The following is a 288,358-nucleotide window of genomic DNA, read 5'->3' as shown; positions in this document are numbered from 1 at the left end:
CTACAGACTGCCGGGGGTGCCGCCGCAAAAATGCTCAGGTCTCCCATAGACTAACATTGGGCTCGTTGCTCGGGTCGAGCACCCGAGTATCACGGCGAGCTCGGGCCGAGCTTCGAGCACCTGAGCATTTTAGTGCTCGCTCAACACTAATGACGTCCTCAACATACTCGACATGGACGACATCCTCGCCATGAACAACATCCTCGACGTAGATGATATCCTGAACATGGATGACATACATGACATGGACAACCTCCTCGACTTTGACAGAATCCTCTAAATTAATAACATTGTCGACAAAGACGATATCCTCGACATGGATGACATCATTGACATATATGATGTCCTCGTCATTACCGACATCCTCGAACAGGACAACATCCATTACGTAGACGACGTCCTTGACATTGATGACGTCCTTGACACTGATTACATCCTCGACATTGACTACGTAGTTGACATGGATTACATCCTCGACATTGACAACGTCCTTGACATCCTCAAAATCATTGACATCCTCAATATGAACGACGTCCTCCAAATTGGCAATGTCCCTGACATTGATGACATTCTCGACATTGACTGCATCCTTTACATGCTAGATGTCCTCGACATGGACAACATCCTCAAAATTGATGACGTCCTCGACATAGACGACATCCTCAACATGGATGACATACTCAATATCCTCGACATGAACGACATCCTCAACATGGACTAATTCCTCTACATTGACGATGTCCTCAACATTGATGACATCTTTGACATGGACGACATCCTCGACATCTTGAACATGGATGACATCCTTGACATGGACGACGTCCTCAACATTGAAGGAATCCTCAAAATTAATTTTGTCGACATGGACAACATCCTTGACAATGACATCGTCCATGACATTGATGACATTCTTGACATCCTCGACATGGTCAACGTCCTCGACATGGTCAACGTCGTTGACATTGACAATGTCCTCGACATTGTTGACATCTTTGACATGGACGACATCCTCGACATCCTGAACATTGACGACGTCCTTGACATGAATGATGTCCTCGACAATGAAGGAATCCTCAATATTAACTTCGTCGACATGAACGACATCCTCAACAATGACATCGTCCATGATATTGATGAAATTCTCGACATAGACGACATCCTCAACATGGATGATATCCTAAACATCCTCGACACGAACGACATTCTCAACATGAACTACGTCCTCTACATTGATGACGTCCTCGACTTTGACGACATCCCTGACATGAACGACATCCTCGACCTCATGAACATTGACGATATCCTTAACATGAACAATGTCCTCGGCATTGAAGGAATCCTTGAAATTAATGTGGTCGACGTGGACGGCATCCTCAATATGGACGACATCCTGGACATGGATGACATCCCGGAAATCCTCGACATGGATGACGTTATCGATATCCTTGACATGGACGACATCCTCAGCATGTTCGACGTCCTCGACATTGACGATGTCAAGGATGTTGTCTAGTGTTGATCGAGCACTAAAATGCTCTTGTGCTCGAAGCTCGGGCCGAGCTCGCCGTGATACTCGGGTGCTCGACCCGAGCAACGAGCCCAATGTTAGTCTATGGGAGACCTGAGCATTTTTGGCGCGGCACCCCCAGCAGTCTTTTAAAAGCCTAACAAGTGCCCAAAACGATAGTGACAGTGCTCAAATGACATGGGGACAGCATGGGGATCACCTCAGGAAGCATTTCTGATGCCCAGGTCACTGCTGTCAACAACGAGGTCAGAGGTATTAAGCCACTTTTAAGGGCTCACAATAAAACGTTCAAAAACAAAACTGAAACTGCTTTCCTGTGAAATATGTTAAGGAACTTCCTTTCCAGGGTAAAGAAGATTTGTGTATAAGGTAAAATAAATATCCCCCCAAAAAATACTCCTCCACACCTTGGGCTATGTTCACAAGTAGCATTTTTTATGCGTTTTTGCACTTTTGTATTGCTTTCAACCGTGACAAATGCATTCACTGGGAAATGTCATTTTAACATTTTACAACCTTATCTGGCCATGTGCTGTGTGACACATGCATACAATGCTGAAAGGGCATGGGAACAGCATGGGGAAGACCCCTGGAAGCATCTCTGACGCCCAGGTCACTGCCTAAAAGTGTGCCCATCAGAAGTGATCCTTGCCGCATCAGAAGATGCAGACTTGCAAGTATCCCTGTGCCCAGGGCAGTGTTCAATTGTACCTCCCCCATTCCTTGCAATGCAAGCGCAAATATGCAGCCAACCACCCACCCACCCCCAGGCTGCAATACCATACTGCTAGCTTGCACTTGAAATGAGGCCTTTTAGTTTGGAGGAGGCCAAAGCTGGCCACTACCTCATGGCTGCTTCGGCAGCTAGGTATCCATACTCAGTCCCCAGCTGTCCCTATTTGTCCCGGTGTGCCTTATCCATAAGATTAAGCGCGTATACCAAAACATTACCTGTGCCCTCCCCAGCGCATTTAGTGGGAAGTACAGCCTATTCCGCTGTAGTGTGTGCATGCCAAACCCCTGTTCATGGTACATGCAAAGATGCCTCCCACCCTGCACCTGTCGTTGCAGACTTGCAACTATTCCCGATCAAGTCCTTGTCCCAGGGCAGTGTTCAATTGTACCTCTCCCATTCCTTGCAATGCAAGCGCAAGTATGCAGCCTGCCACCCACCCACCCCCCGGATGCAATACCATATTGCTTGCTTGCACTTGAAATTGGGCCTTTTAGGCATGTGGGGGCGGAATCTGGCCACCACGTCATGGCTGTGTTGGCGGCCTGGAATCCATACTCAGTCCCCAGCCGCCCCTATTTCTCCTGTCAACTACCCCCCCACACTTTTTTAGCCCGGCCTGCTTTAGGCCAGCATTGGACGAGCCCACCTGAGAACCAGTCTCCTCCGATGGGCCCTGGCTTCTCCATCAGGGGAGTTGAGAGTGCCAAGGTGAGGACCATGATGATGATGATACAAGTTAGCATCTGCTTTGTTTTCTTGGAATGCAAGCGCATGTATGTAGTAGCGGCTAGGCCTGAGGTGGTCAGCGTTTTGGCGCATATCCTACCTCCTCCGAGGATTGCTGGATGTTTTCCTGCTACTATTCCAGTTCTATGACTCCCGTTAAAACAAAGCTTCAGGTGATAAATGATGGATGAGGTAGTGGCAAAGGAGAAAGAGCAGGAGGAACAGGGACCATTCACATCAATATCAGGCCAGTCAACCACATATGTCTTGTAGGATATATTTCTGTAACAAAAGGAGCGGTTCTGCTACACAGTTATAGGGCATACAGTGAGTGCAATGCCTACCAAAAATTTTGAAGCACTCCATTGTGCCTTGGAAATGACATGGAGGTCAGAGGGCCTTAACTAAACCGTTTTTTACATTTATAGCAACTGGGTCTCCTGTACACTGTTAGCCTAAGCAGTGAATGGAAGGCTTTCCAAAAATGATGGGGAACTGCAATGCCCCTTGAAACAGATGTGGATTACAGCGTACTAAAAACATTCTACCCATTATTGGGGAGTGGGTCTCCCTTAGTTTTCACCTTTGCATTGAAAAGCAAAAGCTGACTAAAATTAGGAGGAAATGTCCGTTGGAAGAGTCGTGGAGGTTAGAGGTAATTAAAAACAAGATTTCAATGCCCCTTTGAAGAGCTGGGGAGTTCAGAGTGGCTTAAGAAGACGCTTTTAATGCCCTTTTGAAGAGACGTGGAGGTCACAGTAGCTTAACAAGACGGTTTTAATGCCCCTCGGAAAAGTGGTGGAGGTCGCAGTATCTTAACAAGACGGTTTTAATGCCCCTCGGAAAAGACGTGGAGGTCCCAGTAGCTTAACAAGACGGTTCGAATGCCCCTTGGAACAGACGTGGAGGTCACAGAAGCTTAACAAAACGCTTTTAATGCCCCTTGCAAGAGCCATACAGTACAGCATCTTATAAATATTATTCCCATTATTGGGGAGTGGGTCTCCCATAGTATTTGCTTATGCCTTCCAAGCAAAAGCTTCCAAAAATTAGGACGGAGCAACTTGCAATGCCCCTTACAAGAGCCATGCAGTACAGCATTTTACAAACATAAGTCCCATTTTTGGTGAGTGGGTCTCCCATAGTATTTGCTTATGCCTTCCAAGCAAAAGCTTCCAAAAATTAGGAGGAAATGCAATGCCCGTTCGAAGACTCGTGGAGGTCCCAGTAGCTTAACAAGACGGTTTTAATGCCCATTGCAAGAGACGTGGAGGTCAGAGTGGTATAACAAGATGCTTTTAATGCCCCTTACAAGAGACGTGGAGGTCTGAGTGGTATAACAAGATGCTTTTAATGCCCCTTACAAGAGACGTGGAGGTCAGAGTTGTATAACAAGACGCTTTTAATGCCCCTTACAAGAGATGTGGAGGTCAGAGTGGTATAACAAGATGCTTTTAATGCCCCTTACAAGAGACGTGGAGGTCAGAGTGGTATAACAAGATGCTTTTAATGCCCCTTACAAGAGACGTGGAGGTCAGAGGGGTATAGCAAGACTCTTTTAATGCCCCTCAAAAGAGACGTCGAGGTCAGAGTGGTATAACAAGACGGTTTTAATGCCCCTCAGAAGAGACGTGGAGGTCAGAGTGGTATAACAAGATGCTTTTAGTGCCCCTTACAAGAGACGTGGAGGTCAGAGAGGTATAACAAGACGCTTTTAATGCCCCTTACAGGAGACGTGGAGGTCAGAGTGGTATAACAAGATGCGTTTAATGCCCCTTACAAGAGCCATACAGTACAGCATCGTAAAAATATTATTCCCATTATTGGGGAGAGGGTCTCCCACAGTCTTTGCTTATGCCTTGCAAGCAAAAGCTTCCCAAAATTAGGACGGAGCAACTTGCAATGCCCCTTACAAGAGCCATGCAGTACAGCATATTACAAACATAAGTCCCATTGTTGGGGAGTGGGTCTCCCATAGTATTTGCTTATGCCTTTGAAGCAAAAGCTTCCAATAATTAGGAGGAAATGCAATGCCCGTTCGAAGACTCGTGGAGGTCCCAGTAGCTTAAGAAGACGGTTTTAATGCCCCTTACAAGAGACGTGGAGGTCAGAGTGGTATAACAAGAAGCTTTTAATGCCCCTTACAAGAGACGTGGAGGTCAGAGTGGTATAACTAGACGCTTTTAATGCCCCTTACAAGAGACGTGGAGGTCAGAGGGGTATAGCAAGACTCTTTTAATGCCCCTCAAAAGAGACGTGGAGGTCAGAGTGATATAACAAGACGGTTTTAATGCCCCTCAGAAGAGACGTGGAGGTCAGAGTGGAATAACAAGATGCTTTTAGTGCCCCTTACAAGAGACGTGGAGGTCAGAGAGGTATAACAAGACGCTTTTAATGCCCCTTACAAGAGACGTGGAGGTCAGAGTGGTATAACAAGATGCGTTTAATGCCCCTTACAAGAGCCATACAGTACAGCATCGTAAAAATATTATTCCCATTATTGGGGAGAGGGTCTCCCACAGTCTTTGCTTATGCCTTGCAAGCAAAAGCTTCCCAAAATTAGGACGGAGCAACTTGCAATGCCCCTTACAAGAGCCATGCAGTACAGCATATTACAAACATAAGTCCCATTATTGGAGAGTGGGTCTCCCATAGTATTTGCTTATGGCTTTGAAGCAAAAGCTTCCAATAATTAGGAGGAAATGCAATGCCCGTTCGAAGACTCGTAGAGGTCCCAGTAGCTTAAGAAGACGGTTTTAATGCCCCTTACAAGAGACGTGGAGGTCAGAGTGGTATAACAATAAGCTTTTAATGCCCCTTACAAGAGACGTGGAGGTCAGAGTGGTATAACAAGACGCTTTTAATGCCCCTTACAAGAGACGTGGAGGTCAGAGTGGTATAACGAGACGCTTTTAATGCCCCTTACAAGAGACGTGGAGGTCAGAGTGGTATAACAAGATGGTTTTAGTGCCCCTTACAAGAGCCATACAGTACAGCATCTTAAAAATATTATTTCCATTATTGGGGAGTGGGTCTCCCACAGTCTTTGCTTATGCCTTCCAAGCAAAAGCTGACAAAAATAAGGACGGAGGAACTTTCAATAATGGCAACACGGACCACGGTCACCCTGGTGGTATAGTGGTGGTGGAGGCTGAGGATAAGGAGAAGAACATAAAACAGCCGAAATGAGGTAGCGTATACCCATGTGTGGGTGTGAAGCGGTGTATGTGAATACACCTCCCGAAATAACACAGTGGATTTGACTTTGTTACTCTGCTGTCATTGGTGGTGATGAGAAGTCTGGCCCAATCCAGCCCTTGTTCATTTTGATAAGGGTCAGCTTGTCAGCATTGTCAGTTGACAGGCGAGTGCGCTTATCAGTTATAATTCCCCCAGCGGCACTGAAAACACACTCCGATAACACGCTAGCGGCAGGGCAGGCCATGACCTCCAAGACATACAGAGCGAGTTCATTCCAAGTGTCCATCTTGGATACCCAATAATTAAAGAGGAATTACGGAGGACACTGGTACAGTTGGCAAGGTACTCCCTCACCATCTTTTGAAACTTTCCACTCCTTGTGAGAGTACCCCACGCCTCAGGGTCTGTCCGAAGGGAGGGTCTGAGAAAACTGTCCCAGAACGTTGACAGTGTTCCCCTGCCTCTCCTGGATTGGAGTTGCCTCTCTCTCGCTTGTACGCTTTGGTTGGTCAATGAACTGTGACCTCTGCCGCTAGCGTGTTCAGATGGGAATTTTTTTAACTGTTCTGCAGCAAGGGCCTTCTAGTACTGGCCCATTTTTGTAGACCTCTCCACCTCAGGAATAAGAGAGTGAAAGTTCTCCTTGTAGCGGGGGTCTACAAGTGTCACCAACCAGTAATGACTGTCACCCAACATTTTGACAACGCGAGGGTCACGGTTAAGGCAGCGTAACATAAAGTCAGCCATGCGTACCAGACTGGTAACGGGCAAGATTTCCGTGTCCTCACCAAGATGACGACTGACCATGCTCTCCTCCTCCTCCTCCCCCCCCTGTCCTCAGGCCACCCACGCTGAACCGACGGTATGACACTTGTACAGGTACTACCATCTACAGCGCATGATAACAGCTCCTGTTCTTTCTCCTCCTCCTCCGCCTCTCCCTCATTGTCCCCCAATGCACGTTGGGATGAGATGAGGCTGGGCTGTGTGTAATCGCCCGCTACGGCTTCTTGATCCATCTCATGATACCCTGGCTGCAATGCATCCTCATTAATTCTCTGCAGAGAGCGTTGCAAAAGACGGACAAGTGGGATGCTGACACTAATGATGGCGTCACCGCCATTCACCATCTTGGTGGCCTCCTCAAAGTTTGTCAGGATGGTACATATGTCAGACATCCAGGTCCACTCATGAGGTCTTATGTGAGGAGTCTGACCTGAATATCGACGGCCTTGTTGCAGCTGGTACTCCACAACTGCTCTCTTCTGCTCACAAATCCTTTGCAACATGTGGAGGGTAGAGTTCCAACGTGTGGGGACATCACACACCAGTCTGTGTGCCGGAAGCTGCAAACGCTGCTGCAACACAGCAAGGGCGGGGGAAGCTGTAGCTGACTTGCGAAAATGAGCTGACAGGCGGCGTACTTTGACGAGCAGATCTGGCAACTCGGGGTACGATTTAAGAAACCGCTGAACCACGAGGTTAAGCACATGAGCCAGGCATGGTACGTGTGTGATCTCGCCTCGCTTCAGAGCCGCCACCAGGTTACGGCCATTGTCACACACGACCATGCCTGGATGTAGGTTCAGCGGTCTCAGCCACAGATCTTCCTGCTCTTTCACAGCTGTCCACAACTCACAAGCAGTGTGAGGTTTATCACCTTGCTTATGAGTTTCAGCACAGCCTGTTGCCGCTTGGCGGAGGCAGTACTTCCAGCTTGTAACTGATGTGGTGATATCTGTGCTGGAGGCTGAACATGAGGAGGAGGATGATGATAACAAGTGAAGACTGAGAGGAGGGGGCATCTTTACATGCAGTATGGACAGGGGATTGCCTTGCACACACAACAGGGGGTTCTATTGCACGCACAACAACGGAAGAAGCAGTGGTGACACCCGCTGACACTGGTCGTGGACCCTGGATTTCGCCCCACAAAGTCGGGTGCTTTGCTGCCATGTGCCTGATCATGCTGGTGGTGGTCAGGTTGGTAGTTTTGTCACCCCTGCTGATGCTGGCATGGCAGGTGGTACAAATGGCCTTTTTACTTAAATTCCAGACTCTGGAAGACCTACCGCTTGTACTGGCAACGTCCCTCGTGTTGGTGTTACGGGGAACGGTTGGCCGCCTTCTGTCTGCAGCCACCACACTGCTTCTTCCTGCCTGTTGGAGTACTCTGCCTCCCTCCCCCTGTGTGCTGCTGGCCTCACTCTGCATGTCCTCCTGCCATGTTGGGTCAGTTACTAGATCATCCACCACCTCCTCCTCTTCCACTTGTGCACCACGATGCTCCTCCTCACTTCCTGGCAATTGTGTCTCGTCATCGTCCACCTCTTGTGACAAATTTCCAGCGTCGACTTCCTGTGGCCGTGGCTGTTCAAATATTTGAGCATCACTACATGGGATCTCCTCTTCCACCACTTCAAGCGTAGCAGGCGAGGGGCAAAAATATGGAAATGGACCAGTGAACAGCTCTTCAGAGTGGCCAAGAGTGGGATCAATTGCTGTCTGACGACACTCGGCATTGTGGGAGGAAGGAGCATCAGGATGAGGAGGAGTATGCGGTCGAGACTCACGGCTACTAAGAGTTGACCGTGTGGAAGACAGACTGGAGGAGGTGGTGCCCAGGTAACTGGAAGTATTATCTGCTATCCAATTAATAACCTGTTCACACTGATCAGTTCGCAATACTGGTGTTGTTCTGTGCTTCCCTAGTAATTCGGTCAAGAAGTGGGAGCGAGAAGATGTGGCTGTTGGTTGTGGCACATTTTCACCTTGGCCACGGCCCCGTCCTCTGCACGCACCATCACCAGAACGTCCAGTTTCACGTCCCTTGCCACGCGCCTTGCCCATTGTAAAGGAAGTAAAATAGCTTACACTCGCACTATCAATGGAAAAAGGGTAATAAAATGTAGATTAGAACCGTGGAAGAAGAAAACCACAGTTCTATTTCTCTGGCCTACACCCGACTCTTTTAAACAATCAGAACAATCAGGGAGAAACTATTACTGTTTCCTTACGGAAAAATACCAAAACCTGAATAATAGAGATTTTTTACCGTGGAATGGCAAAACCACAGTTATTGTTTACTGGTGTATACCACACTTTTTAAAATATATAGATTTGCGGCTGAACAGTGAGCGACACACTCAAATTGTTTTTTTTTTAGATACCAAAGGCCCAAAACTGGATACTACAGAGATTTTACTCGTAGAAATGCAAAACCACAGTGGGATTTGTCAGGCGTACACCAGACTATTTTCAACAGATATATTTTTGTGTCAGAACATTCAGGAGACATTACTGTTTATTTTTACTGCAAAAAATGCGAAAAGCAGGATAATAGAGATTTTTTTTTACCATGGAACAGCAAAACCACAGTTTTAATTTACTGGTGTATACCACACTTTTTAAAATATATAGATTTGCAGCTGAACAGTGAGGCCCAAAACTGGATACTACAGAGATTTTACCCATAAAACTGCAAAACCACATTGGGATTTGTCAGGCGTACACCAGACTATTTTCAACAGATATATTTTTGTGTCAGAACACTCAGGAGTAGTGTTGAGCCACCCCCGTAGTGTTCGAGTTCGGTTCGGTTCGTCGAACACCCGTATGTTCGCTGAACTGTTCGTCGAACTGTTCGTCGAACACCTTCGAACACCGTTAAAACCAATGGCAGGCAAATAAAAACACATAGAAACACATAGAAAACACTTCAAATGTGTCCAAAAGCTGAAAAACTGCTCAGAAGACACAACTAACACATGGAAAAGTGACAAGTACATATAGTCATGCGAGAAGAAAAGAGGTGGGGGAGTAAAAGGAGGGGGAGACACAGATATAGGCATGTCATGCCCTTCTAAAATCAAGAAAGGCTGGAGTAAAAATCTAAAATCAGCCTACCAACACCCAGACGTCGTGACAAGAAAATTAAAAAAAGAAATATCTTTAGGTAGAATGGCGGTTCCATTCAGAACACTTTCCTTACAAGACGTAGTGGTATCCCCGTTGTGAGTTGTGCAAAAAACGGAACCCAATTTATTCGGACTAATCCACCATTTGTCATATCCAAGGGGCAGGTCCGTAAACGACAACATCGACGCGGAACCAAGTACAGTAGTATATACTGTACATCCTTTGACAAGGCAATCAGGCGGATCAAGAAGTTGGGAAGGGTCACCCTAATGGCCAAAACAGACATTGATGTGGCGTTCCGGTTACTTACTACCTGTGCCTCCGAATAGTGTCCACCTATTGGGCTGCTTCTGGGAAGGAGCATACTATATAGATCGCTGTTTGCCCATGGGGTGCTCCAGATCCTGCTCACTATTTGAGGCGTTTAGTTGCTTCCTCGAATGGGTTGTAATGGACGTTTCTAAGGGGGCACATATTATCCATTACCTCGACAACTTCTTATGCCTGGGCTCAAAAGATTCGCCACAGTGTGAATACATGCGGTAGTCCACCTGTGAGAAGGAGAGAGCTGGAGGAGAGTTTACACCACAGAGCCGAGGGGTTAGATGGAGAACGGAAGAAGGAAAGAGGGCGAGGGAGGTAAGGGAGTACAGTGGAAGGCCGACCTGAGCCCCCCCACGTTCCTGCTGGGCGGGGAACAGCCCTGGGAAGAAAAGCCGCTTGCGCATCCCTTTGAGGTTACGGGCGCGAGCGGGCAGAGGGACTACGCTGGAGTGCGAAGCCGACACGGCCAGTCCGTTCCTGCCCGTGCGACCTCCGTGTCGCCGGGTTTGTGCCAGAGCCGCGGTGGACCTTGACGGCCAGCCCCCCTCTCCCAATACTGGTGCCTGTCCGCTGGTGGGTCGAGCCCCCCCGCGGTGGGGGGGGGGAGTAACATCTGCAGAAGAAAGACCATCTTCCAGCCAAACTATGATGTCTACTTCTTTTCGTGGACAATGTGATACTATCCCTTTCTTACGGACACGCCCATCGCTACAAATTCCAGATGAGGCACAAAAACAGCAGGTGCTTCAACGGATATCAAGTGCTCCTTCAAATGGGCTCTCCTCCACCTCAATTTCAACATCACAAATACTCCAGTCCTCATAGGTGTCACCCCAATCGCACTTGCTTCCTCACAGCTCACAAGTCTCCAGCTGCCCATCTGAGTATGGGTTAACACAGATGGTTGAGTCTGCACAGCTGTTTACTCATACTATAGCCTGGGAAACAGAGGTCTGCTCCAGAGCTTCTATTAATCCAGACGAGGAAATGATCTGCACTGATGCCCAGAATCTTTATGAGTCGGATCCAGGACCAGATGAAGATGGTTCTGAGCATAATGTAGACCCTCGTTCCCAAACTGTAACTCCTGTTGGTGGAGACAATGATGAAGACGACGATGAGACTCAAATACCTGATTGGAGCGACAACTTGACTTTTCGGTCAGGGCAGGAAGAAGTTGGCTCTGAGGACGACGGGTGTGAGGACACACAGGGTGATGATGACGAGGTTGCAGATCCCACTTACTGTCAACTCACAGTCAGCCAGTCGATGAGGTCAGCAGAGGAGGTGGAGGAGGATGTGACTAGCCCAGGGGATGGGGATGACTCGGTACCCGGGCCTTTGCCTGGCCTTGGGGATGTCGCGGTGGTTGGCTCCCGGGCCCGTACCCTGGGGTCACTCTTTAAAAGGGTGGATAATTGTTAATTTTATAAGAGTTTGTGACGCCACCTGTGGTATCTGGTGAGAAGCACCAGCGCTGCAGCAGTCCACTGAGGCCGGTGATAAGGCAGCTCGATGGTATAGCTCCCCACAGGTGGAGCTAGGCCTCAGAAAAGCTTATGCAGGGGGAATGCAGGACAGGCGAGACCCAGCTGGGTCAGAGCAAGAACGGGAACGGACATGGTAGTCACTTCAGTACCTTTTACTGGTGGAAATTCAGGCACATCCCGGAGCACTGTAGGGTGAAGGGTGAATATCAGGATCCTCTTCAATGAGCGGGTGTAGGGCCTCCTGTTTCTTGCCTCTGCGTAGTAAGTTTCTGACCTGCCTGGAGCTAGGCCTAACTTTGTCTCTGTCCTGCGCTGGCTGACCTTGTGGTAGGGCCTTGTCTTGGAGTTCACGCTCCCAGTATGCGGGGCCTAAGCGTCTCCTGGCTCTGTTACGCATCAGCACCTTAGCGATCTTGGGACTTGTAGTTCTCCAGGGATTCCAGTTATGCCTTACTGGGTCATAGAGATCCCGGTAAGCTCGGATCCGGTGTCCGGTAAATGCTTCGGGGTGAGCTGGTTAAGCTCCTCTGCCCCCTATGTACTAACTCTCCACTTGCCTTCGGCCTACTTGGGCCCTCACTAGGCTATACACACTAACAGCAGCTTGCCGCTCTTCACCGATCTTACGGCGTCGGCACACCTTAAGCTCTAACTGGGCTCCTTGAATCTAGCTAGCAGGAGCCTCGTGCTCCACTGCTGAACTATTAACTGAGTTCTTTAGACTAGACTGAGCTCCACTGCAGACTGACCTCTCTTAGGCTTCTCTACTGCAGGAACTCTTCAGAGGAACTGAACTGCCTAGCTCCACCTTCCCTATTTATATCCCTAACGGGCTCCCTCTGCTGGTCTGAGGTGGAAGGTGGAGATGTGTGAATTATTATGGGGGCCTCTTGTGGAGGATTCGATCAATGCACTCTTCTAGGATCTGTGATACCAAGCGCAGTAGGGCGTCACAGATGCTATTGACGACGAGGTTAGGTTGCGCCTTCCTGGACAGAGACGGAGTACTGGAAGCACGTCAACAACTGCATCCTCAAACACAACTCTGCCTCTGACCACAAGTCGTAGTGGCTCTTCAGGTCGCATGGGCTCTAAGCCTTGCATAGCCTGGGCATTTTTTCAGATCGACAAGGATGACCCAACTCGTGTTATCTGTAATATTTGTCACCAAAAGCTAAGTAGAGGTCAAAAAATCCATCGTTTGAGTACTTCATGCATGAACCGTCGCATGGATATGAAGCATAAGTTGCAGTGGGAAGCTCACTGTGCTACAATGTGGCCTAGCGGGCCGGGCCAACCACCGTCTGCCCCATCTTGTGCATCCACGGCCTCTTCATCCTCTGTGACTGGGGGGACAGCAGTCACACATGTTTTTGGACGCAGACCTGCCACCTCTTTACCCGCAACAGCCAGTGTGATTGGCAGGTCATCATTTCATTTGGAAGTGGAAACACCAGCTGGTGTTGAGCGCTCTCCGACATTGAGAGCACCACCTTTGGATCAAGGCAACCTAACTTTTCCGCCTGCATCTTCCTCACAGACCGGCAGTTTGCCGGGGACACCCTACTGAACCCCGTCTAAGCACAACAGCCAACCCTCGGTCCCTCAGATGTGGACAAGTAAAAGACCATTTCCTCCTAGCCATGAGAAAGCTAAGAGGTTGAATTTCACCATCTGCAAGCTGTTGGCTAGAGAAATGATGCCTTTCCGCCTGGTGGACACAGAGGATTTTCGAGACCTTATGTCCGTCGCAGTGCCCCAGTACCAGATGCCCAGTCGGCACTACTTCTCAAAGAAAGGTGTGCCTGCGCTACACCAGCATGTCGCACACAACATCACCGCTTCTTTGAGAAACTCTGTGTGTGACAGGGTGCATTTCACCACAGACACTTGGACGAGTAGGCATGGACAGGGGCGTTACATGTCACTGACTGAGCACTGGGTAACTATGGTGACAGCAGGACAAGGGGCTGCTGTCCAAGTCTTGCCGTCCCCACGAGTTGTACATCAATCCTCTTTATCTCAAAGTTCCTCCACTGCTTCTGCCTCCTCAACCTCCTCTCGGTCCTGCACCCAAAGCCTGTCTGGTAATTCCACCCACTTTCTAACTGCGCAGAAGGAATCCTGCACACCTCCTTACTATGCTGGCAGCATGGCTCAACAGCATCAGGCGGTGTTTACTTTGAAATGTCTGGGAAATGGGAGTCACACAGCTGAGGAGTTGTGGTCAGCTCTGGAGACCCAGTTTCATAAATGGTTGTCTCCACTGGACCTGCAACCAGGGAAAGCCGTGTGCGACAATGCTGCAAACATGGGTGCGGCCCTTCGCCGGGGCAATGTCACACACGTGCCTTGTATGGCTCACGTGTTGAACCTGGTTGTCCAGCAATTTTTAGCCCACTATCCCGGACTAGATGGCCTTCTGCAGAGGGCACGGTCGCTGTGTGCTCACTTCCGCCGTTCGCATCCCGTAGCTCAACGACTTACATCTCTACAGAAGTCGTTGGGCCTGCCAGTTCACCGGCTGAAATGCGATGTGCCGACATGGTGGAATTCAACTCTGCACATGTCGCAGCGACTGTGGCAGCACCGACAAGCCCTGGTGCAAAACGTTCTGACGTATAGCCTGGGCCAACAAGATCCAGAGGTGGGGCAAATTACGCTGCAGGAGTGGTCTCAGATCAGGGACCTATGAAGTTGACGCGCCCCCTGGGCCGTGGGGTACCCGGAGCCGGGCCGGTAGATGCTGGGGGTTGTAGTCACTGTGGCAGTGACCCGGTCCGTGACCTAGGGCGGTCAATCCAAGGGTAATTTGTATATATGGGTTTTATAATGTCCGACTACGCCACCTGTGGAGTGCGGCCAAAGGGGCCGCCGCTGCGGAACAGTCCTCTGAAGCTGGTGGTTTTGCAGCAATGGTATTATTACTCCCCACAGGAAGAGTGTAGCTTCAGGGCAGTGGGGGTAGATGATGGTGGTTGTAGTGCAGGGAGTCAGTAATGAACACAGAGTCCGTGTGATGCAGTCCCAAGATCTTTACTCACAGTTGTTGCAGTCCAGATTACAGGTACCAGAGCAATCTCCCCCGTCGTGCTGTGTGTACTCAGTGAGGGGCTCAGTCCACCCCCAGATAGCTCCAGAGTACTTAGCAGGACCTCCTTCTGTGTGTCCTTTCTCTGGCCTTCTCCCTGCACCTCTCTCCCAGTGACACTTCTATCCGGTATCCTCGGGTCTTGGCGGGCGACGTGTGTTCCGTCCCCTGGGTCCTATGTGGCTACCTTCTTAGTGAGACTGGTGTGGACTTTGGCCTGCAGTACATGAAATGCTGAAGCCTCCGGTTTCTAGTTGAGCCTTGCTGTTTCTCCGCTAGTTGAGGGACCGGTTCCCCTTATCTGGCCTGACCCCTCTCCCTCCTGGTAGCAGCGGGCGTACTGGTGGCCTTCTGCATGGCCCATACCCCTAGGGTCCCTTCGGTTCCTGAAGCCTTCCTGCTCCCACTCCTCTCTTCTCTCCTTCAGTCCTGGGCCTCCCAGGCTAGGCCCGCCTCCAGAGCAGAGCTCATGCAGAGCCTCTGCTCCTGTCACTTCTCCTCCTCTGACTGTCTTGCTCTTTCTAAGATGGCTTCCTATTTATACTCTCCCTGTCATGTGCTCCCCTAAGCTGCTTTCTCCACCCACACCCACTACATAGGACCCTCCCGCCAGCTAGGGACCTGGGACTGTGCTCTCCCTTAGGAGCAATCTCGCCCTACCCCCACTGCGGGTATGTGTTGGATACGGGTGTTAGGGTCCCGAGCCATACTCCTTCCTTACCTGAGGGTGAGATACCACACCTCTGGGTGAGATGCAGTTCCTCTGCGGCGACTGAACCCTCAGGGGCGCCACACACCCTTCTGCACAGTTTTGAAATGGCGACGAAGATGTTTAGTGCTGACGACGATGCCATTATCAGCTTGACTATTCCGGTGATTTACATGCTGGAGCACACGTTAAACAGAATTCAGAGTCAGGTGGTGGGACAAGAGGAGGTGGAGGAAGTAGAGGAGGAGTCGTATGCGGAAGGGATAACATCTCCAAGGTCCAGATTGTCGGCAGCACCAAGGCGGCAGGCATGGGAGGGTGGGGGAGAGGGATTAACCAGGGCACATGGTAGCAGCCAAACTGTTGAGGAAGGTGCAGGAGCTGAGGAAGAAGTGGAGGACGAACTGGCGATGGGCATCATCAGATGAGGGAGACCTTGATCACATTTCTGTTGTGCGAGGTTGGGGGGAGAGGGCAGAGGAAGGAAGCATGATTCTTACCTCGCTACCAACACAACAAGGACTTGGTCCTCCTGGATGCGCAAGAGACATGAGTGCCTTCTTGCTGCACTACCTGCAACATGACCCTCGGATTGTCAGAATTCGAAGTAATCCCGACTACTGGGTTGCCACACTCTTAGATCCCCGGTACAAAAATTTGCCGAAATAATTCCTGCCATAGAAAGGGATTCACGCATGCAGGAGTATCAGCAGAGGCTGTTGCAGAATCTTTCATGTGCTTTTCCACAAAACACCAGTGGTGCACGTAGTGAATCTCACAGTTCTAACTTGCCAACCGTGGTACTGTCGAGTCTTCATCACTCAAACCGTAACAGTAACACAGTATCTGCTGGTAACAGCAATTTTGTGGAATCGTTTCACAACTTTTTTAGACCATCCTTTGCAAGGCCACAGGAGACAAGAAGTCTGACACATAGGTAACGCCTAGAGAGGATGGTACAGGAGTATCTCCAAGTGAACATCGAAGCCATGACTGTGTCACTGGACCCTTGCTCATTTTGGGATTCCAATCTGGAAAAATGTCCGGAGCTCGCCACTCACGCCTTGGAGATCTTGTCATTCCCTGCAGCCAGCGTTCGCTCTGAATGTGTGTTCAGGACTGCTGGTGGTGTGCTGACAGATAAGCGCGCGCGGCTGTCCGCTGAGAATGTAGACAGACTCACGTTCATAAAGATGAACAAATCATGGATCCGCAAGGACTTTTCTACCCCTGTGTCACCCTGGGGAAACTAAAAGCTTGAGGATTTGGTAAAATCACCTCACCCACCGTTTTAAGCAATTCTGGGGCAATTGATGTCACTTAAGTGGTGTCTTTGCCACAATTTTTGGAATAAATGGAGACTCTTTTTGGAGTCCCCTTGCTGTGTTTTACGTGACGTTGGCATCGTCAATTCCAGGTGGGTTGGGTCGCCCCCCTCCCTTTTAACTGTAAGAAACTACATACACTATGGCTTGGGGTAACACAGATGGTTGAGTCTGAAGAGCTGTTTACTCAGAGGTCTGCTCCAAAGCTTCAGTGTCTGCTAGTCAGCGTAGAATTTTTAACTGCATCTAGCCTAGGCAATACTTTGGGCGTAGTAGCCCAGCTGCGAAGCAAGCTGCACCGCCTGTGTATCTAATAAGAATTTTTAAATGCATCTAGCCTAGGCAGACTGTGGGGACCCCCAACCAAACCCCTACCGCCCCCCTTTCCTTGACAATACAATAATGTAACTCTTACAACTGGATGGGTGAGGATCGGTCATAGCTTTATTAACTCTTTATACTCATTCCATTAGAAAGGCATTTTATTTCTAAAATAATTCAGCTTGTTGCAGCATGCCCTGGGTCTCCACACTGGCAAGTTGGCCAACAAGTGTAACTCTCCAACATGTCCTTTCTATTTCCAGGCCACGGAGGATCCTGCGTACTCATATGCAGGACTCTGACCCCCATCCATCACTCTTAACGCTTGTTCCACTCCATCCTGGAGTCCTGACAGGAATATGTCCAGTCCAATATCCATTAAGTGAACACCGTCGGGCCGTATGAGGCCTGCTTTATCTCCTTCCAGTTGTCGGTGTTGTATCACTATGTAACATACCTGGCGGCGTCCTTGCATAGTGGTCCATCTCCCACTGTGCAAGAGCGCGCACTTGATCTCCAGTCCAGTCTGCTAGCCTGGCTTCCCTCCATGCTGTCTGCTTGCCTCTGTTTCTGCAGCTTAAGGGCGGCGCCCGATCGCTTCCTGTTTCTTGTACCTGCTGCAGACACACCCCTGATGCGTCCTCAGCCTATGGCTGTCTGTCACCTGGTATTTAACCCAGCCCCTCCCAAGAAACCCTGCCTGAGCATTGTGTTTCATTCAGTGTGCTCTTTCACTCTGAATGTGCCAGGTCCCTTTCTGTGTTTGCTTGCCTGCCTTTCCTGGAGGCTGTATTTCCAGGCCTGTCTGAACTCGCTCCTAGCCTGTTCCTTCCGCCCTCTAGGGGCTGCATACCTAGACCCGCTCCTGCATCTCGTCTGTCCTGTCTGAATACGCTCCTAGCCTGTTCCTTCCGCCTTCTAGGGGCTGCATACCTAGATCCGCTCCTGTATCTTGCTACTGTGTCTGTTCTTGTCTGAATACTCTTCTAGCCTGTTTCCTGTTTTTCTCTATGTCCGTACCTTTCCTTTTTCTGCAGAGTCTGAACTCGTACCTAACTCCTACTCGTTGTCCCTGTACTCCCGTTTGTGAGTTTGTGGTCCACTCGCTACTTCACTGCAAGTACCCTGTGGGTATCTGGTTCTGCCTTTCCCTTCCTGTCTGTTCCGTGTGAACAGAGCCCTGTCCCCCCTGCTCTGCCTTGCTCACCGCTCCGGCGGTTCTTGCCTGCTCTGCCTTGCTCACCGCTCCGGCGGTTCTAGCCCGCTCTGCTCTGACCCTTTCCTCGCTGCTCCGGCAGTCTCGCTCTGCTCTGACCCTTTCCTTGCTGCTCCGGCAGTCTCGCTCTGCTCTGACCCTTTGCTCGCTGCTCCGGCAGTCTCGCTCTGCTCTGACCCTTTGCTCGCTGCTCCGGCAGTCTCGCTCTGCTCTGACCCTTTGCTCGCTGCTCCGGCAGTCTCGCTCTGCTCTGACCCTTTGCTCGCTGCTCCGGCAGTCTCGCTCTGCTCTGACCCTTTGCTCGCTGCTCTGGCAGTCTCGCTCTGCTCTGACCCTTTGCTCGCTGCTTTGGCAGTCTCGTCCTGCTCCTCTCTCTCTCACCGCTCCAGGCGGCCTTGTCCTGCTCTTCTCTCGCTCACCGCTCCAGGCGGCCTCGTCTTGTTCTGCTCTTGCTCGCCGCTCTGGGCGGCCTCACTCTGCTGTTTGTCCACTGCGTCTGCGGTTCTGTTCCTGAGTCCCAGTCTGAACTGGGTCCTATCCACTCTGTGCTCCAACCTGTCATACCAGCCAGTACCTCGCTGCCTGCATACCAGTCGTGCTCGCCAGCATCCACCCGTCTGTATTCCAGACGTGTCTGCCTATACCCACCAGTCGGTGTGCCAGCCTAACCTGCCTGTTCCAGTATTCCCCTGTGTGGGTCAACAGCCGTTTCCGGGGTCTGACCTGGAGTAGCACCTGGTCCCTCTGCCCGGTTCCTCCCTGGTGCACTGGCGTCGTATGCCGTCGTGCGACCTTGGTCGGATTGGGCAGATACTTAGTTACGCCCCTCCAGGCACTCTCCGGTTCATGGCACAGTGGAATCACTAAACACGCACACGCCAGTCAGTCCGGGCGTGTGCATTACACACTACACCGCCTCTGTCTCTTCTAAATTTTGCCATCCAAATATTTATTACCCGCCTTGTCCGTTCGATGGCCTTGATGTCTCGCGCACCTTGCCATACCGCTATCGGCACAATCTCTGACCATACTATAGTTAGTTTTGTGAAAAATTCTCTGAAGCGCTCAGTGTTTAGTTTCATTATTGCCATTAGTTATGCGCTCTTGTGATGACCTAGGTCATTTCCCCCGGCCTGTATAACTAAGATGACCGGACCTCTTGCCTCTCTCCCTACCTTTATTACCTCCATTAGTACCTGTGGCCATAGCAGGCCTCTAATACCTCTCCAGTTGAAATATGTGTTATGAAACTCTAATTTCCTCCCGCCTGGGCTGACTTTCGCCCTTTTTTCTGCCCAATATATATAAGAGTGGCCTATCACCCACACTGTTGGCTTAGTGTCACCTGTAAAAGAAACAAACCACGTTAGGATAACAAGTCCGGTCTTATGTATCTCGTCAAACACATGGATCGCCATCTCCCTATCCTCTGAACTTCCGTTTCTGACAGTCCTGCTCTTGCTGCTTCCGTGGCCGTGCCTATGCGGAATGAGTGTGTCCCACAATCTTTGGGGTGGTTCCCTGCCGATGTTATGCATTTATTAAATATAGCTTGGAACTGGTATCTTGATAATGGCGTTCCATCAATGTGTGATAGGAAGAAATTACTTTGTGATCTGATGGTTATATATGTTTTTACTATTGTTATCCAACTCAGTGTACCGTTTGTGGGTTGTAGAAGTACCCAAGTGCCCCTGCCCGCTGGAACCGTTTTCGATTGGCGTATGTGTAGACGTATTGCCTTATTGGCTATGACTACGTCCTGGTGTAATAAGCCTCCACTGGTGGTAATTTTGGATTGAGGGACTAATTCGCTTATGCATAGCGCCCCGAAGAAGGCGATCGCAAATGCAGTAGACAGTAGTCTTGCTTCAAATTGTGTGTCATGTTAATGGTGTTAGGGATATGATATGAGAAATCAGTTTTAGTGACACGGGACGGGGCGTCTACACTCCTGACTTGGCTGACCCCTTTTCCACCCTTTTATGGATTGTCTGATGATGAATCTCTTTGTCACATCTCCCCAATTCAATAGTTGGAAGTGAAATGCTACTCCGATCAGACACCGCTGCGCTGACACCCCTGATAATGCCCCTCATCAATAGCTGGTGGAGAAATTCTATGGTGACTTGTAATCTGGCTTATTCACATTGGTCAACCCGTCTGCCTGCTACTAGTCGTGTCCACTCTTCCCATGCCTTAACGTATGCTTGCCACGTCGACGGGGCAACTGACGCTCTGATTAAAGGCATCAACTATTCGCCACTAGATCCCATAGGGAGGGTGGGCAACTGTTGCCAGATGGGTGGGCGTTGGGGAGGAGCTCTGTGAAAATCTGCCAATTGAATTGTGATAAAACGTTAGCAGCAGCTTTAGACCCCTCAGCATCGTGGCTAGCTCGGACCCATACATTGTGTTTTAGGCACAGGAATGCTAGTCGGCGTAGTAGGCCTAGCACTGGGAGAGACGATGATGCCATCTTATTAATGTAGTGCGCTAGGCTGGTGTTTTTTGTTATGAAGCGTATATTTTTGTTAGCCAGGCGCTCGCCCCATATTTCTATTGCTACCACTAGCAATTATTAATTTCAAAGCTGGTGGAGCTTATATAGATGGCCTAATACAATGAGTACCACACACTGCTAATATGGCCAAAATTATTTTACAGGCAAGATGCAGCTAAAAATTATTATTAATTTCAAAGCTGGTGGAGCTTGGTATAGATGGCCTAATACAATGAGTACCACACACTGCTAATATGCCCAAAATTATTTTCCGGGCTAGATGCGGCTAAAAATTATTATTAATTTCAAAGCTGGTGGAGCTTGGTATAGATGGCCTAATACAATGAGTACCACACACTGCTACTAAGCCCAAAATTATTTTCCGGGCTAGGTGCAGCTAAAAATTATTATTAATTTCAAAGCTGGTGGAGCTTGGTATAGATGGCCTAATACAATGAGTACCACACACTACTACTATGCCCAAAATTATTTTACAGGCAAGATGCAGCTAAAAATTATTATTAATTTCAAAGCTGGTGGAGCTTGGTATAGATGGCCTAATACAATGAGTACCACACACTGCTACTAAGCCCAAAATTATTTTCCGGGCTAGATGCAGCTAAAAATTATTATTAATTTCAAAGCTGGTGGTGCTTGGTATAGATGGCCTAATACAATGAGTACCACACACTGCTACTATGCCCAAAATTATTTTACAGGCAAGATGCAGCTAAAAATTATTAGTAATTTGAAAGCTGGTGGAGCTTAGTATAGATGGCCTAATAGAGTGAGTACCACACACTGCTAATATGCCCAAAATTATTTTACAGGCAAGATGCAGCTAAAAATTATTATTAATTTCAAAACTGGTGGAGCTTGGTATAGATGGCCTAATACAATGAGTACCACACACTGCTACTAAGCCCAAAATTATTTTCCGGGCTAGATGCAGCTAAAAATTATTATTAATTTCAAAGCTGGTGGAGCTTGGTATAGATGGCCTAATACAATGAGTACCACACACTGCTACTATGTCCAAAATTATTTTACAGGCAAGATGCAGCTAAAAATTATTGGTAATTTGAAAGCTGGTGGAGCTTAGTATAGATGGCCTAATAGAATGAGTACCACACACTGCTAATATGCCCAAAATTATTTTACAGGCAAGCTGCAGCTAAAAATTATTATTAATTTCAAAACTGATGGAGCTTGGTATAGATGGCCTAATACAATGAGTACCACACACTGCTACTAAACCCAAAATTATTTTACAGGCAAGATGCAGCTAAAAATTATTATTAATTTCAAAGCTGGTGGAGCTTGGTATAGATGGCCTAATACAATGAGTACCACACACTGCTACTATGTCCAAAATTATTTTACAGGCAAGATGCAGCTAAAAATTATTGGTAATTTGAAAGCTGGTGGAGCTTAGTATAGATGGCCTAATAGAATGAGTACCACACACTGCTAATATGCCCAAAATTATTTTACAGGCAAGCTGCAGCTAAAAATTATTATTACTTTCAAAGCTGGTGGAGCTTGGTATAGATGGCCTAATAGATTGAGTACCACACACTGCTACAGGCCCAAAAGGTTTTACTTGGCTAGGTGCAGTAAAACATTTGTATTACATACACAGGTGGTGTAGCTTGCAACACAGATAGGCTACTCCACTGACTAACACACACTGCAAGAGGCCCAAAAAGATTTGCTTAGCTAGATTTAGCCAAATGCTGTGAAAAACACTTGCACAGCACTAAAACAGACCTGCCTGGCAAAAAGTGATAGGAACTGATGTAACCTAGCCCTCAAAAGGGCTGGAATTACAACTAGTCACTACTCCCAACCTATCTGTCGATTTAAGAGCACAGACCTGCTTGCTAAAAGTGCTAGGAACTGCTGTAACCTAGCCCTCAAAATGGCTGCAATTACAAACTAGTCCCTACTCCCTAAACCTTTCTGTCTATTTAAGAGAAAATTCGCTTGCAATTCAGTTACACAATATAGTGCTAACAGCAGCAGCAGTGCCGTCTAACACTCAGCTGCAGCAGTGAGAAAATGGTGGCGACGGGGAAAATGGCTGGGTCTTATAGGGCAAGGACATGTGACATACACAGCCAATGACACATGCCCTTGCTTGTGTGAAAAAAAGCACTTCGCTCCGTGTGTGCGCTGCTGATAGGCTGACAAACTGCACCTCCCCACTGTAAATGCGGGAAAGAGAAAAAAAAATGGAGATCTTCATTATTTCTGCAGAGATCCATCCCATGCCCCTCCCCCCGTACACTCAAACTGTGTATTAACATTGATTATCAGCATTACTGTGAAAAAATCCAGTTACGATTTGGGTGCACGAACAGTTATCGAACATAACCTCGAACAGCCGGATTTTTTTCAAATCGTTCGGGTTCGTCGAATGGCTCGAACACAGCCCAAAACAGCTCGAATTTGAGATTGGCGAACAGTTCGATTCGAACACCGCTCGTCTCTACTAATCATAACATTTCTTGTGCCTCCACACATTTTATTGAGCAGCATAATAGAGACATCCTCATTTCAGGTCTTTGGCATTGAAAAACTTACCTTTGATCCTCGGGGGGGGATAATAGGAGACGCCTACTTAATCGAGAAGCATTTTGGATGTATCATCTGAACACTTGCCAACCAAATGGACTAAATTTACGGAGGGAACTACTGTTCCATTATAGCGAGTAACTTTTCTATGCATATGTGATTTCTTCTTTGTCATGTGATTGTTTTTACTATGCATATACTCTGAAAATTGGTTTTATATTCTTGTATGCAAATCTATGTATCATGTGACTTCCATTTTGTATGCGATTGGTGAACAATGGTTTATATACCATGGGTATGCCATTTGCAAGCCAGTCTTGACAAAGAACGCATCTTTAGCGTTCGAAACGCGTTGCCCTGGCTATACTATGTGACAATGGAATCTGTTTTTAAAGAGCTTTTTTCACAATAAAGAAACCTATTTTTTGAACTATTCATGAAGCTGGTAATCCTTTCTCCTTATGCTGTGGAACTACTGCGAATGGTTCATCGCACCTATGCTTCAGGACGTCATTGCTCAGGTGAGCTGGTGTTACATTATTACTAATCCTCAAAATTGATGACATATTTGACATGAACGACATCCTCGACTTCCTAAACATACACAGCGTCCTTGACATTGAAGGAATCCTCGAAATAATGTCATCGACATCGACGACATCCTCAGCATGGACAACATCCTTGACATTGACGACATCCTTGACGTGGACGAAATCCTCAACATGGATGACATCCTCGACATGGATGACACCATCAACATAGACGATATACTTGACATGAACAACTTCCTCGACGTAGACAATATCCTGAACATGGATGACATCCGTTACATAGATGACATCCTTGACATTGATAACGCCCTTGAAATTGATGACATCCATGACATTGATGACATCTTTAACATGGATGACATCCTTGACCTTCTGAACATGCACGACTTCCTTGACATGGACAACGTCTTTGACATTGAAGGAATCCTCGAAATTAACGTCCTCGACATGGACAACGTCCTCGATATGGACGACATCCTCGACATGGACGACGTCCTCGACATGGACGATGTCCTCTACATTGATAACATCCTTGGTATTGATGACATTCTTGACAAAGACTAAGTTTTTGACATTGATGACATCCATGACATTGATGACATCTTCGACATTGACTACATGCTTGACATGGACGACATCCTCGACATGGAAAACGTCCTCGAAATTAGCGATGTACTCAACGTTGACAACATCCTCAACATGAATGACATCCTCAACATTCTCGACATATTCAACATGGACTACGTCTTCCTCATTGATGACGTCCTTGACATTGCTGACCTCTTTGACATGGACAACATCCTCGACATTCTGAACATGGACGACGTTCTTGACATGAACGACATCCTCGACATTGAAGGAATCCTCGAAATTAACGTCGACATGGATGATGTCCTCGACATGGACGACATCCTGGACATAAATGACATTATCGACATCCTCGACATGGACAATGTCCTCGACATGGATGACGTCCTGTACATTGACAACGTCTTTGGCATTGATGACATTCTCGAAAATGACTATGTCATTGACATGGACTACGTCCTTGACATTGATGACGTCTTCAACGTCCTCGACATGGACGGCATCCTCGACATCGACAAGATCCTCGACATTGATGACGTCCTTGACATGAACGACATCCTCAACATGGATGATATCCTCGACATGGACGATGACCTAGTCAGAAATAACGTCCTCGACATGGACATGAATGACATCCTCAACTTGGACTATGTCCTCTACATGTACAATGTCCTTGACATTAATGACATCCTTGAGCAGGACGACATCCTTTACATAGACGACGTCCTTGACATTGATGACATCCTTGACATTGATGACGTTCTCGACAGATGACATCCTTGACATGGATGACATCCTCTACACTGACGACATCCTTCACATTAACGATATCCTCAACATCCTGATTATTGATGACGTCCTTGACATGGACGACGTCCTCGACATTGAAGGAATCCTCAAAATTAACGTCGTCGATATGGACGACGTCCTAAGCATGGAGTACATCTTGGACATGGATGACATCCCAGACATCCTAGACATGGATGACATAATAGAAATCCTCAAAATCGATGACATCCTTGACATGGACAACGTCCTTGACATTGACGACGTTCTCGACAAAGGCGACATCCTCGACATGAATGACTTCCTCAACATCCTCGACATAGATGACATCCTCAACTTGGATGATATCCTCGACATAAATAACACCTTCAACATGGACGACATCCTCGACATAGACAACATCCTGAACATGGGTGATATCCATGATATGGACGACGTCTTTGATATTGATGGAATCCTTGAAATTAACAACGTTGTCGACACGGTTGACATCCTCGACATGGACGACATCATTGACGTGTATGATGTCCTCGATATTAATGACATCTTCGAAACGGACGACGTCCTTGACATTGATGACGTCCTCGACATGGACGACGTCCTCGACATGGACGACATCCTCAACATCCTCGACCTGGACGACATCCTCAACATGGATGACATCCTCGACATGGTTAACACCCTCGAAATGGATGACATCCTCGACATGAACAACATCCTTGACATCCTCGACATAGATGACAACCTGAACATGGATGACATCCATGACATGGATGACATCCTCGACATTGACGGAATCCTAGAAATTAACAACGTTGTCGACAAGGACGACATCCTTGACTTGGATAACATCATTTACATTTACGATGTTCTCGACATTAACAACATCCTCAAAGAGGATGACATCACAGATATAAATGACGTCCTTGACATGGACGATGTCCTGGACATGGATGACATCCTGGACATGGATGACATTATCGACAACCTCGACATAGACAACGTCCTCGACATGGATGATGTCCTCTACATTGACAACGTCCTTGGCATTGATGACTTTCTCGACAATGACTATGTCCTTGACATTGTTGACATCCTTGACATAGTTGACATCCTCGACATTGACTTCATCCTTGACATGGACTACTTCCTCGACATTGGCGACATCCATGAGATCCTCGACATGAACGACATCCTCGATATGGACAACGTTCTCGAAATTGACAATGTCCCTGATATTGATGACATCCTCGACCTTGACATGGACGACGTCCTCAACATGGAAAATATCTTCGAAATTGATGACATCCTCGACATAAACGATATCCTCAACATGGACTATGTCCTTTACATTGACGATGTCCCCGACATTGACGACATCTTTGGCATGGACGACATCCTCGACATTCTGAAGATTGTTGACGTCCTTGACATGGACGGCGTCCTCGACATTTAAGGTATCCTCAAAATTAATTTCTTAGACATCCGCGACGTCCTCGACATGGACGACATCCTGGACATGGATGATATCCTCAACATCCTTTACATGGATGATATAATCAAAATCCTCGACATAGACGACATCCTCAGCATGGACAAAGTCGTACACATTGACGACGTCATCGACATACAGTACAGACCAAAAGTTTGGACACACCTCATTTAAAGATTTTTCTGTATTTTCATGACTTGGAAAATTGTACATTCACACTGAAGGCATGAAAACTATGAATTAACACATGTGGAATTATATATTTAACAAAAAAGTGTGAAACAACTGAAAATATGTCTTATATTCTAGGTTCTTCAAAGTAGCCACCTTTTGCTTTGATGACTGCTTTGTACACTCTTGGCATTCTCTTGATGAGCTTCAAGAGGTAGTCACTGGAAATGGTCTTCCAACAATCTTGAAGTAGTTATCAGAGATGCTTAGCACTTGTTGGCCCTTTTACCTTCACTCTGCAGTCCAGCTCACCCCAAATCATCTCGATTGGGTTCAGGTCTGGTGACTGTGGAGACCAGGTCATCTGGCGTAGCACCCCATCACTCTACTCCTTGGTCAAATAGCCCTTACACAGCCTGGAGGTGTGTTTTGGGTCATTGTCCTGTTGAAAAATAAATGATGGTCCAACTAAATGCAAACCGGATGGCATAGCATGCCGCTGCAAGATGCTGTGGTAGCCATGCTGGTTCAGTATGCCTTCAATTTTGAATAAATCCCCAACAGTGTCACCAGCAAAGCACCGCCACACCATCACACCTCCTCCTTCATGCTTCACGATGGGAGCCAGGCATGTAGAGTCCATCCGTTCACCTTTTCTGCGTCGCACAAAGACACGGTGGTTGAAAACAAAGATCTCAAATTTGGACTCATCAGACCAAAGCACAGATTTCCACTGGTCCAATGTCCATTCCTTGTGTTCTTTAGCCCAAACAAGTCTCTTCTGCTTGTTGCCTGTCCTTAGCAGTGGTTTCCTAGCAGCTATTTTACCATGAAGGCCTGCTGCATAAAGTCTCCTCTTAACAGTTGTTGTAGAGATGTGTCTGCTGCTAGAACTCTGTGTGGAATTGACCTAGACTCTAATCTGAGCTGCTGTTTACCTGCGATTTCTGAGGCTGGTGACTCGGATAAACTTATCCTCAGAAGCAGAGGTGACTCTTGGTCTTCCTTTCCTGGGGCGGTCCTCATGTGAGCCAGTTTCTGTGTAGTGCTGGATGGTTTTTGCAACTGCACTTGGGGACACATTCAAAGTTTGCCCAATTTGTCGGACTGACTGACCTTCATTTCTTAAAGTAATGATGGCCACTTGTTTTTCTTTACTTAGAATTTGTATTATGGCAATAAAAAAGCAGCTAACAGTCTAATCAGTAGGACTATCAGCTGTGTATCTGTCACGGGTGTGTCGCCACGAAGATCGTCACGATTACACAGCCTGACTTCTCGCAGCTGACTTTTTGGTGCTTTGTGTTTTTCGGCAGTGAGGGAGTTAATTCTCTCTCTCTCTGTGCTAGACGAGGTCCAGCCTCGCCCAGCTGCAATCAATGCTGCTGTAGTGAGACTCCTTCAAATGCCTGCTGGTCTGTTAGGGAAGTGTCGGTGAAAGCATTTCATGCAGACTAACAGAGCGGATCGTGGTATTTGGAGTTTCAGAGATAAGTGTATTCGGAGAGTTTTTTCCCTTCCTCGCTTTATCATTTATCTCCTTTCCCGTTGGTGTTCCCTCTGTTGTAGTTGTGTAGTTTTTGTATGCAAGGTGGTTTTGGTTTTTCCCTTGTACTGTCTCGTTCGTCTAAGTACTGTGTGTGGGCATATTATTACTTGTCCCCTTTTGTTGTGATCGGGGTCCTTCTCAGGACTAGATTACTTAGGTGCAGGGATCCTCAGGAGGTAGGGGTTACGCTGGCGGCCTGGACCTCTGTACCTTTAACAGTACCTCCAGGTTGAGGGATTAGTCAGGGCCCCAGCTTAGGGTCAGCTTAGGCCCCCTACCTCCAGTATACAGAGACAGCGTGACATTTTCACCGACCACTTAGTTTTTCTCCAGCTACCATGGATCCAGTAGCCGGTCTAGCTCGGCAGTTGCAGAGTTTGTCCATGGAGCTGGCGGACGTTAGGTCCAAGGTTTTGTATCCTCAGGAGCAAGCCGGACCAGAACCTAAAGTAGCTCTCCCTGACAGGTTCACTGGGGGGCGGGACAAGTTTTTTGTTTTCCGGGAGGCATGCAAGTTGTACTTTCGGCTGCGGCCTCGGTCATCGGGGAGTGAAGAACAAAGGGTGGGAATTGTCATCTCGCTCCTACAAGGGGGCCCACAATCTTGGGCGTTCTCTCTTCCCCCGGGCTCCCCGGCTCTCCAGTCAGTGGATAGGTTTTTCGCTGCTCTGGGACTCGTATATGATGACCCAGATCGGATCTCCCTTGCTGAGTCTAAGTTACGTAGGATCCAGCAGGGAGATCGTCCGGCGGAGGAATTCTGTTCGGAGTTCCGTAGGTGGGCCACGGACACCCAGTGGAATGACCCGGCTCTTAGGAGCCAGTTTTGTCAAGGTTTATCCGACAAATTACAGGATGTGTTGGCACAGTATGACTCTCCCGCGTCACTGGAAGCCGCTATGGCCCTTGCTATTCGCGTTGACAGACGGCTTCGGGAGAGGTGCGGGATAACTCTACCCCCTGTGATGACTCCACCTCCTACAAGGTCCCCTCATATGGTGGTTCCCCTGGTCAGTCCAGAGGAGCCTATGCAATTAGGAGGGACATCATTTCGGGGGAGGGGACCGGTGGTGCGCCATAAGACAGGAAGGTGTTTCTTCTGCGGGAGAAAGGGACATTTTATTGGGGGGTGTCCATCCCGTCCCTTGCAGAGTGAAGAGTCGTCGGAAAACTGTTGATCCCAGGTTGTGTGGTGGACGGCAATCTGGGAGTAGGTATTTCGTCCCTAGGTTCGTCTCAGTTTCTCTTATCGGCGGAGGTGGTGGTGGGTACGAGAACTGAGAGGATATCTGTTCTTCTGGATAGTGGGGCCGGGGCTAATCTGGTTGATGCTCGGTTTGCGATTGAGTGAGTTGGCTAAACCCATCCCCATATTCTCGATCGATGCCAGGCCTCTCGGTCAGGGAAGTTTTTTGCAAGCTGTGCATGACGTAAAACTTCAAGTGGGGGCGATACATAAAGAACTGTTGTCTTGCTACGTGTTGGAGGGTCTTCCCACTCCTATAGTGTTGGGCCTTCCTTGGTTAACTAAGCATAACCCGGTTATTAATTGGCAAACCAGAGAGATAAGCCAATGGAGTAAATTCTGTAATAAAAACTGCATGAACACAGTCATCGGTGCGGTTACTCCTTGGGTCTTACCTCCATTTCTGGCGGACTTTGAGGATGTATTCTCGGAGAAAGGGTGTCAGGAACTACCTCCTCATCGCGAGTATGACTGTTCTGTAAAACTGCTCCCTGAGGCCAAGTTACCTAAAGCTAGGTTGTATAACCTTTCTGGTCCTGAGAGGCAGGCCATGAAGGATTATATTTCAGAAAGTCTGGCTAAGGGGCATATTAGACCTTCATCTTCACCGGTGGCTGCAGGGTTCTTCTTTGTTAAGAAGAAAGATGGAGGCCTACGCCCTTGCCTGGATTTCCGTGAACTTAATCGGATTACGGTCCGAGATCCGTATCCGCTCCCACTTATTCCCGATCTCTTTAATCAGATCGTGGGCGCCAAATGGTTCTCTAAGTTGGATCTCAGGGGGGCGTACAATCTGATTAGGATGAAGGAGGGGGATGAGTGGAAGACGGCGTTTAACACTCCGGAGGGGCATTATGAGAACCTTGTCATGCCATTCGGTCTGACTAATGCCCCGGCGGTGTTCCAACACTTTGTTAATGACATTTTTCGCTGCCTGGTGGGACAGTTTGTTGTCATATATCTGGATGATATCTTAATTTACTCGCCGGATCTGGTGTCTCATCAGGAGCACGTTAGGCAGGTGTTACAGATCTTGCGGGATATTAAACTGTATGCCAAATGGGAAAAGTGTGTGTTCGCCGTACAGGAACTCCAGTTTTTAGGCTTCCTGGTTTCAGCGTCCGGTTTTCGTATGGACCCTGGGAAAGTGCAGGCAGTTCTTGAGTGGGATCGGCCAGAGAATCTTAAGGCACTACAACGTTTCCTGGGGTTTGCTAATTATTACTGGAAGTTCATTCGTAATTTCTCGTCCATGGTTAAGCCTCTCACAGACATGACTAAAAAGGGGACGGATTTTTCTAGGTGGTCTGACAAGGCTTGTCAAGCATTCTCCTCCTTGAAAAAATGTTTTGCCTCGGCACCCATACTCATTCAACCGGATGCGTCACAGCCATTCATTGTAGAGGTAGACGCTTCCGAGGTAGGGGTGGGAGCAGTATTGTCACAAGGTTCGTCCCCTGGTAAGTGGCATCCGTGCGCCTTTTTCTCTAAAAAAATTGTCGTCCACTGAGAGGAATTACGATGTCGGCAATAGGGAATTCTTGGCCATTAAGTTAGCTTTTGAGGAGTGGCGCCATTTTTTGGAGGGGGCAGTCCATCCGGTCACCGTCATCACCGATCACAAGAACCTGCTATATCTGGAGTCCGCGAAACGTCTGAATCCCAGACAAGCTAGGTGGTCATTGTTTTTTACCAGGTTTAATTTTGTCGTTACATATCGTCCTGGGTCAAAAAATGTAAAGGCGGATGCCTTATCTCATAGTTTCCCTGGGGCCGGGAATACGGACGACTCGATTCCTATCCTTCAGGAGGGGGTGGTGGTTTCGGCAGTATGCTCTGAGCTGGAGGAGGAGGTATTGGAGGCTCAGGGGGACGCCCCTGTTGGACCTCCGGGGAGACTGTTTGTTCCAGATCAGTTGCGACAAAAGGTGATCGAGGCACACCATAACTCAGTTTTTGCAGGACACCCGGGGAGTATAGCAACTGTGGATCTCCTCTCGCGTCGGTTTTGGTGGCCTAACCTACATAAGGAGGTGGTAACTTTTGTCGCGTCCTGTGGGGTTTGTGCGCGCTCTAAGACCTCACATACCCGTCCGTCTGGGGCCCTCTTACCTTTGAAGATCCCGGAGCGTCCTTGGACTCATCTGTCTATGGACTTTATTACGGACCTCCCTCCGTCTTCGGGTAAAACGGTCATACTCGTTGTAGTGGACAGGTTCAGCAAGATGGCACATTTTATCGCTCTTCCGGCTCTCCCTAATGCTAAAACTCTTGCGCAGGTGTTCATTGGGGAGATTGTGAGGCTTCACGGGGTACCCTCCGAGGTGGTGTCTGATCGGGGGTCTCAGTTTGTGTCCAAGTTCTGGAAGGCATTTTGTGCACGGCGGGGTATGCATTTGTCGTTCTCATCGGCTTTTCATCCTCAGACCAATGGTCAGACGGAACGTATGAACCAGAGCTTGGAGACATATCTCCGGTGTTTTGTGTCAGAGAACCAGGAGGACTGGGCTTCTTTCTTACCTCTGGCAGAGTTTGCTCTTAATAATAGGCGGAGCGAGTCCACTGGTAAGTCCCCGTTTTTTGGGGCATATGGTTTTCACCCCCAGTTTTGTACTTTCAGTAGGGGGGGCTCTTCGGGGGTTCCTGAGGAGGAACGATTTTCCTCATCACTCGCTTCAGTATGGAGAGGGGTGCTGAAGAATCTGAATACTATGGGGAACCGATACAAACGTATGGCTGATAGGAGGAGAGTGTCTGGTCCGGACCTAAGTGTGAACGATCGGGTATGGTTGTCTACCAGGAATATAAAACTTAAGGTTCCCTCCTGGAAACTGGGTCCCAGGTTCATCGGGCCGTACAGAATCAGTTCTATTATTAATCCGGTGGCATTCCGTCTTGACCTCCCCCCTACGTTTAAAATTCACAACGTGTTCCACAGATCGTTGCTTAAGAGGTATGTGGCGCCGGTGGTACCGTCACCTTTACCTCCCCCTCCAGTGGTGGTCAAGGGTAACTTGGAGTTCCAGGTATCGAGGGTCATCGATTCACGCTTTAATCGCCGGTCCCTTCAGTACCTGGTTCATTGGAAAGGGTATGGTCCTGAGGAGAGGATGTGGGTTCCTGCGTCGGATATTAACGCAGACCGATTAGTTCGGGCCTTCCACACGACTCACCCGGATAAACCTGGCCCTGAGGGTCCGGAGGCCCCTCGTAGAAGGGGGGGTACTGTCACGGGTGTGTCGCCACGAAGATCGTCACGATTGCACAGCCTGACTTCTCGCAGCTGACTTTTTGGTGCTTTGTGTTTTTCGGCAGTGAGGGAGTTAATTCTCTCTCTCTCTGTGCTAGACGAGGTCCAGCCTCGCCCAGCTGCAATCAATGCTGCTGTAGTGAGACTCCTTCAAATTCCTGCTGGTCTGTTAGGGAAGTGTCGGTGAAAGCATTTCATGCAGACTAACAAAGCGGATCGTGGTATTTGGAGTTTCAGAGATAAGTGTATTCGGAGAGTTTTTTCCCTTCCTCGCTTTATAATTTATCTCCTTTCCCGTTGGTGTTCCCTCTGTTGTAGTTGTGTAGTTTTTGTATGCAAGGTGGTTTTGGTTTTTCCCTTGTACTGTCTCGTTCGTCTAAGTACTGTGTGTGGGCATATTATTACTTGTCCCCTTTTGTTGTGATCGGGGTCCTTCTCAGGACTAGATTACTTAGGTGCAGGGATCCTCAGGAGGTAGGGGTTACGCTGGTGGCCTGGACCTCTGTACCTTTAACAGTACCTCCAGGTTGAGGGATTAGTCAGGGGGTCAGCTTAGGCCCCCTACCTCCAGTATACAGAGACAGCGTGACAGTATCCACCTGACTTCTGCACAACACAATTGATGGTCCCAACCCCATTTATAAGGCAAGAAATCCCACTTATTAAACCTGACAGGGCACACCTGTGAAGTGAAAACCATTACCGGTGACTACCTCTTGAAGCTCATCAAGAGAATGCCAAGAGTGTACAAAGCAGTCATCAAAGCAAAAGGTGGCTACTTTGAAGAACCTAGAAGACATATTTTCAGTTGTTTCACACTTTTTTGTTAAGTATATAATTCCACATGTGTAAATTCATAGTTTTGATGCCTTCAGTGTGAATGTACAATTTTCAAACTCATGAAAATACAGAATAATCTTCAAATGAGAAGGTGTGTCTAAACTTTTGGTCTGTATTGTACATCACATCCTCGACATGGATGATGTCCTCAACATTCTCGACATGGACGACATCCTCAACATGGATGAAATCCTCGACATGAACACCATCCTCGACATAGACGACATCCTGAACATGGATGATGATCTCAACATTGATGGAATTCTCGAAATTAACAACGATGTCGACAAGTACGACATCCTCGAAATGGACAACATCATTGACATGTACGATGTCCTTGACATTAACGACATCCTCAAACGGGATGACATCCTTTACATAGATGACGATCTTGACAATGATGACGTCCTTGACATTGATGACATCCTCGACATTGACTACGTAATGGACATGGACTACGTCCTCGACATTGACGACATCCATGACATCCTCATCATGGACAACATCCTCGACATGGATGACATCCTCGAAATTGACAATTTCCCTGACATTGATGACATCCTTGACATTGTCTTCATCCTTGACATATACGACATCCTAAACATGGAAAATGTCCTTGAAATTGACGACATCCTTGACATAGAAGACTTTCACAACATGGATGACATTCTCAATATTCTCGACATGAACGACATCCTCAACATGGAAAACGTCCTCTACATTGACTACGTCCTCAACATTGACAACATCCTCGACATGGACGACATCCTCGACATGGACAAGGTCCTCGACATTGACGACATCCTCGACATGGATGACATCCTCGACATGGATGACATCCTTGACATGGACGACGTACTCGACATGGAACATATCCCGGTCATTGATGACATCCCCGACATGGATTACATAATTAAAATCCTCGACATGGACTACATCCTCAACATAGACGACATTCTCGAGATTGACTACTTCCTCGACATAGATGACATCTTCAATATGAATGACATTCTCAACATCCTCAACATAATCGATATCCTCAACATGGACTACGTACTTTACACTGACGATGTCCTCAACAAGGACAACATCCTTCACATGGACGACATCATCGACATCCTGAACATTGTTGACGTCCTTGACATGGACGACGTCCTCGACATAGACGACATCCTGGACATGGATGACATAATCGAAGTCCATGACATGAATGACATTCTCAGCATGGACGACGTCCTCGACATTGACGTCCTCGACGTAGACATCATCCTCGACATGAATGACATCCTCAACATATAAACCGTCCTCTACATTGACCATGTCCTCGACATTGATGACATCCTTGACAATGACGACATCCTCAACATTGTTGACATCCTTTACATGGACGATGTTCTCGACATTGAAGGAATCCTCAAAATTAACATTGTCGTCATGTACGACATCCTTGACACGGACGACATCCTGGACATGGTTGACATCCCCGACATCTTTGGCATGGATGACATAATCGAAATCCTCGACATGGACGATATCTTCAGCATGGACGATGTCCTCAGCATTGACCACATCCTCAATATTGATGACATCCTCGACATGGATGACGTCCTCAACATCCTCGACATGGACGACATCCTCAACATGGATGATGATGTCCTCGACATGGATGACACCCTCGTCATGGATGACATCCTCGAAATGAACAACATCCTCGACATCGACGACATCCTCGACATGGATGAAATCCATGACAAGGACAACATCCTCGACATGGACGACATCCTGGACATGGATGACATCCCCAACATCCTTGACATGAATGACATAATGGAAATCCTCGACATGGATGACATCATTGACATGTACGATGTCCTCGACATTAATGACATTCTCAAACAGGACGACATCCTTTACATAAACAACGTCCTTGACATTGATGACGTCCTTGACATTAATGACATCCTCGACATTGACTATGTAATTGACATGGACTACTTCCTCGACATTGACGACATCCTCAGCATGGACTACGTCCTCCACATTGACGACATCCTCGACATCCACCACATGGACAAGTCATCGACATGGATGACGTCCTCAACATGGATGACATCCTCGACATGGACGATGTCCTCAACAGGAACGACTTCGTTGACAATGGTGACGTCCACGACATGGATAATGTTCTTGACATTGACGACATCCTCCACATTGATGGTGTCATCAACATGGACGATGTCCTCGACATTGACGACACCCTAAACATTCATGACATCTTCGACATGGACGACATCCTGGACATGGATGACACCCTCGACATGAACAACATCCTCGACATCCTGAACAATGAAGACATCCTCAATGCGGTCTCGACATGTATGACATCCTGGACATGGATAACATCCTCGACATCCTTGACATGGACCACATCCTCGAAATGGACCACATCCTCGAAATGGACGACATCCTCAACACGGATGACTTCCTTGACACAGATGACTTCCTCGACATGGACAACATCTTCGACATGGACGTCCTTGACATGGATGACATTTGACATAGACGACGTCCTGGAAATTAACAACATCTTTGACATGTTTGACGTCCGCAACATGGACATCCTCGACATAGACGCATCATTTTTATGGACGACATCCTCAACCTCATCAATATGGACGATTGTGACGATACAGTCTATAGTTTCAATAAGCCAGACGTTTAGATTTGTTAATCCAAAAGAAATACACTATTATCTTTGTGTATTTGTGTGCCTGGTCAATAAGAACAGACCAGTATTTGTATAATCCTGTTTGCGGTCTCCTCCTTGATTCTGGAAAAATGAATGTTGCTAATTATGTTGATTAACGTTTGTGGACCCTGTGGCTTATTGACTCACAAGAGAGAAGGACAACCCAAGCAAATTCATTAAATGCTTAAACAATGGAACATGAGGTTGCCCTTTCTCCCCTTGAACTGTGGATGTGTGCTTAAAAAAGAGATATGCTTCTGTAGGAGACTTGGGACAGAGAATCAAGGAAAAGCAAGAGGACACTCAGACTCTCTTCACACCATCATCTTGCTAGTATGGCTTTACCCAAAGAGACACAGATTTGGATTCTATATGATTCTAGCCTAAGGGTATATAGCCCTGACTGGAAAGATACGGATCTGCTTCATTAACCATCAGAGTGACATGGATACATTTGGGGAAGATGAAGTCACCTGGCCCCATGGATATGTTGTTTGGGGTTGCCAGGAGGAACCCACCGGTCGCCTGGAACCCTTGGAGACATTCGGAGAAGCCAGATTGGGACCAGCCAGTCATCTGGCCCCATAAAAACTCTCAGAAAGGCCAGGGTGGGACTCTCGGGTCTCCTGGCCTTGTACCTCGATGGACTGCTAGCTTCCTAAGCTTGTCGCTACCTTCTATCTGTGGGGGCCTAGCAGAAGCAGGGGGCCATTGGTTGAGGTAGTTGGTCCTGGAAGTCCCAAAGTCAAAGCTGTTCTATCCCAGGCGGGCAGAGCAGAAGGGTGAGACTGTGTAATATTGTACCATCTTGGGTATTTTGCTGGCACTATTCTATGTGTTTATTGTCCGCTTTGCGGGTCAATAAAGTATTGCCATGCTGTTTTACCCTCACCCTGTGTTGTCTGAGTAGTATTACGCCCAGAGAAAGACCCCTGGTCTTCACAAAGACGTCCTTAACATTAACGATGTCCTCGACATGGACGACTTCCTTGACATCCTCGACACGAACGATATACTCAACATGGACGACATCCTTGAAATTAACTATGTCCTCGATATGGATGACATCCTCGACATTGACGTAATACTCAAAATTAATGTCCTCGTCAGGAACGACATCCTCGACAGGAACGACGTCCTCGACATGGATGACATCCTAGCCATGGTCAATGTCCTCGACATAGACGACATCCTCAACGAGGATGAAGTCCTTGACATGGAGGATGTCCTCGACATATTCAACATGAACGACGTCCTCGAAATTAACAATGTCGACATTGACGACATCCTCAACATGGACGACAACCTCGACACCATGAACATGGACGACGTCCTTGACATGGACGACAACCTCGACATTGACGTAATCTTCAAAATTATTGTCATCGACTTGGATGACATCCTCGACATGGAAGACATCCTCAACACTTATGATGTCAACATTAACGACGTCCTTGTCATAGACGTACTCAACATGAACGATGTCCTCGACATTGATGACATCCTCGACATTGACTACATCTTTGACGACGTTCTAGACATGGATGACATCCTTGATATGATGACCTTGAAATAGAACATTTTCTCGACATTAACGATGTTCTTGACATGAATGACGTTCTAGACTTTGATAACATCCTAGACATTGACGACATCCTCGTCATGGACGACGTCCTTGACATTGACAATGTTCTCAACATTGAAGACGTCCTCGACGTGAATGATATCCTGGACATGGACGACGTCCTCGACATTGATGACATCCTCGACATTGACTTAGTCCTTGACATGGACCACGTCCTCTAGATTGGCAATGTTCTCAACATGGATGACGTCCTCGACATGAATGACATCCTTGACATGGACTACGTCCTCGACATTGATTACATCCTCAACATCCGTGACATGGACGACGTCCTCCGCAAGGACGACATCCTCAACATCGATGACATTTTCAACATCAACATCCTCGACAAGGACGACAACATCAACGTCCTCGACATGGATGACATCCTCGACATGGACGATATCCTCAATTTCTTCAACATGGAAGATGTGATAGACATGGACGTCCTTGTCATTGACAATGTCCTCAACATGGACGCCATCCTTGATATAGATGACGTCCTGGAAATTAATGTCCTTGACATGGACAACGTCCTTGACATGGACGACATCCTCGACATCATCAATATGGACGGCTGTGACGATACAGCCTATAGTTTTAATAAGCCAGACATTTAGATTTGTTAATCCAAAAGAAATACACTTATTTTTGTGTATTTGTGTGCCTGGTCAATAAGAACAGACCAGTATTTGTATAATCCTGTTTGTTGTCTCCTCCTTGATTCTGGAAAAATGAATGTTTGCTAATTATGTTGATTAACGTTTGTGGACCCTGTGGCTTATTGACTCACAAAAGAGGAGGGCAATCCAAGCAAACTCATTAAATGCTTAAACAATGGAACATGAGGCTGCCCTTTTCCCCCTTGAACTGTGGATGTGTACTTAAAAAAGAGATATGCTTCTGTAGGAGAGAGACTTGGGACAGAGAATCAAGGAAAAGCAAGAGGACACAGACTCTCTTCACACCATCACCTTGGTATTGTGGCTTTACCCAAAGAGACACAGATTTGGATTCTATATGATTCTAGTCTAAGGGTATAGAGCCCTGACTGGAAAGATACGGATCTGCTTCATTAACCATCAGAGTGACATGGATACATTTGGGGAAGATGAAGTCACCTGGCCCCATAGATATGTTGCTTTGGGTTACCAGGAGGAACCCACCGGTCGCCTGGAACCCATAGAGACATTCGGAGAAGCCAGATTGGGACCAGCCAGTCATCTGGCCCCATGAAAACTCGCAGAGAGGCCAGGGTGGGACCCTGTGTTGTCGGAGTAGTATTACGCCCATTGAAGACCCCGGATCTTCACAACAACGTCCTTAACATTAACGATATCCTCGACATGGACGACGTCCTCGACAATGGCAACATCCTCGACATCCTGGACATGGTCGAGGTCGTTGATATGGATGAAGTCCTTGTCATCAACAGAATCCTCGACATTAACAACATTGTCGATATGGACGACATTCTCAAAACTGACAGAATCCTCGAAATTAACGTCCTCGACATGTACGACGTCCTCGACATGGACGACATCCTTGATATGGACAACATTTTTCACTTTGACGACGTCCTCGACATTGATGACGGCTTTGGCATGGAGAACAACCTCTACATAAACGACGTAATGGAAATTAACGACGTCCTCGACATGGTCGATGTTTTTAACAAAAGACAACATCCTCGACATGGACGAAGTTTTCGACATGGAGGACGTCTTCGACACTGATGACATCCTCTAAGAGGACAACCTCAGCACTCAACGTCTCAAAAATTGTAGTTTTTAATGCAGTCCAAACAAATTACAAACGTTTCGGCCTATGACAGCCGCCTTCATCAGTGTGGTCTAAAACCATAACAAAACAATAATCAAAACGACAGAAATAAAGTATAATACATGAAATATCAGTGTCATATAAAGAAAAATCTTTCATTCATAGAGGAATGACTACTAACAGGAGGCACTGCACTCACTCTCTCCCCAGACATCTTACCCCAAACAACCTGGTATGTCTCCTGTTAGTAGTCATTCCTCTTCTATGAATGAATGATAGATATATATATATATATATATATATAAGACACTGATATTTCATGTATTATACTTTATTTCTGTCGTTTTGATTATTGTTTTGGTTTTAGACCACATTGATGAAGGCCGCTACGTTTGTAATTTGTTTGGACTGCATTAAAAACTACAATTTTTGATACCCTCGGCACTCAACGTATTTTCTAAATGATTGGTATTGGACCCTACTCGAGCACCTCCACAGTAGTGCGGCGATTCTTTTTCTAATCCTCTAAGAGGACGACACATCATCGATATCCCTGATATGAACAATGTTCTCGACATAGGAGACATCCTCGACATGGACGATGTCATTACCATGGAGGATGTCCCTCGACATGGACGACGTCATCGATATGGACGAGGTCCTCAACATGGACAAAATCTTACACATACTTGACATGGACGTATATGTATGAGGTCCGTGCTCGAAAAGTATCATAGTCTTTAGCAAGTGGGCAGCTCCTCACAGACATCCTTGAAATGGATGACATACTCAAAATGGACAACTACCTCGACACGGACGGCGTCCTCGACACGGACGACATCCTCAACATGGATGAAATGCTCGACCTGGACAACGTGCTTGACATGGACGACATTCTCGACATAGATGATGTCCTGGAAATTAACAACGTCATGGTAGACATCCTTGACATGGTCGACATTGTGACAGCACTTCTTCTTAATTATGCCAGACAAATTCAGTAAGCCAGGAGCTATATGCTTTTAATTTTCATGTTGACTTTTGCATTGGTGTTCTAGTTTGGCTGATTAACACAGGCTAGTGTTTGAATAATCCTGAATGTTGACACTTGAGTTGAGATGTACTGCAACATAATGTCTGCAAATCTTGCAAGATAGAGACATGGAGCAATACTGTGATAATATGCTGATTATGCATTATACCAAACCATGCAAGTTGATAAAATGCCTAAACAATGAGTCATGAGCCCCTTCCACCTTGATCCCTGACCCTTGAACTGTGAATGATGGCAGCAAGGACAACTGTGATCTATAAAAAGGGTCTCTGCCTCTATTCTGTGTCATTCTACAGCATGTCAGCTTAATGGACTTCGGCCCCAGCTGGAGGAATACAGATCGACTCTATTGACCATTGCTGAACCCTCAGAGACGTCTTGAAGAATCCAGGTTGGAAAAATCAGGTCACCTGGCCCCAGACTTCACTGCTTTTGGCTAGTTTCTTAAGCTTGTCATTATCTTCACTCTGGGGGGCCCGCCAAAAACGGGGTGCCACTGGTGAGGGTAGTCGGCCCTAGAAGCCCTGAATTCGCAGCTATTCTATTCCAGGCGGGTCTGCGGAAGGGTAAGGACTGTGTGCAATGCTGAACCATCTTGGGTACTTGCTGAGACTATTCTGTTTTTATTGTCCGCTTTGTGGTTCAATAAAGTATTGCCACACTATTTTACGTGCACCCTGTGTTGTCTGAGTAGTGTTAACACCACGGAAGACCCCGTGTCTTCACAGACGTCCTCGACATGGACGATGTCCTTGACATAGACATCGTCAACATCCTCGACTTGGACTAAGTCCTCGACACGGGCGACGGCCTCGACAAGGGCGTATCCTCGACCTGGACAACGTCCTTTACATGGACGTCATCGACGTGGGCGACGTCCTCGACAGCCTCAACATGCACGATGTCCTTGATATAGACGTCGACATGGACTACGTCCTTGACAATGACGCCATCCTCGACATTGACAACATCCTCGACAAAGACGACGTCGTTGACATCCTAGACATGGACGACTACATTATCCTCAACAGGGACAACGTCCTCGACCATTTATAATTGTTCTGAATGAGCCGGCCATTTTTCTTTTTTTTTTTATCAAAAAGAGGCGGAAATAAAATTCCCTTCCTTTTTGTTTGTCCAGGACCTCGCGTAGGACTTGTTTTACTACTAAGCTCAGGCTCTGTTTCCAGTCTCCTCTGGCGACTTCTTGATGGGGGTTATTGCAAATGAATGTCGTGGTTGCTGGTAGAATTGTATTATTTTTAGGCCTTCCCCCACTTTGTTCAGGACCCAGGTTGTGGAGATGTTCTCCCAGGCCTGAACAAAGCGGGACAGCCTTCCCCCTACGTGTGGCCTGGCGTTATTGGGAGGGTTTCTTGGAAGTGGAGGCGGGACCTCCGAACATGTACCCGGATTGCCTTTTATTCTTAAAATCCCACTTCCTTTTTTCTCCTAGGGGGCAACCCCTATTAAATTTCTTCCTTCGAAAATAGGTTTTCATTGAGTACCCCAAAAACTCAGAATAACTCCTTTTCCTATCACCCACCTTTTCAAAGGACATCATACAACTTCTTTCCAAAAAGAAATTGGCCGTCACAAGGTATGGAACACAATCTATTTTTTGACTATAAGTCACCCGGGCATCCCTTAAGTCATAAGGCCCGTCTTGCTGCGTTTGATAATCCGGCCGATCTGGCTGCTAGTTTCACAGAATCGGCGGCTATGTCCACTAGAAAGGGTGCAGCACCATGGAACGGGGTAGATTTGACATAATCTTATCCCTTGAGATCTTTTTATTCTTCAGCTGATCCTCAAGCTGTTGCAACCAAACCATAAAGGGAATGGGCAGTGCAAGTTCCTGCGTTTGCTGGTTTTAGACCTCCTGCCACCGCTTCCCATGTATGTCTTAAAAATGTATCTGCCTTCTTGTTTAAAGGGGTCTTTAAGCACTCCTGAATCCTCAAAGGGGAGTGCTGATCTTTTTGATGACTTAGAAAGACGGATTTTGGTAAGAACTTACCTGTAAAATCCTTTTCAGTGAAGGAAGGAAGGGAGACACAGACATTACTAGTGGGTAGGCGGAGCCCACACAGGATAGAACACCTCAGATTACAAAAAAGTGTTGACCGGCCCCTCCAGCTTGGGCTCCTCCTACTCCAGCTCTCCAGTCCGTACACAAGCTAAGGAAGAGCAATTAACACCAGCGGAGCAACACAACCCCTTCTGAAAAACTTAGAAAAAAGCAAGAAGACAGGTTATGCATATAACAGGAAAAACCACACAGTCCCAGGTACTACTCACTGGACCTGACCACTGCGATGAGCTGGCAATGCTGGAACAGAGCCTTAGCGCGCCGACCCCAGCCCAGATAACCGCCATCAGAGAAGGGTCACGCCGCATCTGAAAACACAACACACTTCTGCCATGAAAAGGATTTTACAGGTAAGTTCTGACCAAAATCCGTCTTTCAGCAGCAGAATGGAAGGAAGGGAGACACAGACATTACTAGTGGGACGTCCCAAAGCAGTCCAGAAATTAAGGGTGGGAAAAAACAACAAAGGCAGATTCCCAACAACTTAAATGCGCAACCAGCGCTAAACACAAGTTAAGGAGATAACCTAAACTACAGCCGCCTGCAGGACCCTACGTCCTAAGGCCGCATCCACGGAAGCACTGACGTCCACCTTATAAAACTTTGTAAAAGTGTGGACGGAGCGCCAGGTAGCCGCCCGGCAGAGTTGAGCTGCCGAGGCCCCTTGATGAAAAGCCCACGATGAACCCACATCTCTCGTGGAGTGAGCTCGAATCTTAATTGGGCAAGGCTCGCCCTTAAATCGGTAAGCTTCTAAAATGGCCGACCGAATCCATCGAGCTATAGTGTCTTTGGAAGCTCGTTGACCACGACGACGACCTGCTGGAATCACAAAAAGCGAGTCCGACTTCCGAAAACCTTGAGTAATAGACAAATAGAACTTTAACGCCCGCACCAAATCCAAAGTGTGCAAGGCCCGTTCCTTCGCATTCCTCGGCTCTGGACAGAGCGAGGGCAACACAATATCCTGGTTAACATGAAATTGTGACACAACCTTAGGTAGAAAGTCGCCCCGTGAGCGAAGCACTACACGATCCGGGTGAAACTCCAGAAAAGGAGGCAAGCAAGAAAGAGCCGCCAACTCAGAAACCCTTCTCAAAGAGGTGACCGCCACCAGGAAGGCAATGAAAGGCTAACAGAGTCCATAGGCTCAAAAGGCCCATGTTGAAGAGCCTCCAAGATAAGATTGAGCCGCCAAGGAGTCACAAGTGCCTTCCGCGGCGGAAATTGACGGATTACCCCGCGAAAAAAGGAACGTACGTCCCTACGCGAGGCGATAGCCTTCCGAAACAGCAAGGATAGAGCGGAAACCTGACCCTTCAGGGTGCTAACTGCCAAACCCTTGTCCAGCCCATACTGCAAAAAGGCCAACAAATTGGGAATGGAAAAAATCCTCGGGTTCCTTGAAGAACCGGAACACCACGAGAAGAAGGCTTCCCAAGTCTTGTGATAAATCCTAGTGGTAGCAGGACCTCTGGCCGCTCGCAGAGTGGCAATGACTTCGGCTGAAAATCCTTGACGGGTCAAGATTTCGGTCTCAAGAGCCACGCCGTCAAACGCAGAGACTTCAGGTCCGGATGACGAATGGGCCCCTGGGTTAACAGGTCCGGGCGAAGTGGAGGCACTGCCAGAAGCGACACCAGCGTTGAGAACCACGTCCTCCTTGGCCAATCTGGGGCCACCAACATAGCCGAGACTCTCTCCAGTTTGATCCGACGTAACACCAGAGGAAGTAAGGATATCGGCGGAAACACATAGATCAGCTCGAATTGGTCCCACGGAGCCACTAGAGCATCCACCGCCACAGCCTCCGGGTCCTTGTACCTGGACATGAACGTCGGTAACCTGGCGTTGAACCTGGATGCCATCAAATCCACTTGGGGAGTTCTCCAACGGGAGCACAGTAGTGCAAAAACTTCCAGATGAAGACTCCATTCTCCGGGATCCACCTTCTCGCGACTGAGGAAGTCTGCCGTGATATTCTGGACTCCTGGGATGTGAATCGCGGAGATGGCTGGAACCCTGGCTTCGGCCCATACCATGATCCGAGAGACCTCCATCATGAGCCTGGAGCTCCTCGTCCCACCTTGATGGTTGATATACGCGTCCGCCATCGCGTTGTCTGTCTGCACTCGGACTGGCAGACCGCTTAAAGGGACCGTCCAGTGTTGGAGGCAAAGGAAAATCGCCCTCAACTCCAGGAGGTTGATCGGCAGGGCAGACTCTTCTGACGACCATACTCCCTGAACCCAGAGATCGTTCCAGACCCCCCCAGCCCGTCAGACTGGCATCGGTGGTTATGACCAACCACCGCGGAAGGAGGAAGGACTTCCCCTGGGATAACGCTTCTGGATGTAACCACCATCCTAGAGACTCTCGCACCCTGTGGGAGATGATGACACTGCAATCCAGCGAAGCCTGAGATCGATCTCAACGGGTCAGAATGAGCATTTGGAGACCCCTGGAATGAAATTGAGCAAACGGGACCGCTTCCATTGACGCCACCATCAAACCCAGAAGGCACATACACCTTCGAAGGGACATTGCTGTCGAAGACTTCATAACCTGTACATGTTGACGAAGACTTGCTTGCTTGTCCGGAGGCAAGGACACCACTGCCCGTACCGTGTCGAAGTGCATCCCCAAAAACAGGATTGACTGCGACGGTTCCAGAGATGACTTCTTCCAATTGACTAGCCACCCGAAGTCCTCCAGGAGCTGAAGGGATAGATTGCGAGCCCTCACCGCCTCCTCCTCTGTGGACGCCACAATCAAAAGGTCGTCTAGGTAGGGAAGAATTGTCACCCCCTGCCTTCGAAGGATCGCCATGAGAGGCGCCAGAATTTTTGTAAAAACTCTGGGCGCTGATGCCAACCCGAATGGCAGGGCCACAAACTGGTAATGGTCCTGACCTATGGCAAAACGCAGGAAGCGCTGGTGAGCCCTTCCGATGGGAATATGCAAATAAGCGTCGCGAATGTCGATTGACACTAAAAAAATTGTTCTGCGACAGAGCCGCCACAACTGAGCGAAGCGACTCCATGCGGAATTTCCGGGTCCGGACGTGCAGATTCAATTTTTTGAGATCCAGAATGGGGTGAAATTTGTCCTCCTTTTTGGGGACCACAAAGAGGTTGGAGTAAAACCCCCTTCCCCAATCCTCCGGCGGAACCGGCACCACCACACCATTCTGCAGAAGGGAATCTACCTCCCGCCGTAGAGCGGTAGCTAGCTCGGGCTCTGACGGAATGCGAGATACCCCTAGCTCGGGCTCTGACGGAATGCGAGATTGACAAAATCTGTCCGGGGGTCGAGAAAGAAACGCTATGAAATAGCCTGCCGACACAACCCGCATCACCCAGGCGTCTGAAACGTGGGACGCCCAAGTCGACTCGAACTGGAGCAGGCGACCCCCCACTCGAGGACCCTCGAGTGAAACCCTGGCGTCAGTCCGCCTTAGCGGGCTTTTTGTCAGCTTCCCGTTTGTCTTGACGGAAGTTCTGTTTCCAGGGAGTGCGGGATTTCTGAGAGATCTTTTTTCCCGAAAACGAGGGACGACCCGATCCCCAAGAGGGCTGACCGAACCGTCCCCTGGGCCGAAAGGGCCGCCGACTACTACCAGCACTAGACTTGCCAGACGCAGAAGCCACAGATCTACGCTGCGGTAAAGCCGTTTCTTTTGCCTTGGCCTTCGCAATCAGTTCCGTGAGGTCAGACCCAAACAGCTGACCACCCTTGTAAGCTAAACACAGCAAACCTTGCTTGGAAACCGCGTCTCCGGTCCACTGCTTAAGCCACAGTGCTCTTCTGACTGTGACAGCCGAGGATTGCGCCCTGGACAGCAGTGACGTAGTATCCAGAACTGCATCTCTGCCATATCGCGCTGCCTCTTCCAACAACTTGAAAAGCCCTTCTACCTCGGATAGCGGGGATCCATCTTGCCACGCCGTCCGTAGGCGGTCCAACCACCTCAGGGAAGCTTCACCAGCACACATGGCTCCTAAAGCCGCTCTGAATCCATGACCCGCGGCCTCGTAGATGGATTTAGCCGCCATCTCCGTTTTTCTGTCCAGCGGATCCTGCAGACTCGCCTTCCCTTTAACAGGAAGTAATGAAGATTTGCTAAGCTGGGATAAAGGGACATCCACTTCAGGAGAAGGAATCCAATTAGCAATCGACTCCGTAGAACAGGGATACAGTGCTTCAAAAAAACGTGTCCCCTGAAAAAGCTTATCTGGACACAGGCGTTCCTTCTCCACCGTCCCATCAAGTTCATCCAGAGATGGTAACGTTGAAAGCGACCTATGCGACTCCTGAAAAAGCCGGGCCGACTTACCAGGGTGTCTAGCTACCTCCTCCGGTAACTGTAACGCCTCCCTCATAGCTCCAATAAAAGCATCCACACGGCCCAAAAGAGAGGCAGAGCACCCCTGCCGATCCTCTTTATCCGAATCGGACATCTCCCCAGCAGAGCTTGAAGGGGAACCCTCCATATCAGAGATCTCCGAGTCGCTGCGCGGGGAGGACAGTACCGGCCTGTGGCGCTTCCTGCCATGAGAAGACAGTTGGGATCTAGCTGACACCCAATGACCTAGAAGGTCAGACAGGCTATCAATAGAACGAGTGAGAGCCTCCATTTTAACATCACTGAGTCCCCCGACCTGCGCTGCACTTGACGCCGTCGAGGACTCCTGCGAGTCAGATACGCGAGACTGATCCTGTAGCGGACCTGGGAGACGGACCGCGCCTCCTGGACCCCGATCTGACATGCCCTCACACAGTATATAGCAGGCTTAAGCCTGTCAGTAACTAGGACAGTGTGGCTTCTAAAAGGAAAGAAACGAACGCTGAAGGGTTAAGGCTCTTACAGGGAGAGCTACCCCAGCTGTCCCCCAATTAAAGGGTTAACCGCCTACCAGGGGGTTAATGCAGCAGACTCCCCACAACCTCTGCTAAATGAAAGAGATGTGCGAGTCCCAGACAAAAAAACCTCTATATGAGGTAGCAGCTGCAGGGCAGCGCAGTCTGCCACCTAATTGTGCCGCAGAAAGGTGCCCTGCGCTGTGGGGGTGAGGAGGTTAAGCTTCTGCCCTGACAGGCAGAAGCGACTCACCCAGCTGGCCGCTTTGCAGCGTTCCTTCGGTTCTGACGGGAGGAGAGGAGAGGACAGTGAGGAGCCGGAGGAGGCCGTCAGAAATGGCCGCCGCACAGTGAAGAGAGAAGCCGGAAGGGGAGGGACAGGAGAAAGCGCGCGCTCAGAGCGCTACCTGCCCGCGAAAAGACCGGGAAGGCGCGAAGCCACGCCCCCCGCTGGCATTCAAAAAGGCGCGCGACTCCTCCGCTCTCCGCTCCTGCCCGCTTCACATGTCCTGCAGGGATCCACCTGCGGACGAAAAACACAGTCACCAACGGTACATGTAACAGCGGCCGCCACTGAAGCACTCAAACACATTTACAAATGCTGAGTACTCACCCAGCTGAGCGCCACAGGGACCCCCAGGGATTTGTGGCGCTGTGGCCCTTAGCTTCCCCCCAGGACGGAGCGCGCAGGGACCCCAATGGCGCGGTTTGCGTCTCCTCCGGGAAGCGTCCCTCATCCCCTGGGGCCGGCAGGGTTCTGCAGGGACCACCATAAAGGGTATGCAGATCCGCCAGGGGAGGGATGGGGGTCCAGCAGCGCTGAGACCCCTGAGACCTCTAGACCACGGGGGGGGGTCGAAGTCTCTGTCCGATAAAAATAAAAAAAATTTCTGAGGAGCTGCTCCAGCAGCGACTATCCTCTGCGACCTCAAATTTTAGATTGGAGAGCTGGAGTAGGAGGAGCCCAAGCTGGAGGGGCCGGTCAACACTTTTTTGTAATCTGAGGTGTTCTATCCTGTGTGGGCTCCGCCTAACCACTAGTAATGTCTGTGTCTCCGTTCCTTCCATTCTGCTGCTGAAAAAGCAACATTAATTTTAGGAACCCTATCCCACAGTTCCAAGTCTCTTTCCTTGAAGGGATATTTCCTCTTTGAGGATGAAGGTAAGGTACCAGTTTTCTCCGCTGTCTATTAATGAGTACTTGGACTTTGGCATTTACCGGAAAGGTGCATTTTTTTTTCTTTTCCTCTAACCCTTGAAACATGTCCTCTAGGGACTTAGCTGTTTTGTCCTCCTTCAAGCCCATTGTAGATCTGACGGCTTTTATCAACTTGTCAGTATCCTCTAGTAGGAAGAATGGTCTGCCCCCTCTGTCACTGTCCGAGGATGAGGTATCGCTATAACACTGACCTTCCGACTACGGAGAAGAGACAGGATCAGAAGAAATTTCCGATCGGATTTTTATCCTTTTCTTCAATAGTGTTTTCAGGGAACCCTCTACTAGCTGCTAAGTCAGGGTTTCCCTCACTGATAGTCCTGTGAATGTAGTCGGAGCAGAGCTCTTTTTGCCAGTCCACTGCTAGCGAGTTTTTGCGTAGCACAAATTCCTTGTTCCGCTTCTTGGCGGTAACTTTCCTGGGTCCCTCCTAGTAATTTAAGCACATAATAAGATGCCCATTTTGAAAAATATGGTGACATTCATTAAGTTCATTCACCCCCACTGTTTACAGAGGATACAGGATTCGGAGGCTGTAGCGGAATACGCGACGCACCTCTTCTGGATACCGAGGAGTCTTGAGAAGCTCTGCTCCTCTGGTTGGGACGGATGCTGCTCTTGCCACTTTAGTGGCTGCCTCACGGATGGAGAGCAGATGATGGTGGCTGCTGCTCCCTATCTTGATCATCCATAGAGATCAGATCACATGAGCAGACTCCTGCCCCTGCTGCTCTCTCTTAAACAAGGGGGTGGGTGGGGTCAGCACCACCTTCTGGTCCTCTAACGTTGCCCCTCCCCCATGGCAGCTGCAGCCAGTTTCTAGGTGCCGGCCGGCGATGCACAGGGCACTGCCCCCAATGTCACCCAGGCACGCCCTTCCCGGTGTGCCTTGTGCCATGACGTCCGAGGCGCGTGACACTGCTGAGCTCTCCAGCCACTGCCGGAGCAGGTTGGGGTGTATGGCAGGAGGGCGATGCTGTAGTCCGATAGAAGCCCGGGACCTCTCCACCGCACGCACGTGCAGCAAGTCCCCAGGGAACCCGTGAAAGGCGCTTCCAGATAACTGAAGGCCGGCGCCACAGCCACGAGCCGGGACAGGCCTGGGTAAGCACTTATCTTCTTCCGCCATCTTCTAAACAAGGATCCCCATCAAGGACAGGAAACCAACTGAAGTGGGGGGAGAGGCATCACCCTTTTATTCCAGGTTTCAAGCTCTTGCTGGGTGGATCCATCTCTTAGGTGTAGTCATGGGTGAAGGGAAAAAAAATTAGTCCTGATCAAAAATTGGGCATGGATGCCAATCACTGATGTGCAAGTTTTGTCATTGATCAGCGCGCAGCAATATGCACAAGTCCAAGGAGGCAGATCGCCGAGCAGCCCAGAAATCACCTCTGGACCACGTACCTCACTGGCATGGAAGCAGGTACAGCGGTGACCGGTGGATGACCCGACACTGCCGGTAGATAATTGGCTGGTCTCATTATTGTGACTATTCACAATGATCGCAGGTACAGGTGGTGAAGGGGCTAAACAACACGACATGTGATTGGTGCTGCTAGTCAGCGCCAATCACCATGGTTAAAAAGTGCAAAGTGGGCCCCAGGATAGGGTTTTAACTATATTATTGCTGCGATTAATTGGTCAGAATGGACAAGCCAAATGGCAGCGATCACAGATATAAGCCAAGTGTAGATGTGCGCTTGTCTGAACATTTCTAGACAATATATATAAAACTTCTTTCCACAGGAGATCTGTGTTTGCAAAAGGTAGAGATGGGGGTTCCCAGCAACAGAAACTCCCATTATCAGCTAGTGGTCCTGGGACCTACGCACTGAGAAGGGATTGCCCAAATGGATAACACCTATAAACCAGAAAAAAAGATTCAGGTCTACAATAAAAGGTCTAAACACACAGGATAATATAGAGCAACCTTTACATATAAAACACATGAACTGTGATACAACTGGTAAAACAGAAGAACTTTTGGTAGTAGTATTCACAATGTAAGACGTAACAGGATTACAATAAGCGATATGAGGAAGTCATCTAGCCTAGAGTATTACTTCTTACTAATTTGCAAGTTGGTCCAAGAAACTGGAATGTAAGACAATTGAGGCTGTGATCACACCGATAACTGATGACAACTTGTCATTTTGAACAGAGAATGAATCTAACAGTAGCTGACCAACAGCATGCTTCTGATGTAGCATATAATGTAGCCAGAACTGAAGGCCACTTATGGGGTTTGTGCGTATGTTGCATCTTGCAACATTCTATCACACCACTCTATATATCTTCCACACGGCATTTCATAGTACCAGAAAAGTGAATACGATTTCTGAAATTCACGCAGCTGCCTATTTTTTTTTTTCCCTTGCAGATGAGCCAATTTTTTTTTTTTCCCTTCACATCTGCAGTATGTCAATTCTTTCAGCATTTTATACAAATTTAAATGAATTTGAGTAGAAAATAAAATAATTCCCATCCATATTACTGGAACTGTGAAACACTGCGATTTTTTTTTTTTTTGCGCAGTGAAAATGCATAGCGTCAAAATCTCATAAGAACTTGCCTTAGACCGCCATTACACCCAAACCTCCAGAAATACTACTGAACCAGGTTCCTAAGACAATCAAGAGTTGTTCTCAACATGCCTAGGAGGCCGTCCACCACTAACAGACTGCAAAAGGTGGCCAGGAGCCAAGGCAACAATCAATAGTTAAAAATCCCTCTATGCTTGAGAGCAGAGGATTTTTATAAAAGTAAAAAATTGCAAGATTTTTTCCCACAAACACTTTGCAATTTTAAGAACTCATGATGAGAATAACCCTTTGGGCTGTGCCCATGATTTTGGCTACATAAAACGCAGCGTTTTACAGTTGCAGCGAAGTGGATGGGATTCATAGAAATCTCATGCTTTTTACTCGGCGTAAACTGACCTGCGGTCCCGTGTTTCAAATCTGCACCATGTTAATTTCTCCAGCTGAGTTTTGTGCAGATTTTTCCTCATAGACTTGCATTGGGTATGGATAATCCGCAAGGGAAAAACAAAAGCGCACATGCCTCCAAAGGTCATGTTATCAGGATTTCCTTGGTATTGCCGTTATGATGCTTTCATCACCTGTGCATCAGGAATTCTCACTTGTGCAACACTATGGAAATCCTGAAACCACGACCTGGGGGGGGGGGGGGGGGGGGGGTCTGCGAGGAATGGAGTCTGGGAAACACTGGTATAGAGTGAAAGACACTGCCGCAAGAATGACAAGTACATGGAAACTGCTTCAGGAAAACGGCTTTGGTTGGCAAAACTGGCTATGCGGGCATCTCAAAGATGCAGTGTGCACATAGCCTTAAGGCGGGAAGAATAAAAGATAAAAATCAAGTGGGCCAGCTGATGAGTAAAAGGTTTACAGGAATTCCAGTTAAATAATGAAAAATGTATACACCGTATTTTTCGGACTATAAGACGCACTTTTTCCCCTCCAAAATTTTGGAGGAGGGGGTGCGTCTTATAGTCCAAATGTTGCTGGACGGACGGACACACACACACACACACGGGGAGGGGGTGAATATTCATGCCCTTAAATAGCGGGCACACACGATCACCCGGCAGCAGCAGGAGCCACGCTGCGGCTACGCTGTGTGCTGGCTATTAAGGAGCATGAAGTCATCGCTCCCCGTGCACACAGTCCCGGCATGGGGACTTCCAGCAGCTGATCTCTCCTTGTGAGCCGTGCATGGCAGTGACACATGAAGAGATCAGTGCGGGCAGACAGGACGCAGCGCTGGAGGAGAGAGAAGAGAGGCGAGCAGGAGTGTTTTCTTTTTTTTTTATGTGCAGCTTGATGGGGGTTAGGGGTTCCATGCATACCAGGATAAGGATGAGGGGTGCCATGCATACCAGGATAGGGATGAGGGCCACGAATAATAGGAAGGGGCCATATCTACTAGGATGGGGGATATTACCCCTATACCAGTGTCAGCAGCAGACCCGCTCCCCCTTAACAGTGCATCGAGGCCACATTTTTTGCTTACATTTTTTTTTCTATTTTCCTCCTCTAAAACCTAGGTGCGTCTTATAGTCCAAAAAATACGGTAATTTAAGCTGAAAACATTAGTAATTAGCATTTTCTTAGGGGAACAGAGTATAATCAACACGGTTCTTTGGCTAAAATCAGTTCCTAAGGGGCAGCGCATGACTTGAAGATTTAATTTGTACCAGCACCAGTATCATCATAGGGCCTGGATTAATCTTGGGGCACAGTCCAGCAGACGGTAGGTTACAGTTTGACTGTGCAGCTTTTACAGGTGAAACAAGTTAAAAGCTCTTGCTTTTCCTGTACAAGGACCAAAACCAAACTGCAAAAGATCAACACAGTGGTAATTGGTCTAAAATGTCCAATGAGTCCAGTATACATACAGTTAGAGGAATATAAACCTATAGGAGGAATTGTACATTATGAATGTCTGGCTAGACATGCCGTCGCCAGTGGCACACGGTGGACAGCTATTAATGGGCCGATACAAAATAGAATTAGAGTTTACTCCACTTAGGAAATCTGAAATTCCAGTAGTATTGCAGTACAGATAACATCACACAGAAAACAGACAAGGATTAATGTATTGTGCAGAGGATATTTCGGCTATAGAGACAGGTTAGCACCTTTTCTAATCAGTCTGAGCTAGAGGTTCATTTTTGGGAATACTTTCATTAAGTGCACTGTTTTTTCGGAAGATGTAGGCATTGGCACAGGTTTCTGTGCCGTCTAGGTCTCCCAACTGGTCAATTCCAGATACACAGGGATCATGGTCCTTCAACATATTTGGTAATCTATGAGATTTGTGCTCGAGGCGACTTGAACGTCTGACTGGGGTGAGAAATTTGTAACTCTTGATGCCAGAATCTCTTTCATTCATCTGTAATTTCTTCATTCTGGACAAAACAAGATAAGCAGTCAGGTATTAGAAGCTGGGCAATATAGACCGATCTATCTATATCTATCCTCAAGCTGGTGTGCATGAATGTTGGTAAAGAACCAGCATTTTGCCTTTCCATGAGGCTGCTTTACTTATTATACAGTTATTTTGCCATGGATTTTTGATGCAAGTACATCAGGTCTTAGAGATCCATATAATAATGTATGCAGCTGTATTGTGAAGTTACCTTTCAATATAGAATTTTCCCCATATAATTAAAAGGTCATGTAGACCAGAGTCTCCGCAGTAGCATGGAGTAATATGGCACAGAATCATCACACGGCTCCATCTTGCTTGCTGTAACATGGACTAGTTTTAATGGTGCCAGTTCTAGTAGTAAAACATGTTATACTATAAAAAAACACCACAACTTATTTTTCATTAAAGAGGCTGTATCCTCATTGTCATGCTCAGATTGCCAGGTGCTCTGCTTGAGATGCCTGGAAACAGAAGACTTTGTAAGGAGGAGTGGTGGGAAGTCAAACATTTCCCCAGCAGTGACCACAGCAGGTGGTTTAATGCATCTCTACAAAGTGGTCATTCAGATATAACACATGGACACTTAAGCCCCCGTCTCACATAGCGATATCGCTGCTGAGTCACGGTTTTGGTGACTCACCAGCGATGTCGCTGTGTGTGACACTTTGCAACGATCAGGCCCCTGCTGTGAGGTCGCTGATCGTTGCAAAGTGTCCTGGACCATTTTTTGGTCGTTGGCCTCCCGCTGGCCAGCACACATCGCTGTGTGTGACCAGCGGGACCAACGATCTGGCTGGTAACTATGGTAAACATCGGGTTACTAGGGGCACGCACGCACTTAGTAACCCGCTGTTTACCATGGATACCACTCTGCTACGGGGCGCGGAGGCTCCCGCGCCCCGTAGCAGAGTGGTATCCATGGTAAACAGCGGGTTACTAGGGGCACACGCGCACTTAGTAACCCGATGTTTACCATAGTTACCAGCCTGCTCCTGCTTGCAGCAGGCTGGTAACGGGAGCAGGACATCGTGGAACGATTCTTTCCACGATATCGCTGCTCCCCTGATCGCTGGTGAGCCTGCCTGCTTGACAGCTCACCAGCGATGTATTAGCGATGCAGCAACGATCCCTGACAGGTCGTATCGTTGTCGGGATCGCTGCTGCATCGCTTAGTGTGACGGGGCCCTTAGAGAGGAGGCGGATATTTGTTAGTGGCTTGTTGCATTTGAGTATAAGATTGGGTCCCAAGTTGTGGGACCCCACTATATTGGACACTTACCCTCAGAGGCCACACAGATGGGGCTGTTCTGATGGACATTTATTATTTTGATGTTTACCCACTTATATACAAATACTATAAAACATGCAGCCCTTACTTTTCCAAGTGTGGCGTTGAACAAACATTGTATCTGATGACTGATGATGCAGCAGCTCCATCCTCCAGTGTAGACTCAGACATAGGCGGCTTGCCAGGTGTGGACAGGCTTTGTGGCTCATTTTTTAAGGCGCTGACTTTACCTCTCCTCTTCCCCTTTATTGCGGTTTCTGTCTCATCCTGCACTTCAGTCTTGAACTCCTCCATTTTCAGATCATCCTCATTTTCTTTTTTCACACTTTCCTCTATAACCACAAATATTTTCAAGTTTTTAACAGCAGAGCAGATATCTTCATTTTTCTTAATTCTAGAAAGTATTATCATGAATACATTATAAGTGTTTAGTAAAGGCACAAGTATAGCAATGAGTAACCGAGGACCATAGCCAAATATTACAGATGAATATCCTCACATGACAAGCTTTCTATATATCAGGGCTGTGGAGTCAGTGAGCCACTTCTTGCTGCCATTACTATTATATTGAAAGAATGAAAACAGAAATAACATACCCGGGTCAGGCTTCAGCTGCTCCAAGGCATCGGCAAGGATGGCTCTAAGTTCTTCAAGAGGCTAGAGATAGAAACATTTTACGCAACAAAGATAAGATCACAGAACATTACATAAATCATAGTATGCTCAATAAGACAAAAATGGGAGACCTGCAGCTGAAAATGACTTTATATGATAGTCCTTACTACAACACACATTTAACTGGATATGTACAGAACAAAGTAAAATAAAACATGTGTTTTTTGGAGCATATAATGCCGATGAACTAACGGTGGGGGTCTGACACCCGGCACCCCACCAATCAGCTGTTGGCTGATGCTGCAGGCAGATGTATACACTGAATGGAGAAGAACAGCTCCATTCACCGTGTGGCAGTCGCTGCCGGGTACTGCAGATCACCTATGCTTTAAACAAGCACTCCCCAAAAGGTTTGTATGTAATGCAAGTGCATGAATATATGCACTGATCGCAGTCTTTCCCAGTTTCTAGCACCACTCTGGTCTTCTCATTCACGTGACTGCAATCCAACTCTCCAAATGTCACTGTGGTCTGTGTGTGCGTGCGCTTACGGAAGCCCCTTTTACAATGTAAGCCTTTGGAGACTTGTTCTAATGCTCCATCAGCATGCATTGTAAAAGCGGCGTCCAGCTCACAGAGCGCAGTGTCATCTGGCAAATCAGAAATTGCAGTTACGCGATTGTGAAGAGGACTGGAGCGGCGCTGGAAAATGGCAACAGTAAGTATATGGCATAATTGCCACGATGAGCATTTTCTGTGGTTTGACGTTGCGATTGTGTTGTTTTTTTAATATGCATTTTTAATCACATTTGTCTCTATGGTGTGGCATGCTTTAAATAAAGCAGCTTTGTTTTTGATACTTTGTTTTTTTTAGTGCAGATTACATAAGTTTCCGTGTGTTTTTTTTTTTTTTTTTTTTTTTAGGAAAATTTTCTCCATCAAATACAAGTCTAAAAGGGAGAATTCGCACAGAAAACTCAGCGTGCCCAAGAGAAAAAATTGACATGTTGCAGAATAGAAACACGCAACGCAGTTCGGTTTACGCAGTGTAAAAAAAACAAAAAAAAAAAAAAACGCACATTGGGAATGAGATTTCTATGAATCCCATTCACTTTGATAGAATTGTAAGACGCTGCGTTTTTTTTTTTTTTTGACGCAGCAAAAAGATCCTAGTTACTTACCGGTAAAGGGATTTTACAGAGCCCATGACAGCACCACCTGAGAGAGGGTATCTGCCCACCAAGGACAGGAACCTACTGAATAAGTGATAAAGGGGAGGGAATTAATAGACAGCAGTCATGGGCTCTGTAAAATCCCGTTACCGGTAAGTAAGTAGGATCTTTTCCCCTTCTCTCATGACAGCACCACCTGAGAGATATGAAGATGATGAAGAAGAAAAAGAAGAAGAAGAAGAAGAAGAAGAAGAAAAAGGGTAAAGACTGTAATGTTTGTAGAATGTATCGGGGGGGGATGACCAAGTTGCCGCTTTACATATGATGTCGATGAGAGCATCCGCCTTCTCAGCCCAGGAGGCAGCTACCGCTCTAGTGGAGTGGGCCTTCAGGTTCTCTGGAACCGGCAGATTGCTAGAAGAGTATGCTAAGGTAATGGTATCCCTGACCCATCTAGCTAGGGTCCCTCTTGTAACTTTAAGCCCTTTCCTAGCCCCCTGAAAGGAGATAAATAAGGCGTCACTTTTCCTCCAGGCCTTGGTCACCTCCAAATACTGGACTAATACCCTCTTAACATCTAAGGTGTGAAGCTTATGTTCCTCAGAATCCTTAGGGTTAGGATAGAAGGAAGGGAGAGTGATTACTTGCATCCTATGGAATCTGGAGGCTACCTTAGGAAGATAGGCCGGGTCTGGTCTTAAGATTACTCTATCCATACATACTTGAGTGAAGGGAGGTTTAACAGATGGTGATTTACATGCACTAATTCTACGAGCTGATGTCAGAGCTACCAGTATGGCTGTCTTTAAAGTTAGAGGAAGTTTCAGGAAAAATTCTAAGGGCTCAAAGGGAGGTTTGGTTAGTGCCTCTAGAACCAAATTAAGGTCCCAAGGAGGCATCCTTGGAGTAGGAATAGGCCTGGATCTACCACAAGCTTTAATGAACCTGATGAGCCACCTATTCGCCGCCAAGTCGTAATTATATAGTGCCCCCAGAGCTGATACTTGAACCTTAAGAGTACTGGTGGCTAGTCCCATGCTTAACCCCTTCTGGAGGAATTCTAGTATGGCCCCAATAGGAACCCTCCCTTTGCCGGACTGACCCGAGGTAGACAGAAAAGTAGCCCAGGTTCTACCATAGATCCTAGTTGTAACCGGCTTCCTACTCGCCAGTAGAGTAGTTACCAGATCCGGAGAAAACCCCTCTTGCGTCAGTAGTGACCTTTCAAAATCCAGGCCGTCAAATGCAGGCCCGATCTTTGGGGATGGTAGACTGGGCCCTGTCTGAGGAGATCTGGAAGAACCCATGGGTCCGCTTGGGACATTCTCCTCATCCAAGTGAACCATGATCTCTTGGGCCAGAACGGGGCGATCAATATAACCCTCACCTGCTCTTCTCGGATCTTCATTAGGATGGTAGGAATCAGCATCAGAGGGGGAAAGGCATAGGCCAGAGTAAAATGCCAAGGAATCAGCAGCGCGTCCACCGCAAACAGCCTCTACTTTGGATTCAGGGAGCAAAAGATTTCGGTCTTTCGATTGTGTCTGTTTGCAAACAGATCTATTTGGGGCTGTCCCCATAGGCCCACAATCTGCTGAAATACGGCTGGATTCAACTCCCACTCTCCCTGTTTTAAGACGTGACGACTTAGGAAATCGGCCTTTATGTTCTCTTCTCCTCTTATGTGCAGTGCCGAGAGCGTGAACAGCTGACTCTCAGCAAAACGAAAAATCTGATCCGCTACTAACATCAGAGGGAGAGACCTGGTACCCCCCTGATGATTGATGTAGGCGACTGTCGTTCGGTTGTCCGACATTATCCGGATGCGATGACCCTGGAAAAAGGAACTGAACTTACTAGAGCGTTTCTAGCTGCCAACAGCTCCCTCATGTTGGAGGAGAGACCAGTCTCTGTCCGACCAGAGGCCCTGTACAGAATGATCTCTTAGGTGAGCACCCAGCCTTCTGCGCTTGCGTTTGTCGTGACTGTATCCGACACCCGGAAGGACCAGGGAACCCCCAAAGATAGATTGACCGGAGATCTCCACCAGTCCAGCAAGTTGATTACTCCCTCCGGAAGAGATATCCTTCCATTCAGGCAACCTCTGAGCAGCCAGTCTGCTGTCAGGATCTCCTGTTGAAGACGTCTGGAATGGAACTGGGCCCACTGAATTGCTGGGATACAGGATGTCATTGTACCCAATAGAGACATTGCACTCCTCAAGGTCATGGTTGGATTGCTGATAACCCGTGATATTAGGGATCTGATCTTCAGTTTCTTGTCCTCTGGTAGAAGACAGGTTGGATTTTCTGAGTCCAAAATGAGACCCAGGAAGGATTGAACCCTCCTTGGCTCCAGTCTCGACTTCTCTAAATTTAACAGCCAACCCAGGCCCTTCAGACTGGTCATGACGTCCGCCAGAGCACAGAGTTGTTTTGATCTGCCTACTACTAAGAAATCGTCCAGATAAGGGATGACCAGGATATCTTTTTCCCTTAAATGCGCTGTGATTTCCAAGATCATTTTTGTGAAAACTCTTGGAGCCATGGAGATGCCAAAGGGAAGAGCTGCAAACGGAAAATGCCTTACGTGCTTGCCGAACTGTACAGCTACTCTCAGAAATTGTTGATGTGCCGCAAAGATTGGAACGTGGTAATAAGCGTCCTTCAGATCGAGGACGCAGATAACAGTCCGGAAATAACATCTTTATGGCTGACTTTATTGACTCCATCTTGAACGGCCTGTAGATCAATTGGTCGTTCAGCTTTTTCAAGTTGGCAATGGTTCTGAAGGAGCCATCCGGCTTCTTTATTATGAAGAGAGTCGAGTAAAACCCTCTTCCTTGCTCGGGTACAGGTGTTTCCACTAGGACCCCCTTTATAACCAGAGAGAGAACTTCCTGCTGCAGGGCCATCTGTTCCGTTAGGTCTCTGGGGGCTGAAATCCTGACGGCGTTCCTGGGCATGTTCTTGAACTCCGATTTGAGCCCCCTCCTGATCCCGGGATCTCAGGTAGGTGAGGTACCACCTAGCGAGGCTCCCATCAAGGACAGGAACCGAAAACTGATGCGGAAGAGAGGTACTGCTTTTTTATTCAGTAGGTTCCTGTCCTTGGTGGGCGGATACCCTCTCTCAGGTGGTGCGGTCATGGGAGAAGGGGAAAATAGGCAGCGTCAAACGCTCCAAAAGCTCATCATGGGAACGTAGCCTATTGCATTGCAGCAAATCAGTGGTTGCTGACTGGCTGTAGTATTCAATCAGGTCAATTAAATGGGCAGATTAACTAGTTTTACTAAAGCAATCTGACTTTTAGTTTAAGTGTCTGATGCATCTTCAGACTGTCTATTCTAAATTTATAACATATGCTAGCTAGTTTCCTAGTTAAGCCAAAAGTAGTAAAGAGGCCATCATCCCCGCCCCCCCCCCCCCCCCAATATACTTTTCCACCAGCTATACAGGGGAGTTTTGCCATTCACCTAGCCAACGCCACAGCTATACTTCATCTAATCCAGCACCATTCTCCCACTAACTGCATCCCAACAACCACATAGTTAGTAGGACAATAAGTATGCAATATATGTGAATAAAGTCTCAGAAAGTCAGCTTAAACCTTTGCCACAAGTTGGCATGGTGCATGTTCAATGACCACAACATTGAATGGTTACTTGATGTTCACATCAGATTTTAAAGAAAAACACAAGGTTGAAACTTGATAAGACAATCAGGTAATTTGGTACTATTGGAGGCCAACACAATGAGGGTTTCAGACATTAAAAATGACAATGCAGATGTGATCAGATCCTTGAGTGCCACTTACCTGTGCACCAGCAGACACAGCCTCCTCACACACTGCAATCACTTTATAGAGACGACCATCCCGTTTCTCAAGACGTGCAAGACACTCCCAATATCCGGAAAGCTGCTTGGCTTCTGGAAGATTTTGGATTTGTTTCTCAAGTATCGAGAGAACTTCTTCCCTTGAACAACCCTGTTTTTATGAAAGAAGACACAATGAATATCTAGAAATACATGTTGTATGAAGGCAAGTCGTCCTTTGGTTGCACTGGAGTTTTCCTATTGGTGCCGTTGACTTCAATGGGAGTTTTCTGATAAGGCTGGTTACATAATGGTATAAAATATAAGTGATGACTTATGTTCAACTCATTCTCATTAAAATATGCAGGACATCAGTTACCTCATCTATTAGCTTCTGGCAGCCTTCAAAAATCTGGTGAATCTTCAGAGTGAATAGCTCCTGTTCATCCTCTTCTGCCATGGTGGCCCAGTACAACTGGCGAGTTTCTTTTGTTTCTTCTGGTTCGGTTTTAATCTCTGGCTTTTCTTTGTGCACGCTGCATGTGGAAGACAGGACTACGGCCATTGGGGGCCTTTTTACCACTTTTCCTTTAGATTGTCTCCATTCTGCCAGACGTGCCCTGTGCAAAGCACAAGAAAAAGGTCTACCACAGACTAACATGAGCACCAAATCCTGACAGAAGCCCTGATAAATATATAAACTACATCCTCTACCATGTTACTGATACAATAGGAAAGACGGGTGGTCCTGTGACATAACACCACGTAACCACCAGGGGGACACAGCGAAAACATCGGATGGCCAGCACCAACCCATGAAGCAAGAATAGGATTTTCTTATTTTTATGATGCACCTTGGGGCTATTCAGAAGGGGATGTTCAGTAGTGGACAACCTGTGTAACCACTTCAAGAAAAAAAAAAAAATGTACATACAAGTATGAAATAATGGGGTTTGTGTGTGGAGAAGGCTCAAGAGCCGAGCTCCCTCCACACATGTATGATGGTGGCTCCCACCCCTTCACCCCCACCCACCCCGTGGTGTGTTGCTGAGGAAAAGTAGAAAAATACATACATCTCATGTGATCATAAGGGACACACCCACGTGTCACTTACTTCCGTTCTGCAGCAGACTCTCTAAAGCTTGGGAATTTCCCGGCTGTTGGTAGCGGAGGAGCGGGCTTGTTCTTCTGAGGCTCTGGTAGGGTTTTCACAGGTGCAGAAGTTTTTTTACTCGGCATAACTGGGTTACTCTTCTTGGCGTCAGTTTTCAATTGAGATTTTAGTGGTTGTGCCTTCTGTTGTATCGGCCTCAGTTGGGTCAGAACTTGTGTGGTTCTCCGCACAGTCACTGGTTCAGACTTGTTCTTGGTCAGAGCAGAGGATGGTCTTATCTGTGATGAGACTGGAGGGATCCCAGGCCGCTTTGGTTTCACATCATTGGAAGCAGGTCTTACCAGGGTCTTAGGAGGCACAGTTGCAGAAGATTGTGGCCTGTTTAAGTGACTCTTGGGCATAGGGTTATTTTGCTCAGTCCGATCTTTGTTATCAGAGTTTTTCCGAAAGGAATTAATTTTAGACTGCACAATTTTTCCTTTATAGGTGCCAAGAACAGGCTTAATTGCTGGTTTTGGTTCATCTTTTGTAGGTACTAGTTTTACCCGCTCATCTTTCATTTGCTTGGTTTTCAGGTAGGACAGCGTTAGGGTCACAGTTTTGCCACCCTTATTAACAGCCGGATGAATATTTTCTTTATTTACTGGTTCAGCCTTAAAAAAAGAAAAGAATACTTTTAATGAATATGCCAATATGTCTGCATCAATACATCTAATAAAAGCTGCAGACTACTTATTCCACAAAACATCTGATCAATGCAGGTTCACTGCTGGGACCATTCATGGAACAAGCGGCTACTCATGCCAAGGGTATCGGCAACAGGTGCATTTTTGGAGCGCAGGCTGACATTTTCAGTGGCTCAAAGTATATTTCTACAGATGCCTGTCGGGATTTGGGGGGGTACACACATGCTGGAGGGTATGTGTTAGTACCTAGTTCTGGCCACTTCTCCACCGTCGAATGATTTATATAGAACTGCTCCTGGGCTTGCACAGTGGGCCAGGAGCCATTCTTCAGTACTGTTCACCTCCCCCTGCCTCATATTACAGCATTAGGTCACTGGCCGAACCATCACTTAAATGCATTCAGCAGTTGGTGTAGCTGAGGAGCGCCTAAAGGGGTTTTTTCCCACGAACAAAAGTTCATTTTAAAAACTGGCTATGTCTGAACGTGTACAGAACATACCACATCTCCTGGGCAGGGGAGAAAGCAAAAGGCAATACAGACATTACAGCAGGGGATCACAGAGGATTCATTTTGTGAGGTAAAATATTGTTTAAAAACAGGTAGTGAAATGTTTTACCCCACAAAATGAATCCTCTGTGATCCCCTGCTGTAATGTCTGTATACTCTTTCTTCTTCCCCTGCCCAGGAGCTGTGGTATGATCGGACCATGTTCTGTACATGGTCAGACAGACAATTTTTAAAATGCACTTTTGTTCGTGGGAAAAAACCTTTACGGCAGAAGATTATTATAACCCTTTAAAGGGAATCTGTCAGTAGGATCAGCCCTCCTGAGCCATCTATATGGGCATGTAGGTCATAGGAAGCGGAATAAAATTATACCTGCAATCTGAACAACATAAGAGAACCATGAATTTCTTTAAAATAAGACATGAGCTGTTCAGGGCTATGGGCCGTACATGTCCCAGAGAATCTATCTCTAGAGCCTATATTAAATGAAAAGGGTATTCAGGTTTCAAGCAAATAAAAGTAATTTCTTCTAAAAGTTAGACGATTTACTATTATAAGAATTTATGTACCAATTCTTTGAAGCTTGTGATTTAAGAGGGTTTTTGTGTTTTGGAAAACACATGTCACCCAGCCTCTATTTTTACATACATAAACTGTTTTACTTAATGATCCAAAGTCCTGTACAGTCTCTGCTGCCGCTCCTGAACGTCTGAGTCAAGTAAGCGAGCACCGAACGCTGCCCAAGTAGGTGGAATATGTCAATCAGCTCACCGATTGGCTGCAGTGCTGATGATGCGACATCAGCACTGCAGACAACTTCATGAGCGGTGGTGGAAACTCGCCGCTGGACCCAGAGGGAGTGTTCAGCCGATGGCCAGGACAGATATTTATCCACTGGGAGTTGACAAAATACAGCAGACATTTTGAAAACCTTTACGTACAAAAGTATAATGGCTAAACCTAAAAAATGAGCCGGAGTATAAATTGGTACGCATGCAATGTATAAGATCACGTTCACACTGGCCATTAAACAGATAAAACCTATGATGATAAACCTTGTTATAAAAAAAAAAAAAAAGTTTGCTTATTTTGTTTCTAACAAGGTTTATCATCTTAGGTAGTGTCTGTTTAATGGCCAGTGTGAACATGCTCCTATACGTTGAATACTTACCAACTTAGGCTCTTTTTTTTTTTGCTCTAGGTTCTTGTGCTCAGTAGAAATAAGGGCATGGCCTCCCTTTCTATATGGCTTCCCATTGCTCGGTGTCCACAGTTGGGCTATGGCCCCGCTCTGCCCTTATTCACATGAAGGTAGTTTTTGACACATGGTAAGGTTTTAATATTAGAGATAGTATAGGAACATCCCAATAAGGGTTCTCCTCGTTGCGGTGGGATGGCTTTTACGTTTTTATTTAATCAAAAACAGTGTTTACTAAGTATCCTGTGTTATTTACAGGGATGTTGCTCATTTTGTTTCTCTTACGTTTTGATGTACAATACAAAGTTATATTGTGATACCGTGTTGGCCAGAAAAATCTATGTAAATACTTTTATGCCCAAAAATGACAAGTATTCTCAGAGTGATACCTTTATTGGCTAACCAGAAAAAAAAAAAAAAAAATTTATTATATATATATATATATATATATATATATATATATATATATATATATATATTATATGCACGCTTTCGGAGCAGAGGTGCCTTCTTCAGGCAATATTACAAATGAATTGATAAGACAAAAGATCTTAAGTAATGGCTAAAAAATGTAATAGAAATTTAACAATTCTTGACACTGCACTGTATCCGACAACCAGACATTGCAACTCTGTGCAAGATGCCATGCTATGACTATTAGAATTGGTTGCCGTCCTCTTTATGCACATAACATACATTAGGATGATCTTTTCATTCTGACGTGACCATGAGGCTTTTAGCTACATAAGAGATGATGTCATCCTTACCATTTTCTTAAAGGGCCTGATTTGCTCAGACTTCTTCTGTAAACCTCTGTTGGACCTTTGAGTTAACAAAAAACAAATCTCAGACTGTATTGTAGCAAACACATTAAGTAACTCGTATTTATTGGCTGTGCAAAACCCAAGATGATGCCGGGAGAGGAAAGAAGAAAATAAAAATCCTAGCAGTCAATTATCAAACTGCTCCTTAATGCAAACATCTGAATACACCCCATTGGGCTCAGACCTGATCCTGAAAGAATTAGCATAATGTAGAGATCGAGACCCCGATTCCAGCGATGTGTCACTCACTGTGCTGCTTGCTATAGTTTTGAAAACAATCACTGTCATATCAGCAGGAGATCACTAGAGGTCTACTAATCATGGTGCCATGTAAGCCTCCATATTCATGATCTCAGTACAACCCTGCACCCACCGCTGATTGGCAGCTTTCTGCCTATGCACAGTGCTCACAGAAAGTTGCTAATCAATGGTGTGGGTTGGAATATACAGAGCTCAGAATTTAGAGAACTGATCGATTTGCAACAGCTAAAACAATGATTTTAACAAAACTGCAGAAAGCAGCCCAATAAGAGGCACGTCGCTGGAATCAGGGTTTCCGGAACAAACTTAGGATACAGTAACTCCTTAAAGGGGGTTTTCCCACGAACAAAGTAGATCTTGGAATAATAATAAGTTCCACAGTTGGATGTGTTAAAGATAATGTTCCTGTGCTGAGATAATCTTATAAATGTGCCCCTGCTGTGTACTGTGTAATGGCTGTGTCTGACCATACAGGAACATGGTCTGATCATACCACATCTCCTGGGCAGGGGAGGAAGCAAGAGTGTAGATATTACAGCTGATTCTTTCTTTGAGGTAAAACATTGCTTAAAAGCAGGCAGGAAAATGTTTTACCTCACAGAACACAGCGTATGCGATTCCCTGCCGTGATATCTGTATACTCTTTTTGCTTCCTCCCCTGCCCAGGAGATGTGGTATGATCAGACAATGTTCCTGTATGGTCAGACACAGCCATTATACACTATACAGCAGGGGCACATTTATAAGATTATCTCAGCACGGGAAGATTTTATTTAAAAGCACATCCAATTGTGGAAATTATTATTCAAAGATCTATTGATTAAAATGAAGTTTGATCATGGGAAAACTCCTTTAAGTGCCATCATACCCAGAGCACCTCATGTCTCATTTGCATATGAAAGAAAGTTTCTCAGGAATGCATTAACATATAGAAGATATAATGGAGTCAATGGATTTATACTTCCAAAACCAGCATGCCCATGTATGTTTGGAGTTGATCCTACTGACAGATCCCCTTTAAGACCTTTGCGCCCATGTGCGTCATTGTATGCAAAATGCTCAGGTTACCATGTCTATCAAAGTATAAAGTTAATTGACATGTATGGTAATCACAGTAGATAGAAAAGAAAGAGGCCAACATCTATGGACCTCAAAAATTGATCAAACAACAAGTCCTCACTTAGCTCAATGCATGGAAAAATAAAAATATTAAAAGGGGTATTCTCAAGTATCCTTACTTCTTGGTTTCTGGCAGGGAGGCTTGTCTCCCTGAGTGACTGCTGGTGAATAGATCTGTATTATTAGTATAACTATAAAGCTCAGCACAAATTGTGCTGTAACACATTCAGATGATGAGCAGTGGTAGTCATGCCCCTGCTCCGTCCATTTTGTCAGAGCTGGGAGAAACTGGGATGGGATAATTTGTGCTCAAATAAAATTTTGCGCATTTTCAAAGTTTTTACGACAGAATTCTGGTGTGAAAGTTTTGATGCATCAGGCAAAAAAAAATAACCCATTGCAGGAAAATGACAGCAAATAGAAAAAGTAAGTATATTGCAAACTTACTTATGTTCATGCTGTCTAATGCCATTTAAGAACACCCCATTTAAGGGTCTTGGAAAATGATTACAAACCAAATTACAAGCTTCTGATTTTTGTGTGAAAAACGACCATGAGATACTCAGGAGCAGCAGAAATGAAATAAGAGCAACCAGTCACAGATCCTCTTTTGATAAAAGTTATTTACAGATGACAGATAATGTAATAAATAGATAAATGAGATGACCTTATCTGAAGGTCAGGGGACCATGTCATTACCATAAACTGATATCACTTTCCTGACAATTCTACCCCGCAAGGAAGGAACAGATGAATTATTGTCGATTAATTTAATGGCTAACCTGATTTCTGGTCGCTTGTCTGGCACCCTTTGCTTCTGAGAAGTTATTTTTCTGGCTACAAACACCTCCAGTAATTTTCTTCTTTCCTCTAATTTATTAAAACAAAAAATAAATAAGTAAATGGAATCGTTACATTTAAGGTACAAACCAGCGAGATAGTTTTCCCACTTTCGATATTTGAAGCGTATCCAAGAATACAGAAACAGTGTGTTAGGCTGTGTGCCCACGATGCGTTTAAGCGTTTCCGCAGAAGCAAAAACGCTGCAGAAACGCTTAAAAACCGCATGGTAGAAGGTCTGCCATGTTCCCCAATGATGATCCGCATGTGCTGTGCACATACTGCGGAAATTTCCGCTGCGGATTATCATTGCGGAAAAAAACGCAGCACTACCAATTATTTTGCGGAAGTGCTGCGTTTTCGCCGCCATTGACTTGCATTAGATCGCATGGATTAAGCCTCACTAGATAAGGACATGCAGAATGCACGCGTTCAATGTGTGGATGGTACCCAGGTCTAGAGGAGGAGACTCTCCTCCGGACCCAGGTACCATAGAAAACTGTAAAAAAAAGAATAAAATAAAGAAATAAAGATTACATTTACCTTCTGACGGCCCCGCTGCACTCGTCCTTTCATGCCGGCAGCTAGCAATGGACTGAAGGACCTGCGCTGACGTCATAGTCATGTGACGGGTCACGCGACGCTGACGTCGGCAGGTCCTTCAGTGTACCGCTGCCGGCAAGGGAGAACGGAGGGAATCAAGACTGCGGGGGCCATGGGAAGGTAAGTATAGATTTATTTTTTACCATTCTTTCAGTCACAGTATATAAATCCATGCCGTTTGCATGGATTTATATAGTGCCACCAAGTTGACAAGCACTTTCCAAGTGATGCTAAAAATCGCCTGGAAAGCGCTTGACAACCCGCATGCGGAAATGCATGTGAAGAACGCTTCACATCCGCATGTCCCTGGCAGGAAAAACGCATGTACAATCCGCATGTACAATCCACATGTGTTTTTTCTGCCAGGGAGATGCAGAAAGGCTATGTGCCCACGATGCAGAAATGAAGCAGAAAATTTCTGCATCTCCCTGGCAGGAAAAAACGCATGCAGATTGTGCATGCGTTTTTCCTGCAGAATACATGCGGATCCACATGCGTTTCCGCATGCAGATTGACAAGCACTTTCCAGGCGATAGCATCACTTGGAAAGTGCTTGACAACTAGGTCACACTGTATAAATCCATGCAACCAGCATGGATTTATATAGTGTGAACCGTAAAAATGAAAACAAATAAAGCTATACTCACCCCCGAGGCCCCGGCGTGGCTGCAGCGCTGCTTCCTGGCTGGTTCCCGGCATCTCGCGAGACAGAGCGGTGAAGGGCCTGCGGTCACATGACTGTGACGTCACCGCAGGTCCTCAAGCGATGCCGGCATTCAGAGAGAAGACGCCGGACAGGTGAGTATAAACTTTATTTGTTATTTTATTCTTTTTTTTACAGGTACAATGGTACCCAGGTCTGGATGAGAGTCTTCTCTCCTCCAGAACTGGGTACCATCCGCACATAGAGACGCATAGAAGCCGCTTGTAAAAATGTACAGTCGCGGTTTCTGTGCGTCTCAATGCAAGTCAATGGCGGGAGTTCCGCTGCACTTCCGCAAAATTAAATGACATGCTGCGGATTTTTGTACGCAGCATAAACGCTGCGGAAAAATCCGCAGCATGTGCATAGAACATGCGGAATCCCCTTGGGGACCATGGGGTGCGGATTACCTAGCGCTTTACAAGCGTTTCCGCTGCGGAAATTCCACAGCATAAACGCTTGAAAAACGCTACGTGGGCACTCAGCCAAATGCTCAGGAAAAATCCTGCGCATTTCTGCATCGTGGGCACATAGCCTAAAAGGTTCGAGAGGATCCTACACACATGTACCGGTGAGAACAGCAACACTCCGTCTTTAACCCGTTACCTCTCATCGTCGGGCGGTCTGTCAGTGACAAGGCTGCACTGTCAGATGGTGGGAAGTAAAAACTAAACGTTTTGTAGCCTGACACAGGCCAGGAGCTCTGGACATGTCCGCTGGGCACAGGGATCACAGCGAACACCAGTCTCCGGCCCCTGCAGCCACTGACTCACCTCCAGGCGGCGCCATCAGTGGGGGCCATAACGCACAGCTGACATCCCCATGTTCACCCCCTCAGATGCCGCAGCCAATGGCGGTTAGTCAGGGAGTACGCCGGTTATGTGTGTGACGCTGCGGACAGTGGAGCTGGTGCCCTATGACAAGGAGTCCTGCTGTGTCTGTATACACATATACACTCACAGCCGCGCTGTAATCACCCTATCCGCCCCCTCACCTCGGTAGCCGGTCTGCTGCTGCTGTCGCCTGCTCGCTCGGAGCGGCTGTGCTGTAGTCGCACTCATCTGCGCCATCTCTCCTCCTTCTCTTTTGAATTGAATATCGTACCAAAGCACAGCTGCCGGCCCCTCAGAGACCGCCCACTGGACATCTGGCGTATTGACCAATCACAGCTCACCCCCGAGAATAATCGAGACCGTGATTGGTTCATAATTTCTCATACTGAGATGTTGTGATCAGTCGACGAATGAGTTTAAAGTTGACGTCACGTGACACGACATAACGCATGAGTTTAGAGCATGTGTGAGTGGGCGTGGTCTATTGAAGCCCGCGTCCAATCAGTGGGGAGAAGGGTGGGCACCTAAGCTGCATGCGCCCTAGAACTTAGTCTCCCTAGGACGCTTCCTCACATGTGACTGATCACATGATCGTGACGTCATCACCTAAGGCCCTTCAGCACTGCATTAGTTCCTGATTGTGTGCTGCGGATATGGATCGCTTCTCCTGGTGCTCCGGATTGTTGGAGATAGATGAGACCCTGGTGATCCAGCAGCGTGGAGTGCGCATGTCAGATGGGGAGGACAAGGTGGGGGAGACGTCATTGCTGTAGCTATGGCACCTGTGTGACCAGTGCTGTGCCTCCATTTGCCCCTGTACACTGTCTGCAGCCCGGGCCTCTCCTGCTACCGCATATTCTGTGTGTCAGCTCTTCATCCTCCAGGCTCTCTGCTCTCTTTCATTGAATGGGAACCTTCATTGTTTACTGCAGAGAATTGTCTTCATGCTGTGGAGGTTCCTGACATTCCGATAGTGGAGGCCTGTGAGCTGCTGTAGTTAGCAGCTGTCCGCACCTGTAGTGCTGTAACAAGCTGCAGAAAAAGGTGTGCAGGGCTTAGAGGGGTTGTCCCTATGCACCAAAGTGTTTCCTGTAAGCTCTATTAGTAGTTAAATTCCTCCATAATCCGAACTTCCCACTCCCGTCTCCAAGATTTCTCGCGTGCTGCGCCAATTCTTTGGAATGCACTACCCAGGACAGTTCGATTAATTCCCAATACCCACAGTTTCAAGCGAACCCTAAAAACACATTTCTTTAGACTGGCGTATCGCCTCCACACACTATCTGTCCATCCCAGTTGTCTGTCCCAGTTTTCCCCCATATTAAAATCTTCTTCAACTTCAGGTTCATACCAACCATGCACTTAATAGCCTCTGTCAGGACGGTACACATACTGGCTGGCGACCAGTCCATGTATTATTATTTATCCTATTTAGTATATCAAGGCTGCATTATACAATATATGTACTTTTACCTTTTGTGTCTCCCCCATTTCCTCATAGACTGTAAGCTTGCGAACAGGGCCCTCACTCCTTTCGATATGAGATATGCTTATTCTGTATTGTCTGTATATGTCCCCCCCCCCCCCCCCCTAAAATTTGTAAAGTGCTGCGGAATATGTTGGCACTGTAAAAAAAATAACTTATTATTATTAGTTCTTTACTCGGTCATATAATGGGGCTTCTAATGATTCACAATGGCGACACAGTAGGCATTCATCCACTGAATGCGTTGATAAATATACACAAAAACTATTAGTGTGTAACTGAATATAAAATATGTAAGAAGTTACCAGCTGCAGTTACCGATTAGCAATGTGTAAGCAGTTATACAGCAACACAGATAAACAAATATTTTTAGAGCAGCATTGATTCCATTGTGCTGTACATGAGGAGGGGTTACATCCAAGTATAAAATACAATGACAGGCACAGAAAGGAGAGGACCCTGCTCTTGCAGGGTTACAGGAGACAGTAGGGGGTTGCGGCAACTCCAGTGGTGGTGGGGTCATTGCAGCTGTAAGAGATGGCTTTTCAGGTTCCGTCTGAAGGTTCCGAATGTGGCAGATAATCGGACGTGTTGAGGCTCAGAATTCCAGAGGATGGGGGACACTCAGGAGAAGGATTGGAGGAGGTGGAAGTGTGGAGGAGAGAAGGAGGTCTTGGGAGGACCGGAGGTTACATGTGAGGAGATATTTGGAGATTAGTTCTGAGATATACAGAGGAGACAGATTATTTGTAGGTCAGTGTTAGCAGTTTGAACTGGATTTGTGGACAATTGGGAGCCAGTGAGAGATGAACTAGTCAGGCAGCTGAGTTAAGAATGGACTGGAGAGGTCAGAGAGTGATAGCAGGTAGGCCACAGAGGAGGATATTGCAGTAGTCAAAGCGGGAGATGATGAGGGCATTCACTAACATTTTAGCAGATTCCGGGTTGAGGAAAGGACAGATTTGGGAAATAATCCAAATAGATGAGTGATGCAAACAAGAGTATAAATGCTTACACATGAATGAACTATGCAAATAAAGAGATTCCCAAATACAAATGTTTATCCACTATATAAAACAATGACTGCTCTGCATAGGAGATAAAATTATACATCTGAACCTAAAAAACAATCTCCCACCGCTCTAGAGAATATCCTAGTGTCCTGGTAGCCAGTGAACCATGTCGACACATGGTTGAAAGGGTCCAATAGACGTAGATTAGCAATATCAATGCTGAGGAGTGCACCAGCGAGCTATTTCAGCTTGTGCGTTCCACATGGGAGTTTCGGGAGGCAGGTCCGTGTGACGTCACCAGATAGCTACGGATCGTAACATGGACCAAAGATAAGCCGACACGTTTCAGAAACACTCTTCCTGTCCTCAAAGAGAAATCCTACGCATTTCAGAAACACGGTTTCCTTCCTCAAGAAGGGTAGGAGCAGAGCGAGATCGTGGAGTGTGGCTTGTTTATTTTTTAACTAATATGAGCATTTTTTAAAAAAGACATACATTACCTTTTACTATTTTGTTAGTTGTCATCTATATTATTCCTGCTATTTATCAATCGTTCTCCTTTATTAATTTAATTTAGTTTTTTTCACCAGAGTAAATTTGAGAATGGCACGCTTCTCCTGACAACTCACAGACTTATTTGGAGAGACCAGAAAAATCATGTAAGTCCTACCATTTACCACCGTGTTTGGTGCATTATTGTTTAACACCTTACATTTCACAACGTAAAAGCCTGTCCTCACTTTTTTTTTTTTTTTTTAAAGAAAGTAACTTGCAGATGTACAGTCATGGCCAAAACTTTTGAGAATGACACCAAAATTATATTTTCGCATGATCTGCTGGCCTCTGGTTTTTATTAGTGTTTGTCTGATGTTTATATCACATACAGAAATATAATTGCAATCATATTATGAGTACCAATAGGTTATATTGACAGTTAGAATGAGTTAATGCAGCAAGTCAATATTTGCAGTGTTGCCCCCTTCTTCTTCAAGACCTCTTTAATTCTCCCTGGCATGCTCTCAATCAACTTTTGGACCAAATCCTGACTGATAGTAGTCCATTCTTGCATAATCAATGCTTGCATTTTGCCAGAATTTGTTGGTTTTTGTTTGTCCACCCGTCTCTTGATGATTGACCACAAGTTCTCAATGGGATTAAGATCTGGGGAGTTTCCAGGCCATGGACCCAAAATCTCTATGTTTTGTTCCATGAGCCATTTTGTTATCACCTTTGCTTTATGGCAAGGTGCTCCATCATGCTGGAAAAGGCATTTTTGGGCGCCAAACTGCTCTTGGACGGTTGGGAGAAGTTGCTCTTGGAGGACATTCTGGTACCATTCTTTATTCATGGCTGTGTTTTTAGGCAAGACTGTGAGTGAGCCGATTCCCTTGGCTGAGAAGCAACCCCACACATGAATGGTTTCAGGATGCTTTACAGTTGGCATGAGACAAGACTGGTGGTAGCGCTCACCTCTTCTTCTCCGAATAAGCTGTTTTCCAGATGTCCCAAACAATCGAAAAGGGGATTCATCAGAGAAAATGACTTTGCCCCAGTCCTCAGCAGTCCACTCCCTGTACCTTTTGCAGAATATCAGTCGGTCCCTGATGTTTTTTTCTGGAGAGAAGTGGCTTCTTTGCTGCCCTCCTTGAAACCAGCCCTTGCTCAAAGAGTCTCCGCCTCACAGTGCGTGCAGAAGCACTCACACCAGCCTGCTGCCATTCCTGAGCTAGCTCGGCACTGCTAGTAGTCCGATCCCGCAGCTGAAACAGTTTTAAGATACGGTCCTGGCGCTTGCTGGTCTTTCTTGGGCGCCCTGGAGCCTTTTTGACAACAATGGAAGCTCTCTCCTTGAAGTTCTTGATGAAGCGATAGATTGTTGACTGAGGTGCAATCTTTGTAGCTGCGATACTCTTCCCTGTTAGGCCATTTTTGTGCAGTGCAATGATGGCTGCACGTGTTTCTTTAGAGATAACCATGGTTAACTGAAGAGAAACAATGATACCAAGAACCAGCCTCCTTTTAAAGTGTCCAGTGATGTCATTCTTACTTAATCATGACTGATTGATCGCCAGCCCTGTCCTCATCAACACCCACACCTGTGTTAATGGATCAATCACTAAAACGATGTTAGCTGCTCCTTTTAAGGCAGGACTGCAATGATGTTGAAATGTGTTTTGGGGGTTAAAGTTCATTTTCTGGGCAAATATTGACTTTGCAAGTACAGTAATTGCTGTTAAGCTGATCACTCTTTGACATTCAGGAGTATATGCAAATTGCCATTACAAAAAATGAAGCAGTAAACTTTGGAAAAATTACTATTTGTCTCATTCTCAATACTTTTGGCCATGACTGTAGGGTTAATCTGCAGGTGAATAGTTTTACAATACTGCCCAGCCACCGAACTAAAAGTGCAACTACTGGGAGAAAATTATCTTCTTTCTTCCCAGGAGTTGCCGGCTTTCAGTCACGGGGGAGTGCACAGGGTGGCTACAGTCACGGCACCAATCACTGTACTGTGAACAGCAGCTGTATGTACGTCCTTGTACTTACAGTGACGGTCAGCGCTGCAGAGTGAGCTGTCAATCAAAGTGTCGGGGTGAACGGTGCTAAGAGCTGTGTCTGTACGCACTTCATGACTGAAAGCTGGAGGGGAGCAAGGTAATTTTCTCCTGGGAGCCACAGTTTCGGTACAAAGGCTGGGAAAACATTGGAACACTATTTACTTGCAGATTTACCTTATACACTGCTCAAAAAATAAAGGGAACACTCAAATAACACATCCTAGATCTGAATGAATGAAATATTCTCATTGAATACTTTGTTCTGTACAAAGTTGAATGTGCTGACAAAAAAATCACACAAAAATCATCAATGGAAATCAAATTGATTAACCAATGGAGGCCTGGATTTGGAGTCACCCCCAAAATTAAAGTGGAAAAACACACTACAGGCTGATCCAACTTTGATGTAATGTCCTCAAAACAAGTCAAAATGAGGCTCAGTATTGTGTGTGGCGTCCACGTGCCTGTATGACCTCCCTACAATACCTGGGCATGCTCCTAATGAGCTTGCGGATGGTCTCCTGTGGGATCTCCTCCCAGACCTGGACTAAAGCATCCGCCAACTCCTGGACAGTCTGTGGTGCAACGTGACGGTGGTGGATGGAGCGAGACATGATGTCCCAGATGTGCTCAATCGGATTGAGGTCTGGGAAACGGGCGGGCCAGTCCATAGCTTTAATGCCTTCATCTTGCAGGAACTGCTGACACACTCCAGCCACATGAGGTCTGGCATTGTCCTGCATTAGGAGAAACCCAGGGCCAACCGCACCAGCATATGGTCTCACAAGGGGTCTGAGGATCTCATCTCAGTACCTAATGGCAGTCAGGCTACCTCTGGCGAGCACATGGAGGGCTGTGCGGCCCTCTAAAGAAATGCCACACCACACCATTACTGACCCACTGCCAAACCGGTCATTCTGAAGGATGTTGCAGGCAGCAGATCGCTCTCCTTGGCGTCTCCAGACTCTGTCACGTCTGTCACATGTACTCAGTATGAACCTGCTTTCATCTGTGAAGAGCACAGGGCGCCAGTGGCGACTTTTGCCACAGAACACCAAGATTGGCAATGCCAAGCGTCCTGCACGGTGTTGGGCTGTGAGCCCAACCCCCATGTGTGGATGTCGGGCCCTCATACCACCCTCATGGAGTCAGTTTTTAACCGTTTGTGCTGACTCATGCACATTTGTGGCCTGCTGGAGGTCATTTTGCAGGGCTCTGGCAGTTCTCCTCCTGTCCCTCCTTGCGCAGAGGTAGCGGTCCTGCTGCTGGATTGTTGCCCTCCTACGGCCCACTCCACGTCTCCTGGTGTACTCTCCTGTCTCCTTGTAGCGCCTCCAGCCTCTAGACTCTAGACTCTACGCTGACAGACACAGCAAACCTTCTTGCCATAGCTCGCATTTATGTGCCGACCTGGATGAGCTGCACTACCTGAGCAACTTCTGTGGGTTGTAGAGTCCGTCTCATGCTACCACGAGTGTGAAAGCACAACCAACATTCAAAAGTGACCAAAACATCAGCCAGAAAGCATTGGTACTGAGCTGTGGTCTGTGGTCCCCACCTGCAGAACCACTCCTTTATTGAGTGTGTCTTGATAATTGCCAATAATTTCCATCTATTGTCTATTCCATTTGCACAACAGCATGTGAAATTGATTGTCAATCAGTGTTGCTTCCTAAGTGGACAGTTTGATTTCACAGAAGTTTGATTTACTTGGAGTTATATTCTGTTGTTTAAGTGTTCCCTTTATTTTTTTGAGCAGTGTATATACAGTACAGACCAAAAGTTTGGACACACCTTCTCATTTAAAGATTTTTCTGTATTTTCATGACTTTGAAAATTGTACATTCACACTGAAGGCATCAGAACTATGAATTAACACATGTGGAATTATAGACTTAACAAAAAAGTGTGAAACAACTGAAAATATGTCTTATATTCTAGGTTCTTCAAAGTAGCCACCTTTTGCTTTGATGACTGCTTTGCACACTCTTGGCATTCTCTTGAAGAGCTTCAAGAGGTAGTCACCGGAAATGGTTTTCACTTCACTGGTGTGCCTTGTCAGGTTTAATAAGTGGGATTTCTTGCCTTTATAAATGCGGTTGGGACCATCCGTTGTGTTGTGCAGAAGTCTGGTGGATACACAGCTGATAGTCCTACTGAATAGACTGTTAGAATTTGTATTATGGCACGAAAAAAGCAGCTAAGCAAAGAAAAACGAGTGGCCATCATTACTTTAAGAAATCAAGGTCAGTCAGTCCGAAAAACTGGGCAAACTTTGAAAGTGTCCCCAAGTTCAGTTGCAAAAACCATCAAGCGCTACAAAGAAACTGGCTCACATGAGGACAGCCCCAGGAAAGGAAGACCAAGAGTCACCTCTGCTTCTGAAGATAAGTTTATCCGAGTCACCAGCCTCAGAAATCGCAGGTTAACAGCAGCTCAGATTAGAGACCAGGTCAATGCCACACAGAGTTTTAGCAGCAGACACATCTCTACAACAACTGTTAAGAGGAGACTTTGTGCTGCAGGCCTTCATTGTAAAATAGCTGCTAGGAAACCACTGCTAAGGAAAGGCAACAAGCAGTAGAGACTTGTTTGGGCTAAAGAACACGAGGAATGGACATTAGACCAGTGGAAATCTGTGCTTTGGTCTGATGAGTCCAAATTTGAGATCTTTGGTTCCAACCACCGTGTCTTTGTGCGACGCAGAAAAGGTGAACGGATGGACTCTACATGCCTGGTTCCCACCGTGAAGCATGGAGGAGGAGGTGTGATGGTGTGGGGGTGCTTTGCTAGTGACACTATTGGGGATTTATTCAAAATTGAAGGCATACTGAACCAGCATGGCTACCACAGCATCTTGCAGCGGCATGCTATTCCCTCCGGTTTGCGTTTAGTTGGACCATCATTTATTTTTCAACAGGACAATGACCTCAAACACACCTCCAGGCTGTGTAAGGGCTATTTTGACCAAGAGGGAGAATGATGGGGTGTTATGCCAGATGACCTGGCTTCCACAGTCACCAGACCTGAACCCAATCGAGATGGTTTGGGGTGAGCTGGACCGCAGAGTGAAGGCAAAAGGGCCAACAAGTGCTAAGCATCACTGGGAACTCCTTCAAGATTGTTGGAAGACCATTTCCAGTGACTACCTCTTGAAGCTCATCAAGAGAATGCCAAGAGTGTGCAAAGCAGTCATCAAAGCAAAAGGTGGCTACTTTGAAGAACCTAGAATATGACATATTTTCAGTTGTTTCACACTTTTTTGTTAAGTATATAATTCCACATGTGTTAATTCATAGTTTTGATGCCTTCAGTGTGAATGTACAATTTTCATAGTCATGAAAATACAGGAAAATTTTTAAATGAGAAGGTGTGTCCAAACTTTTGGTCTGTACTGTACACAGGTAAATGGTGCTAGGTTCCCTTAAAAGGGGTATTATCAAGTTTGAATGCTATCTCATATCTAACATATCTATGCGATAACGGATTGCCCCAGCAATTGGACCCCCAGCGATCTTGAAAACTGTGACGCTGAAGAGCCCCATTTGAATGGAGCAGTGGTTGATCATGCGCACTGCTTCACTCTTAATGGAAGCACCGGAGATTGCCGAGTGTTGCACTCCTATTAGAATGAATGGAGAAGAGGTGTGCATGATCAACCAGTTCTCCATTCACACAGGGGCTATTCAAGTTCCCGGTTCTCAGAATTACTGGGGCCCCTTTAAAGGGGTTGTCCAGCTTCTCTCAGTTCCGCGTCGGGCAGATGACATGGAGTTTGCACATACCTGCAGGAATGTTTGCATGTTTGGCAAGTATCATGCATTTGTCCGATTCTAATGAATATGACGCAATGTGAAGGTTGCTCATGATTGGCTGCAGCGGAAGCAGCACCAGTATGGGAGATTAGTGTTGGGTTATTTCTATTTCTTACAGCATCCTAGACCAATTAAATTTAATTTTTAAAGTAGCGGACAACTCCCTTAAGGCAATATCTATGTCTTCATATAAGAATCTTTACCTGGTTACTAACAAAACTTTTCCATTATACTTCTTTTTTTTTCTTTCCTTTATGCAGGAATTTTGCATTGCTATTCCACTTTTTCAGATTGTGTTCTCTGAAGAACAAGCAGGAGGTATTGGTAAAAGGCGAGTATTGCTGAGATGCCCTTTTCCAATGTAGAAATAAAAAATGTAAACGTTAAGTTTTTTGTTGGATTGAAGGTCTGTTATCACTTTACTTTTCTGTTTAGCTCCACTATATTCCATGGTGCTGTACAGAGATTGTAATCAGTCTCATCGTACCCAGTGAGGCTTACCATCTAAAAGTAAAAAAAAAAAAAAAATATTGTAAAAATATAAAAAACAAAGTGAAAAAAAAAAAAAAATAAATAAATAAAAATATACTGTACCCATAAATATTATGAAAAAAAAACAATAAAAGTAAACATATTTGGTATCAACACGTCCGGAACGACCTGACCCATAAAACTGTCCCAATAGCTAACACCTTTAGTGAACACGGTAAAAAAATAAATAAAAAACGATGCTTTATCAAAATACCGCCAAACAATGGAATAAAACGCAATCAAAATGATGAATGTAAATAAAAATGGTACCGCTGAAAACGTCATCTTGTCCCGCAAAAAACAAGCCGCCATACAGCTCCATCAGCCGAAAAATAAGTTATAGGTCTCAGAATAAAGCGATACAAAAAAATTATTTTTTCTATAAAATAGTTTTTATTGTGTAAAAGCGGCAAAACATAAAAGAAAAATATAAATGAAGTACCGCTGTAAACGTACTGACCCGAAGAATAAAGCTGCCTTATCAATTTCACCACACGTGGAACGGCATAAAAAAAACAAACCAAAAAAACAATTTCTGAATTGTTGGTTTTTGTATATTCTGCCTCCCAAAAATCAGAATAGAAAGCTATCAAAAAATGTCACATGCCCGAAAATGGTACCAGTAAAAACGTCAACTAATCCCGGAAATACAAGCCCTTACATGACTGTCAGCCGAAATATGGAGAAATGATCACAAAAACTAGTCTTTGCGAGAAAAAAAAATCGTCTTTTAGTGTGTGACAGCTGCTAAACATAAAAACTCGATATGAATCTAGTATAGCTGTAATCACACCGATATAGGTAAGTGTTGAGCGCAAGTGCTCTCTTCTTGAGTTTGCATCGGGTACTCGAATATGCACCGAAGTATCGTGGGTGTTCGAGTCTCCGCCCCATATGTTTTGCGGCTGTTATACAGCCAAAAAACCTCGGTGGGATTGCCTGCCATGCACGAGCAATCCCCACATGTTTTTTTTTTTGGGTGTCTAACAACCGTGAAACATTCTGGGCGGGGACTCGAGCATGTCACTCGAGCACCCATACATGGTGCATACCCGAGTACCCGATGCAAACTTAAGTAGTGAGCACTTGCTCAAGACTAATGACAACTTATTCAATATGATGACCTAATGTTATCAAATTCTGTGTCGTACCGCTGGGTTCAAAATGTTCACTATACCCCTTGATAAAATCCTTGAGGGGTCTAGTTTCCAAAATGTGGTCACTTGTGGGGAGTTTCCACTGTTTAGGCACATCAGGGGCTCCCCAAACGCGACATGGCTTCCGCTCTCGATTCCAGACAGTTTTGCGTTCAAAAAGTCACACAGTGCTCCTTCCCTTCTGAACCCTGCTGTGCGCCCAAACAGTTTATTTTCCCCACATATGGGGTATCGGCGTACTCAGGAAAAATTGCACAACAGTTTTTGGGGTCCATTTTCTCCTCTTACCGTTGTGAAAATAAAAAAAAATTTGGGGCTAAAAGATCATTTTTGTGGAAAAAGTTTTTTTTTATTTTCACGGCTCTACGTTATAAACTTCTGTGAAGCACCTGGGGGTTCAGGGTGCTTAACACACATATATAGAAGTTCCTTGAGGGTTCTATTTTACGAAATGGTGTCACTTGTGGGTGGTTTCCACTGTTTAGGCATGTCAGGGGCTCCCCAAACACGACATGGCGTCCGCTAATTATTCAAGCAAATTTTACATTCAAAAAGTCAAATGGCGCTCCTTTTCTTCCGAACCCTGCCATGTGCCCAAACAGTGGTTTTCCCCCACATATGGGGTATCGGCGTGCCCAGGAGAAATTGCACAACAAATTTTGGGGTCCATTTTTTCTTGTTACTGTTGCAAAAATAAAAAAAATTTGGGTCTAAAGTAACATTTTTGTGAAAAAAGTTTAAATGTTCATTTTTTTTTTCTTCCATATTTCAAAACATCCTGTGACGCACCTGAAGGGTTAACAAACTTCTTGAATGTGTTTTTGAGCACCTTGAGGGGTGCAGTTTTTAGAATGGTGTCACTTTTGGGTATTTTCTGTCATAAAGGCCCCTCAAAGTCACTTCAAATGTGATGTGGTCCCTAAAAAAATGGTTTTGTAAATTTTGTTGGAAAAAAGAGAAATCGCTGGTCAACTTTTAAGCCTTATAGCTCCCTAACAAAAAAAACTTTTGGTTTTAAAACTGTGCTGATGTAAAGTAGACATGTGGGAAATGTTATTTATTAACTATTTTGTGTGACATATCTCTCTAATTTAAGGGCATAAAAATTTAAAATTTAGAAAATTGCAAAATTTTGCAAACGTTCACCAAATTTCCGATTTTTTTTTTTTTTTTTTTTTCACAAATAAACGCAATCATATCGAAGAAATTTTACCACTATCATGAAGTACAATATGCCACGAAAAAAACAGTCTCAGTGGGATCCGTTGAAGCGTTCCAGAGTTATTACTTCATAAAGTGACAGTGGTCAGAATTGTAAAAATTGGCCTGGTCATTAACGTGCAAACCACTTTCGGGGGTAAAGGGGTTAACCCCCACTTGTCATTAGTGCAAATCATCTGATCCTGCCCGTTTCTTCCTACTTATTAGTGACATCCATTTAACGGTGTATATAGCCTCTGTAATCTGCACTGAGATGCGATGGTAATTCTATGACCATAGTACTGAGAGATCCTGATTTCTGCTTGTGTAGTCCACCACAGAGAGCTTATATTGATCCAAATCACCGCCTGTATCAATGGTCACATCCTACCTGACTTTAATACTGGCAAGTATTTTAGCATTGGAGCATGTTTATTGATACGGAAAATAACTTTACCAGCAAAGATATCCGGAATTCAGAGGTGATTTTGAATAAAAAGTTTTATTTAGAATAAAAGTTCCAATGAAATGGATAGATAAGCTATAAGCAATAGACATATACGGAGACCTCTATGTATAAGAAAGAGGGGTCTGACCTGTATTTAAATAAAAATTCTGTCTGTCATTGAGTTTCTATGCACATCCAGATAAAAAAATGCTGAACATTAGTAATAATTAAACAATTCTTAAGCAAAACTTACACAATTATTAGTTTTCAATGATGGCTATTATGCAATTTCCTTGGAGGCGCCTGATGTCTGTGAGAATATCTTATCTATATACCAGGATCTTACAGAATGTTCTAACAATATCTGCAGGCTCAGCCTTTTAGATATGATATTATATAGTTGGCATATAACAAGTAATATAACATATTGCCAAATTATGGAGTGTAATAGTTGTATTGATTATTTTCCTTGTCATTATAAGTCGTGCACGGAGGTAAACTAGAAGTGCACGTAACTGTAAATCTTATATATTTGCCACATTGTTAAACTAATAATAACAAATTATTTTCTAGTGCTAAAATTGTGGTACATCTCCACCCCCCGTCTCCAAATAAAGAGCCTGGACCATACCAAACCAGCCGCTACTCACATGTCAAGTTGTCGTTCAGGGAACATGGACAGATTGAAGTAAGTGACCGACCAGGGTTGTAATGAAGTCTTTATTCTTTGTATGACATGGGTGGGTTGCATCCAGTATAATATATTTGGTAGATTGCACCTATGTCATTTGTACAGTGTGACTGAAGGATGTGTCCGGCCTGACGTAACCTGCAGATTTGTGAACCCTTACATCGCGCACTGCGAGGATTCTCCGGTGACGGTCGCAAGTATGTGATTTGCATACATGTATTCGCGTGCCGACTAGATGGGCACGGCCTCACTTAGTGCACTTGCGTTGATCGAGACTGGATACAGTCTAGTCGGAATGTGGTCAGAAGTATGCAAATCACATACTTGTGGTCATATGACCTTTGCTCCCTGCGCTGACACTGGAGACTCCTCAGACTCACAATGTGAGTAGTTACAGGTCTGCAATCACATAGGGTGACTGCAGACTTGTAGCTTCATCTGCCTAACCTGTTTTTTACTGTTTTCATTCCACATGATGAGGAATATTTTAGTAGTGATTACCAGTACAGAATCCATGTTACTGAGTGATCTGTGAGCTGCTATTTCATAATTTGAATATACGGAATTAACATGTAAATGCAGTCAAGTATACACTTCAGTTCATTTTTAGTGTATCATTAACCTCTGAGGAGAGTTTTCTAAACCTGTTAACCTTTTCCTGACATAGGATGTTCTGGTGTGGATGTATGGAGCAGGTTCACACGGTGGGTGCTGGCTGTGTTATACAGCTGGCACTTGCCTCTGAACTATGTACAAGGGATGACACAATGGCAGGGGAAGTTAAAAAAAACAAATGAAAGTTAATAAGAAGAAATTTTGAAAAAAAAAAAAAGTAAAACGACCAAAATAAATACCAGACCAAAATAAATAATAATAATAATGAAAATTGCCTCTTCAGAGAGGAAGAGGACTAGAATTCTGTAGCGCCACCTTTTGGACGCAGCGATCCTAAAAGCCTTGCAATATGATTTATGATTAAAGGATTAAAGCCAAACCTCATTAATGGATTGATGGTGGTGACTTTTAGGATATCTACAGGTGGGGCTATAGAGTTCTAGTCCTCTTCCTCTCTCAAGAGTCAATTTGCACATTTAATTTCCCCGAGGAGCATTGCACGGCTTATAAGTCTCCGTACATTGTTATGCCAGTGCCAGTGTGTCACTCTCCACAAGGAGAAACATTACCCTTGCTAATAATAAGAAAACCATATTTTGTATTATTGCATCTGTAAAAGTCCAAACGATGACAACACATAGTTAATTAGGCCCAGAAATATTTGGACAGTGACACAAGTTTTAGCATTTTAGCTGTTTACCAAAATATTTTCAAGATAGTTATATAATCAATGTGGGCTTAACCCCTTCACCCCAGGGCCATTTTCCGTTTTTGCGCTTTCATTTTTTGCTCCCCTTCTTCCTGTCAGAAGGTAGACATAAGAATACATAAGCAGAGCACAAGATAAAGCCCCTCCCCAAAGACCGCCCCGAAGCACGAGCATCTCATTATGTCAGAAATTAAAATAAAGATTATAAAAGAACCACAGGATGGATTTCATTAACAAAGGTGTCATTTTACTCAGTGTAATGTCGCCCACCTGACAGTTTATGTAGTTTACTGAGCACAATCCTGCTGACAGGTGCGCTTTAAAAATGAACATTTTATTTATTGTAAAGTTAATATGTCCTTGTACTTTTGAGCCCCTGAAATGAGGAGGCTTTGTAGAAAAATGGTCGCACTTCCTAAATGTTTCACAGGATATTTTTGTTCAGCCCCTTTTAAATAAGCCTGAAAGTCTCCACTTCAGTTACATCTCAGTTGTTTAATTTTAAATAAAAATAGTGACCTGCAGAGCCCAAATCACAAAGCTTCCTCACTGGCCAAATATTTCTGGACCTAACTGTAGGTAGGTTGAAAAAAGACATGGACCCATCAAGTTCATCCCATGAAATTCTAAAATAGATTAATCTATAAGGTAAACGCCATAAAGAAAAAAAATCAATACACATGAATTGACACCTTAACAAAAAAAAATAATTGAATTAAAAGTTTCGCACGTACCCCAACAGGCTTCATCGACATAAAAAAAAAGTTATGTCTCAGAAAATAGTGGAATTTTCACATGTATTTTTTTTTCCCTGTTTTCAGCACATTACATGGTAAATGAATGGTGTCATTCACAACTACATCTCGTCTCGCAGTAAACAAACTTTTCTACAGCTATGTTAACGGGAAAATTTAAATTATGGAGGGGAAAAAAACGGAAATGCAAAACCAAAAATTGGCCATGGCTGGAAGGGATTAATTTCTGATGTGAAATGTAGTAAATCTGTCCTTGACAGGCCAGACTTCTCCAATTAAATCTCACCCAAAAGCATTGAGAAATCACAAAGTCACAAGACCCTTAGGGCTCATTCTGATGCCCGTGCTAATCAGTCCGAGCATGGACCGTTAATGGCCGGACTGGCCGTGGCTCTCCCCATCCAGGTATGACAGCTCCATATATATCTATGAGGCTGTGGCGCTCTGGTCGGGTGAGCCACGGATTGTCTGTGTGTGTGTGAGGGGGTGGTTGAAGATTCCCACTCCACTCCCATCTAAAGCTGTTTTTGTAGATATGTAATACATGTATAAACATAAAATATGTTATTTTGGTTTTGGCCATTAGATGGCAGCAGTTTGCACATTGATACTACTGTCACCTGTGTGTCAATTGGCACACAGAGATACAACCAGTTTGAGTCGCCCGAAGTGACAGTTGAAAACTGAAGGATTTCTGAGGGTTGAAGGCGGCCATCTTAGAGCGCAGTTGTAAGAGACAGTGAATAGAGACAGACGTGAGAGGGTTCCTGTCGGAGACACTGTTCCTATTATTCCTGTCAGAGATGAAGAAACACGTTGGGGGGACGACTACGATTGGATGCAGAGTTGGATTCCCCCCAAAAGTATCGGCTGTGACGTGAATGGTCTTCTGCTAGCCTGTCAGGCTAAAACTGCGCTTCAGGTGACAAGCCCAGGATCCACTCCACGGTCTCCCAGCTAATCGGCCGTTCGGACGATCAGACAGCCTTTTCAGTGATCAGTTAACGGCTGGTAAGGCCTGAGCTCAGGCCCTACCATAGGGATCCCGGTGGGCGTATGCACGCAGTCTATAGAGAGTTTGGCGCCAAACATAGTTTCTCAGAGACATTGTTTGCTAATAAGGCTGTGTGAATATTAGCTAGATACTCCCCTCAGTGGGCGAGCTTGTGTATAGTGAGCATAACTGAATTGTAATTTTAGAGCATTGTTAAGTTTGTGAATCTCTGTGCTGCACCACTGCTAGGGCTGCCTATTGCACTCATCTAATTACACCCTCGCTCTTGGAAACTCCCGATTACCGCATTAGGCATAACCACCGATCAAGCAAATTATAGTATATCTGATAGAACCTACTGGGCCTTTTGGTTGTGCAGCGCTGGGGTCTCAGCTGATCTGGGCTAGGTGTGTGTGATATTTATCTGTGTTTCTTTGTTATGTTTCCAGGGTAACAGTTTTTTTTGTTAGTAAAAATTAGTTTAACAAATTGCCTGGTCGTGTTCTTTGTCGTCGGCCCCCCTGTATTCTGGGAGAGACCACCCCGGTACACGGTCTACAACTTGGTGTAGTCGGCAGGATACAGCCATCGCTGTGGACAGGAACATGGAAGGAGACAATCCTTTATTGCCAGTAGCCCCGGCTCAGGTGGTGAACCCGCCGGCCACAGCCTTGGTTCTAGCGGGGTATCTTTCAGCCGGGGCACTATTGCAGCATTTGCCAAAATATGATGGTAAAAATCTGAAATTGCAAGGCTGGACAGAAAGGGTGGTGAGTATTATTAAAATGTGCAACTTGGTGCCAGAGTTGCAAGCAGAAATAGTACTGAATGCCTTAGAAGGCGATGACAGATGCACAATAATGTTGCGGCCCGAGTCCAAAAGGGACATCTTACACAAAATACTTGCGCTGCTTGAAGGAACCCACGGGGGCCACGTGCCAAAGTGACTTAACTGTGAAGTTTCTTTTTCAATCGGCCACAGCGGGAATACGAGACTCTAATGCAATACTCCAATGCCTTGCAAGAGACGTTGAATGAAGTACAGCGGCGGGATCCCAAGGCTATGGGAGCTTTCCAGGAGGTGGATAGGCTGTTGCCGGATCAGTTCATTGCTGGGTTCGCCAATAGATTCCTACGAGACAAGTTGCAAGAGATGACACGGATGACGGCTGATCTGATGTTTTACAATGTTTACCTTGCCGCAATAGAGAGGAAAGAAGAGTCCTCGCCTGTGGTCAAGAGAGTAGTGAGAATCACTCAAGTGATGGGCAGCTGCATGAGGTCTGAGGACTCTGAGACTCTGAAGGATGTGGTTCAGGCTCTGCGGGCAAAAATAAAAGATCTTCGGCTACAAGTGTCCCAGATGCAAATGAGGTCGGCCCAACTTTTGGAGACACCTCCAGCTCCCTGAGCTCCTCCATCTGTCCCAGTTCGGGTGCAGAGGCCAAACGGTGGAAACACATCTGGTGCTCAGAGACTCAGAAGGCCCTTCTGCAGAAATTATTGACGATTTGGCCACCTTGCCAGGGTCTGAATGCACCATTATGCCCCTAGAGGTCTTCGAGAATTTTTTCGGTCATATGATGGAACCCGAAGATGGGAGCGTTGTTCGTCTTAAAGCAGCAAACAATGGCCGGCTGCTCATGAAGGGAATCATGTGGATGAGAGTGAAGCTATATGGTCAAGACATCGGCTCAAAAGGAGTGGTTCTGGTGGATCACCTCCCCAAGGAGGGGAATGGACGCGACCTTGGGAATGAACATATTACAGGATCTGGATCACCGTCTGTTCGCTAAGGAAGGTCCACGGTACTGGCAACGCATGACAACCCACCGGCCAACCCAGAAGGTCCTGCAGCAGGTGATGAGAAGTTGCAGCTTTCAGAAGAGTGCCTCATTCGGTAGTCCCATGGGTTTGGTCATAGTACCCTCACGAATTCCAGTGGTGATTGCACCAAAGAAAGAACAACTGGTGATGTTACCTGTGGTAGCCTATCGGAGGCTGAATGGACTGGAGGTGCTGATTGATGCAGTATACAAGGAAGAATCCTAAACAAGACCTTTAGTAGCCCATGCGCTAGCAACTGTGAAAGATGGCTGTGTGCCCATCCGTTGCATTAACGTGCTGGATAGCGAAGTCACTATACCTGGGGTACGCTGCATGCTGAAGTCTATGTACCTAATGGAAAGATACTCCGAAGAACAGAATTCAATCTCCAGCCCAATCGGAATTCAGCCTGGACTTACGATGTTGAAGTGGCCAGGAAAGAAAACCCGACTGAGTGCAACAGCGAAATCATAATGGATCGGATAGGGGTGGATCGGAAGACACTAACCCCTGTTCAGCAAAGGCTTCTGGAAGATACCCTATGGGAATTTTAGGATGCCTTCTCTCTTTATGGGAAGATTTTGGATGCTCCTCTACCATAGAGCATGAGATTCCAACAGAGAATACTCCTCCGATCCGGGAACGCTAACGTCATATTCCTTCAAAAGTGTACCAAGAAGTAAAAGACATGGTGGCCAGCATGTTGGACAACCAAGTCATACCAGAGAGCCAGAGTCCTTAGGCGGCACCAGTAGTATTCGTGCGTAAGAAGGATGGGTCCTTCCGCTTCTGTGTCGATTATAGAAAACTGAATGCTCACACAGTACGTGACGCCTATCCTCTCCCCCGGATCGAAGAATCACTGTCCTCTCTTGCACAGGCTAAGTACTTCTCCACCCTGGATTTGGTCAGTGGATACTGGCAGGTTCCAGTAGCAGAGAAGAACAAGGCGAAGGCGGCGTTCATCCTGCTGATGGGACTCTATAGGTTCAACAGAATGCCATTTGGTCTTTCAAATGCACCTGGGACATTTCAGCGGCTAATGGAACATTGCCTGGGTGATCTGAACTTTGAGTCCGTGTTGATCTACCTAGATGATGTAGTGTTCGGGACATCATTCAAGGATCATCTGCAGAAACTACGACAAGTCCTGCAGCGACTTCGAGACCATGGACTGAAGATCAAGCCCAAGAAATGCCAATTCTTCCATGCCCATATTGAATACCTGGGTCATGTGGTCACTCCCGAAGGAGTGCAGCCAGCTGCTAGTAATGTGGAGGCTGTCCAGAAGTGACCTGAGCCGAGAACGTTGCAAGAGGTGAGAGCCTTTTTGGGACTGGCGGGATATTACTGACTGTCCCAAAGTAAGCTCATCTGGTTGGTCCTTAGAACGAGCTGCTGAGAGGCACATCTCGAGGGCCCAAGTATCGTCCCATTCAGAGGGGTTCTCAACAGCAGAAGGCCTTTGAGGAAGTGAAAGCTGCCCTAATCAGCTCTCCAATTCTGGCTTACACCCGGTTTGATATCCCGCTCCTGATCTGGACAGACGGAAGTCTGCATGGTCTAGGAGCTGTGTTATCGCAGGTACAGGATGGCCGAGAGAGAGTGGTCACCTATGGAAGCCTTTCCCTAAGAGAGACAGAGCGCAATCCCGGAAACTTCAGTTCATTCAGGCTAGAGCTACTGGCTTTAGTATGGCCTATGACCGTCCGATTTGCAGAGTACCTAACATGGGCTGAAGTGGTTGTAATGACTGACCATACTCCATTGGCCCACCTGGAAAATGCCAAAGTAGGGGCACTAGACCAGAGGTGGATGGCACAGCTGACTCGGTTTAACTACCGTGTCAAGTTCCGGTCAGGAAGGGAAAATGGAAACACAGACTCATTATCCCGGGTTCCGATGGGACCACCGGCTAGGTGTATCGATGAGAAACTCAAGGACATGGACACCCCTGACCTAGCTCGACTGTCTTCCAGAGCATGGTGCATTCAAGTGTGGTGGTGGCCTCTGGGATGCCCACAGTGCTCAGAAAAGCTCCTGAGAATTGGGAATGGGCCCAAAACGACAACGGAGATGTGCAGCGGGTAAAACACTGGGTCCAGGCTAATATTTGGCCTCGGCCAGAGGAGCGGGCACAGCTGTCCTGAGAGGGGGAAAAACTGTTGCGTCAATGGGATAAACTCAGTGTGATTCAGTGCCTTTTTGTGTCGAGAAATATACTTACCGTCGGAGTTGCAGCACCGCCATCAGGTTGTGATTCCCTTGTAATTAGGTCCAGTAGCTGTTCGTAAGGCCCATGAGAGAGGGGCTCATTTTGGGGGCGAAAAGACTTTAAGTGGTTGCGGAGAATAATTTACTGCCCAGATCTGGAAAAGATGGTAATTGAAGCGTGCCAAAAATGCTGAGCATGTGGGTTGAACAAGAGTCTGGAACAGCGAGCTCCTGTTCAGACCATCCAGACATCCACTCCGCTGGAGATACTCATGATAGACTATGTGCAAATAGGGTACTCCAGTTCGGGACACCCGTATTTATTTCACTAAATATGCAGTGGCGGTACCTACCAGAGACCAGACCGCAGAGTCAGCCGCTCAGGCGGTATGTCGTCACTTCATTCAAGTGTTTGGGTGTCTACGGCGAATTCATTCCAATCCGGGAGCGTGCTTCCAGGGTGCCTTAATGAATGAACTTTATCACCTGTATGGTATTGAGCAGTCTAGGACGACGCCCTATCATCTGCAAGGCAATGGTGCGTGTGAACGTTTGAACCGCACCCTCCTGCAAATGCTGCGAACCCTGGAGAATGATCAAAAAGCGCGCTGGCCTGAGTACCTGCCTGAACTGATGTGGACCTACAATAATCGGGTGCACAGCACGACTGGGCACTCACCCCACATGCTGATGTTTGGGAGGGCAGGTAGGGAAATTGAAGACCTATATATGCCTGATCCCATGGCTGATCCTCGGACCACTACCGTGTGGGCCCAGGAGCACTGGCGGCACTTGAGAACGGTGCACAGAGTGGTGGGTAATCGGTTGAGACAGCTGACACATCATGACCAGAGACCAATGCAGAGGGAAGTTTTTGCTCAAGGGGAAAGAGTGCAAGTCTGAGTCAAAAATCAGTCTGGGAAGATAGATGACCAGTGGAAGGCAGTACAGTATGTGGTGAAAAGGACGGTGAACCCCAATATCCCCGTGTATGAGGTGGAACCGGTGGAGACTGGGGGGCCAACTAGGAAACTAACTCCTTCGCAACATGCTGTGACGATGTAAGTTTGAAGAACCCGTGGTCGTTGAGGCGGCACCTGAACCTGAGTCAGGTAGAGCGGAACCGCCCCTAGATGATGAATGGTGGACTGTACCTGCTCCCCTACAGACTGAGGGCCCATCTGTTGCAATATTGCCCCCTAGAGAGACTATTTCATAACCAGTGGTTTCACCCAGAGACAATATACAGGGAGAGGCGACTGCCCCAGTCTACCCTGTGGCTGCTCCCAGCGAGAGTGCATCGGGGGAGTCAACAACTCCAACTCCAGTCCTGCGAAGAACCACTCGGGTTACCGCAGGCATACCCCCCCACAACGTTATGCGCAGGACGATTTCATCTGGGAAGGTGTCGAGGATGCCAACCTCTCGTGGAGTGGCATGTGAGGGGGTGGTTGAAGATTCCCACTCCACTCCCATCTAAAGCTGTTTTAGTAGATATAATTACCTGTGTAAACATAAACATAAAAGATGTTGTTGGTGTTTAGCAGATTTGTATTACATATATAACCATAAAAGATGTTTTTTGGGTTTTGGCCATTAGATGGCAGTGGTTTGCACATTCATACTACTGTCACCTGTGTGTCAGTTGGCACACGGGATAAACCAGTTTGAGTCGTCCGAAGTGACAGTTGAAAACTGAAGGATTTCTGGGGGCTGAAGGCGGCCATCTTAGAGCGCAGTTGTAAGAGACAGTGAATAGAGACAGATGTGAGAGGGTTCCTGTCAGATGCTGTACCTGTTATTCCTGTCAGAGAAGAAGAAACACGTTGGGGGGACGACTACGATTGGATGCAGAGTTGGATTCCCCCCAAAAGTATCGGCTGTGACGTGAATGGTCTTCTGCTAGCCTGTCAGGCAAAAACTGTGCTTCAGGTGACAAGCCCAGGATCCACTCCATGGTCTCCCAGCTAAATGGCCTTTTGGATGATAAGACAGCCTTTTCAGTGATTAGTTAACGGCCGGTGAGTCCTGAGCTCAGGGCCCATCGTATGCACGCAGTCTATAGAGAGAGTTTGGTGCCAAACATAGATTCTCAGTTAGAGACATTGTTTGCTAATAAGGCTGTGTGAATATTAGCTAGATACTCCCCTCAGTGGGTGAGCTTGTGTATAGTGAGCATAACTGAATTGTAATTTTAGAGAATTGTTAAGTTTGTGAATCTCTGCGCTGCACCACTGAAGGGGCTGCCTATTGCACTCATCTAATTACACCCTCGCTCTGGGAAACTCCCGGTTACCGCATTAGGCATAACCACAGGGCAGGCAAATTATAGTGTATCTGATAGAACATACTGGGCCTTTCGGTTGTGCAGCGCAGGGGTCCTAGCTGATCTGGGCTAGGTGTATGTGATATTTGTGTTTCTTTCTTACTTTCCAGGGTAACACTTTTTTTGTTGTTAGTAAAAATTAGTTTAACAAATTGCCTGGTCGTGTTCTTTGTCCTCGGCCCCCTGTATTCTGGGAGAGACCACCCCGGTACACGGTCTACATGTGCACAGACTGATTTGCGTGGGCGTCTGCTTGTGATTCATTTATATAATTTAGTATAATTCAATACGAACTCCGCCCAATCCATGGCAGGTGATGACACTTTTACCTCTCATTGATTGCTTTTATTTAGAATGATTTCATAAGCTTAATGGATAGTGGCCGATATCTAATATGTCCTATTTGTTTGGGTGCAGTTCAATCGACGACTATCAGAAGAACTGACGCAGAAGAGGTGGCAGAGGGCATCGCCTGCCATTCAGATGAATAAAGGTCCTCAGGTATAGAATGACACCACCATGTATCCTTCTATATACGGCTGCCTTGGTATGAGCCATTGATACTCGGGCTGCCTGCCTTTTGAATTACCTTCACATAGCTTCTTACTAATGGGGTATTTTAGAGCCCTGTTCTCAGGGTGGGCTCCACAGTGATCACACCCCCAGCAGTCCGCATTATATCGGTTTTGTGGACAGGTGATAACTTGCTGAGATGGGGTGATCCCTTCAGTGATACTTCTATTGTTCTTGTATCATTATGCAATTTGCTGCTCACATGCTGAAGACCCTATTTTATGTCACTTAATCTCCTTCATGGATGATCATTTTGTCTGAACCGTGCAGATGGTTCATTGTATCTGTCTTTACATTAGACCCGAGGAAATAAGGAAATCTATTTTTTCACAACCACTACAACCAGCCATATACTATGCAAAAAGTAATACAAATTAATGTATAGATTCATTGAAGCTGGTCTTCACTTCTGTGACCAGAATCCTCAGCAATAGTAAGTTGAGGGCAATAATCTATAACAGAGTTAAAGGGAACCGGTCACCATGAAAATGCACGATGTTCTAGAGCAGGAGGAGCTTAGCAGACTGATTGTTTAGATTTTGTTAGAAAAGGTTCATTATATCTTGTGTTTTCATAATGTAAAGAGAACCTGTCAGCTTGAATTTGTAAAGTACAGACATGGCTGTAATGGTGCTATAATACTGATTACATTGATACCTTTGAAGAAATCCACTTTGTTGTTCGTCTTTAATCACCATGTGAAGTTTTCTGCTTCTTAGATTTGGGTGCACAGCTGCCGGACTGTACAGGGGGTCTCCTCCTCCCTGTTTGTGATCCCGGTCGCCTGCCTCCGGTCTGTGATTGACAGGTCACTGCTGAGATTTCAAACAGAGGAGGCCAAGGAGGGTCACAGATCGGGATGAGGAGAAGACTCCCTGTACAGTCCGGCCCCTGTGCACCCAAATTTAATTAGCAAAAATTTTCAAATGGATTTTAAAGAACAACAACAAGGCGGATTTCTTCACCAAAGGTATCAATGTAATCAGTATTACAGCACCATTACAGCCATGTCTTTACATTACAAAATCGTGCTGTCAGGTTCTCTGCTCTTTCTGACATTTTTGGTCCAGTGGGCTGTCCTATCAGTGATTGACCGCTATCTGTTTATGTCCATCTCTACAAGAAAAAACACCCACTGGAAAATCCCATAAAGAACTGAGGATTCAATTGTGAAAAAACAGTTTACATTGGATCTTCCCTACCAAAACTATATATTAATCTGCTCAGCTCCGCCTGCTCTATAACATAGTCCCTGCAGTTTGGGCTCCATTTTCATGGTGACGGCATTTTAGTCGCCTCGTGCACTCAATAAACCCCATGACATGACAGTGATGCACATCATGATATCGCAGGGCTTCATAAGTGCTATTGGTGCCCAGAATGCCTTCCACATACAGTAAGAGAGGACTGCCTTGTCCGGCTGCCATGGAGGTCCAGACTGGACATCGGAACAGGGCAATGCAAACCTTTGTTCATCTCTAGTATAGCTTATTGCCCTCAACTTAAGAGCAGTTCACTTGAATGACACCTGGTAATTCAAGTTCCCCATAAGATACCTATCTCCATCGTCCAACGTTTTCTTATTCCTGTATGCCCAGTTAGCCAGTGGTTAGAGACTGTACGGGCCTGTTCTTATTTTGGGGAGTCAAAGGAGTCCCTTGGAAATTCACAAAGCCCTGAAGAAGAATGTAACTTACTCCCAAATTAGGGCTACATGACATATAGTTAATGTCTGCCATTGTGTTTAGGTCCTAATCCCCTGCCCCTAAGGCTAAGTGTCCACGATGCAGAAATGCTGCATATTTTTTCTGCATCTCCCTGGCAGGAAAAAAACGCATGCGGATTTTACATGCATTTTTCCTGCCACGTAGAAACGTTTGTCAAGCGTTTTTGCATGCATGCATGCATGCACGACGTCAGCGGTCGTGTGACCTGTCACATGACTAAATGACGTCATGGCAGGTCCTTTCACACCACTGCGACCCATACAACAGACCGGACGGAGCGGAGAAAACACCGGGGGCGATTGGAAGGTAAATATAATCTTTTATTTTTTATTTTAAATTCTTTTTTTAACAGGTTCTATGCTACCAGAGTCTGGATGAGAGTCTTCTCTTCTCCAAACCCGGGTACCATCTGCACATTGAATCGCATATTATCCGTATGCGCAAATGTGCTGACACGGATAATATGCGTTTCAACGCAAGTCAATGGCGGCAACTACGCTGCGTGTCCGCAAAATTTAATGGACATGCTGCGTATTTTTCCGCAATGATAATCCGCAGCGGAAATTTCCGCAGCATGTGCACAGCACATGCGGATTATCATTGGGGACCATGGGGCACGTTTTACCAAGCTTTTTTAAGCTTTTTTGCTGCAGAAATTCCGCTGCAAAAATGCTTGAAAAACGCATAGTGGGCACACAGCCTAACAGACACGAATATTGTAAAAAAACAACATACCTTGCTGCCACTAGAGGGCGTTACCTGCAGTGATGTTCTCATCCTGGATGTTCATTCTCTCTGACTGGCATACATAAATGGCATGCTTGATGGCCAGGAGTGGATATTACATGTGTCAGTCTTTGTACAATTCTCTAGCTTCTGAATAATAGACATTTACAATTTGCATCCTGCAGGCTATAAAGATTTCTTTCATAAAAATTATGTTCTTTGTGAGAACTATTTTTTTGCTTCCTTCCTTTTTTTTTCTTCTTTACAAAGGCCGGGAGAATAAAAGCTGTGGGGATAGTGGGCATCGAGCGGAAGCTGGAGGAGAAAAGAAAAGAGACCGACAAAAACATTTCCGAGGTTAGTGTAAATTTTCTTGAGTTTGAGTCCTGTTCAATGGCCACGGACTCGTACACTTATGCTTTAACTGATCCCTTTAAATATATTTAAAGCACGGTTTGGAGATCTTTTTTTTTTTTTATCTACGTCATATGCAATTTATTTTATACAAACCCCTTTTTCTTATTTAATAATAAAAGAGTTTGTATTATTATTGATAAAGGAAATGTTATGATTAAAATATTTGATCTCCCATTAATAGACACAACAGGTCAGGTCAAGCAATCTGTCAGTCTGTTGCTATAAATCTTGTACGATCTGCATCTAATAACTCCCGATACCCAGAATGACTATGCACCCACGTCTGCATTGAGATGGTTTGTGTCCAGTAATTAGTCTCTGTAGGTTTTACACCTGAATTGACTGTTTTTAGAAAAGTCTGATTAATGTAGTATTAAAGGGGTTGTCCACTACTGGACAATGCATTATAAATTGGTCCAGGGAGATGGGAAATAAAAATACTCTCCACTTGACCAGCACAGATCCTCTGTACTCATTGTTGTGTGCCAGGGTGGTCCTCTCTAGGTCACTGATTAGCTGCAGTGCTCATATGACGCCTCTGCCAGACGCTGTACCTCATGTGATGTGGGGGGTTCCTTACTGATGTCGGAGGAGTGAAACCAGTCTAGGAGATGAATACGTTTTTGTCTTGGTTTTTTTCTTCACCTTTTTGGCTACATTTAAAGGGTAGTATCATCTTCAATGTTGCTGCTTGCTGGAGGTGGTGCGCACTTGATTGATTGACAGTTCGGACTAGCGGCATGGCTGCACTGCTGGCCTAAATTGTGCAAACAGAAGCCGCTTTGCCTCGGAGGAGCTCAGGGGCACTGAATCTTCCTGGATCTGGTAATCTGGCGACAGAGCAGTGATTACAAACTCTACAGAAAAGAACTTGTAAGCCCTCTGCTCCTTGGCGAGAAGACCGGCAACCACTGACAGACTGAAGCTGCGGCAGGCAACAATTTATGGTATTTACAAGCACTTTGTAATTTTAACCATTTATGATATTGAGAAAAACTCTTTTAATAAGGGACTGTTCACTAGAGGACAAACCCTTTAAATGAACACAAAACATAGTGCATTTGCTAAGAAAATTCACAGTGATCCCTTCCTTATTCACCCTTACTCCTCAGCTCCCTTTTTGTCTCCTCACATAGGAGAAATATATAAAGATATTTTCTCTGTGTCTCTGGAGCTGTTTCTCCCCGCCTGTAAGACAACCTCCTGCAGCAGGTGCCTCCCCCCTGTGCCATGTCTGTACTGGGACTCAATGATCACTGAGCCCTGCAGTCTGGGCACCTTTTGGTGTTTTCCATTCATCATTGATTTTTTATGTTCAATGACTCGAATACTATTGGGCTGCTGTTCTGTTGTCTGTGGTCAGTGCAGGGTAACGCTGCCCACAACCCAACATCCACAGTGGAACGCAGCACTGAGTCACGTCCGGCTGCAGCGGGAACTTGACGTGACATCAGCGGATGTCAGATCCGGCTGCAGCCGGGGGTCACGTGATGCCTGTGAGCGGCCAGTGATAGCGCCACTCACAGGCAAGAAGTACAACCAAAGGTATTTACAAAAAAACTTATGGCCACATGCTAAATACATTGGGGCAATTCAAAAAAGTAGTGGACAGCTCCTTTAAAGAATATCTATATGTACCATCAGCAGAAAAAAAATACAGATAAACTAACTGGCTGTAAGCCTGTCAGCCCGGTTAATGCCTGCTGACCGTTCAGAGATAGCAGCATCATGACTGCAGTCTAACAAGGATTCAATATCCTAGCGTGGATGTAAAATTTATTTTAGGTTACTTGAATTTAAGCATAGTAATAGAATAACACGAAATACCCTCTATGCAGCAAGCCACTTATACTATAAAGAGATAAATAATAATATTTTTCATTACATAGCGCCAACATAGCACTTTACAATTCAGACAATTTACAGGCATTATCGGCACTGTCCCCATTGGGGCTCACAATCTACATTCCCTACATTCATCCCTACATTCAGTAGTCTTTGGAGTGTGGGAGGAAACCAGAGAACCCGGAGGAAACCTACACAGGGAGAACATACAAACTCCTTGCAGATGTTGCCCTTGGGATTTGAACCCAGGACCCCAGTACTGCAAGGCTGCAGTGCTAACCACTGAGCCACCGTGCTGCCCATATAAAAGTGCAATAGTGCTTATTATAAGGTCTTTAGTACCTGAGGTCATATTCTGAATAGAAATTGGGACCAGCCCAGCGGGGGACCTGTCAAAGCCCAGAGGGTGAAACGTCCATCGAGGTGCAACAGGTATAGAGGATAAAGCATCTTGATCTTTCTTCAGGGTCACTACTATGGTGGATGTTTTACCACATGATACCCATATTGTGGGACTGATCTTTGTTTTCTGTTTTATAAAGAAATATACATCAGACTGATGTAGTTCTATTAGACCAAGGGTCTTCATTGTCAGGTAGCTGCTTGGTTTTTTTGTCTGGTGCTTGGCTCGGGACAGTGTTTCCTGTCTCGGCACGTGACCAGAGCTGTGTGTGCCTATTTATTCTATTTTTTAGCAAGATAGTTAAAATATAACATTTATTAGATATGTATAAAAATTATCTTTCAAATAAAAAAAACCCAATAAGGGCCAAATAGTGAACCCTGGGTCTTCTGAAATTACCAACAATTTATGATGGTGTATACATGCGAATCACACCTCAACATGTCAAAAGCCAAAGCCATATATGCGCTCAAAACAACTAGGTGTACAAAAGAACCTTCCATATGCCCTTTAAACACAGAAGGTACCATGGATTATACAATAGAATCCCACATGACCTCTATTCAAAAAGGTACCGTGGATTATGTCAGGGAAAATCCAAAAAGCCCCACAGAAAGATTCCTATGGGTTATTGTTATATCAAACAAAATGAAACAATCTCACCCAATCCTAAAGTGCATCATGGCTTGATTCATCCTGGTGAAATGTCATCCTAAAATTCATGACCAAAACATACTGGAAGTATCCTGCTCCCAACGCATTTCCTCCTAAAGTAGATTCATCAGGGGAGACTGAAAAAGGGGGCTGAGGATCTCCACCATTTCAATCAGCCCTTATCCTCCTTTCAAAAGACCCTGACATAATCCATGGTACCTTTTTGAATAGAGGTCATGTGGGTTTCTATTGCGTAATCCATGGTACCTTCTGTGTTTAAAGGGCATATGGGAGGTTCTTTTGTACACCTAGCTGTTTTGAGCGCATATATGGTGTCCCTATATATTATTACTAAAAATGCCAATTGATACTAGTAAAGGTAGTGTTTAACTCGATGCTCTGGATGAATGGAGGTTGATTTTTTTTTCTACACCCTATAAATTTGGCTTTTGACATGTTGAGGTGTGATTCGCATGTATACACCATCATAAATTATTGTTGGTAATTTCAGAAGACCCAGGGTTCACTGTTTGGCCCTTATTGGGTTTTTTTTTTATTTGAAAGATTTTTATACATATCTAATAAATGTTATATTTTAACTATCTTGCTAAAAAATTTGATTAATCTGGTGGTTACCCCAATAGATTGTTTATATATGCCTATTTATTCTATACCTAAACTAGCCCACTGTGTGTGCATCTGTGTTAACAGAGATGGAGGATGGCTTAGCTACAGAAGAGAGCCGGTCAGCCAGCCTCCTTCATACACTATTTTATCACTTGTCGACACTGAAGATCAGAAGCAAAGACGCTGGGACCCCGGATGGAGAGGCTGCTGATGAAGGCACCTGACCTACATATATAATGTACACTGCACAAGCTTTAAATATTATTTTTTTGGCTTTAGTCCCACGAATTCGTAGCCATGGGGAGGAGAGCGGGCCTGTTCGCCTTACATTTTTGTTTTGCTCTCCAGCTAAGCTTGGTGATGACTTCATGTTCCCGAAGCCTCCTCCACTTGTGATTTCTGTAATTCCTGGGGATTTTCTCATTCAAGATCTATTATTCATCTGTTAGTTTTTTTGAAACCCAGAGCAGACAATAAGCATCTCATAAAAAGAGGCACAATACCCAGATTATACGCTGTCAGAGCCTGACATAACTTGCTTTTTCTGATTGTTTTTGTGAACGTGCGGAATTTTGTTAATTAGTTTATTTGTGTTGTGGTTTCTTGTAAGACACCTATAGGGGCAGCTATACATCATAGAGGGAATTTCCCTACGAAGACCCCCTCTTTGAGCTAGAGCCCAAAGCCACCAGTGCTCTATGCTGTAATGTAATACTATATTATTCTTGCAATGGGAAAATGATCTGCTAATAAGTGTCCCCTGTCAAATTCAGCATCTTCATATTCTCAGAATGTATTAAGGCTGCCGTGACACAATGCATCCAAAAACATCCATTTCACCTGCAAAAAGTGATTGTGCACTGGAGCGGTGAAATGACCGCAGTGTCACAGGACTGCGGTTATCAGCCGCACGACGAAGCAGTCTAAGCATGACCTCAGTACGTTGTGTCCTTCTGTTTGCTTTGGCTACACTCCCGGGTATATTCACGTGTTCCTCTTTAGTCCATATTTGATATTGATACTATATATTGCAGATAAAGGAAATACATAATCTGCACAGGTGCTGCCGACTATCAAAGTAGTGCACGATAGAATTTAGTATAAGACCAAGTTCACATGTTCAGGATTTGGTCAGTATTTTACATCAGTATATGGAAGCCAAAACCAGGAGTGAAAAGTATAATAGAAAAACGTCACCACTTCTGCATTTATCACTCACTCCTGGTTTGGGCTTACAAATTATGGCTTAAGGCTGAGTTCAGATGAGTGTAAAAAAATAAATAAAATTGTCAGCTTTGTTCCCTGAAAAAAAAAAAAACATTACATTTCATGTTTGCTAAAATCATGTATTTTTTGTGGCCTGGATGCAGTACCAGAAGCAAGCGCCATGTCTCCTGATCTGAGTGAATGTCCTCAGAGGCACATATGGGGTGCGGAGCAGGAGACATGGTGTCTGGGTCAGGTATTGCGTCCTGTGTATGGTCCATGTTACATGGACGTATGAAACCGGCCTTTGGACCACATCATTAGGGCCGAGCAAAAGGAAATGATTTCAATGTCCCCTTGTTGCTCAAACACCTTATTTTTCCCACTGCATTTAAAGGGAATCTGTCACCACATTTGAGCTATATAACCTATTGATTCCCTTTAACAGTTGTATAAAGGGGGACATGATTCCATGAACACTTATGCCCACTGTGTGTTTTAAAGATACCGTGGAACTGTCCGTTTTTTTTAAGGGGGTGGTTTGATACATGTTTTTTCCTCTAGGTTTCTATGAGTAGCCTGAAAGAGCAAAAAGTAAAAAAAAAAACATAATTGAGTTTATAAGTGCAATTCCTCATCAGAATTTGCAGACATGCTGTATTTTTGATGAAATTTAATAGTAGTAATACTAATACAAATGAGAAAATCATAAATAATGGTCTTTATATATTGCCAGCATATTCCGCAGAACTGTACAATTCATAAGGGAGACGTACAGCCAATATCAGGCGCTATAGATTAATACGTAATTCTACTATTTAATAGGAGGAGTGAGGGCCCTGCTCACAACAGCTTACACTGTAGGGCTCCGGAGGTAAAAGGGCTCGTATTGTGTAGTCCAGCCATTTGAAGAGGTTTCATTTTCAAAATGATTAGGGATCCAGTTTATTGGGACTCGCAATCAAAAAACAACGACAATGGCACCTTTTGTTGCAACAGTATGAACAATGCAAAACAGCCTGTCCCGTGCGCCCGTTGCATCCTTCTTGTGTGACAAATGGACGCCAGATTGTTAAACCCAACTATGACTGTCTGATCTACACAAACTGTAGAGATTTTTTTTTTTCTTTTTCCTGGAGCTTTGTATTTTCCTGTCTGGAATCTCTCGGGACGGACATCACAAGCTTCGCACTGTACATTATTTTCAGATCTGCAGATGTCAGTTAACTCATTACTACCAGATTTCTGCTGCTGCTTGCTGTAGTTTGTAATGATGGTGCCAGGATGTGTATATTAAAAATTAAGGTAGAGGGGTTATTCCTTTTCAATAAAGTTTCTCTCCTGGCTACATTTTGTTATATGAAAAGCAAACAAAAAAAAAACAAGCCATGTGTACTCACGTTCCCCAGGTCCACCAGGGAGTCTCTGCCATTGGCTGCAGTGCTGACATCACCTCAAGAACACTGCACTAATCTGTGAGCTTAGCGGCTCTGAATAGGATGTACTATCAATGTTGGCTTAGCTACTGAGCTCATTGATTGGCAGCCAATGCCAGACACCAGGAGCAGTGGTGGACACTTGCCAGTAGACCTGGGGAAGGTGAGTACAGCACAGTTTGTGGTTTTATAATATGCTACAGAAGGGTTAGAAACTTGGTTGAAAGGGAACAATCCCTTTAATCTAGAAAAATGATGCAAGCCAATTTCTAAGTATGACTGTATACAGATGCATATTTTAAGTTTATTTTATATTTCAACTATTTCATTTTACCATAAATGAGAAATTGATCCCATAAGAGCCATCCAGATCCCCTTTAAAGGGAACCTGTCTTAATGATAACGCTGTCTCATCTTACCAGCCTTATTTTTATAAACCAGGAGGAGCTGATCAGATTGATTTGTAGTTTTGTGTAAAAATGCTTCTCTGCTCAGTCTATGCTTAAGAGTCCAGTGGGCTGTCCTAATATGCTTAAGAGTCCAGTGGGCAGTCCTATGCTGTGATTGACTGCGCAGTAGCTGAAAATAAAATCTCTTAATACATCTGACAGTATCTTTGTTTAGAGCAGTGATGCAACTCTACTGTGGGCATAAAATATAGACTGTGAATCTATGCTCATCACAATCGCTGTCACTTTTTCCCCTGTTTGCAGACGACCTCTAATACAGTTATTTAGAGGCCACAGACCTCATTCCTGCAAATTTGAAACATAGCAACACTGTTCTGGGTATTCAAAGCCCATTTGGTATTGCTGGTCATACACACAATAAAAAGCATGTGAGAGCTTGCTCATTAAAGAGAATCTCTCAGCAGGATTTGCTATGTAATCCGAGGGCCAGCATGAGGTAGGGGCTTAGACACAGATTTCAGGAATGTGTCACTTATTAGCCTGTGTGCTGGTGTTTCTATACAATGAATGTTTTATCACCAGGAGATTATCACTGCACAGACTAGCTCCTTGGTGCCTCCTGGTCCAACGTGGTGTGGAGGGGGATTAGTTTTCTGAGCTCTGCTACATCTAAAAACTTTGATTGTTTCACAACTGCTGCACCCAGTAAAGTACCGTATTTTTCCAACTATAAGACGCACCTAGGTTTTAGAGGAAGAAAATTGAAAAATAATGTAAGCAAAAAATGTGGTCATGATGCACTGTTAAGGGGGAGGGGGTCTGCTGCTGACAATGTTATAGGGGTAATGTCCCCCAATTCTTTTAATATCCCTCATCCTGATCTATATGGCCCCCTCATCCTATTATACGTGGCCCTCATCCCCATCCTGGTATGCGTGGCACCCCCTGATCTCCATCCTGGTATGCATGGCACCCTTCATCCCTCATCTTGGTATGTATGGCATTCTTCATCCCTCTTCCTGGTATGCACGACCCCCCTCACTCCTCTTCCTGGTATGTATGGCCCCCCTCATTCTTCCCGGTATGTATGACCCTCCCCTTCCTCATCCCGGTATGTATGGCATTCTTCATCCCTCTTCCCGGTATGTGTGGCACCCCTTATCCCTCATCCTGGCATGCATTACCCCCCTCATTTCTCTTCCTGGTATGCATGGCACCCTTCATCCCTCCATCCTGGTATGCTTGGCACCCCTCCATCCTGGTATGCAAGGCTCCCCCTGATCCCCATGGTATGCTTGGCACCCCTCCATCCTGGTATGCAAGGCACCCTCTGATCCCCATCACGCTGCACACACACACCCAAAAAAAAAAAAATGATACTCACCTCCTCTCTGCTCCAGCGCTGCATCCCGCTCTGCTGCCGACACTGATCTCACTGAGTGAGCAGTGCATGGTGTCACGGCCATGCACCCTCACACTGTGAGATGCTCTGCCAGAATAGTCACTGCTCCCCACGCCGGGACTGTGTGCGTAGGGAGCAGTAACCATTCACTCTCCTTAATACCGCGCACACTGTACCCGCAACGCGGCTCCTGCTGTGGCCGGCGGTCATGTGTGCCTGCTTTTAAAGAGCATGAATATTCACAACAACCCATGGGAGTGGGTTGTAGTGAATATTCATGGTCTTTTATAGCGGCCACATATGACCGCCGAGCACAGCAGGAGCCGCGCTGCGGGTACAGTGTGCTCGCTATTTAGGAAAATTAATATTCACTGCTCTCCACGTCCATGGGCATGGGGAGCAGTGAATATTCATTTTCTTTTTATAGCGGGCACAGTGTAGGCTGCAGCAGGTGACTGCTGCCTCCTGTGCCCCGCTCCCCCCACACCCTCCACCACCCAAATCCATAGTATACATATATATTCCGACTATAAGATGCACCCCCCACTTTCCTCCAAAATTTTGGAGGTAAAAAGTGCGTCTTATAGTCCGAAAAATACGGTAAGTTATACATTCTTGGAATCAGGGTCTCTTTTCCTACATTATGCTGCTCTCAGATGAGGTAGCAAAAACCTGGCCTCATCCTTCACAACAAGCTAAAACCAGTCTAATGTGTCCATGAACTGTCCTGATTCTCGACCTATATGTATCTTGCCATCCGCACGTCATCCGCATTCTGCCAGCACTACGTCAGCAAGAACTTACTTTACATCTTTTCCCAGCATGCATTGCTCCAGTCATTGTCGAGTGGCTTTCCTGCCCTGAACTGAGAGCCTTTCTATTTATTATTACTATTATTTATTTATATAGCGCCATTGATTCCATGGTGCTGTTCTATTATGCCTTCATGTGGTATGCCAGGCAGGAGAGCAAAAGCAGAGACCTGCCCACACTTCCTGTAATCCCTCTGTGTCTCGGCTCCTAGACAAGGACTACTCTACACAGGCAGTAGACAGAAGGGAAACACCTGGTGGCTGTCACTTTGGAGTGATTTATTGAGGGCACGACAACATCATTTTTCATGAAGTGATTTGCATATTGTCTATGTATCACATCATGTATCAAATTGTCTGATATCAAGTGCAGGGGCCATTTAAAAAGTTGGGTCTCTGTGGTCAGAACTTGCTCTTCTTTTGGGTACACAGATGCAGGAATAGAGCCGGGGGCAGCAGAGAGATCTCCTGGGCAGGGGCGTACATAGGAATCATGGGGCGCCATAGCAGAAGTTCTAATTGCCCTCCCCCCACAAAAAAAAGATGTAAATAATTCTTGAGGTCATGTAGAGCAGATCTCACAGCTTTCCAGCCTTTACATAGTAATTTTCCTCCTGCTGAAGTCTCAGATCCCTCTTTCATTGCCCCATAAAATATGATGCCAACAAAAGTGTCCCCCAAACACAGTATGATACCCCCTTGGTGAATTCCTCCACATGCACAATATAATGACTCTACTGTCCTACTGTACCCACCTCCCCCAGAATGGTGACCCCAACACAGTGATAGCCCCATGTTGAATTCCTCCACCTGCACAGTATAATGACCCCACTTTACCCCACCTCAACTCCCAGAGCAAAGTATGGTGATCCCAACACAGTATGATCCCCCAACTGTGACCCCACACAGCCCCCCCCATAGGGTACACACTGATTTAAAAAAAATAAAGAAATACACACCACTCCTCGTTCCCCTGCTGCTTCAGTCTGTGCAGCGCATCTCCTCTCAGCTGCCAACAAAACTGCCTGACACAGCGTGGCATGTGATCACACCACTGCGTCAGGCACAGAGGAAGAATGATTGGAGAGGGAGTGTCACATGACGCTCCCTCCTACATCATTGCTTTCAACTGTATCTGCATCTGCTGATACAGTTGAATGTGGGGGGATAGGGGCGGCGCCGGCTGTGTGGGGGGGCCCGATCTGCGGGGTGCACGGTGCAGGCGCTGACACCGAGGCCCCCGGCTCACAGGGCCCCATAGCAGTCGCGTGGCCTGCCGCCATTGGCGGTACGCCACTGCTCCTCAGGTCACGGAGGGTCAGCTGCATCTGTGCTCTACTATTTGGCACACAGATGGATGCAGGCATGGAGCCGGTGCAGCAGGGAGATCTCCTTGGGGCACGTAGGGTCAGCAGCATTTGTGCTCTACTATTGGTTATACAGATGCAGGAATGGAGCCGGGGGCAGCAGGGAGATCTCCTGGGGGCACAGAGGGTCAGCAGCATCTGTGCTCTACTATTGGGTATACAGATGCAGGAATGGAGCCGGGGGCAGCGGGAGATCTCCTGGGGGCATGGAGGGTCAGCAGAGCCAGGTTATTTTAGAATCTACTTTTAGAGGCTGAGTAAAATGGCAGCTTTCTGTTCTTCTAGTGGATTAACTGGTTGTAGTGGCTCACCTGAAGTCTGTATGGGATACGTGTAGCTGGGGGTGAGCAATGCTTTCATGAGTTGTACTTTTTCGGGTGGTCTTATTCTTATAGTTAAAGGACAATTTCATGTAAAAATCACAGAGGACTATTTGTGGGGTAGATAAATAGTGGGACGTCCGGCTGCAGCGTTGTGCCTTCTCTGGCTGTAGTGAGAGCTCGGGGTGGGCTTCCTGCGTCTGCTGCTGCTCGCTGATAAGGCTGCAGCGATGTTGTATTGTGTTTAAAGGAGGAAGTTCCTGTTAGGTGTGTGCCTGGTCCCCTTTGTCCTCACTTCTTTCCCTCTTTAGGGCGATGAGTTGTAGCATGTTATTAATTAGGGTTAAGAAGACTTTGACCCCTCAACAAGTCCACATTATGAAGTATAAAGGCGAAAGAGAAGCAAACCGTCTTAATTGGCAGACTTGCAGGCTCAAAGGGGCTACTTTTGTTTTTGTGCGTACAGCATAAAAATTACACCATGATTTAGGCCTAAAAATTCTCATAAGTCAGCAACAAAATCCACAAGTGTTGTTTTGTTGCTGCTTTTGGTGTGGAACTTGGATGTCAAACATTGTAATGATTTAAATCTGTTCTTAAAATTTTGCTCCAGTTTTGAGAATCTGCAGTGGATTTTTCTTTTGTTAAACTCTTGTTCCCTAACATTGTTCTTTGTAATTTTGCTGGGGAATTTCGGTGCTGATTTTGTGACAAATGTGCAAATTCAGCCTTGGAAGCCCATTTTGTCCTGTGACCTGTTCACATATTTATGGACCTCAAGTGCATACCCTTAATATTTTGGCTTATTTTCTTATCTTCACCTTTTTACCTTTTCTTTTACTGACCCAGTAGGTTTAGATTTGCTTTAAAAGGCAGGACAGCATACTGACCCCTGCCCAGCAATTATTCTACGATCTTCAAAAATCACAAAAATTATTGGGGGTGTTATATAACCTGCTGATTTACACTGCTCAAAAAAAAATAAAGGGACCACTCAAATAACACATCCTAGATTTGAATGAATGAAATATTCTCATTGAATACTTTGTTCTGTACAAAGTTGAATGTGCTGACAACAAAATCACACAAAAATCATCAATGGAAATCAAATTTATTAACCAATGGAGGCCTGGATTTGGAGTCCCCCCCCCCCCCCCCCCCAAAATTAAAGTGGAAAAACACACTACAGGCTGATCCAACTGTGATGTAATGTCCTTAAAACAAGACAAAATGAGGCTCAGTATTGTGTGTGGCCTCCATGTGCCTGTATGACCTCCCTACAACGCCTGGGCATGCTCCTGATGAGGTTGTGGATGGTCTCCTGTGGGATCTCCTCCCAGACCTGGACTAAAGCATCCGCCAACTCCTGGACAGTCTGTGGTGCAACGTGACGTTGGTGGATGGAGCGAGACACGATGTCCTAGATGTGCTCAATCAGATTCAGGTCTGGGGAACGACGGGCCAGTCCATAGCTTCAATGCCTTCATCTTGCAGGAACTGCTGACGCACTCCAGCCACATGAGGTCTGGCATTGTCCTGCATTAGGAGTAACCCAGGGCCAACCGCACCAGCATATGGGCTCACAAGGGGTCTGAGGATCTCCTCTCGGTACCTAATGGCCGTCAAGCTACCTCTGGCGAGTACATGGAGGGCTGTGCGGCCCTCCAAAGAAATGCCACCCCACACCTTTACTGACCCACTGCCAAACCAGTCATGCTGAAGGATGTTGCAGGCTGCAGATCACTCTCCACGGCATCTCCAGACTCTGTCATATCTGTCACGTGCCCAGTGTGAATCTGCTTTCATCTGTGAAGAGCACAGGGCGCCAGTGGCGACTTTGCCAATCCTGGTGTTCTGTGGCAAATGCCAAGCGTCCTCCACGGTGTTGGGCTGTGAGCACAACCCCCATCTGTGGATGTCGGGCCCTCATACCACCCTCATGGAGTCGGTTTCTAACCGTTTGTGCAGACACATGCACATTTGTGGCCTGCTGGAGGTCATTTGCAGGGCTCTGGCAGTGTTCCTCCTGTTCCTCCTTGCACAAAGGCGGAGGTAGCGGTCCTGCTGCTGGGTTGTTGCCCTCCTATGGCCCCTCCACGTCTCCTGGTGTACTGGCCTGTCTCTTGGTAGCGCCTCCAGCCTCTGGACACTACACTGACAGACACAGCAAACCACCTTGCCACAGCTCGCATTGATGTGCCATCCGGGATGAGCTGCACTACCTGAGCAACTTCTGTGGGCTGTAGAGTCCGTCTCATGCTACCACGAGTGTGCAAGCACAACCAACATTCAAAAGTGACCAAAACATCAGCCAGAAAGCATTGGTACTGAGATGTGGTCTGTGGTCCCCACTCCTTTATTGAGTGTGTCTTGATAATTGCCAATAATTTCCATCTATTGTCTATTCCATTTGCACAGCAGCATGTGAAATTGATTGTCAATCAGTGTTGCTTCCTAAGTGGACAGTTTGATTTCACAGAAGTTTGATTTAGTTGGAGTTATATTCTGTTGTTCCCTTAATTTTTTGAGCAGTGTAGTTTTATTAGCCCTAAGGATCCTTTTTCTCGCGTCTCCTACTTTATAACAGATTTGAGTCGTGTGTTAGCAGCATCATTTTGTATGTTGGTACATGATTGAAGCTATATGCTGTGAGGCAGTGACTGGGATCGTATACAAGGGACTTTATATATCCCCCAGAATGTGTACAGAGACCTATTAAATCCATTGGAGTGCATTGCAGTCACAGACACCGCTGCTGCTGAAATGCAGGAATGAAGGTGAGCATTGACCTGGTCAGGCTATCTGGCTAAGGCAGATTAAGTAAAACCCGGCAGGGCCTTTAGTTCTTGGAGGAGGCTACAGGAAGGCAGTGGGGCGGCCTCCTCCCCCCAAACCAGGTTTTCCAGTTGCTCTTGCCACAAGTCCTTTAAAAACCCTGCATTAAGGATTAGTGTTGTTCAGTGTTGGGACCTGCTAGGAGCATAGCCGGAAAGCTCGGCGGGCCTGTGTGTAGCTGAACCCACGCCTGGGAAGGCTCTGCACCTGTCAGGCTCTGAGCAGCCCAGCGCGGCCGTTGCCCACGGCAACCGTTGTTTATGGATTTATGTTAACCCGGCTGCGTACCGGAGGACTTTCTGTTTACTCGTAAGTTGCTGAATAAAAGCTGTTTATGTTGGACTTGCTTGCGTCACTGCCTCAGTTACTGCATGTGTGAACACCGCCGCCTTACATTGCTAAGGGGGCTGGCTGACTGCCTGTTTTAATTGCTAAGCTCGCTCTTTCCTCTCTCTTTGCATTGGCAGTGACACAAAGGGGACTGGCTTAGCTTTTGAAATTCTATACTATATTATGTTAAATACCGATATAATTTCTTTCTAATTTCAATTTTAGCATAACTGTACTTTTCAAGTAACTTTTCATAATACGCTATCATAAGTGTACATGAAGAATTACATAATTTCTGGCCATTATATGACTTGCATCTGCATGTTTCGCCAGTTTTCACCAGTTGTCTCTTGTGTAGACTGTGTTTCTAATTTGCAGTTGACTCTCTGAGTTATTTAGGTTGGAGATTGACTTCTATGAAGTCTCCCATACAATAAACGCACAGTGACATTAGTGATTCCTATTTCTTTACCCTTTGGTAACAAACAGACAGAAGCAGCAACAGAATGGAGGAGATTATACAGCAGTACTGACCAGTGTAGCTGTGAATCCACCTCTGGCATAAGCTTATATACTTAATAGAAAGCTCCAGCATAATGTGTTTGGGTCTGATTCCTCCTCACCCTGATGAGTTCTACTTTTTCCTCCTCAGAACCCTGATGAGTTCTACTTTTTCCTCCTCAGAACCCTGATGAGTTCTACTTTTTCCTCCTCAGAACCCTGATGAGTTCTACTTTTTCCTCCTCAGAACCCTGATGAGTTCTACTTTTTCCTCCTCAGAACCCTGATGAGTTCTACTTTTTCCTCCTCAGAACCCTGATGAGTTCTACTTTTTCCTCCTCAGAACCCTGATGAGTTCTACTTTTTCCTCCTCAGAACCCTGATGAGTTCTACTTTTTCCTCCTCAGAACCCTGATGAGTTCTACTTTTTCCTCCTCAGAACCCTGATGAGTTCTACTTTTTCCTCCTCAGAACCCTGATGAGTTCTACTTTTTCCTCCTCAGAACCCTGATGAGTTCTACTTTTTCCTCCTCAGAACCCTGATGAGTTCTACTTTTTCCTCCTCAGAACCCTGATGAGTTATACTTTTTCCTCCTCAGAACCCTGATGAGTTATACTTTTTCTTCCTCCTCCTCCTCCTCCTCAGACCCCTGATGAGTTACTCAATGTATATGGTGCCAGTCAGGTTACTTGTATTACACTCTTATGTTACCCAATGCATGTTTTATTGCATGTGGAATCTCTGTCCCCACATGTGGTGAACCTTTAATAAAGTCATGCTATTGAGGAAATGTTATTTTAAGGAGATTTTTGGTTAAAACACTGTCACTCCATCCAGGGATCTGCCTTTCCGATGGACAACCCTGAGATCTAACTAATGCGAGCTACACATTTTCCAGTTTTTGATAATTTTTGCTCAATTTACGTAGCCCAAAATTCTCTAGGCTTTGTAAAAGGCTGCATGAACAAGATTCCTATATATGAGAAAATATGTGCCTTACAAGGGAATATTATCTCATGATCCAAAAAATCTGCTCTTTTTTGATTAACCAGTTAAAGGGTTATTCCAATTTTAGCAAATTATCACAACCGGAAAGGTGATCTCTGGGTGAGGAGTTCATTTCTGAGCCTCACTGTGACTACATACTGCTCTCATCCTCTGTTTTCCAGGCCTTTGAAGATCTCAGCAAGCTTATGGATAAGGTACGGTGAGATATTAATATGAGCCTATGTTTCCGGTCAGCGCAGCAATGACAGACGGCTGCCTCCATTATTTTTACAGGCCAAGGAAATGGTGGAACTGTCCAAATCGATAGCGAACAAAATCAAAGACAAACAGGGGGACATCACAGAAGATGAGGTATGAAAACACGTCTGTTACCAGGGTACATGGGAACAATCGCACCACAATATTTTTTTAAGAAGTCTTTACTCCAGGAATAACATGATGAAAAATTGTGTCTGGGATGGAGACCTCTGCTTTTGACCTGTCCATTGTAAATATCCGCTGTCATGTACATTTTATCAAATTTTCCTGGAATTCTCCATCATAAATAAATATGGAAAGTTGTAGAACTATAGAAAACCGTGCAATCTGTTATTTGTGATGGTTCACTATATACTGAAGTTATACAACCAAGTTCCCTATAAAAAAAATGAAACTTTTTTTTTTTTCTTCTGTTTTATGGTGTTGATTGGGTTAATAATTTCTATATATTGATAGATCGGACTTTTATGAATGCGATACCACGTGTATTTTTTTTATTTTATTATTTTAACCTCCTTTTCCCCCCATTAAAAATTAATTTACATTTTTTTTTTGTTTTTAGGGGATGTATTACTCCTCTTGTTTTACTTGAACCTGCGATCATCTGATCGCTTGTACTATATACAGCAACCACCCTGTGAGCCCGCTCCATACAACCGTTATTGACTTGCGCATGGAAGGGGTTAAAAATAAAGACATGAAAAAAGAGCGTATTTAGCATTGTCACGTCTATCACAATAGAAAAATGTTTAACCCATGAATATCTTTAAAGAAGAAAAGAATCAAAATGCCCAAAGTTTTTTTTTTTTTTTTTTCAACAAACCTTCTTCTATCCATGTCGACGGGAAGAAAGGAAGTAAAAAACAGAAATGCAAAAAAATAAAAATTGGTTGTGGTGGGAAGGGGTTAAATTGGAGATTAATGAAACTCCATATCTATTTTATCTATTATTTCTATAGACCATAAAGTTTAAGTCCTACCTGCTGAGTATGGGAATTGCCAATCCAGTGACACGGGAAACCCACGGATCTGGCACACACTACCACATGCAGCTGGCAAGGCAACTTGCCACCATGTTACAGGCTCCACTAGAGGTGAGTGGATTCTCATTTCTTATTTTGGATACTTCCAGTATACTAAGGTTCTCATATTTCTCATGATAGGGGTTCTCTTATCCGGGCAGATACTGGCCGTGTACCCTACTAGGCCAAATATGAATATCATAGGGGGGTTTCTCAGTCTAAGCCTCCACTATTTTTCAGAGCAGGGAAATTAAATAGTTATCAACTCTTCTATAAACCCTACCAGGTGATATACAGACAACGACCGATTCCTGTGAAGGTAATGACTCGGTCCTGTGGCTCAGGGTGGTCAAACCAGTGGCGGATCTGTTTACTTGGTTTTTAATCTTTAAATGTCCGACTACGCCACCCGTGGATTGCGGTTACTGAGAACCGCCGCTGCGGGGCAGACCGCTGAGGCTTATGTTGTGTGCGCAGCAGAGGGTAGTATAACTCCCCACGGGAGGAGTATAGGCTCAGGGCAGCGAGTGCAGATGGTGGGGGTGATGATGCGCGGGAGCAACAGTAAGGACTCAGAGTCCAGTGATGCAATCCAGGGTCTTTACTCACAGTTTTACACTCCAAGCCAGCCACTTCTGCAGGTAATGGCTGCCCACGTCGTGCCGTGCTCACCGGGTGAGGGGCTCAGCCAACTCCCAGGTACCTTTTGGAATGCTTTTCAGGACCCCCTTCGTGTGTCCTTCCTCTGGCCTGTCGTACCCCACAATTGACCACGATTCTGTCCAGCTGCCTCGGGCCTTGGCGGGCAAACCTATATGGTGCCTTCCTAACGGGTGTAGTGAGGGGCCGTAACACGTGCAATGCCACAGCCTCCGGTTACTAGCTGAGGGTAGTTTCTCTCCTCCACTAGATGAGGGATCCGGTTCCCTTTCTTGGCCTGACCCCCCCTACTCTGGTAGCGGCGGGCGTACGGTGGCGACTGGCCGGTCCGCACCCCTGGGGTCCCTTCACTCCACTCCTGGAGCCTCCTCCGTTCCTCTCCTTTCTCCTCCTCCAGGCCCAGGCCTTAAGACTTGGCCTGCCTGCGGAGCAGAGCCCCTGTCCCTCTCTCTGCTCTCTCTTCTCCCTCTGACTTCTCCCTCTGACTTCAAGATGGTGCCCACCTTATATACTCCTCCTTACAGTGCACCCTGGATCTACTCTCCCCACCCACACACTACCAGGTTCCCCCTTTCTAGGTGTTCCCTCCCCCCACTCCAGCCAGGGACAGGGGCAGTTGTGCTCACTCTTGGGAGCATTGTCGCCCTGTCCCCCGGAAATGTGGTGTAGTGCATGTGGGTGTTAGGGTCCTGAGCCACACTCCATCCTTACCTGGAAGTGAGATATCACACCTCTGGGTGAGATGCAATACCTCTGTAGCGACCGAACCCTCGGGGCGCTACAGTAACAGCCCCTCACCGGAGGTTCCAATATCCAGGCCCCCACAATCAGTACAGCACCACACCGACCCTTTAATGTTGAGTTCACTAAATCTGTTGCAGTTCTTAAAACTAATGTTTCACATTTTCCTTTTGTCATCAAGGTTACCCTTTTCATATATGATCATACGTTTATGACTTCTTGGCATCTTCTTTTTCAGGAGCGAGGGGGCATAATGTCACTCACAGAAGTATACTGCTTAGTAAATCGAGCCAGGGGCATGGAGGTAGGTTAGAAACGGGCAACTTGATCAATTTCTCACTGTATCGTCAACCTGCCCCCAAAAAAAACGGCGCCTCTCCTGTCTGAACATTGAGAAAATATTTATATTTTCCTTATTATATATATAATTACAGTACAGACCAAAAGTTTGGACACACCTCATTTAAAGATTTTTCTGTATTTTCATGACTATGAAAATTGTACATTCACACTGAAGGCATCAAAACTATGAATTAACACATGTGGAATTATATACTTAACAAAAAAGTGTGAAACAACTGAAAATATGTCTTATATTCTAGGTTCTTCAAAGTAGCCACCTTTTGCTTTGATGACTGCTTTGCACACTCTTGGCATTCTCTTGATGAGCTTCAAGAGGTAGTCACTGGAAATGGTTTTCACTTCACAGGTGTGCCCAGTCAGGTTTAATAAGTGGGATTTCTTGCCTTATAAATGGGGTTGGGACCATCAGTTGTGTTGTGCAGAAGTCAGGTGGATACACAGCTGATAGTCCTACTGAATAGACTGTTAGCTGCTTTTTTCTTGCCATAATACAAATTCTAAGTAAAGAAAAACAAGTGGCCATCATTACTTTAAGAAATGAAGGTTAGTCAGTCCGAAAAATTGGCCAAACTTTGAAAGTGTCCCCAAGTGCAGTTGCAAAAACCATCAAGCGCTACAAAGAAACTGGCTCACATGAGGACCGCCCCAGGAAAGGAAGACCAAGAGTCACCTCTGCTTCTGAGGATAAGTTTATCCGAGTCACCAGCCTCAGAAATCGCAGGTTAACAGCAGCTCAGATTAGAGACCAGGTCAATGCCACACAGAGTTCTAGCAGCAGACACATCTCTACAACAACTGTTAAGAGGAGACTTTGTGCAGCAGGCCTTCATGGTAAAATAGCTCCTAGGAAACCACTGCTAAGGACAGGCAACAAGCAGAAGAGACTTGTTTGGGCTAAAGAACACAAGGAATGGACATTAGACCAGTGGAAATCTGTGCTTTGGTCTGATGAGTCCAAATTTGAGATCTTTGGTTCCAACCACCGTGTCTTTGTGCGACGCAGAAAAGGTGAACTGATGGACTCTACATGCCTGGTTCCCATCGTGAAGCATGGAGGAGGAGGTGTCATGGTGTGGGGGTGCTATGCTGGTGACACTGTTGGGGATTTATTCAAAATTGAAGACATACTGAACCAACATCGCTACCACAGCATCTTGCAGCGGCATGCTACTCCATCCGGTTTGCGTTTAGTTGGACCATCATTTATTTTTCAACAGGACAATGACCCCAAACACACCTCCAGGCTGTGTAAGGGCTATTTGACCAAGAAGGAGAGTGATGGGGTGCTACACCAGATGACCTGGCCTCCACAGTCACCAGACCTGAACCCAATCGAGATGGTTTGGGGTGAGCTGGACCGCGGAGTGAAGGCAAAAGGGCCAACAAGTGCTAAGCATCTCTGGGAACTCCTTCAAGATTGTTGGAAGACCATTTCCGGTGACTACCTCTTGAAGCTCATCAAGAGACTGTCAAGAGTGTGCAAAGCAGTCATCAAAGCAAAAGGTGACTACTTTGAGGAACCTAGAATATAAGACATATTTTCAGTTGTTTCACCCTTTTTTAAGTATATAATTCCACATGTGTTAATTCATAGTTTTGATGTCTTCAGTGTGAAAGTACAATTTTCATAGTCATGAAAATACAGAAAAATCTTTAAATGAGCAGGTGTGTCCAAACTTTTGGTCTGTACTGTTATATCTCTAATCTCATATAATATTATATGATATAACCCAAACTGTTCTATATTCACCGTCCCAAGGTCCACCGACAAGCTGCTACCACTGCTCCTTGTGTTTGCCACTGGCTGCTTACCTGACATCACATCAACAGCCAATCAATGAGCTCAGTATCTCTGAGCAGAGCGGTCCGTCTACACTGGCAGAGTTGCAAGCTCCCTGATTGGTTATTGATATGATGTCACATCGGCAGCCAATGCCAGACACCGGAAGCAATGGTGGAGGCTCTCCGGTGGACCTGGGGACTCTAAGTATAGCAATTTTTTTATTTATTTTTTTTAAATACCAAACTCCTGAGGTAGAATACTAACTGAAAGGAAGCAACCCCTTTAAGTTCCATATTATGGTATGAATAAATTAGAAGGCTAAACCAGGTACAGAGCTAATATTTTAGGGAGTCGAATTTGCATATCTGATGGGATTTTTGGTTTCACAGTTGCTTTCTCCAGAAGATCTGGTGAACGCCTGCAAAATGTTTGAATCCCTGAAACTTCCACTGCGGTAAGATGTTCCTGTCCTGCCATACAGGCCATTCGTTTCTCCGACTCGCATCACGTTCCTTTAAATGAAACGTTGACCGATGGCCCCAGGATAGACTTCCTGTCTAGTTTCCCATTCAATACATTTGACCTGCACCAAACAATAAGACAAAGTTGGAGAGCTATGGAGTAAATGAGACAATGCTTTTTGCTTTTCAGGATATGAAACAATACACAGGTTTCCTATATGTAGAGGCTTCTGGACATTCTGGCAACCTCCTACTATGGCTCAGCTGAGGCTGATTATGGCTACAGGACGCATTGCATGCTCTCGTCTCTCCTTTTTGCAGGCTTCGTATTTTCGATAGTGGCGTCATGGTTATTGAACATCAGTCGCACAATGAAGAGGAGATGGTGGCTTCTGCCCTAGAAACGGTATATCCAACTTTAGTTTGTCATGTGTTGTATACCTTCATTGTGAATCTGCATCTCCTTAAATGACTTTTGTGATTTACCAACAATATACTGAATACAAGGCAAAAACAAAAGGACCCCTGTAGGACCCCAGAGGGGAGCACTTACTTTTATATGGCTATTTCTGGAAAACAGGGTATGATGATGTACTGTATACATAGCAATTAAAGGATAGTGCGGGATGTTGTGACATATGAAATAATAAAAATAATATTAAATCAATACCCTTAATGCAAATTGACGTAACTGTATGCCAGTGCTGGGGTCCGCATGTGTGAAGGGGGCTCAGGAGCTTAAGTCCGTCTACACATGGTAGATGCCGGCTGCATTACATTGCTGGCATCTGTCTGTTAACAGCAGCGAGCGGAGCTGAGATCTGATTACATGCATGTAAGGCGATCATCCAGTGATAATTTCCTTATCACTGGGGTCCAACTGCTAGGACCCAAATGATCAGTAGAACAGGAACCTTTATTCCTATTGCAAAATGGACCCATCTGTCTTCATGCATTTATCCTCAATGGGGCTGCTGGAAAAAGCTGATTGCAGCACTCGTCAGGGAATTAATGGAGCAGCAGAAGAGCATGCTCCACAAAATTCCCCATTATGCTGATTGGTGGGGGTACGACCGATGGGACCCACACCAATCAATAAGTTATCACCTATCCTACTGATAGGCAATAACTTATTTTCACTGGACAATCTGTGTAATCCTCTCTGACAGCAGCATTTAAATGGAGCAGCTACCATTATCACAGGGCACTGAAGAGTTACTCTAGCAGCCGGGAGCCTGGTGAATTCTCCTGTCAATGCCATCTTGGTACTCCTGTGAAGCCTCATGAGGGAGTCGCGATTTACTATGTATACTAAAATACTCCGATATTGCAGAATATAGTAGAACCACTTAAGTGATTTGCAGGTTCAAATCCCCTAAGGGGATTAATACAATTTAAAAAAAAAAAAAAGTAAAAAATTTAAAAAAATATATAAAAATTTGAATCTCTTGGGTTTTTCCCTAATAAAAATTTAAGAAATTAAAATATATGTATTAACATATTTGGATTTTCTGAATCAATACAAGTCCAATCTATCAATATAATATAATAATATCAAATCAAAGCACCAGAATTGTGTTTTTTTTTTGGTTACCACACCTTCCTATAAACAGTAATAAAAACTGTATATGTACCCTTAATTGGTATAGATTAAAATGGTTAGCTCGCCGTGCAAAGATCAAGCCCAATCACAGGTCTCCTGATGGGAAAATAGCATTGCGGATCTTGGAAAATGGCAACTTCTGAATTTTTGTTTTTACTCACCCTGAGAATCGTGTTTCCAAGTAAGTTTTACAATTTAATAAATACAGTACAGATTACATTTTTTTACCATTTTGTTGTACATTGAATTTTTCACCCATATTTCAGTACATTGTATAGTGAAATGGATAGTGCCAACCAAAATGAAAACTTGTCCGTAAAAAGCAAACCTGCATATGGCCATGTCGAAAAAAAAAAAAATAAAGTTAGGTCAGGCCTCAATGTCTTTTTGACTAAATAAAATACATTGCAATGTTAGTTAAAATAAAAATAAAATAAAAATCTGGAATAGCAATTTTGCTTTTTTTTTTTTTTAAACAGGTATCTGAGAGGGGTTCACTGACTTCTGAAGAGTTTGCCAAGATTGTTGGCATGTCTGTGTTGTTGGCCAAAGAAAGGTATTTCCCTTTTGGTTTACTGCTCGCTCCCTTGTTCCTGCTGGTGCCCGAGTACTGTAATGATATTATTCCCTGGTTTACTGCTCGCTCCCCTGTTCCTGCTAGTGTGGAGTACTGTAATGATATTATTCCCTGTTTTACTGCTCGCTCCCGTCTTCCTGCTTGTGCGGCGTACTGTAATGATATTATTCCCTGATTTACTGCTCGCTCCTCTGTTCCTGCTGGTGCCGAGTACTGTAATGATATTCTTCCCTGATTTACTGCTCGCTCCTCTGTTCCTGCTGGTGCAGAGTACTGTTGGTTTCTTGCTCGCTCCCCTGTTCATGCTGGTGCAGAGTACTGTTGGTTTCTTGCTCGCTCCCCTGTTCATGCTGGTGCAGAGTACTGTTGGTTTCTTGCTCGCTCCACTGTTTATGCTGGTGCAGAGTACTGTTGGTTTCTTGCTCGCTCCCCTGTTCATGCTGGTGCAGAGTACTGTTGGTTTCTTGCTCGCTCCCCTGTTAATGCTGGTGCAGAGTACTGTTGGTTTCTTGCTCGCTCCCCTGTTTATGCTGGGGCAGAGTACTGTTGGTTTCTTGCTCGCTCCACTGTTTATGCTGGTGCAGAGTACTGTTGGTTTCTTGCTCGCTCCCCTGTTCATGCTGGTGCAGAGTACTGTTGGTTTCTTGCTCGCTCCCCTGTTCATGCTGGTGCAGAGTACTGTTGGTTTCTTGCTCGCTCCCCTGTTCATGCTGGTGCAGAGTACTGTTGGTTTCTTGCTCGCTCCCCTGTTCATGCTGGTGCAGAGTACTGTTGGTTTCTTGCTCGCTCCCCTGTTCATGCTGGTGCAGAGTACTGTTGGTTTCTTGCTCGCTCCCCTGTTCATGCTGGTGCAGAGTACTCTTGGTTTCTTGCTCGCTCCCCTGTTCATGCTGGTGCAGAGTACTCTTGGTTTCTTGCTCACTCCACTGTTCATGCTGGTGCAGAGTACTGTTGGTTTCTTGCTCGCTCCCCTGTTCATGCTGGTGCAGAGTACTGTTGGTTTCTTGCTCGCTCCCCTGTTCATGCTGGTGCAGAGTACTGTTGGTTTCTTGCTCGCTCCACTGTTCATGCTGGTGCAGAGTACTCTTGGTTTCTTGCTCGCTCCCCTGTTCATGCTGGTGCAGAGTACTGTTGGTTTCTTGCTCGCTCCACTGTTCATGCTGGTGCAGAGTACTGTTGGTTTCTTGCTCGCTCCCCTGTTCATGCTGGTGCAGAGTACTGTTGGTTTCTTGCTCGCTCCACTGTTCATGCTGGTGCAGAGTACTGTTGGTTTCTTGCTCGCTCCCCTGTTCATGCTGGTGCAGAGTACTGTTGGTTTCTTGCTCGCTCCCCTGTTCATGCTGGTGCAGAGTACTGTTGGTTTCTTGCTCGCTCCCCTGTTCATGCTGGTGCAGAGTACTGTTGGTTTCTTGCTCGCTCCCCTGTTCATGCTGGTGCAGAGTACTGTTGGTTTCTTGCTCGCTCCCCTGTTCATGCTGGTGCAGAGTACTGTTGGTTTCTTGCTCGCTCCACTGTTTATGCTGGGGCAGAGTACTCTTATGACTTTATTCCCTGGATACTGCTTGCTGTCCTGTCCTGCTGGTGCGGAGTACGATATTGTTATAATTCCTTGGTTTCTTGTTCACTCCCTTTCCTGCTAGGGCTGAGTACGCTAACAATATTTTTCCCTTGACAGATTGCTTCTTGCTGAAAACATGGGGCATCTCTGCAGGGATGATTCAGTCGAAGGTTTACGCTTCTATCCAAACCTGTTCTTGACGCAGAGTTAGGCGTTTGCGGGAGATTCCTGTACAGAGGTGCTGAAGACCAGAATACGACGTGGAGAACACTGAGCAGAAGGGAGATCCTGTATGATGGCTGCAGAATAATGATTGATACCTGACAGACACATTCAAAGCCTGGCCTTGGCCATAAACCTATATTTTTGTGTATTGGGGAACGCAATATACACATCACAACGGTTTACAATGATTAATGGTTATTTGGAGAAAATGCTTGCGTGATAAATGTCCCCACATGATACAGTATGCTTTATCCAAACCAGTGCTAACATGGCTTGGATTAGATCTCCGTTTTGCTTCCTGCTATAAATTCCAAAGGATTTCTTAGTTGAGCACCGAATCTTGATTAGTTCCTAAGCACAACTTCTTTACTAGTCCTTTACATTAGTTTTGATAAATTTGCCATTAACACTATGTGCCGTATATTTACTGCCTGCACCATCCACAGCAGATGTTAAGTGTCTGTTACAGCTGACGCTCTGCAGAGCAACAGCCATGATCAGAGATGGCTCTGATTCCGGTCATTACATCAGAAGCTACAATCAATAGCAATGATGGTACCTAAGTGGTCAGACAGAAAGAGGGAAGTCCAGCTGTGACCCCATCAACACGTTGAAGACATGATCAACCTTGGGCTATTGTAACCAGGGACCTGCAGCACTTACTGGCATAATGCCACTGCAGTACAGGAGTATTGTAGTGTATTGTTTAAGTGAGTATATAATCTTAGTGTTCGGTCCCATAGTGGAACTAAAATAAAAAGTGTAAAATATTATTTCAATAAAATATTTGTAATCCAAAGGAAATAAATGTTTTATGCTTTATTATGGAAAAGGGTGTTTGGTACTGTAAAATTTAAAGAGAACCTGTCAGCAGGATTTATCACTATAAAGTAAAGGTATGGACATACTGGTGCTTTTACACTGATTAAATTGATACCTTGGTTGAATGAATCCGATCAATAGTTCTCTTTTAATCATAGTTTTAAGTTTTCATCTGATGACCTCTTCTGTGCATGAGGGAAGGCCTAGGGTGGTTGGGTCTTCTTCTCTGGCCCCTCCGTGTGCCTCCTGTGTTTCTACAGGTCCCAGATTATTCAGTGACATGCCTTTACTTTGAAATTTTGCAACACCGCAGCCATCATTAGCAGGGCAGCGCGTGCAGTGTGAGATTTCACATCTGGTCTTCATGTCTTCAATAAAATGGCGCCTTAGTCGGCACATGCACAAATCGAGATCTGAGCCAAGATCTTGATGTGCGCATTTGCCGACAACGGCGCCAATTTATTGAAGACCCAAGGACCAGACGTGGGATCTCACACTATGCACACACCCAATGATGGCAGCTAATTTTCAAAACGGTGGCAGGTCAATGAATAATCAGTGACCTGTAGAAACACAGGAGGCATGCGGAGGGGCCTGAGCAGAACAAGACCCAACCACCCCTGGCCATCCCGATACACAGAAGATGTCACCAGAAGAATACTTAAAACCATGATTAACAAAGAATCACTGATCGGATTCCTTCAACAAAAGTATATATTTAAGCAGTGTAATAGCACCATTATGGCCATACCTTTACTTTATGGTGATTAATCCTGCTGACAGGTTCCCTTTAACATGTTTATCTTTCTTCAAAGGTGGATTTAAAAAAAAAAAAAGGCTGAATTCCTTTAATCATCCCGTTTTATACCAACAAAAACTTTTATCTCATCTTGCAAAAAAACCCAGCTCATTCAATGAGTTAAAGTAATAATAAATAATAATAATTTTTATTTATATATAGTGCCAACATATTCCACTGCACTTTACAATTAAGCGGGGACATGTACAGACAATAAATTCAATACAAGGCAAGACAGTTTAAACAGTTACATTAGGAGGGAGGTCCCTGCTCGCAAGCTTACAATCTACAAGGAAATGGGGGGACACAAGAGGTGAAAAGTGCTTGTTATTTCAGGTCTAGCAATTATAATAAATAGGGATTTTCATATAAAGCTGCATGATACGGTCATCAGCCCATATGTACAACTATCGGTTAAATTTTTTTTTATGTTTTTACCCCTTTTATACCTTAAACCCCCACTATTGCGCAAAAAAAACTCTGAAACCAACACAGAGCAGTGACCGGAACCATGAGCTCAGGCGGAAGCCGAGCACTCTGTCTGCCGAGCCGCGTGCTTCAGAGTCATTTTTTGTACGACTAGTGGAGACTTCAGCACCCAGATTGCCACCAATCTGCAAGATGCGTAAGGAGGGTAGAAAATATTGCATAATAAAATAAATTATTAAATTAGTGTACTGCTCAGATTTTGGCATCACAAAAATGTTTTGTTTTTTAACGCTTTTATTCTGCAAAAGTAGTTAGACATAACAGTGATGAAAACTGAAAAACAAAAGAAAAAAAAAAACAAGATCCTCAAGGTCCAAAATGACCTTTCAAAGTAAACAATTGTGCTTATTAAATCTTAGACAGGATGACTAAATCCTCTGTATGGACATAAAGTTATGAACTATCCTAAGGGTAGGCGATAACTTGCTGATGGGTGGGTTTACCACCGCTTTGGACCCGCACCGATTGGCAGAACGGGGAATTTTTAACCCTGATGGAGAACTTTTATTCCCGTTACAAAATGAAACAGCAGATCGAACAACACTCCATTCATTTTATATGGCAACCGGAAAAAGCTCCTAGAGAATGAATGGATTAGCGTTCAGGCATGAGCACTGATAAACAGGAACATAAATGTCCCATTCTGCTGTCCCATGCAGACCACTGCAATCAGAACCCCACTGATCAGCAAGTTTTCACCGGGCAACTCCTTTTAAATGATATAATTCTGACTGCCCGCAGCCTCCAGTAGAGGGCGCTTACTGTATACTTTTCTACAATTGTGTTCAATTAATAAACTGTATGTGTAAACGTCCCCCAATGCTGCCATTTATATGAGAAATATCTGGGTTTAGTGCATGTTTATGTGGAATGTGTGTGTGTTACACCTTCAGGTCATACAAGATGTATTTGACATTTTCACAGCTCCTGTGTTGACAAGCCCTAGGCTGAAGCCATATCTCATTCATTGATGGTTTGGCGCTCTCCTTCATTCACAGTGTGGAGAATACTGGACCGACTGGCTGATCAGGTGCCTCCAAAACCATCACCTTCCAGGGCTTATTCAACACTCTCTAGTTTTTTTTCTTCTGGGCTTTCTAGTCTTAAGCTAAATGAAGCTTAATTCTCTACATTTCTAATACACTTTGGCCCCAATTCATCATTTGTGATTTATTGTCACCTTTCTTTGTCTTGAGGTATTTGCTGATATTTTTGTGCCAAGTTGTTCAAAATGGCACTCGCTGTTCATGAAATTGGTGCTCTTTTATTTTTCTCTTTAACCAGTTTTTGTGACACTTAAGCACCAAAACTTGCAAAACCCTGAAAAAGTCACATGTTTATCTAAAAATGCGCCAAATTGAAAGCTGGAACTAAAACTGGAGTGAGAGATGCCAAAAATAAATGCAACTGTTGGTAAAAGTCGCATTTCATTAATCCGTCTGAAACATCTGAATAAGCAAAGTTATCAAAGAAGACTAAAAAAGAAAGACAACTTAAAAAGTGGTGCAAAAGCTATAGAGAATAAGGCGCAAATATTAAAGCCACTAAAAAGGAGCAAATTATTCCAGAACAGTGGAGAAACAGCAATAATGAATCAGGGCCTTGGTGTTCAGTTCCTCGCCATTTTTTAGACCTCTGCTTGGTGTCATTGAATGTGTTATGTTCCCACAGTTTTGGTAAAGCAGCAATGTATATAGGCTTGAATATATTACTGTCTGGTAATGTGGAGTAGAACAATTGCCTAATATTTTCCTATTAAAGGGGTACTGCTAACTTATTAAGCTATGGCATACTGCTGGTTGTCTGATCTTGGGGACCTCCACTGATCTTAAAGTCAAGGGCTGCTGTGCTGATATGGCGCTATGTAGATAGAATTCCTTCATCAGTCACGCGGCCTGTGGAGAACAGGAGACACAAGTACCTTGTCCTGCAGGTCTATGGGGTCCACACCAATCTAATAATTATTATTTGCTCAGTGAATAAGTTATTAATTATGGAGACCGGAATACCTTTCAACTCCCCCATTATCCCATAGAATGAAAGCCCTCAAGGGCAGGGCCCTCTCTTTCTGTACCAGTTTTTCATTTTTAGTTTGTTCTCTGTAATTTTATATTTGTATTTTGGATGTAACTTATTCTCATGTAGAACACCAAGGAATCAATTTTTATAAAAATAAATAATATTAACATCTTTCTGAACTGTGAGGTACAAATGTACAATTGTACATGACACATTCAGTGCAAATGCATGGAGCCGGCTCAGTAGCCGAGACCTCTATACCTGGCAAGTGTAAATTGTGTTTCACAGCCGGCTTCTGCCTGTAACTGCTTGCGCTGATCATGGCGGTTTTACTTTTTAAATGCCACTGTCAATCACTTACTTTGGCATTTAAATGGCGCAATCCCATCAGCCCTCGGTGATACAAATTTGGAATGCCGAAGGGCTTTAATGACAGCTGAGGGCCTGCTGAAGGACCCCATGACTGCCATGTTAGTAACAGTATATGAAGCTGTTCCATAAAATCTGAATATATATAACCCACACGGTAAATGCCATAAGGAGAAAAATAATCATAACACTAGAATTGCACTTTTTCAGTATCTGTGCCTTTCTGAAAAAAAGTAATAAACAGAAATCAAAACCCCAAAATGGTGTCAATTAAAGGACATCTCTCCATGTGAAAAACTGATTGATTGATAGATATATAGATATCTATCTATCTCTACAAGGGATTCCAAAATTATTCTATTATTTAAAAGAAAAAAAACTATATAGCGCATTAATTTCCACAACACTGTCCCCATTGGGGCTCACAATATAAATTCCCTATCAGTATGTCTTTGGCGTGAGACACTAAACCCTACACAAGTTTGGTATCGCCGTAACCTTGCCGGTGTGAAATATCATGTTGTCTTGGTCATTTTTACAGCACAATGAACACCATGAAAACAACCCCCACTCCTCTTATCAGCATTTCACCTTATTTGGATTTTTTTTTCTATTTTCTAGTATATTGTACTGTTGATTGAATGGTGTCAATCAATTTTCGCTGCATCAAAAATGCATTGTCGAACACTTCCAGCCAATTGGACGGGGTTTTTTAGAGATCTCGTGCCCACTGTGCTGTTTTTTTTTACTCAGCATAAAGCGACCTGCGGTGCGTGTTTCAAATCCTTGACATGTCAATCTCTCTTGTGGGTGCGCTGAGTTTTATGTGCGGATTTCTCCCATAGACTTACATTGGGTGCGAAAATTCCGCAGGTGAGAAACGCACATGCGCTTTTAGAGCGTGATCGCAGCTGAAACGCATCAAAAACGCATGTAAACCGCACCTAACTATATTAATAAAATTTTGTCAAAGCCAAATACCAGGAAGTATCAAAAACAAAACAGCTTTATTTAAAATATAACACACCAAAGAGACAAAAAGTGCGAGGTCAAAAACCCATGTAAAAGAATGCACAGAAAAACGCAAAGTAAAAAGTGCAAGTAACCTAATTTACTTATTAGGTGCAGAAAATCTGCAACATTAAAAACTCATTAGATACTCATCATGGGAATGTAGCCTGAAAGTGTCAAGTCACGTGGAATCACAGGGAGGACCAGTTCATGCCCAGAGGACCATTCCCCTGGTGGAAGAACAAGATTTTCTGCTAATTCAGGCTAATTTGTAGACATTTTCTTATCTATGTCAAAATGGAGTTTGTTCCTGATTTTATTTTATTTTTTTTACACAAAGTGAGGTGCCACCTAAAATACTGGCGTAGTCAATTACTACACTCCCGTAAAGGTACTTGACTTGCATTTTATTGGCAAGCAATTTGGCCATCGGATGGATGCACCTTCACACCCATAATATGCCTTTATTTTCTAGTTTGGAGAACTTTTTACAATGCCTACTAGCTTCCTTCCTAAACTTCCTGATGGGATTGCACGGCTCTGATGAGACATTATCCCATGGCACAATGTGAATGTGGATATACTGAAATATCTCTCCTATGGTTTCCCCTTTGACTTAGTTTATGAAGCAGCAAGGGGAGTAGTCCATCCTTTTCCCTCTCCACCCTTCCTTCAGGGAGGAGATTGTATTAGCTTCAACTTGTCTGGGGAAACAGAACAAAATTTTTCTATCGGCTGGAGCAAAGCTGCAGCTCAGCTAGTGCCAGGGAGATGCCTACAGCTGTGGAGTGCCCCTGGCATAGTGCAGTAGTATGGCAGGTGATGATGAGGGGTAGTCACTCCGTGCTCCTGGTTAGAGCTGACAGCATTGGGAAGCAGCGAGGCTTCCTCATTGGCTGATAGTCCGCACATTGGAGGTAAGATTCTTTTTTTTTTTCCCCTAGTAACATTTGGACAAGCAAAGGCTTGCTGGCCTGTCAGAGCCATGACTGTGATTTATATAACACGTTGGATTTTTATATAACACGTTGGATTATATCGTGCACACGCATTATAATGCAACGTGACATTTAATTTTTCTAATTAATTTAGGTGTTTTTTAATTATTTTTTTCCATTTTTGACAATTAAAATTGTTGCTTGTGTGATCTGTGGATAAAAGTGTATATAGACTATAAATAAATAGAATAGAAATAATGTTGTGCTATTAAACAAATTGTAAGCTTGATTAATCAGTAAAGTAAACCGTTCCCGTAGGTGCTTACAGTCTATATGGGACAACAAGAGGATGCAAGGGGTAAAAGGATTAGTAACGGCTCTCCTTGTAACAGCCTATAGGGACTAATGGGTATATAAAAAATGATTAAGGGTGGGTTCACACGACCGTGATTTGGGGTCCATGATCGCATCACAATACTTGGTCCGGCTGATGGTTCTCCCGACCACAATTATATGTCTCATACATGCCCGTAAGGCAGTTCACGTTAGGAGACCCGTGGTCGGTCTGGGCATTGCAATCTGTACACAGGCCATTAAACATGGCCATCTGATCCCTGCCTAAGGCCACATTCAGACATTCAGTATTTTGCTTAGTATTTTGCATCAGTATTTGTAAGGCAAAACCAGGAGTGGGTGAAAAATGCAGAAGTGGTGACGTGTTTCTATTATACTTTTCCTCTGATTATTCCACTCCCTGTTTGGCTTACATATACTGATGTAAAATACTGAACAAATACTGAATGTGTGACCGTGGCCTAAATCTGACCATAGGCGCTTATACACGCTAAGAAATAAGCTTCAAGGACTAAGGGTAGAAGCACTCAGGTTATACATGCAGGCAACATGCAGTACAATTTTTCATAGCAAAAATCCGAGTATTATAGCAGCAGTGTTAATGAGACTTCACGAAATCAGCACCACGCTCCGCAAAGAGAATCCGCAATTTAAATTAACAGATGGTGCGCATTTTAATTTATGTGTAGAATTTCACCCACCGAACAGTAAATCTGGACAATTTGGTGCACATTTGCCCTAAATGGAACAGTCCTCTATAAACTATAGGATTGAGTGCTAGCCATATACATAGGAGCTGTACGTAGAATCTGCTAAAAATATAAGGGGAGATGCAAAAAGTGAATTAATGAGTTAAATTCCTCTGTATAGGAGCTTACAATATAAATACAGTAAGGAGATAATGTGTATGAACTCTGCCCAGGGAGTTAACAAACTATCAATCACCATGTTCCCATAACATAGACATTATTGTCATATAGTATTAGAGCAATGTAATATTACTACATTTTGTATATATTGCAGTACTTCTTCTGACGTGAACACAGTATAGATCTGCAGACATTGATAATAAATTATATATGTAGCAATTTATGAATGTTTTCTTAAATTGTGTACATGGATTTGCATCTGGTCAGGATTTTTGATTTGTATATTTAGAGGATATGGTCACATACTGTATGTGTATCTGAGAACCTAGTTATGTCTATTGTGTTTATGGAGATACTATGGTGATCTAATGAATATTTTAATGATTGTCTGTAGAACATTTTTCGCAATTAGGCGGCTACTTGTTTTTAACTGTCATAAAACAAATTAACCTAAAGCCATTTATCAAAACTGTTTTAATAGTACAATTGTCTTTATTGTCCATAGCAACCAATCAGAGCTCAGCTTTTGATTTTTTTGAAAGGAACAAGAAAAAAATGAAAATATAATAAATTCCTAAATACCTGTTAATTAACAAATCAAATCTTCTGTTGCTGTGACTTGGAGATAACCTATACCATGTACTATCTAGCTTTCTCCAGGTCGTAGAGGAGAATTGGTGTGCACACCATTGTAGAGGCAAGGTGCAGGTGGAAGGAAGTGATGAGCCCCTTGGACATCTAATTAGGTAAATTCACCGCACACTCTTGTGATGAATGCAATTTCTTTTTATTTCAAAATTTAACTGCAGGTAGACATAAGCTCAGAGCAAGCATAAAGTGCAAATTATAAATGCGACATAGCGTTTCGACCCTGTCCCGAGTCTTGTTCACAAAGTCTCTGAGCTTGTCCATAAAGGTGCTGATGATTCCTGGTGGGGTAAAGTATAGGGGTTTCTCCTTTGCTGTGGTGTCCTGGTGTGCACTCCTGCACCTCTAGTGTGTGCACACAGGAGCGCACACTAGGTCACCACAGGCAAGGAGAGACCCCTACACTTTACCCAACCAGTTACAATCAGCACCTTTATGGACAAGCTTAGAATTTTAAGATCAACTTTGTGAACAAGACCCGGGACCGGGTTGAAAGATCATGTCGTATCTATAATTTGCACTTTATGCTTTCTCTGAGCTTATGTCTACCTGCACTTGAATTTTGAAATAGAAAGAAATTGCACTCACCACAAGAGTGTGCAGTGAATTTACCTAATTTAAGCTTTCTCCAGGTCATACTAATTATTCAGGAAGCCTGGGTGGACAGCAGTATAATCAGCCTCTTCTTACCTCAGCACCCCTGTTATCTCCAGTATTAGATGAGAAAGACAGGGAGGACAGCAGTGTGAGCAGCGTCTTCTTACCTCAGCACCCCTGTTATCTCCAGAGTTACATCAAAAAGACAGGGTGGACAACAGTGTGAGTGATCTCTTCTTATCTCAGCACCCCTGGTATCTCCAGTATCTCATCAAAAAGACAGGATGGACAATGGTGTTAGCAGCCTGTTTTTACTTCAGCACCTCTGGTATATCCAGTATTAGATCAGAAAGATAGGATAGACAACAGTGTGAGCAGCCTTTTTTTAACCTCATAACCTCTGATATCTCCAGTATTCGATCAGAAAGCCACAATTGTCAGCAGTGTGAGCAGCCTCTTCTTATCTTAACACTCCTGGTATCTCTAATAGATCAGAAAGACATGGTGGAAAGCAGTATAAGCAGCCTCTTCCTACCTCAGCACCCCTTGTATCTACAGTATTTGATCAAAAATAAACGGTGTACAGCAGTGTGAGCAGCCTCTTCTTACCTCATCCTGGTATTTTCAGTATTGCGTCAGATAGATAGATAGGGTGGACATTAGTTTGAGCAGCATCTTCTCTCAGCACTGATAGTATCTCTAGTGTTAGATCAGACAGACAGTGTTGGCAGAAGTGTAAACAGCCTCTTTCTACCTCAGCACCCCTGGTATCTCTAGTATTAGGTCATGTAGACAGTGTGGACATCAGTGTGAGCAGCCTCTTCTTACCTTAGCACCACTGGTATTTGCAATATTAGATTAGAAATACAGGATGGACAACAGTGTGAGCAACTTATTCCTCAGCACGCCTGGTATCTTCAGTATTAGATCAGATAGGCAGTGTGAGCAGCCTCTTCTTACCTTTGCACCTCTGGTATCTACAAAATTAGATCTGACTGAATGGACAGCGGTATGAACAGCCTTTTTTTACCTCAGCACTGATAGCATCTCCAGTATAAGATCATTAACATGATTTAATACTGGAGATCCATACAATATATAAAATGTGGCAAATCTTGAACATTATCCAGTGCTTTCCGTCCCATTTAGATCTATTGCTCACTTGCCTGATCCATCCGGGTCAGAAACAGATTACATAAAGAGGAAATTTGAATTTCACCATTGTGTATAATATCCAGGCCAGCATTTGGCCTATATTTATTAATAATGGTGTCCAGGACTGAGTAGTTTGCCAGGATTGAACCACCTGGAGTTCCAGTGTCTAGTGGAACAGCTAAGCTTCAGCTTCCACTTCCGTGGCGCTTTGATGGAGATCCCAAGAAAAGTCACGGTTTCATTAACCAGTGCCATTTTACTCTCCATGTTCATCTTTTCCCTTCGGACCGGACCAAGATTGCCTTCATGGTATCTCTGTTGTCTGGATGAGCCCTGGCTTGGGCAAACCCTACTAGAGAGCATGGAGGTCCTGAGACTTGCGATGTTGAGAGATTCTTGGAGATGTTCCAGGCAGTATTCGAGGAACCAGGCTGCACCTCATCTTCCATCTCGTCTTCTTGCTGACTCTAAGACAGGGCACGGATACCTTGGCTCAGTATGCCTTACACTTTCACACTCTGGTGGCAGAGCTGTTCAGGAATGAAGAAGTCCTGGTTGCAACCTTCTGGCAGGGCTTGTTTGGTCGCATCAAGGATGAGTTGTCAGGCAGAGATCTTCCATCTTCTCTGGATGCCTTTATACACCTCATTTCTAGGATTAATTTTCATTTCAATGAGTAAGCTCTGGAAGAGGCTCAAGAGTCAGCTTTTTTCAGGGAACCTCCCAGGTCGGTTCCAATCTTTCAGTACTCTTTACCGCCGCAAGCTCCACCTCCTGCTGTAGAGCCGATTCAGGTAGGGTGAACCAAACTCTCTGTACAAAAGTGATAGCTAAGGTATCATGACAACGTGTGCATGTACTTTAGAGGCGAGGGACATTATGTTCATCAGTGACCTTTGAGGCAAGAGGCCTCCAGTCCCTTGGGACAGTCGGAGAGATGAACCTGATTGGGAAAGTTGGCTCTCCAAAACCTTTTGACCCAAGTCACCTTGGTTTGGCGAAAAAAGTCCCTCTCTGCGGCAGCCCATTTAGACTCTGGATCCATTGCCAACCTTATCCATTCCGACCTGGTTCATGAGCTTCAGCTTCCTACGCAAATGCTTCTCTGTCCCCTAGTTATTGCCTCCATTGCTGGGCAACCACTGGCGGAGCCTATTCACCATGTCACACTGCCTGTCACCCTGCAAATTGGAACCTGGCACTCTGAAACAATCTCTTTTTATGTGCAACCTGACTCTGTGTACTCCGTTCTTCTGAGTCTCCCTTGGTTCTGGCTACACACGCCGGTGGTTGACTAGTCCACTCTTTGACTGCTTCAATGGGGATTGGAGTGTGCTATCAACTACCTTGCCAAGATCTCGCCCAAGTCCCTGCCTTCCATGCCTTCGGATCTGTCTTCCCTGCCTGAAACTTGTGAGATGTCTGATCCCTGCACCCTACTAAGGTTATTGAAATGGCTCCTGTAAGAGACGCCCCCCAGTTAAGACCGTGGCTTCAACTCGGAGGAGGAGAATCCAGTCCAGGAGCAAGCCTGCCAAAACTGCCTGCACTCCTACCTTTCCTGTGCAGTTTAATCGGCAGCCTGGCCTAAAAAGAGAGGGACGTAAGGGGGGGAGGCCTGTCATGGTGGTGACTCGCAGGCCTTCCCAGTGCCACTTTGCTCACCATGCGGTTTTTCCTCATGTCTGGCCATTCCACTGAGGCTGCTTCATGCAGCACTGCTGTACCTGCATGTGGCTTCCATCTAGCCTCTAGAGATTAGCTTCCCCTGCCTACCCCATGCTAGCAGGATCTATATTAGACAGCTCCACCTACCAGTCCCGGCCCGAACATTGGTTTCTAGCTAGTTTTTCTGATAGTGACCTGTTTGAACTTTTGCTTGTATTGATTTTCCATTATTGACCCACCTTGCCAACCCATCCTGACCTCTCTGCTCCTGTCCCCGGCTATTACTACTGATCCTGCCCTAACCTCGGACCCTCTGACTTTGCTTTGTCTTTCCCCTACCGTACCACGCCTCTGCTTTGCCCTCCTGTCAACTGCTACAGACTTGGGGACTGCCCTGAAGTGGTACCTGGTGACTACCTGCGGCCAAGCCTATCCTCACCACCAGAGGCACTAGTGAACACCAGTTAGTCACATAGTCACGCCCTTCATGTAAGCCCGGCCCATGGCGCAGTGGGTCCATATCCACCAGCGTTACATTGGCCTGTCACCATAGCAAGGTGGAAAGCAGTGTGAGCTGCCTCTTCTTACCTCAGCACCCCTTGCAGTTCCAGTATTACATCAGAAAATCAGGGAAGACAGAAATATTAGTAGCCTCTTCTTATCCAGCACCCTTAGCATTTCCAGTAGTAGATCAGAAAGTTAGGATGAAGAGTAGTGTGAGCAACCTTTTTTTTTACCTCGGAACCCTGAGGTTCTGGAGATACCAGTATTAGATCAGAGAGACAGGGTGTACATCAGTGTGATCAGCAGCCTCTTGTTATCCCAGCAACTATAGTATTTCCAGTATTAGATTACAAAGATAGGATGGACAGCAGTGTGAGCAACCTCTTCTTCTTAACTCAGAACCATTGGTATATCTAGTATTGGATCAGACAGACAGGGTAGACAGCAGTGTGAGCAGCCTCTTCTTACCTTTGAACCCTAGGTATCTCCATTATTATATCAGAATGACAAGGTGGACTGCAGTGTGAGCAACCTCTTCTTACCTTAGCACACATGGTATCTCCAGTATTAGATCAGAATGGTAGGGTGGACAGAAGTGTAAACAGTCTCTTCTTACCTCTGCACCCCTGGTATTTCCAGTATTAGATCAGAATGACAGGGTGGATAGCAGCGTAAGCAGCCTCTTCTTACCTCTACACCCCGGGTATTTCCAGTATTAGATCAGAATGGCATGGTAGACAGCAGTGTGAGCAGCTTCTTCTTACCTAAGCACACCTGGTATCTCCAGTATTAGATAAGATAGGCAGGATGGACATTAGTGTAAGTAGCCTCTTCTTACCTCAGCACTCCTGCTATCTCCAGTATTACATGAGACTATCCCTTGGGATCACATCTTCCTATATGTGAAGGCAGAAGGCAAATCTTCCCACTGCACACAGTCAGCTGTGCTGTTAAAGTTCTAGGACTGGTCTCTGTCAGTGTACAAGAGAGCAGCCATTTTAATATACTACAATGATTACCTCCAAGAAGCATGATTTGCTAATAAAAGGTATTTATGAGTTTATTTAAAACAACATTTTTCTTTCTTAACTCATTTTTTTTTTGATTCTCTGGAGAAACCTTTGAAGCTATTCTGGTAAAACAAAAGCTGATTTCTGGTTACTATAGGTAACAAAGATAGTTTTTACTAATAGACAGTATTGATAAATAGGCCCAATAACTCTATGAATTCCCTGAAAAGTGCCAAATCCCAGATATCCATCTTGTACTCTGTAAACCTCATTTATAGAATCCAGATTGATGGAATTGAAGCAATTACTCATACCAATCAGCAGTAAGATGTCTACTTTTTTTTACTAAACTAAACTAAATCTGGTTACTAAATGCAATAACTCACAACTCCACTTTTTTTTGTACTTGAGGGGAACAAACCAGAGCAGGACATATCCATGGAACCTGAGGTTTACAACACCAGGTACTACATGAGTTCCCCATGGCAAGTAATGAACACAGAATTTTAAGCTCCATCATAAAATTCTATCCAGTGCTTGAAAAACATGATACATCAACAGTGCAGCACCTACTACATAAATGCTTTAGGAAACACATAAAAATGGACTAAATAAAAATACCATGTGAACAAAAACAGAGCAAGGTAAGATTACATTGACATATCTATTCCCATAGAAATTCCCGCAAATCTAGGCTGTGAATCATTGGCGATGTTGATTTACGCTGTAACTATCTGGTCACTATATGCCCTGTGGCGTTGGTTGGAAATGAACTGGGATGTGTAATTCACATTTGTCTTTGTGTAGGTAACACGTCATGGAGTGATATTTCCTGCTAGTAACAGAATGAGACTGAGCAACTTCTCTTACCTATCTCTGCTTCTTCTCTGGGATTCTGGTAAGTTCTGCCATTGTAATGTGTTCTGTCAGGGTTGTCCATCCATTTTTGTGTGTGTGGTGCATTCAGCTCTTTACTTATAGAAGGCTCAGGGAATACTCACTTTTTCTGAATATCTTTATAGACATAACTTAACCCCTTACCAACATATGACGTACTAGTACTTCATATGCCGGCTCCCTGACTTTAATGCAAGATCGGACACCAAGCCTGCATCTTTCCCAGCACATGATGGCTGATTAAATCAGCCATCATGTGCCTCTAACAGCTGTGGGTGTAGCAGAGTTCCGCCCTCTGCTGTTAACTTGTTAAGTCCCGCTGTCAATCACTGACAGAAGCATTTAACACTCGCCGGCAGGGGGGCGTGTCATTCTACACTCCCATGGGCGTGCCCGTAACGTGATCACGAGGTGCTGATGGGTTGTCGTGACAGCCAGGGTTCTGCTGATGAACCCCGATCCTGTCACTACAATCCTCCTGTGAAAGCCAGCGTTTAAATTCCATTCATAGGAGATCGTGATTTTCACTATATATAGCAAAGCTGATGCTCTGCTATGTATAGCACAAGCGATCAGATGATTGCATCTTGAAGTCCCCTAAGGGGACTATTAAATGCAGAAAAAAATTAAAAAATAAAAATTTTAAAAATATAAAAAAAAAAAATGAAAAAATACAAAAGTTCAAATCACCCCCCTTTTGCCTCATTAAAAATAAAACAATTAGCCCCTTGGACGTATAGGTACATCCAAGGTCATCTCCCTGCAATTTTGCCTGCCGGAGCCCGCATTTTTTCCTGCTCATGACAGCTGATCTGATCCGCGTTCCACCCATGGCTGTTAACAAATAAAATGATGCTGTCAATCTCTGACAGCAGCATTTAACATGCGCGGGGGAAGCGCATCACAAGACACGCCCATCTGCATCCCTGTCACATGATCACGGGTCGCCGATGGGTTGTCATGACAGTCGGGAGACTGCAGAAGACCCCTATCATTGTAAATCTCCTATGAACGCTGGCCCGTGACCGGCGTTTATAGGAGATGATGATTTCTGCTGCACATAGCAGAGCTGAAGCCCTGCTATGTGTTGCACAAGAGATCGGATGATCGCAGATTTAAGTCTCCTAAAGAAACTATTGAAGCCATTAAAAAGTTTAAAAAAAAGTTTAAAAAAATATTTAAAAAATTTAAAAAACATAAAAGTTCAAACCATCCCCCCTTTTGCCACATTCAAAATAAAACAATTTAAAATAAATAAAAAATACACATATTTGATATTGCTGTATTCATTAATGTCCAGTCTATCAATATATAAATTAATCCGATCAGTAAATGGCGTACTGAGAAAAAAAAATCGAAACTACATTTTTTTGGCTGCCATAGCATTGCAATAAAATGCAATAACGGGTGATCAAAACATTGTATCTATCCCAAAATGGTCAAAGCGCAAAAAATAAGCCCTCACCCAGCCCCAGATCCCGAAAAATGGAAATGCTACGGGTCTTGGAAAATGCCGACATTTTTTTTTCTTACAAGTTTTGGATTTTTTTTCCACCACTTAAAAAAGAACCTATACACGTTTGATATCTGTGCACTTGTACTGACCTGCAGAATCATATTGGCAGGTCAGTTTTAGCATTTAGTGAACATGGTAAATAAAAAAAACTAAAAGAAAAACAATTGTGGAATTGCACTTTTTTGCAATTTCACCGCACATGGAAATTTTTTCCTGTTTTCCAGTATACTATGTGGTTGAATGAATAATGTCATTCAAAAGTACAACTCGTCCCGCAAAAAACAAGCCCTCATGTGGCTATTGACAGAAAAATAAAAAAGTCATGGCTCTGGGAAGAAGGGGAACAAAAAACAAAAATCGTAAAATGTGCTATCTATCAAAGTATAAAATAAATTAAACTGATCGGTGAATGGCATAATGAAAAAAGAAATCGAAATGCCACAATTACAGTTTTTTGGCCACCGCAACATTACAATAATATGCAATAAGAGGCAATCAAAACATTGTATCTACCCCAAAATGGTATCAGTTAAAACCTCTGTTTAGGGCTCAAAAATAAGCTCGCACATAGCCCCATATCCCAAAAAATGAAAATGTTACTGATCTCGGAAAATGGCCACAAGTTTTTTTTTTACGAATTTCCAAATTTTTTTCACAAAAAAAAATAAAAAAGAAAACTCTGCATGTTTGGTATCTGTGAACTCATACTAACCTGGAGAATCATATTGCTAGGTCAGTTTTACCATATAGCGAACATGTTAAATAGAAACTCCCCCAAAAAAATTGTAAAATTGCACTTTTTTGTAATTTCAATGTGCTTTGATTTTTTTTTACCCGCTTTCTAGTTCATCACACGATAAAATGAATAGTGTCACTCAAAAGTCCTCTCTCCCCATTGAAAACACATGAACACTTGGCTGAGCCGAATGCTCATGTGTGTGGGGGCGTTGGAAGACATAGTGGTCTGCTGAATGATCATTTTATCTCACAGCTGTCTCATGTGTATGGCCAGTTTTAGTCATCAATTTTAGTGACAGTTTAGAAGGACTTTATCTATGAATCTACAATAGTGGCAGCCAGTGTGGAAATCGGGTTAGTTGGGCTCAGCAGAGAAAATTATCCTGAATGCCCATCCTCCATCTATACAGAACATGTCCACATTTAATTGCATTAGTAATGTTTTCATCATTACAATGTAGAGAAGAGGCTTGAGAAGCACATCATGTGAATCTGGTGTATCTAGGGTGCACGTCCCATGATGGTTCGTAGTTCACTTGAGCCACCAATTAGTACATAAGAAAGAAATGAGACTGCGCTTCCACATTAATAAATGTATTGATAGTCCATTATAACCAATATGCGATGTTTCGGCTAATAACACAGCCTTTTTCATCATTTTATTCATAACAAGTGAGTGATTGCAAAGTTCCTTTTCAATATGGTAGAAAAAGACTACAGTTAGGTCCATATATATTTGGACAGAGACAACATTTTTCTAATTTTGGTTCTAGACATTACCACAATGAATTTTAAACAAAACAATTCAGATGCAGCTGAAGTTCAGACTTTCAGCTTTCATTTGAGGGTATCCACATTAACCGGTTCCCGACCGCCCACTGTACATAAACGTCCGCGCTGCCTGGGCTCTGTGCAGCACGGACGTTTAAAAACGGTGGGTGGTCTCGCAGCGCTCAGGACCCCCAGGGTCCTGCAAGCGCTGCGATTCCGGTGCAGACCGTTAGCTCTGACAGGGAACATCATCGGGACCTGATTGGATCAGGTCCCAGTGATGTTAACCCTTTGCTGTCTTCTATATGCTGCGATCTATAGTGATCGCGGCATATAGGAGACAGCAGGAGGAGAGGGGGTCGTCTTACTTACCTCTCCGAAGACCTCCGATTCCTTCCAGGACCTGGGGTTGCTATGGCAGCTGGAGGTTACATAGTTACATAGTTAGTAAAGCCGAATAAAGGCTTGCGTCCATCAAGTTCGACCTGTTAGTTCTGTAATTGCTAAAGTTGATCCAGAGGAGGGCAAAAACCCCAAATGATTTAGCCAATCTTCACCTGAGGAAAAATTCCCTCCCGACTCTGAAACCAGCAGTCAGAATAAATCCCTGTATCAACCTACTATTTTATTCTATTTTTAAGTATATGCTGAAATCTGCCTGGTATCTAGAAAAGCATCCAGTCCCCGCTTGAACTGGTTTAGTGAATCCGACATTACCGTCTCCTCACTCAGTGAATTCCATATTCTCACTGCTCTTACCGTAAAGAACCCCTTCCTATGCTGGTGCTGAAACCTTTTCTCTTCCAGTCTTAGTGAATGCCCTCTTGTTACCGTAATATCCCTCCTTTTGAACAAATCCCGGGCAAGGTCTCTATACTGTCCCCTAACATATTTGTACACATTTATTATGTCCCCCCTCAACCTTCTCTTTTCCAGGCTGAATAGTCCTAGTTTTGCCAACCTCTCTGGGTATTGCAGTCCCTCCATTCCCCTTATTAATTTTGTTGCCCTCCTTTGTACCTTTTCAAGCTCATTTATATCCTTTCTATATATTGGGGCCCATAACTGAGCACAGTATTCCAAGTGTGGTCTGACCAGAGCTTTGTACAGTGGAAGAACAATGTTCTCATCCTTTGCAGCTATACCTCTTCTGATTCATCCCATTACCCTGTTTGCCCTTACAGCAGCCGCCTGACTTTGGGCACTCCAATTTAGTTTGCTATCAATCAAGATGCCCAAGTCCTTCTCCATCTCTGAATTCCCCAATGGTTTCCCATTCAGTGAGTACTGGTGACTTCCATTTTTCCTTCCCATATGTATGACCTTACATTTCTCCTCGTTAAACCTCATTTGCCATTTAATGCTCCACCTACCCAGCTTATCCAAATCCCTCTGTAGGTCTTCACTATCCTCTTTTGTATTAATTGTTTTACATAACTTTGTGTCATCTGCAAATATTGATATTTTACTATTTATCCCGTTGACTATGTCGTTAATAAAGATATTAAATAACATTGGGCCTAGTACAGACCCCTGTGGTACCCCACTAGTGACGCTTACCCAATCTGAGTATATTCCATTTATAACCACCCTCTGCCTTCTATCCTTTAGCCAGTTAGCTACCCACTTGCAGACATTTTCCCCCAGCCCCATCATTCTCATTTTGTATACCAACCTATTATGTGGCACGCTATCGAACGCTTTTGAGAAGTCGAGATACACGACATCCACTGGTTCCCCCTGATCTACTCGAGAGCTAACCTCCTCGTAGAAGTCAATCAGGTTTGTTTGGCAGGAGCGATTCCTCATGAATCCATGTTGGTTCGGGGTTAATAGATTATTAGCATCAAGATGCTCCGTAATTGCCTCATTAATAAAGCCTTCAAAAATTTTGCCCACAACGGACGTCAGACTCACCGGCCGATAGTTTCCGGCGTCACTTTTCGCTCCCTTTTTGAATATTGGCACTACATTCGCCTGTCGCCAATCAAGTGGCACAGACCCAGTCTCAATAGAGTCCTTCAATATAAGATATAACGGTCTGTCTATCACATTACTTAGTTCCCTTAGTACCCGTGGGTGTATGCCATCAGGTCCTGGTGATTTGTTTATTTTAATGTTACTGAGGCGTTTCTGTACCTCAACTTGGGTTAGATTTGTCATACTTAGTGGAGGATTAAGCTTGTCACTTCTCATTTCGCCTGTTAGTTCTTTTTCCTTTGTGAAAGTTGACGAAAAAAATGTATTTAATAGATTAGCTTTATCCTCATCTTTCTCTATGATTTTGCCTTCATCACTTTTTATCGGTCCAATATTATTCGATTTAATCCTTTTACTATTTATATACGTAAAGAACAGTTTGGGATTTGATCTACTTTCCCTAGCAATACGTCTCTCTGTTTCCTCCTTTGCTATTTTTATTTGTTTTTTTGCAGGTTCTCGTTTTTTCCTTGTAACACATTAGTGCCTCCTTACTGTTTTCCTGTTTTAATCTCTTGAATGCCTCTTTTTTGCTATTTAACGCCCTTTTACGTTCTTGTTCAACCATATTGGTTTCCTCTTATTTCTGGCCCTTTTATTCCCATACGGTATATACCTCTCGCACTGAGTATTCAGAATTATTTTGAAGGTTTCCCATTTACTATTCGTATTTCCTTGATTAAGAACTTTGTCCCAGTCTATAAGTTGAAGGTTTTCTTTCAGCTGATCAAACTTCGCCCTCCTAAAGTTTAATGTTTTTGTTGTTCCCTTATTGATAACCCTACTGAAGGGCATTTTGAAATTGATAATATTATGATCGCTATTACCTAGGTACCCCCCTATCTGTACCTCAGTTATTCTATCAGGCCTATTAGTCAATATTAAGTCCAACACGGCCTTCCCTCTCGTTGGTTCCTGCACTAGTTGGGAGAGATAATTATCCTTGATATTTGTCAAGAACCTTTTTCCTTTCTGCGATCTACAGGTTTCTGTTTCCCAGTCAATATCCGGGTAGTTGGAGTCCCCCATTACAATCACCTCATTATGTTTTGCTACTTTGTCTATTTGTCCTAATAGCAGTTTCTCATTCTCCTCTGTTATATTAGGTGGCTTATAGCAGACCCCCAGTAATATTTTATTATTATTTTTTGCCCCCTCTATCTCTACCCACATGGACTCGACCCCCTCTTCTCCCTCTCCTATATCTTCCCTTAGTCTGGGCTTTAGACGTGACCTTACATATAAGCAGACTCCTCCGCCCTTCCCCTGTTTCCGGTCCCTTCTAAATAAACTATAATCTGTTAAATTTACCGCCCAGTCGTAGCTATCGTCTAGCCAAGTCTCTGTTATACCTACGATGTCATACCTCTCCTCCGATATAAGCGCCCGCAGCTCATCCGCCTTATTGGTCAGGCTTCTTGCGTTGGTCAGCATGCAAGATAAAACTTTGGGGTTATTTAGCATCCTATTCTTCTCTAACGATCTAACTGTACTATCCCCACCCCCCTCTCCACCCTCATTATATTCACTTCTCCCCTTCCCCCTTGCTTGCCTCACATCCCACCTATTTCCTTGGTTTCCCCCCCCCGTCTCTAGTTTAAAAACTCCTCCAACCTATTAGCCATCTTCTTCCCCAGCACCGCTGCACCCTCCCCATTGAGGTGCAGCCCGTCCCTACGGTAGAGCCTGTAGCCGACAGCGAAGTCGGCCCAGTTCTCCATGAACCCAAACCCTTCTGCCTTGCACCAACTCTTTAGCCACTTATTCACCTCCCTAACCTCCCGTTGGCGCTCCTGTGTGGCTCGCGGGATTGGTAGTATTTCTGAGAAAACTACCTTGGAGGTCCTTGCCCTAAGCTTCCTACCTAGATCCCTGAAATCATTTTTAAGGACCCTCCATCTACCACTCACTTTGTCATTGGTGCCAATGTGGACCATGACCGCTGGGTCTTCGCCAGCCCCACCCAGTAACCTGTCAACCCGATCCGCGATGTGCCGGACTCGAGCGCCAGGGAGGCAGCACACCGTTCGGCGATCCCGGTCTTTGTGACAGATTGCCCTGTCTGTCCCCCTAATAATAGAGTCACCCACTACCAGGACCTGTCTAGCCTGCCCTACACTTCCCCCCTCCCCCTCATTACTGGAGCATACACTCCCCCGGCGGTCAGAGGATCTGTCGTGCTCCAATAATGCCGGTTCTGAACCAGCCTTCCTATACTTCTTCCCTCTATCCCTTCTAACTGTTACCCAGCTCCCTGCCTGTTCAGCCTGCGCTTCCCCACTAAGCTCCACCCCCAGTGTTGACCCATTGAGTGTCTGCTCGGTGAGCAGCAAACTCCGTTCCATGTTGTCGATGCTCCTCAGTACCGCTATCTGAGCACTTAGATCCAGGATTTGGGCTTCCAAGTGCACGATATGCTCACATCTCTCGCAGCAGTATGGATCCCTGAGCGGTAGCTCAGGGAATGCATACATTGCACAAGATGTACACTGCACGGCTCCGGCCAACATGGACGTCATTCTAAATATGGGGATACAGTCAGTATATATGTACAAGTACAAAACACAATTATTTATATATAGGTGTATGGACGGGGATCAATTAGGGATGTGCAAGTGTATCGATTAGATATCGGCGCGGGATCAGTTAAGTATGGACGGGGGATCAATTAAGTATCAATTAAGTATGGACGGGGGATCAGCTGAGTGAGTCAGGTGGATTAATTAAGTATGGACGGTGTGTCCATTAACTATGGACTGGGATCAATAAGTATGGACTGGGGAAATAATTAATTGTGGACTAGGGAATCAATCAATTAATTATGGACAGGGGGTTTAATTAAATAGGATGGGGGGTAAAGCAAATAAATAGGTATGGACGGTGGGTCAATTAACTAAGGACTGGGGATCAATAAGTATCAATAATATCAATAAATATGGACTGGGGAAATAATTAATTGTGGTCTGGGGAATCAATCAATTAATTATGGACAGGGGTTAATTAAATATGGTGGGGGATAAGGCAAATAGATAGGGACTGGGGATGAGTAAAAGTGGACAAGGGGAATCTATTAAATAGGACAAGGGGGATCAATCAATTATGGGCTGGGGGGGGTCAATCATTTAAATGTGGTCAGGGGGATCACTTTAATATGGACGGGGGGTGGTCAGAGAATCAATTAAATGAGGACGGGGGGTCAATTTAATGTGGTCAGAGGGATCAGTTAAATATGGACGGGGGTGTTCAGGGGAATCAATTTAAATATGGACGGGGGTGATCAATTAAATATGGACGGGGGGGTAATCAATTAAATATGGACTAGGGAATACAATACAATTACAATACAGATACAAATACAATACAGTACAGTACACACTTGGGTTCAGTAGGGCCGCTTATCGCGGCCTCCTGCCCCTCACTCACTTCCTCTAGGGACGCTGCACGCTATCACAGCGCGCTTGTCCCTCCGGTCGCCTCTTACCGGTCCTCCTGATCACCACCACCTGGCACCCTCCGCTGGCCGGCACTGCACGCTGCCACAGCGCTCTCTTGCGCTCGTCCCTCCGGTCGCCTCCTACTGGTCCTCCCGGTCCGCTCGGTCACCTCCGCCTGGCTCTCCTCCCTTCCCAGGAGCTCTCTCCACACACAGCACAACTCTTGCAGCACACGGCAGGCTCCGCCTCCACCACTCCGCCTCCACCATGACCGCCTCCAGCTCTGCCATATATGGTGTCCTGTCTGGCTCAGCTGCAGCTGAGCCAGACAGGAGACTCTGACTGAAACAGTCAGGGAAGATCTCATGTAATGTAATATATGTCTATTACATTACATGAGATCAGTGATCAGAAAAATAAAAATTAATGTCCCATACAGGGACTAAGTAAAAATGTAAAAAAAAGTAAAAAAAAAAGTTTTTAAACTGTTAAAAAAAAAATCACAAAATAAATAAATAAAATATTAAACCAATAAATCCGTATATTTTTACAAAACCAAAAAAAGAACACATATTTGGTATCGCCGCGTCCAAAACAACCCGAGCTATAAAACTGTCACACTAATTAACTCCTTCTTCTGTGCACACCGTAATAAAAATAAATAAAAAAACGGAGCAAAAAAATATGCTTTTTCATCATATCGCCAAACAAAAAATGGAAAAAAATGCGATCAAAAAGCAAAATAGAAATAAAAATGGTACCGCTGAAAATGTCATCTTGTTCCGCAAAAAACAAGCCGCCATACAGCTCCATCAGCCGAAAAATAAAAAAGTTATAGTGCTCAGAATAAAGCAATGCAAAAAAAATATTTTTTTCTATAAATTTGTTTTATTGTGTAAAAGCGCCAAAACATAAAAAAAAATACAGTAAGTGTAGTATCGCTGTAAATGTACTGACCCGAAGAATAACGCTGCCTGATTACTTTTACCACACGCAGAACGGCATAAAAAAAACCCTCAAAGAACAATTCCTGAATTGTTGGTTTTTGAAAATTTTACCTCCCAAAAAACGGAATAGAAAGCGATCAAAAAATGTCACATACCCAAAAATGGTACCAATAAAAATGTCAACTCGTCCCGCAAGAAACAAGCCATCACATGACTCTGTCGGCCGAAATATAGAAAAATTATAGCTCTCAAAATATGGTGATGCAAAAACTAGATTTTGCAAAAAAAAAGCGTCTTTTAGTGTGTGATAGCTGTCAGTCATAAAAACCCGATATAAATCTGGTATCTCTGTAATCGCACCGACCCGAAGAATAAAGTAATCTCATCACTTATACCGCACGAGGAGCGGCGTAAAAAATAAATAAAACCAATTCTTCACCTGCTACTGATTTGTTTATTATGTCTCCGAAAGATCGCAGTAAGGCTCTGCTCACATTTATCCTGCTCTCTGCGATGAGCACTTACACCAGAGTTTCCGTGTAAATCTCTGAAATACGTGATTCAGCCAAAACCCATGACGGAAGATTCCCTGTAATGAGGCAGATATAGGCCACTGTGGACGCCGTCTAGCCTGGGATCCCACGGTGTCATTTGTTTTAGGCGTGCATAAAAGTGCGGTTGGCCACAGTTTTGTGCACTTCTGAAAAAAAGGACACCGCTAAACAGAGGCCAGACGGAGTCCAGAGTAACTCTGCTGCCTCATTACAGTGAATGGATCCCGCAGGGGTTTCATCTGAATTATATCACTTGGAAATTTAGATGGAAACCCCGATGTAAGTGCTCAGCCTAGAGCGCCGGATAAATGTTACATAAAATGTTCCCAATAAAAGCTTCAACTCAGTCCTCAAAAAAAGCTAGTCCCCACTCAGGTCCATCATCTGTTAAAAATATAAGGGACTTCCAAGTTACTGGTAGCAGAAAGGCTCTGGAAAAGCGAAATGGCCCTTGCCCCCCAAAAGAAATTCAGAAAATTTTGTGCTCCCAAATCCAAATGCCTATTCTACAATAATTTGTTCTCCAATTGTCAAATAGCACTCCGTCCCCCCCCAGATCTCGCCGTATGGCTAAGCAGTACGATACAGCCACATATGGGGTATTGCCACTTTTAGAAGAAATTGTGTGACACATTTCAGCACCATTTTTACCCATTGCCCTGTGTGAAAATGTAAAATCTGAGGGTAAAACATTTTTTTGTGGTAAAAATATAATTATGCTTTTTTCACTGTCCAATGGTATAAATGTAAAAATTAAAAAATACTCACTACTTCCCTAGATGAATTCCTTGAGAGGTGTAGTTTACAAAATGGGGTCACTTGTGGGGGTTTCTGCTGTTTCGGCATGTCGGTGACTCTTCAAATGTGACATGGTGTCTGCTACCTATCCCAGCCAACAGAGCGCTCCTTTCTCTTCCGAACCCTGCCGTACACCAAAGCTGTGGTTTTCCCCCACATATGGGGTATCGGCGTACTCAGGAGAAATTGCACAACAAATTTCATGGTGCAATTTATCCTATTACCCTTATGATAATGCAAAATTAAGGGATGAAAAACGTTTTTGTGGGAAAAATGTGAAAATTTTATTTTTACAGCTCAATATTATAATCTTCTGTGAAGCACCTTGGGGTTCAAGGTGCTCACCACACATCTAGATAAGTTCCCTAAGGGGTCTAGTTTCCAAAATGGTGTCACTTGTGGGGGGTTTCCACTGTTTAGGCACATCAGGGGCTCCCCAAATGCAACATGGCGTCCGCTAATTATTCAAACAAATTTTACATTCAAAAAGTCAAATGGCGCTCCTTCCCTTTCAAACGCTGCCGTGCGCCCAAACAGTGGTTTGCCTCCACATATGGGGTATCAACAGGCTCAAGAGAAATTGCACAAAAAAATTTGGGGTCCATTTTTTCCTGTTACCCCTGTGAAAATAGAAAAAATTGGGTCTAAAGTAACATTTTTGTGAAAAAAGTTAAATGTTAATTTTTTTCTTCCACATTCCAAAAATTCCTGTGAAGCACCTGAAGGGTTAATAAAGTTCTTGAATGTGGTTTTGAGCACCTTGAGGGGTGCAGTTTTTAGAACCGTGTCACTTTTTGGTATTTTCTGTCATAAAGATCCCTCAAAGTGACTTCAAATATGATGTGGTCCCTAAAAAAAAATGTTTTTGTAAATTTTGTTGGAAAAATGAGAAATCGCTGGTCAACTTTTAACCCTTATAGCTCCCTAACAAAAAAAAATGTTGGTTCCAAAATTGTGCTGATGTAAAGTAGACATGTGGGAAATGTTATTTATTAACTATTTTGTTTGACATATCTCTCTGATTTAAGGGCATGAAAATTCAAAGTTAGAAAATTGCAAAATTTTCAAAATTTTCGCCAAATTTCCGATTTTTTCACAAATAAACGCAAGTTATATCGAAGAAATTTTACCACTATCATGAAGTACAATATGTCACGAAAAAACAGTCTTAGAATCAGGGGAATACATTGAAGCGTTCCAGAGTAATTACTTCATAAAGTGACAGTGGTCAGAATTGAAAAAATTGGCCCGGTCACGAAGGCAAAAACAGGCTCTGGTGCGAAGTGGTTAAAATTGGATGAAGGGTTTAGGAGTTTCAGCTCCTTAACATGTGCCACCCTGTTTTTAAAGGGACCAAAAGTAATTGGACAGATTAAATAATTGTAAATAAAATGTTCATTTCTAGTACTTGGTTGAAAACCCATTGTTGGCAATGACTGCCTGAAGTCTTGAACTCATGGACATCACCAGACTCTGTGTTTCCTCCTTTTTGATGCTCTGCCAGGCCTTCACTGCAGTGGTTTTCAGTTGCTGTTTGTTTGTGGGCCTTTCTGTCTGAAGTTTAGTCTTTAACAAGTGAAATGCATGCTCAATTGGGTTGAGATCAGGTGACTGACTTGGCCATTCAAGAATATTCCACTTCTTTGCTTTAATAAACTCCTGGGTTGCTTTGGATTTATGTTTTGGGTCATTGTCCATGTGTAGTATGAAACGACGACCAATCAGTTTGGCTGCATTTGGCTGGATCTGAGCACACAGTATGGCTCTGAATACATCAGATTTCATTCTGCTGCTTCTGTCCTGTGTCACATCATCAATAAACACTAGTGACCCACTGCCACTGGCAGCCATGCATGCCCAAGCCATCACACTGCCTCCGTCGTGTTTTACAGATGATGTGGTATGCTTTGGATCATGAGCTGTACCACGCCTTCGCCATACTTTTCTCTTTCCATCATTCTGGTAGAGGTTGATCTTGGTTTCATCTGTCCAAAGAATGTTCTTCCAGAACTGTGCTGGCTTTTTTAGATGTTTTTAAGCAAAGTCCAGTCTAGCCTTTTTATTCTTGATGCTTATGAGTGGCTTGCACCGTGCAGTGAACCCTCTGTATTTACTTTCATACAGTCTTCTCTTTATGGTAGATTTAGATATTGATACGCCTACCTCCTGGAGAGTGTTGTTCATTTGGTTGGCTGTTGTGAAGGGGTTTCTCTTCACCATGGAGATTATTCTGCGATCATCCACCACTGTTGTCTTCCGTGGGCGCCCAGGTCTTTTTGCATTGATGAGTTCACCAGTGCTTTCTTTCTTTCTCAGGATGTACCAAACTGTAGATTTTGCCACTCCTAATATTGTAGCAATTTCTCGGATGGGTTTTTTCTGTTTTTGCAGCTTAAGGATGGCTTGTTTCACCTGCATGGAGAGCTCCTTTGACCGCATGTTTACTTCACAGCAAAACCTTCCAAATGCAAGCACCACACCTCAAATCAACTCCAGGCCTTTTATCTGCTTAATTGAGAATGACATAATGAAGGGATTGCCCACACCTCTCCATGAAATAGCCTTGCAGTCAATTGTCCAATTACTTTTGGTCCCTTTAAAAACAGGGTGGCACATGTTAACCGGTTCCCGACCGCCCACTGTACATAAACGTCCGCGCTGCCTGGGCTCTATGCAGCGCGGACGTTTAAAAACGGTGGGTGGTCTCGCAGCGCTCAGGACCCCCAGGGTCCTGCAAGCGCTGCGATTCCGGTGCAGAGCGTTAGATCTGACAGGGAACATCATCGGGACCTGATTTGATCAGGTCCCAGTGATGTTAACCCTTTGCTGTCTTCTATATGCTGCGATCTATAGTGATCGCGGCATATAGGAGACAGCAGGAGGAGAGGGGGTCGTCTTACTTACCTCCGAAGACCTCCGATTCCTTCCAGGACCTGGGGTTGCTATGGCAGCTGGAGGTCACATGACCGCCTCCAGCTCTGCCATATATGGTGTCCTGTCTGGCTCAGCCTGTAAGCTGAGCCAGACAGGAGACTCTGACTGAAACAGGGAAGATCTCATGTAATGTAATGTAATATATGTCTATTACATTACATGAGATCAGTGATCAGAAAAATAAAAATTAATGTCCCATACAGGGACTAAGTAAAAATGTAAAAAAAAAAGTTTTTAAACTGTTAAAAAAAAAATCACAAAATAAATAAAAATAAATAAATAAAATATTAAACCAATAAATCCGTATATTTTTACAAAACCAAAAAAAGAACACATATTTGGTATCGCCGCATCCAAAACAACCCGAGCTATAAAACTGTCACACTAATTAACTCCTTCTGTGCACACCGTAATAAAAATAAATAAAAAACGGAACAAAAAAATATGCTTTTTCATCATATTGCCAAACAAAAAGTGGAAAAAAATGCGATCAAAAAGCAAAATAGAAATAAAAATTGTACCGCTGAAAACGTCATCTTGTTCCGCAAAAAACAAGCCGCCATACAGCTCCATCAGTCGAAAAATAAAAAAGTTATAGTGCTCAGAATAAAGCAATGCAAAAAAAATATTTTTTTCTATAAATTTGTTTTATTGTGTAAAAGCGCCAAAACATAAAAAAAATACAGTAAGTGTAGTATCGCTGTAAATGTACTGACCCGAAGAATAACGCTGCCTGATCACTTTTACCACACGCAGAACGGCATAAAAAAAAACCTCAAAGAACAATTCCTGAATTGGTTTTTGTTAATTTTACCTCCCAAAAAACGGAATAGAAAGCGATCAAAAAATGTCACGTACCCAAAAATGGTACCAATAAAAATGTCAACTTTTCCCGCAAAAAACAAGCCATCACATGACTGTCGGCCGAAATATGGAAAAATTATAGCTCTCAAAATATGGTGATGCAAAAACTAGATTTTGCGAAAAAAAGCATCTTTTAGTGTGTGACAGCTGTCAGTCATAAAAACCCGATATAAATCTGGTATCTCTGTAATCGCACCGACCCGAAGAATAAAGTAATCTCATCACTTATACCGCACGAGGAGCGGCGTAAAAAATAAATAAAACCAATTCTTCACCTGCTACTGATTTGTTTATTATGTCTCCGAAAGATCGCAGTAAGGCTCTGCTCACATTTATCCTGCGCTCTGCGCTGAGCGCTTACACCAGAGTTTCCGTGTAAATCTCTGAAATACGTGATTCAGCCAGAACCCATGACGGAAGATTCCCTGTAATGAGGCAGATATAGACCACTGTGGACGCCGTCTAGCCTGGGATCCCACGGTGTCATTTGTTTTAGGCGTGCATAAAAGTGCGGTTGGCCACAGTTTTGTGCACTTCTGAAAAAAAGGACACCGCTAAACAGAGGCCAGACGGAGTCCAGAGTAACTCTGCTGCCTCATTACAGTGAATGGATCCCGCAGGGGTTTCATCTGAATTACATCACTTGGAAATTTAGATGGAAACCCCGATGTAAGTGCTCAGCCTAGAGCGCCGGATAAATGTTACATAAAATGTTCCCAATAAAAGCTTCAACTCAGTCCTCAAAAAAAGCTAGTCCCCACTCAGGTCTGTCATCTGTTAAAAATATAAGGGACTTCCAAGTTACTGGTAGCAGAAAGGCTCTGGAAAAGCGAAATGGCCCTTGCCCCCCAAAAGAAATTCAGAAAATTTTGTGCTCCCAAATCCAAATGCCTATTCTACAATAATTTGTTCTCCAATTGTCAAATATCACTCCGTCCCCCCCAGATCTCGCCGTATGGCTGAGCGGTACGATACAGCCACATATGGGGTATTGCCACTTTTAGAAGAAATTGTGTGACACATTTCGGCACCATTTTTACCCATTGCCCTGTGTGAAAATGTAAAATCTGAGGGTAAAACATTTTTTTGTGGTAAAAATATAATTATGCTTTTTTCACTGCCCAATGGTATAAATTTAAAAATTAAAAAATACTCACTACTTCCCTAGATGAATTCCTTGAGAGGTGTAGTTTACAAAATGGGGTCACTTGTGGGGGTTTCTGCTGTTTCGGCATGTCAGCGACTCTTCAAATGTGACATGGTGTCTGCCACCTATCCCAGCCAACATAGCGCTCCTTTCTCTTCCGAACCCTGCCGTACACCAAAGCAGTGGTTTTCCCCCACATATGGGGTATCAGCGTACTCAGGAGAAATTGCACAACAAATTTCATGGTGCAATTTATCCTATTACCCTTATGATAATGCAAAATTAAGGGATGAAAAACGGTTTTGTGGGAAAAATTAGAACATTTTATTTTTACAGCTCAATATTATAATCTTCTGTGAAGCACCTTGGGGTTCAAGGTGCTCACCACACATCTAGATAAGTTCCCTAAGGGGTCTAGTTTCCAAAATGGTGTCACTTGTGGGGGGTTTCCACTGTTTAGGTACATCAGGGGCTCCCCAAATGCAACATGGCGTCCGCTAATTATTCAAACAAATTTTACATTCAAAAAGTCAAATGGCGCTCCTTCCCTTTCAAACCCTGCCGTGCGCCCAAACAGTGGTTTGCCTCCACATATGGGGTATCAGCGTGTTCAGGAGAAATTGCACAACAAATTTCATGGTGCAATTTTTCCTATTACCCTTATGATAATGCAAAATTAAGGGATGAAAAACGTTTTTGTGGGAAAAATGTGAAAATTTTATTTTTACAGCTCAATATTATAAACTTCTGTGAAGCACCTTGGGGTTCAAGGTGCTCACCACACATCTAGATAAGTTCCCTAAGGGGTCTAGTTTCCAAAATGGTGTCACTTGTGGGGGGTTTCCACTGTTTAGGCACTTCAGGAGCTCTCCAAATGCAACATGGCGTCTGCTAATTATTCAGACAAATTTTATATTCAAAAAGTCTAATGGCGCTCCTTCCCTTCCGAACCCTGCAGTGCGCCCAAACAGTGGTTTTCCCTCACATATGGGGTATCAGCACGCTCAAGAGAAATTGCACAAAAAAATTTGGGGTCCATTTTTTCCTGTTACCCCTGTGAAAATAGAAAAAATTGGGTCTAAAGTAACATTTTTGTGAAAAAAGTTAAATGTTAATTTTTTTCTTCCACATTCCAAAAATTCCTGTGAAGCACCTGAAGGGTTAATAAAGTTCTTGAATGTGGTTTTGAGCACCTTGAGGGGTGCAGTTTTTAGAATGGTGTCACTTTTTGGTATTTTCTGTCATAAAGATCCCTCAAAGTGACTTCAAATATGATGTGGTCCCTAAAAAAATGTTTTTGTAAATTTTGTTGGAAAAATGAGAAATCGCTGGTCAACTTTTAACCCTTATAGCTCCCTAACAAAAAAAAATTTTGGTTCCAAAATTGTGCTGATGTAAAGTAGACATGTGGGAAATGTTATTTATTAACGATTTTGTGTGACACGTCTCTCTGATTTAAGGGCATGAAAATTCAAAGTTAGAAAATTGCAAAATTTTCAAAATTTTCGCCAAATTTCCATTTTTTTCACAAATAAACGTAAGTTATATCGAAGAAATGTTACCACAATCATGAAGTACAATATGTCACGAAAAAACAGTCTCAGAATCAGGGGAATCCATTGAAGTGTTCCAGAGTAATTACTTCATAAATTGACAGTGGTCAGAATTGAAAAAATTGGCCCGGTCACGAAGGCAAAAACAGGCTCTGGTGCGAAGTGGTTAAGGAGCTGAAACTCCTAAACCCTTCATCCAATTTTAATGTGGATACCCTCAAATGAAAGCTGAAAGTCTGAACTTCAACTGCATCTGAATTGTTTTGTTTAAAATTCATTGTGGTAATGTCTAGAACCAAAATTAGAAAAATGTTATCTCTGTCCAAATATATATGGACCTAACTGTATATAGAGGAGATAAATTAAATAACTGAGTATCTAAGGTTTTTCAAAATGTAGTCTTCAGCTTGAATTTTGTGGCATATAATTGTTTCACAGGGTCTGGACCCAGTGGTGTTCTATAAAGAGCCATTGCCAAGCCACAGCTATCAGAGTTAGTGTTCCCCAAAACAGTGATAGTCACAGCATTCCCATAACCACATCATCCACAGATTTCTGTGAAAATAATAATATAACCATCATCATGAACTAAACTAAAAGCCGCAGCATGCATAAATTAATCTGATATCCCTACGATGTATCTCTGAAGGTGGGCATTATTTGTGTCATGTTTCAGCTGTACTGCGGTAATGAAATCTCATTCTCCAAAACTGTGATGTTGGCAAAAATTTTATTTTGGGGGTAAATGGAAGATTATGGTTATTAAAATCCAATACTACATGTTTGCAGCTTGATTCTGGTTGTAGATAAGTATAAAGTTCTGTCTTTGTTCTGCCACATACAAAAAGTCAGCAGGACCAACCAATTATCACATGTGAATGGTAGCCTCCTGATTATTCTTCCACACTGATTACATATGATACTTTTGTTTTTCGGAGAGATAAATAAGCTCCCACCAGAGTCTGGCAATGGGCTTATTCCTCTCTCTCCTTTAAAAACACATGAACCACACCAAGGGTGCATTTGTGACAAGAAAAACCAACCAACTGGGCATTTGGCTGACATTTATTTAAGTTATGTTGGCATCCTTAGTAACAAGCTACGAAGGCATCATTGGTGGCCATTACTTTTGTCCCATAGTCATGAGGATGATTTCTAGCTTTTAATCTCATCTTCTTTATTACAATACCACAGGAGATGTTTTGGACTAGATTCACATGTCCATATTTTATGGACCACAATTACCGTCCTGACCTTTGATCTAAAAACCTGAACTAATTGGTTCATAGTCATACATGAGTTTGTTGGATCAGATCCAGCCACTGGGACAGGAATTGTGGTTTGTACACGGAACATAAAATACAAATGTGTGAATCTAGCCTTAGTCATCTGGCTTTTGCTAATAATTATTTTCTTTTTTGTTCAGTTTTCAGTGAGTCTGGCTATCTTTTCCTGAAACAATCTCACCACACTGCCTTAAGTAGATCTCCTGTCTATGTGGACTTCAACATACAAGGCAATTACAGCTTAACAAATGTTTCAGTAAATCTCCTGGATGTAAAGAGCAACCAAATAATTACGAGTAAAGAGTTTCCTGCAAATCAGTCACAGGGTGACCTGGAATTTGAGTGTATCCATTTCATTTCAGCTGGACTCTATCAGTTTCAAATGAACCTGGAGGCAGAAAATGATAGCTCCATTACTTTTATGAGCAGCCTCCTAAATGTCACCTGGCCAATTTTTCATATTGATTTGAACAGGACGACGAAAGATACACTGAGATCATTCCAGATTGGTGTCTTCACCAATGAACAGTTATGCTCTGGATTTCCCCATCGAGAACCCATACTTCTCCTGGAGGTTGAGCACACCCACAGCTTTCAGGAGATAGAGGAACCAAGTGCTGACAGATTCATGTTGTACAAGACATACAAGGAGGTCCTATTGTCCTCCTCTCAGTGGGTAGAGTTTGAATGTGCATCTGTACGACCTGAAGCTTTCATTACAGTGTCCCTTAAAACCATGCTTTCCGAGTCAGTCATTGCTTATATGGGACCTGTCGACCTTGTCAAGACCTTTAAGTATAAACTAGTTACCATGATGGAAAAAAAATGTGATACCTCTATGGCTATTTCCATTATAGCCCCTCCATGTAATTATGCTGAAGGGAAACTAATTGTATATAAAGAATCGCCCAGGATCCCGGGTGAAGGTGTCACTATATTAGCTGAAAGTGCTGTACAAAAAGGAGAGAAGAGCTCCCACTTCAACTGCACCTTGTTTGAGATTGGGAAAAATAAATACTGCTTTGAGTTTTTGGTGTCTTCTGATGGAAGTTTGAGCTATTCGGTGCCACGAGCCAAGCAATGCGTGGAGATTCGGAGAGAAATAGGTTAGTAAATGTATTGTTGGTGTGCAAAGATTTAAGTGTTTTGGGAGCTACATTTGTTTTCCTGTAAGAAAAATTCCCAGGAGGAAAAATTGGCATAAAATGAAGACATGATCTAAAATCATCCATTTTTGATGGTTCTGCAAGTCTCTACTTAGTTTCTGCAGTTATTATATGACTTTTACTATAGTTTTCACCTTAATGTTAACTTACAGATAACTGGTTTAGAGGATCCCTGATTAAGTTGTATGTACAAGTTTTGCATTCATGTATTATTTATTACTAAATATTAGGATCTTGATTGGCTTTAATTCAATATTGTTTTTTCTTCGTCAGAAACGTGGAGTCTGTGGCAGCCATGGAGCTCCTGCAGTGTCACTTGTGGTGATGGCCACAGAGAACGGTACAGAAGTTGCCTTTCATCATCACCTGTACATGCTCAATGCAATGGGAACACAAAGGAGACATCCCTCTGCTCTCTAGAGGACTGCTTGTGTATGTCAGCTGCTCTCTGCTATATTATTATTTTACGCAGGTGGTGGGTGGGACACGCAAGCGCCTGAAATCTCCTGCTTTCTAGCGTGGATGAAGGTTTGAATCACCACCCCTCAGTCAATCTGGTCTTCCAGCTTTCTAGAAAAAAAATAGCAAATATATGAACCACCAATATACAAGTGCTTCTCACTAAATTAAAATATCAAAAACTTAATTTATTTCAGTTCTTCAATACAAAAAGTGAAACTCATATAGTATATAGAGTCATTACAAACAGAGTGATCTATTTCAAGTGTTTATTTATGTTAGTGTTGATGATTATGGCTTACAGCCAATGAAAACACAAAAGTCATTATCTCATTAAATTAGAATACTTTATATCAACAGCTTGAAAAATGTTTTTAAAATCCGAAATGTTGGCTTACTGAAATGTATGTTCAGTAAATGCACTCAATACTTGATCAGGGCTCCTTTTGTATCAATTACTGCATCAATGCGGCATTGTGGCATGGAGGCGATCAGCCTGTGGCACTGCTGAGGTGTTATGGAAGCCCAGGTTGCTTTGATAGCAGCCTTCAGCTCATCTGCATTGTTGGGTTTAGTGTCTCTCATCTTCCTCTTGACAATACCCCATAGATTCTCTATGGCTTAAACTTCTGGCATTGTCTATTGGTCATGAGTGGCTTGACACAAGGAATGCGACACTTGTAGCCCATATCCTGGATACGTCTGTGTGTGGTGGCTCTTGAAGCAATGACTCCAGCAGCAGTCCACTCCTTGTGAATCTCCCCAAATTTTTGAATGGCCTTTTCTTAACAATCCTTTCAAGGCTGCAGTTATCCCGGTTGCTTGTGCACCTTTTTTCTACCACACTTTTTCCTTCCACTAAACCTTCCATTAATATGATTGGATACAGCACTCTGTGAACAGCCAGCTTCTTTAGCAATGACCTTTTGTGGCTTATCCTCATTGTGGAGTGTGTCAATGACTGCCTTCTGGACATCTGTCAAGTCAGCAGTCTTCCCCATGATTGTAGAGCATACTGAAACAGACTAAGGGACCTTTTTAAACGCATTGGAAGCCTTTGCAGGTGTTTTTTGTTAATTCTTCTAATTTACTGAGATAATGACTTTTGTGTTTTCATTGGCTGTAAGCCATAATCATCAACATTAACTTCGTGACGCAAAGGGTTCACTTACCAGACACATAGTGCTATAGTGTGGCATGATAGGTGGTATATATTTTGTATACTAAAGCACCCATTTGTGTGCCTATGTATCAATTTTGGCTTTTGTTTTTGCTGTATGTTGCTTGTTTTAGGCGCTTCTGACTAGATTTTGACTATCTTCCAACTTTTTCCCTACTTCATTGATTGACAACTTTGGCTTCACTTGGACCAGTATTGTCTCAGGAAAAGTTGGTCTACATGGAGATGTGCTTATTAGGATTAAGCAAAAAGATTCACAGGAATCTGGGCCAGCTCCAAGTCAGTAGATTTTGTTCCTCTGGGCCAAAGCTTTGCAAACCTCCTCCTAGCTGTCACCATCTCTGGCTCCTCTTATGATTTGTAGGCCCGGATCGACCTCATTGTTTTGGCATGATGCACTCATGATCCCGTAACAGGCCTGATAATCAGTGAAGGCACCAGGTTTGGGTGTACAAAATAATAAATCTTGCTTGCACACAAAGGCCCTCATTTGTGGAAGTATTTTGTAGTATACTAAAAGTGTTCTGACAAATCTGTTGGGTTATACTCATTTATGCTGAGCACTGCAGATTGTATTATATTATTTTATATTATATTCTATTCTAGGGAAAACTCATCTGGAAATCCACTGTTGTCCTCCCTTCTGATTTTTAACTTTTTTGTACTATTGCAAATGGGAGTACTTGTCCTAATAGTGGCAAGATGGTACAACTGTTGCTGAAAATGGTGGTACCTTTACATAAATTTTGCTGTAGATGTGCATAAAGAACATTTTAAAATGATCTATTTTAAAATGCCATAGATCCACCATGGAGTGAATTGTTGAAGGATAAAAAGTAAAGTTAAATTCATTGTGTATCAAATAAGTATGCTAAAGTTAGTAACACATATAAAAAATGACTTGCTCGGACATATTTTAGTTATGTATTCAATGTTTGTTAATGAAATGTGCTATTTTGCGATATACCATATTCTGCATGGTGTCTCCAGACTTATATGTTATCTTTTCTTCCTTCTGGTACAGCAGTAAAACCTTCAAGCAAATCTACAACAAATACAAAGGACGATCCCAAAACAAGCAATACAGTTACTATCACTGGTATTTCTCTCTGTCTCTTTATCATCTTCATCACCATTGTCATCACAGTCTGGAGGAGGTTCACTAAGGTGGGCAAGTGCAGTACGGCTGCCAGACACAGCTCTTCTCATTCAGCCAACTTTCGTAAAAATTCTGATGAAGAAAATATCTACCAAGTGAGGGAAAGCTTCTCAGATGCAGGAGATGGTCAACAGGAAAGTATGGATGAAGAAGTCCATATACCATTAAACTACAGGCAAAGCACACGTGGGACTGAGGATGAGAAAATGGCAGAGAATGACTGTACACAAGCAAACAGTCAAAAATTAATACCACCCATCTTTGGTTATCGTCTGGCCCAACAACAGCTGAAAGAGATGAAGCAAAAAGGTCTCACGGAAGCCACTAAAGTGTATCATGTCTCTCAGAACCCAATGGCAGATACTGCAGTAGATGTTTCACTGGCTCCTCCCTTGGTCCCTGAAAACTTAGAAGAAATGGCAGCAAATAAGTTTAGAATACAGTCTCCATTCTTAGAAGCAAAGAACAACCATATCCGAAATGCCAGTGAGAGACATAGCCCAAGGTCTCTCTTTCCAGCAACACATGGCCCAAGTCAAACACTACCTAAAATATCCCATCTTAGAAACAGTGACGCTAAAGGAAGACATGACCGAGGTTATCAAAAAAATAACTTCCGAAGAACTTGTAGTTTTCATGAAACCAAACACATTAAACCCTATAGAGAAAGAAGTCTGACATCCCTATCTCCGAGGCAAACCATGGTGTATAATTCAAGGAGCAAGGTGTGGGAATATTCCACAGTTGACAGACTTAAGTATAAACCAACAAGACTCGAGAGAAGCCCAGAAAATCTTACAAGAGGCATCTCTTTCCCTCTTGATGCTGCTGCGCAGTCGCCAAAAAGTCAATATCTGCGGCCAGAAGAGAGTAAACCTGATTTAGTATCTAGCAGGTACACTGCCGGTAAATCAAAGCCAGAGAGGTCAGATCAAAACCGAATACGAAAAGGTCCTTCACCAGTGGAGAAGTCCTGGAACCGGGGTCAGGATGTCTCTCCTTCCGCTAAAGAGAACTACCAACGGAGCCATGTTCATAGTCCGACACACTACCGGAGAGAGAAATGTCAGAGTTTTCCATGGGGTACTGACTATTCCTTCTATGATAATTCAACATTTAGACTAACAGAAGCTGAGCAACAGATGCTCGACTTACCTGGATATTTTGCCTCTAACGAAGAGGATGAGACAAGTACTCTAAGCATTGAAAGACTGGTCCTCTGATTGTGAAACCATGGAATAGACATTTCATTTCTTTGTACATTTTGCACATTGACAGACTGGGTTGTTATTGGTCACATTGTACTGTCGTGACTTCCCATCATTGTGTTAACAGAACATTAAACGTAGAAAAGTTGGCCATAATATTTGTCGTTCTACAGGATTTTCTGCATATTCCCAAAATAAACAGTGCACGCTACCAATTTTCTCGGGCGATTGCTATCCTGGTTTTCGCGGATAGCACTCGTACCTATGATATTTTATCGGGCTGTGCACATGTCCGATTTTTTCCTCGGACTGCGTGGTGAGCAGAAAAAAATCGAAGTCATGTCCAAGTGTCGGATCAAAATCGGCAATGCAAGTTTATGGGTCCGTGAACAAAATCTGACCGCACTCGGATGACATCCGGATGCAGTCCAATTTTCACGGACTGACTGAATGGAGAGGTGGAGAAACTTATTTTTTTCTCTCCACGTCCTCAAAAAAATTATGCCACTCTAATCAAACTTTTATCAAACTCTAATCAATCTCTAATCAGAATAATCTGACTGTTTTCATCGGATGGGGAGAAATTGGTACCCTTATAGTCAGGCACAGTTCTGATTTCAGATTTGCAGAAGGAGGAGGGAAAATAGACAATATTGTAGAATAATTTTGTTTATACAGTATTTTTTAGATTTTTGATCGTAATAAAGAATTAAATGTAATGCTGTTATTACAGCAGTAAGTTCTTGTATTTTTTGTGGGGGCTTTTTTACATCAGGAAGCCACTCCAAGTCTATAGCACCATGACAAAATTTAAAGGGCTGTCCCACATACTCCTATTTGACCTATACCACAAAAATTTAAGCCATTATGGAGGGAGATATACAAAAAGTAATTTAAAAGTAGTAAAGAAAACCTAAATGTACTTAACAAAATAACTAAAACCACTCTAAAAGGGCTGGTCCACTTTGGCATATAACGCTATTTTGCTGGGGTCCTCAGCAGTCTACTTTAATCTGTGGCCAGCTAGGTTACAAGAGTTCATTTACCCTGAACACCACTGATGTACAAATGAAGAATAACACACTTCACATTGAAATAATTGAAAGACACAATTGGGATATACTTCGCTCGGTGTAATTGGGTGCTTAGATAGGAAACCACTCCATAAATAATGCAAAAGCAAGAAATCCGGCAGTCCAAAATGAACACAGAATTATGATTTATTGTAGTGCAATCCAAACAAAAAAGTGATGTTTTTATAGGTCTGATGTCTTATACCTCAGACCTTCATCAGACAGATTGCCACAGTAATAAAGAGGATATAACATGAAGAAAAGCGCTTGCAGATAATGGGTAGTAGCCCTGATGACTGGCGATATTTTTGGAGTGCCGGATTCCTTTTCTTTGAAATAATTGAAATACATGGATGTGCTGGACCCTCCACTGGCTTAATATATGTATATCCTAAATGGGGAGTTCCTCTTTAATAAACTCAGTATTAAAAGTATTCCATCTCTTTAAACAGAACCTATATAGCAAATGACATGTAATGGAACATTTTTCATGTATTTTTCAAAAAATGTCTTGGTTCTGATTATTTATTTATCAAAGGTATAGTTATTGTTATAGTCATTTTTATTATTAACCCATTTTTAGTGCATCAAATGTAAGTCTTGCATATACGTTCCCTTATTTTGGACTAAATGTTCCTGCTCATCTCCTTCTCATCCATGTGTACTATATAAGCTTCCAGTATTCCATAATTGGTGATATCTAAACATAGACCTTTTATCAATGACATTAATGTAGATCTTTTTCAATTTCTTACAATGTGACTATAGTGGTGCATTTAGTATATCTCTGAAGCTATGGAGTTAAACGAAATCTTGCCACCAGGTTTTTGCCACCTAATATGAGTGAAGCATTATGTAGAGACAGAGACCTTGACTCCAGTGATGTCACTTACTGGGCTGCTTAGTGTACATTTTATAAAATCACTGTTTTATAAGCAGGAGATTATCACTAGAGGACTAGTAAACCTGCTGCCATTTAATCCTCCATATTCAGAGCTTTCTATATTCACACTCCCACCACTGATTGGCAGCTTTCTGCCCATGCACAGTGTACACAAAAGTTGCCAATCAGTGGTGTGGGCGGTGTTATACAGAGCTCAGCATTCAGATAACTGCTAGATCTGCAGCAAATAAAACAGCAATTTTATCAAAACTAAAGCAAGCATCCCAGTAAGTGATACATTGCTGGAGTCAGAGTCTCTGTCCCTACGTCATGCTACACTCAAATGGAGCAGCAAAGAACTGCTGACAGATTTCCTTTAAAGCGGTATATTGGTAATGAGAAGTTATCATCTAGCCACAGAATAGGTGCTAACTTCTAGATCAGTGGGGATCTGAGCTGACCCCCCCCCCCCCCATGATCATCAGTTTGGGGTGCTTTTGTCCCCAGTTTGGCTGTGAATAGGTGATAACTTCCAAATATGGGAGGCTGTAGGATTATCTAGGACCATCCTCTAATTTAATGGAAGTAACTCCCAGTATTTGGAAGCTAGTAGTCACCTTTCAAGGAGGTTGTATAAGATTATGACAAAATGTCTGTTTTCTTTCAGAAATGGATCAGCATTTCATGGGGAAAAAGACATTTTTTTCCTGACCTCATACAACCATTTTAAAAAGAACCAGTCACTTGAAATTAATATGTATTTTTTTACCTGTTATAAATGCCGCTATTCTCCTGAAACTGGTGTTCTTGGATTATTTTTCTTTGTTCCGTTCCTGAGTTATGGTCCTCTCACTTTCCTGTATATAAATCTAGTCTTGTTAGCCAAGGTGGTGGCTTCCTTAACTCTCTTCTATAAACATCTTCAAAATGACCACGCCTCCTTGGCTAACAAGACTAGATTTACATATAAAAAAAGAGGGGTCCATTTCCCAGAGACGGAGAGGCACAGGAACAAAAATAGAACAGCAACACCAAATTCAGGAGAACAGCAACATTTAGACCAAATAAAACAATTACTTATTCCTGGCAAGTGACAGCTCTTTAAAAACTGAAGTCATCCGCTTCAATCAGTTTAAACTTGAATTACATTGCTTTTTAGAATACATCTCTTATGTATAAATATAAATTTTGGAGTGACAGGCAGACATTTCCTTAGGTTTTTTTGTTTTGTACATTCTGTTAAATGTCACTGACAAGTTCACACATTCATTCCATCTCCACTTCCAGCATTGAGAAAAGATGGACGTCTGATCTTCATAGTCGTGAATTTTAGAGAGTACCATAGCCCATGCCAGGTGGACCACACAATGCCATTGTCATACTGCCCCGTATAATTCCCATGTTTATAATACAATCCGTTTAAGTTTGCTGTATGACACCTATGAGAAGAAAAAACAAAGAAAAGTATGATTATTGTACAGTAATGTAGTTATGTGCTTATAACATCTGTGATCAATTCACTTCAGTTTTAGAAATTTTTCAAATCACGTGTCTAGATTTAGGAAATGTCAGCTATTCACTAACTTGCATACAGTTTTTGCTTTCTGCTCATATTCATGAGCTTCTTATTCTAGAGTGACTCGTCTATGACACGTATATATACACAGTGCCTTGAAAAAGTAAATTGTGTTGCATATGGCCCAAAAAGCTCTACTTTGGTCTCATCTGGCCAGAGCACCTTCTTTCACATTCTAGCTGTGTCCCCTACATTACATGTGGAAGAAGGTGCTCTGTCAGATGAGACCAAAGTAGAACTTTTTGCGCTAAATGCAAAACGCTATTTATGGTGGAAAACTAACACTGCACATCGCTCGGAAAACACCTTCCCCACCGTCAAACACAGTGGTGGCAGTATCATGCTGTGGGGATGCTTTTCTTCAGCAGGGACAGGGAAGCTGGTCGGAGTTGATGAGAAGATGGATGGAGATATAAGTACAGGGCAATCCTGGAGGCTACAAAAGACTTGGGACTGGGAAGTAGGTCCACCTTCAAGCAGGATACCAACCCTAAAAATCCTGCCAGAGCTACAATCGATTGTTTAGATCAAAGCATATTCATGTGTGTGAATGGATCAGATACAGTCCAGACCTAAATCCCATTGAGAATCTGTGGCAAGACTTGGAAATTGCTGTTCACAGACGCCTCCATCCAATCTCACTGAGCTACAGCGAGTGTGCAAAGAAGAGCGGGTGAAAATATCAGCCTCTAGATGTGCAAAGCTGGTAGAGACAAACCCAAAAAGACTTATAGCAGTAAGGCTATGTGCACACGATGCAGAAATGAAGCAGAAAATTTCTGCATCATTTCTGCATCTCCCTGGCAGAAAAAACGCATGCAGATTGTGCATGCGTTTTTCCTGCAGAATACATGCGGATCCACATGCAGATTCACATGCGTTTCCGCATGCAGATTGACAAGCGCTTTCCAGGCGATGTTAGCATCACCTGGAAAGTGCTTGATAACTAGGTCACACTATATAAATCCATGCAAACAGCATGGATTTATACAGTGTGACCCGAGAGAGTGTATATACTTACCTCCGATGGCCCGCGCTGTCCTGCTCACTCCGTTCTCCCGGCTGCCGGCAACTTTGAATTGAAAGACCTGCCGACGTCAGCGTCACGTGACCCGTCACATGACTCTGACGTCACCGCAGGTCCTACAACTCACTGCAAAGTGCCGGGAACCAAGCGGGAGCGCTGCGCGGGCCGACAGAAGGTAAGAATACATTTATTTTTTATTTTATTCTTCTTTTTACAGCTTTTTTAATGGTACCTGGGTGTGGATGAGACTCTCCTCTCCTCCACACCCGGGTACCATCCGCACATTAGAACGCACCAATTACGCAAGTACAAATGCTGTCTTGCGGAATTGGCGCGTTCTAATGCAAGTCAATGGCGGCGAAATCGCCGCGTTTCCGCAAAATTAATTGACATGCTGCGGATTTTTGACCGCAGCGTTAACGCTGCGGAAAAATCCGCATCATGGGCACAGCACATGCGGATTTCCATTGGGGAACATTGCTTCCCTTCTACCATGCGTTTTTCATGCGTTTCCGCGGCGTTTACGCAACTGCAAAAACGCCGCGGAAACGCATGAAATACGCATCGTGTGAACACAGCCTAATGGCAGCAAAAGGTGGTCCTACAAAGTATTGACTCAAGGGGCTGAATACCAGTGCACGTCACAGTTTTTAGATTTTTATTTTTTAACTATTTAGAAATAATGTTTAATTTCCTTTACACTTCACAAATACTTGCTACTTTGTGTTGGTATATCACATAAGATCCCAATAAAATACATTTAAGTTTGAGGGTGTAATGCGAAATAATGTGGAATACTTTCTCAAGGTACTGTGTATATGGCAAGCTACTCTAAAAAGTTAAAACAAGTGGAGCTTATTAGTAATCTAATTCAAGTCAAATAAAAAGATATGCGCTGTCGAGCTCTGACATCAAAACTGATCCTCCATGAAAGCTGGACCAGGACAGTCTTCACTTTTGTATCCTCGATTAGGTCCTAGTAGGCCTCACTACATCATCACGGTGTGTAGAGAATACTAAATGCTATGGGCGCCCAGGATGCCTGGCCGAAGACGAAGTGAAGACAGCCCAGGTACGACTGCCACTGAGGATCGGACTGGATGTGGGACCACAGCAGCACAAATCTTTTTGTTCAACTATAACCCCAATGCATACCTGCACAGTTGGATATGTTGTATAGGTCAGGAGATCCTGCCGATCATTATGTGAATATGATCTTGTCAGCAATGAAACCTTCTGTTATAGAAAGCTTCACTGTTTCCCATTACAATTACTGATTAAGGAATCCATCATAATCATAATTGTTTTAGCCTTCTGTTTGGTAACCACAGAGCTGTAGGCTCCACGACTCCACGCTCCTGAAGACCAGAGGTGGAATTTGCTGTTGGATATTATAGCTGCATTTCTGGACCCAAAGGTTATGAGGCATACGGTCACTCTTCCCTATGTTAGGATCAGTATATTTAAGGGTTTTCTTGACCCATTGAGAACCAAAAATGTCAGCCAATATTTTTTCTCTTATGTAAGTTGGGGTGTGGTTGGAGGCATTCAGATTTATGACTGTTTGGCTTTGATCAGATCTGACATTATTCATTTCTCTTGGGCTTTAATATACAAACAGCATTAAAATCTGTTCAATACAATTCACCTATGAAAACCATAAAATAACAGGGTCTGATGTTTAAAAATGTTACCATTTAGTTACGTTTATATTAAAGGGGTGGTCCACATTTAGGTTTTATTTATTTCAAAGGCTTGTTAAGTGTAAAAATAACAAAATCAGCCTTATATTCTGCTGTCTCTGTCTCCGCTCTTGTCCCTGGCCTTTGTTGACATTGCTGCAGCAGTGACATCACAACTAGAGCACATGACCACTGCAGTCAATCACTGGGCTCAGGTGATTGGCTACAGTGGTCACATGCTATAGTCATGATGTCATCACTGCAGCATGTAGTAGAGAGGTAGTGTTTGAGTGGCAAGGAGGTATGTAAGGATGATTTTATTATTTTTGCACAGGACAAGCTGTTGGAATAAAAAAAATTAAACCTGGACAACCCATTCAAAACCCAACTTGGAAACAAACTGAGATTTTCCAGCATATCTTTGTATGAAACCCCTTTTACAGTGTATTTAAGTATTAACCATAGGCTTTTTACAGTACCAGCAAAAGTTATGAGATTTCAAAAATCTTAAGCACACACTTGTTTGTTTCCTCACTGAGTTTAAGAAATTTTTGAAATCTGCAGTCTGTAAATTCTTTCAGCAAAAGTGTTTCGTGTGAACATAGCCTTACAACAGTTAAAATCCCAGATCTACAACCACTGGCAAAAATTATGAAATCACCGGGCTCGGAGGATGTTCATTCAGTTGTTTAATGTTGTTGAAAAAAAGCAGATCATAGACATGGCACAAAACTAAAGTCATTTCAAATGGCAACTTTAGGGCTTTAAGAAACACTAAAAGAAATCAAGATAAAAAATGTGGGACTCAGTAAGGGTAAATTTTTTCAGACCAAGCAGAGGGAAATAATTATGGAATTACTCAATTCTGAGGAAAAAAATTATGGAATCATGAAAAACAAACACAAAAGAACACTCCAATACATCACTAGTATTTTGTTGCACCACCTCTGGCTTTAATAACAGCTTGCAATCTCTGAGGCATGGACTTAATGAGTGACAAACGGTACTCTTCATCAATCTAGCTCCAACTTTCTCTGATTGCTGTTGCCAGATCAGCTTTGCAGGTTGGAGCCTTGTCATGGACCATTTTCTTCAACTTCTACCAAAGATTTTCAATTGGATTGAGATCCGGACTATTTGCAGGCCATGACATTGATCTTATGTGTCTTCTTTCAAGGAATGTTTTCACAGTTTTTGCTCTATGGCAGGATGCATTATCATCTTGAAAAATGATGTCATCATCCCCAAACATCCTGTCAATTGATGGGATAAGAAAACTGTCCAAAATATCAATGTAAACTTGGGTATTTATTGAAGATGTAATGACAGCCATCTCCCTGTTATGATCTGCTACAAGCACTAAGGATAGAAAGGAGATCTGTCCCTACAATAGAACTAAGCTAGATCCCTACGATGTAACGGGGAACCTGATCCTGCGATCAGACCCGCTAAAGTCCTTGGCTAGTCTGTACGAAGACCTATAGATGCAAGGGAGGGATCCCTACAAGAACTAGGGACTGGGATAAAGTTGGACACCTCCTAACAGAAATTGTAGCAGTAAAAGACAAACACACAACATAGAACATAAAGGTCCGAAGACCTAGCTAAACTGTCTGAGAAAGGTAGCTAAGCACCAAGCTAACTTAAGAGTAGAAATTACAATGAAGTCCAGCAAGGCCAGGAGGGCGGAGCAGGATTAAATAGGCAAAAAAGGTCATGTGACCAGCAAACTAGAAAAAACCTAACAGGAGAGTTCTAACACTCCCCAGTGCCTTTACCTGACATGCAGCCCCATATCATCAATGACTGTGGAAATTTGCCTGTTCTCTTCATGCAATCATCTTTATCAATCTCATTGGAACGGCACCAAACAAAAGTTTCAGTATCATCACCTTGCCCAATGCAGATTAGCGATTAATCACTGAATATGACTTTCATCCAGTCATCCACAGTCCACGATTGCTTTTCCTTAGCCCATTGTAACTTGTATTTTTCTGTTTAGGTGTTAATGATGGCTTTTGTTTAGCTTTTCTGTATGTAAATCCCATTTCCTTTAGGCGGTTTCTTACAGTTCAGACACAGACATTGACTCCAGTTTCCTCCCATTCGTTCCTCATTTGTTTTGTTGTGCATTTCCTGTTTTGGAGACAAATTGCTTTAAGTTTCTTGACGCTTTGATGTCTTCCTTGGTCTACCAGTATGTTTGCCTTTAACAACCTTCCCATGTTGTTTGTATCTGGTCCAGATTTTAGACACAGCTGACTGTGAACAACCAACATCTTTTGCAACATTGCGTGATGATTTACCTTCTTTTAAGAGTTTGATAATCCTCTCCTTTGTTGCAATTGACATCTCTCATGTTGGAGCCATGATTCATGTCAGTCCACTTGATGCAACAGCTCTCCAAGGTGTGATCACTCCTTTTTAGATGCAGACTAACGAGCAGATCTAATTTGATGCAGGTGTTAGTTTTGGAAATGAAAATTTACAGGGTGATTCTGTAACGGGTCTGGGAGGCGGAACCTCTGAGCTACTATACAAGGGGGCGGTCCTTGTAAGGGAGCGGGTGGCGACCAGGGTAGACGGGCAGGCAGTCACAGCAGGTGACTGGGACAGTCTCTAAATGAACGGACAGGAGGTCACGGCAAGTGACCGGGGCAGTCTCTGGATGAACGGGCAGGAGGTCACGGCAAGTGACCGGGGCAGTCTCTGGATGAACGGGCAGGAGGTCACGGCAAGTGACCGGGGCAGTCTCTGGATGAACGGGCAGGAGGTCACGGCAAGTGACCGGGGCAGTCTCTGGATGAACGGGCAGGAGGTCACGGCAAGTGACCGGGGCAGTCTCTGGATGAAGGGTTGGTACGACCTGTGGCGGCTGATGGTAGATGTGAGCTCCCAGGTGAGCAGGCGAGAGTCTCTGGATAAACGGGTGGTCACAGCATGTGACGGCGGAGCCTCCAGGAAGACCAACAGACAGGCGGCAGATGAGCGCTCCCAGGTGAGCGGGCAGAAGTCTCTGGACAGGCGGGTGGTCACAGCACGTGACGGCAGAGCCTCCAGGTAGGCTAGCAGACAGGCAGCAGATGAGCGCTCCCAGGTGAGCGGGCAGGAGTCACTGGACAGGCAGGTGGTCACAGCACGTGACGGCAGAGCCTCCAGGTAGGCTAGCAGGCAGGTAGCAGATGTGCGCTCCCAGGTGAGCGGGCAAGCTGGTCCATAGACAGACTGACAAGAGTTGGAAGGCAGACCGTCGGACCTCAGGCAAGCAGGCAGGTAGTTGATGTGCGCTCCCAGGTGAGCGGGCAAGCTGGTCCTTAGACAGACTGACAGGAGTAGTAAGGCAGACCGTCGGACCTCAGGCTAGCAGGCAGGTAGCAGGAATATCAGGCAGGAAACAGACAGCAAACTGGCAGGACTCTGGCAGGAATCAGGCAGGTAACTGGCAACGGGACCTGAGGGCTGAAGCAGAGTAGTGAACTGTGCAACAACATTGCTCGGGCACCTCCATTTTGGAGGAGGTGCCTTATATATGGTGAAGTCCTCTGGCCATTGGCCGGGGACTCCTTAGGACGGCGCGCGCGGACCCTTTAAGAGGGAGGAAGCGCGCGCGCCCTAAGCACAGTGGCCGGGAAGGAGCGCGCGCTGCCAGCAGAGCGGGAGGAGGACGCCGGGCTCGGAGCAGAGAGGTGAGGGGAACAGCGTCCCTGCCTAGCAGAGGGCAGGGACGCCGACGCTACAGTACCCCCCCCTTTAGGCCCCCCCTTTTTTAGGCCAGACAGAAATTTAGCTAGAATGAGAGGGGCATGGATGTTCTCCCGGGGCTCCCACGTTCTCTCCTCAGGACCAAACCCCTTCCAATCTACTAGAAAAAAGGTCTTTCCTCTTACCCTTTTGGTGGCCAGAATGTTCTCTACCTCAAACTCGTCCTCAGCAGAAACCGGAGCAGGAGGCGTACCTGTAGACTTGGAAAAAGAGTTAAGTACCACAGGTTTGAGGAGAGATACATGGAAGGAGTTAGGGATCCGTAAGTTGGCCGGGAGTTTCAATTTATAGGCCACCGGGTTGATCTGACTGATGACCTCCAGAGGACCGATGAACCGAGGCCCTAACTTATAGGAAGGAATCTTGAGCCGGACATACTTGGACGAGAGCCAGACCTTATCCCCTGGACGGAATTGAGGAGGATCCAGACGTTTTTTGTCGGCATGTCTTTTCATACGCTCGGATGACAGAAGGAGTGCGGACCGGGTACTTTCCCATGTGGAGGAAAATTTGTTAACAAGAGATTCCGCAGCCGGATTGTCCACCGAGGTGGAGACGGGAAATGGGATCCGAGGATGCTGACCGAAGACTACAAAAAACGGGGATTTGGAGGAAGATTCGCTCTCGTGATTGTTGTACGAGAATTCGGCCCATGGCAGGAGATCCACCCAGTCAGAATGGTGGGCATTAACGAAGTGCCGGAGGTAACAGGTCAGGATCTGATTGATCCGCTCCACTTGACCATTAGACTGTGGATGGTAAGCGGAGGAGAAGTCCAGGGTGACGTCTAGCAATTTACAAGTGGCTCTCCAGAAACGAGAAGTGAACTGTACCCCACGATCCGACACGATGTGACGGGGCAGGCCATGAAGACGGAAGATGTGGCGGATAAAGTCTTTAGCCAGCTCGGGTGCAGACGGGAGGCCTGGCAGGGGAATGAAGTGAGCCATCTTGGAAAAGCGGTCAGCGACCACCCAAATGACCATACAACCGGCAGAGACGGGAAGATCAGTTATGAAGTCCATCGCTATATGCTGCCAGGGGGCAGCAGGTACTGGCAGAGGAAGAAGGCGACCAGCTGGCAGGTGTCTCGGAACTTTGTTGCGGGCACAGGACACACAGGCAGAAACAAAGTCTATTACATCCTTGCGCAGGTTAGGCCACCAGTAGTGCCGGGAAATAAGCTGTAGGGTCTTTTTCTGACCGGCGTGGCCAGCTAGTTTAGACGAATGACCCCAGTGTAGGATCTTCTCCCGATCAGGTACCGATACGAACGTCTTACCGGGAGGGAGACGATTTAGACTCACGGGAGCCACCTGCATTACTCTGGCGGGATCGATGATATGTTTAGGTTCTTCCTCGAGATCAGATACCAGAAAGGATCGGGACAAGGCGTCTGCTTTGATGTTCTTGTCAGCCGGGCGAAAATGTAGAACAAAATCAAAGCGAGCAAAAAACAAGGACCACCGGGCTTGGCGCGGATTAAGTCTCTGGGCATGCTGGAGATAAGCCAAGTTCTTGTGGTCAGTGTAAATTATTACCGGATGAAGAGCCCCCTCGAGTGGGTAACGCCACTCCTCCAATGCCAGCTTGATGGCCAATAACTCTCGGTCTCCTATGGAATAATTGCGCTCAGAAGAGGAGAAGAGTTTGGAGAAGAAGCCGCAAGTTACCATCCTCCCGGAAGAAGATTTTTGAGTAAGTACAGCTCCGGCTCCAGAGGAGGAGGCGTCAACCTCCAGAAAGAACTGCTTGTTGCCGTCCGGACGATGCAGCCCCGGGGCGGAAGAGAAGGCCTGTTTTAAGGAAAGAAAGGCCTCCTCTGCTTCGGGCGGCCACTCTTTGGGATTAGTACCCTTACGGGTGAGCGCGGAAATTGGGGCAGTCCGGGAAGAGAAGTGCGGTATGAAGAGGCGGTAGTAGTTGGCGAAGCCCAGGAACCGCTGAATGGCCTTCAACCCCTCCGGTCGGGGCCATTTCTCGATGGCAGACAGTTTCTCTGGATCCATTCGTAGGCCGGTCTGAGAAATAATGTAGCCCAAAAATGGAAGCGAGGTCTGCTCAAAGAGGCACTTCTCATATTTAGCGAAGAGGTGGTTCTGCCTGAGCCTGAGCAGGACCTGACGAACGTCCCTCCGGTGAGTCTGGAGATCCGGAGAGAAGACCAAGATGTCGTCCAGGTACACCACAACGCAGGAGTAGAGAAGGTCCCGGAAGATGTCATTGACCAACTCTTGAAAGACGGCAGGAGCGTTACAGAGACCAAAGGGCATTACCAGATATTCATAGTGGCCGTCCCGGGTGTTGAATGCAGTCTTCCATTCATCCCCTTGACGGATACGGACCAGGTTGTACGCCCCACGGAGGTCCAGTTTGGTGAAGACTCTAGCCCCCCTCAGGCGATCAAATAATTCTGGAATGAGCGGAAGGGGGTACTTATTCTTCACCGTGATCTGGTTAAGGCCTCTATAGTCTATACAGGGACGGAGAGAGCCGTCCTTCTTTTTTACGAAGAAGAAGCCTGCTCCCGCCGGGGAGGTAGATTTCCGGATGAATCCCCTGGCCAAATTCTCCTCAATATATTCGGACATCGACCGGGTCTCAGCAGCGGACAATGGGTAAATACGCCCACGGGGAGGAGTAGTACCGGGTAACAGGTCGATAGGACAGTCGTATGGTCTATGAGGGGGTAATGTCTCTGCCTCTTTTAAGACATCAGCAAATGACCAATAGGGAATCGGAAGTCCAGGTAGATTAGTTGGGGTAGGAGAAGGACGGACGGGATGAACAGGAACCAAACAAGTCTTATGACAGTCCTGTCCCCAGCGAAGGACTTCTCCGGTCTGCCAGTCAAGCACGGGTGCATGTCTCTGGAGCCAAGGTAGACCTAGTAAGAGGGCGTGAGAGAGTCCAGGCAGAACATGAAAAGAGATGCTCTCAGAATGCAGCATTCCCACCTGCAGAGTTACGGATTTGGTGATGAGTTGAATGGGACGTGGTAAGAGGCCCCCATCCACAGCAGCGACAGATAATGGTACAACCAGAGGTTTGGTGGGAATGCGGTATTTTTCTACCAGGGACTGTGAGATAAGATTCCCGGCCGCTCCAGAGTCAAGTTGGGCTAGTTCGAAATAACGATTCTCCCCGCAGATAATAGAGACTGACAGTAGCAGAGATGGAGAGGATTTATTCTTGTCTAGGTTGACCTCTCTGAGCGAACCTAGACACAGGCGTTTCCCGACCTCTCCGGGCAGGTACGGATCCGGTGCTCCTTACTGCCACAGTAGAAGCAGCTCCCTTCGGCACGGCGTAAGTCCTGACGGGTTTTGACCATCTTGGTCTGGTCGACCTGCATAGGCTCAGAAGAGTGTACCTGGGGAGAGACGGATTTCTGAAAAGTAGGAGCTAGACGTGGAAACCTCCTCTCACGGGTGACCTCTTTGGCACGCTCCTGGAACCGTAGATCAATCCGGGTGGCAAGAGTTATTAGGTCATCGAGAGTGGTAGGAATGTCCCGACCGGCAAGTTCATCTTTAATACGGCCGGACAGACCCTCCCAGAAGATGGATACCAGAGCGCCGTTATCCCAGGCCAGCTCCAAGGCAAGGGTACGGAACCGTATGGCATATTGGCCCACGGTGAGACTTCCCTGACGGAGGCGTAGCAGAGATGATGCGGATGAGGTCTTCCGTCCGGGTTCGTCGAAGATTTTCCGGAAAGCCATGAGAAAGGCAGGCAAGTCGGACACCAGGGGGTCTCCTCTCTCCCATAGAGGATTTAGCCAGGCCAGGGCCTCCCCGGTGAGATGGGACATGATGAAGGCAATTTTGGCCCGGTCGGAGTTAAACTGGTGGGACAGGAGTTCAAAGTGCAGGGTGCACTGATTTATGAAGCCCCGAGCCTGGGCGGAGTCGCCTCCGAAGCGAGGAGGTGCAGAAAGCTGGGGTCCGGGGTAGGATACCATGGTATTGGTGGGCAGCGGAGCTGCCGGGTTGCGAGTCAGGGCACTGGCGGTGGTTGCTGGTGGAGCAGTCAGAGTGTCCAGGCGAGAATTGACATTCCGCAGGTGACCCAGGATGGACTCCTGTTGGGACCTCTGACGGGACAGTTCATGGCAGAGGTCCGAGAGCGAGGGAGCTTGGGTGCCACCGGGTTCCATGGCCCGAGCAAACTGTAACGGGTCTGGGAGGCGGAACCTCTGAGCTACTATACAAGGGGGCGGTCCTTGTAAGGGAGCGGGTGGCGACCAGGGTAGACGGGCAGGCAGTCACAGCAGGTGACTGGGACAGTCTCTGAATGAACGGACAGGAGGTCACGGCAAGTGACCGGGGCAGTCTCTGGATGAACAGGCAGGAGGTCACGGCAAGTGACCGGGGCAGTCTCTGGATGAACGGGCAGGAGGTCACGGCAAGTGACCGGGGCAGTCTCTGGATGAACGGGCAGGAGGTCACGGCAAGTGACCGGGGCAGTCTCTGGATGAACGGGCAGGAGATCACGGCAAGTGACCGGGGCAGTCTCTGGATGAAGGGTTGGTACGACCTGTGGCGGCTGATGGTAGACGTGAGCTCCCAGGTGAGCAGGCGAGAGTCTCTGGATAAACGGGTGGTCACAGCATGTGACGGCGGAGCCTCCAGGAAGACCAACAGACAGGCGGCAGATGAGCGCTCCCAGGTGAGCGGGCAGAAGTCTCTGGACAGGCGGGTGGTCACAGCACGTGACGGCAGAGCCTCCAGGTAGGCTAGCAGACAGGCAGCAGATGAGCGCTCCCAGGTGAGCGGGCAGGAGTCACTGGACAGGCAGGTGGTCACAGCACGTGACGGCAGAGCCTCCAGGTAGGCTAGCAGGCAGGTAGCAGATGTGCGCTCCCAGGTGAGCGGGCAAGCTGGTCCATAGACAGACTGACAAGAGTTGGAAGGCAGACCGTCGGACCTCAGGCAAGCAGGCAGGTAGTTGATGTGCGCTCCCAGGTGAGCGGGCAAGCTGGTCCTTAGACAGACTGACAGGAGTAGTAAGGCAGAATGTCGGACCTCAGGCTAGCAGGCAGGTAGCAGGAATATCAGGCAGGAAACAGACAGCAAACTGGCAGGACTCTGGCAGGAATCAGGCAGGTAACTGGCAACGGGACCTGAGGGCTGAAGCAGAGTAGTGAACTGTGCAACAACATTGCTCGGGCACCTCCATTTTGGAGGAGGTGCCTTATATATGGTGAAGTCCTCTGGCCATTGGCTGGGGACTCCTTAGGACGGCGCGCGCGGCCCCTTTAAGAGGGAGGAAGCGCGCGCGCGCCCTAAGCACAGTGGCCGGGAAGGAGCGCGCGCTGCCAGCAGAGCGGGAGGAGGACGCCGGGCTCGGAGCAGAGAGGTGAGGGGAACAGCGTCCCTGCCTAGCAGAGGGCAGGGACGCCGACGCTACAGATTCCATAATTTTTTCCTCAGAATTGAGTGATTCCATAATTTTTTAGCTCTGCTTGGTCTGAAAAAAATTACCCTTGCTGAGTACCACATTTTTTATCTTGATTTCTTTTAGTGTTTCTTAAAGCCCTAAAGTTTCCATTTGAAATGACTTTAGTTTTGTGCCATGTCTGATCTGCTTTTTTCAACAACATGAAACAACTGCATGAACATCCTCTGAGCCCGGTGATTCCATAATTTTTGCTAGAGGTTGTATTAGTACAGAAATCTTCAATATGATCTTTGGAAACTGAATTTCAAATCCAGACACAACCCATAACCTTTTGTAATTATATTACATAAATACAAAACCGCATCATTCAGGAGGCAATGTGAGCACACGGCTTCCAGGTCCTACTTCACTTTCCATCTCCGGCAGCAAGAAAACTTGATTCACCCCTGGATGCTTTCACAATCTTGCTACCTTCTGAGCTGAAATCTCCATGCATTCCCTCCTAACTCAATGACTGCACAGCATGCAACTAACAAATTAGCACAAATTTTTCTTTAACTTTTCTTTATGTTTTGTATACTGTTTTTATGTAATATCCATGAAACCATATTTACCTGTTAAACCACCAGCCACATTTATTTTCTTTTGCACAGTTGCCCTTGGTATATCTGTCATTATCATTGTCCACGGTGCTGAAGGGCATGCCTTTGAGCGAGGCGGACCACTGTTCTGCAAAGTTACTTCCTCCATCCAGGGCATCTCCAGCATTGCCAGAGTAGAACCCCAACCACAGCTTGTACTTGTCCTGTAATAATAGTGTGGAGCATGTATTTAGCATGGTGTCATATACTAACCATGGTTAATTCAAAGGGGTTTTATGATAATTATCACCTATCCTAGGATAAGTCATCAATATCTGATCATAAAAATCTGAAACCCGGACCTCCACCAATTAGACATTAGCAGGTCCCAAAGTCACCGTAAGCACACAATATATGGAGCTGGAATACCACAGCGCCGTATCTGTGTAGTGGCCATTCTTGGGTACTGCGGCTCAGATCATCAATCAAGTGAAGAAACTTTGTATTATTTTTCATTACAGAAATATGCTTCTTTCTCCCATATATCAGTCATTTTTTTCTCATGCACTGATCATTCACTGTTAAAAGTTTCTTTAGGCCCCATTCACACAACACGTGCGTGAAAAAATGGTACCGGTGCCATCAGTGTTTTGGATCAGTGAGTCATCAGGTTATGGTCTATGTGTCCGTTTTTGCCATCAGTGTCTCATCAATGATTTTCACGGATGGATAAATAACTAGATTACAAAGTTTCTCTTATACATTATAATGTTAAATACAGACGGCACACGGATGGTACATGGATGTCATCCGTGTACTGTATGTGTTTTTTCATCTGTGATACCAGAGAAAAACAGACATGTCTCCATGAGTTTTGCATGGACACACAGTCTGTGAAAAAAGACGGACATGTGAACAGCACCATAGACTATAATGGTTATGTGTTCTCTCCATGAAATAAACGGATAAAAAACATACGTGCAATGCAGACGTCTGAATGAGGCCTTAATCTATCTACAAATCTATATTCACTGAGGGATCAATTTATACCTGCTGTCTAAAAGTCAATGGATAAGGGAGGAGGAGAAGCTGGAGGAAAACAAAAACAGAATGGTATAAGGGGAAAATGCTGAGGCCTCTAGAGAAGGGGAAAATGGTGAAAAATGCAGGATACAATTCATAAAATGGACAGAAATAGTTATTCCTCATGTACCCACTCATATAGATCAGCTTTTTTTTTCTCTGAAAAGTCACCTAAAAGTGCAGCTACCCTTTCACTTTACTCCTGGCTAAATTAAGTGAATGACTAAACTACAATGAATTTTACAATAATACAAGCAATTTTAGGCCTCATTCAGATGTCAGTGATTTTTTTCATATGCAAAAAAAGGTCCAAGCTTCATCAGTGTTCGTGATCAGAGTCATCAGAGTTGGTCAGTGTCAGCTTTTACCATCAGAGTTTGGTCCGAGTTTCATGAAAAGAACTGATGGATGTTTCTCAACCTTCTCCTATCAGTCTGTGAAAGACAAACAGCAGATGGATGGCATTCAAGTGCTGTCCGATTTTTTTCACGGATCTAGAGACTTGCCTGATTGAGTTTGTTAGGTGGCACTAGAGTTCTGGTTCTCTTCCTTTCTGAAGAGACAATTTGCATATTTCCCAGAGGAGCATTGCGGCTTTAAAAGTCTCCTCACCGTGACATGCTTAACATGTCGCTCTCCGCAAGGAGCAATGTTACCCCTTAGATACCAGTCTGACGCCTCTCACCCAACCAAACCAGAATTCACACTTTGCACTGACGAGGGGCAATACCCCGAAACACAGTGTCTGCAAATTGAGTTTTTGGTTCTGGCTTAAATACTAAGTCATGTGATAAGGCTCGTTAAAGGGTCACTTTTAACTTTTAGGATTGCTACTTCCTGTAGGTGGCACTAGAGTTCTGATTCTCTTCCTTTCTGAAGAGACAATTTTGAATATCGGACAAATATTCTTGCTTTTGTGCTGATCACTCGGTCAGAGGAAAAAAATCGGACTAGTGAACTAAGCCGTAGACTATCATAGAATGAGAAAAACATGGATAGCACAAGTATGAGAAAAACTGAAATCTGAATGAGCCTTTACTGACCCACTCCTGTCAACAGTTACAAATACAACTTAAAATGATTATAATTCTGCAATAAAAGATCCAGCTCTGCCAACCTGAACGTGACAGCTTTATATATATTCTATGCAGCTGTCATGCTCGGGTCAGGAGAGCTGCGACCAGTCTGAGCATTGTGGTCCGATCTCAGTCCGATTTATACGGCCATCTGACTGCGTCCTAACATGGGGCAGCTTGATTGCAAGTCACTAGTTCCAGCTGTCCTATCTACAATGCCACGTGTATCTACATACTGTATGTTACCTATCAGGCAGCCAGTCCTGCCCCTAGACTTTTCTGCAGTCATTTATACATGGTTGCATATAGCTATAATGTACATATCTAGTATATGTGCATATGTGTGTGCATGCCTGTATGTGATGAGTTCATTAATCTGTGGCTCCTGCTACCTCTAATGCAGCATACTCAGTCACTTCTTACCTCTTCATTGGTAATTCTGAAGCTGTCATAGATTGCATATCTTGTATTCCCATGCCAATCCATGAGATCTATCTTCAGAGACATTTCTCCTGCACAGTGATAATTAAAGAGGAATAATCCGTCATTAGCTTTTGTAGCAGCCCTGAATAATCTGTAGAGTTCTACTAAGATGAATGGCTGAATGTAAAGGTACCGTCACACGACGCTACAGCGATCCCGACAACGATACGACCAGGCAGGGATCGTTGCTGAGTCTCTATGTGGTCGCTGGTGAGATGTCAAACAGTCAGATCTTCCAAACGACGCAGCAATGATGCGGCGACCCCTAGCAACCTGTATAACGATGCAACGCAAATGCACGCCTATGTGTCTCAGTTCTGAGTTGCTAACGAGGTCGTTGGTAAGGTGTCAAACACACCGATGCATGCTACCCAGCGGGACCTCAACGATCAAAAAATGGTCCAGGCCATTTCTACACGACCAGCGATCTCACAACAGGGGCCTGGTCGCTGCTACGTGTCAAACATAGCGAGATCGCTGCTGAGGTCGCTGTTGCGTCACAAAACTTGTGACTAAGCAGTGATCTTGCTTAGTGTGACGGGGGCTTAACATTTATAGTAATGTAACAGACTAATAGTAAGTGATAGCTTATCTAATAGAATTGTTGTAATAATGGATGACATAGGTGGTGCATCCAGTTTAAGGGGGCACTTACTTTCTCACATAGAGATTATAAGTGAACTGTTTTTCCACTATGGAATTTTACATTTATGAAAAGCTACAAAATAATAATCGTGGCAACTGTGCAATACAAATGGACACTTACGGTTGTTCAGCAGGTGAAAAATGTGATCATTCCCCAGCCAGTGTTCATCATTTCTGTTCCTAAAGAGGCCAAATCCCTTTTTATACTCCTGCCAATTCCTAGGTGGCAACGGAAGGTAGATAAGGTATAATCAATGGTTATGAGTGCTTTACAGATAACAGCTATTATAAAGTGCCATGACAGGTAGAGTAGTCTCATACATAATATAAGGCTCCACAGTCACGTATCATTTTGAATGTTCTTACTCACTTCCTATATTAATAGCTCATTCATTATAATCCGCTTTGCAAGTTCAATTATTCCATGATTGCGTACCCTACATTTAATAGGGTTCTCTGGGTAAAACAAGTGTAAGGCGGCGGTGTTCACACCGTGCAGTAACTGAGGCAGTGACCCAAGCAAGTCCAACATAAACAGCTTTTATTCAGCAACTCACGGTTAAACAGAAAGTCCTCCGGTTCGCAGCAGGGTTAACATGAGTCCATAAATAACGGTTGCCGGGGACAACGGCCACGCCGGGCCTCTCAGAGCCTGACAGGTGCAGAGCCTTCCCAGGCGTGGGTTCAGCCACACTCAATCCTGCGGAGCTTTCCTGCTATGCTCCTAGCAGGTTGCAACATAGAACAACACTAAACCTTAGTGAAGGAGTTTTAAAGGACCTGTGGCAAGAGCCACTGGAAAATCCAGGTTGGAGGGAGGAGGCCGCCCCACTGCCTCCTGTGACCTCCTCCAAGAAATGAAGGCCTTGTCGGGTTTTACTTAATCTGCCTTAGCCAGATAGTCTGACCAGGTGATTGCTCACCTTCATTCCTGCATTGCAGCCGCAGCTGTGTCTGTGACTGCAATGCACTCCAATGGATTTAACAGGTCTCTGTACACATTCTGGGGGATACATAACGTCCCTCGTATACGATCCCGGTCACTGCCTCACACAAGTTATCACCTATCCTCGGGATAAGTGATAACTTTCTGATTGGTGGGGGTCTGACTACTGGGACAAACACCTATCAACAGACGGGGGAACTTTTTTCTCAGATGGAGATCTTTAATCTTCGTTACAAGATGACATGGCAAGTAGTACGCCCAACCACTACTTCATTCATTCTCTATGGGGCTGCCAGAAGAAGCCTAGTGTAGCGTTCCTCAGCCCCATTCTTGCAGGGATAATTCAATCATAGAATGTTAGATTTGGAAGGGACCTCCAGGGTCATCATGTCCAACCCCCTGCTCAATGCAGGATTCACTAAACCATCTCAGACAGATGTCTGTCCAGCCTCTGTTTGAAGACTTCCAAAGAAGGAGAACTCACCACCTCTCGTGGCATGTTCCACTCATTGATCACCCTTACTGTCAAAAATTGTTCCCCATCATACTGAGTCGTGCTGGTCCCAGCAATCGGATCCCCATCAATCAACAAGTGATCACCTATCTTGCGGTGCGGATAAGTGATAACTTGTTGTAGCCGTCCAACCCCTTTAAGAATACTAGATGCATTTGATCAATAACATTTTATTATTATGGGCATTTTGTGACATGCAGAAGTAGTGCTGTTGCTTCAAAAGCATCCAGCAACTGTTCCAAATAACACAAGCACAGGAGACAGGAAGTGTTGTGCTTCAGAAGCATCCAGCAACTAGAGGGGTTAACACAGTCGCAGGAGACCGGGAGTGTTTTAGCAGAGCCCCAGGGGGGATTGTGGAGTACTTGTTATGGTAGTCTGGCTGAAGCCAAAGAGAAAGGTGGTGTGTTATCTGGATCTGACAGAAGGCATCTGAACAGGATTCAGATCAGAAGAGAAACTAAACACAGGTCAGATAAACTCCCTGAATTAACAGTGCAGAGTATTATCAGGCAGGAAGATAAGGACTGGAAGGAATTGTGTCACAGGGATCATCTCCCTCATCAAACCCTCCCAACCTCCATCTCCCTCATCAAACTCTCCCCCCCTCCATCTCCATGCAGGATAAAGAATGCTGTGTACTATTGTGTCCTTGTGAAGGAAAAGCCTGTGTGCTGCTAAGAGATCTAATCTGTGCTGAATTATGCTACTGAAGAGACTGTAATACTGTGCCTTCTGAAGAAACTACTGTACTGTTACTGGAGCCAGTTGCTCAAGAAACTCAGACTGTACTGTGATGAAGATTGTTGCTGCAAAATCCCTGAATTGCACTAGCCGTGCTTCAGATTAAATTCCACTGTTAAACTGTTGAAAAAGTCTCTAGTCAGATGTGTCTGGTCAGAAATTGAATCTATTTTGTGCCTGAGCGAAGCTGCAGCCTATGTTCGCCCTGAGTAATGGTTCCCCCAGGATTCCAAAGAATTCATGAAACCTGTCTCGCCCTATCTGAACCTAGTGGCATGAATGTAACACATTACTAAGATGCATTTTAGAATTATTCTCAATATGTCTGTTCAGGAGCGATCTTGAAGATTGACAGATTGGACCAGCGGCATGGTCTCTCCACTGGTCTGAAACTGTGCACTCTCCAAATGTGAAAGCTGAGGCAGATTTGGCTCTGTAGAATCGGCCCAGGGGTGCTGAAGCTGGTTAGAGCTAGCAATCATGTTGAGAAAACCCCTTTAAAGTTTCAAGTGTCATCATTCAGTACAGCAAGCTCCCTGCAGTAGAGGGTATTGGCATCCAGAGTTTTAGCATTTATCTCTGGAGCTGTAGGATAGGTAGCAAGAGATCTGGATCTCTGTAGGTGCTCTGAATATATGAGCAAATAAGTTGGACCTATTTGGAAACCCCCCAATCATTAAGTTCATCTGCAGTTACATAATACATAAATAAATAAATAAATAAATAGTGATCCACTAAAATGCACAATTCTCATATCTGCAACATTCCCATTGTTTTTACTGCTTTTTACTACTTACCTGTTAAAACTAACTTTTCCATTGCTGCGGCGTTGGATTACTGTCCATCCTCCTCCATCGGACATATCACAATACACTGTAAATGGCTCGGTTTGGGGGCCCGGCTGGACCCGATAGTAGCCACTTTGCTTCCTACCACTTTCAAAAATAGCTGAGCAATCTGTAGGGAACAGTAATCATATGCCAGTAATGCAATAATGCCGTGAACCAGTCAAACAATGCATCCAAGGCTAAGAAAATATCGGACGGGCATAGTACAGATTTCCTCATGGGTTAATATATTAGGTGACCCCATAATAGTTGGCAATAATGTGTATTGATCCCCAGAGAATGTAGATACCCCTCCACTTACACACCTGCATCCCGGACAATGAGATTCCCATCAGTTGTAGGAATTTGGGCGTTTTCCGTTCTACTTTTAGCCACGTTGTTCTTATAATATTTGCTCTTGACGGAGTGATAGTTGTTTTCTCTGAGATCTTTCAGTTGCAGTCTTCCCAATTCCAGCTTGTTCTCCAAGACTTGGATCCGGTGCAGAAGTTTTGCATTGTCCGTACGGCACACATCTATGTCCTTTCCAAGAAAAGATAAATTACAGTAATGCATTTATTTACAGATGACTGACCCATCTGTATTAGGAAATATTTGCATTTCCTACAAAATAACGATTCTACAACCCCTGGCAAAAATTATGGAATCACCGGGCTCGGAGGATGTTCATTCAGTTGTTTAATGTTGTTGAAAAAAAGCAGATCACAGACATGGTGTTATGCTGGCGTGTCCTTTAATAAAATAAAACAAAACTTAAAGGACACGTCGGGGTCCACTGGACTGCAGAGGAGCTGCAGCCGCTGAGTCCCAGAGGAATGTACAGCAAAGCACAGAGAAAGAAATGAACTAGTGTGTTAAGTGCACACACTAGTAGTAACTAAACAAGGTACAATGCTGGGAGTTAACAACACTCCAGAAACAAAACTAATAAACCTCTGCACTGCAAGACACCGCTGTGCAGAGCAGGAAAGATTTGGCAACATGAAACGCCTGAGCACTAGATGGCGGCGTATAGAGCTGCAGATAGCTGCAGGCCAGGAAATTCCTGGAACCTAAGTTCCTAAAGAGGAGGAGAATCTCTGCAGCACCCAACACATGGGTGTAAAAGCGGCAGTGTGACCACACATACGATGGCGGACCCTGGAATACTGGATCGGTAGCAAGGACGCCTCCATGTCATGGACACCAACCGGTGAACCGACACGGTAGAGCATGCTGCTCCCAGCATTCCCCTAGCCCTAATTGATGGCTAGGATGACTAGGGAGCTTTCAGCAGGAACCCTTGAGAACGACTCTCACACACTGCATTTACTGCCAGAGACCTCACCCCAGGTTAGAAAGAGATAGACTAGGCACTGGGGCGGAGCCCACGGAGCCCTTAAATACACTACAGACAGCCCCAGCCCCCCAGGACAACCAACCACGCTGTACCAGAAAGAAGGGGGCGTGGCTTATTGGTACATGCCCGCAAGGGGCGTGGCTTAGCAGCATGTTCCTGCAAGGGCGTGGCCTATCAGCACATGACCGCAAGGGGCGTGGCTTAGCAGCACATGAGCAGAAACGCAGAAACCACACTTAGAATCCCCAGAACAGAACCTAAATGCTGACAATTACTGACCAGCAGGAAAGGGCCTGACCGGATGCCGCGAGAAACCCTTCCCCTGCGTACCGGCCTAACACATGGCACAAAACTAAAATCATTTCAAATGGCAAATTAGGGCTTTAAGAAACACTAAAAGAAATCAAGATTAAAAATGTGGTACTCAGTAGGGGTAATTTTTTTCAGACCAAGCAGAGGGAAAAAATTATGGAATCACTCAATTCTGAGAAAAAAATTATGGAATCACCCTGTAAACTTTCATTTCCAAAGCTAACACCTGCATCAAATTAGATCTGCTCGTTAGTCTGCATCTAAAAAGGAGTGATCATACCTTGGAGAGCTGCTGCACCAAGTGGACTGACATGAATCATGGCTCCAACATGAGAGATGTCAATTGCAACAAAGGAGAGGATTATCAAACTCTTAAAAGAAGGTAAATCATCACGCAATGTTGCAAAAGATGTTGGTTGTTCACAGTCAGCTGTGTCTAAAATCTGGTCCAAATACAAACAACACGGGAAGGTTGTTAAAGGCAAACATACTGGTAGACCAAGGAAGACATCAAAGCGTCAAGACCGGAAACTTAAAGCAATTTGTCTCCAAAACGGGAAATGCACAACAAAACAAATGAGGAATGGGAGGAAACTGGAGTCAATGTCTGTGACCGAACTGTAAGAAACCGCCGAAAGGAAATGGGATTTACATACAGAAAAGCTAAACATAAGCCATTAACACCTAAACAGAAAAAAACAAGGTTACAATGGGCTAAGCAATCGTGGACTGTGGATGACTGGATGAAAGTCATATTCAGTGATGAATCACGAATCTGCATTGGGCAAGGTGATGATACTGGAAATTTAATTTGGTGCTGTTCCAATGAGATTGATAAAGATGACTGCATGAAGAGAACAGGCAAATTTCCACAGTCATTGATGATATGGGGCTGCATGTCAGGTAAAGGCACTGGGGAGATGGCTGTCATTATATATTCAATAAATGCCCAAGTTTACATTGATATTTTGGACAGTTTTCTTATCCCATCAATTGAAAGGATGTTTGGGGATGATGACATAATTTTCCAAGATGATAATGCATCCTGCCATAGCGCAAAAACTGTGAAAACATTCCTTGAACGAAGACACATAAGGTCAATGTCATGGCCTGCAAATAGTCCGGATCTCAATCCAATTGAAAATCTTTGGTGGAAGTTGAAGAAAATGGTCCATGACGAGGCTCCAACCTGCAAAGCTGATCTGGCAACAGCAATCAGAGAAAGTTGGAGCCAGGTTGATGAAGAGTGCTGTTTGTCACTCACTAAGTCCATGCCTCAGAGACTGCAAGCTGTTATTAAAGCCAGAGGTGATGCAACAAAATACTAGTGATGTATTGGGGTGTTCTTTTGTGTGTTTGTTTTTCATGATTCCATAATTTTTTCCTCAGAATTGAGTGATTCCATAATTTTTTCCCTCTGCTTGGTTTGAAAAAAATTACCCTTACTGAGTACCACATTTTTTATCTTAACTTCTTTTAGTGTTTCTTAAAACCCTAAAGTTGCCATTTGAAATGACTTTAGTTTTGTGCCATGTCTGTGATCTGCTTTTTTTCAAAAATATTAAACAACTGAATGAACATCCTCTGAGCCCGGTGATTCCATAATTTTTGCCAGGGGTTGTACAACAACTTTTCTTATAACCCGGCTTCCCTTTATCAATGTGGCAGGTCCCTATACACTTTGCCACTATGCATTTATTGCTGACAGTGTAAAGCTGAGTCAGGTCCAGGATCGGACATAGCATTGGTGCAACCTGTGCAGCCGCACAGGGGCCCAACAGGTAAGGGGGCCACTACCACCTCCAAAACAGGTGGAACCTAGTATTCTGATGCATTATTGGGCTGCAAAGGGCCCATATTCTGTCCTTGCTCAGGGCCCTCTTCTGTCTGTGTTTGCCAGTGGCCAGGGAACACCCTTTATACAAATAGAATGGTTATAGCCCAGTTGTCAAAATATTCAGATATTTCACGGAGAAATAAACAATTTTCATCTTGAAAAAAATGCTGACACATGCATTACCAATCTGATTTGTTTCCCTTATTCTGGACAACCTATTAGAAAAATTACAGACAGACAAGATTTTTTCTTTTATGGAAAAAATTCAAATCCAAATTATATATTTGAAAAGTAATATATTCCTATAACTCCATATATACTGATATGAGGAGATTAGCAGAAATGACTGTAAGCTGAACAGTCATGATAGTGCAATCACAATAAGATGTGCCCCAACTTGAAAAAAATCAAGGTCAAATAATTTTTTTTAAAGGAGACTGGAAAAAAGTACTGCCTGTGAATTTACAGATGATTGCCAACCTTTGCAATCTAATGTAGAAATCTGATTTATGTTGTAGCTGAATAAACTCAACACACTTGCAGACTCAAAGGTCAAAAATCTGGGAGGCAATGGCTTATTTTTTTATTTTTGCAAATTACTGTAAAGGTTTTTTGTAGAAACATCTTTATATATATGAAAAGATAGTCAAAAATGTAAAAATTAAAATAAATCTTATAAAGTGCAGTTACAGCACAGTCCACTAGATGTCACTCTGTCTCTACATTATACAGGTTGCTGTAGTTGAGCAGTAAGGGCCCGTTCAGCCATACGTACAAATCGGTCAGACCAGAATGCACGGACTGCGTCATACGCTCGGGTGGCATTGAAGTCCAATCTTGGACTGATTTATAGAGACAAAATCCAAGACAGAAAGAAAATGAGCATATACCCTTCTGTAATAAATAAGTAAAAGTAATAGTGCATTTAAATAACACAGGGTACTTAGTAAACACCATTATTGATTTTAAAAAATAGCGTAAAAGCCATCCCACCAGTGCCAGAGTCAAGATGTACCCAAATTTGGCATGCTCCTAACCCCTAGTATTAAAACCTTACCATGCATCATAGTGACATCAGTATGAATAAGGGCCAAGCAGGACCGGGTCCAGAACATGGGCATACAACAAACGGGAAGCTCCACCAAAAAAAATGAACTGGAGTATAAGTTGGTTTGCATGCAAAATATGGGAGTATGGTCACACTGGCCATTTAACAGATAAAACCCAAGAAAAAAACAAAATGAACACATACCCTGCTGTAAGTAAATAAGTCTAAGCATTTTTTTCGGTTTAGTTTCAGGTTTCTGCATTTAGTGCTGGTAAGGGTGTGGTCTCCCTTTCTTTGAGATGGACATTACATTTATATAGCTTCCCATTTGTTGTGTGCCCATGTTTGGAACCAGGTCCTGCTCGGCCCTTATTCACACTGACGTCACTATGATGCATACTAAGGTTTTAATACCAGAGGTTAGGACCATCCCGAATTTGGGTACACCTTGACGCTGACGCCGGTATGATGGCTTTTACCCTTTTTTTTTTTTAAATCAAAAGCGGTGGTTTACTAAGTACCTTGTGTTGTTTATATGCACTATTGCTTTTACTTATTTATTACAGCAGGGTATATGTTCATTTTGTTTCTGTCTTGGGTGTTGTCTGTTTAATGACCAATGTGAACATGCTCCTATTTTGCATGTATACCAACTTATACTCCAGTTCATTTTTTTCGGTTTTGATTTATACAGATGTTTGAACCTTTAAGTGAACCTGACTGCCTATACATGCTGCCCAATCCATGGGCAACTTGTATCAGGCACTGGCTGTATTGTCTCAGTCAGGTATGTTTGACCCTGAAGCGCTGTAGCGTTTCAGAGAGAAACTTACTTTAAGGGGGTGCAGGAGACTAGTTGGGTAGGCGGGTCCCCGATGGCTTCTCCCTGCCCGCTGCCCTGGAGTGACAGGTCTCTCCCTATATACGCACAGGCTGTATATATCAACCTGTGTGTCAGATCTTTGATGGAAAAGACACGTTCTGCAATTATTGTCCTCTCCAACCAATAGAGGAGGGTACTGAACAGTGATCCCCCTCTATTAATTGCAAATTTAATAAAGTGTAATTTAAATAAAAATGGATTTTTTAAATTAGGCAATTTATACTCATTCTACTTCTGTAATGGGAGCAAGCAGAATTCACATGACTGTAGCAATAGCCATATGTGTCACGTCAAGATTAGGCAGAGGTGTTTTCATTAGAGGTCAGTTTGCGCCGGTCTGCAGAGCCGAGTGTGTCATCCAATACAACCCATCCAGCTCTCATTTGCGGAGTCTAGGGGCTGCTGTAGACTATTGTTCTTGTGAATTGAGCAACTGACAATAGCGGTACTGAAAGTGTCTTGTGACTGAGGATGTAGAGAGGAATAAGCCATTACTCTGTATTCCATTATGCTTTCTGTTTGTCATTTATGTTTTGCAAATATTTATTTCCAGCAAGTATTACTTAAGAGTCAGTGGTGCATGATTCCAAGGTTAATTGACTCCTGGATTTTGTTAGATTAATTCCTCTCATCTTGGCAAACATGGTGATAGGTGAAGGAGCCTATAAAGTGTAAGAGGTCCTTGATGACAGTGTTGTTTGCCAATGCATGTCTTCTTATTAGTGTGCAATACTATGACACAGTATTAACAGATGTCTGTCCGGGAAGGGAACTCAGGGCTTTTTAGTTCCAGTGTTTGTGCCAAAGTTTACTGAAGGACGAAGAATATAGAGGAACGGACAATAAAATGTATATATCAGAGAATGTATCGGTGGAGGGGAAAATATTAAATAAATGTATATGAAAATTCAGCTTACCTGGAGCCTTGGTGCAGACAGACCATAGTGCGGGAGAAGAAGGGCAAGAATCAGCCACATTGTTGATGTCTATTCTTCCAAGAAACACCTGAATGTTTAATGTTCTCACTGTGATGGATAATGTTAAAGTAATAGATGATCAGATTGATTCAGGGGCATCATAATAATGTGTGCAAGGGTTACAGTCACTCCCGGGACCTAGGGCCTAGAAGGACCCACAAGGTACCATTGGGCCATTTGAGAAGACCGATACTATTACAGACCCATAATAGTTGGGTATCCAGTTGGAGATTTTGCATTGGAGCCCACGAGCTTAAAGTTAAACAATTGGATTGATCAGTGCATATAGAATAGAGGTACAGGTAAATGTTGGTTTCTGACTACCGTCATTCCTGAAGGGCTTAAAGGGGTTGTCCATCTGTGAGTATAAATAGGTGTAAACTACATAAAAGCTGAACATGTTTGTAAATAAATAGCATTTCATAACTTGTACTTATCTGGAGTTGCAGTATGTGTTAAATGGAACCTGTCACTTTGTACATACAGGTCGACCTGTGGACAGTACGGTATAGAGAAGGAGAATCTGAGCAGAATGATATATAGGTCTGTTGGAAAAGATTCACTATAATTTATTTATTGAAATCCCTGACATTTTTATGCACATGAGTCCAGTGGGCGGTCCTACTAGTGGTTGACAGATATCTGTATATGCACAGTCATACAGGGAAGACTACCAGTCACCATTAAGACCGCCCACTGGACTCATATGCATACAAACACTGGGGATTTCAATGAATAAAAGTTTTACTGAACCTTTTCAAACAAAAACGTACATCAATCTGATCAGCTCCTGTTGCTCTATAACATCCTGCCTGCAGATCAGATAGCAATTTCAACATGGCAGGTTCCCTTTAAGGAGCAAAATTAACGTCATCATACATATTAGATAAAAGTTTCAACTGGATTGGCTGACTGATTTAAAAAGCATTATACAACGCTATAACAAAAGAAGTAATTCCGATTTCCCGCCACTTTTGAACTATGGAGGTGACATCACTGAGTGTCGACATCACTGAGTTCAACACTGTGGCCAGTGACTAGCTGCAGCATTCACATGAACACAGCGACATTGGGGCATATACTGGAATAAGGAACCATCAGCTCAGGAGCAGAGGCTGATTAGTATTATTCCTTTGGTTATTTTATAGCAACCAAGTCTTTTTTTTAAGCTGATAGATGGTTTAGAATATTTTCTGTTGATTGTGCAACTTCTTGTGATAACTACTATACTGATCTCTAAGACGGATCAGCTTTGTAATATCCTACCAAATAAATGTGGCACTGTACCTTGTCATGTCACTCATTGACCATCACATTGCATTTATTAAGATGGTGGCAGACTGGCAGTAATGTATTACTTGGATGCGGACTACACATCTGATGCCAGTTGCATGGAAAAAAACACTTGCTTAATGGCCATAGGCTTTCCTGTAACAATATTGATTCACCTAATGTAGACATCTTTGAGGTCATCAACCCTGGTGTACCTGAGGAACGAGGTTTATAAAAAAAATCATGACTGATTGGATTCTAAGCCTATTGCCACCAATCCTTGTTAAATTAACAAAGGGGTGGGGAACTTCCAGCACCTGGGCAGATTCTCAGTGGGCCACAGTACTTGGTCCACTGGCCATGTTTTTCCAGCCACCAGCCCTTTAACTTTCTGTAGTGTGTGTGCACGCAGCATTCATTAATGAATACTGCAGCGCACTCAATGGTTTATTATGTCCAATGCTGAACACGGCCAACATCAAGATGTTCTTTGTGGATGTAGTTAGTACATTCTGTTTACAGCAGTCTCAGTGCATCCCATATAGTTTATACAGCAGTTTCAGAGTATCCTATATGATGCATACAGCAGAGTCTCAGTGTATCTCAGTATATCATATATACAGTATATATATATACTGTATATGTATATACATATATATACCTGTCTCAGTGTTTCCTATGAGAAATATACAGAGCAATCTCAGTGTATCCAATGGGATGTATGTACAGTAGTTTCAGTGTATACAGCACTCTGTGTCTCCTATGTGATGTATACACAGTAGAATCTCAATGTATCCTATGTGATACATGCAGCAGTCTCAGTGTCACCTATGTGATGTATATACAGCAATCTCTGTGACTCCTATATGATGAATATGCAGCAGTATCGATGTTTCCTATGTGATGTATATACAGCAGTCTCTGTGTATTGCATGTGATGTATAGACAGCAGTCTCAGTGTTTCCTATGTGATGTATATACTGAAGTCTTATTGTCTCCTAAGTGATGTATATACAGCAGTCTAAGTGTATCATATGTTATGCATTCAGCAATCTTGGTGTCACCCATGTGATGTATACACAGCAGTCTCGGTGTCTCCTATGTGATGTATACAGCAGAGTGTTGGTGTCTCCTATGTGATGTATACAGCAGAGTTTCGGTGTCTCCTATGTTATGTATACAGCAGAGTTTCAGTGTCTTCTATGTGATGTATTCAGCAGTCACAGTGTCTCCCATGTGATGTATAAACAGCAGTCTGTGTATCCTATATGATGTATACAGCAGAGTCTTGGTGTCTCCTATGTGTTGTTTACAGAAGTCTCAGTGTCTCTTTTGTGATGTATACAGCAGACCTCCCACTGCTTGTGTTCTATAAATGTTACAAGAGTAGTGATTTCCCACTTTGAGGAGACATTAATTGAAATATACAAGTGTTCGGAACAAATTACTGCTGCGATCAGTTCTTTACTACAATATCATTGCAAAGCGTGGACTGCACTCCAGACCGACACAAACCTGGAAAAGGAGTTGCGAGCAGCAACATCATAAATACTACCTGTGAGAGTGTGAACTGTGATAGTAGCAGGAGAGCATTAGGACCCTGTGGGTTTTGGCTGGCTGAGCTGAGAGCAGGGGCAGACCGGGAGACCCTGTGTGTTCTGAGGGTGTCTGCTGTGTGAGACGCTGGAAGCAGAGTCTGAGGAGAACTGTGAGGACTGAACTTCAACAAGACTCTCTCTCTCCAAGCTCTCCTGTGGGGGTTGTTGGCCCTGGTGAAGCTGTGTCCCTGCTTAAGAACTAGTGCTGAGCTGGGGAAAGCTGTGTGACTCTTTGGAGTTTTGTGGAAGTCCATGCTAAGTGGACTAAAGACTTTGTGCTGAACTTGCCAAGTGTCGAGTGAGAGGGAAAGAGACTGAGGATATCATCTCTGTGATGGAGCGCGTGGTCGGTGGTCTGGAAAACAGTGAGTGACTGCAAGAGGAGAGATGGGGTTCGGTGCCATTCACATTGAGAGGATACTGACAAGCCTGGTAAAGAGTTCTTCCCGGACCTTAACCTGAGGCTACAGGACTAAAGTCCCCGGCTTGTGGGCTCGGCATCAGCCGACAAGACAAGGAACCTCTACTGTTTTTGTAAACGTTGCTTTTTATTTGGCGCCAAAGTTTTCCAGGACTAGCTGCAGCCACCGCGATACACAGGCTTGTGATGGACCACATCTGAGGTTAACGGTATCATAACTTTAAGATACCCGGGTATCCCTATACTAGGGGTATAAGAGCAATTGGTGTAGTTTCACGCAATGTTATTGTTAATAGTGGTAGGATTATACTCAGTGTGCCATTTCAGGTGTTCCAATAGAACACCCTCACTAGAGTGACACAGTGTTTAGCTAAAATTGTTCCAGGTCTTTAGTATAATTCACATAAACTGGGAACCTTGAGATTGGCACATTGAGTTCAGCTTTTGCTGATTGTGTGTAGTTAGTAGTGTCAGTGTCTCAGGTGGAAACTGAGACTGATTCATGCACTGAATTTTAGTCTAACCCCTGTTTTAGTAAAGAAAGTGTTGTTTATTTCTGTGTTTGTCTCAGTTTGTGACTTACCGGATCTCTTTCGGACCTCCGGTCATTACACTACCTAACATAAGAGCCACACCACAGAGAAGCAGTTCCAGCCATCACATTAGGGGGTGAGTTAATTACTGTAAATATTTGACCAAATATAACAGGATAATTTTTATGTTGATAAATTTGTAAGGCCCCCGAAAAATGGTATAAATATCTAAATGGCCCTTAGCAGAAAAAAGGTTCCCCAACCCTTTTTTATGTATTTATTAGAAAATTCAATGAGCCCAACATTGGAAAAGTGCATCAACATTTGATCAATCCTGCCTATAGGATACACAGTCTGAAACATGTAAGTTATCAACACAAAAGTCAGAATGATACATTCCCTACAGGGATTTTTACATCCCGTGAAAGAGAACTGTGGACTGGCTCACGCGTTTTACACATCTGTAGTGCAAAGAGGAACCTTATGAAAAACTGTTTCACAAATACAGATAAAATGGATAGAAATAAAACATAAGAGGATATTATTGCACTTACCTTGTGTATTCTAAGATCCTGGAGCGTTAGACCACAGAAAATGGATAAAATCAATGAAAACAGCAAAGCTTGAAACATATTTGTGTGATTTGGTAATAACAGCCAGATTGCATCAGTATGCAGCCACATGTTTTCTATTACAGAAAATCTGGAGCCAGAAGAGTAAACTTTTAGACAAAGTCTTACAAGGAATTTTATATAGTGCATCACTACATTTCCTGATATAATTTATCACACTTTTGTGAATGAGAGTATTACTGCAGCCATGGTAGGGAAAATTATACAGGATGGTGAATGAATCTGTTGTACTGAGCTTCAATTTAGTCAGAAACAGTGGAAGAACAAGTGACATTAAGGCATTGTAACAAATCCTGGTTTGGATCCCTATTCTAATACATCTGCAGAATGTTCAGGAAATACAAAGGTCATAGTTAATATGGATTCTACACTTTCTCCTGTGTCTCCTCTCCGTTCCTCTCTCCTGCGACATAATGCAATGTAATCCCTATCTATGTCACTGCTCTTACAAGCTGGATCCTCTCTATGACTGTTACAACCCCAAATCCAAAAATGTCGGTAGACTGTGTAAAATGTAAAGAAAACAAGAATGCAATGATTTGGAAATCTCTTGTATCCATTTTTATTCACAGCGGAACACAGATCAGAAGCTGGAGACATTTTTTTCATTTCTTTTGAGAAAGTTAACTCATTTAAAATTTGATGGCAGCAACGCATCTCACATAAATTGGGACGGGATTAACAAAAGGCTACAAAACTAAGTGGTTCTAATGAAATACAGCTAAAGAGTTAATTTTTAACTAAGTCACATGACTGTGCATAAAAAGGGCATGTCAGAGAGGCAGAGTCTTCAGGATGCAAAGATGGTCAGAAGTTCACCAATCTGTGAAAAACTACATCTAGAAATTATGGAACAATTTCAGAAAAATGTTCTGCAATGTAAAATTACAAAGAATATCCCACCATCTACAGTACATAATATCATCAAAAGATTCAGAGATTCTGGAGAAATCCACATGCACAAGGCCAGAGGCGTACATAGAAATCACGGGGCCCCATAGCAGCAGCTCTAATTGGGGCCCCCTCCCCACAAAAAAAAAATATTTGTCTGTGTCACAGAAGAGCAGATCTCACAATTTTCCAGCCTTTAGGCTGTGTGCCCACTATGCGTTTTTCAAGCGTTTTTGCCACGGAATTTCAGCAGCGAAAATGCTTAAAAAACGCTTGGTAATACGTACCCCATGGTCTCCAATGATAATCCGCGTGTGCTATGCACATGCTGCGGAAATTTCTGCTGCGAATTATCATTGCGGAAAAATATGCAGCATGTCCATTAATTTTGATAACACGCAGCGTAATTGCCGCCATTGACTTACATTGAATCGGTTAATATCCGCATGACTTCAAGTGCACATGCGGATATTAAGCGATTCAATGTGCGGATGGTACCCGGGTCTGGTACTTCGGCGGTTGCGTGACCTGTCACATGACTAAATTACGTCATGGAAGGTCCTTTTAGACCATCGTGAGCCGCCGGGGAGACCGGAGAAGGAGACAGGGGGCCATCAGAAGGTAAGTATAATGTTTTTTTTTATTTTTTACCATTTTTATTCTTTTTTTTAACTAACTTGGTCACACTATATAAAATCCATGCCGGTTGCATGGATTTATATAGTGTGGCCAAGTTGTTAAGCACTTTCCTAGTGATGCTAAAATCGCTTGGAAAAGCGCTTGATAACCCGCATGCAGAAAGGCATGCAAAAATGCTAGACAAACGCTTCTACCTGGCAGGAAAAATGCATGTAAAATCCACATGTGTTTTTCCTGCCAAGGAGATGCGGAAAAAATCTGCAGCATTTCTGCATCGTGGGCACTTAGTCTTACATAATAATTTTCCTCCTGCTGAAGTCCTAGATTCCTCTTTCATTGCCCCCATAAAGTATGATGCCAATAAAAGTGCCCCCGAAACACAGTATGATACCCGTATGGTGCATTCCTCCACATTAGCCTCCACATGCACAGTATAATGACCCTACTGTGCCCCACCTCAACTCCCAAGGCAAAGTATGGTGACCCCAACACAGTATGATCCTCCAACTGTGACTCCCACACAGCCCTCAATACAGTATAATGGCCCACACTAGCCCTCCAAACAGTATAATGGCCCCACACAGCCCTCCAAACAGTATGATAAACCCCACGCAAATCTTCACACCGTATAATTGCTTTCATACAGTATAATGGCCTCCCACATAGCCCTCAAAATATTATAATGACCCCACATAGCCTTCCATATAGTATAATGCGCCCCCCATAATCCTCCATATAGTATAATGAACTTCCCATGGTCCTCCATAGAATATAATGCACTCCCCATAGTCCTCCATACAGTATATTACACACCCCATGGGGCAAAATGCAGCCCCCGTATAGTATAATGCACCCCACAGTCCTGTAGTATTATGGGCACCATGTACTCACTGATTTTAAAATACTGTATGTTTTAAATAAGCCGACCCGAGTATAAGCCAAGGCCCCTAAATTCACAACAAAAAACTGGGAAAACGTATTGACTCAAGTATAAGCTTAGGCTGGGAAATGCAGCAGCTACTGGTAAATTTCCCCATCCTGGTAAGCATGGCTCCTTCATCCCCAATCCTGGTACATATGGCACCCTCATCTCATCTCCCAATCCTGGTATGCTTGGCCTCCTCATCCCCCAATCCTGGTATGTGTGGCCCCCTCATCCCCCAATCCTGGTATGTATGGCACCCCTCATCCCCCAATCCTGGTATGTATGGCACCCCTCATCCCCTAATCCTGGTATGCATGGCACCCGTCATCCCCCAATCCAGGTATGCATGGCCCCCTCATCTCCCAATCCTGGTATGCATGGCCTCCTCATCCCCGCCAGTCCTGGTATGTGTGGCCTCCTCATCCCCCAATCCTGGTATGTGTGGCCCCTTCATCCCACAATCCTAGTATGTGTGGCCTCCTCATCCCCCAATCCTGGTATGTGTGGCCCCCTCATCCCCCAATCCTGGTATGCATGGCCCAATCACTGCACACATAAAACAAATAAACACTTATACTCACCTTCCTTCCTCACCTCTGCTACAGCGCTGCGTCCTGTCTGCCAGCAGAACATATCAGCATCTGAGCAGAGCGCGCTCTCAGATGCTGATGTGCACTGCCAGCATATTCACTCCTCTCCACGCCAGGACTATGGGCGTGGAGAAGAATGAATATGCATTCTCTTTAGTAGCGGGCATTGTCAGCAGGAGCCGCAGCTCAGCACTCCTCCGTGCCCACTGCTAAAGAGAATGAATATTCATTCTTCTCCACGCCGAATATTCAGCTCCCTTTAGCAGTGGGCAAACGTGGTAGCTGCAGCAGCCGGCTACTGTGTGTGCCCACTCCTCTGCCGCCGCAACCTCCCCTCCCCCCCGTAAATACAATACTCACCTATCCTCCTCGTTCCTCTGCTGCTTCAGGGCCCGCCGGCTCACGGGCCCCCCGGCTCACGGGCCGCATAACAGTGGCGTGGCCTGCTGCCATTGGCGGTACCCCACTGCACAAGGCACAAGCCCGATGGTCAATATTGGGTGATCGAGATCTACGGGGCCTCGGGCAGCACTGCATTAAAGGGGTGGTCCGAAACTAACACTGATTTAATCCTAAATGTCCATCTATTTAAGGTAATAATAGAATTGCTTTTCTAATGTACTTTCATTAAAAAAAATCCTATAGTTCCCTCTTTACTCTATCTAAGTGCTTTATTTTTTTTTACCAACTTCCTGTTTGATGACATTTCGTTTGAGAATCCCCAGTGCATGCTGGGATAGTCAAACAAGACGTCATCAGGAGGTAAAGGCTGCAGTCATTGCCACAGTTCTATCTCTATCCTGAAATGTAGCGTCATCAGTGACCTCCGTTTCAAGTGCTGGGCTAGTTCCTGCTCTACTGAACATGCGTCGGTTGTCAACTCTGACATATACTCAGTAGGATCTTCGGGGTAACGTTTCTCCTTGTCAAGAATTAAATGTTAAGCATGTCAAGGTGAGAAGACTTTTAAGCCGCAATGCTCCTCTGGGAAATATGCAAATTGTCTCTTCAGAGAGGAAGAGGACTAGAACTCTAGTGCCACATATAGGAAGGAGCAATCTTAAAAGTCAATATCGACTCTCCAAAGAGCCTTGTCACATGACTTAGGATAAAAGCGAGAACCAGAATCTCAATTTGCAGACAATGTGTTTGCAGACAACTGCCTTTTGTAAGTGCAAAGTGGGAGATCTCACCCAGCAAAACCAGATCTCACACTTTGCACTGACGAGGGGTAGTACCCCCAACACAATGTCTGCAAATTGAGATTCTGGTTCTGGTTTCTATCTTAAGTCATGTGACAAGGCTCGTTAGAGAGTCAATATTGACTTTTGGGATTGCTACTTCCTATAGGTGGCACTAGAGTTCTAGTCCTCTTCCTCTCTGAAGAGACAATTTGCAGTAGGATCTTGTCACTATGTAATATTGTTTTAATACACAGTGACAGTGAGCTCTCTCGGTGGCTCTGATGAGAAGTGACGAGCCGGCAAGAGAGCGCACTGTCAGTGCACATTGTAAAAAAATAACCCACACTAGTGTCATAAAGCATCCAGAAAAATAATTAATTCAGCACACATAAGGGCCGATTCATTAAGATTGGCATACCACATGGTCACGCCTCTTAATGAATTTTGCATTTCTTCTGAGTGGCATACACCTCTGTGCCCCACTCCAGAAATGCTACTCAAGGCAGTGTAAAAAATGCCGTGGCACTTTTCGTGAATTGGATGGGCGGGTGTGACATGCTCCTCCTAGCCCCACCCATTTCAGCGGAGCTCATCTAAAGTGACATGAAAATGTCAAAAGTAGCAAAATTTTTGCTTAACTCTACATAGCGCAAAGTGTTTACGACTTTTCAAAACCGTACATAGTCTATCAAATGTATTGTGCCAGCCAGTGCACATGTAAGGAGGTGGGGGCCCAATCCAGCACCGGGGGGATCCACCTGGACTACATATGGGCCATATTCTAATATAGTATCATATAGCATCCAGAAACTTACTATGCAGAGGCAAGAAACAGGAGGCCCTACACCCGCTCATTGGGGAGGATCCTGATATGCACCCTTCACCCTACAGTGCTCCGGGATGTGCCTGAATTTCCACCAGTAAAAGGTACTGAAGTGACTACCGTGTCCGTTCCTGTCCTTGCTCTGACCAGGCTGGGTCTCGCCTGTCCTGCATCCCCCTCTCCGTATGCTGCCCTGAGGCCTAGCTCCACCTGTGGGGAGCTATACCATCGAGCTGCCTTATCACCGGCCTCAGTGGACTGCCACAGCACTGGTGATTCTCACCAGAAACCACAGGTGGTCTCACGAACTTTCATAAAGTTAACCAATAATCCCCTTTTAAAACCTGACCCCAGGGTACGGGCCCGGGAGCCAACCACCGCGACAACCCCAAGGCCAGGCAAAGGCCCAGGTACTGAGTCATCCCCATCCCCTGGGCTAGTCATCTTTCCTGGCGTCACGAACAGGATCGCGTGCCCGCTGCAACGACGGAGTGTTATGCCCGTTGCCACCGGGTACTGTGCGCCTTTAATTAAAAACTGTGTTTTGACTGTGGTGAAGATTGCCGCCATTGTTGGGCCGCCGAGCGAGAAGAAGGGCTTAACCGCGGGAAACTAAGGGGCATACCTGTAAAAGCGCGCAAAGCCCCGGACACGCCCCACGCCTCGACGTTAAACCAGGAAGCGCCAGGTCCTGGAAGGAGCGTCGCTGAACGCTCTGACGTAGGACGCAAGCGACGCAAGGTCCTGAAGACGACCATCACCTGCGGAGCTGCGGCCTGCCAGAAGAAAAGAAAAGAAGGTAGGCCACGGTTCGCTAGGGGGGCGCCAGAATGTCCGAGGAACAGCACAACGCCGGAATACCGGTTAACGGCCCTGATGTTCAACCCGCGCCCGACGCCGGGCAGGCCGAGGCGGCCGCTCCACCAGCGACGCCTGTAACCCCTGTCATCCCAATAACTCTACCGTACATTCCTGGAGCAAAGTGGCTCCCCCAGTACAACGGCAAACCAGATACCCTGTCTGGATTCAAACGGAAGATATGGGGTATCTTGGACATGTACTCTATGACAGGCAAGCAAAGAGCTGCTGTTGTATAAGGACAGCTGACTGGTGCTGCGGAACGGGAAGTGGAAACATGGTCAGCCGCAGACCAGGAGTCAGTGTCCGCAATCTTTAAAAAGCTACAGACTGTTTTTGAGGATCATACTGAGGCGGACCTCCGGATGAGGTTCTACAACTGTTCCCAACAGCCGGAGGACAATGTTCGGGACTATGCCTGACGTCTACAAGGGGCCCTGCGGGCTCTGAAACAGGTTAGTCCAACCAGCATCGAAAATGAAAACAAAATGCTGAAGGAACAGTTTGTCCGGGAACTGAGGTCTCCAGAGGAGAGCAGGACTGTGCTTTGGTGGTCCTTAGATCATCCAGATGCTACCTTTGACAATCTTAAGGACATGGCTATAAAAGGACTGCAGCCCCTGGAAACAAATGTCATACAATGTTACCAGGGTGGGGCTACCCCAGTGCCTGCTACACCCACCTTTTCCCCAGTGGCTGCTGAAGCCAAGGTTCCAGCAACGTCCCCTAGAGAGCTGGACAACCTGCGCTCTGAAGTGCGCCAGTTGAGCAAAACCCTGACCACTGTGCTGAGTGCTCTGCAGCTGCGGACGGAGCCCGAGGAAGGAGGGAAAATCCTGTTAGCCGATAGCCCTGAGGATGTCCCCTGGATGCGAAGGAGGAGGAGGACAACACCACCCTCTACGAGGATCAGTGACCAGCGTCGTCCACAGAAGGACCCTACCTGCTACCGCAAGACCGGACACACCGCCCAGAATTGTCCTTTAAACGAGAAAATCCTGGGGCCGAGGGCTGACACCCAGGAGTAAACTCCCCAGGCCCATCAGACTGGTACAACAGGTTTGTCGGAGGAAGACCATTCCTGTCCATTGTTTTGGACGGCATCCCGACTCACGCTCTGCTGGACACAGGATCACAGGTAACCACAATGCCTGACGTCCTCTACAAGAGGTTCTGGTCCATGGACGACCTAAGCCCGCCAGCTCCAAATCTTTCGGTTTATGCCTCAAAAGGACTCCCCCTTAACCTAATCGGGGTTAAGAATGTGACTGTAAAGGTGGGGAGAGTGGAGCTGAAGGACCAGGGACTAATTGTAGTAGAGACTAATCCTGATGACACCAATCCGTATATGGTACTAGGCACTAACATTGTTGGTAACTGTTTGGGAGAAGTTGTGTTCTTGCTCCAACAGATAGCTGACACTGCCAGACCAGGACAGAGGAGGGCATTTCAGAAGGAGATCCGAGTCCTGATGTACCAACAGCAAGTAAGGTTAACAGATGGTGAAATCGGTAATGTGCGGGTGACGGACCCCATACCCATTGTGATCCCCCCAATGAGTGAAATGCTTATATGGTGTAGAGCTGCCATAGGTCTTAGAGGACAGAGCTACCAGGCAGTAGTAGAACCCCTTTGCTCCGAGCACAGACCCACGCTCTTAACCGCCAGAGGCGTGGTAGATGTACGCAATGGGAGGGTGCCCGTCCGTCTTCTCAACTGTGGGGAAGATGAGGTCAGATTGCCACGTTATGCCACTGTTGCCAAATTACATGCTGTGGATAACAACTGCATTCACAAGGCGGAGTCATTAACCTCACCAGACGAAGTGGAGGATGATGACCCTGCAACCCAGGTGGAGGATTGGTGTCAACAGTTCCATGTTGGGACAGACACCACTCCTGCCCATCAGAAACAGGGTGTACACGGGGTGGTTCAAGAATACGCGCAGGTGTTTAGTAAACATCCACTTGACTTCGGGAGGATTAAGGGGGTTCAACATCATATTCCCACAGGTGACCATCCACCCATCAAAGAATGTTACAGGCCTATACCACCAGCTCACTACCAGAAGGTTAAGGAAATGTTGCACGACATGAGAAAGGTGGGGGTAGTAAGGGATAGTTGTAGTCCCTGGGCAGCTCCCCTAGTGCTAGTTAGGAAAAATGACGGGAGCATGAGAATGCGTGTAGATTACCGACAAGTAAATCGCATTACACATAAAGATGCATACCCTTTACCACGCATAGAGGAGTCCCTAGCTGCCTTAAAGTCTGCAAATTACTTTTCCACCCTTGACCTCACTAGTGGGTACTGGCAAGTAGCTGTGGCTGAGGAGGATCGGGAGAAGACGGCCTTCACTACCCCGATGGGACTCTGCGAGTTCAACAGTATGCCGTTTGGACTCTGCAATGCCCCTGGAACGTTCCAGAGATTGATGGAGTGCTGCCTGGGACACCGCAACTTCGAGACTGTGTTACTATATCTGGATGACGTGATAGTGTACTCCAAAACGTACGAGGACCAGTTGAAGCACCTGGCGGAGGTATTTGAGTCACTGTCCCGGTACGGGATGAAGTTGAAGCCCTCAAAGTGCCACCTGCTCAAGAGAAAGGTACAGTACCTGGGGCACATTGTCAGTCCGGAAGGGGTAGCACCAGACCGGGAGAAGGTCACTGCCATCCAGAAGTGGCCGGAGCCGAAGAACCTCAAGGAGGTGCGTCAGCTCTTTGGACTAGTAGGATACTACCGGAGGTTTGTAAAAGACTACACCAAGAAAGCAGCTCCTCTGCAAGACCTCCTGGTAGGGCAGTCCCCCAAAGGCAGAAATCCCCCATTCCACTGGGGTAAGGAGCAAGCCGAGTCGTTTCAGGAGATGAAGGAGATCCTGACAGGCGATGAGATCCTAGCCTACCCTGACTATAGCCAACCATTCCTGCTGTATACTGATGCCACCAACGAGGGACTGGGAGCTGTCTTAAGTCAGAAGCAGAATGGCCAAGAGAAGGTAATCGCATATGCAAGCAGGAAGCTCCGCCCGACCGAGAGGAACCCAGAGAACTATAGCAGCTTTAAGTTGGAGTTCCTGGCCTTGGTCTGGGCCATCACTGAAAGGTTTAAGCACTACCTGGCCTCCAGTAAGTTCACTGCCTTCACTGATAACAACCCCTTGACCCATCTTGAAACAGCTAAGCTAGGAGCACTGGAACAACAATGGATGGCTCGGCTGTCAAATTATCAATTCACAATTAAATACCGGGCGGGCCGCAAGAACGCCAACGCCGATGCCCTGTCCAGGATGCCTCACCAGTCAGACACAGAAGAAGAAGTGGATGACCTGGAAGAGATTGAGCTACCTCAATCCACGAGCAACGAGCCTCCAGGAGGCAGCGTGGAAAGACGTTAAACCCCCTGCCTCACCACAGCTGGAAAGAGACCCAGGACAGCGACCCGGTTGTCAGCCGCATCAAGGAGCTGATAACCCAAGAAGGTTCCTCCCTGGAAAAAGAAGCGTCTCCGCAAGCAAAGCAGCTGTGGAACGAGAGAAGCCGGCTGTTTATCTACCGTGAGAAGCTGTGCCGGAGGTACGTCAATCCAAAAACCCATGATATGGTATGGCAGATAGCGGTCCCCAAGACAGACATCCAAATGGTGTTGGAGGCCTACCACGATCAGGCGGGGCACTTTGGCTGGAAAAAGCTAGAGACCCTGCTGAAGTGTCGATTCTACTGGGTAGGAATGCGCAGCTCCATTGAGCGGTGGTGCCGGGACTGTGGACCCTGTGGCCTTAGAAGAAAAGACTACAGCAGCCAGAAGGCACCCCTGCAACCCATCAAGATGACTCGACCCCTGGAGATCGTGGCCCTGCACCATGTCAAGCTGTCCCCCAGCAGGTCAGGGTACTCTTATGCTCTGATCATGGTGGATCACTACTTACGTTTCCTGGTGGTCGCCCCCGTCAAAGATCTGACGGCAGAGACAGAGCAAAGAAGTTCCAAGCATATTTCTGTAGACCCCATGGTTATCCTGAGCAGGTGCTGACGGACTAAGGCCCGGCCTTTGAGGCTGAGTTGTTCAAGGAGTTCTGCCATCTATACGGGTGTAAGAAGATAAGAACTACACTGTACCACCCACAAACTAATGGTCTCTGTGAGAAGATGAATAACATCATCATCGATCTACTGAAGACCATACCACTTGAGGAGAGAAATCAGTGGCCAGATCTACTTTCTGACCTAGTCGATCTGTACAATCATATACCAGTAAGTTCCACCAATTGCACTCTGGCATATCTCATGCGGGCAAGGCCAGGAAAGCTGCCCATGGATCTGGAGCTTGGTGTTGTTGAGCCTGAAGCTGATATGACCACTGAGGACTGGGACACGACCAGACAAGAGCAGTACAGGAGGGTACAGGCCTGTGTCGAGGACAGTCTCACTCGGGTGAGAGATAAGCAGGAGGCGCACTACAAGAAAAACGCGCCCGCAGAACCCTTCACACCTGGTGAAGTAGTATTGAAAAGGAAAAGACGAAACCACAAACTTGATGACCAGTGGGAGAGAGAACCCTACACTGTGTTACAGTCAAGATTTGATAACAAGAAGACCTGCTTAATCAGTCGAGATGGAGGAAGAACGTCTGAAACAGTGTCCAGGGACCACCTAAAGTTGTGTCCAGACTTACTGAAACCCCAAGAAGAAGTGCCTCTCACTGTACCGGAGGAGCCTAAAGAAGCAGTGATACACACTGACTTAGGAGATTTCCCGGCAGATTGGCCCCAACTAGGAGGAGCAGTAAACATTCCAACACTCCAATTCTTTGAACAGCCAGAAGACCCTCCACAGCAAGATGAACCTGTAAGTGCTGCAGAAGAGCCTAGTGCTGCAGAAGTATCCCCGGACGAGGGATCCCCGGTAGGAGAAGAGCCAGAGGGCCCAGCCAATGGTACACTTGCTAGTCCCAGAGAGAGGTTAAGGCAGTTTTACAACTTAGTCACATGTAGAACTGGTAGGGTAACTGAAAATACAGACTCTCTTACCACACAGATCACCGCACTACGCAGATCAACTCGTAGCACGCGAGGTCAACCCCCTGTCAGGTACAAGCAGTAAAATAGTTAAATTTCTGCCAAGTGTAGATAGTTACCCCTGGGGTATTGTGTATGATTGTACTGAATTATTGTGTATTTTCATGCATATGTATATTACTTTGTGTTTTGCCTAATGTCTTCGTTATTTATCTAAGAACTTCGTGGCTGAGGACTGTGTGCAGCCCAAAAATTGTTTCTTGTATATAATTGCGCTCCCTGGAGTGCGCCTTTTAGGTGACCTCAGAAGTAAAACCTGTCTGGAGTGGCTCTCTTGGAGGTCCAACTCGGGATCTTCATGCCCTGCAGCCACCCCAGGGCCTTCGTTGAGGGTTTGGGACAGGTCCTTCAAACCACCAAGTACTCTACCCTGTGAGATGGACATCCTGTCTGGGAACCTCACCATAAGAGACTTGAATCCTGAGGACGCTTTGTACCTGTTTTTGTTATGCAACGTTTAAGCTTGGTGTCTCCCATAAAGGGAAGATTGTTCATGTTTCTTATTGTTGTTTTAAAATGTACTTCAGCCCGGGAGTGCTGAGCTTTGCTAGGGGGGAATGTGACGCCCAGCTGCGCTTGGTATCACAGATCCTAGAAGGGTGTATTACCGGATTCCTCCACAAGAGGCCCCCATAAACATCCACACATCTCCACCTTCCACCTCAGACCAGCAGAGGGAGCCCGTTAGGGATATAAATAGGGAAGGTGGAGCTAGGTAGTTCAGTCTAGTCTAGTCCAGTACAGTCTGAGAAGAGTTACCTCAGAGGACAGAGCCTGTTCCAGCTCCTGCAGTTGCTAGCCTGCAGTGGGGCTCATCCAGACCAAGACTCAGTTGTAGCTCAGAATAGTGAGCTTAAGGTGTGCCGGCGCCATAAGATCGGTGAAGCGCGGCAAGCTGTTGTTAGTGTGAGTAGCCTAATGAGGGCCCGAGTGTGGCCGAAGGTGAGTGGAAAGTTAGTAACATAGGGGGCAGAGGAGCTTACCCAGCTCACCCCGAAACATATACCGGACACCACGTCCGAGCTTACCGGGATCTCTACGACCCAGTAAGGCACAGCCGGAATCCCTGGAGAACTACAGGTCCCAGGTTCACCAGAGAGCTGATACGTAACAGAGCCAGGAGACACATAGGCCCTGTAAGCTGGGAGCGTGCACTCCAAGAGAAGCCCTACCACAACGTCAGCCGGTGCAGGACAGAGACAAAGTTAAGCCTAGCTTCAGGCAGGTCACGCCTGTCCTGCATCCCCCTCTCCGTATGCTGCCCTGAGGCCTAGATCCACCTGTGGGGAGCTATACCATCGAGCTGCCTTATCACCGGCCTCAGTGGACTGCCGCAGCGCTGGTGATTCTCACCAGAAACCACAGGTCACGTCATGAACTTTCATAAAGTTAACCAATAATCCCCTTTTAAAAGCTGACCCCAGGGTACGGGCCCGGGAGCCAACCACCGCAACATCCCCAAGGCCAGGCAAAGGCCCGGGTACCGAGTCATCCCCATCGCCTTGGCTAGTCATGGGTGTATAGGAACCTATGTATATTAGGATTCTATCACTGCAGGAACTATAATCACTGTAAATCTTTAACAAAGGCCCATCTACTTCACCTAGGACAGAATAAAGGAACAATCATACCCATCTCTTGTTTGATGCATGTAAGCCACAGCTTTTAGTCAAACCATGAGTTAATTGTTTTAAATCCACCAAAAAATCATGTGAAGTGGCTGAAGCTGGATGCTTTTCATGAGTCTCCCAATGGGGCAAGTCCTTCTCATCTCCACCTCTTCCCTTCCTTAATTAATGCCAACCACCAGCTATGACTTTTCATGCAAAAGGTATTAAGTATCTGGCTCTATATTAACTCGAGGGGTCCCATCAATATGTAGGACAAAGGAGGGCAATTGAGTGGCAACAAACTTAAGGTTGCCATTCACATTAGATGAAAGTCAGCTGAAGTCTCTCACCGTTAAAAACATAAACACTCGACCAAGCTGAGCACTCATGTGTATGAGGTAGTCGGGAGAGATAGCTGTCGGCTGATAACTATCTCATGTGTATGGCGAGCTGTAGGCTACATAAAGTTGGGGAGAACGTGGGGATGTGGCACAAGCTGTAGTCTGGACCCAACAAAGGGAATATGTGTGATATGGAGAAATCTGCCCTTCAGAAGCCTATACAGCCACTGTTGCAGCCCCATACACTTGAGCTTACTTTGACGTTTTCCCCATTATGACTCTTAGACTCTTTCACAACATTATTTTTTTACTTATAACTGTCAAATGGTCCGTGTATTTTTTGGTCTACTGGATCCATTTTTCATCCGTTTGTCAGTTTTTACAATCCTTGTTAAATCTGATTTTCTTGTGTGAAAAAAAATTCTTAGCTTCCGTTACGCATTAAATTGCAAACTACGGACATCACGTAGATGATATCCATCTTCGATCTGTTTCTTTTCATGGGGCCATTGAGTTGCATTGATAAATTGGCTCTATAACAAAGATCAAATTAGGACATATCTCCATTTTTTCTTAAGGACAAGTGGTCCACAAAAAAAGGACACTTGAAAAGGCAATTTTATTGTAATTACTTTGTGATCTATCTGCATAAATAATGGATGGCATACGTACCAAAAAAAACTGATGTCTGAAAGAGCCCTCTGCTTGTTTTGTGTATATATTTGGGTTTCTTCAGTTACTTTATTATACCATGCCTGATGAAGAGACCTAAGCAGTCTCGAAAGCTTGCTTTGTAACATCACTAATTTTATGCTTGTTAGCCATTAAAAAGGTATCATAACTACAAGATTATTATTTTGTCTCTCCCACTGAGAGTAATCAATCTTTTTTCAACTGGCTAAAACGGTACTAAATCTTTTTTTTCTTTCAAAGAGCCCTTACACATAGTTTTATAGTAAAGTAAATAGTTTTATAGTATATAGTTTGAACATTTATAATTGTGCCCTAGTCATGCCTTGTGTATTTCATTGGATTCCAGTAAAATATCTCATCCAATCTGGAATGTGTAAATTTGGTGTTTGGGTTTCAGTCAATTTGCATGTCTTATTGAACAAGTCTTTTTAAGTAAATTTTATAGCCCCAATAACATTGCATTGTTTCCTCCTTATAATATAATGAAAAGAAATGGAAACTAATTCAATGACTGTGTGATACCTGACATAATAATAGAACCTCAGGATGTGGGATGATACTGTATGTAATGTCTTCCACATTTATGCTATGTGCACAAGGTGCGTTTTTGGTACATTTACCCTGATTTTTTTCATCGCGGAAATGGGCCAAAAATGCTAGGCAATCCGTGTGCCAGCTAATGCAATGACAATCCTGAAGTGCTGTGCACAAGATCAGGAATTTTCCTCTCAGGATTGTCATTGCGTTTAAATCTGCAGTATGTCGATTCTTTGTGCGTTTTGCTGCGTTTTTCACCCACTTATTTGAATGGAGTCAGTCAAATCCACAGCGAAAACGCAGGTTTAAAAATATATGCGGATGGGCTGCGGATGTTTGCTGCGTATTTGACTTACTCAATTCAAGTCAATGAGTCAAAAACGCGTCAAAAACGCACAAAGAATTGCCCGCGGGAGACTACTCTTTCCATTACCCTACGACCTCTCCTGCTGATAATAGTGGGAGCAGGTACGGCTGAGGGGAGAAATAGTCTTTTCAGCCGGTGTCTGTGTGCAGTGTGAAAAAAAAAAGTTAAAATAAATTGATATTAAAATAAAAACACTTCATACTCACCTACCGCCGTAATCCCGATATCCCACGGTGATCCGATCACCCTGCAGCACTCTATACGCTGAGCTGTGGGAGTAAGATCACTGGAGTTCAATCAGTTGATGATCAGCTGAGAACACTGGTGACCTCACTTATGGCACCGGTGCTGCGTGAGAATTTTCTCATGCAACGCTGATGCCGTCTGAAAAAAACTTTCATCCGAGCAGTCCTTTTGAATAATATTTGTTTGTGTGCTGTCCGTGTGCTATCTGATTCTAAGGTTAAGTATATTATACTGCATGGAGGGCTTTGTGGGAGTCACAGTTGGGTCACCATACTTTGCCGGTAGAGTTGAGGTGGGGTACAATACGATCATCATACTGTGCGTGTGGAGGGTACTGTGGAGCAATACAGCATGGGGGTATCATACAGTGTTTGTGGGGCACTCTTGCTGGCATCTTACATTATGGGTGCAATGAAAGGGAAATCTAGGGCTTCTATAGAAAGAAAATTACTTTGTAATGGCTGCAAAGTTGTGAGATATGCTCTTCAGTGACCCGCCAAATTTTAATTAGTTTTTTTCCTTTGTTGGGGGTGGGGGCAATTAGAACTTCTGCTATGAGGCCCCGTGATTTCTATGTACACCCGTAAATCAATACATCAATTTTTCTTGCAGTAAATAATGATTTTATTTGCAAAATTTCCTCATAGACTTGAATGAGCTGTGGAAAATCCACAGATAAAAAATGCATATGCTAATTTACAAAGCAATCTCGGTGTAGTCATTTAACCTACAAGAAAAGATAGTTGATTACAGCTCTGAAGCCTACAGAAGATTAAGGGGTTGGACAGTAATTCAGGATCCGGTAGTGATGATGTCCTGTACATGTAGGTGACTGCTACAGCCTATCACTGGCCTCCACTCTCTCGTGTGGTACATATGGTACAAGATGGCTGAGTCCTGTGATTGGCTGCAGCAGTCACTGAAAACGGAGACAGAGACTGATGGGGACCATCAGAGTGCCAGGTGTGGGTTTAAACAGTTGAGTCTTGGTTTATAATTATAATTTCCTTACACAATGGTTTTACGATCCCTGGTAAAATCAGTTCCATCTCTAAAAGGGATAACATCTGGCAAGTCACACAAGTTGCTGGAAAAATATATTGTTAAATCCTGGGAATAATCATCAAAATGATCACATGACATAAATTCCTGAAACTTCCTGCTCTCGGAATATGCTATAATAGCAGTAAAAAGGGTTAAAGTTCACGCTCGAAGGGATAATAATTTTAGTAGTTCCAGTATAGCTATAATGTTACAGAAATAATGTCAGGGACAAGGATGGCTGGAGAAAAAAATATGCAAGACAGAGTCAGCAGAAGTCATCAGAGGAAGTGGAAAGTGCTGGGTCTGCACTCACAGAAGAGGGAAGGGGGGCAGAGGAAGAGGAGACAGCAGGAAAGAGGAGGAAGACAGACAGTCACTGGGATGGAAAACAAGGTTGAGAAGAGGTGAAGAAGAGAAAGTATTAAGGAGAAGAGGCAGAAGTAGTGTACAGAGGTGAGCAGAGACTTGTGCCAATGTTTTTGTTTCTTTCGCATATTCGCCCTCCCCTTCTCAGTCCCTAAGACCTTCCTGCCTAATCAAGTTCATTCAAGAAATGTGAGGAGGTGACATGGATCTGGAGTCATCTAGGTGCAGCCTTCCTGCAGTGTCACTCTACTGATGCGGAGGTGCTGGCAGCAGAGGTAAGACTACAATGCACCCATCATACAAGACCCATTACACCTATCACCGCTCACAGCCCATGTTCGGAGGTTCCTGGCCATAGTAGTGATGGGGTATTTCTTCAGATTTGATCCGAGTGACTATGTACAAATGGTAACAATTTTGGGGGGTGTAGGGCTACACACCTAACAGGGCTCCTATGTACGTTTGCCTCCTATAATCTTCTATTTGATGTATATGTTAACCACTAGGGAATATACTGCAATAAATATTTGGGCATACTAATTACATACTGTTTATAGCCTTGGGGGGCTTGTTGTTAGCCCTCCATTGAGCTGCTCTGTTTTTTTTTTAACAAAATCCATTATAATATTGTATATTCCATAAAGTTGATTCCCAGTATTTGTGAGATATTTTGTAGCACCATTTTTCTTTTGGTTTATCTTTCTTGTGATATTTAAGTGCATCTCTCTTATTCAGTCAGATAATTTTGGTTATAGAAATATTGTTTGGTCCTAAAGGATAACAATTGTAGATGGAAGGGATTCTCCAAAGTGTAAGAAACTCATTACAACAAATGGTCGGATGTGATCTGTGACCACGACCAGGTGCCCATGTATACAGCACCATCTCCAAACTGTATTCTACAGGAGATCACAAGGAATGACCGGTCTTTAGTAATACTTGGAGAGGCTCTGAAAAATCATCCTACATCTGATGTGAACTTCTGTCACTTATATTTCACTTCTATCACATATAGAATCCAATACACATGAGCGGGCACCTACAATATGTATACACATCATCCTAAAGTATATACATCACATATACAATCTGATGTGCATGTAAACATATATATATGTGCATGTACACATACTGAGGACATGTATATATGCCAGTCAAATTCTATATACTATATATGCCCATCAGAGGACATTTGTACATATAGAGGATATGTGTGTATATATGCACATCCTCCCAAAGTATACAAATCAGATATAGAATCTGACAGGTATGTATATATACAGTATATATATATACAGTATATATATATATATATATATATATACACATATATATACCACATCCTATGTATGTACTCATGTCATATATAGAAACTGAAGGGTATATATACACACATCCTCAGCATGTACATACAAGTCACATATACAATCCGGAGAATATATATACAATCGTCATATATAGACATTGATGGGTACGGTATATATAAATATATAAACATATCTTTTGTATATGTATGTACATGTCCCATATAGAATCTGATTTGCATATATACACACGTCCACAGTATGTACGCCCATTTCACGTATAGAATACAATGTGTGTATATATACATATATATATATATATATATAAACATATGTATATATACATACACACACTCTCGGTATGTACACATATCGCAAACAGTTAACAGCATACATGTCACATGTAGAATCCAGGACACACATATTGGTTTTTATGTGACATGTCAATTAGTATTTTGGAGCAGCTGTAAATGAACCACATAGGGGACGTCTTCTGGCAATTATTGGACTTATAGGTGTAAATATTGGCAACAACATGCCCATAAATATTTCATAAAATGTGGTTAAAGGGTAATGAATAAATGTTAATAAATATGGTCATCATGTTTGCAGAAACTCTACATGTTTTATTGATACATCTTTTATCATGTGGAAAAATAGTATGTAGGATACATGGCACTCCGTCTAGTGTGGGTGCACGGACAGGATACCACTCTTTAGTTAGATCAGCAGTGAGGACCCCGGCAGTCTTTATGTGCCAAAGAATACACCTGACGTTTCAGTCTTGTCAGACCTTCCTCAGGCTCACGGATTGCTGCAGTCAGAGAAAGGCTCAGGCAGATAAAGGATAGCACTGGAAGGCAAAGCCATCACTGTCGCTACAAGGAATAGCATGGGAAGCTTAGAATATGAATACATGAACTGCCAGTAATGTGTGGTAATGTTTATTTTGGTTTCCAGGCACATTTTACTGCAGACATAATTTATCTTACTGAACTTGTTACTCTTATCTGTGTATCTAGTAGGAGATTCCTATTTGTAAACCACAGATAAGTCTGTTAGCATCTCTGGAGCCTTCACTGTCGGTTCTGTTTTATTTGATGAGAAGAGTAGTACTACACGAATGGCTGTCAGCAACAAAAGCCAATGGACCCCATTGTAAATGGGGCATTTACACGGCAAGATAATTGTGAACAAGCGTTGTTAAAATGCACGTTTCACAATTGTCTTGCCATGTAAACAGGCTGCCGATCACCCAATGAACGAGTAAAACGCTTGTTCAGCGGGTAAAGTAATCTTTTATGAGGCATAAATGATCATCATTCTTGGTGGTACATTGTCCTGTATAAATAGGATTCACACTGCGAGAACTATGGAACTATGCGCATCATTTATTTTGGTCTACCTGTTTAAACTGGCATTCAAATGAACGCCGGTCAGTAAAAGTTTACCGATCGGCGGTTGTATTGTGCCGCAACTCGGTCTATGTAAACGGATCCTTAATCAAAGGGATCTATAAGCCACCGTTGGTATCTGTTGTACAAGAGACCTGGCATTATGTAGTGGTTTCCATTATGAACCAAAACCACAAAGCAGGGTTAACATAAGCGTTTGTTTACACAGACCGATCGGCGACACGATACGACCGCTGATCAGGAAACTTTTACTGATCGGCAGTCGTTTGGATGCCTGTTTATACAGGAGACCAAAGTAAATGAAGCACACTGGGCGTTCTGTTATAGATCCCTGAGTGCACATAGGCTGCCATTGTTCTTGGCAGCAGGAGTCCTGTTAATACAGCACGATGCATCGCCTAGAACGATGATCTGTTATACTGCATAAAATGTCATTTTACCTGATGAACGCGCATTTTGCAACCTTTTTACATGGGAGATAATAGCGAAACGAGCATTTTTAACAATGCTTGTTCACAATTATCTTGCAGTGTAAATGCCCCTTTAAGCTAGACATAGATGGTAGTTAAAAGGAACTTGTCAGGTTCCCCAAGGTTCCCAATCTACCACCAGTATTTTTCAGAGCCATATTACAGTGTTTTAATCAAGTTTATTGTATACAAAAACTCTGCTGCTATGATCAGCAAAAACACTTGTAGTATTTGGGCAACACTTCTACTTCTCCGGACTTCTCCTGTCACGGGTGTTGTAATCACGCACACTCGGTGTCACTGATATCTTCTTCATTGTACCCCACCATAGCTTCAGTGCAGGATATCTTGCATACTTAGGCTATGTTGGGGGACAGTGAAGAATATGTAATTGACGCCAAGATGCTGGACTAGTCCAGGGAATGTATGCCCCACTAGGCTAAGGCTGGACTAGTCTGAGGAATGTATGCCCCACTAGGCTAAGGCTGGACTAGTCCAGGGAATTTATGCACCACCAGGCTAAGGCTGGACTAGTCCAGGGAATTTATGCACCACCAGGCTAAGGCTGGACTAGTCCAGGGAATTTATGCACCACCAGGCTAAGGCTGGACTAGTCCAGGGAATTTATGCCCCACCAGGCTAAGGCTGGACTAGTCCGGGGAATTTATGCCCCACCAGGCTAAGGCTGGGCTAGTCCGGGGAATTTATGCCCCATCAGACTAGTCGTGCCTAATTAGCATTTCATCAGCGGCAATATAAAAGTGTTTTTGCAGCTCTTAGCAGCTGCGTTATGACATACCATACACTTAAAGGATACTGGTGGGATTTCAGGGATCTTGGGGAACCTGACAGATCCTTTCACTCCTTGTCTACAGTTATCTGCCCTATTTTCCATGTGAACTAAATTATTTCTAGAGAATAAAGGACGGTGATTGATTTTCTCTTCTGCAAGACCAGAAGAGCTAAGCAATACCCAAATTAAAATTATAGGCTCCTAAAATTTCCATATTCATAGGATGACCAAAACTGAGATTGATCGGATCCAAAGCCCTCCATTACACTCACAATCTATTGGCTAGACATACTGATATTTCAGAGGGAAGCAGTAATTTTGGACTGCTCCGGCACCACTTTTATCTAGGGAAAACAACTGTGGACAGGATCTTTAAAAACATTGAACTAGGTTAAAAAACATGATTGCTGTGTTTACACAGTGCCACACCTGTCCACAGGTTATATGTGGTACTGCAGCTCAGCTCCATTCACAAACAATACTTATATGTTAATGGTATGATGTAAAATTATGAGGGAGGCTGCACTGTTTATTTGGTCTGATATATCAGTTCAGTGCGTTTGTAAATCTCCATTGAATCTACATAGACTAGCACCATTAACTTTATTCTTTGCTTGCCATAGTGCTCACCCGGGTGAATTATAACATGTGGTTATATTGCATTACAGGAAACAGATACTGGATAAGGTAATGTAATTGCTACTGATACCAGACACTGAGATACTTAGTTTATTACTTACTATTTACTATCAGACACTATTAGATGGTAATTAGGGCTGAGACCTTTTCACTCAAATATACCAACCAGGTGTCAGGCACTATCTCAAAACCCCAAACATTAGACTAACATTGGCCCCATCGATTATAATGGGTGCGTACAAGTCTCCTGTATGTGTGAAAATGGACGCCACACATGCACATGCATATGGTTGCTGCCTAATGAAACTTTAAAATGCGGGTAAAAAATCTCCGGAAAATAATGTGGAAAAAAGTCTCATTTAACTATACTCATACTCAAGTCAGTAACCTTTGCATCTGATATTAACTGTCAGTCTCCTGAGCGGCACGATGGCTCTGGTTCCAAAAATTATACTACAAGATGAATTGACCTCATATAAATTGGACTTCAGTCTGTGTCTGATAAATAGAAAACCGATCATGAGCCCCATTGGAAATAGCGACTGATGCGAGTGGTGACAGTTTCTGTACAGGGCTGCGGAATATGCTGGTGCTACAAAAGCAATGAGAAATAATAAATAAAATAATAATCATGGCTGAGTACGGTAGGCTGCCGCTCAATTCATGACCTCCTGCGCTCCTTTGATCACTCCGTTTAGACTAGACTTATGTCAGTGAGCCGTCTATCTGTGAGGTCTGCCTGACCCCTGATCTAGGACTGATTTTTCAATGGAGACAAGTGATATCAGAGTGTAACTGATTACTGCTTATCCCCTGCTCTGTTGCTTAAAAGAGTTGTCTATCTTCAGGCAAAATTAACACTCAGTCCCTTTATTTTAAAATAAACAATTTAAAGGGGTTTTCCCATGAACGAAAGTTCATTTTAATCAATAGATTTTGGAATAATAATAATTTCCACAATTGGATGTGTTTAAATAAAATGTTCCTGTGCTGAGATAATCTTATAAATGTGCCCCTGCTGTGTACTGTGTAATGGCTGTGTCTCACCGTACAGGAACATGGTCTGATCATACCACAGCTCCTGGGCAGGGGAGGAAGAAAAAGAGTATACAGACATTACAGCACGGGATCACAGCTGATTCTTTGTGTGAGGTAAAACATTTCACATCCTGTTTTTAAACAATGTTTAACCTCACGGAAAGAATCAGCTGTGATCCCCTGCTGTAATGTCTGTATACTCGTTTGCATCCTCCCCTGCCCAGGAGATGTGGTATGATCAGACCATGTTCTGTACATGGTCAGACACAGCCATTACACAGTACACAGCAGGGGCACATTTATAAGATTATCTTAGCACAGGGACATTTTATTTAAATACATTCAATTGTGGAAGTTATCATTCCAAGAACAATTGATTAAAATGAACTTTTGTTAGTGGAAAAACCCCTTTAAGCATTATTACCTGTCATAGACCCTGCAGCTCCAGCGCTTTCTCTCCGCTTTTCCGCTCCAGTCTCTGTTGACAGTGCTGCAGCGGTGATGTCATGTCTACAACACATGACCACAGTAGCCAATCCCTTGCCTTAGCTCATGCTGCCTACCTTGCCATCATTCATTGAGGACAATGACTGACCCTATAAACAAAGATTGTGGAGAGTAGTGGAGGGTGGTGCTGGAGCTGTGGAGGACTCCACAAATAAGAAATGCTTGCTTTGCTATGGGCCAATTTGATCTGAAGGACTACTGTTTGTGACTTAATCCAATGGGATTCATTATTATTCCTCAAAGAATTTTTTCCATAGCGATAAGTGACAGTGACATTAAGGGGTGACTCACTGTCGAATATTCCCAGATCCAGTGTGAATCCTCAGGCCAGTCGCATCTGCGCAACTCCATGGTGTGGGACCTACTGTATGTGCCATTTAACATACAAAGCTTCTCAGAGAGCCCGAAACCAGTGCATGCTGTGATAATCTGAGTGGAAAATCACTCATGTACATTCCACTTAAACAATACTATAGCATTATATTAAATGCAACATCAGTAAAGCGGTTGTCCAAGACATTTTTAAAATTTGGCATGGACTTTGACATGTGAAATCCTAACAGCGTGTAATGTACTCACTGTTAGGATTCTGCTACAGTATAATAAATTGCATGAAGGTGAGTGACAAATGGATATAATACTTCTACAAGTGCCAACTAATGATCAAACCATATGAAATTATTATGAATATATCTTAAAGACTTACAAATATTGGAGCAAAACTACAAACCAATATCAAGAAGTCAGTATATTAGTGCCATATGCTGCAACATATAACATCTGGCGAGATGATAAAGTCAATAATAAAAATGATGTGTGGAGGTGGCAATGGACGTACTTGATTCTCCTGTTCCCATAAGGAAGCACAGTAGCGGGATCACATTCACACTGCCGTCAGAGTGCCAGCAGCGGTGACATGTCTTTAAGCCACTATGTGCATTCTGACTCAGTGTCTCAACACCGCAACAAGAGTGAGGTGGGATAAGTCCTCCAATCATGATGTATGTTGGGACCTGCTTCTGCGTAAACATTTTTATTGTACTAAATAAAAACATGTTTAAAACAGCACACTTAAAACCATATCTTGTAGTGAGTTAATCTGCGCAACTTTAAGTTTCGCCTCTTGGCTTCTTCCTGGGCCACTGCTTCTCCATTGCTTTTCTCGATTGAGACCATTGAGAGAAGTGAAGAGGAAGCGGTTGCTACAAGTTCTGCTGTAAGCAAGTCACTTATAGAGCAGTTACGTGACAAGGGCCAGGAATGTAGAAACAGCAGAATCCTAGCAGTGAGTATATTGTACACTGTTAGGATTCCACATGTAAGAGTCTATGTCAAGTTATATAAATGTCCCGGACAATCCCTTACAATAAATGTGCTACTCAGCTCTTGTTTCTTTGTATTGTAGCAGACATTCACTTACATAGAAATTGGTTATTTTATTCAACCTTTTGTAGGAAAATAATTTGCTTCCTAGTTTGACTACAGTTAGTCATACGTCTTCATTATTAACTCTGAGTTTGTATATTATTAACACAGTAACTATTATTGGACTATAGGACGTAGTGTTCAGTGTCTGTACACACGAGTACGAGGAATTCATGCACTTGTGACCTAGAACTGCACGGAGATGATTGTTGCTTTATGAAACACAGATTATATGATAAGGAAGACTTGAATCAACATGGCAACATCACTTTACAACTACTCAGTAATCCTAATAATTACCGGATGACTTCAGCTCAGGCAGATACAGGAATCTTTGGGTGCATTTACACTAGCCAGTTATGAGAGACGAGGAGGATTCCTAGGAAGGATGTTTTCTCAATAATCTTGCAGTCTAAACAGGCTGCTAATGACGCGCCCCCTGGGCCGAGGGGTACTCGGTGCCGGGCCGGTCATTGCTAGGGGAGATGTCACAGTGGCGTTGACCCGGTCAGTGGCCCAGGGCGGTCAATCAAAAGGGAATTATTTACAGGGGATTTATAGTTTTTATATACAGTTCGTGACGCCACCTGTGGTATGCGGCTATAGGTAGCCGCCGTTGCGGAGCAGGTCCTCTGGAGCTGCTGTGAATGCAGCAGAGTTGGTTTAGCTCTCCACAGGTAGAGCTTAGCTCCAGGGCAGTGTAGATGTTGCTGTTATGGTGTAGTGCAGAGGATGGCGCAGATAATGATCACGGTGACAGTAAGGTGCAGTCCTCAGGGTTTACTCACAGTTTCTTAGACTTCCAGTTACCAGTACTAGAGTAACTTCCCTCGGCGTCCTGTGCTTACTCAGGGAGGGGTTCAGCAAACTCCCAGGTCTCTCCGGAGTACGTAATGGGACCCCCTTCTGGCCGTCTCCCTGCACCTCACACCCAGTGTCTCAGGCCAGTGGCCGCGGACCTTGCCGGGCGACGTCTTCTCTGTCCCCTGGGTCCTCTATGGCCACCTTTCTGGTGATTAGATGTGGCTTTTGGCTGCAGTACCTGAAATACTGCAGCCTCTGGTTTCCTAGTTGAGGCTTAAAGAAGTCTGCTACTTTAGGGACCGGTCCTCTTTGTGCGACCTGACCCCTCCACCTCCTGGTAGATTCGGGCGTACGGGTGGCCTCGAGCACTACCTGTACCCCTGGGGTCCCTTCCACGTTCCTGGAGCCTTTCTCCTGCTCCTCTCTCTCTCTTCAGTCTTGGGCCTCTCTGGCTAGGCCCTCCTCCTGAGCAGAGCTCTTACAGAGCTCCTGCTCCCTCTACTTCTCCTCTCAGACTGATCTGAACTCCCAAGATGGCTTCTCTCTTTATACTATTCCTAACAAGTGCTCCTCTGAACTTCTTCCTCCATCCACACCCACTACATGGTTCCCCCTACTTTGGTTCCCCCGACTCCAGCCAGGGACAGGGCTCAGCAGGAGGCGACGCATCTTGCCCCTCCTGCTGGTCTGGAGTAGTGTAGTGTTGGATGCAGGTGTTAGGGTCCCGGGCAGTACTCCTTCCTTACCTGAGAGTGAGATACCACACCTCTGGGTGAGATGCAGTACCTCTGTGGCGACTGAACCCGCAGGGGCGCCACACTAATCACCCGAGGAATTAGCAAAATGCTCAATCATTGGGTGATATGATTTTTATTCTGACTTAAAAATTATCATTCTCAGCAGCACATTGTCCTGTGTAAACAGGACTTGTGCTGCCGAGAATAATGACAGTTAAAGCACACAGAAGGCAATGATCACGTGTCCCCTTCCTCCCTCCTGCACGGAGGCCGGCATGCTCACTTACCCGTTCCTGCTCCCTTGGTGTCTGTTTTCTCCCAGGACCAGCGCAGAGCACGCAGGTCTCCTGGGAGCGTGCTTAGGGCGTGCGCTCCCTGCCTGTTAAAGAGCCAGCCCTCACACGCTGCTAAAAAAGGTCCCCAGACAATAGCTGTGAGACGTCTTATATTTAAGACACCTTTCCCTTTTGGGAGGTGCCTTAGCAACGTCAGTTATCAGTATACTGTACATTGTGCTACCTAGTTGTAAGTTCCCCGTACCTGTGCACTCTGAATCTGATCCTGTCCATCCCGTTTACCTGACCCTTTCCGTCCTGTCTGCACCTGATCCTGTCCGTCCTGCCATACGTATACCTGAACCCATCCTGCCTGTGCCTAGTCCTGTTCCTGATCCGCCTGAACCAGCACCTGTGTACCTGTGATCCCGTACCTGTGGCTGTCCTGTGTTCCTGTACGTATCCTGCCTGTACCTGATTCCGCATCTGTCTACCAGCCGTATCCCTCCATGTAAACCAGTTCCTGGCCGGTCCTGCTTTCCTGACACTTTGGGGGTCAGCTGCCGCTGCTCCGGAGTCCATCCTGGAGTAGCACCTGGCATTCACCTGAGTTCAAGTATAACTACACCATCAGGGGCTCTAGTGAAGAACCAGGTGTTTGCTTAGTTACACCCCTCAAGGCTTTCTCTGGACGACGGCACAGTAGTTCCACAACCACGTGCATAACACCTACAGTACAGACCAAAAATTTGGACACACCTTCTCATTTAAAGATTATTCTGTATTTTCATGACTATGAAATTTGTACATTCACACTGAAGGCATCAAAGCTATGGATTAACACATGTGGAATTATATACTTATCAAAAAAGTGTGAAACAACTGAAAATATGTCTTATATTCTAGGTTCTTCAAAGTAGCCACCTTTTGCTTTGATGACTGCTTTGCACACTCTTGGCATTCTCTTGATGAGCTTCAAGAGGTAGTCACCGGAAATGGTCTTCCAACAATCTTGAAGGAGTTCCCAGAGATGCTTAGCACTTGTTGGACCTTTTGCCTTCACTCTGCGGTCCAGCTCACCCCAAATCATCTCGATTGGGTTCAGGTCTGGTGACTGTGGAGGCCAGGTCATCTGGCATAGCACCCCATCACTCTCCTTCTTGGTCAAATAGCCCTTACACAGCCTTGAGGTGTGTTTGGGGTCATTGTCCTGTTGAAAAATAAATGATGGTCCAACTAAACGCAAACCGGATGGAATAGCATGCCACTGCAAGATGCTGTGGTAGCCATGCTGGTTCAGTATGCCTTCAATTTTGAATAAATCCCCAACAGTGTCACCAGCAAAGCACCCCCACACCATCACACCTCCTCCTCCATGCTTCACGGTGGGAACCAGGCATGTAGAGTCCATCCGTTCACCTTTTCTGCGTCGCACAAAGACACGGTGGTTGGAACCAAAGATCTCAAATTTGGACTCATCAGACCAAAGCACAGATTTCCACTGGTCTAATGTCCATTCCTTGTGTTCTTTAGCCCAAACAAGTCTCTTCTGCTTATTGCCTGTCCTTAGCAGTGGTTTCCTAGCAGCTATTTTACCATGAAGGCCTGCTGCACAAAGTCTCCTCTTAACAGTTGTTGAAGAGATGTGTCTGCTGCTGGAACTCTGTGTGGCATTGACCTGGTCTCTAATCTGAGCTGCTGTTAACCTGCGATTTCTGAGGCTGGTGACTTGGATAAACTTATCCTCAGAAGCAGAGGTGACTCTTGGTCTTTCTTTCCTGGGGTGGTCCTCATGTGAGCCAGTTTCTTTGTAGCGCTTGATGGTTTTTGCAACTGCACTTGGGGACACTTTCAAAGTTTTCCCAATTTTTCGCACTGACTGACCTTCATTTCTTAAAGTAATGATGGCCACTCTTTTTTCTTTACTTATCTGCTTTTTTCTTGCCATAATACAAATTCTAACAGTCTATTCAGTAGGACTATCAGCTGTTTATCCACCAAACTTCTGCACAACACAACTGATGGTCCCAACCCCATTTATAAGGCAAGAAATCCCACTTATTAAACCTGACAAGGCACACCTGTGAAGTGAAAACCATTTCCTGTGACTACCTCTTGCAGCTCATCAAGAGAATGCCAAGAGTGTGCAAAGCAGTCATCAAAGCAAAAGGTGGCTACTTTGAAGAACCTAGAATATAAGACATATTTTCAGTTGTTTCACACTTTTTTGTTAAGTCTATAATTCCACATGTGTTAATTCATAGTTTTGATGCCTTCAGTGTGAATGTACAATTTTCATAGTCATTCATATAGCTGATCTATGGGCATTTAACTTTCAGGTCGGCAAGTCTAAACCAATATATCTGTCTAGTTAGGGGCTACGTTACAGATTTTGTATTGGAGTCCTAGAGCTTAGGACTGCTAACTCCAATATGGGGCACTAGAGATCCTGTTCTCTACTTCTATGAACATGCTATTTGCATATCTAATGATGAATCCAGCAATGGAGTCTATAATGTGGGAATTAGGCAGAGTAACGACTGGCAGGTTATTACAGGTAATAAATCCTCTTTACAATATCAAAAAATGGCACTTGCAATGTCCTACCTAATTTCTTGCCTAAGCCCTAATCACTGTGATTTTTCTGCTGAAATATGCATTTACAGTATATGTAAAGTAGCTTATGGCAACTGGATTATGCAATTCAGACTTTTTCTCTTATCAGAAAAATACTGTCCACTTCCTACTTCCCTGTTATTCAATTAAAATCTGCTGAATTGCACACATCATGTTCTCCCCTGCAAAGTGCGTGCCTATGGGATAACACAGTGCTGAAAACAGCATCATGCCCCTTTGAAAATAACAATAAAAGCCCCCATACACATTAGAGTAAAAGCAACTAATCCCTCTGCTCTTGGCTGAACCAGGTGACTCTTTAAAGTACGTGGGGGCCTCCTGACTCTCCCCGACAGATTTTATTAGAGCACAGAAGGATCAGGCATGATGAATTTTTTGATGCTTGATCCTTTCATTCATAGGGGAGATAAGTCACTGCTAGAGGTGTCTGACAGCCACTTATTCCCTTCTCCTCATTAAAAACACATGCATCCTGGGAAGAGAATTAAAGAAAAAGTAGTTTTGGTTGTGTGCAGAGCCTTAAAAGGGGATTCGCTATCAAGTTTAATGTTCCCAAACGTTCCTATACCTCTAAAACAACAAACACAGGTGATACTCACCATCTCCATGTCCAGTGCCGGCTTTCTTCCACTGCTTCAATCCCTGTTTACTGGCTGCCGCGGTGAAGACACGGCTACAGTGCACATTACCACTGCAACCAGTCACTAAGTTTAGGGGCCCCTGGCATCCACTTTGGCTAGACCAGTAGTGGAGAGCCAGCGCTGGACCCAGGAAAGTGACTGCCATCTTTGTTGCTTAAGAAGTATGTAGGAGCATTTGGGGACATAAAACCTGATAGTGTAAAATCATTTTAAAGGGACTGTTTAAAGGAAGTACAGGCGCTTTGTGCACACTTAGGGTGGCCAAACATTTAAATGCCACTTCCCACCTACTTGTTTTCTCTCTATCACTACTCCAACTCCTCTCTATTTTGATTGACAGCTCTGGCTTTATAGAGGGAAAACAAGCTGGTAGGAAGGTGCACTTAAATTTTTGGCCACACCAAGGCTGCACTGAGCGTCTGTACTTGGTTTGAACAGTCATTCTGTACTGACAGAGTCCTTTAACAATTTGAAGATCAAAAAATAGTCATGCCATGTGCACTTTTTTGACTTTGGAGCTCCCACTCTCTTCCAGAATGGGGACTGAAGTCCTTCCAGAGCACTAGATGAACATGTTAGCATATAAGCGCACAAAGGGGTAATGCAGTGTGGGAACTTTACAATGGTCCTTTGCAGCAAGGTGTGAAAATATCCAGATCAGAAGGACGCATTAGCAAAGTGTGATGTTACAGTGCTGATGTCCTTACTGTATATTCAAATCCAATCAATAGATGTGCACTTCTGTCCAGTTACTGTATGGAGACGTTCGATGCTGATTCAAAACTATGTTCAATGTCGGGTGTTTGCTCAGCCTAAGTTCCACTCATTTGATTTAGCAACCTTACACACATTAAATATATAGGCCATCCAGCTTATATTTTACCATCTGGAAATTCACATTTATTGCATAGGACGCTCCTATCCAACCAGTAGGATTTTCAGAGGTCTAAGATGACACCAACCACCTAGGCTGAATTCTTTACCAGGTTTCATGACATTGAGATGTATAGCTGAAATAATTAAACTTTGAACACATTTGTCACCAATCCATAGGGTCTATGATCTTCTTCACCACCCCGGCATAACCCGCAAAATGATGGCAATTTTATTCATTGCCAAGTAGACCATAAATGTATAGTACATCTGAATATTACTATTGTTACACGTACGCCGCTAGGTTCAGATAGGGCGAGACGGGTTTCATGAATTCTTTAGAATCCTGGGGGAACCGTTACACAGGGCGACCATAGGCTGCAGCTTCTCTCAGGCACACGATAGATTCAAATGCTGACCAGACACATCTGAGTCTTTTTCAATGTTTAACAGTGGAATTTAATCTGAAGCACGGCCAGTGCAATTCAGGGATATTACAGCAACAATCTTCATTACAGTACAGTCTGAGTTTCCTGAGCAACCGGCTCTAGTAACAATACAGTAGTTTCTTCACAAGGCACAGTATTACAGTATCTTCAGTAGCATAATTTGGCATAGATTAGATCTCTTAGCAGCACACTTCTATGCATACACAACCACAGGCTTTTCCTTCACAAGGACACAATAGTACACAGCATTCTTTATCCTGCATGGAGATGGAGGAGGGGAGGGTTTGATCAGGGAGATGATCCCTGTGACACAATTCCTTCCAGTCCTTATCTTCCTGCTTGATAATACCCTGCACTGTTAGTTCAGGGAGTTTATGTGACCTGTGTTTAGTTTATCTACTGATCTGAATCCTGTCTGTTGCCTCTGGGGCTCTGCTAAAACACTCCCTGTCTCCTGTGACTGTGTTAACCTCTCTAGTTGCTGGATGCTTCTGAAGCACAACACTTCCTGTCTCCTGTGCTTGTGTTATTTGTGACAGTTGCTGGATGCTTTTGAAGCAACAGCACTACTTCTGCATGTCAAACTATCCAGGGTCCCAAGTCGAATCTCTCCTTTAACGTGGCCGTCATTCATAGAAGATTGTGATTACTGCTATGTATGGCACAAGTGATCAGAAGACAATAAAAAGTGAGAACTAAAAGTTTTTCAAAATATAAAAAAAATAAAAAGTCACAAAAGTTCATTTCACCCCCCTCCTTTTGCCCCGTTAAAAATAAAAAAAAACACATATTTGGTATTGCTGCTTTAAAAAAAAAAATGGATCTATCAAAATATAACATAAATTAATCCAATCGTTAAAAAGCGTAACGAGAAACAAAGTCAAAACGCCAGAATTATGTTTTTTTGGCCGCTGCAACATTGCAGCAAAATGCAATAAGAGCTGATCAAAAAATTGTATCTACCCCAAAGTGGTATCAATAAAAACGTCAGCTCAGGTAGTTTGTTTTTGTCATTTGTATGAAAAACTTCAATTTAAATGTATTATAACAGAGACAAACTTTGGTTTTCTGAATTCATTATCTGATGTCTCTTCAACTGATCTATCATCCTTTATTACATTAATTAACAAAGATGGGCATATGAGCTGACCCCTTCTGTAGCTGCATTCATAAAATGCTAAGAGTCTATGTTGTATACTTGAGTTCCTGTGAATTTGGTGCCCATGTGCCTACTTTCATGTATGTGTTTAAATGCTCCAAACACATTCTCCATGAAGTACTACAGATTATGGTGATACAATGACAGTAAGTAACAATGAAGATGCAAAATAAATGAATTTATATCAAACCTGTGATTTATGAATTTTGTTACAATTACATATAGATGAGAATGTACCACGTTTTAGTTATTTTTTCCCTTTCCTCTTAGCTCCGGCATTCATTGACAAGATGTCAGCTGTAAGATTTGCTCCGAGGGCAGAGGTCGTTGAAGTCAATGGGTGAGTGATCAACTCAGATAATTTTTAAACAGGAAGTATGCTAAGTATTAATACGAGCAGAGAGATTATCCAAGGTGAAGACCTGACTTCTCCCCCCATTGTTTTTTTTTTCTTTTCTTTCCATGCAATCTTTTGTGGGAAAATATACAGAATTAGAAAGGTAACATTCCGGAGTAAAAAACATCCCCTACTATATCATGTTAGATCCGTCCATCCTCAGTGCCCTGCACCCTGTGCTTCTCCAATGCTGCCTCTGCTACCAGCCTGATATGGCTCCATCATATCCTGCAGCTCTTCACAGACGGTGTCATCACTGTCCCCATTGGGGCTCACAATCTAGATTCCCTATCAGTATGTTTTTGGAGTGTGGGAGGTAACCGGAGAACCCAGAGAAAACCCACACAAACAAGGGGAGAACACACAAACTCCTTGCAGTTATTGTCCTTGGTGGTATTTGAAACCAGGACCCCAGTGCTGCAAAGCATCAGTGCTAACCGCTGAGAATTGACTAATCACAGATTGTGCCACTGAATCAAACCCTAGAAATCATATATATATTGTAGGTATATTGTGCAGTGATTTTTAGGCTGTAGGATATCTGACCGGTATACGGGACATCATCACAACAGGAGATAAACAGTTACATAACTGCTAAGAATATATTGACATTATTTTATTAACAAAAGTACATTGCACAGTTGCTAGTAAAGACACTGTAACATCTTCAGTCATAAAAATTTTAATCCCGGAAAATCCATTTAATTTGTTCTGTGGTGGCACTTGCAGGAGAATTGAGCACTAAATGAGGAGCAATTATCAAGCGATGGTCCTTGTATCACAATTCAAATGATAGCAATCTGGGCAGCATCATGAGCTGTAGCATAACCTGCTTTACATGTACACATATACTTCATTTTAATTCTCAGTAATTAAAATAAACAACCAAAAAAACTGAAAAATTATTTTCAAAAAGTATGACCATACTATAAAATACGTAATTCCCATGCTACATAAAGTTTAATATTTAATAAAAAAAAAAAAGTATTACGGTATATCAGATTTTCAATTCACACTTAAGATCCCCAATCATTTAGACTAATGAGAGCCAAACTGGCCTATATTGGCTTGATCGGGTGATAGTGTAATGTGCATGGGGATATCCAGAGTCATCCCAAACAGATGATGTTGGGGGAGAGAAGGATCCAACATGATCGCTGCTTCCAATAGGTGGTAGTAGCGTTCAAGTCCTCTTCCCCACTGAAGAGGCAATTTGCAGATTTAATTTCCCAGAGGAGCATTGCACGGCCTATATGCCTTGCTACCCTGGCATGTCAGGCATGTCACTCTTCATAAGTAGAAATGTACCCTAGACTCTAAATAGAAAGCAAAGCCGTAAAATCATTGTAATCATGTAAGTTGCAGCAACACAGACATAATGGAAGTTCCAAACATGAGAGACACTATCTTACACAATGATCATAGTAATGATCATAAAGACTGAGCTATGTTGACAATCTTTATTACTTTGTATTTCCACTCATAGTTTTGCTTATCAGTGTCAGAGGTCTTGGATCTGCTGTGTGAGAAAAGTATATTGTAGGGGCAATTAGAACAATGCAAACAACGTGCTAGAAAAAATATACAGTGCCTACAAGTAGTATTCAACCCCCTGCAGATTTAGCTGGTTGACACATGCGGAATTAACTTGGCATTGTGACATTTGTACTGTAGATTAGCCTGGAAGTGGGAAATGCACTGTAGCAAATTTTTTTTTTTTTTTTTTTTAAAACGTAAAAAGTTAATTCAGAGTGTCATTTATTATTCAACCCCTCAAACCACAAGAATTCTGTTTGGTCCCCCTAAAGTATTAAGAAGTAGTTCAGGCACCAAGAATAATGAGCTTCACATGTGTGGATTAAAGATCTCTTTTGCCAGCCTTTTCTGACTATTTAAGACCCTCCCCAAACTTGTGAACAGCACTCAGACATGGTCAACATGGGAAAGACAAAGAAGCATTCCAAGGCCATCAGAGACAAGATCGTGGAGGGTCACAAGGCTGGCAAGGGGTACAAAACCCTTTCCAAGGAGTTGGGCCTACCTGTCTCCACTGTTGGGAGCATCATCCGTAAGTGGAAGGCTTATGGAACTACTGTTAGCCTTCCACGGCCAGGACAGCCTTTGAAAGTGTCCTCCCGTGCCGAGGCCAGGCTTGTCCGAAGAGTCAAGGCTAACCCAAGGACAACAAGGAAGGAGCTCCGGGAAGATCTCATGGCAGTGGGGACATTGGTTTCAGTCAATACCATAAGTAACGTACTCCACCGCCATGGTCTCCGTTCCAGACGAGCCCGTAAGGTACCTTTACTTTCAAAGCGTCATGTCAAGGCTCGTCTACAGTTTGCTCATGATCACTTGGAGGACTCTGAGACAGACTGGTTCAAGGTTCTATGGTCTGATGAGACCAAGATCGAGATCTTTGGTGCCAACCACACACGTGACGTTTGGAGACTGGATGGCACTGCATGCGACCCCAAGAATACCATCCCTACAGTCAAACATGGTGGTGGCAGCATCATGCTGTGGGGCTGTTTCTCTGCCAAGGGGCCTGGCCATCTGGTCCGCATCCATGGGAAGATGGATAGCACGGCCTACCTGGAGATTTTGGCCAAGAACCTCCACTCCTCCATCAAGGATCTTAAGATGGGTCGTAATTTCATCTTCCAACAAGACAACGACCCAAAGCACACAGCCAAGAAAACCAAGGCCTGGTTCAATAGGGAAAAAGTCAAGGTGTTGGAGTGGCCTAGTCAGTCTCCTGACCTTAACCCAATTGAAAACTTGTGGAAGGAGCTCAAGAATAAAGTCCACATGAGACACCCAAAGAACCTAGATAACTTGGAGAAGATCTGCATGGAGGAGTGGGCCAAGATAACTCCACAGACCTGTGCCGGCCTGATCAGGTCTTATAAAAGACGATTATTAGCTGTAATTGCAAACAAGGGTTATTCCACAAAATATTAAACATAGGGGTTGTATAATAATTGACCCACACTTTTATGTTTAAAATTTAATAAAATTCAACTGAGCAACATAACTTTTTGGTTTGTAAGATTTATGCTTCTGTTCATAAAACCTACACTCGTTTGCAGTTTGAAGGCTCTAACTTATTTGCATCTTATCAAACCAGCTAAATCTGCAGGGGGTTGAATACTACTTGTAGGCACTGTATACTGCACTTCTAAATGCAAAATCTTTGTTCTAGTATAATTTATCGTATGAGCTCAAAACAAGAGTCATTGCAGAGATAATCCTATTTCTAATTGTACTAGCAATATATACAGTGGGGAAAATAAGTATTTGATACACTACCGATTTTGTACGTTTTCCCACCTACAAAGAATGGAGAGGCCTGTAATTTCTATGGTAGGTACACTTCACCTGTGAGAGACAGAACCTAAAAATACAAACCAGAAAATCACATTGTACGATTTTTACATAATTAATTTGTATTTTATTGCATGAAATAAGTATTTGATGCAATAGAAAAACAGACATTTTGTTTCCATCTCTGCCTTTCCGACATCTTTATACATGGCGATAAACAAACGCTGTGTATACAGTATACAGATGCGCTAATGGCACTTCCTGCTCTGGACACAGCGGCCATGGGATTGCTGAGTGCATGGAGGGTCTCCTAACCCAGTCAGCTCTTCTGTGCAGTTAGGAATTTGCCCTGTAACTGTAAATGTCGAAATAAATAAAAAGTAGGAAATAAATACGCCACTGCCAAACCAAATCGCTATTACTAGCCCTGCCCCTGACAGACACCTATTTCCTTAATTTTTCCAACAAATTGGTTGCAATATAAGAAATCTAAGAAAAATTAGACCCCACGTATTACCAAAAAGGATACAACAATGATTTAAATTTCTTAAGATAAATGTTTGCAGTTTTTTAAACTATATGTTTGAAAAAAACAAAAATGTGCCTTGTCAGAAATAAGGTAAAATTGCCTGGTCGTGAACTGGTTAAGCTCTGCTACATGTTTGTGTTGTGTTGTGCCCACATGGCGTTTTTGTAGTGTTTTTACGGCCACGAAAACGCTTGTAAAACAGTCTGCCATGCAAAGCAATGTGAATTCAGATGTTCTGTGCACGATGCGCTAATTAGCACGCCGAATTCGCATTGCGTTGCAAGACGCAGCATGACCATTTCTACCGCGATTACGCCGCAAATTCGCGGCCATTGAGGAACATTGAAACGCAGCAAACCAGCAGGTATATGTGGATTTGCTGCGTTTCAATTAAATTCAATGGCCACGAATTTGCGGAGTAATCGCGGTGCATGTGGTACCCAGGATGAAGAGGAGACTACAACTCCTCTTCATCCCAGCTACCACGCGGTGAAAAAAAGAAATGAAAAAGTTAAAAATAAAAAAAAAACCTGTATACTCACCTCTCCTGTCTCCTCCCGGCCGCGTCCTCTCTCCTCAGCGTCCCGCGGTGTACTTGCAGGACCTGCAGTGACGTGGGACGCCGAGGAGAGAGGACGCGGCCGGGAGGAGACCAGAGAGGTGAGTATACAGGTTTTTTTTATTTTTAACTTTTTAATTCTTTTTTTTTTTTTTTTTTACTATAGATGCAGCATTTAAAGCATCTAAGTTGGTCACACAATATAAATCCATGCCGGTGCATGGATTTATATTGTGTGATCAACTAGTCAAGCACTTTTCCAAGTGATGCTCAAAATCGCTTGGAAAAGTGCTTGAAAAAACGCATGCGAAAACGCTGAAAAAACGCTGAAAAAAAACGGTTCTCCCTGACAGAAAAAATGCATGTAAATCTGCATGCTTTTTTTTCTGCCAGAGAGAGGCAAAAACGCTCTGCATCGTTGGCACTAACCCTTATTGTTCATGTAGTAACTCTACAGAAAATTATAGGGTCAGGTCCGCTCTCTTTCACTCTAACATGGGGCAGCTTATTTAGGTGACAAATCTGTTTTACAGACCATGCTGGAAATCAAATTTGCATTCCCAGTGTACTTTCCACAGGGTCATAGGCACCTAAAGCTCAATGAGGCATGTGAAGAGCAAACAGCTTCTATAACACAAATTGCTGAAACAATGGGCTATGATGGTGTCAGAAAACATTGTGCATTGTAGCTTGCTGCGTATAGTGCTGCATAGCCACAGATTAGTCAGAGTGCCGATGTCCACTTTCGAAAGCACCTACAATGGTCATGTGAACTGGGCCATGTAGACATGGAAAAAGGTGGCTGGCTGGGTGCATATGTGTCACTCACTTGGGGAGAGATTGCACCAAGAAGAAAGCAGCTGGCAGTCTTGTGTGCTGGTTCTGCTAAGAAGCTTTGGGTTTCTTATAGATATTACTCCCACCTCCCATAAAGTGACTCTCCACTCCGGCACTGAAAAATGACTACATTAGCCTCCTGCTGCCTCTTTTACTGGTGTTCTACTCCTCTTGCCTCCAGAATGCTGCAGTGCCATAGGAAGGAGTGGTAAATCTAATCCATGCCTCCACACTACATGAAAGACAGGGAGGTTGGGGTTCAGACTTACCGCTATACTCCCCATACCTCTGCAGCCACCATCTTGAATGCAAGAGGAACGGAATGCCTGTCTCAGCATAGGAGGCAGCAGGAGATAAATGGAGGGCACCAAATATATAGTCACCCTAAGACAAATGTGTAGTCACTTTTTAGTGCCAGGGTGGAGGATTGCTTTAAAATTAATGCACATCAAGTACACACACCCGTTCATGGTAGTAGTGTCTCCTGATAGCAGTGGACTCTTTCAGCAGAATAATCCACTTTCGCATAATGCAAAAACTTTTAGGAAAGAATGAGAAACTTGACAAAGAGTTCATGATGTTTACTCCAATTTCCTCAAATCTCAATCTCACGAAGCATCTGTTTTGGAAAATCAAAACGGATCCATGGGGTCCACACCTCATCATTTACAGGATTTAGGGGATCTGTAGCTAACATTTTCGTGGCAGATAATACAAACACCTTCAGAAATTTTGTCTAGACTTCATGGGTCTGAGTTGTTTAGGTAGCACTGGGGTGAGGGGGACTACCTGGAGGGGAAATACACAATATTTGGCAGGTGGTGTTAATGTTATCGGTAATCTGTGTGGCTATGTTCTCCAAAAATATACATACATGTGTTAATTAAAGAGGTAGTCCAACTATAGGCAAGGAACAGTCACAGGATATGTACAAAATGTCTGATAGGTTGGGTTCTGACTACTGTTCAGTAACCAAATAGAAAAGATAAATTATAGTCTATGACAGTTAAAGAAGAGTGATCCACACATATGCACGGTCAGCTCAACAATTTGTCTAATGTTATATGCAACCAGTTTTGGATTTCCAAATGGAAGTCAGGAGTCACTTGTTAACCTGTTAACTTGCAATTTTGGGAATACCTCTTTATCTCCTATTAATAGGATAGGGGATAATTTGCTGATTGCTGTTGGTCCCAATGCTGTGTCCCTCCAGCAATCCTGAGAATAAGGCTCTAGAACATTATCCCCTTAACCCCCGAGGGTGGTTTGCACGTTAATGACCAGGCCAATTTTTACAATTCTGACCACTGTCATTTTATGAGGTAATTACTCTGGAACGCTTCAACGTATTCCCCTGATTCTGAGATTGTTTTTTCGTGACATATTGTACTTCATGATTGTGGTAACATTTCTTCAATATCACTTGCGTTTATTTGTGAAAAAAAACGGAAATTTGGCGAAAATTTTGAAAATTTTGCAATTTCCAAACTTTGAATTTTTATGCCCTTAAATCAGAGAGATATGTCACACAAAATACTTAATAAATAACATTTCCCACATGTCTACTTTACATTAGCACAATTTTGGAACCAAAATTTTTTTTGTTAGGGAGCTAAAAGGGTTAAAAGTTGACCAGCAGTTTCTCATTTTTCCAACAAAATTTACAAAACCATTTTTTTAGGGACCACATCACATTTGAAGTCACTTTGAGAGGTCTTTATGACAGAAAATACCCAAAAGTGACACCATTCTAAAAACTGCATCCCTCAAGGTACTCAAAACCACATTCAAGAACTTTATTAACCCTTCAGGTGCTTCACAGGAATTTTTGGAATGTGGAAGAAAAAAATGAACATTTAACTTTTTTTCACAATAATGTTACTTTAGACCCATTTTTTTTTATTTTCACAGGGGTAACAAGAAAAAATGGACCCCAAAATTTGTTGTGCAATTTCCCCTGGGCACGCAGATACCCCATATGTGGGGAAAAACCACTGTTTGGGCGCACGGCAGGGATCGGAAGGGAAGGAGCGCCATTTGAATTTTTGATTGCGTTTGGAGAGCCCCTGTGTGCCCAAACAAATGGGGTCACTTGTGGGGGAGCTCCAATGTTTGGGCACACAGGGGCTCTACAAACGCAACATGGTGTCCACTAACAATTTGAGCCGATTTTCCATTCAATTTGTTAGCGGACACCATGTTGCATTTGTAGAGTCCCTGTGTGCCCAAACATTGGAGCTCCCCCACAATTGACCCAATTTTGGAAACTAGACCCCCCAAGGCACCTATCTAGATGCATAGTGAGCAGTTGGAACCCCCAGGTGCTTCACAAATTGATTCGTAAAAATGAAAAAGTGGAAAAAAAAATACTTTTCCATTTTTACGAATCAATTTGTGAAGCACCTAGGGGTTCCAAGTGCTCACTATGCATCTAGATAGCTGCTTTGGGGGGTCTAGTTTCCAAAATGGGGTCACTTGTGGGGGAGCTCCAATGTTTAGGCACGCAGGGGCTCTCCAAACGCAACATGGCGTCCGCTAACAATTTGAGCCGATTTTCCATTCAATTTGTTAGCGGACACCATGTCGCGTTTGGAGAGCCCCTGATGTGCCTAAACAGTGGAGCTCCCCCACAAGTGATCCCATTTTGGAAACTATATCCCTCAAGGATTTTATTAAGATGTATAGTGAACATTTTGAACCCAGAGGTACGACACAGAATTTGATAAAATTAGGTCATCATATTGAATAAGTTGTCATTAGTCTTGAGCGCAAGTGCTCGCTACTTGAGTTTGCATCGGGTACTCAGGTATGCACCATACACTGCGTGTGCTCGAGTGACATGCTCGAGTCCCTGCCCCGCATGTTTCACGGTTATTAGACACCCAAAAAAAACCATGCGGGGATCGCTCGTGCATGGCAGGCAATCCCCGCAAAGTTTTTTTGGCCGCGAAGCATATGGGGCGGAGACTCGAGCATGTCACTCAAATACCCACGATACTCCATGCATACCCGAGCACCCGATGCAAACTCAAGTAGCGAGCACTTGCGCTCAACACTAGTCGCCATATCGTCATCTTTTTTTCTTTCTTTAGAAAAAAATCCCAACCCCATCACAACCCTAACCCCAAACCCAGCCCTAACCCTAGCCCTAACCCTAGCCCAACCCTAACCCGAGAGTTTATTTTTTACGCCGTTCCTCGTGCGGTATAAGTGATTAGACGACTTTATTCTTCGGGTCGGTGCGATTACAGTGATACCAGAATCATATCGGGTTTTTATGACTGACAGCTGTCACACACTAAAAGACGCATTTTTTGTAAAATCTAGTTTTTGCATCGCCATATTTTGAGAGCTATAATTTTTCCAGATTTTGGCAGACAGTCATGTGACGGCTTGTTTTTTGCGGGATGAGTTGACATTGTTATTGGTGCCATTTTCAGGCACGTGACATTTTTTGATCGCTTTCTATTCCGATTTTTGGGAGGCAGAATAAACAAAAAAACAACAATTCAGGAATTGTTTTTTTTTTTTTTTTTTTATTCTGTTCCGCGTGTGGTAAAATTGATAAGGCAGCTTTATTCTTCGGGTCAGTACGTTTACAGCGGTACCACATTTATATCGTTTTTCTATGTTTTGCACTTTTACATAATAAAAGCAATTTTATAGAAAAAATTATTTTTTAGCATAGCTTTATTCTGAGAGCTATAACTTTTTTATTTTTCGGCTGATGGAGCTGTATGGTGGCTTGTTTTTTGTGGGACGAGATAACGTTTTCAGCGGTACCATTTTTATTTTTCGGCTGATGGAGCTGTATGGTGGCTTGTTTTTTGCGGGACGAGATGACGTTTTCAGCGGTACCATTTTTATTTATATTCGTCTTTTTGATCGCGTGTTATTCCAATTTTTGTTTGGCGGTATGATGATAAAGCATTGTTTTTTGCTTCCTTTTTTTTTTTTTTTTTACCGTGTTCACTGAAGGGGTTAACTAGTGGGACAGTTTTATAGGTCAGGTTGTTCCGGACGCGGCGATACCAAATATGTGTACTTTTATTGTTTTGGTTTTTTTATAATAATATTTATTGATGGGTACATTATATTTTTATTTTTGGTGGATTATTTTTTTTATTTTTTTTTTTATATTTTTACAATTTTTTTTTTTTTTTCACTTTCTGACAGTTTTTACACTTTTTTACTCTGTCCCACTCTGGGACTTTCACTTTTTTTATTCTGATCGCCTGCATGGCACAGGAATGCAGCACCATCCCTGTGCCATGCAGGCTGTCAGCGCTGGACAGGGAGAAGATAGTTTGGAGATGCACTGCGCTTGTCCAAACAATCTTCCTGTTGTCTGGTGACCTGGATGTTGTCATGACGACATCGGGTCGTCATGGCAACATCGTGGAAGCCACGGCAGACAGCGCTGGAGGATGGAAGAGGAGGTGAGTATCTGCGATCACCTCCCCTTGCCACCGCAATGCTGCGATCGACTTCGATCGCAGCATTGCGGGGGTTAATGTGCTGGGAGCGGTGCAGGACCGCTCCCTGCACATAGTATCAGGTGTCAGCTGTGACAATCAGCTGACACTCGGCGGCGATCGCGCCCGCACCGCCTGTGTGCGCGCGCGATCGCGATGACGTACTAATACGGGTCTGGCTCTTAAGTCCCAGGGCACAGACGCGTATTAGTACGTCTAATGTTGTTAAGAGGTTAAAGGGGTTTTCCCACAAACAAAAGTTAATTTTAATCAATAGATCTTGGAATAATAACTTACAGAATTGGATGTGATTAAATAAAATATTCCTGTGCTGAGATAATCTTATAAATGTGCCCCTGCTGAGTAATGGCTGTGTCTGACCGTGCAGGAACATGGTCTGATCATACCACATCTCCTGGGCAGGGGGGAGAGTGTACAGATATTTCAGCAGGGGATCACAGCTAATTCTTTCTTTAAAGTAAAACATTGTTTAAAAACAGGCAGGGAAATGCTTTACCTCACAAAAAGAATCAGCTGCAATCCCCTGCTGTATTGTCTGTATACTCTTTTGCGTCTTCCCTGCCCAGGAGCTGTTGTATGATCAGACCATGTCCCTGCACGGTCAGACACAGCCATTACACAGTACACAGCAGGGGCACATTTATAAGATTATCTCAGCACAGGAACATTTTTTTTAAACTCATCCAATTTTGGAAGTTATTATTATTCCAAGATCAATTGATTTAAATTAGCTTTTGCTAGTGGGAAAACCCCTTTAAGAAGGGGTTGTACATACATACGCTCCAAATATAGTCTTATGGAATTGCTGGAAAAAGTCCAATACTTTGCTCAACTATTCCCAGCAGTCTGAATGTCAATGAATAATGTGAAGACCAAACATGTGTACCTACGCGACAATCAATCATTCTGCAGAGCAATGTTCTTGGGGTCCTGGAGTCAGGTTTTCAGGATTGCAGAGGGTCCCAGTGGTCAAGATTAGAGAGGAGCGAATCCAAGCTTAAAATTTAAGGTTTGTACCGGACAGTTAGTGTCCAGTGCTAAATATTGAACATGGACTTCTTCCGGAAGTCCGTTTTAATATTCGGTGTTCCAGGGGAAGTCCGGAGAGAGAGAATATTTTTCCAGCTCCAAAGTTCGGATCACCATTATTTTAAACGGGGTTCAGGTTCAGATTCAAGTTCGGGTACAGTTCTGATACCTGAACTGAACTTTGGAGTAAAGTTCAGTTGAGGTACCAGAACCCTAGCTTCCACGGGTCCGCTCATCCCTAGTCAGGATCTTACGATAGTGGATGGATGTGGAATAACTTCCAATTTTGGGAAAATCCCTTCAAGTAGCCTCATTTTCACATTTGTCTATATCAAGTGATAGAAAAGAAAAAGGTCTTATGTACCGTGTTAGCCAGTTTTGTTAGCCATTAAAAGGTATCATAACTACTGAGAGCACAACAATCTTATGTCAGTTGAAATTATTATTTAATCTATATTAAATAACTAAACATATAGAAAGAAGAAATTCTTTGTTCTGAGACTTACTAAATAATTTGCTGTTAGATATACAAAATAGTTTACAAAGTTTTATATACATGAGAGGATCAATCATGAAGGCTAACAAAAAATATCCCCTAAAATCAGTATATATTCAAATTATTAAAAAACACCCCTATGCAAACACAATACAACAAAGATAAAACAAATTCAAAGAGTCCTATGACAACGATTAAGAAGTAAACAATAATGGTAGTTATCCCACGGTGAGGAATAATATATGTCAATATGGTAATAATAAGTTTGTCATATAAGCATCAGTATTATAACTGCTTCTTCAATATACCCAAGATATTTATTGCCCTAAGTAAAAAAACAATTCCAATAGCAGGAGACTAGTGTTGAGCAAGCGTGCTCGTTTAACCCTTTAAACGAGCACGCTCGGGTGCTCGCCAAGTATTTGCGGCGTGCTCGGCATCTATGTTTGAGCCGCTGCAGCTGCATGTGTCGCGGCTGTTAGACAGCTGTGACACATAAAGGGATTGCCTGTTTGTTAGGCAATACCTGCATGTGTCACAGCTGTCTAACAGCTGTGAAACATGCAGCCGTGGTGGCTCAAACATAGATGCTGAGCACACCGAAACTACTTGGCGAGCACCCGAGCGTGCTCGTTTAAAGGGTTAAACGAGCACGCTTGCTCAACACTAAAGGAGACCAATTCAAAAAATATTTGAATCAAGGGATAACAGTATAATATCTATATTCCTAAATTGACCCTAGGCTTGTCTCCTGCCTAGACCGCTGAGGTTGGCACCCTAAGTATAAAACGCAAGATGGCGCCCCAGCTCATCGGTGGCTGTCCCTACTTCACCCTAGTTTAAGGTCTCTGTAAACCAATTAATATAGTAAACAAAGTGCAATGTATCTACAGACAAAGATCCAGCTCAAAGATAAATAACCAATAAATATACTCTTGTCAATATATCCATACAAAATTATAGAAGGACATATTATAACTACTTATCAAGAGAAAAACTACAAAGTAGCAAACGTGTCATATCAATACTTCCCCAATCCACATGATGCCTACAGTAGTATCCATTAGTCTATATGGAAGTGCCTCATAGAATTACTTATACTTTCAAAAATATGAATAAAAAGCAGACAAGTGCCATATTAATAGTTATCAGTCCACATGATGCCTTTAGTGGTATCCATAAATCTATATTGAAGGGTCTCGACGCGTTTCTGCTTTGAGATATAGGTTCATCAGGAGGCCATATCAGAAGAGAAGTACCCTATAGGAGTAGATGTATTGTTGATAAATTAATAAGTCATTATTATTATTATTATTATTAATACTATTTCTGCCCTTCATGTAAAATAGGTGTAAAAAAACAGAAGAGAAGGTGCAGATTGATGATGGGAAGAATGAAACAGAGGAGCCGGCAACATGGAGCAGGTAGGTGTTGACTGACTGTAAAGAGCCTTTGACTACACTTCTATATACATCATATATTATATATTCACACGTTTTATTATAAGAGTTCCTTGTAACACAAGCATGATAAATGATATATGTGACGGGCTGAATGTGACAGATATCCATTTCAGAGCGTCCTGGGTGAAGGCATTAGTATTATTAGTTTATTTATATAGATGGCAGCGTGCAGGAAATGTGGTGACAAAACGACACATCCGGCCTTGTTTATTAGGCCTTTATAATGGTAAAACTGTCCTTGTTACCTGTAGCAACCAATCACAGTGCAGCTTTCATTTTTCCACAGGAGACTATGAAATAAAAGTTGGGTTCTTATTGGTTGCTATTGGCAATAAGTGCAGAAACACAAATGGTGCAAATATATCATAACCAATGGCTGGTTGGGTTCAGACAGCCTTATTTCATGGGTCTTATACGGACCGCAATGCCCGGATTGACGGCTGGTCTCCTGCCCCGAACCCATAATATCATTATATACAGGTGCTTCTCACAAAATTAGAATATCATCAAAAAGTAAAATTTTTTTCAGTTCTTCAATTCAAAACGTGAAATTCATATATTATATAGAGTCATTACAAACAGAGTGATCTATTATATAGAGTCATTACAAACAGAGTGATCTATTTCAAGTGTTTATTTCGGTTAATGTTGATGATTATGGCTTACAGCCAATGAAAACACAAAAGTCATTATCTCAGTAAATTAGACTAATTAACAAAAAACACCTGCGAAGGCTTCCTAAGCGTTTAAAAAGGTCCCTTAGTGTGTTTCAGTAGGCTCCACAATCATGGGGAAGGCAGTCATTGACACACTCCACAAGGAGGATAAGCCACAAAAGGTCATTGCTAAAGAAGCTGACTGTTCACAGAGTGCTGTATCCAAGCAGATTAATGGAAAGTTGAGTGGAAGGAAAAAGTGTGGTAGAAAAAGGTGCACAAGCAACCGGGATAACTGCAGCTTTGAAAGGATTGTTAAGAAAAGGCCATTCAAAAATTTGGGGGATATTCACAAGGAGTGGACTGCTGCTGGAGTCATTGCTTCAAGAGCCACCACACACAGACGTATCCAGGACATGGGCTACAAGTGTCGCATTCCTTGTGTCCAGCCCCTCATGATCAATAGAAAACGCCAGAAGCTTCTTACCTGGGCCAAGGAGAAAAAGACCCGGACTGTTGCTCAGTGGTTCAAGGTGTTGTTTTCAGATGAAAGTACATTTTGCATTTCATTTGGAAATCAAGGTCCCAGAGTCTGGAGGAAGAGTGGAGAGGCCACAATCCAAGCTGCTTGAGGTCTAGTGTGAAGTTTCCACAATCAGTAATGGTTTGGGGAGCCATGTCATCTTCTGGTGTAGGTCCACTGTGTTTTATCAAGACCAAAGTCAGCGCAGCCGTCTACCAGGAAATTTTAGAGCACTTCATGCTTCTCTCTGCCGACAAGCTATTGGGAGATGGAAATGTCATTCTCCAGCAAGACTTGGCACCTGTCCACACTGCCAAAAGTACCAATACCTGGTTTACAAACAACAGTATCACTGTGCTTGATTGGCCAGAAAACTCGCCTGACCTTAACCCCATAGAGAATCTATGGGGTATTGTCAAGAGGAAGATGAGAGACACCAGACCCAACAATGCAGACGAGCAGAAGACTGCTATCAAAGCAACCTGGGCTTCCATAACACCTCAGCAGTGCCACAGGCTGATCACCTCCATGCCACGCCGCATTGATGCAGTAATTGATGCAAAAGGAGCCTGACCAAGTATTGAGTGCATTTACTGAACATACATTTCAGTAGGCCAACATTTCAGATTTTAAAAACATTTCTCAAGCTGTTGTTATAAAGTATTCTAATTTACTGAGATAATGACTTTTCTCAAATAAACACTTGAAATAGATCACTCTGTTTACAATGACTCTATATAATATATGAGTTTCACTTTTTGTAATGAAGAACTGAAATAAATTAACTTTTTGATGATATTCTAATTTTGTGAGAAGCACCTGTACCTATGAGACAGCGGTCAGTCCAGGCATGGTGGTCCATATGCGAACAGTGAAATGTTATCATTATCTATTCTTAAAAAAAAAAAAAAAATGTGATGTTAAAAGTAACTTCAATGTTTCATTCCTTATGTTATATATATGTTAGTGCAGCCTGTTGTTCTCTTATATGGGGCGCACAAAGGTCCTACATGGTTATATCATGCCGTACATAGAGAAGTATTTGTCTTAGATTTATGTTTTTTTTTGTTTTTTATTTTATTTGTTTCTTGATTTTTAGCAAGCTGAAGAAACTGATTGCTCCTATTGTCACATCATTTGGATTCAGGTAACTGATTTTCTATATTTGCTGAAAGTTATGTAAATGAAATTAAAAATAATAATTAAGTAAAAAAATTATGCTTCCAGAGTGGAGATCTTGGCAATCCATTGTTAGTGCAGTGATACGATACACAGACTATAAGCTGATCTGGGTCTCTCAGTGATGGGACCTTCCGCCAGATCCTATTTTTCACTAAAGGAGCTCAGATCTCCGCTGATTAACCCAAAAGCCTCATTCAGACGTCCATGATTTTTCTTGTACTTAAAAACACGGACCGTTGTTCATCAGTGTTTTGGATTCAAAACGACAACTCATACCGCAAAAAACAAACAAACACCAAGCTCTTGTGTAGCAAAAAAAAAAGTTATGATTTTTAGAAAAAGGAGAAGAAAAGCAAAAAAACAAAAAATGCCCAGTCCTTCAGGGGTTAAATCCATTTTTAGATATGGCAATATCTGACTTGTGATGAAAGGACAAGATAAAAGTTCAGTTACACATTTAACATAAATCATAATATCAGCACATGTTTGTTCAATGCGGACAAATACCAAGAAGGAGTCTGTCCTTATTCCTGGTTCAGCTTCAGCCGCACTAGACAACATTTTGCCAGTGAGGGAAATATTTTAGTTTACAAAACAGATGAAACGTAGACTTAGGTGGAGCAGAGATTTCCATGACAGCGATGAAGAACAACATTTAAAGTACTTTGAAGTTTCCTGTATTGATGTTTATATTGTGGTGACTTGAAAATAAGATAAATTTCTATGATTTAATTTAGTTTTGTAGTTTGGACAGATATCGACGTAGTTACTCTGAGTAATATGTATGTCAACTAGCAAGCATTCCAGGCTACCTACCTACCTATCTCTAAGATCCTATCCTAATATGTAGTAGGTGTAATAATAATATTAGCAAATATCTCCAATTAAAAATGTAATATAGTTCTTAAGATTCGCTGTGTCACACCATGTGCAGGGCATTGCAGTAGCTTAGGTATCCATAGTTATGACCACTCATATAGTGACAGTTAGCTTTTAGTGACCGTAACCATGGATACCTAAGCTACTGCAATGCCCTGCACATGGGGTAAGCGACATAGCGAATCTGAAGAACTATACTACATTTCTAATTGGAGGTATTTGCTAATATTATTATTATTATTATTAAACCTACTACATATTGGGATAGGATCTTGGACATGGAAATACCCCTTTAACTCGACTGAACCCCCGTAGATTGATGAGTTCAGGCGACAGCCTGTGCAAGTGGGCGCTATCTGACCGATGGTCGGGAGAGATGTCAGGCACGCACGTCTGATTTCTGACTGCTGATCGCATTGTTCTCCCTGAGATAAGCAGTCAGCCGACGTGTTGGGAGTGTATGGGTGTGTTGGCTGAGATGGCTGTTGGACAAATGATCAGCTCAAGAACTGTTCGGCCAACAGCCATGTAATATGTGTAGCCAACCTAAAGCCCCCCATACACTTTCTGTCATGTAAAATAGGTGAGCTGGTACTCAGTCTCCCCGGGTGCAGGGCCGGCTCTCCACTGTTGCTCTGTTCTCTGTGTTTTGGCTGCTGCAGTGACGTCATGTCAACACAGCACATCACCGCTGCAGCCGATCACTGAGCTCAGCAGCTCGTACTGTATACATTGGAAGAGCAGCATGAACAAGCATTTGGCAGACAACTACTGAAAGTGTGTAGCATCTTAAAGGGGTTACTAAAGACTTAGATATTGCTGACCTATCTGTAGAATATCAGATGGGAGTGGGTCCACTTCTTGACGCCACCATCGATCAGCTGTTGCAGCACCTGCAGAAATACACAGTTAGATAGCCAGAACAGCACAGCTCCACACACTGTGTAATGGCCGTTCTCAGCTAGTGACGCTCAGATTACACTCACTTTAATAGGAGCTGAGCTGCAGGACCCAATAATGGCCACTACACAGCGTATGGCGCTGTGCTGTTCTGACTATATAAACTGGGTACATTTGGCTGCAGCGAGAGCTACAAGCAGCAAATCAATGGAGGGAGGGCTGAGTGTCAGATATTGAGGACTATTAGCCCCTAGACAACCCCTTGCCCAAACTCATTACTAATTATTTGCAGACTTTTATATTGGCAGGTCCACCTACATTTGATGAGATTTACTAAGATTCTGGAGATTTCTAACGGTCATGCACATAAGATAAAACAAGTATTGATAAAATAATCATGATCAGCCAATGATCTGCAGATAAATAGTTTGTAAATCCACCCCTGAGTGATTTCACCTACATTAATGGGTCATGAGTCATCAGATAAGAGACCCCTATACGTCTCTCCTGCTTTTGGCTCTCTCACAAAATACTTTTATTTGAAAAATTAGTCAATGGGGTTATATTCGAAGCATGAACCATTGACAGATATCTATTGATCAGATTTGATGACATCACCAGCGCTTAGATATCTTGTTTTTATTCCAGGGTATTCGGGGTTCTTCTCATCTTCGTGGATTTTGTGTTTGTAATTGTGGATCTCTCTGTTATGGACAAAAGCAAAGAGACAGCAGCCATCATATCCGGCATTTCCTTATCTATTTCCCTCTTCTTCCTGATTGACGTTCTGCTACACATTTTTGTGGAAGGGTACGTGACAAATACCTATCATTTTTGGTATATGGTAAAACTGAATAGTGATAATGTAATGAACGCATGCTGACATTCATCACTTTATTGAAAAAGTGTATATACCAACTTGATGGTAAATATGGTACTGTATACATCTGATCATTCAGTTAAAGTATTATTGTGAGCATCTCTCTATATAAATGGCTCAGAGCTAGAGATATGTTACTAAAAACACCATTAATTACCTATTCAAACCCCCAGCACTCCAGTGCTGGGGCTTCAGCTGTCTTTGCTGGTCCTGCAGCGATGACATCACGTCTAGTATTCACATGACCACTGCAGCCAATCACTGTGTTAAGCAGACACATGTTATACATGTGTAGCACCCTGAGGACTCGGCTGCTACAGGGGTATTACACCTCAAGCCAGAGGTGTGGTATTCCACTCCCGGGTAAGGATGGAGTGTGGAACTGAGCTAGTTAGCTGCATACACTACATACATCCCATTTCCGGGGGACAGATCGACGGTACTCCCACCAGTTTATGTGCAGGTACGATAGTGTCTGTCCCTGGCTGGAGTGGGAGGGGGGTGGAACATCCCAGTAGTGTAGGGGCAGATAGGGGGAGCAGTCTGGGTAAAGCTAGGAGCTCATTGGGTGCTGGTCACCTGAGCTCACACATAGAGGGAGTATATAAGGTGGGCACCATCTTAGATCAGGGTCAGTCTGTCAGAGTGTAACCTGAGGAGCAGAGCAGAGAAGCTCAGCCAGAAGGGCTGACAGGGAGTTGTGGTTCCGGCTGGGCCCAGCTCCAAGGCCAAGAGAGAGAGAGGAGTCAGAAGGACCCAGAGAGAAGGAGAAGGAACCCCAAGACCCCAGAATACAAGCAACAGGGTGAAGGGTTGGCACCTAGGGTACCGGATCCCAAGCTGGCAGAGAGAAAAGCACACCTTAGCCAGAGACCGGAGGTCGTGGGCAGGATCTGCCACGACCCTCACCAAATCCACCAGGAAGGCAGACCAAGTATAGGGTCAGGGAACCCAGAGGAGGTGTACCCACCAAGAGACCCGAGGGAGCCGGACATAGGTGGATCCCTGGTGAGAACGGCCAGAAGAGAGGGAAAGTCAGACAGGAGCTCAGGACCACGCTCCAGAATTACTTGGGGGTTGGCCGAGTCCAGGACCTGGTGGACGCAGCACGGCTCGGGTGGTCGCTTCAGGCCAGAGTGACCATAAGAACACCCGTAAGTAAAAACCCCTGAACTGCACAGCCCGACTCTGAGTCTTCTTGCTGAATCATCCTGCACCTTCACTACCACCATCCTCTACACCTGACCCCCTGAGGCTATACCCCTCCCGTTGGGGGTTATACTATCAGAAGCTGCACACACACCACCAGCCTCAGCGGACCCTGCTGCAGCGGCGGCCGTATTGACCGCAAATCAACGGGTGGCGTAGTCGACACTAAAGAACATCCAGCAACATCTGTAGGACTGCCACACACTGAGCTTGACACCCTGGGCACGGACCGGGTCACCGCCACTCGGAGACTACAACCCCCATCTGATCCGGCTCCGGGTATCCCCCAAACAGCACTGGCCCAGGGGGCGCGTCACATGCAGAGGTCCATTGAGTGTCAGCAGTGGTCACAAGAATGCTAAATATAATCAGAACAAGCAGGGACTACTGCAGTGGCTTCTATAGAGCATAGGGGATTGAATAGGTAAGTACCGTAATAGTTATTTATTATGTTATAACACATTTCTAGCTTTCACCCAGTTTTGTGAAAATTCTGAACAAAGCATTTAACTATTACAAAGAATGAAATGAAGGACGACAGTGGTGGTTATTATTAGGAAGGTGTTATAGGTCTCTATGAATTATTTAGATGATGACCTGCAGTGACTTTTTCCATTTCCTCGTATTTCTCCATTGTTCCTGGCGCTGATCACGTATCAGGCTCATTGTCCAGCGCTCTTCTCTCTCCAGCTCTTCGTCTTATGACAAGGTCATGTGCTGATGTGATTTACTCCATTAACTCTTTTTTTGTGTTCCCATATTTGTCTTCCAGATTTCAGAAGTACTTTAGTGCTAAGCTGAACATCTTTGATGCTGCAATTGTTGTGGTCACTCTCATAGTAACGCTGATATACACATTCACAGATTTCAGTGGAGCAACAAATATTCCAAGGTATAACGTTATTTTCTGATGTATCTTTTAATCTGAAGAAATAACTTGTTTAGCAAGGTACAAAGTGCCGCTATAAAGATTTAGTGTTGTTATTTTCCAGCTGTACAACTATCATAGATTAGTATTGTGTGTACAGTCTATTCAGTGGGACTATTTCGTAGCTAGCGCATGTGCTAGAAGGGTTTTCTGAATTTGTTGGGCTGATCTGGACTGACAAATTCATGAACTGATGGGTCTGGATTTTTCCATTATAAGTGAGAAACAGACAAAAGAACTGAAAGTCAGAAGCTTAGGTTTGATAACTGATAACCATATGCCCCCAGCTCTGGATCCACCTATATGTACTTGTCACGCTGGGTATGGGGAGAACCCAGCGTATAGCAGCAGGAAAAGGGGAGAGTGCACTACAAGTAGGGAAAGGGGGAGTGGAGACCCCTAAACAGCTCAAACGACAAACCCTGTTTCCCCTATGGATCCTATATAGGTTCTGCACCTATCGCTGAGCAGGAAACCTGGCCCTAGCTAACCCTAAGGCTAGGCCCTAGGTGGGGAGGGGGGAGAGGTCAGCACTAGTCAGCCCCAATGCAAATTAAAGTACACAAAAGGGAAACTAACAAGGGAATACACTTAGCTTCAAGATGACACCTGAGAGCACACGGCAACAATCCACGTGGAGCTCCAAGAAAATTCTAGCCGACTACTAGAATTCCAGGCCTGAATAGATAAGAATCACTCTATCAACAGCAACTCTCTGGAGAAACTAAGTGTATTTAAGGATACAGCAAGGGCGTGCTAATTATCAGCAGAAGGTGAGGATCACCGCTGGGTCCTAAACGTAGAATCCCCAAGCGAGGTGAGAATCACCGCTGTGTCTTAGAGGGACCTCCTTCTACCTGTGACATGCGTATCACAATGTAACTAATCAGAAGAGGCGCCGGGATGTTGTATGTAAGTGGTGGTTCGCCGGGCTCTAGCATGGCAGCCTCGGGACAAGGGTTCTGCGACTCGTTTTGCTCAAATCTAGTGGTCAACGTTGGTATTCTCAATAGGGAGTGAGGAAAAAAGCTTCTCCGGCAGCAAATTATCTTCCATTAAAACAAAAACATTGAGCATGCCAAGATCCCACAATGCAATCCTTCCTCTTATATGTGGACATTTAATGGGCTGCCTGTCATATCAAAATTCAGCCAATATTCAAGTAATAAATATGGCCACATTCAGAAAAATTTGCGTATCCTTACTTTCAATTATTAAAACATTGCACCTTTGTTCTTTTAATCAATGGGTAAAGGAAGGACGACCGCTGATTCGCTTCTACAATGTGTTTAAGTTAATATTTAGAGTAATTGATTACACCATACAAAATGCATGCAAATATGCACCTATTAATTATTCAAATGTCTTTTTCTCCCCTAGGCTGGTAAACTTTTTCCGAGCCTTGAGAATAATTATCCTCGTCAGAATATTCCGTCTGGCTTCTCAGAAAAAACAGCTTGAAAAGGTGACTCGTAGAATGGTGAGTAACATGTTACTTGGTTTCATAGTAATTCAATTTTATTAGTTCACTATGATGTAGTCACTGTCACCTGTTCTTGGATCAGATGATCTATTCATATAAAAGTTACACAGAAATCTAATCAAACTCATAACTTTGGCAGCACTGGCGCCGATTATTGTCTGTGCTGCGAATGGTAATTATTCACCCAAGGAGTCATGTGGCAAAAAATATTATGGTGGAATTGATTAAATTCCTGCAAACATTTGTTGTATGGTAAGTGCAGGATCAAGTATTGTTTTCTCTAATGCTTTGTTTGGATAAGTCTATGTTCCCACGATGAGTATTTGGTGAGTTTTTGATATTGCAGATTTTCTGCATCATTTCTGCATCTATTAAGTAAGTTGAGTTACATGCAGTTTTTACCGCAGATTTTCCGCATCTAATGCAAGTATTTGGGAAAAATCTGCACATAAAACTCACATAAAGAGAAACTGACATGTTGTGGAATCGAAACACGCACCACGGGTCAATTTACACTGAGTAAAAAAAAAAAAGCACAGTGGGCATGAGATCTCTATAAATCCCATCCACTTTGCAGCCTCAAATACTCACCAAAAACTCATCTTGGGCACACAGCCTAAAAGAGTCTTATTATTTTATGGAGAACCCATTGCTGCTCCTGACATGCTTGTATGACTGATTAATTATTTTTGTGGGGGACACATTAAGTATTTGCTTAAAGAGAAGCTCTCACCTCTAAAAACGCTATTTACCAGCAGATTTAGTAGTAAGTAGCATTTAAATCATGTCTGGCTTCCTTACTTGAGCAGCGGCTACAGGGAGAAATGAAGTTTTACTCTCCTTGCAGCCGCACATTTCCAGTCATTGGGGCAGCGCATGGAGCAGTTGCAGTCACCGCTCACTACACAGTATACATGATGTAATCGCTCTATGACACATTGATTGACAGTCTGCTCTGCAGCGTATGTGTCAGGGAGCAGGGGGAGTGATTACAGCCACGCTCACTGTATACTGAACAGTGACTGTAACTCAGGGATGTCAAACTCAAATGCACAGAGGGCCAAAATTAAAAGCTTGGACAAAGTCACTGGATAATCTTGATATTTAAAAGAATGTCTACAATTGAGGACGTTTTTCCTTATCATCAGATACAATGAACTTTTTCGTATGGAAACAAACTTAAAGGGGTTGTCCCATGAACAAATTACATTTTAATTAATAGATGTTAGAATAAAATATTGGAATAATATGTTAAGTAAGAGCAATAAAAAGCATATGGCCCAATGGCCTAATTTAAATATGTAATAACAAAGGATAAAAAACCTTGAATAATACAATAATAAAGTATGATGCCAATAAAAGTGCCCCTAAACACAGTATGATACTCCCACAGTGAATTCCTCCACATTACCCTCCACACACACGGTATGATGACCCTACTGTACACTTCCTTCCTCAATCCACCCCGACAAAGAATTGCGAACCCCATCTCAGTATGATTCTCAGCAGAAGATTGACACCATCAGACAAAGCTTTTGCCTAAAGTCCACACAACCCCTCCTCATATCTACTCAACCTTCCTCCTTCAAACCCCACTTTTCCACCATTACAGAAGGTCAAGTCTCCTCTTTACTCTCCAAATCACAACTCACCACCTGCAAACTTGACCCAATCCCATCCCTCCTCATCCCTAACCTTACCACAGTCTTCATCCCAACCCTAACCCACCTCTTCAACCTGTCACTAACAACCGGTGTCTTCCCCTCATATTTCAAACATGCCGCAATCACACCCATCCTCAAAAAGCCCTCCCTTGACTCATCCTCTCTGACTAGCTACCGCCCCATATCACTTCTCCCCTTTGCCTCAAAACTACTAGAACAACATGTCCACATTGAACTGTCCTCCCACCTCTCATCCTGTTCCCTCTTCGACCGCCTGTAATCTGGCTTCCGACTGCATCACTCGACTGAAACTGCCCTGACCAAAGTCACCAATGACCTACTAAACGCCAAATCCAAGTGACACTACTCCATCCTCCTCCTTCTGGACCTGTCATCTACCTTCGACACAGTGGACCATTCCCTCTTACTACATATTCTCTCATCTCTTGGCATCACGGACTTGGCCCTATCTTGGATCTCCTCATACTTAACAGACAGGACATTCAACGTCTCCCACTCACGCACCACCTCGTCATCTCGTCCCCTATCTGTCGGTGTCCCCCAAGGTTCAGTTCTAGGACCTCTGCTCTTCTCCATCTACACCTTTTGGCCTGGGACAGCTCATAGAGTCTCACGGCTTTCAGTATCACCTCTATGCTGATGATACACAGATCTACCTCTCTGGACCCGATATCTCCTCCTTACTAACCAAAATCCCACAATGTCTGTCCGCCATCTCATCCTTCTTCTCTGCCAGATTTCTAAACCTCAACATGGATAAAACAGAGTTCATCATCTTTCCACCCTCTCATTCATATCCCCCATCTGACCTATCCATCAACGTCAATGGCTGTTCACTCTCCCCAGTCCCACAAGCTCGCTGCCTTGGAGTAACCCTGGACTCTGATCTCTCCTTTAAACCACATATCCAAGCCCTTTCCACTTCCTGCCGACTCCAACTCAAAAATATCTCCCGGACCCGTGCATTCCTCAGCAAAGACTCTGCAAAAACACTAGTGCACGCCCTCATCATCTCCCGCCTCGACTACTGCAACCTCCTGCTCTGTGGCCTCCCTTCCAACACTCTTGCGCCTCTCCAATCTATCCTAAACTCTGCTGCTCGACTAATCCACCTGTCCCCCCGCTATTCCCCGGCCTCCCCCCTCTGTCAATCCCTTCACTGGCTCCCCATTGCCCAGAGAATCCAGTTCAAAACCCTAACCATGGCATACAAAGCCATCCACAACCTGTCTCCTCCATACATCTGTGACCTAGTCTCCCGGTACTTGCCTGCATTCAACCTCCGATCCTCACAAGATCTCCTTCTCTACTCCCCTCTTATCTCCTCTTCCCACAATCGTATACAAGATTTTTCCCGTGCATCCCCCCTACTCTGGAACTCTGTACCCCAACACATCAGACTCTCGCCTACCATGGAAGCCTTCAAAAGAAACCTGAAGACCTACCTCTTCCGACAAGCCTACAACCTGCAGTAACCACCGCTCCACCACATCACTGCATGACCTCCTCTACCCCCACCTACTGTATCCTCACCCATCCCTTGTAGAATGTGAGCCCTCGCGGGCAGGGTCCTCGCTCCTCCTGTACCAGTCGCTGACTCGTTTTGTTAAGATTATGTAAATGTTTTTGCTATGTATATCCCTATCACATGTGAAGCGCCATGGAATAAATGGCGCTATAATAATAAATAATAATAATAATTCTCCAACTGTAATTCGCACACAACCCTCCATACAGTATAATGGCCCCAAAAAGTGCTCCATACAGTATAATGGGTATAATGGGCCCTACATTGCCTTCCATACAGTATAACGATCCCACATAGTGCTTCATACAGTATAATGACCCCACATAGTGCTCCATACAGTATAATGGCTCCACAAAGTGCTCAATACAGTATAATGATCCCACATAGTGCTCAATACAGTATAATGATGCCACATAATGCTCCATACAGTAGAATGGCCACAAAAAAGTGCTCCATACTGAATAATGGCCCCACATAGTACTAGATACAGTGTAATAGCCCCACATAATGCTCCATACAGTATAATGGCCCCACATAGTCCTCCATACAGTATAATGGCCCCATATGATGCTCCGTACAGTATAATAACCCCACATAGTCCTCCATACAGTATAATGGCCCCACATAATGCTCCATACAGTATAATGACCCCACATAGTCCTCCATACAGTATAATGGCCCCACATAGTGCTCCATACAGTATAATGGCCCCACATAATGCTCCATACAGTATAATAGGTCCCACATTAAAAAAATAAATAAATACTCACCTTTGATCGTTCCTCCCGCTGCTCCGGTCTTTTCGTGGTGTTTTCAGATCCTCTGCACATCTCGGTACAGCGGGCGCGTTGTAATGAGACGTCAGACGCAGAGGGGAGATGATGGGAGAGGGTGCATCCATCATTGCTTTGCAACTGTATCGGCATCTAGGATGCTGATATACTTGAAAGTGCGATGCCAGACGGGGGACCAGTTGCGGGCCAAATATACTCAGGGAACACGCCCGGCGTCACGAGCCACGTATACTCACCCTGCGGGCCAGAGTTTGACATATGTGCTATAACTGCTCTCTGCACCGCCTCAATGACTGGAAGTGAGTGACTTCGAGGAGAATAAAGCTTAATTTTCTCCCTGTAGCCACTACTCCAGTGAAGCAGCCAGGCATGATTTAAATGCTATTTAGTTAAATGCCGTTTTTGGAGCTCACACTAATGTATAACTCGGACCAATGTTATTCAGTGAGGCAGTGCAGATCTGTGTATTTTTTCACAGCTGTATGCGGAACGCTGCAATTTCACTGCAAAATCGTACAGTGCGAGAAAAAAAATCTCATGCCATACGGACCATTAGAGTGGCACCCAATTTTTTCTGAGATCTTACATCAGGATAGACTCTTAGACAGGATAGAAAGTCATATATTAATTTCAATAGTAAAATGTGTTCTTTTGCAGGTCTCTGAAAACAAAAGAAGATATCAGAAAGATGGATTTGACCTGGACCTCACTTATATCACTGGTGGGTGGCACAGCTCGTAGACTATAGAATATTATAAATATTCATAAGTATAAAACTTGGAATATTAATTATGAATCCCAGTAATAACACCGATCACCTAATAAGATAATGCATGTTTCTACACCCTGTAATCATTCTGGTAGATGCTCAGCCATGATGCTTCCTTCAGAACTCAAAAAAGCACAGTTAAACCTTCACCTATTAAATTACTTACTGTGTCTATTTTTTATATTTATATTTTAAATGTAAAGATTTTTTTTTATTTTTCAAGAAAAAAAAGAAATGTATTAATAAAATACATACAATAACAAAAACATAAAATATAATACAATATTAGATACGAAACTGACAACTGTGACTCTGTCATCTGCCAGATAATCTGTTGAAATTTTGTTCGTCCATGTTGGATTGTTGCAAAGTAAAATCAGTCTGCAGTATAGTCTCAAGGACAATTGTTTTCTATTATGATCACTTCATGTACTAGCACTAGTACTTCATGCTACACTAGCATACATGTACTAAGCAAAAAGCCTAAAGAAGAAAGCTGTAACCATAGGCTGTTTATCCCCAGTGCAAAATGTGCAGTGTATAATATGGATGACTTCCTATAGGACATTTAGCCCACTTTAGACACTAGGTTAGATAAATTTAAATTTTATTAAGTGCATAGAACAGTAACAGACAAATCAATCATCTATAAGTAGTAATGTCATATTTGTAGAATCTATTTAGTTAATAATATTGTGTATTTCCTTTTTTGTGTTTGTAGACAGGATAATTGCTATGTCATTCCCATCATCTGGAAAACAGTCCTTTTATCGGAATCCTATAAAGGTAAAGTCTTCACTGATACATTTAATACCTTGTTTAAAACCAGTTATTCCCATTCCAGTCTTTCCAAGCCATGTCTTGAGTGTTTCTCTTAGAGAATGCTAAAGATTTGTTTCTAGAGTGAAATGAAGTAAATTAAGACATTAGATTAAAGGGGTTGTCCGGTCTTGGAGCACAATTCTGCGCACTGTGAGGATTCTCTGGGCGGTCATGTGACCACAAGTGTTCGCTTTGCATACTTCCGGACACATTCCGACTAGATGTATCTAACCTCGTTCAATTCTCTTGTATTGAGCAAAGCCGGGTACATCTAGTCAGCATGTGACCACATGTATGCAAATTACATACTAGCAGTCACGCGTCCACCCACTCCCAGTACCAGAGAATCCTCACAACGCGCAGTAGAATGAATGCAAACTTATACCCCAAGGCCAGACAACCCCTTAAAAATCAGCCAACTCTGATATGTGCGGAGGCCTTCCAACTCTTCCCTGACAGATTGTGTTGGGTGAGATAGTGATCAGACTGTTTGAATTCAAAGTCTAATTTCCAGGACATAAGCTGTTGCCATTATCTCGGCCTTTTGGCTAAGATCAAGTGTAGTATCTTTCGAAAAGGTGGATCCGGTCAAGCCACCCTAGATCAATACAATGCACACTGGGTTTGGTGTGCTTGTTATTACACCAGGTGGCTCATACAGTCATCTAGTGGAAAGCATGGCCCCCCCAGGGTCGACACCATTGGGTCGGGGAAGATTGAAAGCCCAAAGTGTGATGTGACCCTGGAGTGCCTTAATTCACTGAGATTGGGAACCCCACATGAATTTTGGCACATTTTGCGCTAACATTTCACTTCATTCTTCATTCACACACCCTTTTCTGGGCCTTTTGGCCTTAGGATGGGGAATTTTTTTAATTCCCGGTTGGAGGTCCGGTCAGTTTTATACTGAGTAACCGTCGCTATTTATTTATTTTTATATTTGTTTTCACTGTGTCACCCTTTACATATGTGTCCACTTGTCACTAGGACTTTTGTTGGGATGCGGTTCCCTCATGGGTTCCTCTCTTGGCAGGTCTAGGGGGGGGGGGGGATGTGTGGCCATCAGGTTTTGCTACCCCCTGACCAGCTGGCTCCCCTCTTCTAGGAGGGGAGCACAGTCTAAGGCTCCCAGTTCTTGTTTGGGTGAAGAACTAAGGCAGACGCTGGGAGTAAGATTGGGTCTCCTTTGGCTTCGGCTAGAGGAGAGTTTTTGTCCCTGATCCTCGCTGTGGCCTTCTGGCTCGGAGGGACGGTAAATGGTTTGGGGTACTCATCCCTTTTGGAGAGAGTTTCAAAAGACCAGCATCCGAGTGCACTTTTTTCATGGCACTTTGTCACTTTTTTAAGCGCACTCGAGTATAGATCAGGTGTTTGGGCTTTCAAAAAAATAAAGGAGACAAGCTGTTACCTGAGTGTCAGAAAGTAACTAAAGGGCCCCATACACATTAAGCTAATGACGGCTGAGCCCATTGATAATGACGGTTGAGCCCATCTGTCAGGAATGTCCGACTCTTCCCTAACATATGATGGCTGGATAGATAAGGATCAAGCGTTCATCTGACAGCTATCCATTGTGCCTTATTATCTTGACAATGGCAGCATTTAACAGGGACTGGGTTACTTTCGTATTAGCCAAAATAGCTTAAAAATATTTGTCCTTTAGCTAATACACACAGTAAATAAAGTATTTCTTGGATTTATAGCTCACTGTATTTATGAGGGGAGCGATCTCCCCTCCCTTCAATGATTTATGAGATGCTGTCTACCTGTTTTGCAATAATTGTCCAGAACAGCAATGGAGGGTTGGATGTGCATTATATGAAAGATAATACAATTCTCTCTCCTCTGTCTATTTTTCTCCTTTAGGATAATTTCCTATTTTTCTGCTTTCCTCTTTGATGCCTTTAATTCTGGTAAATTGTCTTCTTTCCTTCCATCCTAAAACAATTTGTCTTTTATTGTTCTTGTCTTAAGTACTCTCAGATTAAAATTTTACATCCAATTTTTTTTTTTTTTTTTTTAAAAGGATGTTGCACGATTTTTGGACTCCAAACATAAAGATCACTACAAGATCTACAACTTATGCAGTAAGTAATGGCTAAGAAAATGATAGGACATTTGGTGTCGATGCAAATTTATTATTAGATGATACACCCTTCAATCACATACGATATAGGAAGCCATTTTTATTTCAATTAAACCGAAGTTTAGAGAAATTTTTCCTATTCACAAGCCGCAATCCTATTCTCCCCAGCCACATGTCTGTGTTCATATTTCAGATTTCATGTGTAATTTGTAGCTTTTAGTTCACGAGATCTCTCTTACAGGTGAGAAGGGCTATGATCCGGAGTTCTTCCATTACAGAGTGGAGCGAATCTTTATAGATGATCATAATGTCCCGTCTCTAGAGTAAGTGTAACGAGCCTGTCCTTATACATCTACTGGAAAATGAAAGCGATTATCTTGTTTATCAACTTTCTAATGTGCTTTGTGCGTCCATTGTTTCCGATTATTAGGCCTCATTCAGACGTCGCTTTTTTAACATTTGAGAAAAAATTGACTATTTTTCATCAGTGTGCTGGATCAAATTTTTGTCTATTTTTGGTTCATGTGTCCTTCTATACCATTAGTGTCGCATCCGTTTTTCTCATGTGCAAAAAAAAAATTCCAAGCCTCTCCTGCTCATTAAACAGTAAAAAATATACATCAATCCAATGGCATCCATGTGCTATCAGCCTTTTTTCATTAACCAATTGAATTGCATTGGAAAGTCTGATCTGTGACTTGGATCAAAAGTATAATAGAAACACGTCACCACTTCTGCATTTATCTCCCACTCCTGGTTTTGGCTTACAAATACTGATGTAAAATACTGACCAAATACTCAACATGACCTAATTCTGATGTCCTACAACTGCAAAATATTAATTAATTACACATGTGTGAATAGGGCCTAACAATTATCAAGTCAGGACTAGTTTCCAGCCTGTAAATAAACACAAGGATATTTACATTTATTGTCATTCAACAGAGATTGTGAACATGATGAGGGAATAAAACACAGTATATTTTATACCCTATATAGTTTATACCCTATACTCCTGTATGTTCACACATAGCAGGTTCTGTACTATATCATTGGAATAGGTTTGTGCAAATGCAATGCTGCTAAAACATTCCCAGCCGCATGTATATGGGGGATTGGTGGTGTGCCAGGATAAAGCTGTGCGCAGTCCACATCACATGAAAAATAAACCCAACTGCCCGATCTATGGATTTATTCTTCATGTTATGTGGCCAGTGCATTGCTTTATCCCGGCACACCATCAATCCCGACCATACTAAAATTCGACCAAGCAGGAGAAGGTGCAGCCCCGCTAACAAAGGTGAGTGCACATTGTTACACTCCGATCACCACTGCCATAACCCTCCCTCATTGGGCGCCAACACAGCCTTCTTCTTTGTCAATACCACTCAGATCTATGGGATAGATTTCACATATCTGCCCTATGAGAAAGAACCTTTCGATATTTCGAACAATCTGTCAGTCAACTAATAGTTATTACCATTTTCTTCATATTTAGGGACATGTTAAAGTTCACAGCCAGCGTACGTTCTTGGATGGCAGAGGACCCAAAGAATGTTATAGCCATTCACTGCAAAGGAGGAAAAGGTAAGAAGTAACATTATCAGTGATATTAGCAATAATGAGTCTGCACTTGCAATACTTTCTCATTGTTCATCCCCATAAGCAGTATTGCCATAATGAACATTTATCACCTATCCACAGGATGAGTGATACATGTTTGATGGCTGGGATCCCCATAAAAGACTAGAAGGGGTCCTGAGCCCCTTCTTCCTTTCAATGCACAAGCACAGTAAGGAGGAGTTTGATAGGAGTGGACATTGAACGTGCGCTCTATCGCTCCATTCAAAGTCAAGTGGTAGAACAAAGGTAGATGAGCACTCCATTTGGGTCTCCAAGTGCTCAGCATGGAATGTTAAACTATCATAAAACCTGAGAAATTTATCTACTGTGGTTTCCTGTGCATCCCATAAAAAATAAGACCTCTAAAAATATAGATCATTGTCACATCTCCTTCACCAGATCGGCCACATTGTAATGCAGATATTAGGGTGAAAACAGCCAGACCGCTTGTACTCAGTATTGTTCTATGGTGATGTAAGTCCAGTCCTGTAGAACCTTGCCAGGTCCAGAAACTGTCCGGGATGAGATGTAATTATTTAGTATTGTTTTAATATTATTTTCTTCATTAAAGGTAGGACTGGCACTATGGTTTGCACATATCTCGTTGACTCAGACCAGTTTGAGAGTGCAAAGGTACGTAGAGTCTCCATGTAGAGCACAAATGACAAACTCTGGCCCATGGGCCATATTTGTCCCGTAACACCATATGGACGACTATGTGGGGCAATTATTCTGTATGGAGGACTATGTGGGGCCATTATTCTGTAAGGAGGACTATGTGGGGCCCATTATACTGTGTGGGGGGCTGTATGAGGATCACAGTTGGGGCATCATACTGTGCTGGGGTCACCATACATTGCCAAGGGAGTTGGGGGTACAGTAGGGTCATCATGCCAAATGTGTGGAGGGTACTGTGGAGGAATTCACTGTGGGGGTATCATACTGTGTTTGCGGGTCACTTTCATTGGAATCATACTTTATGGGGGCAATGAAAGGGCAATCTAGGGGCTTCAATAGGAGGCAACTTACTCTGTAAGGGCTGCAAAGTTGGGAGATATACTCCTCTGTGGCCCCACCGAATATTACGTTTTTTTTTAAATAAATATCGGTCAGACGTCAGTGATTTTTCTGGTAAGTAAAATAAAGCTGAACATTTTTCATCAGTGTTTTTGATCCAATTTTCATCAGTGTTTGGCTCATGTGTCAGTTTTAACCATCAATGTTTCATCAGTGATTTTCTTATATGAAAAATAAAATTACAAAGCTTCATTGTAAAGTTTAAAATGTTCTGCACACGGATTGTGCACGGATGACAAATGTGAGCTGTCCGAAATTTTTCACGGACGCATAGATTTGTATGGATAAATTTGATCAACAACTCGGATCAAAAATGGACATGTCTTTTTAGGTGGCCGCTTAGTCCACAAAATAGTACGGATATGTGAACAGTCTTACAGATTATAATAGGCACATTTTCTATTAGAGAACAACAAGGATAGAACACGTAGTTGAAATACTGACGTCTGAATGGGGCCTTATGCTGCAAGTACTAAAGAAATTGCTGATATCATCACACATTCAGCCCTAATTCGCTGACTAGAGGATGTACATTTTATAGTATAGTTGCCAGAAATTAAAGGGAACATGACAGCTGATATATGCTGTCGCATTCACTGGTAGCATGTATCAGGCACTGGCTTTACGAATTCAGCCATATATGTTTAAACCTGAATAATAGCTGTGGGGGACTGAGCCACACAGGAGATTAGTCAGAAAGGCGGGTCACCCACGGCTTCTCCCCGCCTATTCCCCTTGAGTGACAGGTCTCTCCCTGCTTGCGTATACTGTATAGGGAGAAACCTGTCAATCCAAGGCAGCAGGCGGGGAAAGGCCAACGGGGACCCTCCTGTCTCACCAGTCTCCCATGTGGCTCAGTCCCCGGTAGCCGGTAATCTATGTTGAGTTAAACATATATGACTGAAATTGTACATTGATCGGACAGCATGTATCAGCTGTAAGGTTTAAGTCAAATTTATAATTTCTGATATCATGGCGGTGTCTTAAATGACATAATTTGTTTTTTTTTAGGAAAGTCTGGATTATTTTGGCGAACGTAGAACGGATACATCTGTCAGCACTAAATTCCAAGGTGTAGAAACACCATCCCAGGTGAGTCTCCTAGTATTAGTCATTTTATAGCAGTGGTTTGGATGATAATACTAGTGTAAAGCTGAAGCTTTTTAATTTTTAAATTTGTATATTAATAATAAAGGCCCCATTTCATCATTTGCATTTCATGTAAATTACTTTTCTTTCTTGTCTTGTGGTATTCGTTGCATTTGTTTGCACCAAATACTTCAAAATGGCATATGGAGTGAATGAATGTTGGCACAAAATCAAATATGTTACATTTTTTGTCTTATACCTTTTTTGCACCTTTTTAGAGCAAAAAGTCACATGATCCTTTAAAATGCCGCACATAAGTATTCAACTGCATCGTAATAAAATTAGACATGTTTTTTACTCCATTAAACTACTCCAGTATAATTGAGCAAAAATTTAGCAACTTTTGAAAAGTTGGAAATGATAAATTAGACTAAAAAATTTAGATAAGGAAAACCATACCTACACTGGCAAACAAAAAGAATACAGACTAAGTGAAGGTAACTTAAAAAAAGTCACAAATTAAATAACGAGTAAAGAAAAAACATAAATGTCAAGATTTGAACCATTTTTACCCCAGAAAAAAAGCGCAAAGACAATAATGAATGGAGGCCATGGAATTTCTTTTCAATGAAGACACTCTATGAGACAATAAAATCTGCTTATTTTTCAATAAAGAGCGCCAATACATGGACTGTATGTGGTAGAGTTTAGCTGTCATGTGAAAATATGAAAAGTTAGACACAACTTCTGGAATTGGGCTGAGCAGTATTACCAATGCAGCCAACAAGGGTGGCGCACCTTCTGGAAAAAGTTATCTAGTCTTCCGACCTCTTCCTGGTTTCTTCGTTCCCCATGATACTACTCCATGTTTGGATCATCCAGATAAGTTCACCAGATACTTAAGTAGAAAAGTTGCAGTAATTCTTCTGAATTTCCAGATCTGACATGTCCTTTTTCTGTGATATTTCAGAGTAGATACGTATGTTACTATGAAATTGTGAAGAACAAGTACAGTTTACAGATGCCACCAGAGAAATCGCTCAGGATCCGAAGTATTAGAATCCACTCCATTGAAGGTAACTGTGCTGAATGTCAGACAACATGACAACTAGACTGATAGTGACCAGCTCATAGTTAAAGGGGGTTGGTTGTCCCCTAATTAGTGGGGGTCTAAAGCTGGGCATACACATGGAATAGCTGTCGTATGAATGATAATAATCTCTCCCATCCCCAATTACACGAGTCTTCAGCTTGGGAAAGAGGAGAAAGCTTCTGCTTCCAACATTTGGCGAAGAGTCAGGAGGCCCCCATACACATCAGATGGTCGGCGTAGCCAGCTAAAATTGGCTGGTTTGACTAGCTTTTTTCTAATGCCTTTAAGTACCATAATAGGTGGACCTCCCAGAAATTAATCAACTGTTGCTCATTTGTCCATAATATTTATATGCTCATGTAGCTCTTCCAAATACAAGTCCAAGAATACCTTTACATGGCCAGTCCTCTGTTACTGAGAAAACAGCGTGTGCCTTGTTTTGCAAATGAGGCTGAAGGATTATTTGTAGGTCTGAAGCCTCTGTCACTCCAGATCTATTCCCCGTTGCCTCATCCTGCTTGAGAAACAACTCCTTTGCCTGAAGTCACACAACATACAGGCTGTCAGTCAAGCAGGGGGAGGCGGCACTGGGTGGGAAATAGATTTGGAATGACAGAAGCTTCAGATCTACCATAGCTCTTCAGCCTCATTTGCGTATAAATTCAAATGCTAATTTCTTAGTAATGAAGAAATAAGGGAAAGGGGAAGGAAGGGGATAACAAGATTAAACTGCTTTGGTGCACCAGTTTAATATGTCAAGAAACTGTCATGAGTCTTATGCTCTGTAACTTGCTATGCACTTTTTAAGTAAGTGGTTGCTCTTCATCAGTATTCTGACAGCACTATGGGTGCAGGAACTTTACTGTCCGTCCCTTCTCAGCATTAATTGCTCATGCTATTGTCTAATGACTTGCCTACCCCAACCTTTAAGCCGCCTTTCTGTTATGCCAATGTACAGTTTGACCTACAAGATAAAGGTAAAAGGAAGACAAACACCAACTCCCTCTTCCTGTATACCATTTCAGGGTCTCTGCTGCTAGAGACGGATTACACTTGACAACAGACAGGTGACAACAAGTCTTAGACCTCTTCGTCATGTTTCAATATGAGTTTTGTAACAGCTTCATTCACATATTCTGAAACATTGATCATATGTATTTTTGTCCTATGTTAGACTTTATGGTGCTGCATGTCTGACCTGTGCTTCAATCACTTATTTATATTATAGGAATAGGAAAAAACAACGGAAGTGACTTAAAGGTCCAGATAATAGTTAAGAAAGAATTGGTGTTCCAGTGCGTTTGTGAGACTCAAGACAACTGCAAGGTGTGTATGGACAGAGCAGTAATAAATAGGATTGTGGGGAGCAGCAATGGTACAATTAAAAGCAGCGATGGGCTATAGGGTGCAGAGCAGCAAAAGATGGCAGGGTTATGAGTACTAAACACCATAGACTGGAGAGCTGAGAGGGCCAAGAGCAGAGACATACTATAGGCTGAAGAGGAATACGGGCTACAGGGGCGGACACTGAAAGCTTGGGGCCCCTGTGTAAGAAATGTGTCTGTGCCCCCCTTCTTTTATGGCGACAAAGCTATAGGGATATATATACACTGCTCAAAAAAATAAAGGGAATACTTAAACAACAGAATATAACTCCAAGTGAGTCAAACTTCTGTGAAATCAAACTGTCCACTTAGGAAGCAACACTGATTGACAATCAGTTTCACATGCTGTTGTGCAAATGGAATAGACAATAGATGGAAATTATTGGCAATTATGAAGGCACACTCAATAAAGGAGTGGTTCTGCAGGTGGGGACCACAGACCACATCTCAGTACCAATGCTTCCTGGCTGATGTTTTGGTCACTTTTGAATGTTGGTTGTGCTTTCACACTCGTGGTAGCATGAGACGGACTCTATAACCCACAGAAGTTGCTCAGGTAGTGCAGCTCATCCAGGATGGCACATCAATGCAAGCTGTGGGAAGAAGGTTTGCTGTGTCTGTCAGCGTAGTGTCCAGAGGCTGGAGGCGCTACCAGGAGACAGGCCAGTACACTAGGAGATGTGGAGGGGGCCGTAGGAGGGCAACAACCCAGCAGCAGGACCGCTATCTCCGCCTTTGTGCAAGGAGGAACAGGAGGAGCACTGCCAGAGCCCTGCAAAATGACCTCCAGCAGGCCACAAATGTGCATGTGTCTGCACAAACGGTTAGAAACCGACTCCATGAGGGTGGTATGAGGGCCCAACGTCCACAGATGGGGGTTGTGCTTGACTCGCCAAGGGGAATGGGGATGACTCGGTACCCGGGCCTTTAGCCTGGCCTTGGGATGTCGCGGTGGTCGGCTCCCGGGCCCGTACCCTGGGGTCTCTCCTTAAAAGGGGTGGATGGTTTGTTAAGTTAATAAAAGAGTTCGTGACGCCACCTGTGGCTTCTGGTGAGGATCACCAGCCCTGCGCAGTCTGCTGAGGCAGTTGATAAGGCAGCTCGATGGTATAGCTCCCCACAGGTGGAGCTAGGCCTCAGGGCAGTATATGACGGGCAATGCAGGACAGGCGAGACCGAGCCGGGTCAGAGCAAGAACAGGGACAGACACGATAGTCACTTCAGTACCTTTTACTGATGGAAATTCAGGCACGTCCCGGAGCACTGTAGGGTGAAGGGTGCATGTCAGGATCCTCCCCAATGAGCGGGTTTTTTTTTTTTCCTGTTTCTTGCTTCTGCGTAGTAAGTTTCTGACCTGCCTGGAGCTAGGCCTAACTTTGTCTCTGTCCTGCGCTGGCTGACCTTGTGGTAGGGCCTTTCCTTGGAGTACACGCTCCCGACTTACGGGGCCTATGTGTCTCCTGGCTCTGTTACGTATCAGCACTTTAGCGATCCTGGGACTTGTAGTTCTCCAGGGATTCCGGTTTATCTTACTGGGTCATAGAGATCCCGGTAAACTTCGGACCCGGTGTCCGGTATCTTCTTCGGGGTGAGCTAGTTAAGCTCCTCTGCCCCCTATGTACTAACTCTCCACTTTGCCTTCGGCCTACTCGGGCCCTCACTAGGCTACTCACACTAACGGCAGCTTGCTGTGCTTCACCGATCTTATGGCGCCGGCACACCTAAGCTCACTTCTCTGAGCTACACTGAGTCTTGATCTGGATAAGCTCCACTGCAGGATAGCAAGTGCAGGAGCTGGAACAGGCTTTTGTCCTCTGAGGTAACTCTTCTCAGACTGCACTGGACTCACTGCTAAACCAGACTCAACTAGACTCAATTGTTTCTGCGTCTCACTCTGCAGGAACTAACCGCTGCCTGGCTCCACCTTCCCTATTTATCTATCCCTAACGGGCTCCCTCTGGTGGTCTGAGGTGGAAGGTGGAGATGTGTGAATGGTTATGATGGCCTCTTGTGGAGGAATCCATCAATACACTCTTCTAGGATCTGTGATACCAAGCACAGCTGGGCGTCACATGCTCACAGCCCAAAACCGTGCAGAACGCTTGGCATTTGCCACAGAACACCCGGATTGGCAAAGTCGCCACTGGTGCACTGTGTTCTTCACAGATGAAAGCAGCTTCACACTGAGCACATCGGACAGACGTGACAGAGTCTGGAGATGGAGACAGATGCCGTGGAGAGCGATCTTCTGCCTGCAGCATCCTTCAGCATGACCAGTTTGGCAGTGGGTCAGTAATGGTGTGGGGTGGCATTTCTTTGAAGGGCCGCACAGCCCTCCATGTGCTCGTCAGAAGTAGCCTGACTGCCATTAGGTACCGAGATGAGATCCGATTCCTCAGACCCCTTGTGAGACCATATGCTGGTGTGGTTGACCCTGCGTTCCTCCTAATGCAGGACAATGCCAGACCTCATGTGGCTGGAGTGTGTCAGCAGTTCAAGCAAGATGAAGGCATTGAAGCTATTGACTGGCCCGCCCGTTCCTCAGACCTGAATCCGATTGAGCACATCTGGGACATCATGTCTCGCTCCATCCACCAACGTTACGTTGCACCACAGACTGTCCAGGAGTTGGCGGATGCTTTAGTCCAGGTCTGGGAGGAGATCCCACAGGAGACCATCCACAACCTCATCAGGAGCATGCTCAGGCATTGTAGGGAAGTCATACAGGCACGTGGAGGCCACACACAATACTGAGCCTCTTTTTGACTTGTTTTAAGGACATTACATCAAAGTTGGATCAGCCTGTTGTGTGTTATTCCACTTTAATTTTGGGGGTGACTCCAAATCCAGGCCTCCATTGGTTAATAAATTTGATTTCCATTGATGATTTTTGTGTGATTTTGTTGTCAGCACATTCAACTTTGTAAAGAACAAAGTATTCAATGAGAATATTTCATTCATTCAGTTCTAGGATGTGTTATTTGAGTGTTCCCTTTATTTTTTTGAGCATTGTATATATATCTTACATAGCCTCCCCTTATTACATATATTACCGTCCCTTATTACACAGTGCCCTCTCTTGTTATGTACAGCACAATCCCTTACATATTGGAATATTTATAGCCTCCTGTTTTTATTGCATTCCATCCTCTCTTGTTAGATATATAATGCAATGACTGTTGATGGAGCATGGGAAAACTTGATGGAGGAGCTGATGGACTGGTCTTCTGGTCAGATGCTGCTCCATCAGCAGTAATTTTATATCTAACAAGAGAGGGCTGTGTAATAAAGAGAGGGCGCTGTGATTAACAATAACAAGAATACGCTATGTTAGGGACAGCACTGTACATAAGAGCAGAGGAAGCTGTATAATAAGGGACAGCACTATATATAACTAGAGACGATGGTACGTAATAAGGGACGGTGTTATACATAATAAAAGAGGAAACTATAACTATATAACTAAGGACGAAGCTATACAAAATAAGTGAGTCACTATATATTAAGGGACTCTGTTATACTTAAGGCTCCATTCCTGTGTCCGTGTGCAGTGTTTGTGTGCTGCCCCCTTTTACAGACGCATTGAGCATGTCCTATGCTGATTCTCAAAATCAGATCAGAACAGGACATTCTCTGACCCTCACAGATCTTATTCTCAGATCCGTGATTTTCACGGATGTGTGAATGGTTCTTTAAAACTTTACGAGACTGTGTGCCGTCTGATAAAAAAAAAAATCTGGCAGCACAAGGACATATCACATAAATGTGAGAATGCAGCTGAAGGGATCTTACAAATAACATTACTTCAAGTCACACAGTGCATATACAGAATAAATACTTAGATCCAGTGACCGCTGACATCTCATCTGAGTAGAGTCATTTTCTGTTTCTTCTCCATCTGGTCAGACCTTCATGTCGACATCTTCCAGCCACAACTCATCTTGTCACGATGGTCACCGCAGCCCTGAAAATAACAAGGTCTCATATATTGTATACATACGTGTGTCTGACCTGCACTGCGCCCCTGAATACAGATATGTATCCCACCATTAATATACTATTGGCCACACACCAATCAAAATATAAAGTGATAAGCAGCACTGTGCCCCCCATTAACTATGATCTCTGCTGCCCAATAATATAAATTATTGAGTCTCTGTGACTCTCCCCAATTAACTGTAAGGATATGTGCACACGGAAAATATGCAAGGTTTACAGTACAAGCAAAGTGAAGGAGATCCCTGAAGTCTTATGCACATATTTCTTATGTTTTCCTTGCAGATTTGCAGCAAATTTAAAATCTGCATAATGTCAATTCTTGCAGCTTATTTCACCCATATAAATGAGTGGGGGAAAATATGCAACAAAAGCATGTAAAAAATGTGGTAAATTATTTTACGCAGCGTTCTTCCTACCAACACATTAAGAGATGCAGCAGAGTTTCCAGCTGCAAATTAAGTCCTTGATAGCATCATAATGAATTTGGGGGTGGGAAAAGACATTGTCAGGTACTTAAAGGGGTATTCCCATCTCCAAGATCATATCCCAATATGTAGTAGGTGCAAAAATAATAATATTAGCAAATACCTCCAATTAGAAATGTAGTATAGTCTTTCTGATTCACAATGTCTCTTTCCTCATTGCAGTCATTGCAGGACTTTAGGTATCCATGGTTATGACCACTGATATAGTGACAGTTAGCTAGTTGCTAGTGGCCATAACTATGGCTACTTAAGGTGCTGCAATGCCGGCACATGAGTAAAGAGACATCCCTCATATTGTGCTCTGCCCCACATCCCTCATATTGTGCTCTGCCCCACATCCCTCATATTGTGCTCTGCCCCACATCCCTCATATTGTGCTCTGCCCCACATCCCTCATATTGTGCTCTGCCCCACATCCCTCATATTGTGCTCTGCCCCACATCCCTCATATTGTGCTCTGCCCCACATCCCTCATATTGAGCTCTGCCTACATCCCTCATATTGTGCTCTGCCCACATCCCTCATATTGTGCTCTGCCCCACATCCCTCATATTGTGCTCTGCCCACATCCCTCATATTGTGCTCTGCCAACATCCCTCATATTGTGCTCTGCCCACATCCCTTATATTGGTCACTGCCCACATCCCTTATATTGGTCACTGCCCCACATACCTCATATTGTGCTCTGCCCACATCCCTCATATTGTGCTCTGCCAACATCCCTCATATTGTGCTCTGCCCCACATCCCTCATATTGTGCTCTGCCCTACATCCTTCATATTGTGCTCTGCCCCACATCCCTCATATTGTGCTCTGCCCCAGATTACTCATATTGTGCTGTGCCCCACACCCCTCATATTGTTCTCTGCCCACATCCCTCATATTGTGCTCTGCTCCACATCCCTCATATTGTGCTCTGCCCACATCCCTCATATTGTGCTCTGCCCACATCCCTCATATTGTGCTCTGCCCTCATCCCTCTTATTGTGCTCTGCCCACATCCCTCAAATTGTGCTCTGCCCACATCCCTCATATTGTGCTCTGCCCCACATCCCTCATATTGTGCTCTACCCACATCCCTCATATTGTGCTCTGCCCACATCCCTCATATTGTGCTCTGCCCACATCCCTCATATTGTACTCTGCCCACATCCCTCAAATTGTGCTCTGCCCTACATCCTTCATATTGTGCTCTGCCCCACATCACTCATATTGTGCTCTGCCCACATCCCTCATATTGTGCACTGCCCACATCCCTCATATTGTGCTCTGCCCTCATCCCTCTTATTATGCTCTGCCCACATCCCTCATATTGTGCTCTGCCCACATCCCTCATATTGTGCTCTGCCCCACATCCCTCATATTGTGCTCTACCCACATCCCTCATATTGTGCTCTACCCACATCCCTGATATTGTGCTCTGCCCACATCCCTCATATTGTGCTCTGCCCCACATCCCTCATATTGTGCTCTGCCTACATCCCTCATATTGTGCTCTGCCCACATCCCTCAAGTTGTGCTCTGCCCACATCGCTCATATTATGCTCTGCCCCACATCCCTCATATTGTGCTCTGCCCACATCCCTCATATTGTGCTCTGCCCACATCCCTCAAATTGTGCTCTGCCCCACATCACTCATATTGTGGTCCGCCCACATCCCTCATATTGTGCTCTGCCCACATCCCTCATATTGTGCTCTGCCCTCATCCCTCTTATTGTGCTCTGCCCACATCCCTCGTATTGTGCTCTGCCCACATCCCTCATATTGTGCTCTGCCCACATCCCTCAAATTGTGCTCTGCCCCACATCCCTCATATTGTGCTCTGCCCCACATCACTCATATTGTGGTCCGCCCACATCCCTCATATTGTGCTCTGCCCACATCCCTCATATTGTGCTCTGCCCTCATCCCTCTTATTGTGCTCTGCCCACATCCCTCGTATTGTGCTCTGCCCACATCCCTCATATTGTGCTCTACCCACATCCCTCATATTTTGCTCTGCCCACATCCCTCATATTGTGCTCTGCCCCACATCCCTCATATTGTGCTCTGCCCACATCCCTCAAATTGTGCTCTGCCCTACATCCCTCATATTGTGCTCTGCCCCACATCACTCATATTGTGCTCTGCCCACATCCCTCAAATTGTGCTCTGCCCTACATCCCTCATATTGTGCTCTGCCCCACATCACTCATATTGTGCTCTGCCCACATCCCTCATATTGTGCTCTGCCCACATCCCTTATTTTGTGCTCTGCCCACATCCCTCATATTGTGCTCTGCCCACATCCCTCATATTGTGCTCTGCCCCACATCCCTCATATTGTGCTCTGCTCTCATCCCTCATATTGTGCTCTGGCCACATCCCTCATATTGTGCTCTGCACACATCCCTCATATTGTGCTCTGCCCACATCCCTCATATTGTGCTCTGCCCACATCTCTCATATTGCGCTCTGCCCTCATCCCTCATATTGCGCTCTGCCCTCATCCCTCATTTTGCGCTCTGCCCTCATCCCTCATATTGTGCTCTGCCCACATCCCTCATATTGTGCTCCGCCCACATCCCTCATATTGTGCTCTGCCCACATCCTTCAAATTGTGCTCTGCCCACATCCCTCATATTGTGCTCTGCCCCAGATCACTGATATTGTGCTCAGCCCCACATCACTCATATTGTGCTCTGCCCACATCCCTCATATTGTGATCTGCACACATCCCTCATATTGTGCTCTGCCTACATCCCTCATATTGCGCTCTGCCCTCATCCCTCATATTGTGCTCTGCCCACATCCCTCATATTGTGCTCTGCCCCACATCCCTCAAATTGTGCTCTGCCCTACATCCTTCATATTGTGCTCTGCCCCACATCACTCATATTGTGCTCTGCCCACATCCCTCATATTGTGCTCTGCCCTCATCCCTCTTATTATGCTCTGCCCACATCCCTCATATTGTGCTCTGCCCACATCCCTCATATTGTGCTCTGCCCACATCCCTGATATTGTGCTCTGCCCACATCCCTCATATTGTGCTCTACCCACATCCCTCATATTGTGCTCTGCCCTCATCCCTCATATTGTGCTCTGCCCACATCCCTTATATTGTGCTCTGCCCACATCCCTCATATTGTGCTCTGCCCACATCCCTCATATTGTGCTCTGCCCTCATCCCTCTTATTGTGCTCTGCCCACATCCCTCGTATTGTGCTCTGCCCACATCCCTCATATTGTGCTCTACCCACATCCCTCATATTGTGCTCTGCCCACATCCCTCATATTGTGCTCTGCCCCACATCCCTCATATTGTGCTCTGCCCACATCCCTCAAATTGTGCTCTGCCCTACATCCCTCATATTGTGCTCTGCCCCACATCACTCATATTGTGCTCTGCCCACATCCCTCTAATTGTGCTCTGCCCTACATCCCTCATATTGTGCTCTGCCCCACATCACTCATATTGTGCTCTGCCCACATCCCTCATATTGTGCTCTGCCCACATCCCTTATATTGTGCTCTGCCCACATCCCTCATATTGTGCTCTGCCCACATCCCTCATATTGTGCTCTGCCCCACATCCCTCATATTGTGCTCTGCTCTCATCCCTCATATTGTGCTCTGGCCACATCCCTCATATTGTGCTCTGCACACATCCCTCATATTGTGCTCTGCCCACATCCCTCATATTGTGCTCTGCCCACATATCTCATATTGCGCTCAGCCCACATCCCTCATATTGCGCTCTGCCCTCATCCCTCATATTGCGCTCTGCCCTCATCCCTCATTTTGCGCTCTGCCCTCATCCCTCATATTGTGCTCCGCCCACATCCCTCATATTGTGCTCTGCCCACATCCTTCAAATTTTGCTCTGCCCACATCCCTCATATTGTGCTCTGCCCCAAATCACTGATATTGTGCTCAGCCCCACATCACTCATATTGTGCTCTGCCCACATCCCTCATATTGTGATCTGCACACATCCCTCATATTGTGCTCTGCCCTCATCCCTCATATTGTGCTCTGCCTACATCCCTCATATTGCGCTCTGCCCTCATCCCTCATATTGTGCTCTGCCCACATCCCTCATATTGTGCTCTGCCCCACATCCCTCAAATTGTGCTCTGCCCTACATCCTTCATATTGTGCTCTGCCCCACATCACTCATATTGTGCTCTGCCCACATCCCTCATATTGTGCTCTGCCCTCATCCCTCTTATTATGCTCTGCCCACATCCCTCATATTGTGCTCTGCCCACATCCCTCATATTGTGCTCTGCCCACATCCCTGATATTGTGCTCTGCCCACATCCCTCATATTGTGCTCTACCCACATCCCTCATATTGTGCTCTGCCCTCATCCCTCATATTGTGCTCTGCCCACATCCCTCATATTGTGCTCTGCCCACATCTCTCATATTGCGCTCAGCCCACATCCCTCATATTGCGCTCTGCCCTCATCCCTCATATTGCGCTCTGCCCTCATCCCTCATTTTGCGCTCTGCCCTCATCCCTCATATTGTGCTCCGCCCACATCCCTCATATTGTGCTCTGCCCACATCCTTCAAATTTTGCTCTGCCCACATCCCTCATATTGTGCTCTGCCCCAGATCACTGATATTGTGCTCAGCCCCACATCACTCATATTGTGCTCTGCCCACATCCCTCATATTGTGATCTGCACACATCCCTCATATTGTGCTCTGCCCTCATCCCTCATATTGTGCTCTGCCTACATCCCTCATATTGCGCTCTGCCCTCATCCCTCATATTGTGCTCTGCCCACATCCCTCATATTGTGCTCTGCCCCACATCCCTCAAATTGTGCTCTGCCCTACATCCTTCATATTGTGCTCTGCCCCACATCACTCATATTGTGCTCTGCCCACATCCCTCATATTGTGCTCTGCCCTCATCCCTCTTATTATGCTCTGCCCACATCCCTCATATTGTGCTCTGCCCACATCCCTCATATTGTGCTCTGCCCACATCCCTGATATTGTGCTCTGCCCACATCCCTCATATTGTGCTCTACCCACATCCCTCATATTGTGCTCTGCCCTCATCCCTCATATTGTGCTCTGCCCACATCCCTTATATTGTGCTCTGCCCACATCCCTCATATTGTGCTCTGCCCACATCCCTCATATTGTGCTCTGCCCTCATCCCTCTTATTGTGCTCTGCCCACATCCCTCGTATTGTGCTCTGCCCACATCCCTCATATTGTGCTCTACCCACATCCCTCATATTGTGCTCTGCCCACATCCCTCATATTGTGCTCTGCCCACATCCCTCATATTGTGCTCTACCCACATCCCTCATATTGTGCTCTGCCCACATCCCTCATATTGTGCTCTGCCCCACATCCCTCATATTGTGCTCTGCCCACATCCCTCAAATTGTGCTCTGCCCTACATCCCTCATATTGTGCTCTGCCCCACATCACTCATATTGTGCTCTGCCCACATCCCTCAAATTGTGCTCTGCCCTACATCCCTCATATTGTGCTCTGCCCCACATCACTCATATTGTGCTCTGCCCACATCCCTCATATTGTGCTCTGCCCACATCCCTTATATTGTGCTCTGCCCACATCCCTCATATTGTGCTCTGCCCACATCCCTCATATTGTGCTCTGCCCCACATCCCTCATATTGTGCTCTGCTCTCATCCCTCATATTGTGCTCTGGCCACATCCCTCATATTGTGCTCTGCACACATCCCTCATATTGTGCTCTGCCCACATCCCTCATATTGTGCTCTGCCCACATCTCTCATATTGCGCTCAGCCCACATCCCTCATATTGCGCTCTGCCCTCATCCCTCATATTGCGCTCTGCCCTCATCCCTCATTTTGTGCTCTGCCCTCATCCCTCATATTGTGCTCTGCCCACATCCCTCATATTGTGCTCCGCCCACATCCCTCATATTGTGCTCTGCCCACATCCTTCAAATTGTGCTCTGCCCACATCCCTCATATTGTGCTCAGCCCCACATCACTCATATTGTGCTCTGCCCACATCCCTCATATTGTGATCTGCGCACATCCCTCATATTGTGCTCTGCCCTCATCCCTCAAATTGTGCTGTGCCCACATCCCTCATATTGTGCTCTGCCTACATCCCTCATATTGCCCTCTGCCCTCATCCCTCATATTGTGCTCTGCCCTCATCCCTCATATTGTGCTCTGCCCCACATCCCTCAAATTGTGCTCTGCCCTACATCCTTCATATTGTGCTCTGCCCCACATCACTCATATTGTGCTCTGCCCACATCCCTCATATTGTGCTCTGCCCTCATCCCTCTTATTATGCTCTGCCCACATCCCTCATATTGTGCTCTGCCCACATCCCTCATATTGTGCTCTGCCCACATCCCTGATATTGTGCTCTGCCCACATCCCTCATATTGTGCTCTGCCCACATCCCTCATATTGTGCTCTACCCACATCCCTCATATTGTGCTCTACCCACATCCCTCATATTGTGCTCTGCCCACATCCCTCATATTGTGCTCTGCCCCACATCCCTCATATTGTGCTCTGCCCACATCCCTCATATTGTGCTCTGCCCTCATCCCTCATATTATGCTCTGCCCCACATCCCTCATATTGTGCTCTGCCCACATCCCTCATATTGTGCTCTGCCCACATCCCTCAAGTTGTGCTCTGCCCACATCCCTCATATTGTGCTCTGCCCACATCCCTCATATTGTGCTCTGCCCCACATCCCTCATATTGTGCTCTGCCCACATCCCTCATATTGTGCTCTGCCCCACATCCCTCATATTGTTCTCTGCCCACATCCCTCAAATTGTGCTCTGCCCTACATCCCTCATATTGTGCTCTGCCCACATCACTCATATTGTGCCCTGCCCACATCCCTCAAATTGTGCTCTGCCCCACATCCCTCATATTGTGCTCTGCCCACATCCCTCATATTGTGCTCCGCCCACATCCCTCATATTGTGCTCTGCCCCACATCCCTCATATTGTGCTCTGCCCCACATCCCTCATATTGTGCTCTGCCCACATCCCTCATATTGTGCTCTGCCCTCATCCCTCATATTATGCTCTGCCTCACATCCCTCATATTGTGCTCTGCCCACATCACTCATATTGTGCCCTGCCCACATCCCTCAAATTGTGCTCTGCCCCACATCCCTCATATTGTGCTCTGCCCACATCCCTCATATTGTGCTCCGCCCACATCCCTCATATTGTGCTCTGCCCCACATCCCTCATATTGTGCTCTGCCCACATCCCTCATATTGTGCTCTGCCCACATCCCTCATATTGTGCTCTGCCCACATCCCTCATATTGTGCTCTGCCCACATCCCTCATATTGTGCCCTGCCCACATCCCTCATATTGTGCTCTGCCCACATCCCTCATATTGTGCTCCGCCCACATCCCTCATATTGTGCTCTGCCCACATCCCTCATATTGTGCTCTGCCCACATCCCTCATATTGTGCCCTGCCCACATCCCTCATATTGTGCTCTGCCCACATCCCTCATATTGTGCTCCGCCCACATCCCTCATATTGTGCTCTGCCCCACATCCCTCATATTGTGCTCTGCCCACATCCCTCATATTGTGCTCTGCCCCACATTCCTCATATTGTGCTCTGCCCACATCCCTCATATTGTGCTCTGCCCACATCCCTCATATTGTGCTCTGCCCACATCCCTCTTATTGTGCTCTGCCCACATCCCTCATCCCTCATATTGTGCTCTGCCCACATCCCTCATATTGTGCTCTGCCCACATCCCTCATATTGTGCTCTGCCCCACATCCCTCATATTGTGCTCTGCCCTCATCCCTCTTATTGTGCTCTGCCCCACATCACTCATATTGTGCTCTGCCCCACATCCCTCATATTGTGCTCTGCCCTCATCCCTCTTATTGTGCTCTGCCCCACATCCCTCATATTGTGCTCTGCCCTCATCCCTCATATTGTGCTCTGCCCACATCCCTCATATTGTGCTCTGCCCCACATCCCTCATATTGTGCTCTGCCCTCATCCCTCTTATTGTGCTCTGCCCCACATCCCTCATATTGTGCTCTGCCCACATCCCTCATATTGTGCTCTGCCCACATCCCTCATATTGTGCTCTGCCCACATCCCTCTTATTGTGCTCTGCCCACATCCCTCATCCCTCATATTGTGCTCTGCCCACATCCCTCATATTGTGCTCTGCCCACATCCCTCATATTGTGCTCTGCCCACATCCCTCATATTGTGCTCTGCCCACATCCCTCATATTGTGCTCTGCCCTCATCCCTCATATTGTGCTCTGCCCACATCCCTCATATTGTGCTCTGCCCACATCCCTCATATTGTGCTCTGCCCACATCCCTCATATTGTGCTCTGCCCACATCCCTCATATTGTGCTCTGCCCTCATCCCTCATATTGTGCTCTGCCCTCATCCCTCATATTGTGCTCTGCCCACATCCCTCATATTGTGCTCTGCCCTCATCCCTCTTATTGTGCTCTGTCCCGTGTACTGGGAAAAAAAAAGAAACAACCCTCACCTCTCTGTACGTTCCCCCGCAGAATCGCTTCCTACCTCCTCACTGGCAACTTCCCAGTTGACACAGGCTCGCGCAGCTTGCTGACATCAAGCCGCGTGCCTGTGTAGAGAGAAAGGGCCGTGCAGGAACGGGATCCTGCTGCTCCACTGCCATTTTCGGCAGCGGTGGCAGGATCGCTCCCTGTCCGCCACACATGATGAGGGCAGTCTGGCCATGGGCCCCTCAGAAATAAGCCAGATTGCCGATATTATTAGCCGGCCTGCAAGGGCCCCCATCCACCTCTGGGCCCCGATACAGCTGCAACGGCTGTATGTCCGCCCCTGACGGGGTGTTAGGTTGGAGTGCTGTCATTGTGTATCTATTTGATTATGTAGCCGAAAAAAGACTGTAGGGAGCATACAGATACAGATATAGGCCACACATCAAGTAAAAAAATATAGAGCTTTATTTACATAGAAATCCACAGACCAGAACATACCGGTATACATTTGAAAACAGTTAAAACTGTCCAAAGACAATTAGGTACCTGGTCTCAGCCAATAATAAGGATATAAGACCGCCTCACATGCATAACAAATAACAACAACTATATATTTAGCTTAGACCATAAGGCAATAAATCAGCATAGTTAAAACAATGGTGATCCAACAAGAGTTAAAGGGAATCTGTCTGCAGGGTTTTGCTATTTAATCTGAGAGCAGCATAATATAGGAATATAGGGGCAGAGACCCTCATCCCAGTGATTTGTCACTTATTAGTCTGTGTGCTGTAGTTTCAATACAATCAGCGTTTTATCAGCAGGAGATTATCACTGAAGGAGTAGGTCTCCTGCTAAACAGTCAGGCTAATCTGTGTAGTCCCGCCCCCATCGCTGATTGGCAGCTTGCTGATAATGCACAGTTTACACAGGAAGCTGACAATCGGGTGTGGCCATGGTCAGGATAATCTTCCAATGTAAATGCTGCAAAAAGGGGATCTGTCAGCAGGGTTTGCTATGTAATCTGAGAGCAGCATAATGTAGGGGCAGAGACCCTGATATCAGTGCTGTGTCACTTACTGGGCTGTGTTCCATAGTTTCAATACAATCAGTGTTTTATTAGCAGGAGTTTATGACTGTCAGACTTGGTCTCCTGCAAGCCAGTTCAGATAATCTGTGTAACCTCGCTCCCTCCACTGATTGGCAGCTTGCTGACAATGCACAGTGTACACAGGGAGCTGCCAGGGGTGTGGGAGGAGTTATACACAGCTCAGCAGTCATAGCACTGCTAGATCTACAGCAGAGAAAACAGGGGTTTTAACAAAACTTCACCAAGCAGCCCAGTAAGTGACACATCTCTGGAATCAGGATCTCTGCCTCTACATCATGCTGCTATCGGATTACATAACAAAATCTGCTAACAGATTCCCTTTAAGCAGCACTTACATTGAAAAAGTATTGTGAATGAGTGTTCGTTCACAATAATCTTTCAGTGTAAACAGGCTGCCGATCCACAGCGCAAAAGATCATCATTCTCGGCGGTGCATTGTTCTATGTAAACAGGACTCGTACAGCCGAGAACAGTGGCAGCCTGTGAGCACTGAGCTTTCTAGTATAGATCGCTTCGCGAGCACCGAGCTTTCCTGCGGTCTGCCTATGTAAACAGGATATTAAATGACAGCCTTTCTTGTAAACGGATCCTTAGAGCAGCGGTCCCCACACTAGTATCTTTGTAGTCAGCTCTTCTTGTATAAAGCTCTAGACTTTTTTACTTGCTGCGCAGCCTTTATCTTAGGTATATGTTGCCTCCTTTTGGCCAGCTGTTACTTGCTGCATACGTTGAATGTCACTCTTTAATCCTTTATCTTTTGCGGTGCTCTTTTTATCTATTTATGTTCTATGTGAACAATAAACGTGTGTCTATTGCACAGAGCAGTGATAGACGTCTAATTAAAATGTTTCTTCTATGATCAGTTATTTTTTGATGCTGGGAATAACTCAGTGGTCATCAGCTTGGAAAAGTGTCCCTTCATCTCTGGAGACGTCAAAGTCAGATTTGAATCTAGCGCTGTGAGTATATACTCATATATACTGTATATCTGCAATTATTTGGATTATTACATTGGACTGAGCCGCAGCACAGTATTCCACCATCATTACATTAATTTATATATTTAGACAAGGATTCCAAAACAGTTATTATAAGAAATATTATTTTTACATAACACCTACATATTGTGCTGGGAGATGGTTTTTTTTTTTTTTTTACTTTGACTTTAGGGACGAAAAGGACAAAAATGTGAATACAAAACAAGAGTGGATGTGTTGGTTTTACATGTACAAAACTGATCTGACAACATATTTTTAGTTTTGGCTTGTGAAAACCATTTCAGAGGTAAAGAAAAGTTATTGGACAAGATTTGACAATAAAAGAAAATGTTATATTTTACAGCTGGTTAAAAGTAATTGTCATTTTAATTTATTTTTCATAAATCAATTGTACACATGATCAGATAGATCAGCTTCTTTGTCCTCTTCATTTTTAAAATTCTCAATTCTTGGGTAAATTTTGTCTTCAGTGAAGAACGATTTTCCCATTACTGAGATAGGAGATGACAGCTGGTGCTTATAGAGTTTAATGGAGAACTGTAACTGCTGTTTCAGGAGAACTTTCCGTAGAATGTCTGTGTCTGCCTCTAGCTCCTCCACTCTCCATAGAATTTTATAAGTACCAATGGTGCCGGCTATTTAACCCCTGAGATGACATGCTAATTCCTGCATTTTTATACCTCCAGAATGGTTTTTGATCTATGCTCCCTTTTTTAGGGTCTTCCAAAAGGCTATGATGACTGCCCATTTTACTTCTGGTTCAATACGTCATTCATAGAAAATAACAGGTATGAAATCCATGGTGAAAGATCCCCTATTATACTTATTGTACAGAGAAGATATATGGATAAAAATGGAAGATAAATTGAAGAAGACACTTGTGATAGTGATTCATTCATTTCACTTTAGTGAAAACCAGAGTTTTACATTTTGGCTACGGTCAGATGTCAGTAGATTTATTCGAGAGAATCGCGCTGATTATGCTAATGACTCACTGATCAAACTAATCAGAGTGTCAGCCTAGTCCGATTCTTTTGGATGAGAGAATTGGAGCACACGGAGGAGAAGATGAAGAACAAAATTTCTCCATTGTGTCAATGCACGGAAATTGTACTGCACTCAGATGTCATCCGAGTGCAGTCCGATGTTTCCCACGCACCCATAGACTTGAATAGGTGAGTGGCATCCGATTTCAAAGTGAAATCGCAGCATGTGTGATTAAAATCGTGCATCAGCACTGCCCCATTGAATAACACTGGTCCGACTACTATCTGAAAAAAAAATCTAATAGCACTCGTCCCAATGTGTACACTGGTGTGAGCAAGCCCTTATAAACCTTACCGACCATGGTTACCCCTCACATTACAGAAGTCCTGTTTTTTTTGCTATGTGTGATAGTCTTTGGTCCTAATTGCAGTGCAGGAAAGGGTAAATGAGATAATATCATATTGTACTTTCTGTTCATTCTAATAATTAAATAAATAGCTTTTTAGTAAATTGCAGCTGTATTCCAGAATATATAGTAAATAACATCAACCATACCCGTGTGCTGAACGCACGGGAAGTCACTCGCTGTCTTTCCTACCTTGGAGAGTCTATTTCTCTCTATGGCAGATAGGGAGATAAGCTGCTATCACCCACCGGGCAGCGCTTACCTCCTGGGTAACAACAATCAGGCTAGCCTCTCTGTCATAAACAGTAATCTAGAGTCTGCTGAGCCAAATTTCTGACAAACTTTGCATGTCAAAATGCTATTATACTTTCACGTGGCAATTATTTTGACTTTGTCTTTGCACTTAATGCTATGGGTTTTTTTTTCTTAGGCTTTACCTTTCTAAAAACGAATTGGACAATCCTCACAAAGAGAAATCAGGAAAACTCTACAGTGATAAGTTTGCGGTGGAATTAAACTTTGAATCTTGACACCCAGTTTCAGCTTAAGACATGTCTCGAATGTCTGCACCTCACTGTGATATTACTGAAGAATCTGAAAGGCATCCATGTGCCATATCTTTTGTATTATTATAAACTTTTTATACAGCTGTTGATATGTATATAATTCAGTTGTGATATAGATGTATGCATATGTAGTATGTTGTCTATTATGAAGTAAACTCTGGTTAGATATTAAAGGGAACCTGTCACTTCCCAAATCACTATTAACCTGCACATATGGGATTAATCTGCAGAGTTGTTAAGCTGTGCGGTTGCGGTCACTGAAAACATGGCTACTGGGAGGAAATTAACTTTATTCCTCCCGACGGCCTCCTGCTTTCAGTCATAGGGGCGTGGCTTCAGTCAACGTTCAGTACATAGTGAGCGGTGGCTATAACCATTTTCCAGTACTGACTGAGCCAGTTCAGCACTGATGCACTGCAGAGACAGCTGTCAGTCAGTGCCAGAGCTTGGTTTAGCCATCGCTCACTATGTACTGAGCGGTGACTGAAGCCATGCTCGCCGCCACCTCTATGACTGAAAGCCAAAGGCTGCCGGGAGGAATAAAGTTAATTTCCTCCCGGCAGCCGGGCTTTCAGTGCGGCGACTGCACGGCTCTAGAACGTTATTAACCTGTACATTAACCCCACATCTGCAGGTTAATAATGCTTTTGATATGACAGGTTCCCTTTGAGGTTGTGTTGATGATGATCAGATATAACATTTGTTTTCTGTAAGGTCTGTGCAGTATGGTGCAGGTTTTGACTGTGCTTAGTCTAAGTGCTGATTCAGATGTCACTGATTTTTCACATTTGCAAAATTGGTCCTAGTTTGATCGGCGTTTTTGAGTCATCAGAGTTTGGTCGGGGTCAGTTTTTTACCATCAAAGTTTGGTCAGAATTCCATCAGTTTTTCTCAGATAAAAAAATAAACTGATGGACGTTTCTCCAGATTCCCCAATTAAACAGCCCATGAAAACCAGACAGCTCACAACATCCGAGTGCCATCTGATTTTTTTTACAGATTCATAGCCTTGCATTGGCGAGTTTGATCCAACACTTGGATCAATATCGGACGAGTCTCTGCTTTTGTGCGGAAAACTCAGCTAGGGGTTAAATAAAAGAATATTTGAAGCACCCCACAGACTATCATTGGTACGAGAAAAACTGTCATCTGAATGAGCCCTTATTTCTATCCTCTCTGTGTTTTGGTTCCATGTTTTAGCAGTTTGTTAGTCTTCAACAACAGGCTTCAAAGTATTAATGATAGAAATGGGCTTAGGCAACCCAGTACATACTCACTCTATAGGTAAGCTGGGGGAAATCTAATTACAAGTAATCAAGTGGTCTGCTGAAAAAAAATGGAGACATGTCCGCTTTTGATCCAAATGTTGGCCGAAAATCGACAATGCACGTCTATGGGACTGTGAACAAATCTAAGTGCAATCCGATTTTCATGGACTGACCGAATGGAGTAGATGGAAAACTTTATTTTTCTTCAAGTCCAAGAAAAACTGATGCCACTCTGTTTAAAGTCTGATCAGAGTAATCGGACCGTTTTTTTTGGATTTGGAGAAAACGGTCATGAGACCCTACACTGAACTTACTCCAGCGCCAGTACAAGGCACCAGTCTTGATGAATCGGGGCCATGATGCTTATGCTGCATTCTTATTTAGAGGCAGTTTTCTATAAGAAAAAAAAATAAATATAACTAAAACGATTCACTTGATGTAAGGGACAGATTCTATTCCACAAATCATCACAATCTTCTTTTTTAATTTTTTTACGCAATATTTTATTTATTTTACATTAAAGCAGAAGTACAGGAATGTTAAACTTCATGTGGAAATGTCCATTACAATACTGTATTAAAACACTATGGTTTTTTAATAAAAAAACAATGTCTTACCTGTCTTAGTCTTTTTCCTCCCAAGTTGTCATGAGATTGCAGACTAAGGCCTCGCTCACATATGCGTTCAAAAAAATCCGCTTTTCATCCAGAAAAGTAGGACGAGTTTCATACGAGTGTCATGTGAGTACAATGTGATTTTTCTTACATCCGTATGACATGCGTATGCAATGTGTTTTTTTTCTCTCCAACTATTATTCTACAATCATTTACAGGACCATTTACAGTGTTCTATGCTACAGAATGGTAATGTATTCTGTAAAAATCGGACGTTATATGCGTAGTCCGTGTGCCGTCTGTTTTTTTTCTCGCACCCATTGACTTGGATTGACGAGTCTCGTCCGATATACACAGCCACTCCCAGCATGCTGCGATTTTTTTCTCATCCATATTCCACCTGAGGATAAACTTGCAGATGAGCATTGACTCATTGAATAACATTGGTGCGAGTGCAATGTGATTTTTTTCTCTCATTGCACTCGTCTATTTTATACGCAAGTGGGAGCAAGGCCTAAGGTCACACTAGCGTATAAAAAAATCTGTCCGATTTTGATCCAGAAAAGTAGGACAAGTGTCATGTGAGTTCAATGCGATTTTATTTCCTCACCTAGCATCCATATGACATCAGTATGACATGAGTATGCAATCCGTTTGGAATGAGATTTTAGCATTAGCTTTTACATACTGTAATTGTATATGTAATTTAAAGCTGTTTTTTAAACTAGTAAAGCAATCTTAGATACAGATATAGATAGACAAAAAATAGGATAGATGTCCTGTAGATATTTAATGTCACAAGCACCCTACATATAATAAACTAGCACCCTTTAGTGCCTTTCATGTGGCACTAAAGGGTGTTTAGCCTTATAAATAAACAATGAATTAAAAAAAAATGGCATGGGGTCCCCTCATTTTTCATAACCAGCTAAGAGAAAGCAGACAGCTGTAAGCTGGTGTTATCATTATTGGAAGAGGCCAATATCCATGGACCTTCCCAGCCTGTCAATAACAGCTCACAGCTGTCTGCATAGCCTTTACTGGTTATTAAAAAGGGGGGCACCAAAAAAGAATGACTTGGGGTCTCCCATATTTTTAATAACCAGCAAAGGCTAAGCAGATAGCTGAGGGCTGATACCGTATTAATAAGCTGAGATGCCTAGTAAGACCAGCCCTCAGCCGCACCAGAAATGGAGGCATAGCACCAATTTTGGTGCTTAGCCTCGGCTCTTCCCGATTGCCCTGGTGCAGTGGCAATCGGGGTAATGGTTTTGGGATTGATGTCAGCTGTGTAATGTCCACTGACATCAAGTCCAGGGGTTAGTAATGGAGAGGTGTCTGTCAGACACCTGTGATTAGGGGTGACATCAGTAACGTGACCGCTCACCAAGGCCGCCGCAACACACTGAGCATGAACCGCCTTTTTAAGGTCACGCCACAGCATCTCAATCGGATTAAGGTCAGGACTTTGACTAGGCCACTCCAAAGTCTTCATTTTGTTTTTCTTAAGTTATTCAGAGGTGGACTTGCTGGTGTGTTTTGGATCATTGTCCTGCTGCATAACCCAAGTGTACTTCATCTTGAGATCACGAACAGATGGCCGGACATTCTCCTTCAGGATTTTTTGGTAGACAGCAGAATTCATGTGTCCATTTACCACAGCAAGTCTTCCAGGTCCCGAAGCAGCAAAACAGCCCCATACCATCACACTACCATCATCATATTTTACTGTTGGTATGATGTTCCTTTTCTGAAATGCTGTGTTATTTGTACACCAGATGTAATGGGAAATACACCTTCCAAAAAGTTCAACTTTTGTTTCGTCAATCCACAAAGCATTCTCCCAAAAGTCTTGGTGATCATCAAGATGTTTTCTGGCAAGACTGAGACAAGCCTTTATGTTGTTTTTGCTCAGCAGTGGTTTTTGTCTTGGAACTCTGCCATGCGTGCCATTTTTGCCCAGTCTCTTTCTTATGGTGGAGTCATGAATGCTGACCTTAACTGAGGCAAGTGAGGCCTGCAGTTCTTTGGATGTTGTTGTGGGGTCTTTTATGACCTCTTGGGTGAGTTGTCGCTGCGCTCTTGGGTAATTTTGGTTGGCCGGCCACTCCTGGGAAGGTTCACCACTGTTCTATGTTTTCACCATTTGTGGATAATGGCTCTCACTGTGGTTCGCTGGAGCCCCAAAGCGTTCAAAATGGCTTTATAACTTTTTCCTGACTGATAGATTTCAATTACTTTGTTTCTCATTTTTTCCTGAATTTCTTTGCATCGCAGCATGATGTCTAGCTTTTGAGGATCTTTTGGTCTTCTTCACTTTGTCAGGCAAGTCCTATTTAAATGATTTCTTGATTGGGAACATGTGTTGCAGTAATCGGGCCTGTGTGGGGCTAAGGAAATTGAATTCAGCTTTCCAAAGATGTGATAAACCACAGTTAATTTATGTTTTAAGGAAGGGGGGCAATCACTTTTTCACACAGGGCCCTGTAGGTTTGGATTTCTTTTTCCTTTAATAATAATAAAGACCTTCATTTAAAAACTGCTTTTTGTGTTTACTTGTGTTATCTTTGTCTAATATTTAAATTTGTTTTGTGATCTGAAACATTAAAGTGTGACAAACATACAAAAGAATAAGAAATCAGGAAGGGGGCAAACACTTATTCACACGACTGTATCTGTAAAACGTTGCCGTTTTCATTAATTTACATTGATTGTATAAAACTGAAATCTGTTATGCAATGAAAGCAGAAAGTTTTTGTAACCAAGGTCAAAAGCTGCGTCTTCCTTTACATTATGACAGGTATTTTTTATTTTACAAATATGATGCTTGTCAAAACATTCTTACCTGACAAGACCTTATAAAAAGCTTTGGGTAAGAAATTTTTCAGGCTCAGAGGTTCAACCTTCCTTAAGGCGCTAATTCTTGTTTATTGGTGAACGAAAATGGATTTACTGGATTTACTGGAAACTGCTTGAAAATGGTTTATGTAATGTTGTGAAAATAATTGAGAAGTCAAGTGTCAATAATACCCATCCTGTCAACGCTTTCTACATCACGCAGCACAGCGTCAAGGTAAAACAGCAAAATGAGGGAAAGAGGAAAAAAGAAGGGAAAAAGTATGTGAATAATATATAACTTTTATCAATAAATATTAAAAAAAATATTTAAAAAACATTACTGATATTTAATTGTATACATTTTTGGATTACTCAAAAATATTAAGTTCTTCCAACAAATGGTCTCAATATTGTATTACAGAGGAAATTAAAATTTTGTTTAACTGTATTAAGTAATAGCCAACGTCCCTCTATTATAAGTTGGCTATATAAATAATTGTTTCATTAGGTAACTAGACAGTTAACTAAATTATAACCAAGCTGGGCTAACCAAACAGAAGTTAATGGTGTTTGGGGCACTCAAGGTCTAGAATGAATACTATATGCAGGAGTTGGAAATGAATGGCGTTCCACGTGTCTGTACAGGTGGAAGCACCACACCTGCAAATCGGGGCTCAAGCAGTGTCACAAACTACTACATCTGTCACAAATGCAGTGCACAGAGCTAGATGTAGACTAAGCCGAATGTGCAGGTTGTCATAGAATCATAGAATCATAGAATGGTAGAGTTGGAAGGGACCTCCTGGGTCATCTGGTCCAACCCCCTGCTCAAAGCAGGATTCACTAGATCATCTCAGACAGATGTCTGTCCAGCCTCTGTTTGAAGACGTCCATTGAAGGAGAACTCACCACCTCTCGTGGCAGCCTGTTCCACTCATTAATCACCCTAACTGTCAAAAAGTTTTTTTTAATATCTAATCTGTGTCTCCTCCCATTTAGTTTCATCCCATGAAAATTCACTGCTTAGATGCGCCGCTCCACATATAAATTTCAAGTGGAGACGTCGCACTAGCAGAGAAAAGCGCTCAGCGGTGTCAGATCATCGTACGTAAATTACTACACCTGTCACCAGTGACATTGCACAGGGCTTGGTGTAGTTAAGCCAAATATGCAGCTTGTCACTCAAGCGCACTGCTATGATATGGCGCTCCACACATGAACTTAAAGCAGAGATGACACGCTAAGAGAGGATAGAGCGCTCAGCGGTCTGGTCATTGTACTTCACATTGGAGGCGCGTACTGACAATATGAGGATCAGTGACAGAGGAGTCACTCATCAACAAAGGCCCTTGGATAAAACTTTTATGGTACGTTGCCCCATTGTGTTGCTGTAAACCCCTGAAAATGTATTGTCTCGCGCTGGCTAGTCAAACATATGTTAATGCCAAATCAATATTCATCCCTTCCCTCGCCCATAATTCTGCCCACCCCTCTGCGCCAGCGTCACTGATTGGGTGCAGTCAGACTGCCATATTACTCACCCAAGGATCACATCTCAATCCTCAAGCTGGCCATCTGCTCTCCTGACCTGAGCGTGACAGCATGTATTTCTATGCAGCTGTCACGCTCAGGTCAGGAGAACCACCGATGTCTCGGGTGTGTCAGATGTCACAGACAGTCTCCCTGCAGTTGGTTGCAGAAGATCTCTTTGGCATTACAGACGCCTTCTTAGATCTGTATCACTCTAGGACCCAGTGGCTACATCCTTCCTGCTAATTGACACCCAGACCTGGGTGTTTAAATGCTTTCTGTTTGCTACAGTGAGGCGCCGGTGATTTTCAACACAACGGGGCAACGTACAAAAATTAAAGTTACATATCCTGAAAGGGATGCCCAAGCCCTATTTCAGGATACTACTAGTAGGGTACACAAAAATGACCTGACAGATTCCCTTTAAGAAGGGCCCACTATATAAAAATATCTGTCTTTTGTTTACTGCTCTATTTTCTCTGGTTTTGTGAGTACCATTATAAAAAACGCACAAAATCCAACAAATGGATTATTTTTTATGTAGAATCCCGGGAGGCTTCTGAAAATGCTGTTTGGTAGTCATGTATCAGACAGGTACTAGCCAACAGTTCTGATTTTGTGGGACATTGGCTTAAGCTGAAAAATGTGCAAACCCACATAAAAGTAGACATTTCAGGGACTTTACAAGACAGTTCTGGGGGACTGTTTGTAAATAAGGTAAGCTTGTGAATATAAAAGTTTTGGAATTTTTACACATTAGACAAATTGGTACTCACATGAAAACCATACAAAAATAATCAGGAAGTGTTACACTATAGGTCTGATATATCATTTGCAGTTTTTTTAAGTTACTTTTCTGTTTTTGTCTTATGATATTCATCATAATATTCCATACTATATGATGCGTATACAATTTATGAATTTTGAATTTTGCACATTTTGTGACTTTTTAGGGCAAAACGTTACACCTTTTGCAAAATGTTGCAAAACTCCTAAAAAAATTGCTGGTGTATATAAAATCAGTACAGAGAGTACAGTTGTGACTATTTTTGCAGTCACAAATGCTGAATTTGGCACAAACATCTGGAAACCCTAAACCACACCCACCGTGGCAAACAAAAAACAAACAGGCGAACACATATAAAATAGACTTCAAAAAAGGTACAAATGGAAATATGAATTTGGAGCAATAAAAAAAAATAGGTGCACAAATACCAAGAAATTTAACAAAAATAATGGTGCAAATGCAATAATGAATCTGGCCCAAAGTATCGTATTGGCCTCTATGGTGACCAAAGAAGAGCGAGTTAAACTTTCCATGCCCGTGTAAAGTGGAGGCACAGGTTCTCATCATCCAGAAGCTAAGGGAAATGGATCAACCAAGGCTGCATTGTCTGAATGGTGCTTGTGTCTGTGTATCTTCAATCTTTCGGGTGACTTGTGTTGATGCAGCCAGTGATTTTCGCTCTACATTTTATGGTACACAAGTAGGGCAGAAGGAAATGTTCTTCCAGATGATGACTTAATTGTTAGTGACTTTTAGCACTGGGCTAAAGAAAGCACAGGTACAGAGACTAGAAGGATCTGGTTTGTATATACGAGTACTGAGCAAACACTGTAATCAGACATTGGTTGCTGGATCTGAAATGTTCTAGCTGCTTCTTGCTAATAAAATTACAACTAGCTGAAATCGGGACACTTTGTTCCGCTGTGCTGCCAAACTGGTATTTATATCTGGGTGGCACACTGCAAGCAGAAGCCAAAAAGCAGATGTGACTCCTGATCATTAGGGGCAACTATCCTCAATACTGCAGCTCCTGGCCACAAAATCACTTTGAGCCTGATTCATTATTGCATTTCTGCCTGTTTTTTGTCAAGTTTTTTGCATTTTGCCCTTTTTTTTTTGCACTAAATTTGCATCTTTTTTTAAAGTCTATTTTAAGTTAAATTCCCTCAATGAGTTTTTAGTGCGTTTTTGACGCTGTAGAATTTCTGCCCCTATTATTTAAATTAGGTTACATGTGTTTTTTCATTGCGTTTTTGCGTGCGTTTTTATAACATGAGTTTTTATCGTGTTTTTGACGCTGCAGTTTTTGTCTCTGTTTGGTGTGCCAATTCTTTGTTTTTGAAATTTTCTGGTATTTTGATTTCTGTGAAATGTATTGACATACTTAGGTGCGTATTACATGCTTTTTTGAGGCACTTCCACAGCGGAAGCACACTAAAAACACATGAGCGTAAGTTTATGGGGAAAATCCGCACAGAAAACTTAGCATACCCGCAAGAGAAATTGCCATGCTGCGGATTTGAAAAACGTACCGCAGCTCAGTTTACGCGGCGTAAATAAAAAGCTCAGAGGGCAGGAGATTTCTATAATTGGAACTGTAAGATGCTGCATTTTTGACGCAGGGAAAATACGCAGCGCCAAAAACACGATAAAAGCTCATCGTGGAAATGTAGTCTTACATGTGTATGCCTGTTATTTTTTGTTTTCAATTTGTCACTGGCCAAGGTTCAGGGTTTCCAGATGTTTTTGCGTGATTTATCATTTGCAAATTTTCAAAAAAATCGCTGAATTTATTGGAAATGTACCCAAGCATCTCCTTGGAGTGATTCTCTGTAGGCTATGATTTTTTGCATCATTTTGCAAAAAAGTCACAAAAACTGTTAAAGACAGAAAAAAATACCCTTTTGTACGCTTGCGCACCATTTCGATGAATTTGCTGCAAAAAAAAACAGTGAATACCACAAGATAAAAAAAATAAAAGTAACTTTAAAATCGGGTGCTTTTTTTTTTGACGACCGCCGAGAAATAAATCTGCGCAAGCACAGCCGCAAATTTTTGAAACAGGAGGCAGGTCACTCAGAAAGCATTGACCTGTCATGTAGATACCAGATGCCAGAGGAGGGGCCGGGGCAGGAGCCGAAGACCCTACCCACAGCCCAGCCCCTATGCACCTAAGTCTTATTACCAGAAAACTTCAAATGCTGATTAAAGAACAACCACAAAACAAATTTTTTAACTAAAGGGATCAATTTAATCTTTAACCCCTTTAAAGCCCATGACGTACTAATACGCGTCTGTGCCCTGGAACTTAAGAGCCTGACCCGTACTAGTACGTCATCGCGATCGCGCGCGCACACAGGCTGTGCGGGCGCGATCGCCGCCGGGTGTCAGCTGATTGTCAAAGCTGACACCGGGTACTATGTGCAGGGAGCGGTCCTGCACTGCTCCCGGCACATTAACCCCTGCAATGCTGCGATCGAAGTCGATCGCAGCATTGCGGTGGCTAAGGGGAGGTGATCGCAATACTCACCTCCTCTTCCGGCCTCCAGCGCTGTCTGCTGCGGCTTCCCGGGTGTTGCCATGATGACCCATGTCGTCATGACAACATCCGGGTCACCAGACAGCAGGAAGATTTTTTGGTCATGCGCAGTGCATGACCAAACAATCTTCTCACTGTGCAGCGCTGACAGCCTGCATGGCACAGGGTGTTATGATAGGCTACAAGCACTAAGGAAAGACAGGAGATCTGTCCCTACAATAGAACTAAGCTAGATCCCTACGATGTAACGGGGAACCTGATCCTGCGATCAGACCCGCTAAAGTCCTCAGCTAGTCTGAACGAAGACCTATAGATGTGAGGGAGGGATCCCTACAAGAATTAGGGACTGGGAGAAAGATGGACACCTCCTAGCAGAAATTGTAGCAGTAAAAAGACAAACACACAACATAGAACATAAAGGTCAAAAGACCTAGCTAAACTGAACGAGAAAGGTTACAAAGCACCTGGCTAGCTTAAGAGTAGAAATTACAATGAAGTCCAGCATGGCCAGAAGGGCGGAGTAGGATTAAATAGGCAAAAAGGTCATGTGACCAGCAAATTAGAAAAAAACTAACAGGAGAGTTCTAACACAGGGATGGTGCTCCATCCCTATGCTGTGCAGGCGATCAGAATAAAAAAAGTGAAAGTCCCATAGTGGGAAAAAGTAAAAAAGTAAAAAAAACTCTCAGAAAGTGAAAAAAAAATTAAATTTTTTTTGTAAAAATATAAAAAAATAATAATCCACCAAAATTAAAAATATAATGTACCCATCAATAAATATTATTATGGAAAAAAAAACAAACAAACAATAAAAGTACACATATTTGGTATCGCCGCGTCCATAACGACCTGACCTATAAAACTGTCCCACTAGTTAACCCCTTCAGTGAACACGGTAAAAAAAAAAAAAAACACGAAGCAAAAAACAATGCTTTATCATCATACCGCCAAACAAAAAATGGAATAACACGCGATCAAAAAGACGAATATAAATAAAAATGGTACAGCTGAAATTGTTATCTTGTCCTGCAAAAAACAAGCTGCCATACAGCTCCATCATCCGAAAAATCAAAAAGTTATAGCTCTCAGAATAAAGCGATGAAAAAAAATAATTTTTTCTATAAAATAGCTTTTATTGTGTAAAAGCGCCAAAACATAGAAAAACTATATAAATGTGGTACCGCTGTAAACGTACTGACCCGAAGAATAAAGCTACCTTATCAATTTTACCACATGCGGAGTAGAATAAAAAATAATAAAAAAAAACAATTCCTGAATTGTTGGTTTTTGTTTATTCTGCCTCCCAAAAGCTGGAATAGAAAGCGATCAAAAAATGTCACGTGCCTGAAAATGCCACCAATAAAAACGTCAACTCATCCCGCAAAAAACAAGCCATCACATGACTCTGTCGGCCAAAATATGGAAAAATTATAGCTCTCAAAATATGGCGATGCAAAAACTAGATTTTACAAAATATGTGTCTTTTAGTGTGTGACAGCTGTCAATCATAAAAACCCGATATCATTCTGGTATCTCTGTAGTCGCACCGACCCGAAGAATAAGGTCGTCTAATCACTTATACCGCACTAGGAATGGCGTAAAAAATAAACGCTAGGGCTGGGGTTGGGGTTAGGGTTGTTTCTTTTTCAAAAGTAAAAAAAAAAAAAGATGACGATATGGCAACTAGTGTTGAACGCAAGTGCTCGCTACTTGAGTTTGCATCGGGTGCTCGGGTATGCATTGAGTATCGCGGGTGCTTGAGTCTCCGCCCCATATGCTACGCGGCCAAAAAAACCTCGCGGGGATTGCCTGCCATGCATGAGCGATCGCCGCATGTTTTTTTTGGGGTGTCTAATAACCGTGAAACATGCAGGCGGGGATTCGTGCATTTCACTTGAGCACCCGTGATACATGGTGCATACCTGAGTACCGGATGCAAACTCAAGTAGCGAGCACTTGCGCTCAAGACTAATGACAACTTATTCAATATGATGACCTAATGTCATCAAATTCTGTGTCGTACATCTGGGTTCAAAATGTTCACTATATCCCTTGATAAAATCCTTGAGGGGTGTAGTTTCCAAAATGGGGTCACTTGTGGGGGGTTTCAACTATTTAGGCACATCAGGGGCTCTCCAAACGCGACATGGCGTCCGCTCTCGATTTCAGACAATTTTGCGTTCAAAAAGTCACACAGTGCTCCTTCCCTTCTGAACTCTGTCGTGCGCCCAAACACTGTATTTTTCCCACATATGGGGTATTGGCGTACTCAGGAGAAATTGCACAAACGTTTTTGGGGTCCATTTTCTCCTCTTACCCTTGTGAAAATAAAAAAATTGGGGTTAAAACATCATTTTTGTGGAAAAAGTTTGATTTTTTTATTTTCACGGCTCCATGTTATAAACTTCTGTAAAGGACTTGGGGGTTCAAGGTGCTCACCACACATCTAGATAAGTTAGCTGAGGGATCTAGTTTCCAAAATGGTGTCACTTGTGGGGGGTTTCCACTGTTTAGGCACATCAGGGGCACATCCGCTAATTATTCAAGCAAATTTTACAATCAAAAAGTCAAATGGCGCTCCTTCCCTTCCGAACCCTGCCGCGCGCCCAAGCAGTGGTTTTCCCCCACATATGGGGTATCTGCTAACTCAGGAGAAATTGCACAACAAACTGCATAGTGCAATTTCTTCTGTTACCCTTATGAAAATGCAAAAGTGGGGGCTGAAAAACATTTTTGTGGGAAAAATGTGAAAATTTTATTTTTACGGCTCAATGTTATAAACTTCTGTGAAGCACCTGGGGGTTCAAGGTGCTCACCACACATCTAGATAAGTTCCCTGAGGGGTCTATTTTCCAAAATGGTGTCACTTGTGGCAGGTTTCCACTGTTTAGGCACATCAGGGGCTCCCCAAATGCAACATGGCGTCCGCTAATTATTCAAGCAAATTTTACATTCAAAAAGTCAAATGGCGCTCCTTCCCTTCCGAACCCTGCCGTGCGCCCAAACTGTGGTTTTCCCCCACATATGGGGTATCTGCTTGCTCAGGAGAAATTGCACAACAAATTTTGGGGTCCATTTTTTCCTGTTACCACTGCAGAAATAAAAAAAAATTTGGGTCTAATGTAACATTTTTGTGAAAAAAGTTAAATGTTAATTTTTTTCTTCCACATTCCAAAAATTCATGTGAAGCACCTGAAGGGTTAATAAAGTTCTTGAATGTGGTTTTGAGCACCTTGAGGGGTCCAGTTTTTAGATTGGTGTCACTTTTGGGTATTTTCTGTCTTAAAGACCCCTCAAAGTGACTATAAATATGATGTGGTCCTTAAAAAAATGGTTTTGTAAATTTTGTTGGAAAAATGAGAAATCGCTG

General features: G+C 44.2%; 5 protein-coding genes across 11 annotated transcripts; 3 read left to right on the top strand and 2 right to left on the bottom strand.

The window, feature by feature from the left end:
• Window positions 1-51,431: 51,431 nt before the first annotated feature.
• On the bottom strand, window positions 51,432-70,372 carry CKAP2 (cytoskeleton associated protein 2). The gene is made up of 9 exons (XM_073662614.1): window positions 70,212-70,372; window positions 67,854-67,941; window positions 65,635-65,689; window positions 62,476-63,128; window positions 61,741-61,981; window positions 61,363-61,533; window positions 56,356-56,416; window positions 55,848-56,091; window positions 51,432-54,448 (listed from the first exon to the last, which is right to left on the bottom strand). The coding sequence occupies exons 1-9, from the start codon at window positions 70,285-70,287 to the stop codon at window positions 54,184-54,186; spliced, it is 1,854 nt and encodes a 617-aa protein (XP_073518715.1). The 5' UTR covers window positions 70,288-70,372; the 3' UTR covers window positions 51,432-54,183.
• Window positions 70,373-70,614: 242 nt separating this feature from the next.
• VPS36 (vacuolar protein sorting 36 homolog) lies at window positions 70,615-121,088 on the top strand. Its single transcript, XM_073662615.1, has 14 exons — window positions 70,615-70,799; window positions 73,140-73,208; window positions 79,186-79,256; window positions 82,835-82,949; window positions 92,810-92,893; window positions 95,689-95,775; window positions 111,154-111,186; window positions 111,266-111,343; window positions 112,210-112,344; window positions 113,912-113,977; window positions 116,209-116,273; window positions 116,602-116,686; window positions 118,363-118,439; window positions 120,136-121,088. The coding sequence occupies exons 1-14, from the start codon at window positions 70,704-70,706 to the stop codon at window positions 120,227-120,229; spliced, it is 1,155 nt and encodes a 384-aa protein (XP_073518716.1). The 5' UTR covers window positions 70,615-70,703; the 3' UTR covers window positions 120,230-121,088.
• Window positions 121,089-126,367: 5,279 nt separating this feature from the next.
• On the top strand, window positions 126,368-159,730 carry THSD1 (thrombospondin type 1 domain containing 1). Of its 3 annotated transcripts, XM_073662610.1 has the most exons (6): window positions 126,371-126,669; window positions 133,907-134,139; window positions 134,303-134,393; window positions 153,055-154,020; window positions 154,354-154,512; window positions 156,744-159,728. In XM_073662610.1, the coding sequence occupies exons 3-6, from the start codon at window positions 134,342-134,344 to the stop codon at window positions 158,099-158,101; spliced, it is 2,535 nt and encodes an 844-aa protein (XP_073518711.1). In that variant the 5' UTR covers window positions 126,371-126,669; window positions 133,907-134,139; window positions 134,303-134,341; the 3' UTR covers window positions 158,102-159,728. The 3 variants fall into 3 exon arrangements, with proteins under 3 accessions (XP_073518712.1, XP_073518711.1, XP_073518710.1); XM_073662611.1 differs by lacking the exon at window positions 133,907-134,139 and having other exon boundaries at window positions 126,368-126,669; window positions 156,747-159,730; XM_073662609.1 differs by lacking the exon at window positions 133,907-134,139 and having other exon boundaries at window positions 156,744-159,727.
• LOC141196950 (fibrinogen-like protein 1) lies at window positions 159,289-191,340 on the bottom strand. 2 transcript variants are annotated; one of them, XM_073662613.1, is made up of 8 exons: window positions 191,187-191,340; window positions 186,749-186,856; window positions 180,718-180,934; window positions 180,362-180,521; window positions 177,482-177,579; window positions 176,656-176,744; window positions 174,107-174,297; window positions 159,289-161,481 (listed from the first exon to the last, which is right to left on the bottom strand). In XM_073662613.1, the coding sequence occupies exons 2-8, from the start codon at window positions 186,806-186,808 to the stop codon at window positions 161,301-161,303; spliced, it is 996 nt and encodes a 331-aa protein (XP_073518714.1). In that variant the 5' UTR covers window positions 186,809-186,856; window positions 191,187-191,340; the 3' UTR covers window positions 159,289-161,300. The 2 variants fall into 2 exon arrangements, with proteins under 2 accessions (XP_073518714.1, XP_073518713.1); XM_073662612.1 differs by lacking the exon at window positions 186,749-186,856.
• A 15,921-nt stretch (window positions 191,341-207,261) lies between these two features.
• On the top strand, window positions 207,262-277,296 carry LOC141196869 (phosphatidylinositol 3,4,5-trisphosphate 3-phosphatase TPTE2-like). Of its 4 annotated transcripts, XM_073662606.1 has the most exons (21): window positions 207,584-207,736; window positions 212,112-212,130; window positions 222,898-222,967; window positions 235,644-235,718; window positions 238,036-238,083; window positions 240,546-240,707; window positions 242,759-242,878; window positions 244,295-244,394; window positions 249,062-249,125; window positions 249,895-249,959; window positions 252,022-252,082; window positions 252,323-252,404; window positions 253,580-253,668; window positions 254,276-254,337; window positions 255,793-255,873; window positions 256,841-256,946; window positions 258,192-258,289; window positions 262,255-262,326; window positions 273,319-273,414; window positions 274,171-274,241; window positions 275,277-277,296. In XM_073662606.1, the coding sequence occupies exons 3-21, from the start codon at window positions 222,918-222,920 to the stop codon at window positions 275,374-275,376; spliced, it is 1,602 nt and encodes a 533-aa protein (XP_073518707.1). In that variant the 5' UTR covers window positions 207,584-207,736; window positions 212,112-212,130; window positions 222,898-222,917; the 3' UTR covers window positions 275,377-277,296. The 4 variants fall into 4 exon arrangements, with proteins under 4 accessions (XP_073518706.1, XP_073518707.1, XP_073518705.1 ...); XM_073662605.1 differs by lacking the exons at window positions 207,584-207,736; window positions 212,112-212,130 and adding an exon at window positions 207,262-207,548; XM_073662604.1 differs by lacking the exon at window positions 212,112-212,130.
• Window positions 277,297-288,358: the final 11,062 nt, after the last annotated feature.

The sequence above is a fragment of the Phyllobates terribilis genome, unplaced genomic scaffold (assembly GCF_046119375.1).
Source record: "Phyllobates terribilis strain yellow unplaced genomic scaffold, ASM4611937v1 Scaffold_2__4_contigs__length_985480577, whole genome shotgun sequence".
NCBI lineage: Eukaryota > Metazoa > Chordata > Amphibia > Anura > Dendrobatidae > Phyllobates > Phyllobates terribilis.
The sequence above is the reverse complement of the archived record's forward strand: the minus strand, read 5'-3'. Positions and strand labels throughout refer to the sequence as shown.

What these genes read in the sequence shown, in the direction of transcription:
- LOC141196869 (XM_073662605.1), top strand. Translation starts at nt 222,918, where the DNA reads ATGTCAGCTGTAAGATTTGCTCCGAGGGCAGAGGTCGTTGAAGTCAAT. An exon ending in GTCACATCATTTGGATTCAG is followed by an intron (nt 238,084 to 240,545) that starts GTAACTGATTTT and finishes TTTTTATTCCAG; the next exon opens with GGTATTCGGGGTTCTTCTCA. An exon ending in CTACACATTTTTGTGGAAGG is followed by an intron (nt 240,708 to 242,758) that starts GTACGTGACAAA and finishes TTTGTCTTCCAG; the next exon opens with ATTTCAGAAGTACTTTAGTG.
- LOC141196950 (XM_073662612.1), bottom strand. Translation starts at nt 191,315, where the DNA reads ATGTGGCTGCATACTGATGCAATCTGGCTGTTATTACCAAATCACACA. An exon ending in TCTCATTGTCCGGGATGCAG is followed by an intron (nt 180,522 to 180,717) that starts GTGTGTAAGTGG and finishes TGTTCCCTACAG; the next exon opens with ATTGCTCAGCTATTTTTGAA. An exon ending in TGTGGCTGGTGGTTTAACAG is followed by an intron (nt 161,482 to 174,106) that starts GTAAATATGGTT and finishes TTCTTCTCATAG; the next exon opens with GTGTCATACAGCAAACTTAA.
- THSD1 (XM_073662610.1), top strand. Translation starts at nt 134,342, where the DNA reads ATGAGACTGAGCAACTTCTCTTACCTATCTCTGCTTCTTCTCTGGGAT. An exon ending in GGAGATTCGGAGAGAAATAG is followed by an intron (nt 154,021 to 154,353) that starts GTTAGTAAATGT and finishes TTTCTTCGTCAG; the next exon opens with AAACGTGGAGTCTGTGGCAG. An exon ending in CTCTCTAGAGGACTGCTTGT is followed by an intron (nt 154,513 to 156,743) that starts GTATGTCAGCTG and finishes CTTCTGGTACAG; the next exon opens with CAGTAAAACCTTCAAGCAAA.
- CKAP2 (XM_073662614.1), bottom strand. Translation starts at nt 70,287, where the DNA reads ATGGCGCAGATGAGTGCGACTACAGCACAGCCGCTCCGAGCGAGCAGG. An exon ending in TCAGGCCCTTTAAGAAAATG is followed by an intron (nt 63,129 to 65,634) that starts GTAAGGATGACA and finishes TCTTTTTTTAAG; the next exon opens with GCTGAACCAGTAAATAAAGA. An exon ending in GAGTCTGCTGCAGAACGGAA is followed by an intron (nt 61,982 to 62,475) that starts GTAAGTGACACG and finishes TGCTTTGCACAG; the next exon opens with GGCACGTCTGGCAGAATGGA.
- VPS36 (XM_073662615.1), top strand. Translation starts at nt 70,704, where the DNA reads ATGGATCGCTTCTCCTGGTGCTCCGGATTGTTGGAGATAGATGAGACC. An exon ending in GGAGAGACCAGAAAAATCAT is followed by an intron (nt 73,209 to 79,185) that starts GTAAGTCCTACC and finishes TCCTTTATGCAG; the next exon opens with GAATTTTGCATTGCTATTCC. An exon ending in ATCGAGCCAGGGGCATGGAG is followed by an intron (nt 113,978 to 116,208) that starts GTAGGTTAGAAA and finishes TTGGTTTCACAG; the next exon opens with TTGCTTTCTCCAGAAGATCT.